The sequence below is a fragment of the Platalea leucorodia genome, assembly GCF_965183815.1.
Source record: "Platalea leucorodia genome assembly, chromosome: 1".
Classification (NCBI taxonomy): domain Eukaryota; kingdom Metazoa; phylum Chordata; class Aves; order Pelecaniformes; family Threskiornithidae; genus Platalea; species Platalea leucorodia.
The window spans coordinates 93703-337495 of record NC_138823.1 but is presented as its reverse complement, the minus strand read 5'-3'; the positions used below and the strand labels follow the sequence as shown (position 1 = coordinate 337495).

At 46.1% G+C, this 243793-nt stretch overlaps 3 protein-coding genes across 38 annotated transcripts; all 3 read left to right on the top strand.

The window, feature by feature from the left end:
• Nucleotides 1–832: 832 nt before the first annotated feature.
• On the top strand, nt 833–30638 carry NRBP2 (nuclear receptor binding protein 2). Of its 2 annotated transcripts, none has more exons than XM_082304840.1 (18): nt 833–1076; nt 15211–15333; nt 15675–15776; nt 16047–16136; nt 17343–17383; nt 17476–17570; nt 17826–17849; nt 18156–18239; nt 18942–18997; nt 19766–19861; nt 21577–21709; nt 21890–21992; nt 22134–22184; nt 22844–22979; nt 26167–26220; nt 26678–26741; nt 27679–27734; nt 28728–29628. In XM_082304840.1, the coding sequence occupies exons 1-18, from the start codon at nt 960–962 to the stop codon at nt 28761–28763; spliced, it is 1461 nt and encodes a 486-aa protein (XP_082160966.1). In that variant the 5' UTR covers nt 833–959; the 3' UTR covers nt 28764–29628. The 2 variants fall into 2 exon arrangements, with proteins under 2 accessions (XP_082160966.1, XP_082160965.1); XM_082304839.1 differs by lacking the exon at nt 28728–29628 and adding an exon at nt 29645–30638 and having other exon boundaries at nt 834–1076.
• A 2896-nt stretch (nt 30639–33534) lies between these two features.
• PUF60 (poly(U) binding splicing factor 60) lies at nt 33535–64536 on the top strand. Of its 8 annotated transcripts, XM_082314262.1 has the most exons (13): nt 33602–33654; nt 42184–42292; nt 48027–48122; nt 49121–49205; nt 49963–50052; nt 51076–51126; nt 55208–55369; nt 55845–55937; nt 56880–57093; nt 57520–57710; nt 61330–61465; nt 61958–62193; nt 64103–64536. In XM_082314262.1, the coding sequence occupies exons 3-13, from the start codon at nt 48052–48054 to the stop codon at nt 64400–64402; spliced, it is 1629 nt and encodes a 542-aa protein (XP_082170388.1). In that variant the 5' UTR covers nt 33602–33654; nt 42184–42292; nt 48027–48051; the 3' UTR covers nt 64403–64536. The 8 variants fall into 8 exon arrangements, with proteins under 8 accessions (XP_082170395.1, XP_082170392.1, XP_082170389.1 ...); XM_082314269.1 differs by lacking the exon at nt 42184–42292 and having other exon boundaries at nt 33535–33654; XM_082314265.1 differs by lacking the exon at nt 49121–49205.
• Nucleotides 64537–75029: 10493 nt separating this feature from the next.
• Nucleotides 75030–196014, top strand: SCRIB (scribble planar cell polarity protein). 28 transcript variants are annotated; one of them, XM_082324212.1, is made up of 44 exons: nt 75030–75241; nt 97457–97574; nt 97830–97908; nt 99401–99490; nt 100213–100269; nt 104135–104198; nt 105463–105537; nt 105627–105771; nt 106126–106244; nt 106898–107097; nt 107901–108067; nt 108665–108789; nt 109979–110104; nt 110666–110899; nt 111368–111685; nt 113865–113927; nt 125621–125710; nt 126306–126383; nt 128484–128798; nt 129282–129362; nt 135353–135610; nt 135856–135966; nt 139435–139611; nt 140055–140171; nt 143538–143726; nt 144488–144607; nt 144859–144915; nt 149516–149572; nt 150307–150390; nt 160816–160884; nt 164235–164285; nt 164894–164935; nt 165816–165941; nt 167692–167799; nt 171148–171195; nt 171434–171599; nt 174562–174730; nt 176345–176434; nt 176745–176933; nt 181948–182087; nt 182471–182508; nt 183372–183446; nt 186160–186211; nt 193687–196014. In XM_082324212.1, exons 1-44 carry the CDS (start codon nt 75080–75082, stop codon nt 193845–193847), a joined length of 5400 nt encoding a protein of 1799 aa, XP_082180338.1. In that variant the 5' UTR covers nt 75030–75079; the 3' UTR covers nt 193848–196014. The 28 variants fall into 28 exon arrangements, 27 of the variants coding, with proteins under 27 accessions (XP_082180338.1, XP_082180337.1, XP_082180323.1 ...); XM_082324211.1 differs by having other exon boundaries at nt 165813–165941; XM_082324197.1 differs by having other exon boundaries at nt 164139–164285.
• The last annotated feature ends 47779 nt before the right edge of the window (nt 196015–243793 follow it).

The window sequence follows — 243793 nt, the reverse complement described above, 5'->3', positions numbered from 1 at the left end:
TAAAAGGAGTAACGGTCTGGAAGGAGAGAATGTCTCCCAAAACAGCAAGCAGGCACCAGCGCTTATACGGAAGCAGGGTGGAAAAAATAATGAATGTGCTAAAAGAAACCGGAGACGGCCAGAAAGAGAAGAAAAACATCAAACGAGCCAGAAACTCTCCAGAGGAATGAAAACATCTGTAAGACTTCTTGCTTGGAGCTGGTGGAGCGGCTTCTGGGTGCATGGTGCCTGGGTGGGCATGGGAGACCAGCTAGCTGCTCCCGCCGGGGCTGCAGCCCCGGGCAGGGAGCAGCGGCCGTTCGGGGAAGATGGCGAGGTGGCAGCGTTCAGGCACTTCGGGAATCAAGGGAAGGGCTGCTGCCAGCCGGGGGAACGCGGAGGCCCGGCCGAGGGGGGACTGGAAGGGCGGCAGATGCCCGGACGGAGGCTGGGGCAAGGAGAGGGCCAGCCGGCGGGCGGCCGGGGTGGGACAGGCACCGAGACGGGTGGCTCAGGCCCGGGTGGGAAAAGCCCCGGGGCCTCCCCGCGCAGGGGTCCCTGCGGGGAGCAGCCGGCGGGGGCCGAGTGGCGGCGCCGGGTGCTGCGGGAAGCGGGACCGGAGCGGGGGGGGGGGGGGCGCCGGCCGGCCCCGACGGCGCTGCGGGGCGGCCGGCAGCGGCGGGGCGCGGCGTCCCGGCGGCGCATCCCGGGGCCGGGGGTGTGCGGGGCCCCTCCCGGCGGGGCGGGGCGGGCCGTGCGCGGCCGCACGTCCGGAGCGGGGCGGGCTGAGCCCGCGGCGGCCCCGCGCGGCGCTGTCAGCCCGCGGCGCGGCTCGGAGCGGCTCGGCGCGGCGCGGCTCAGCGCGGCTCGGCTCAGCTCGGCGCGGCTCAGCGCGGCGCGGCTCAGCTCGGCGCGGCTCGGAGCGGTTCGGCTGAGAGGGCTCGGCTCGGAGCGGCGCGGCAGGGCTGCTCGGCGCGGGGATGGCGGTGCCGGAGCCGGACGCGCGGCTGGCGCAGGAGAAGGAGGAGGAGAGCGAGGAGGAGAGCGAGATCCTGGAGGAGAGCCCCTGCGGGCGCTGGCAGAAGCGCCGCGAGCAGGTGGGCGCGGGGCGCTGCGGGACGGAGGCTGCTGCCGCCGCCGCGGCCGGGCCCTGCGGGGCCCCGGGCTGTGCGGGGCACCGAGCGCTGCCCCTCGCCCGCGGCCGGGAGCCCGCTCGGGGGCAGGCGGCGCCGCCAGACCGCGTCCCGCCGGCCGGGGCCGGGGCCGGGGATGGGGATGGGAGCGGGGCGGCCGCGGGCGAGGGGCAGCGCTCGGTGCCCCGCACAGCCCGGGGCACCGCAGCGCCCGGCCGCGGTCGGAGGCCGATGCGGAGAGCTGCCCCGGAGGCGCGGAGTGCCCCGGTGCGGGGAGCCGAGCCGTGCCCCGAGGGAGCGGGGCGGTCCCGGGCATGCGGCCCGCCGCGGAGGGCACCGATGCCCGAGGGACCGGCCGTGCTGGGCCGCCGCTCGTAGCCCGCCCCTGGGCCCTGTCGGAGGGAGACCGGGCGCTGCTGAAGCCGCGCTGAGCCCGGTCCTGGAGGCTTTTGCTGGGCTCGGTCTTTGCGCTGTGCCTGGGGGCAGCGGTGCGGGTGGCCGGTCGGTCACCACGGGTCGCTGGCCCGGCAGCTCCTGCGGGAATGAGGACTTGCATGGCAGTGGAGCGCGCTGGCCCCCGCACCGCTGCCTCCAGGGCTGGGGAGCCCGGTTCCTCCTCTCCAGACAAGGGGCTCAGTTTATCTTCCCAGCCCAGGGGCTCAGTACAGCCCTCCTGCAACGTGCCCACCAAGGTTTTGCAGCGCTACCATCGTTCGCCCCCTGCCCTCTCTCTTCCAGACACGTCCCCCATATCAGTGTAATGACCATCTCCCCTGAAAGTGGAGCCTGAGTCTCCCTGCCTCTGTCAGGGCAGCCAGGAACAGGGACCAAAGTCAGTGGGTGAATCCTGATGCCAGGCAGGGGTGGGACAGCACTGAGAGACAGACATCACAGGCACTGTCAGCTTCTGAAGGGTAAAAGGGCCCATCCAAGGCCAACCCTGTTCTTTATCTTCCCACCATCACCTGTTAACAACCTGGTAGTCCATAGCCTCTAGTCTGGCTGCAGGATGCCCATGTTTTAGGCTGTTTCCCTAGTCTGGGCTTTGCTGAGATCTTGATAACCTGCTAATGTTGGTGCCATCAGCACCTGCCCTTCTTGTGCCCCTCTGTGCTTTCTGGTGCTTCCACACCCACACGTCACCCTTCGATCTCCGTTCCTACTACCTTACCACCTCTGCCCACGTCTTCTCTACATCAGGGCCTTGCGTCAGGATGTATGTGCTGCATGGCTGGTGCCTGAGCCTTGTCCCACGCTGTGCATGCCACATGGTGAATGCCAGAACCTGACACCACATTCAAAATCCCATGGCTTCTTCCCCTGCTTGTCCTTGGTGCTCCCGCAGTATCAGATCCCACCCGTGTGGCACATCCGAGGTGTCAAAGCCAGCAGTATCTTTGTCTTGTGTTTGTTGTTTCATTTATCCTTTTTGGGACGGCCTTTGCTGGCGCCCGTTGTCGGCCATCCCTCTGTCTGTGCCCTGCGTCTGACCAAGCTTCAGCTGCTGGTACAGGCGTTGCAGTGTGCCCTCCGTGCCGCAGATGGGCCGTGGGTGCCTCTCCCGTGGTCTCTTCGCCAGGGTGGCTTTGTGGGACAGCTGAAGAGGTGTCAAAAGCTGTGCAGAAACTAGTTTTTTAGCTGAGAGTACCCTGATGCTCCTGTAATTAGATCTACAGACTTAAAATGACCTCCACTGTATGTTAGAAACAAGCATCAGGGTGGAAACATTTGGTGGAGGTATGGGATAAGGCCCTGTAATTTAATCGCATCTGACCTGTAGTTGCATTATGTTTTTTCACACAGTTCTTGGATGATGTGTGTTAATCTGTGACCCACTAAAACAGCCTGAAACCCCTAGTTGTCCTCCGCAAAGAAATGACTTGGAGGTCATTTCTCAAATGAACAATCTCCATCTGTTTTGACCTAATGGTGACATTTAATGATGTGTACTTTAACATTTAATTTTGACAAGGGAGCTTTCTGGAGTGGTGTTGCAGTGGCTGGAACTGGCCCCTGGAGGTTTGTGCAGCATATGGGAGAAGTGGAAACAAATGTGGAGCGCAGCCCCGTCAGTGACATTTCCATGCAGACGTTTTGGTGATCAGTCCTTGTGCTGTGCTGTCCATCTGCAGGGAGTTCTTCATGCTGGAGCGGTGGGAAGGGTGGGTTGGCCTTCCCTGAGTGTTGCAGGACAGGCAGTGGCAGGAAGGCTCGTGAGTCTCGTTGGTTTGTGATATGGTCGCACATCACAGCCATGGGTTGCAGTGCTGCAATCACATGTTTGGCAACACAGGAGGCCTGCCGGCTGCTCACCAGGTCCGTGTTGCTGTGCTGTGGCAGGGTTGCATGCCCCTGGGGAAGCGAGCGTTCAGGTGACGGACCCAAAGGAGAGCGGCCTGTTTAGCAACTGCAGGTTTCAGGGTTCAGGATCTGTAAAGCTGCTGTGACAAAATGCACGTGAACTTGAACAGGGAAATGGTAGCACTGCCTAGATTGCAAATGCGAGTGAAGGAAGTTTTGTGTAAGAGACTAGTTTGTTGCAAATCTATAGATGCTTACTTACCTACCAGGAAGAAAAAACACCGTTTGCTGTCTGTAAGCTGTCGATTTAGTATCTTCTAACAGCGATGAATAGCCATTCTCTTTAACACACATTCTGATTGCCATAAGCACTTCAAGTATTTTTACCAGTAGGGGTTTTCCCTCACTGTCCTGATGATTCATTACAATTATTTATTCTCCTTAATTTGCTTTTACCAGAACAGTCGAGTCCCATGTAGGATCCACAGTGCTGTGCTTGATCTAAGGTCTTGCTGTTTCAAGAATGTGTCCAGAGAGGTGGGAGAGCTGCCTGTGACCTGCGTCTCTGCGGCAGGCAGAGAGAGCCCAAGCCCATGGCTTGGAGCGGAGTCTGGAGCCTTGAGAACTGAAGCGGGCAGAGGCAAGCACCCCATACAGGGTTTTAGTGCTTAAACCGTGATGGTCAGTAGTATAGGCTGAGAAGCAGGTTATGATAAATTGCTAATGTGTATGTATCAACACAAGGACTACACCCTTGGTTTTACACATGGCCGTTGTAGCCGTACTCCACTGGGAGAGTGCAGAGCAGCGGCTCACAACCTTACTGCGCATCATTACACCACATTTCAGGTACGGACACAACAGCTAAAACGTGCCCTGGCCCCAGGGCCAGATCTTAATGCTGTGCTGGGTCTGGCCATGCCCACGAAAGAAGACGACATTTCCCTTCACAGCTTCCTTTGCCTATTCATGATGGGTATGAAGTCACCGATTTCCACAAGCAGTTCAGGAAATAAAAGCACTTACAGTATTTCTGCAACTTACGTGGAGAAAGAGTCATGTGAATCCTGTGGTGACTTCACGTTCAGCACAACCCGTCTTCTGCCTCTTCCATTTCTCTCCCTGCTATTAGTGTGAAAGTGCAGCAAAAGAATGCTGCTGTTCTAGACTTTTCCAGGTAGGAAGGTACATTTTTTTCAGCGTCAGTTTGATGACTTCATTTACTTTTTCCACCCACCCTGTGGAGTAAGAGTAGCAAGGAAGAAGTAACTTGGTTTACTGCTTATGTTAAAAGTTTTTGCAACTTTCCTTGTCTGAATACAGTTTCCTGAATGAACCCTAGCACCTTGTTACTGAGGGCAAACTGTTTTTATCCACGTTGCTTTGCTTTTGCAGAACCTCTATCCATTTGGAAAGGGGACTGTACGACCAGTAGATATTTGTTGACTCTGCTGTTCATGAGCACTGGTACCACCGCATTAATCTGTAACATAGACCGGGTTCAGGCTATTATTTAAACAACCTTTCCAGCATCTCTCCCGTCCATCTCTGGGTGTCCCCACCTGTCAGTTCTGCCCGTTGTGCTCCCTGCAGGAATGTCCTGGACTGAGCGTGCTCTGGGTTGCCTTTGCTATTCCTCAGGGCCCTTTCCCTTCGGATGAGAGTGCATGCTTGCTGTGGCAAAGCTCAGCTGTGGTTCACAGGACCGAATTTTAGAGTTGTTTCTCTGCTTGTAACTGCCATTGCCTCTGACACGGCATTCTGCTTTGCAGTGCTGGCAGCTCCAGCACAGCTGATGATGATTAGAACAGGGCTGGATGCATTTTCACTTGAAATAGTCCATTGCTCCCCTTTTGGTCACCTTGTTTAGTAAAAGGGTTAATAATGGAATGTGTCGTGATACAGAGCCCTTGAACTATGAGCTCTAACTTCTAAAACCAGCAGGGTGAAAGAAAGGAAAAAGGGAAACAATAATAGAAAGAAAGAGAAGAAATGCTGAAGCAGAATTTAAAGTTAGTTTTGGGCTCCTCGCTACAAGATGGACATGGAGGGGCTGGAGCGTGGCCAGAGCAGGGCAGCGAGGCTGGGGCAGGGGCTGGAGCACAAGGCTGGGGAGGAGCGGCTGGGGGAGCTGGGGGGGCTCAGCCTGGAGAAGAGGAGGCTGAGGGGAGCCCTCATCGCTCTCTGCAACGGCCTGAAAGGAGGCTGGAGCCGGGGGGGTCGGTCTCTGCTCCCCAGGAACAAGCGCTGGGACGAGAGGGAACGGCCTCAAGCTGCGCCAGGGCAGGGTTGGGTTGGGTATTGGGAAAAACTTCTTCCCCCAAAGGGCTGTCAGGGCCTGGCCCAGGCTGCCCAGGGCAGGGGCTGAGTCCCCATCCCTGGAGGGATTTAAAAGCCAGGGAGATGTGGTGCCTGGGGACATGGTTTAGTGGTAGGCTTGGCAGTGCTGGGTTAACGGTTGGACTTGATGATCTTAAAGGTCTTTTCCAACCGAAATGATTCTATGATTCTATGAAAATAAAGTGATATTAAAAAATCTGCAAGAGGGAGAGATTTTGAAGTGTTGCTGTAGGTTCCCACAGATCAGAAAATGAAAACAAAATACGGAAAAATAATCTAAGCATTTGAATACACTGAGGTGCAAGGGGGTTCCTTCTTTTCGGTATTAATTATGTTTGCAGTTTGCAGTGAGGATAACCAGTTCTGTGATAGATTATTTGGAAAGCATCCAACTTTAATATTTGCCACCAGAGTTATTTTTAAAAGCTGCTTTGTTGCCAGCCCTCCCAGGAGACTAGGACTTGAAGTGTGTTTTGTCGTGAAGTGCTTTTCCAGAGCAGAGGGGATCAGCTGAAGGACTTAGCTCTTTCTTTTCATGCCATCTATTTTCTTCTACCCCTTACTGGTTTTACGGCTTTTGTTTGCTGTTGTTTAACTTTCCAGGATGGGTTTACTTGTGAACCTGCTGACCTCAGCTGATCAGACAGGTTAATATGGTAAGGCTTTGCTCTGTGCTCCAAATAGGAGGTGGGGCATTCCAGATGGTTTTAATTGAGGATATTTGTAAAAGCAAGAGGAAGTTGTTTGAGCTAAGGTGGCATAACTCACCGATAGATAAACTTTGCTGGAAACAGATACTGAAGTCCTCTTCTCAGCATGTATTCTACAGGTCTGGCAACAAACAAGAGTTTGCATGCTAGATTTAGTGTCCTCCTTCTTACCCTTCTTCGTTCGTGTGGGCAATGCATGGGGACTGTTTTGCCTTTTGCTTCAGGTCCACTTTCCCTGTGCTACTTTCTCCATTTCAAGGATCCTTTAATCCTTCATGATCTTACCCGTTCATAACAATCCTCCGCCTTGTTCTCACTGCTGGGGAGGGAGGTGACGTCAGCCCAGCGGTAAAGGTTAGTGCAGAAACTTGTCCTTTTTCATGCAGTAACCTGCTCTTTTATTCCCATTCATATTCTCCACAAGAATGCCTTTCTGTTTGCAGCTCATTGCTCCTGGGCTACTCGGTGTGCTCCTAAGGCACTACCTGTCTGCTGTAGCTTCTCCACCGTGTCCCGAACACATGCAGCTCAGCAGTTCCCAGGCTGCTCCTTCTGTACTCCCTCCAAACTAGACACGAAAGAGAAGTATTACAATTACAGGCATTCTCCATGTTTTGTTCCCTTCCCTGTTTCTAACCAAGTTTTTTTTGCCTTTTCATTGGTTTTCCCATGCAGGTATTTTTGTTTACAGTGGCCAGACATTGTATATGAGTCTTGCAGGCTTGTACACCTTTTGTGTCCCTTGTCTCCTTTCTCCTTTTTCTCTGATGTAACCAGAGAATGCACACAGTCCCAGAGGCTTTTATATTTTACTTCTGGGACAAGGGAGGTGTCCCATGGTCATGTTACAAAATGGATTAAAAGATGATCAAATGCTCATTGGTTGCCTCTTCCATTGGACAAGTTGGCATTTGACAGCAAACACGTGAAAGGCAGTGTTTGAGCATTCCCCCGTAGCGATCAGATACTGGTCAGCAAGGTGTTTTTGTTAGTTTTCACTGAAACTGCACTGCTGACAGCTTAGCTGTTCAACTTGGGTTTGCTCTGTGCCAACGCAGCAGGAAGGCAAATCCCCCTCCCGGTGAAGTCAACAGGGTAAATCACACCAAATTCCTGTTAACTGGGCTAATTCGTACCGGTCACTGGTCTCCTGTCTGACTCATAAAGGGTTGCTGTTTGTTGTTTTCTAGCTGGGCTTGGATGACCAGCCAACGCAGTCCGTTGCTTTCTGGATGAGCACTGCAAAGCCTGACCGTGGGCGTTTGTCCCCAGCTCAGATTGGCGGGCACTGGGGCCTGCAGCAGCGGGATGGGGTACCGCATGCCCAGCCTGTCCTTGGGCACCTACTGCTCTCTGCCCCCACCTTCCCACCCCAACCCCTCCAGCCTCTGCTCGCCTGCCTGGTGCCCAGATGCAGGCTGGTGGCAGGGATCCTTTCCCTTTCCTACTGTATCCTGCAGAGCCTTCTCTAACACCTGCTGCAAACCTGCTGGGCTGCTGTCCGTGTGTCCCGTGTTTCAGCGATGCTGCCAATGAATTTCCAAGGTGCAGTTTAGCCAGGGAGCAAAGCTGCCTGGGCTGGGCAGTGCTCAGCTTCGGCTGACCACAGGCTGCTCCCTCCCGCTCCTTCCCAGGGGTGTGTGGTGCCCTGGGGGTAAAGCAAACAGCTCCCTGGGGTCCACCTTCCCCGTCCGCAGGCCAGACGTGTGTGCAATGGTACCGTCTTCTGTCCAGGAAATAACACTGCTTGTATTGCCTTCAGCATGCAGGATCTCTCCTGGCTCTTATCTGGGCAGTAGAAAAATACTCTTCTGTCCCTTTTTCTCAGCAGTGGAAGGAGAACAGGGATCACAGTGTTTGCTCTGGCAGCTGCTGGGCAAGAGGGAAGGGCAACCATGGGTATGGAGAGAAAGGAAAGACTTCCAGCCCTCCCTCCCACAGGCAGAGGGGACAGGATGGTGGGTGGCTGCGTTTCCGACGAGGCCTGCTCCAGGTCCTGCTGGGAGAGGCTTCCTCTCCCTGTCTACAGGTATTAAACAATGACACCCCTGCTGTTGCTGACAGGCAGGGGATCTCCTGGGGATGGATAGGGAGAGATCGTGGAAAAGAGCTGGATGAAGTGGGTGCCCATCATGCCCTGAGATGGGAGAGCTCTGCTGCTGCACATCCTGCTGTGCTGGCCATGAATCTGTTTCCCTGCAGCGCAGCCGGGCACCTGGTTATTTTTCCTGGTTGATAGACTGAATGCCACTTCTGCTTTCTGCCCATAGCTCTGCTCCTTCTCTCCTCTTTGAGGGTGACCACTCCTCCAGCATTGTCCAGGACGAGTGCTGTTCACCTGTACCTGCCTCACTTCTCTCTGTGATTGCACTGATGTTAAACTGCAGCAGAGCTTGCCCTGACCCATGCCATTGCCTCCCAGCTCTGTAAGTGGCACGCCACCATCCCTGCTCGGCTAGGTCTCTCCAGCTGGTAGTGTATCCATGCTGGTCTGAATTAGTGCTGAGAATATGTTTTTGTGAGAGGTAGGATCAAATTCTTCACTGGAATAAAAATATTTTCCGTCTCATGTGTTCCCTTCACCTGCTAATTGTGTAACATGATCACACAGAGAGAACAGGTTTATCTGGCACCGCAGATCCCTCTCCTGCTCCTGCAGAGTCACAGGACATTGTAGGCTTGATCTGTTGTTTTGCTGTGGACTGCAGATAGCAGTATGGGTGGATGTCACCCAGCTAGCTCTTCTGTCACACCTGCCACGAGGTGAAATCTAGCCAGCAGCCCAGCCCAGCTCAGGAGCAGATTGCTCCATAATTGCTTGGGGCTGCTGCTGGTCCTGGCCTCCTCCCTGGGGACAAAGGGGCTGTTAGTGGCAGGTCTGGCGCTTGAAACTGGGCCCTGGAAGCATGAGCTCAGAGCCATGCCACTGAGTCTCAGACCCTGGGCAGAGCGCTCCCACCTCAGGAAAGTGGGATGTATCGGCTCTTCAGCCAGAGAATCACACGTGTACAGCGGGACTGTGGATGAGCCCCTCTTGCCCCCTGGGTGCCCACTGCCTGCACACCGCTGCTCCTGCGGGACCTGCTCCAACTTCTGCTCCTCGGCGCAGCGGTGATCAGGCAGACTGCTTGCCACTGCTGTTTGTTGTCCCTGTCCCTTGGTAAGCTTAAGGAAGCAGTGCAGGTGTCAGAGTGGGGCCTCAGCTCTCAGCTCATTTTTTTTCCTTTTACGTCTTTTAAAAAATTATTTCCGTGTTGCAACAGTCACCCCTGCCCTGCATGTTGCGTAGCATGGAGTGGTGGAGAGAGGAGTGCAGCCTCTGTCAGGGCCAGGGAACCTGTGGTTTGGAGAAGGCAAGGGGAGCCCAGCTTCAGGCAGCGGGCTGGAAAGGGGGTCCCTGCAGAGACACAGTCCTCCGTCTCTGCTGCTTGCACAAGTTGCTGTGAGAGGACAGTTTCTGCTGCCTAGGGTGTGTCCCCATGCCTTAGCGGCACCTCCTTGCTAACTGTAACCCGAACAGAAGTCCCTTGAGAAGCCCAGACACAGCCTTTACTGTCACCCAGGCTTATGAGATACTGGAGTGGAGGGCCAGGTTGGGATTTACTCTGCAAAAGTGCTTTCCCAGGCACATTGTGTTCCCTGCTCAGCCTTGTGGCTCCACCCCAGCAAATCCTGCCAGTTCCCAGCGCCAAAAGGGATAACGTCACGGTGTGACAAGGAGTCAGGTAAACTGTGCACACAGTGAGCATCACCATCTTCGTGTCCTGCTAGCCCTCCTCTTGTTACCAGCAACCTGGTGTTTCTGGCAGAGCAGTACTGGCACTGCTCCCCTGACAGAGACACACGGGGATTGTGACCTGTAGCATCAACACGTGTCTGCTGTCGCCGTACGACCAGGTGGGTCCTGGTGCTCTTACCAGCATGGCACAGCTGATCTCAGTGAGCCTGGAGAGCCTGGGGCCCTGTAATCCAGGTAACTGCTCCTCCTTCTTGCTTGGCTCTCCCTTTGGGTGTCTTTTTGGCTTTACCCTGTGTCCTCCAGACGGTGCCGTTTCTTACGTCCTGGCCTTCTGGCCCCAGGGCTGTCCCCAGCACCCGGAGTGGCGGCTGCTGCACCAGGGACGACTCTGCAGCCCATGGGCAGGCAGCGGGGCCACGGGTGCTCGCAGGGCTGCTGCCAGCCTGCGGTGGGTGGGGAAGGGCTCCGTCCTGCATGGGCTGTGCGCCCCTGTGTGCTGCAGGCAGGTGGGAGCTGGGCAGCAGATCAGGAAGCGAAATCGTCTCGGCTCCCATAGGGACAGGGCAAGTGTACAGACTGCTGGCAGCTGCCTTACTTTCATGCCTGTTCATGGGCCTTTGATTCCCAAAACTTCATCTTTCCCCTGGTCTCTGGCTCAGCACCAGTCCAGAAAATCCCTGAAGAGGTTTGGTCCTCTTCCTTCCACCCTTGGGATGCAGGGAGGCTGTGGATTAGCCTCTTGGTGTATCCTCCAGCCTGGTCGGGTGTCTCCTGGTGGCCTCTTTAATGGCCCTTCTGTGTTTCCGTTGGTACAGTCTTTTTCAGGATGGTTATGCAATGGCAATGCCTGGGCTCCGGGTGTGAGAAGGAAACACGCTGTTTCCCTCCCCTTCCCTGCTGCTGCTTTGCATCTCACCCCCCACCCCAGCACCGATGGCCTTGTGGAGGCAAAGGGACCCTGCAGAAATGGGGGGTGAGGGTCGCCGTCCCACCGCTCACCCCTGCAGCCTCCTTCTTGGCAACCCCTTCCCAGCCTGCCTGCCCTGCCTGCACCTTTGCTCTGGCCCTCCGGCACATCCCTCCCACGGTGCCTCGGGCAGCCACCCTCCTTCCCAGTGTTCGTCCTGGTCGATGGCACAGCCTGTGCTTGCCTTTCCCCAGCAGCCCCTGCCAAGTCAGGCAGAGGGAGCTTTTTCAGTGTGTTTGCCTCATTTCTGAGCAACCTCCAGATTATCTTTCTTCTCTGCAGTAAGGCGCCCGATCCAAACCCAGGTTTCCAGGCAGGGTCTGCTGTGTGCTTTTCAGTGGTGGTAGTGGTCCCCGGGAGCCAGGGCTGGTAACGTGACCCTGCCACTGCTCAGCATTAATCGAGGCCGAGGGCTGAGGCTTTGCTGCTCAGCTGCCTCGAAGACAGAGTAGTAAATTTATGCCAAACTTTGGAAATGATTTGGGTAAAGTACCTGCAGGCAGGAACTGGCCTGCCTCGCAGAGGGGCTGCCCATTGGGTTGGAGCTGCGCTGGGTGCTTCTCCTGCCTCTAACAGGCAGGAGGGCAGAGGGAAGAGCAGGCACAGGAGAAACACATCTGTGCTGGGTGCTGAGGATGTGAGATGGCTGCTCAGGCATGGGAGAGTGCCCGGGTCCGGTGGTCGGTCCCCACGGCTGTGCTGGGGGCTGGACCTCTTCCCTTGCCCAGAAGCTGTCTGCCCTGGTCCTGCTCCTGTGCTGAGGTCTTGGGAGCGGGGCCACCAGTGGAGGAGGCCTCTGGGACTGCTCTGTCCTCACTGTCTCACTGGTGGCTGGGGTATGCTGGTCCAGATGGCATGGAGGGGCACAGGAGCGCAGAGGGATGTCCCTGCTGAGAGATGGGGCCAGCACATGCTTGTCCTGAGGATGCGAGTGCGGGTGTCTGGGGAGAAGCAGAGGACCAGCAGAGTGCCCTCTCCTCCAGGCGCTGTGGCCGTGCCTTTTCCCCAGTCTCCTAGAGCGACCTGAGAAAGGTAACAACGCACCTTGTCCTTATTTTCTTCTCCGAATTGGGTCTAAATGCCAGTGGCAGCAGAAATGCCTGTCTATTGCTCTCCAGCCCTATGTTTTCCTTGTTTAACAGCTGCTTTCCCAAGGCCCCAGAACTATATCACTAAGCCTTTTTCTGCGGACTGTTTCAGTCCTTGTTGATGTGAAAAGCTCAAAAGGGAGCTATTTATTGTAAGATGCAAGCTGATCTTTTGTAAACCTTCGCTTACTTGTCCCTAGTGATCTCTCCAGGCTGGCCTCAGCTCCTGCCAAGGGCTTTCTGGAAGCAGCCTGAGCAGGGAGTTTGCCCAGTCCGACTCTGGAGTTTTGCCTGTTCCACGTGGTGTCCACCATTAGCAGCGCGCAGAGCTGCCAGGAACCCCTGAAAGGCATGGCGTGAAATAATCAAGGTGACCTGTGGCCGGTTCCTTTTGTTCCCGGTCACCTTTGTGATTATAATGCAGCATTTATTTATTTATGCAGTCTTGGAGCTCGGTGCGCAAGACAGCTGTTCAGTATCAGTTTTATTGTCATTCAGCACAAGAGTGAACACGTTTGTGTCTGCATGGAACAGGGAATATTTCCTCCCCTGTAGTCCTGTCTGATGCTCCTCACCACATACCAGAGCTTCGCAGATACCAGCAGATCCACTGTCTGGAGCCTTAAGCTCCGGGATACCACTTCAGGTTCAGAGAGCAGGTTGTTCAAAGATGGGAGGCTGTGGTGGAGGGATGACCCTCCTGCTGTGGGTCACTCTCAGACAGGCAGCCGGTCCGATTCAGCCCAGCTGTTCCTATGTCGAGCTCTGAGCAAGTGGGAGGTGGCATTGCCTGCCCAGGGTTCATCCAGGCGTGGGGACGGGAGTCATGGGGTGCAGTGGCCCTGCAGGTTGGGTCCTGCTGTAGGCTCAGTATCTGCACACAGGAACTTTGTGGCCCCGCAACAAGGCAAATGAGGAGGTGGCACCTGAGGTTTTCAGACCCGGCTGTGCCTTCAAGCCAGGCATCGGTAACCTCCGAGCAGAGCTCTGTTGCTCCCACATGTCCTTGTGGCAACTGAAAGGCTGTTCGGGTCCATGCTCTCCATTTGACTCCTTGTTCTCGGCCTTGTGGCCACTCACTGGTTTCAGGACAGGATTTTTCTCAAGACCATGAGCTGATTTTCTAATGGCATTTTTGGGGAGACGCGGAAGAGCAGCTTCACGGAGTGCTCTGTGACCAGCAGACCCTTGTGCACGGGTGCTTGCCCCCAGCTGCCCTCCCTCCTGGCACAGCCTCCACTGAGACCTGCCTCAGCCTGGTGCTGGCTGCCAAGAGCTCCTGCCAAGGCTGTTTGATCCCCCTGGGCCAGGCAGTCCCTCTTGTTGCAGCCCACTCTTGCTTCCCACCAGCAGCATCAGCCTCTCCAGAAGGACCACGGCTTAGGGTTCACAGCGGCTGGTGTGAGGACCCTGCTGTGGGGGCATCCAGATCAGGGCTGAGCCATCTCCCCGCTGACCCCCGGCAGCGGCTCCCCCAGCAGTGCCCTTGCTGGGCACTCCTGTGCTGGCCGTGTTTGCACTGGCAGCCCTGGGAGGCTGCTGGGACTTACTGGGAAGGCTATGGTCAGTGAGGCCAGTTGGCCACATTGCTGGCTGTCCGTGCTGGGTTTTGTGCGAAGCACGTGGAGTCTGTGAGCGGAGAGGACAAGTAACAGAGGTGCTTTGTGTGTCTGCAGCAGGAACTGGGCCACGAGCTGCCCGTCTGTGCCCTGCTAATGAGCTGGGGCTGCTGCGTGCCCGCGCCTGCGCCCACAGCTGCCCCGTGCCACAGCGGGCCAAGCCCTGGCAGTGGGACGCTGCGTACCGGCCCCTGGAAGCAGCAGAACAATCCCCCTTTTCATCTGGCTGCCGGCAGCTCCATGCTGCCCCTGCTGCATGGCAGATGGGAGCAGGCAGTGCTGCCGCTGCCCAAGCTGCTGGGGCTGAAGCGGGGGACGGCCCCAGCCCCGGGCTGCCCCCGGGCCCGCTGGAGGAGGGAAGGGGCAGGTTGGGGGCTGCAGGCCTGCTCCTGTGCAGTGGTGCTTTTGCGACGGGAGAGCAAGGGCAGCGACTGCGCAGACCCCAGTGCAGATGGCAGTTCGGGATGCAGCAGGCACTGCTCCCAGGAGGCAGGACCCCCTGGTCCTGGGCTGAGGGTGTCTCTGTGCTGTTGAGCCCCTTGTCAGAACTGGGTGCCTTTTGAGCAGGTTTTACCTGGGCTGGAGCCGGGACTCAGTGATTTGGTGCTGCCCTCAAGGCAGGATCGGCAGAGACCCAGCACAGGGACGGGGCTGCCGCAGCTGGGTCCGTGCTGGACGTGGCCTGCGGAGGTGATATCTGCAGAGCTGCTCTCCATGGGGTCATGGAACGCAGCTCTGTGACCTCTGGGGACGGGAACGCATCATACAGACCCTGGGGCATGGGGGGTTGCCCCCAGTCTCCTTGGGATGTTAAAAGAGATTATGTTATGGCTTTGGTTTTTCTGGACCTTCTAATTTGCCCTGTCCAACATGAGTGTGACCATCAGCCATGGGTGTGGGTTGCTCCCTCATGGCTGCTGGGAAGTGGGGTCCACGTGGGGGTCCCCATCCCTGTGCAGGAGTGGGGCTAGCACGTGACTGTCACCACCAGCTTCTCACTGGGCTAGAAGAGTCGAGAGGGGCTGGCATCGGAACTGCTCCGAATTGCTGGCTCTCTCCTGTGCCCCTGCATCCTGGAGAAATGGTGCCAGCTGCTGCGTTTCCTGAGCTCCCAAGCAGGCAGGTCCTGAGGGCAGGGCAGAACAGACAGCAGGCTGGGGGTTTGTTCCACTCACTGTGTCCCGGCCAGAGCCTCCTGCGGGCTGGAGTCCTCTGCAGGAGTGGTAGCAGAGACTGCCCATGCAGCACATTTGTCTGCATGGGGCTGCCAGTGGGGCCGTGAGCTGTGGGCAGGGCTGCAGCCGGGCTGTCTCACGCCTTCCCGTGCCTTGCAGGTGAATCAGGGGAACATGCCGGGCATCCAGAGCACCTTCCTTGCCATGGACACAGAGGAGGGCGTGGAGGTGGTGTGGAACGAGCTGCTCTTCACTGACAAGAAGGCCTTTAAAGCACACGAGGTGAGCCATCCCTCCCCAGCGGGACTGTGCCCACCTCCCCTGAGACTGCCCACCGCACCTTCTTGGGTGGCAGCACCAGTCCCTGCTGTTCGTGGGCAGCAGCACACTTTGGTCAGCAGTGCTAATCACAGCCTGTCCTGCGGTGCTCTTGTCCGCATGGCATTGTGCTTTCCCTTGGCTTCTTTCTCAAAGACAGCTCCATGTGTCCTCTGTACCCAGAAAACAGCTTTCCCTGTGACGGGGGGCACAGCCTGCTCCCCAGCCCCAGGTTCCCTTGCTCTTGGAGGTGTCCTGCCACATCCCAGGACCTGCTGCCTCACCTGTCCTCTCTCTGCCTGCAGGAGAAGATCAAGACCATGTTTGAGCAGCTGGTGCTTGTGGATCACCCCAACATCGTAAAGCTTCACAAATACTGGCTGGATGTGAAAGACTCGAAGGCGCGGGTAGGGAGGGCTCAGGGAGACAAAGTGTCTGGGGGGTCCCCAGGCTGGGAGAGGGGTGCCAGTGGGAGCCAGATGGGGATCCCAGCTCTGCTCCTCACTCCACTCCTGGGACTCCCCTTCCTTCCCTGGGACACTGCTGCCAGCAGCCTGCTCTCAGCCGTGTGCGGGGCTGGCGCTGGCTGCGTGCTGCTGGCTGGTGCAGTCCGTGGGCTGTGCATGGCACTGGCTGTGCAGGGAGTCTGGGAAGCTGATGCCTCTCTTCCCTCCCAGGTCATCTTCATCACAGAATATGTGTCCTCAGGGAGCCTGAAACAGTTCCTGAAGAAAACCAAGAAAAACCACAAGGCCATGAATGCCAGGGTAGGTTCCCTGGGAGCAGCACAGGGTGTCCCAGGTGAAGTGGGCAGCTCTCTGCCTCCTGGCATGGGGGGGAACTCTGGTCTCTTATAAGACACAGCAAGTACATATGGTTGCTCCCTGAGTTACCCAGGGACCCTCTGCTGTAGGGAGATGGCATCTTAGTGAGGGCTGGGGCAAGATCAGAACTTCCCCAGGACAGCCCAGAAATGGATCCTTCTGTCAGGATCTGACCCCAAGGGTGGTGAACCTGCTGGAAGCTGCTGCAGCAGGGTTCAGCTGCATGGCACTGAATGCTCCTGCGTCTGTATCGTGCCTCGGGAGGACTGCATCTCCACCACGCTCAATGAGGGATGGTGGGCTTGTGACTAGATTGCTACTTGGGTTGAAGGGACCAGTTTCACCTGCAAACCCACATAGTATGGGTCTGACTAACGGTTTTGCAGGCAGGTCTCAGCTGGCTGTGACTGAGGAGCTGGGTGACCGTTCTAAGGGCCCTGTGCCTGACCTTGCAAGCCCTCCCATGAAGTTTGAGCTCATTATCACACCAGTGCATTTAGGCACTCCTAGAATTGAGACTCACTGTTGATGTGTACAGAGAAAACCATATGCATGGACCCCCACAACCATAGCTAGCTTTGCTCCCTCTGTGGTGTGCCTGTCCATGCTTCCACCAGGGTTTTGGGGCTCAGGAGAGCTCTGTCTTTACGACTAGAGGAAACGGCCTTAAGTTGTGCCAGGGGAGGTTTAGGTTGGATATTAGGAAAAACATCTTCACCGAAAGGGTTGTCAGGCACTGGAACAGGCTGCCCAGGGAAGTGGTTGAGTCCCCATCCCTGGAGGGATTTAAAAGATGGGTAGATGTGGTGTTTAGGGACATGGTTTAGTGGTGGGCTTGGCAGTGCTGGGTTAACGGTTGGACTTGATGACCTTAAAGCTCTTTTCCAACCTAAACGATTCTATGATTCTATTCTATTCTGTCTGCTGGTAAGGATGAGTTCTCAGCTTTGATGGTGTTCTTTGAACAGGGGTTGGAAAGGAGACTGTTGTGGCTCGACAGCGTGTGGCTCATCTTTGAGTAACAGTCTCTGCAGGGCTAGTGGAGGGCTGATTTCCCCAGTCACTGGGTAATAGGTAGGAATGACCTGATCCAGCTGCTGGGCTCTGATGGGTGTCTCGTCTGATGGAGAGCTCTGGTCTCTGCTCTAGGCCTGGAAGCGCTGGTGCACTCAGATCCTGTCCGCTCTCAGGTAAGCTTGCCATCGCTTGCATTGTTGGCCGTCCTGCTTCTCACTGGGCTGGGCACAGGTAATGTGCTCAGGGCAGCTTTGTGTTTCCCCAGCTTCCTGCACTCCTGTGAGCCTCCCATCATCCACGGCAACCTCACCAGTGACACCATCTTCATCCAGCACAACGGGCTCATAAAGATTGGTTCAGGTAGGAAGCTGCCGCCCTCGCAGGCCCGCGGCTCCAAGTGCTGATGACAAGAGTCAGCAGGAGGAAGCCGCCCACCGAGGGACATGGCGGGGTGGTGCGGGGTGGTGTGCCGAGGGGGTTCTAGCTGGGCAGAAGAGGCAAGAGCTGTAGAGTCCCTCAGGGGATCACCTGTGCAAGAATTACCTTCTCTTCATTTTGTATCCTCTGCTCCGTGCCTTCTTACTCGTCTGCTTCCGGATTGGCGCTGACCGGCAGTTTGGCACAGGGTGTTTGCAAACGGTGAGTGTCCCTCTGCCACCTCTCCCAGCACATCAGTCCTGTCCCTGGGTCGACCTTCCTCCCCTGCAGGCCCCGGTGCCTCTCGGGCTCTGCAGGCAGGGGGGACCTTTGTCCCTCAGGGAATTGCTGCTCCTGTCGTGGGAGCAGAGGGGTCTCCTGGGGGAGTGAGTGCCCCTCGGGTGGTCTGCATGGGCAGGAGCGCACACAGAAATCCCTGCTACCTCGGAGCACATGTCTGTGCTCACAGCCCTGGGTAAACAGCTTAGAAGAGCTGTGGTGCAGAACATTTCTTGTTCCCTGACGCAGCCCTCCCGGACGACCTGCGAAGCCCCATCAAGATTGAGAGGGAAGAGCTACGCAACTTGCATTTCTTTCCCCCGGAGTACGGCCGTGAGTGTGGGGTCTGTGTGCCGGGGGGCGCAGGCAGCGTGGGTGCCCAGAGGGACGTGGAGGGGGGTCCCGTGCGAGGTCTGGGCACAGTATGTTTGTGGCAATACAGAAATATTCAGTGCATTCATAACTAAAGCTGTTGGCCATGAGTCACAGAAGATCTTGTGATAATGAATGACTGTGTGATAACATTGTGGGTAAAATTTAGTGTTGATTAGTGCAAAGCTATGCACATGGGAAAAACAGCTGTGCCTACATTGGAATGGACTATGTTAGCAATTACTGGTTAGGAACGAGATCTCAGCATGACCATGGATAGCTCTGAAAAGGCCAGCTTATGGCTCAGGAACACTCAAAGGCATGTAAAATGTTACAACGATTAGGGAAAAAAGAGTAAAGAATCTCTGTGCCATGTGAAAACTCATAATGTGATCCCCATCTTAAATATTTTGGCGCAAATTTGAGGGGAATAAATGGGAAAGGTTTGTGCAGGGAACTGTGAGAAAATGTGTTCCGGGGTGAGGGAAGCAGGCATGAGCAGAGGCGTGGGCAGAGGGAGGTCAGGCGCGGGCAGGGGTGAGGGCAGGGGTGTGCGGGCAGAGGCATCTGTAGGGATGAGGCAGGAAGCAGGGGGCTGTTCCCAGAGTGAGCGGGTGGTGGCCTGTACCTCTGGCCTGATGTGATTCTGGCTTGGTTTTGCAGAAAAGGCTGACGGGACTGCTGTGGACATCTTCTCCTTCGGGATGTGTGCACTGGAGGTATGGAGCAGGAAGGCTGCAGCACCTGGGAACCTGCAGTGACCCCTGGTTAGAGGGCAGGATTGTTCTTGCTGAGCGTGCTGGGGTTCGCAGTGGCCTGGGGAGCTTCCTGAGGAGTCTCCTTGCCCTTTTTCAGACCTCACTGTGGGCTGTGGGGATCCCTGGCAGCGATGGAGACATCTCTGCTGGGTTCAGCAGAACATTTTCTGCTGCCACGGCCCACTCTGCCCTGGGTGCAGCAACAGGCTTAGCTCATCTCGTCTGTGCTCGGCTGGTGCCTCTCAGCCATCTCTGCCGGTACCTCCTCTTCCTCCTTGGGTTGTGACAGCCCTGGGAAGGGAGGGCACAGAGGGGAAGGACAGACCGTGCTGCTCCAAGAGGATGTTCACTGCCAAGCACAGCTTGCGTGGGCAGACTCTGGGGCTGTTGGTGCTGTCTGCATTGTCTGTTGGTCTGCATGGGGCTCAGGGAGCAGCCTCCCATGTCTGCCCTGCCGGGAACCTGTGAGCAGCCTGGAACGCTGTGGTAGGCAAGAAATGGGCCCTGAGGGCAGAGACACAGTGGGCAGGGAGCACCGGGGACCCCAGGAGATGTGGACCTTCTGGACAGAGTTGTGGCCAGAGCCTGAGACAGGCCTGGCCAGGCTGTGTGTCCTGGTGAGGAGCTCCATTTCTGCCACCCTGCCAGGGGATGTCCCTTTGGAAAGCCCTCGAGGACTGACCCAGGGATTGGCTGCATGCAGACATGGCTACACTCCTTCTTCCCCAGATGGCAGTGCTGGAGATCCAGACTAACGGGGACACGCGGGTCTCAGAGGAGGCAATAGTGCGGGCACGACATTCTCTGGACGATCCCAACATGCGGGTGAGTGCAGCTGGCTGAACCTCCGGGACAGAGCCACCGGGCTGTAGTCTGACCCATCTGTGGGTCAGACATCGCTCCTGGGGTGTAAATCTCCCCATAAGCATCCTTCCCCTTGGCTGGTATCTGGAATGTCAGAGCCAGCCTGGCATTCCTGCGTGCTCCAGGTTACACCAGTGCTGGGAAAGGGGAACAGAGACAATGACTGACTGCGAACCTAAGGGCAGCTGAATCTCATGGGCTGAAGGACATGGGGATTTCCCCCATCCAGGGCTGGTTGAGATGAGAGGCTGGTCCTCACCCCTGTTTGCCGGTCCTACCAGTAGTAAGGCTGAGCGCAAATTCCGAATAGGTGCACGTGCACACGCATGTGCGCACGCTCTGTACAGACATGGCCAACCACAAACAGTTCAGCACAGACCGGGGAGCGCTGTGTTCATGGGCACAGACAGCATGAACAGCTGGATCCTGCTTCTAAGTATCAATGCTTAGGGCAATCCCTTTTACAAGTCACTGTGGCATCTGGCCCCATCCCACGGGTCTCTCTGTTATCGATCAGACCCATGGTCTGTCTGGTATCTATGTCCCCTCCTCAAGCTTTCAGCTCACTTACCAGCTAGTCCAGCTTGACATTCACTAGAGGACCGCACGCACTTACAGGGAATAGAGAGCAAACTTACACTGTAAATATTTAGGAATAGAGTTTAATAAGAAGACAGGATAGACTGAGGTGATCAGATACAGGGCTCAGCCAAACAAGTATACTGACCAACAGCATGCTTACAGGCAGCTGGCACCTTTTATCCCCCTCCATTTTCCTCCCTGACCCACCTCAACCCCTCTTTTGCTCTTCCTTTGGCCCATCTCCAAAACATCCCATAATAAGTTTGTACACTCCCCAAATTCTCTTGTTTGATCTCAGAATTCTCCCAGGCATCCCATAGTAAATCCTACCCCCTTTAATGCAATAGTCCCCTTGTTTGCATGCTGTCCCAGAGAGTTTCTTCTGTTCAGCCTTTAGCACCAGGGGCAAACGGCATCACTGTTCACCTCTGATAGTCTTGGGGGCAGCTGATTTGGAGGGGTTAGGTTGTGTGGGTGCCCACCCTGTCATCTTCCTTCTGATCATTTTTTGGTCTTTGCATGTATTCTGAATAACCCTAGCCAGAGACCTGTACGGAAATTGCACAGAGCAGTTCAGGAGGACAGGCCCCAGACTGCAGCATGCAGAAGAGGCAGAGGATCTTGCTTTTCTGGCATCAATGAGCAGAAATGGGCAGATATGTCCCTCCCATCCTGCCACCGTCAGGAATCCCTCCTGCTGGCTCAGCCTGCCCTTTCTCCAGTCCTACCACCATCTTTCCTGGCAGGTTGCGGCTCTCAGAGCTGATCCTGGCTGGCTGCCGGGATACACCCGTGCCTGTTCTCCTTACAGCCTTTTGCTGGGCTTGCATTGCAGCCTCCTCCCTGCATGAGAGCAAGCAGGGAGCAGAGGTCCTGTGGCCAGGCTGTTAGTGGGTACCCAGCTGCCTCCCTCAGCTTGGGTGCTCTGTACACTGCCTGCCCTGCCCTGGGGCTGCCCGCTGGCAGAAACAGCCACTCAGATCTGCTTCCCGGGAAATGCAAGTGTGAGAGGGAGCCGCGGCTGGCAGCGGTGGGGATGAAGCAGGGGAATGTCCTCCTTTGCCTCCAGTTTATGCCTTTTCTTTGACCCTCAGGAGTTCATTCTGTCGTGCTTGACCCTCAACCCAGACAAGCGACCAACAGCTAATAACCTGCTCTTCCACCGGGTGCTCTTTGAGGTCCATTCCCTTAAGCTGCTGGCAGCACACTGCTTCATCAACAACCAGTGTGAGTAACCATGAGACCACCCTGCCCCATTTGAGCTTGTATTGCTGCCCCAGCAGAGCTGGGGATGTGGAAGAGTCTGGGGAGAAAGGCAGTGACTCATAGACCTTCCCTGGGGTCTGTGCTGCAGAGTCCACGTCACAGGACCTCCCAGCTGACTGGTCCTTTCTACCTTTGCCCTAGATCTGATGCCAGAGAATGTTGTGGAAGAGAAGATAAAGGAACTGGACCTGAACATGGTGATGGCAGAGATCCGGAGAGAGGGTCGGCCTGGAGTACAGTGGAGGTGAGGATTAGTGGGGGAGATTTCAGAGAACCCAGGACTTGCATCCAGCATGGTGATCCTGGTGTCATGGCATAGTAGTCCTTCACACTGCTCTTCTTTCCTGCCTCCCCCAGTAATCTTCTTGTCCTGTTTCTCTCCCAGGTACTCAGAGGTCTCCTTCCTTGAACTTGACAAATTTTTAGAAGACGTCAGGTATGTTGTGAGCATGTCCCTGGGATCCCTTCACTCACTTCATTCTTTGGGCCTGTGCTCCTGCTGAGAAGTTCTCCTCTCCAGAACAGGACCTACATCTGAATTGCCTGTTGCCAGCCCCCTACTAACTCCTGGGTGCTGTTTGGGAGGGTGGCAGCTGATCTGGGCCAGCCATGCCAGGGACCATGCTAAGCCTTTGAAAGCACAGACAATTGAGTTGCAGCTCTCCTGGCACTGCTTCAGCTCCAGGAAGAGAAAGAGCCCTGACGGCACACGTGAAGGTCGTGCTGGCTGACCTGTAATGTGTCCACTCAGCTCTGGTCCCCAGTGTCTCTCTGCCCTCAGCTCCCTGGGCAGCGTGGAGTCAGGGTCAGGGGACTGTGCTGCAGCACATGTAGAGCATCCCATTTGTACAGCAGTACTCGGTCGTGTGTGATCCCCTCTGTGGTCCCCGCCGGGGCGAGCAGACCTGGGCTGCAGTGCCAGGGCAAGGGGAGCTCTGTGGCCTGCCACCTCCTCGCCATGTTGCCTGCCTGCTGGCACTGCCCCTCCGCAGGTGCAGATCCCTGGTCTGGGCCATGGCCCTCCACAACTGACCTTTGCCAGGGCTGTAAGAGGACAGGGCTCAGCTCTTTGTCCTCCTTCTGTGTCTGTACCAGGAATGGGATTTATCCGCTGATGAACTTCGCTGTTTCCAGACCCCACGCCCTCCCACGTGCACTCTCCCAGCCCCAGGAGGACACTCAGAAAGCCAAGACTCCCACCCCAGAGCCCTTTGATGTGGAGACGAGGAAGGTAAGGTCAGATCCAGGTGGGGACAGATTCTCCACTGGGAGTAGGTACACGGTCTCCGTTCCTGACACCCTAGTGCAGGAACGCCTCTCCCTTTAGCCATGCACTGAACTCCAGCCCAGGTGAGAGCTGTTCTTGTTGCATTGGCTGCCCCAGGACTGCGAGAGTCCCTTTGGCTGATCTGGTGAGGTCCATTTCACCTGAGACCTTCTGGAACAGCCCCATTGCCTCTGACTCCTTGGCTCTGCCTTCCCTCCTCACACATCCACAGGCAGCTCTGTAGCACGACATATTCTGTGCCTCATTGCTGGGGTGTAGGTTTGAAATCCCATCATTGTTTGATACTGACACTGCAGTGGCGTGCTGAGATGCCAGCTGAGATCAGGCCCTGTTCTGCCTGGCACTGCACAGGCGAGACTGCATGTCCTGACACTGAAGTCACGGGCAGGATGGTCATTGCAAGTGGCTTTATGGACCCCTGAGAGGAGTGGAAGGGGTGCCAGGCAGGGAGGGCAGGGAAGGACTGACACAATGCGAGGGTGTTTGAGCAGAAGTGAAGTCTTCTAAAACCATGGTGTAATTCCTCACTGAACAGAGCAGTTCAACACTGCAGCATAACCCCCTCATGGGTATGGGCAGACTGCCATTTCATCCCCCAAAGCCTTCTCTTCTCCAGGCTGAACAAGCCCTGTTCCCTCAGCCTCTTCTCAGAGGGCAAGCACTCCAGCCCAGGATCATTTTGATGGCCCTCCATTGCTCCAGTTTATCAATGTCTGTCTTGTTTTGGGAGCCCAAAATTAGATGCAGTACCTGGATGTAGTTTAACAAGTGCTGAGTAGAGAGGAATAATTATTTCCCTCAATATCCTGGCTGTGCCCCAGGATGCTGTTGGCCTTCCTTGCTGCCAAGGCACATTGCAGCTCATGTCTCACCTGCTGCCCACCGTGATCCCAGAGTCTTTCCAGTAGAGCCAGTAAAGCTTTCCTGCCAGTCAGGCAGTCCCAGTCTGTGTCCTTGCCAAGGATTATTCCTGCCCAGGGGCAGGAGTTGGCATTTGTCCTTTGCCGACATGCCTATGGGGAGACAAGGTTGTTGGCCACCATCAGCAGGGCATAGCGCAGGAATGGCACTTCTTACAACCGCTTGTCTCCTGAACTGCCGGCCATCATTGAGAGCAGTCAGAAGAACTCACTGGCCTGTGTGTGTCTCTCTTTCTTAAAAACCCATTTTGTACTGGGTATTTCCCTGTGCGGGTATTTCCCTGTAATGACACTTCTAGTCATTCATCATTAATCACCTATGGCACTGTCATTGTGTTACCATGGATAATATGAATGCAATTTCATACTTGCATTGAATTAATGTTAAAAATGCTCTGTAAGGCTAAACCTAATTCTTATTCCTGCAAGATCCCGTAAAATGCCTCCCTTCAAAAAGTACATCTGCAGTGGTTTCCTCATATCTGTCTGAGAATCAGCTTTCAGTATGCTCAACTTATGCTTTATTCATACTGCTCAGTGCTTGTTTTTAGTGAGAGTGCTGTGGTGATCTATCGGATATGTTAGAGAAATGTAAATGTAAACCTGTGCAGTTATGTCTTTTCCCGTCTTTGCATTTGTTATATGTTGCTTTTTCACCTAGTGCCCCAAGGTAAGTAAGTTCTGCAAGTGCATTGTCTGTCTGACCAATGTGTTCAACCAACTAGTTTTTACCCAATGTGACAAAGGACTAGTAATGTCAGAGGCACTGAGTTTCTACAGATTTTGCGAAAACTTGCAGCTGGACAAACCTGCAAGTCCCAAGTGAGTGTAGCTACAGTGCAGACTCTGTCTATTATGGGAGGCACCAGAATATGGATGCTGGATGGATCCAGGGAAATTTTTTTCACGGTGAGGATGGTTAAACAGTGGACTAGGGGCTAAGGGAGGTTATGGAATCTCCTTGGAGGTTTTCAGAACCCAACTGGGTAGAGCTCTAAACAGCCTGGTCTGAATTCACTGTCTTGTTTTGAGCAGGGGCTTGGACTAGAGACCTCCTGATGTCCCTTCCCACCTAAATGATACTTAGATCATGGGCATCAGGTAGAGAGAGGTGGGGAGCAGGTGGCAATGATGCACTCAAACATCATCAGCCTTCTCTTTGATTATGTCTGTGAGATGCTGTGCAGTTCAGTGTAATTCAGTATATAAAGGAGCACATGGCCAGACAGCGTGTAAGGAAAGAGCACCCACCTTGGGCATACAGTCACACTGGTCAGCTCTTCTGGGAGAAACATGGCCTGGAGATGATAAAGGTCAGAGGACAGTGAGTTTCCTGACTGAGAGAGCTAAATGCCCAGGGATGTTTGTCACGGGGAGGAGCTGTAGCAGAGGGGTGCTGGGTTGGAGGAAGGAACAAGCACATAACTCACCTCTGAGCATAAGCTTGAAATCAAGGAACGTAAATGAAACCCTGTTAAACTTTGCATGGAACAGGGATGTTGATTCCTCACTGGGTTTCTTGTCTTTTGGGCTGACCAATTGCATGCTCTCTCTGGCTTTCCTTTGCCCAGACAGCAAGACTTCTGACGCAAACTGTTTTCATAGGAACTTGAAGCTGACATACTGAAGCTTGAAGCTGACCCAGTTCTTTCATAGGAATTTGAAACTGACATATTAACAAAATGCCATATTTATCTAACACATTTGAATGTTCTGCGATGCAACGTGGGGTTTCCAGAAGAAAATCCATGTCATTTTAATAATAATCAAGATTTCAGTTTTGCTCTTTTGTCTGATTTAAGGATTGGTCATCCCATAAGGACATGAACAAGTACAATATTAAAACATAACCCAAGAGTTTGGGCAGAGCTCTAGGGGGAAGCCTACCCCGTCAAATGGAGCAGAAGAATTCATCCTGGTTGTAAAGTTTTCCCAGCACTGCACCTTGCACAGGGCTCCCTTACCCACCCCTCAATCAGCTAACGATGGCCACAGTTTGCAGCTGGATACTGGACTAAATTAATCCTCAGCTGCTCCACCCGGACAATTCCTAGAAATGTGGGAAGAAATGTGGGTAGGTCAGGCTGGCAGTTGGAATTAAGGGGTTTTAGTAGGAATTTGAGAGTCATGCTTGGAGAGCAGAAGTAAAGCAGGCCTGGGGGAGCCAGAGGGACTGTGTCCAAGCTGATGTTGATTTTGGCCTCTTCTAGGTGGTGCAAATGCAATGTAACATGGAGCTGAATGAAGACAAGACCCAGTGGCACGTAAGTATGCAGCTCCTATTCTACATGATGCACTGGGGCAAGACCTGCTCTCTGTACCCATTTCTGGCATCTGACTGGGACAAAGTTTGGTCTCAGCTAGTTTGCTGCAATACCCAAAGGACTTACTCTTGTCTCTTTATAATAAAAGAATCCTGAAGAAGAATGAAGCCACCAGCCCCCTCTGGCTGGAGGTCAGGGACACCTTGATATCTTTGTCTGGACATCTTTTAACTCTACTTCTCTATGATTTAACAGTTGCAGGTTAGCTGCAACTGTTGAGAGAACAGTCCTCTAAGACACTCAAACTACCCTGCCAAAGACATCCAGCATCTCAGCAGTTACCAACGTCCTCCCTGCTCACCACTGCCAACAGTTTCTAGTGCTGATGGAAGAGTCAGCACCTTTCTCTGTTACAGAGAAACTGGGGTTTGTAAAAAGCACTCTCTTCTTTCTGCAGCTTACTCTTCTGCTGATCCTGGAGGACAAATTGCATCGACAGTTGAGCTATGACTTGCTGCCCAGTAGGTTTACTTGCAAGTAAATTTTTGTGCGTGAATGCAGAAGTATTGCCTGGTGGCCCTGGTTGGGTTTAGGCTCAGATTGTGTTAGACACAGATTGTGTTTACAGCCAGCTTTTCTTTCTTTCCTGTACTGGGAGAGCAGACTAAACCCTAATATCTGTGTGGTACCAGTTCTTGTCCACTCAGACCCTGAGCTTATAGCCTCTGGCATGTGGTAGTAACCTGCACTCTAAAGTGAACTTTGGGAGTCCAGTGAGTGGCCATCAAGAACATGCATTTCACCCTGGGACATGTGGCATGCAATTCTTGGGGTAACGCTAGTGAATTCTTCCCTCATTCCCAACACTGGTGCAGTCTCTGCAGTACCTTTCAAAGGAGAACGTGGAATCTCCTATGAGGAAGCCCCATGGCTCTAGGGAAGGGTGCTTCTCCTCAGAGTAGGTCCAGCACAGCAGGCTCCTTCCTAAAACATGCAGAAGCCTTCTGGAGGCCATGCAGCTGGAGTCCCTTGACCGCCTTACAGCCAAAACTGAAGTATAAAGCTTGGAAATTAATGCTTGGGAGCTGCTGCTTCACCAGCTCCTTGTGTTTTTCTGCCTACAGGGGGTGGCCTGGCTGCTTTTCATGCTGTGCCAAAACAAGCAAAAAAAATCTCAAAGTGACATATTGCCAAGATTATTGTGCTTTGTGTGATTTGGGACTGGAGCTCATTCCTGCCCAGTACCGTGTGCAGCTCCCATTCACTGCCCACCTCTGTGCTCTGTTTGCCTCAGGATTACTTAGCAATTACTTAGCAAACCAAAAGTATACGGTATGTGCCCCTAGAGCATAATGAAGCATAACGCAGGTGTGCTGCGGGTTGGGATAGGGGCACTGGGAGAGGAGGAACCAAGAGATGTATGAACTTCCATGTTCTCACCATTCCTTGTCTCTGCAGCTGATAATTCCAAGGACTTAGCCACAGAGCTGGTGCATTATGGATTCATCCACGAGGTAAGACTCCTGCCACTCCTCATCTCAATCATGCGTGCACTGTGCTACCAAGTGCAGTCCTCGAATCTGTGTGACACCTCATGCCTCAGAGGAGGAGTAAGAGCTCCTCCATTCCCCATTGAGCAGCCAGAGAGCAGTCACAGAGGCCAGCCTGCAGCACTGTGCTGTACTCACTCCCCTTGCAGTGAGTGACAACGCATCCTTTTTTGTTGTTTGTTTTTTTTTTTTCCTCCATACTTTGCTCACGCCTAACTCCAGGTTGCCGTTTTGAGGGGACAGTCATATTGTGATGGCAGGGTTAATTACCTCAGCCTCGCAATGATTCTGAATGTGAGAACCAGAGGAGTGCCAAGGGAAGGAAGTTGAGGCCACCTCCCATCTCCCAGAGGAATTGCCCCGATAGCCCGTGTTGCCTGGACAGCTGCTTTTAACTCTGTGGATTTCTGCCTGCCAGAAGAGATGGCCAACCCCAGCACTGAACTTCCAGGCTCTCCCTTAGGTGTTTGGAGATAGTCCCAAGAAATAATTCAGAGCAGCCCGGTCATTCAGACTACTCAGCAGCATAGCCTCCAGGAAAGGCAGCATGGAGAGAATTAAAAATATATTTATTTTTATTTTGTGCAAGTTAGGAATTCTGGGGCTGTAGGCAAAGTTTTGGAGAATTCCTCATTCTGGATGCTGACATTAGACAAGGAAGGGGTCAGCTTCACTGAATGAAAAATTTATGTGAGTACACCTGGAAAAAAGTACACCTAGTCTTTCTTCCTTTCTTCATCTGAGCATGGTGACTTTGCAGCTTGGCACTGACACACTGGGGTGCTTTCTCCTGTGCTCTGGAAAATACGTGGCATTTGGGGCAACCTAGTACTTTAGAATATACCTCACACAGGCCCGTGTTCCATGGACTGTAAATTACCTTTCTCTTTCTTTCTCCTAGGAGATAACCTCCTTTTAACATGTCTTCCCCTCCCTAACATCTTTTCTACTCCACAGGTACTGACTGCGTTTTCTCTCAGATGGTATAACTGATCCATACCATGTTAAACTCTGAGCAAATGTCCTGAGCCTGTATTTAGCTTGGAAGTATGCTGCTTGTTTCTGACCTGAAGGACTTGTGTACCCAAATGCTCATTTGTCTTTTCCAACTATAGTGGTTGGTCTAACAAAAGATACCACCTATGCCATACAAATCTTTGTCTTCAAAATCCAAGTTTTTTCTTAAAAGAAAAGTAGCAATTTAGCAGTAGTAGTGACAAAGGGCTGCCTCTAAGCAACAAGAAAACAACTGATTCTGTATTTTTCACTCGAGTGAGAATGTTGACTTTGTTTCTGGCAATTCCAGAATGCCTCTACGATACAGGGTGGGGGTGTTTTGCATCGTTTACGTATCATTGTGTATTTCAGCAGTTTCTTTCTTATGGAATAAGCATTCTAATTATGTTAGAAACCACCTACTCCTGAATGTGTCAGAAAAGAGATTTCTGTATAAAATAGTTGCCAGACCAACAAAAAGTGACAGTAATTTTAATTTTTGTTAGCAGTGAGGATATTATAAAACAGATGGCCATAGAAAATAACTTTAGATCCAGTGGTCAGTTAATTAAGTTGAAATTAAACTAAACAAAAGACCTGTTTTCTTCCTTCAGATTGGAAGCTCCAAAGAACTGTCTGCTCTTTTGCCTTTATATTGCACCTGACATGAAAAGGTTCCATTCTTGATTGGTCATTTGGCATTATTCAGTAAATATGATAATTATTAGTATGTTCCAGATGTGCCTGCAAGTTGTTCTCTTCCCATATCAAAACTCAGATGTGAAATTGGTGGCTTGGGATGGAATCATGTAAGGAAAGAGGTGTCCAAGGTAGCCAAGCCAAATTGATCTGTTGGCATGTTTTTTCTTTTATTTTAGGATGACTGTGAAAAGCTGGCTAACTTCCTGGAAAATGCCTTCCACAAATACCGGTCTCCTCCCTTGTGAGTCACCTCACGGCAGTCTGGGACAGAGCAGTCCCCCTGTACCACAGGGGATGGGAAGTGTACCAGACTAGAAGAAACTGCGGGGCTCCTGACCGAACTTCCTCCAGCAGGACTGACCGGGCACTCACTCCTGACTGAACCTTTCCAGTCCATGAGAGGTGTATGCCTGGGCTGTGGTGTGAAAAGACAACAGCAAGTGGAGGAGTAATCAGCAAACATGAGAAATTACATGTGCATCAAGAGAAGTCAGGACCAAGCAGGAGTACATGTTCTGGTCCCCACTCCTGAAGCAGCAAGCCAAAGGGAGTTGTGAGGTGTGGGGGAGTGGGGTAGCACCCCCTGCAGCCCCTTCCCAATGGTGATTGTGAAGATGCAAAGCTGCTGCAAGAATCCCCCAAAACGATAAATTTCTCTCTGGGAACGATAAGCTTTTTTCACTGCAGGTCCCAAAGCTATTTTTTTCTCTTTGCCAGCTGGTAATACTTGCAGAAGGGAGGAAAGGAGCAGGCTTGGAAAGCTCTGGCACAGTTTCCAATCTGCCACATTCTGTTCTTTATAGCCAGTTTCTCCTGTTTTGTTAAGGTTTCCCCAGCATAGATGAACCACTGTGATGCCTTGTAATTAGAATTGTACATCTTGGTGTAAACTGAAGAGAGGACTTTGTGAGTTGATGTGGCATATGAGAAGAAATTCCAGAAATCCAAACTCACCAGCTGGATCCAAACATGTGGATCAGCGGAAACCTTACTGGTGCTGAACAGAACCCTTGTCGTTCCCCAGTTTGTCTTATGGCCTTCCAAAATCTCACGGCATCATAAGGGGAAAAACCCTGATGTCTCTTCCTTCCCTGTTTCTCCTGTGGTGTTTGGAACTTCAGTCATTAGCCTGGAGAAAGGGGCAATCATCTTAGCTGCTGTGCACCTCAGGTTCAGTTGGTGAAAAGTGCAAATAGGAATTATTTGTGTCGCAAAAGCCATGCAGTGCTGCTCCATGCTGTTCACGTTGTGCCGTGTGGAACCAGCTGTATCATGCTGTGCTGTGCTGGTGTTCTGTGCTGTGCCAGGTCCTTCATGTGGTACTGCCTGTGTTACGCTGCCTGCACTTTGCAGTGTTGCACCAATTGTATCACGCCGGGCTAGGTTTGCCATGCTAGGATGCTATGCTGAGCTGCCAATTTGTGCTGTATTTCCCAGTTGTGCTATGCTGTGCCGACTGACAAATCAATAAAGCCACTAAAAGTAGCTTATCTCATCAGAGCACTCCACTCAGCAACGGCTCAATAATTTCTTAGTGACTCTTACAGTTAAACTAAGAAGATGTGAAATAGCTTCCCTGAGTTCAACAGATATATCCACAAAGTCAGGCAAATTGGGTAGAGAAGGAATTCAGTGGAGAAACATACAGCTGCTTGATTCAGAAATCACTGTTCCTCCAGAACAAGCTTGCACTTGCCTTGGGCAAACTGAGAAATTCCTTCATATACCAACTGCTTCATTTCCCTGATGAGCTAATTAGCTCTTCTTGAACACATTTCACCTGACTGAATTCTTTGTTTGATTTAACATTGCTCAGTGATTTAACAAAGCTCAGTTTGACCAATGGATTTCCCTGCTACTGGCTGTGCTGCATTCAGCAATGAAGAGTTCATTAACCAGCTACTGCAGGGTGTTTCCAATACATGACAGGCTGCTCTTACAGAATCACAGAACAGTTGAGGTTGGACTGGACCACTTGAGATCTCAAGAGGTCCCTTCCAGCCTCTGCAATCATCTAGTCCAACCCCCCTGCTCAAGCAGGGTCAGCTAAAGCAGGTTGCCCAGGACCATGTCCAGTCAGGTTTGAGTACCCCCACAGATGGGGTCTCTCTGGGCACAACCTGTTCCCGTATTCCACCACTCTCACAGAAAAAGAAAACCAAAAAACGTTTTCTTACGTTCAAACGGAATTTCCCATTTTTCAATTTGTGCCCATTGCCTCTTACCCTGTTACTGGGCACCGCTTAGGAGAGCCTGGCTCCATTTTCTTTACCCTCTCATCAGATATTTGTACACGTTGATGAGGTCCCCCTGAGCCTTCTCTTCTCCAGGCTGAACTGCCCCAGCAATCTCAACCACTTCTATGACAGATGCTCTAGTCCCTTCAGCATCTTGGTGGCCCCTCACTTGACTCACTCCAGTAAGTCCATGTCTTTCTTGTCCTGGGGAGCCCAGCACAGGATCCAGCATTCCAGATGTGGCCTCACCAGTGCTGAGCAGAGGAAGGATCAGTCCCCTCAGCTGGCTGGCAAGGTTTTGCCTGGTGCAGCCCAGGATGCCGTTGACCTTCTTTGCCGCGAGGGTGCATCGCTGGCTCACAGTCAGCTTGGTGTCCAGCAGGACACTTATCCTTCTTTGCAAAACTGGCACCAGCCCAAGAATGGAAATCCTGCCCTCACACTTGCAAGTCAGACACAGCTCTTTGGAGTCCTGTCATAGAGGAAAGGGGACGTGTCCTCAGGCACTGATAGTCAAGTCTGATCAGCTCATTAGGATTGTAATTCCTGCCCATGTATTATAGTTGTGGTATGCACACCTTTTAGTAGAGTATCTAGTCTTACTTTAAAGATTGCATGATGTAGCAGGAATCCATTATGTCCCAGTAATTGTTTTCCAGTGGTTAACTGCTGTCACTTAAATTTAGGCTAGAAATAAGGCACACTGTTTTATCTTCTGATTCAGGTATTGTACCTGTATCTCCTAGATGAAAAGAACTTTTGCAATGCAAGACTTCCTCATCATAATGGTAATTAGATGTTAAGTCATCTTTTAACTGCTTTTGATAAGCTTTATTGGCCTGAACTTTCTAAATCTTTTAATAAGATAGGTTTTCAGAATCTGTAAACTTCTCGTAGATTTTCTTTAGTCTTGCATCTCGTCTGTAGTGAGGCCAAGAGGCCACAACATTCTCATGCCAGTTTAACTAATTAAGTGCAAGGTGTAATGGCACATCTCTCTGTCCCTTACTAACAGCATTTCCTCTAAAGCCACCGCCACCTTGGGAAGTGGTGTCTTTTGGGGGCCCTTCCTGTTTCAGAGCATTTCCATCCCCTGTAAGAGAGATCACCTGTGCGAGGCTATTTGACCTTGCCTTTGCATCTAAGTTTGGATGTAAGCGATTGGCCCCACCTGAAAAGAATAAAGAGCAAAAGGGACAGCCTGGGGACAAATTCAGATACCAGGGCAACATTTCACTAAAGCAGTTCTCAGCAGATGGGTTCTGGATCTCTCTCAAATTGCATATTCAGCAACTACTGATCTCCCACAACAGGTAACTGGGGCTCTTAGCTCTGAATGCCCGCATAGCGGCCAAGGACCACCCTGTGACAGCCAGGGCCCTCCCTTTTCAGCGCCTCCAGCACGTTGCAGCGCAGCCTTTGCCCGCAGGACGGCTCGGTCGTGCAGCTGGCAGCACCAACAGCTTCTGGGCCCCCCTCCCCAAGGCCCGGGGCGCCCGACAGGATTCTGGCCGCGGCAGCAGCAGCGCTGCAGGCTCCGACTCCCCGACGGCCGCGCCGTACAGGCCTGTACGGCCCCCGCCCGGCCTGGTGCGGCCCGGGACCCCCGGGGCTCACGCCGCGCCCCGGCGCTGGGGCACACGGGCGCGCGGGGCACTGAGGGCCGCAGCTGGCGAGAGGGAGAGGGGAGAGGGAGAGGGGAGAGGGGAGAGGGCCGCCGCCTTCCTGGAGGCCCCCGGCGCCGGTGGCAGCGGGGCCCGGCTGACACCGCCCACCCGCCCCGCCCCAGTCACGTGACTCCCCGGCGCTCTCGCGAGCGCTCCCGCGGCGGCGAGGAGAACAGCTCGCGAGAGTTTCTCGTTTCGCGCGCACCGTAGCGTTCTCGCGAGAGTCTCGCGCCGACTGCCGACGGGGTGGACAAGATGGCGGCGACAACCACCATCTCCCTGGTGAGCGGGGCGGCCGCCGCCCTCCCGCGGACGAGCCGGGGCGGCGGGCTCAGGCTGGCCCGCGCTGCGCAGCGTCGGCCGGGCCGGAGGTTGGGGGGGGCGGCTCGCCTCGGCCGCGGGGCGTCGTGTGCGTTTGGGCCCGCCCGCGGCTCCGCCGGGGACCGGTGGGATGGGCTGGCGGCGCGGGGGCGTGCGGCAGGCCGCCGGCCGGGGCCTCTGCTCCGCTGGGCGCCGGCGGGGGCCTGGGGCGGCTGCCGCGGGGCGGCTGCGGGCCCTGCGTCGTCCGCAGGCGGCCTTTCCGCCGGTGCCGGCTGGTCGCCGGCGGATCGCGGCTTTCCGCCCCCGGCGGCCGAGTCGCTGAAGGTGCCGCTGCTGCAGCGGGCGGGCCTGCGGCCTCGCCTCAGCGGCCCCGTTCCCCCTCCGCGCCGCCGGCTGGGCCGTCCTGGGCGGCCGCCCCGCCGGAGCTCGCCGGCGCGGCTGGCTGGAGCCGGGGGGCCCGAGCGCGCGGTGCGGGGCTCCTCGGGGCGGCCGCTGGGGCGGGGCCGTCGCGGGCCCTGTGCGTCCCAGGCGCCGTCGGTATCTGGCGTGAGCTTCGTACCAGCACTGGTGCTGGCGAAATAGGCTTTCACTGTGCTAGGATACGTGCGCCTTACTTTCTTGGGGCTTGTTTGCTGGTTTCAAAAATTCACGTGTTTAAAGATCTGGCTAGGTGCTAGGGCTTTCTTAAAAAGTATTTGGCAGGGACTTCTCTCCCAGAACCTTTTAACCTGAGGTTAAAACGTGAGCTGCTGGTCACCTTTCCTGACAAAATAGGTTAGGTGCCTAACGGGTGGTGGTTATTTTTTTATTGCCTATTGCTTCCTTTATGCATTCATGAAAGGATCCCAACAGTATTGATTTTTATAAGAGTTCTTTGTGTTTTCGGGAACATTCTTTAGAGCATTCCTGAATGGACTGCTAATGTTGTAAGAAAGCAGAATAACATTCTCATTTCAGAGGCTTGCTTATTTTCTTTGTGAGTTAGCCTTAAATAGAAGAAATTAAAGTACTTCACTGGGGCGCTATTCAGCCTTCCTTGGACCAGTGCTTTTATTGTTGGCTAACTATGGAATTGTGTGAAATGGAAACAGGAAACCTCTTAGGTGTCAAGCCTCCAGGGAAGGTAGCTTGTAATATAATTGTGGATGCTGGGGAACTACAAGGGGGGTAGCCAGGCTTATGAGCATCCGATGATATTTACAGGGAGCACATGGAGTACTGGGTTGGATAGACCATTGGTGTGGCACAGCAGGATATTTCTTAATGTGTTTGTATTTTCTGCCTTTTTTTTTTTTTTTTTTGCTTATCATCATTTTCATAGAAAGTACTGGATTTCTCTCATGAATAGATCTAATTCTAAAGCTGCTCTTTTTCTTTAAGGGTCTGCCTTTGAACCCTGAAGGAGTTGTCTTTCATGGTATTCCTTTTTTGAATTCACAAATGTTGGTGCTCATAATTGGGAGCAAATACAAATGACTCTCACTTTGTTTCCCATCTCATCTTTGCTTAATTAGGACTTCATTAGGTTAGGAGGTTTGCCAGGTTAACACTGGGAATAAGTGTTAAAGTCTTCAGTGTTTGAGGTTAAATATAATTCTAAAGATGATCGAAACCAAAGGAATGTTATATCGCTTAGCATGTGTGAGGACATCAGATTTTGTTTTTCCTCAAAGCTAAGGTTTGATGTCGCTATGTAGTTCAGTATATGCATATTTTAAAATGATAGTGCATACATTTCAAAATCAAAATAATTGGCTAACTTTATAACAACCAGCCACTGCACAGTTTTGCTGCGTGGGAGTGAAATGGTGTGGTGGCTAGTCAAACAGAAGACTATCACAGTTGCAAGTCTGTTTACAGTAAATTATCAGGGCCTTACAACATAAACAGAAAAAGGCCTTGCTTCAGAGTTTCTTTTTATCTATGTATATTAGCCATTATAAACAAACTTAATGAACGCTGTAGAATAAACTATTATGTTACCTTTCTACAAATCTGCCATTCAGATTGAGTACTAAGAGCTGAGCAGAGTACAATAAGTGTAAGGAGTTTGATTATTTTTGTTTAATTGACTTCAAACACCAGGCATTCAGGCTTAAACCTGTTAGCTTACACTATCACGTTAAAACGGACATTCGCATTCAGAGAGTTATACTCCTGTTACAGATGAAGCATTGCATCGAGTCCAGGCAAGTCTTGATGAACCTGTGATTATTCTTGGGGCTAGGAGCAAGAGTCATTTGGGCCCCAGGAATTTAAAATTTGGTTTCAGAGCTGATGCTGCTGTAGTGGGTGGCTGTATCGGCAGGAGCAAGGAGGTAGCGATGGCCTGTAGATGAGTACAAGAAATTGGCAGCAGCAGTCCAGTGACTGAAGGAAGCATGCAAGTACTGTGACAGATATGGGAGGTGAGGAACAGGATGCATATTTTGAATATGCTGATGTTATTCAGCCGTGTTTGGCTGTAGAAGAATTCACAATAGCTGATGTAAACTACATCTCTGTTAGTACATCTGTCACTTGGAGCATGTTTTGATGAGAGGCAGTAGATATCAGGAATGAAGAAAATGAAAAGGATTAGTTAGACAAATGGTTGTGTTAGAATACAAGCCACGAGATGGAAGGAAGTAGCTTTTTTTGTTTCACTTGCTCCCAGGCTAGGTAGTAACTCAGTGTTTAAATGACAGTGTAAGAGGCAGCGTTCCAGGAACAACAATTCCAGCTTGACTGAGTATTGCATGCTTTTATTTCGTATGGGCTTTTGTAGTACGATTGGAAGATGTTTATTTTAAACTTCAGAGCTGTTGAGAATCTTAAATATTGCATTCATTCTTGCCAGCTTCACACAATGAGTTAAACCACTTTTTTTTTTTTTTTTCCCAAGTAGGATCTTTCATAAACTGTGTGTTCTTTGTGAGTTTAGTTCTCATCTTGCTGGAAACAAGGTGAATCTGACCATCCAGTACCACGTATTTAATTCATCAGCATTTTTGACACTGTGTGTTCTACCTTGCTGTGTTTGAAAAACTGACACATGATCTTAGTGTTAATGGTCCTTAAAATGAAGACCCAATTCAAATGTCCCCACAAGCACCTTTTGCGTGATCCCTAGCTTCTTTCTTTTCAAGTTCAACATGAGTGCCTCTATCTGTTTTAAATCTCCTTTCCGTGCTGGAAAGAAAATTGGCTGCTCTCTGATGTGACCAGGAAATTGGCCTAAAGAAAGTCCAGTGCTTCTTCAGTCTTATCACTGCTGCAACATTTACTTTCTTCTGGGACAATTTAAATCATGAAGGCTGGCTAGAAGAGCTTGAGAATTAAGGACAAAGTAACTTCAATTAAGAGGAACCCAGTTCTGGAATTTGGTAGACTTAGATTTTGCTTTCAGCTAACTTTCTGAAAGTAGATTTGCAGTACAGGCTCTGCTGTTGTACTGGAAACAGTTAAATGAGAAAAACAATTAAAATGGAAAGCAGAGGGCTTTTGTTCATCAAAAGGAGTACATCTTGTAAGGAGACTGAGTTGGGTCTTAGGAATTATAAGTCAGAGGTACAAAATGTCTGATGCTTTTCAAGTGTAGTGTATGCTTATCAGATGTCATAAATCTACCTTATGTTGCACCCATCAGTAAACATTTATTGAATGCATCTTATAGGAAAGCCTTGCAGTTTGATTAGAATACAAGATGGGAATCACCACTTATTTACCTAGCCTGTTCTTTTTCTAGTCCTTCTGCTACTGAGAAAGAGAGTCCCTATTTCTTGTTTGAATTTTAGGTAGAATTAGACTGTATACTAAAGTAGTTTTGTAACTATAATTTTAGTTGGTGCCAAAAGCTATTGATTATAATAACAGAGCTGTACTACTGTGTTTTGTTACCCAGAATATTACTGTTGTGGCACACTGCATTGCTGTCCAGGATTAGCTCTACTGGCTATATCTGTTCTTTCACCTGCATATTTTTTCTCAACCCTTGCTTTTGCATCCGTTATCCCCACGCTTGCTGTAGGCTGTGCCCCTCAGCTTGCAATACAGGCAGATTTCCCATATGGCAAGCTCTCTTCCTCCTGATGTCAGAGCTGTAACAATTTTTTTCCTCTCTGCATGTGTGCCCAGTCAGTCAGCCTGAGCAGTAGATGTGCACGTAAGACGGTGTGCAAAGCCCAATACCTCCTGTCCCCCTCCCAGGTATTCCTTAAAACCTTGACCACCTCAGGTGCATCTGATGCACTGCTCAGTGGTTTGGTTTACTTAAAAGAAGCACAGGAGGAAGAGAAACAAGTTCTTGAGCTCTTTCATGATACTGGCTCCCTACTGGACCTACAGCTACCTCTCATGAAAAATCCACAGGATGTGCTGCTTCCTGTTGGTATCTCGTGCCCCCAGCATCCAAGTAATCATCAACCATGTGTGTATTTGCAGAAGGTGCCAGGGCCAAGAACCTGGAGTGGCACTCTTGGCAACCTTCTTTTTTTCCTAGCATGGTCCTTAAGTGGCACTTAAGCTGTGATCATGATGATAAAGTTCAAATTCAGTACAAATTCAGTAATTCCAAGGGGTCTTTTTCTTTGTTACGTTTTGTGGGGTATTTTTTTGTTTTTAATTTACAGCCACTCGCTCATGACAGCCCAGTTGTCAGTGGGAGTACGTGGATTAATTCACAGAGCAGAGGAAATACCCTCCGTGTCCCTGTGAGGGACATAGTTAAGGACAGGACTGCCATATGCTACTCCTAGTGCAAAGTTTATCTTCCCAACAAATAAGTATTTTATCTGCTTCTCATCAGTAACTGTGGGAATCAGATAAAATGGTGTTGTACTTCTAGGACAAACCTAGCAGACATTTAATTTAGTTGCTGAGGGAATCCTTAAGAACAGATAGCGTGTGTCTGGGAAAAGATTTGACTGGGGGAGAGTTGAGCTTCAGCTTTTTTTCCTTCTCCTAACATTACTGAAATTACTTCACCTTTGCATTGTTAGATTTCTCTTCCTGCTGCCTTTGGTATAAGGAACATGCAGTCTGCAGGCAATGCAAGTAATTTATTGAAATAAAAAGTCCACTGTATTGAGAGCGATCAGAATCACTGCAGGGCAATCCTGCACAGATATTTCCAGTAGCAGTTCCATTGCAGATTAACAAATTTGCAGCTTACTAATTGCATGTGAATTTGAAGGGTTTTTTGAAAAACATGTGCATTGTTCAGCAGGAAGGCAATTAGCAGCTGCAAGCAACTACAACAAGGATGTTAGTAGCAATAGGCCCTCCTCAAATACTTTTAACTGTAAAAGTTAAACTAACTATTCTTAATCTTGACTGTAAAGTCATGTGTTACCGGAAGTAGTTGTGTATCTGCATTCGAGATCTAAAATTCAACTGTGGTATTTATGGGATAAATTTTCTTAGCCTGGAATAGGTAATTAAGTTCCCCGTGAAGCTTATGAGGACCAGGACAAGTTACTTCAAGACTGCATATATTTGTTCTTTTCTTTTGACCTGAAGTAGTTCTTAAATCTCTTTTGCATGTTTGAAATAGTTCATAGTTTCTGTACTACTGCCACAAGCAAGATATGCTTGTAACGTGCAGTGGACTACTTATGTGTGCTGCTTGTGGTGACAGAGTGGACAACAATAAAAAATTCTTACAAAACTATAGTTAATTATTAATGTAATTCTGATGAAATTTCTCAATAACTTGATTGGTACCTTTTAGTGTTAGAAATGGAATCACCTGTTATAACTGATTAAATTGTTAATGTCTTGCTAAAGAAACTTACATTTTTAAACCAATTAAACAGTCTGAGACATTTGGTGCCACTGCTTTTGATATCAGTACTGTGAAAGTGGTGGTGTATGTCACAGCTTGAGGCACTGGTCCTTGATACACTTCTATTGTAAATGCTCCTTTACTGCATGGTAGCCTCCTCACCCTCAGTGATGGTACTTCAGAATGATGTGCAGTGCTTCTCGTTTTGGTATTTACTCGATTTCTTGGTCTTGTGAACTTTTTTGCATCACTTCTGTGTTTTTCCTACACTCTTTCCAGACTCTTGACATTCTTTAAAATACACATACACCAAAAATGGGGACAGTATGTCTCTATTTGTCTCGCCAATTCCATTTATAAGAAAAAAACCTACAGTGTTATTTCTGTGCGTTCAGTAATATTTTTAGTCCTTTTTGCCATCACATAATATACTCACGTGCAATTGCTTGCCTGTCTGTCTTTTTGCATTCTTAAAATCCCAGCTGCGTTAGATAATTTGTCCTTTCTCCCAGGAGAGATGCATGTTCTCTGTTGGTGACTTCAATGACAGTTTTATCAACCAAAGTTAAGTTCACTTAGATGTTTTCTGCAGTTCTGGAGCACTGATGTAACCGTAGGATTCTCTTTTAACTGATTTGGGAAAAGAGATCTGTCTGCTGAATGTGTTTGTATTTTTATGAAGCTAAGATGAAATTTCTGTGAATACGCCTTATCAGGATGGTTAAGTTTTAAACAGAGCTAAGAAGTAATTATGGGGGGAAATTGTGTATGTATGAAGTGCCTGCCGGCTCAGCTTGGCGCTACGGGTGGCTGGAGCTTTCGCTTGGAGGGCGAGCGGGAGAGAGGAGCAGCCTGCAGTTAGTCTGCGTGAGGAGTTTCTTGCTTTGCATGTTCAGGCCTGGTCTTGGTGGCCCTTTGCTGGACTTGCTCCAGTTGATCAGTATTTTGTCTTGGGGGCTGCAGAAGTGATGTACTATCTAGGTGTGGTCTAAGGAGCGCTGAGTGTAGGGGGTATCACTACTGCCTGTGTCTGTGGGCTCCATTCCTGTTAGTGCAGCGCAGGGTGCTGCTGTTAGTGCACTCTGGCAGCAAGGAAGGTTTGCTCGTGTTCAGCCTACTGACCACTGGAACCCCTGGTTCCTTCTCCATAGAGCTACTCCTTGGCTTGGACCATTGCAGGGGGTTAGTCCGTCCCAGGTGCAGGATGTAGCATTTGTCCTGCTTGGATTTCATTAGCTTTTTATTGGCAATAAACTTTTTATACACATGATATGAGCTGTGTTGGGAATCTCAAGAGTTTCAATCATGTTTCACATTGGCAAAAGTCATTTTTGAGCCTGACAGTGTCAAATAAGACAAGAGAGCTGTCTTCTGCTAAGAGCAAGTGGTGGAGAGAACTTGTGATTTAGAGGAACCCAGCACAGACATTGAAATTATACGCAAGCTTTCTCGCTGCACTTACTGTGTTGTCTATAGCTGCATTAAGTGGAGAAGAGTTAGCTGGAGGATTTGTCAGTAAGAAGGTGGTCAGGGAAGATGGTGATCCCTTTCGGGAGGGAGGAGTATGTTTCTGTGTGTCTTACTTTCCTGCTTGTAATCAAGAGAAAGAGGATCGTGTGTGTCTTGATTTATTTTAGCACTGTATTGTAGCTTGTCAGGAATGTTAATTTTCTTCCTTTGAGAGTTGAAAATTGAGGTGCAGGTGATTTCTGGGTTCCATGATAGACAAATGATAATGCAGGGCGTACTGCATGTGAAGGTAACATCTAGAAGATTTTTTTTATTTCTTAACCCTGATCCAGCAGGGAGGAGTTCTGTGAAATGCGGTGAAAAGGCATCACAAGGAATTGTTTCAAGGGTACATAGATCACTTGTGTGCATGTATCTAAGACTTTTCATGTTTTCAGATGTTGGGTTTGCATAGAATTTGGTGCTCTGGAAGATCTAAGTTATGCTACTGGACAACATTAGCAAAATTTGTCATCGAATCTCCTTGTTCATTTTAATAGAAGAGATGTTACTGGCCAAATATGCAGTCACGTAAACAGTTTGGTCATGAGATACTAGAAAAATGACCCATTTTGAATGGTTTTAATCCCTGCCCGTTGTCTATAGAACACGTCTGGTAGGATGGTGAAAAGAACTTGGACATGCCCCATGCTCTAGATTTTCGCAGTACATTAGTTGCACATGCTAACAGTAACAGAAGTAACACACTAGCACCGCTGTTCCCATTTGAAAGAAAAAGTATTCTGTAGGGGGTGGAAAGGAGTAGTTGCTGAAGAAATTAATGAATAGTAAAAGGCTATTGTGCACAGAAAGGCTTGCAGAGTTACAGAGTTTACAGCTGAATCTACAAAGATTTAGACAGTAAATAGGGGCAAAATACGTAAATGTATTTATACACATGAAGAAGGACCTTTTCTGAAAAATAACTTCTTTGTGCAAGTAAAAACATTGCCTTTGACCGGGCACTCAGTTGATGCTTTTTCCAGCCTCGCTGCTGGTGTGGGGTGTCGTAGCATGAAAATATGCAGATGAATACATGTTCCCAAGCACTGACGCAGGTGGTAGAGCAAGGATTAAACTGAGTATACTGGCCAGGTACTTCATCAGTCCTTTTTCCACCTCCGTTTTATTTAATCTTCGTGTTGTTTGCTTGTTATGGTTCCTAAAATAAACAAGATTCTGTGTTTTTCTTTCTCTTGTGTGTGTTTATACTTCAGAGAAATTCTCAACCATGTAATAAATTTCCAACGAATGTGCCTGAACTCTTGGAGTTCAAACCACCTTAAAGGGCCAAGCAACGCTCAGAAGCAATGTTCATAGCAACAGGTATACAGTTTCTATTTATTTCTCTTTTAAAAGAAGCTCCTATTCTCTTGCTTCTGTTGTCAACTTCTCTCCCATTTTTTATTGTTCCCTCCTAACTGTTACAGTGCATTTGAATAAGTCAGTTTTCAAGGTGGCCAGCCTTAGTACAAAGCACCAACTGCTTTTCCACAGTTACTGTTACATTACTGCCTAGCAGACTCATGTTAATTGTGCTGAGCATTTTCTTGCTTGTGGTATTACCCTAAGGTGCCAGGAAAGAGAGAAGCAATAGTTTCTGTTCTCTGTGAATGGTAATAGAGATTGGGATTATTTTACACAATCTGCTGGTTTTCAAATAGAGTGCAGTAACAGAGGGTGGTAGTCTTCCTTGAAGAAACTCTCAGTGTTAAAGGGTACATGATGATAATTTTTTTTTTTTTGTTACAGCTGTACCACTGATCAGCAAAGGCACATATCTCTGGTTTCTTTCCAGAGGGATGTGTGGTGGCAAAGAGCTTGGAACCAGTAGTGCCTAGGTCTGGCTTCTTGGATACTCTTTGTCACTTCTGGATCAGTTCATCATCCTTAGTTTTGATTTTACCCTTTGTGTTGGAGATTGGATGTTATCAACCAGTTTTTGGAAGCTATGCCATTTAATGAGCTCCAATGTCTGAATTACATTAAATGTAGATATGTAATAATCTTTATTTTTAAAGAGGCGTAACATATTATAATCAATGGAGTAGCTTTTTTTTTTATTGTGAATGGTTAAATTTGATAGCCCTTCCACTATGTTTTTCTTCTCTCAAGTCTCATAGCTCCTAAATTGCAATAATTCAATATTTATAAGATGAGAGGAAATGGAAATGGCAATAGAAAAAGGCATGGGCTTTTAAAATTGTCTGCAGAAAACTAAGGAAGTCTCTGGAGTTGACTGTACAGTAGCATATACATAAGATGTAAACAAATGGGAAGGGGAGCCAGGAGAGCTGGGTGGAAAACTTTTTTTTCCAGCCAGTTGGTTAAGAACAAGAATGATTTTTCTTTTTTAATTATTTTTTGAATGTTCCACAGCCAAAATGAATCTTGGAGATGATGTGGCCTTCCTGTACCAAACAGGTCACCATTTCTATACTGCTTTGCTGATACTTGATTTCAGTTTGCATGTGGACTATGCAATAGTATCTTTTGATCGGTAGCGCGCACTTGAGTGTCCCAATTTGCAGCCATTGAATGGTTCCAACTACCTCTATTCTTATTCATGTGTCAGCTTTCTCTTGTTGCACTTTTATTCCCCTTAGGTCCTTGTGCGTTATTCAGCGTAGCTATGAACTTCAATCTGAAGGGACCAGTGAAGTAACTGCAATACTAGAACATTGTATTCACATACCTGTAGAATATGTTTTTATGTTAGGAGGGTTTATTTTGCATCTGCTCTATGTTTATTGGTCCTAGAAAATGCTCACAAACCCCTTTTGGTGAACTTGAGACTGAATGCACAAAACCGTAAGTCTCAATTGTTGCTATAAAACAGAGAGTAAGAATGATCTAGGATGTATCTGTTTGAACATCAACGAACTTATCCTGCAGCTTTCTTTACTTTCAAGGTAGGTGAGCTCCTACTCCTTGCCCTTAATGTCTGACTAAAGAACAAAGGAAGTGTTGTAGCCTGGTAGGAGGCAGCATGCAACTTGCAGTTGCAGATGGACTGAGACAGGTGGGCTAATCTGGGAGAAACTTCAGAGTTGGTAAAGGAAGTGCTTAAAAAAAAAAAAAAAAAATCTTGTTTTCTGCTATTAACTTAGGTTTTTCCCATGGTAATTTTTATACTGAAACCAGTAGTGTTCACAGACACAAGTCTTTTCAGCCTAATCGGTGTCTCCTGAACAGATTAGGATATTTGTCCGTTCTGGTACGTTAAGTGCTTGATGGTGAACACTGAGTTGAGAGAAGAAATTAGTTCTGCTTTTGATGGATGATACAGACAGAACTTAGCGTGAACAACAAAGGCAGGTCCAGGTCCTGCCGCTTTTAAGCTGAGAAGGCGGTGAGGTTGTGAAATGGATGGTTCCAACAATGGGACCATTGTGCTGTAGTCACACTCACTTCTTCCTCTGTTACATTGATTTGGTAGGAGAATAGAGTTCCCCCGCGGTGCAGTGTGTGAATCAGTCAGACCAGTCCTGCTCTGCATCCTCACAAGAAATGGACAAGATTCCGTTGGGGAAATTAATACAGTTTCCCTCATGAGAAGAAGTTTCTAGTCCAATAGTCACTGCCGCTTAGGTAAATGAATTGCCAGAGGATCTCGAGATAAAGAATGACTGGGCAATATGATGGCAAATGTTGCATTTAATATGTTAGAACATATAAAGTAGTGTGTGTATGGTGAGGAATCATAGAATCATTTAGGTCGGAAAAGACCCTTAAGATCATCAAGTCCCAACCGTTAACCCAGCACTGCCAAGTCCATCACTAAACCACGTCCTCAAGCACCACTTCTACCCGTCTTTTAAATACCTCCAGGGATGGGGACTCAACCACTTCCCTGGGCAGCCTGTTCCAATGCCTGACTAACCTTTCGGTGAAGAAGTTTTTCCTAATATCCAACGTAAACTTCCCCTGGCGCAGCTTGAGGCTGTTTCCTCTCGTCCTATTACTTCTTACTAGGGAGAAGAGACCGACCCGCACCTCACTACAACCTCCTTTCAGGTAGTTGTAGAGAGCAATAAGGTCTCCCCCCAGCCTCCTCTTCTCCAGACTAAACAACCCCAGCTCCCTCAGCCACTCCTCATAAGACTTTTGCTCTAGACCCTTCACCAGCTTCGTTGCCCTTCTCTGGACACATTCCAGCACCTAAATGTCCTTCTTGTTGTGCGGGGCCAAAAACTGAACACAAGATTTGAGTTGTGGCCTCACCAGTGCTGAAGGAGGAGAAGAGAGGTCAGGTTAGAAGGAGATCAGGTTAATCAAGCAGGACCTGCCTTTCATAAACCCATGCTGACTGGGCCTGATCCCCTGGTTGTCCTGTATGTGCTGCATGATGGCATAACCTTCCCTTGGCACCAAGGTCGGACTGACAGGCCTGTAGATCCCTGGATCCTCCTTCCAGCCCTTCTTGTGGGTGGGAATCACATTTGCTAACATCCAGTCAACTGGGACCTCCCTTGTTAGCCAGGACTGCTGATAAAGGGATGAAAGTGGCTTGGTGAGCCATTAATAAATTTATTTGGTGATCCAAATAAACTGATTATGTGTGCAATGCGACAGGCTGTAAGATAGCCTTTTTTTCCCCTGCATGCACTAATTAGGGTTTATCTGCTTAAAAGGAGTGTGACCCCACTTTATACCCAGTGAGTAAAATAAAAAATTTGGTTAATGAGCTGACTAAGCAGCATTCAGCATCAATTCCCTCCCCATCAGTTGGGGGAAAAGATTTGTGGCAGCCCTGCCTCGAGGGGAAAGTAGGTGCAGAGCCTGTTAACAGCTTGGAGGGGCATCAGCTGGGGAGGTTTATTGTGCAGAACTCTGTAAAGTCATAGTCCTGCTTCCAGTGTGTGGGCAACAAGAGCGAGGGGCCAGCAGATACAGCTGGGGATTGCAGCCTTCATGGTAGGTATTTCACGGTCTTGGTATTGAATGGCTGTCGTATTGAGGCTTCTGTTCTTACAGCTAGAACTTGCAATTGCTGTAGATAAAGCAGACACTTAGGAGGCCCTGAGTTTTGGGGCTCTTGTGCTCTGCGTCCCACTCCTTTTTAGTGGGAGGACTTGAGGACTGTGACCTTGGGCCTCTGCCAGGGTGCCTTCTGAGAAGCTGCTGCTTTTCTCCTCTCTGCTGCTGTTTAATTCTTGAACTTGGCAATTTCTGTTACTTCCATAGTAATTTTTAAAATCTAAATTGTTACCCTAAATTGAGAATACCATGTGGATGTGCTTGAGCTTCACTTACACTTAGGTGGTATCTGTCATTTACGGTAGAAAGAATTCATGTGGTTAAAGTATCTTAACTATTTTGCACTTTTCCTCCCCGTCACAAACAGAACATGCTAGGTATCAATATATAGAAAAAATACGAAAATACTGTAAGTGAAAAATTGGACTGTCAGGGAACTTGTGATTGTGGAGGAAATGGGTGACTGGTCTGTTGTCTACTGAGTATTGTCACAGTAGACACAGTGCAGGAACTGGACTGGTGTTCTCCTGGGCAGTCAGATGTACAGTATATGGCTCTCCTCATGGAAATGTGTGTGTACTTCTACCTGAATCACTGCTATCACTAAGTGTATCTGACGGTTCCATTGTGTCTTGTTGAGAGTTGTTGCAGCAGCTCATCTCTTTATCAGTGTGTGTTCCCCTTTGCCTTGTGGTAGGATAAAGAGGATGCAATGAAACATGCAACTTGTGTGCAGATGCGATGCAGGATATTTTGCTTCTGAAAGACATGGTTTTCTCTTTGAGGCTTCAGATGTAGCCAAAAAATAGCTTTTTGCTGTTCTGCGTTTTGGTATTATGTTCGTAAGATCTTGATATACCTGTAAGATTATTTTTTTTTTCCTGGAGGAGATCAGTGGTCTTTCAGAGACATTTGTGCCCACAGGAAATGTCTAATTTGTTAGCCAGTACCACAAGTGCCATGAGCGGGTGATTGTTGTGAATGAATGGGAACCAAATTAGCGGGAATACTCGCTGTTCCTTCTGCTAAAATGCCAATTACTTTGATATTATATCTTCCAAGTGGCAGCTTTGTTCCTATGCTGGGAGAGCTGGTTTTGTTTTGCCATCTGAGTGGGTCTGTTCCTTTTTTCTATACTGTGCTTGTTACAGGGTGCGTACTTTTTTACTGGAGAACTGAGACATATGTTAATAGGCTTTATTAGTGATGAACCCTATTTTGACTGGAAACAAAGTGATGGCACTTTTGGGATGCAAAAGAATAATACCCTGAGGCTACAAGGTGGTGGGTGCTTACCAGAAAGACAAGTTGCTGAATCACTTTAACCAAGCCGGGTTGATAGGTATACCTTAGAGAAACCTACTGTTACTTAACATAGTAGGAATAATTGACCAGTTGTTTCACAGCAATGGGCTTCAGTTTAAAACATGAGCATGAGGTAAAGAAGTCAGTAGAATACCTAAAACACAAAGAGGGCTAACATTTGTTAGCTACACGTTTATCTGAAATCATGAAAAGTCAGTTCAGTGGCCCAGAAGCTTCTTTCTAGACTTATGCTGATGTTGGGTTTGGGAATCCGCACAGGCAGGTAGTGTGCAGTGTTCTCATACTAAGTATGAGAACAGTGCTTCTTTGTTACTCAGTACCTGGAACAGTATGTGAGATTTGGAGAAGTTTCAGAGAAGGTGACAGGTTTGTCAAGGGTGACAAACCAGTATAGGGTGAGATGGAAGGAGAAAATAGATGGGTACATTTGAGAGAGTTTAACTGTTGAGAGGTAGGATGGAGATGATGTGAGTGAAGACTGGGGATTATTTCATTTTCTTTTAACTGAAAATCTGGTACTTAGGGAAGTCTTTAAGTGTCCAACGTGTTCATCAGTTTGTACAATTGATGGGATAGCTCTCCCATAGGGAGTGGCTAGAATATTAGCAGCTTTTCATTAATTACTAGTAGGTTTGGGAAGACTTTTTAGCCAGCTGTGACATTCTGACATTAAATGCTTTGGGTTTCTGGGAATGAAGAAATTGGTCACTTTTGTGAGAACAGTTTTTTTCACAAGTATTTTCTATTTTCTCAGGGTACAGAGTCCATTAAGATGGAAAATGGACAAAGCACAGCAGCTAAGCTGGGGCTTCCTCCCCTCACACCAGAACAGCAGGAAGCTCTCCAGAAAGTGAGTAAACTTGATGTGGATTTGCTTCTTAGCACTCTTGTTTGTTTGGGATTTTTTGGGTTTTTTTGTTGTTGTTGTTGTTTTTGGTTTTGTGTGGGGTTGTGTGGGGGTTTTTTTGTTGGTTTGGTTTTGGTTTGGTTTTGTGTTTTTTTTTTTTTTCAAATGAGCTTCTGTTACTGATGTTATAAAAGGGAACTTGCCTGCCAAGAATATGTATGGGGTAATGGCCATGCTGTGTGTGGATTCACACTTCTAAATTTCTGCCCAATAATTATTAGTTTTGATTTAGAGTTTATAGATGCTTTTTGGGGGGAGCATGATGTGGAATTCGCTGTTAGGGTGGGGAGACTGTTTTTAATTAAAAGAAAAACAAAACAAAATCATAAGTAAATAACATCTTAAGATCACATTGTAATTCTAAGACAATATGCAACTGCCACAAAGTTACTGCGAGGAGCAGCCTGTACTTCACAAGGAATAGGATTCTGATATGCTCCAGCTGGTCTTTTATTCTATCCACACAAGAACACATCACAAAGTATCTCTCTTTTTCCCCTTACACTCTTTCCCATGTTGTAAAGAGACCCAGTAGCAAGTATTTTTCAACCCATTTGAGCCAACCTGTTAATCTAGATAAAATTTCAGTCCAGCTCTGATTTCTGGTTGTTGGTCCTCTTTTATACAGCTGGTGGGGAGGTTACTGCTGACTTCTTACCCACTTTCCTGATGGGAGTGAGTGATGCCTGGCTTACTGAGAGGAGAGCAGAGTTGGGAAAAGAGGGGAAAGAAAACAAAACCAGGGAATGTGGGAACTGTGGGCTAGGTGTCTTCTGTACTCTGGTGAGGCAAGTGTAGTATTGTTCTAGGTAGACTTCGTGTGAATGTTCCCATAATGTTGAAGTTGCTTGTGTGTGTTGTTTGGCTCACAGTGTGAAACGGCTTCGTTTCCTCTAGCTTCTCCATAGCTGACAGATGTAAATCCCCTTGTCCATTTCCAGGTTTCCGAAGCACACGTCTCAAAACCACGGTTTAGAGCCTGCCGTTCCCTGGCACCTCCCAAACACGTACAGCCATGGAAAGCAGGTGCCTGAGGGGTTGGCTGAATGTGTTTGTACCGTCCCCTGGGAATAGGCACATATGTGGGTATTAGGTTTCCCTTGACAAAGAGCCTCCATGTCAACACCACTGGGTGTAAAGCTCAGGCTTTGTCAAATTTGTAGAAGACTGAAAGAAAAGGACAAATCAGTTTTGTGTCTGCAGGCTAGGAACCAGAGAAGGAGAGCTGGAGCATTTTAGTGAGCAAAAGCAGTGGCTTCTCCAAACTAGAATAGGCCAGATGTGATAAGAAAAGAGAGGGGGAGTGCCCAGTCAAGAGACTGGACATGGGGATTTGGAGCCCCCTTCCCTTTTGTAGAACCTCTTTGTCCAGATGTTCTCTGAGTGGAAAGGACTTGAAGGAGGCTATCTGTCCTGCCCTCATGCCAGCAGGTAAGGTGCTATGGTGGGATCTAAGGGGCAGAGGGCGGAAGAGGGGAAATGCTAAGTGTGTAGTGCATGCTGCTTTCCTAACATTGTGCCTGCTGCAGATTGAGTCCATCCAATCCTCTGCTCAAGCATTATGCTGTATTTCAGGGCTCACGACTCCAAGATGCAGACCAAGATCTTAGTAAGCTGTTGGCCACTGGCTAATGTACAGTGCCTTAGTGCTTAGGGCTGGAGCACCGAAAAGTTCCATTGGCATCCAGTTGTGTGGTTCTGGGGAACTGTGGTGTAAAATCAAACATCGTTCCCTGCTCTGTGGTATTGTCCTGTTGACTACAGAGTCTGTATTTCTTTCTAGGCAAAGAAGTATGCGATGGAGCAGAGTATCAAGAGTGTGCTGGTGAAGCAAACCATCGCCCACCAGCAACAGCAGCTCACCAACCTTCAGGTGAGAGACCCTCTGAGATGCTCCTTCTGTGTCTTACTCTCCCCAACAAGGTGGAGTTCTTTTTGCACTTAGAACCAGAGCACAGCCCTGAGGCCTGCCCAGAGCCAGGTACATGCGCTTGTGTTTCCACAGTGAAACTGAAGTATATTGTCTTCAGCCCACTAAAGAAACCCCCTTTACTTACCTGCACAAATTGCGCCCAAATTTCACTCATTTGAAGAGTAAATTATTGAGTTTCTCTCCTGTTGGCTGGGCAAATGCTGCTTGAAATGCCAGAAGCCAAAGAATTTGCTGTGGGTTTCACTTTCAACTTATATTTAAGGTGGTGTCTAGGTTTACTGGGAACAGTATCCTTTCACCATCTCTTCTGCTTGAGGGGAAGGTACCCGTCTCTCCTGTGTTATTGGCAGTGCTACCCCATTTCCCTCCCCTTCACCCAGGTGCTCTCTCAATTTCAGAGTTCCGTTGGCTGTTCCTGCTAGTGCTGGAATGCCTATGTACTAGGAGAAACCTGAACTGGTTTTTAAATCTCCCTTCCTTCAGAGGTTTCTCGAACACATCTCACTGCCTTCTACTCAAAGTCAGGAAGCCCAAAATAATGGCTTTGGGGTGTTGGATTTTCTTAATGAAGAATCACTGTGGATGTACTTGCCACATTAGGCAGCTCTGGCCTTTCAGGGCTGTGCATGTTTCTGAGTGTCTGATCTAGTTGAGGGGCTCCTTTTTAAATGCTGGGGGTGAATCAACGACAGTGGTTGCAGAGGTTACTATTGCCTTGAGTCCCCCCTGGGAGAAGACCCTGCTTCCTGAGGCAGTGGCAGCAGCACAACTCCACCCTGACCTGGTGGGACTGGAATCTGCAGGGTCCCAGCGCTGGACAGTCCTTGGGACCAGGCAGTGAGGGGCAAGGAAGGAGAGGCCTCTCTCGCAGGTTCCCTGTGCCGCCGCTCTGCTTGAGTTTTTACAAACAGCCGTAGTATGCTCAGCTCCAACAGACTGAACTCTGTCTTTACTGTCTTTCAGATGGCAGCAGTGACAATGGGCTTTGGAGATCCTCTCTCACCTTTACAATCGGTCAATAGACATATTCACTTCTTCTTGGGCACTTTGTCTTAGTCAGGGCCTAGAGTGGGGAAGTATGTAGTGGTAATACAATGCTCTTAATTCAACCCAGCACAACCCTCCCACATACCCACCTGTTATGGACAAGCACAACAAGCAGAGGCAAAGTGTAAACTCCCCAGAGGAAGACCCTAGGCTGGGTGCAATCTGCTGTGACACTGGCAGTCGGGGTCCTGGAGTCAGTTGGCAAAGAAAGCTTTAGATTTCGAACAGTTCTGAACACACCTGTGAAATTGTGGGAGCTGCATTTCTAGGGATGCTACAGTTCTGAGGTCCTGACCTAAAACTAACTGCCAAGGTAACTCACAAATGGGCAATTTCTTATGAAGCACTCACAGCACCGGAGACCTGGCAGCTAAGGTGCTGGGGAGGACTGGGGCACTATAGGTTTGCAGAACATATTGTAGCCCAGATGTAAGACTGCTCTTACTGTGCATGTTTCCAGACTAGGTGAATATGGCATGTTTCAAGTAAAGTAAAAGCAGGATGGAAGTAACAGAACTGCAGTACTATTCAGGGAACGTGTGCAGTCCTTTAGTGCTGGAATTTCTAATCAGATGCCACAAAGAGTTTAATTACCTGGGATTATCCATCCCCCTCCTTTTTCCTAGACATGTTGGACAATGGCCACTGCAGAAAGCGTCCTATAAACTCCACTCTGCATGCAAATGTTCATTTGTAAATTAATTTGTAAATATTTTTCCATTGTGCTGGAATATAATATTTCTGCTTAGTATAAAATGCAACTGGAGGCTTGTACTCCAAAATGAAAGATGCACGAAAAACTGAAGTCACCTGTTTTCCCTCTTTTAAACTGCCACAGTAGGTAGTGTGTCAGCAGGGGAGCCAAAATAAATTTTATGGGGGTGTGTAAGTTTGGAATGGAATAGAAGCATACATCTTGATGTGAACTTGGCATAGCTGGTTTCTGAACCCTCGTGCCTATACCAATTAATGCAGATGCTTATTTGATAGCACAACTCCATCAATTTTGCTTAAAAATTTTTTTGGCTCATTATTCACAGCTGGGCAACAGATGAAAAGCATGTACTGATAATGTAACAGGAAATGTTTAATCTCTCATTAGCCCCAAGGGCATAGTCAGTATTGTGAATCCTTTTCCTAAGACATTCCTCCCTCCCTAGGGAGTCAGAGACTACTGCTGATGGAACAGAACCTCCAAGCAGGAGTTTGCTCTGAATCATTCAGCTGTGGTACAGTTCAGGGTAGTTAGGATACCCTGTCCTCAGCAAATGCTTTATCCCAAAGCCCATCAGGAATGTAGAAAATGCAAACAGACCTCTGTCCAACACTTTTTCCTGTTGACGAGATTCATCAATTCCTACATGAAGGAAGTGCAGCCTGAACTTCCTATTGCGGTATCTTAGTGCCTGAGATTAAAGCTTCCTGCCTACTTAAATCCTCCAAGTATTACAGCTCAAAATTTCCAGGTCACTTCAGCAAGATGAGCACAATTTCCTGGCGTTGTTGTATTAAAATTGAAGCTAGTGATTATGTTTTTGCATCACCTCCTTTGTTTAAAGAAGTACTCCATGATGATGTTTTGGCTTGTCCTTAAAATAGCCTTTGTAAGCACTTAACAGCAACGTTACATAGATACAACTATTAGCTGCTGCCTTTATGAAGGTTGCAGATACTTTAAACTCCATTTTATAGGTGGAGAAAGAGGGCTAGTGGCCAGTAAAATCTACTTAGTGTAGCTAGTGAAAACAATGAGATTTCTAGTCATGAGTTTCTGATGCTATCATGTGCTTAGTTTACAGGTGTACATTGCATCCTTCCCCTAACTTGATGCTACCGATTCCTGTTAGTGATCCACATATGCCTGTAGGCATCATGGCCCACTTCAGTTCTGCCTTTTGTAGGTCCAAATTTCTAACATGTTGCTGATGTAACAGAGTCCTCCTAACTCCACCCCACCTATTTTGTTAGGATCTCTGCAGCAGGGTAAGATGTGGATTTCTTCCTGTAAAGGTTGCTGCCATGGGAGAGGACAAATGCCATTTTTCTTGCACCTGTTGCACTGATAACTGAAAAGAAGGGCATGTCCTCTCTGTGTATATAGACCTTTCAGAAGGTGGAAAAATCCTTCTGCCTGGTGCAAGGCTACAGTGTCTTGTCAAGAAGCACTCCTAGTAAAACACTAAATTTTATCACACTGTGGCACCACGGGTGAGGCACTTCACTCAGACACTTGGGGTTAGAATGGTGATGGCTCTGAACCCATAAATGGACACACTACACAGACTGAGGGGCTACTGATCACTGGCTTTCCTGCACCAAAGCTGGGAATGTGTTGGAGAACCTGGGAGACAACACGTCAGCTGTCCTGCGTGTACACGTGCCATAGTCCTCCTAGTCACAGCATTGCAGAGTAAATTGAAAAACAGCTTATTTTTAACTGTGTGAAATACTTAAACCCAGTCAAGAGGCAAGCTTAATATCACTTCAGGAGCAGCAGTATGGGGTGAGAACCATTCCTATTTATAGTATCCCTGCTGTATTGAATAATAGGAGTTGAACCTTTACAGTTTGTTTCCTCCTATGGTCAATGTCACTCACATATGGGTACTATGAGGGAGAAGGATTTCTTCAGGTACAGTTTGTGTCCACACTTCTGTGACTATCACAGATAAAATGCTGTCCCTTCTATTTTGCCATTTGAGTTGCAGCATCCCCAGACACGTCAGAGCTCATTGTGCTCATGCTTGTTACAGCATTCTGAAAGTAGGCCTCTTGTAAAGGCCTTGATTAAAGACCCTCTTAAACAGTGGTGGTGGGGAAGAGGTGGTTGTTCAGAGCTCCCTGCTTTGGTGCCAAGCACTGTGGTGCTGGGAAGGGAGAGGCATGGAGCTTAATGCTGCATTTGCCTACTCTGCAATAGTCCGTAGCCCTTACTGCTTTGCATTTGTTCCATCTGTTCCATGCAGAACAGGAATGAAGCCCTGTGCATATCTCCAATGCACTGTAATTCAGTCTTGCTGATCATAGGGAGCTGCCTCTATAGAGACCTAATTTTTGCCTCGGTCCCAAGACGTGCTGCTAGGATATGCTGGCCAAACCTGTGATTTTTTGTAGGCAGCGTCTTCCTAGAATAATGTTCATTAGTAGTAGCAATTCTAGAATTGCAACAAGGGTGAAAAATAATTAAAGGATACTGCTTTTTTGGATACCTGCTGTAAGATATTTCTGGATTTGTCTTGCAAACAGGTTTTCAGGCATACTTAGGAGAAAATAGCACAGAGACCTTCTCTGCACTGAAACTGATAAGGGCGGAGTCTTTGGGGGCTGCACCACTATCTGAGCCAGTAACAACAGGCAGTGATAAGTACTAGCACCACACACTTAACTAAGAAGTTTCATTTAACCACTTAATTTCTTTTGCTTTGCTTTTGAACTGTGCGGTGGAAGTGGTGCCTAGTACTGGATCTTGTACTGCCTGGGGCGGTGGAGGGGGGAGGAGGTGGTGTGTGATGCTTGAGGGAGTGGGGAGGAGGTTCCCAATTCCAGATCCTTTGCTGCCTGGGAGGATGGGGTGGGGGGAGGGAGTGACTAGGTGGTGCCCGATATTGGATCTCTTGCTGCCCCTTGTGGGAGGGAATGGGAGGGATTGCTAATAGTGTCCAGATTTGAGACCTTTGCTGCCTGGAGGGGGAAGCTGTCCTAGAATGAAGTTATTTCCTCCTCCTGCAAGTGTTGCTGGAGATGTGATCAGGCTGGGGAGGGTTAGACCTTATCAGTGGGGTTGGAGTTAAGGCTCCTGAGGTGGCAGACCCCATCAAAGATTTGACTGCCCCTGGGAGTGAGCTGTACTGCTTATCCGCTCCAGCAGTCTGTGCATTGAGCAGGAAAATACTTCTTTATTACTACGTGTGCCAGGCTGTGCTGCAGCCCAGTGAGGAGCTACCTGCTGTTGGGTCATAGCTCCTGGGAGGGAAGGAGGAAGGGAAAGAGGTCCTGACATCCATGACCACCCCCTGATCTAACCAGCCAGTTCTTCTTTCCAATACAGATGGCAGCTCAGAGGCAGCGCGCCCTGGCCATCATGTGTCGTGTGTATGTGGGCTCCATATACTATGAACTGGGAGAAGATACCATTCGCCAGGCCTTTGCCCCGTTTGGACCTATAAAAAGCATTGATATGTCCTGGGACTCTGTTACGATGAAACACAAGGTTGGTTAACAGTCCTTGAGCGATGTGTTTTTCTTCTCTCTAAGGCTTTCCTGAATATATCCAGGAGAAGAAGGAGCCTTTGTCCTCACAGAGAGCAGGCTGCTTTTAGCTCTTTAACTTTGAGATAAACATTTGTAGCTGCCTGTTCTACTTAACTTTGTGGGATTCTGTAGTGGAAACGAGATGTGCATGGGGGTGGTGTGCACAAACGATGCCAAACAGCTAGCAGTCCTGTATGCGGTGGTCTTCTGCTATTAGGCCTCCAAGTATGAGAGGCTCTGGAAGCAGGTAACCTTGTGTCAGTGCTTCTGCATGCAATTTTCTGCTTTAATAAAAAGCTTCTTTAAGGAAACATCTTCTCAGGCCATGATAGTAGGAATCTGGTATGTGGGAAGTCTTGGCTGCATTAGCTTGGCACTAGATTCGAGACAAGATGTGGCTGGTATGATTCAACAAGCATATCCTTCTGTCCTAGGGTTTTGCTTTTGTGGAATATGAGGTACCTGAAGCTGCTCAGTTGGCCTTGGAGCAGATGAATTCTGTCATGCTAGGGGGAAGAAATATAAAGGTGAGTAGCAGGCATGCTCTGAACATTCTTAGTTCTCTTTACTGTAAATAATGGTTTTATGCCTAGAAGTGCTTCCCACAGCACTGTAATGTGAAAGATAACCTAAAGTCTGTTCCCTGATAGACCTTGATATTCAACCCATTGAGTACACAGTGGCTCTGGGTCCTTTTCTCCCTGAGGAGAAACCCCCAGCATGCTAATAAACCCTAGAAAATTGTTCTGATAAGCTAGTGCAGTTTTTTCCACTCACACCTAGAACAGAAATCTCTTAAAGACAAAAAAAGGTGATTGTTGATATTTTAACTCCTCCTTCTTATATGGTACCTGCGTGGATGATTCTTGTGCCTGTCGATAGTGCAAGGGACTTCAAGTAGAGGTCCACCCTTACCATACAAAAAGGAGGTACTCAGCACAAACAGAAAGGAACGAAGGATTGTAGCTGTTTTTTCAGGCAGTAAGAGGGGATCTTGCAAAGGTGAAACTTTGGGGATTGAAATTGGGGGGAAACTTAGCATTTTCTGCAGAGTGTTTTATATCTGGCGTTTATATCTCTGATACACTCTGCACATCTGCATTGCCTAATTTCTAAGGGGTTTTAGGAGCCTTTGAAAGAAGGATATAGAAGCATTGCGTTTTGCTTTCAAAATTGTTTTCCATTCCTGGAAGTTGGTCTTTTTCAGGTCGGGGAAGATAAATGGGGGAAATATGGTGGAGGAAGGAGCAGAGTCTGTCCAGGCTCTCAGTACTTCTAGAATCCATTGTAGTGCAGATTGTATCCCAGAGCTGAGTCAACTGTTGCCCTTTGCTAATTATGGCCTTATGAGGTGTTATTTGGTTTGAAAAGGCAGTCAGGTGGCTGAGTGCTTGTCTGCTGTAACTCTGGGTGAGTCATGCTGCTGCTCTTCAGAATGCTTAATGGATGGTTTGCTGTGTTCTCTGCAGGTTGGGAGACCTAGTAATATAGGTCAGGCGCAACCAATTATAGACCAGCTAGCAGAAGAGGCACGGGCTTTCAACCGCATCTATGTGGCATCTGTTCATCAGGACCTTTCAGATGATGACATCAAGAGTGTGTTTGAGGCCTTTGGGAAGATTAAATCCTGTACGCTAGCCAGGGATCCCACGACAGGAAAACACAAAGGCTATGGTTTCATTGGTAAAATGGCTGTCTGGTATTTGATGTGGGGTAGGGAGAGTGGTTGGGAGCATCCTCATTTTTTTTTTTTTTTTTTTTCCCCCCCTCCTCCCTGCCCCCAGTGGAAGAATTGCATTAAGCAATGGGATGGAAATAAATTTGGAGCAGATCTGTGCCTGAACTTAGAAATATAATTAATAGGCAGATATTTTTACTCACTTTTTACTCAGTCTCTCGCTAGGTTGAGAGATCTTGCTATGCTGACTGTTCTCAGCAATGCTTGTGTGATCAGAGCAGTGCAATGGGTGAGCTAAGCACTGAGGGTCTTCTCCCTGGAACTCTAAGCAGTCGTTTTTTGCAAATACAAATCACAGTTGTGTGATGAGAGAGTGGCTGAGTTCAGGAGTAAAAAGGATCATTTGTAAATATTCCTCTTTCTCACTGCAGAATATGAGAAAGCACAGTCTTCTCAAGATGCTGTTTCTTCTATGAACCTCTTTGACCTTGGGGGTCAGTATCTCCGAGTTGGTAAAGCTGTGACACCTCCCATGCCTCTCCTGACACCTGCTACGCCAGGAGGACTACCTCCAGCAGCAGCTGTTGCTGCAGCAGCTGCTACAGCAAAGATCACAGCACAGGTAAGGCATAGGCTGGTATGACTCAACCCAGCAGGCGATTGTTGTGACCCTGCTAGAAACAAGCATGCAAACTGTTCCAGCCAGCTGTATTCACTAGTTTGAATGAAAGCCCTTGGCCTAGATCATACTCTGTTCCCAGGACTTCACATGGAGAAGCTTGCCCCTGACACTTGTGAGGATCTGATAGACCAGCATTTTGGAATGGAGTCTGGCACAGCTGATCAGCACTTTATTTAAAGAAATGGTGGGGGAAGATTGGCAAGGATTCCTTGTCTGGATAGGCAAACCAAAGATTAAGGAAATGGTTATAGTAGAGGCTAAAAGAATGCATGAAAGTACATGAAAGGGGTGGACTAATGAGGGCAGTAATAGTCGCATGAGTAACACTGTTGTTGAAAAGACTCCGCCTGTGTAGTAAGGTGAAAGATGACTGTAATGGCTTTAGGCTGTTCAGAAACAAGGAAATGCAATGATGGAGCAGAATTGGGTGTCTGCAGGAGTCTGGGGTTCTCAAGTTTAGTTTGCTTGAAATAACAGAAGTGCCTGGCTATGACCAATAGGCACTGATGGAGGAGGATTGCCTTTCAAAGTAACCCCCCATGTCTGTGTCTGCTGTCCTTGCCTCGGGCAGCAGAATCTCCTCCTGTGTTGCCATAGCCCATGAAAGAAAGAAGTTCCAGCACTGTTGGGTCCTTGGATTCTCTCGAGCAAAAAAAAATTGCTGAGGCGTGCAGCCTATATGTGCTGCTAATCAGCTGACTGGACCTCATTTTGTAAACAGCTCTTTTTTTCAAAAATATTTCTCTGAATCACAAGGTAAAGGCAGAAGTGGGAGGAGCTGAGCTGCCTCTAATGTGAAACTCTCAGGTGGTTTGTATGTCCGCAGGAAAAAAGTCCAGAAGTCTGGGAACCTCTGTGGTTAACTAAGGAAGGAAGTTGAGGCATAGCTAGAAGAATTATTTGGATCAAAATCACTTTGTGAAAGAATTATTAACTCTTCTCTTTAGTGAAATAGTAGAGATCTGTTACAGACATGGATAAACCTTACTGTTTCTTTCTGCAAAATACTGCAGGATTTGTTACTGTGAGGAATTCCATATATAGAAAAAGGTTCTGAAAGATGTCAGAGATACTCAGCAGTCTTATTGCTTTTACTTAGACATGGTACAGATCTAGGTAATCTAGCAAAGATAATTAATGTCTTGACAATGACAGTAAACAAGTCAGTCTTGCAAAAGAAGTTAAGGAATTAAAACTATTAAGAAAAGTTTCTTTAGCCATTTAAGTAAAAAGTGGGGGCAGCTAATGACCAGCATAGTAAAAAATTATGATGGTCTTGTTACAGCGCTGAGTGCTTATGTAAGTATTTTTCCCCTTCATTGGAAGCATAAGGCAGACTGGCTAATGATGCACATGAGATGACTGCATCCTAGGTGGGTGTAAAGCTCGGAGTTTGTCATGTGCAGATGTACACTTAATGGTTTGGGGTTTTTTTTTTTTTATAAGTCTGTCATGTCAGGGCTGTTGCCATATGGCTGAAGAATGATACTTGCACTTAAGGTAGCATGGAAAACTGGTATCTGCAGACTTTGTTCTCACCCCACTGGTAGGGAAAGATGAAAACAAGCTTTAAAGGAAGGACAAAATTTTTGAAAGAAACATATCCAAAATGTTTGGGTGTTTTAGGGAAATACCCCTGCTAGATGAACATAACTTTCTTTGATAAGACTACTGTTACCCTTCATTAGAAAAACAAAATTTAAAGCATATCCTATCAACAATTCAGGAGTTGGTGGAGACCCCTATGAGAAGCTGTGAAACAAGAGAAACACTATTACAATGAATTTTGAGATGCGTAGGCAAGTGAGAAGAGATAGAAATGAGCTGTGCTGGAAATTGCTGACCCTTCACTCTGCTGGTGAAATTATTTACAGATAGGTCTTGCTTCATCTCCAATAAAAATATTAGTGGCCTTATTCTAGGCATTAGGAGAAGAGTACTAATGGAATTAGTTGGCAACACAGAGATGAGATGCATTATTAATGTAGAGGAGAATTAGAATATTGCAGCAGATTGGAGTAAGAAATATATGCAGCATTTCGTAGTAGAGTACAAGATACTGCATTTAAGGAACAAAACCTTAGAATTTTTTGCTCCACAGTGTTACGGCTTATAGGACCCCCATGAAAACAAGGAAGAGAAGGATCTGGGTAGCTAAATCATGAGTATAATAGCCTGGAAAGCAACAACAACAAAAAAATGGAATCCTAGGGTATATTTTAGGCGCATTATTTTCAGTAGTTTTACGGAAGTGTTTTATCATTTAACTAGGTGTTCATCTTGAATGTTGTTTGACTTCTGGTTATCTAGAGTCAGGATGTTTACTTGGATTATGGAAGGTATAGAGAAGTACTGCAATTATTGGGAGGACTAGAAAATCTGATATGCAGGAAGAAACTAGAAAAGTTTGGCTTGGTATAACTGTAGGAAAGTGCTGAAAGGTGCATCAGATTTTTGCTAAAGTACAGCCTGTATGGCGACAAGTAGGTTAACAGGATGGGAGAAGAGGTGCAGGCAACACAAAAAAAGTTAGGTATATGATTGTCTCATTGAGAAATTTACTAATGCGATAATTGCAGTTGCTCTGATCATGAAGGCCGATTTCAGTGCTGTATTGCTGTCTGCACCTAAAGGATGAAGACTAGAGAGATAAGATTTTTGGTTTAAACTGATCTAAAAGTGTGCAGCTTTTGAAAATAGCAGTATTGTGCTCTCCCTTGCCCTGTCCCTTGTGCTTGCAGTAGTGTGTTTGACTACAGTGTTCCTTGAATCAGACAAGGATTAACCTTCCACCAGATCACTTAGGAAAAACTTAAGCTGTCGGAGTTCCCTCACCTTGTTTGTCACATGGTCCCAGAGCCCTGGTGCTGTCATCAGAGGGGGTGGGATGGGAGCTCCCATCAGTCCTTTTAAATGGATCACATTCCTTAGCATCAGTAAAAAGCTTTATTTGTGTAGAAGGTGGAAACAAGTAGAGATTCCTCTTGCTCTGGAGTTGCCTGCATCTTTCAAGCCATGTATTGAATCCCTTGGTGTCGTTCATTAACTGACCTAGCAGCTTGAGAGGATGGGTGAAATGTGAGTTGCAAGAGAATGTTTTTCTTCCAGGGCTTGGTGTCTTGTGGTTTCTACATTTCTCTGGTGGGCTGGATGGCATACTTTTTTCTTTTACAGTAGCACTGGAGAGCTGTCATCCTCAGAATCTATATATCTGGTATTTCTTAGGCGTGAAAAAAAGCTGAGCCTCAGCTGAATGCACCCATAGTATCACTTCTTGATGCAGAATTAACACCTGGTGGTTTTTGTTGTTTTTTTTTGTTTTGTTTTTGGTTTTGGTTTTTTTTTGTTTTGTTTTTGGTTTTTTTTTGTTTTGTTTTTGGTTTTTTTTTTGTTTTGTTTTTGGTTTTTTTTTGTTTTGTTTTTGGTTTTTTTTTGTTTTGTTTTTGGTTTTTTTTTGTTTTGTTTTTGGTTTTTTTTTGTTTTGTTTTTGGTTTTTTTTTGTTTTGTTTTTGGTTTTTTTTTGTTTTGTTTTTGGTTTTTTTTGTTTTTTGTCTTGCAGGAAGCGGTGGCAGGAGCTGCGGTTCTTGGCACTCTGGCAACCCCTGGGCTGGTATCTCCAGCACTGACTCTGGCCCAGCCATTAGGGGCGTTGCCACAGGCTGTAATGGCAGCACAAGCACCGGGAGTCATTACAGGTATGTTTACTCTTCATTTTGTCACTTGTGTACCTGTTAGAAAGCATGGTTCTCTATAGCTAGGGTCACAACTAAGGAGAATTTGAAGCTGAAATCCTCCTCCCTGCCCTGCTTTGTCAAGAACTTTTTTTTTTTTTTTTTTATTTGTGCAGCATAGCAGGAATTTATTTTGGTATATAATAGATACAACAGGGACATGAACTTCACAGCAGGAATGCATGGCACTCTGAGTGAAAATCTGGATAATTGTTACTCCATGCAAAATCCTGCACTCTGTCTCCCTTCTGGGCAAGTATATGATGCAGGTACTGAGTGCTTATGTCCTGTATGCTGACTAGGTTGCTGTTTATGTCTCCCTGGTTGTTGGTGGTGCAGAGCAAATAAAACCATCTAGATTCTGTGATTGATCCTCTGTATCACTGGCTGGTGTGTACCCAAATGTTGCAGAACATCAGTTCTTTTCTTTATGCTACAGAGTTTGTACTCTTACAGGTGTAACCCCTGCCCGACCTCCCATTCCTGTCACTATTCCACAAGTGGGAGTTGTGAATCCTATCCTGGCTAGTCCCCCAGCATTGGGCCTGATGGAGGTCAAAAAGGAGAAGGAAGAAGAGGAGGTATTCCAGGAGTCAGAGAGGCCAGAGATGCTGAGTGAACAGGAACACATGAGCATATCTGGCAGCAGTGCCCGTCATATGGTGATGCAGAAATTGCTTCGTAAACAGGAGGTGAGTGCAGTGTGACTGCCCTGAGCTGGTTCCAGTTGTCAGCAAATGAGACTACTAGGTTTAGATCTGTGTTAATGTGGTATAGCTATGCAGTTTTGTATGTGGTACAGGCTTCCTGCAGCACACATTGTAGGTACCCCACGGAGCTCATGTGGGACTACAAAGGCTACCGGCTTGTGTGCTCCTTGTGATGGTTCTTATTCTGCCTTTAGGATCTTTTCAGAGTTTCTTTGAGGGTTCAGACCAGTCACTAGGCCAGAAGAGGCTTGGCTAGGAGGTGTCTCTGATTAAACTGTGTGTTTACTTAGCATCATTAAAGCAAACCACGATGGCCTTTTGGCTTATAATTAAAGAAGTGAGACTGGCACATGGTCAGGGGCATTCTATTCCAAACTATTGAGTCCACCTTTTCCCCACAAACTGTTACTGTAGGATGAAACTCTCATGTATTTATAAAACAAAACTACACAGAAGTTACAATGAGAAAGAGGACAAGAATGAGTGATAGAAAAAGTCAGAATATTAAACAGAACAATAGATTCATAGATTTTTTGGGGGGAGGTCTTGGAAGGAGCTGTATTGATAATCTCATCAGGCTTCTTGTTTGGGCATGACTAGGGGTTTGCTCCTGTCCATGATTGAGTTTCCTATCTGACACGCAGATTTCCTGAGCTTTGACACTGAATCGACAGTGTTTCTTCTCTGTTTGCTAAATAGGGATAATGCTGACATGCATTTCATAAGGGAGGACACAAATGAGTTAGCTAGTGAGTGTTCTCCTTTACTTGTAAAGGGTACATAATTTTAAATACATCTTTGAGCTTCTGACTTGGCAGCCAGCTTTCCTCTGTCACAAGTACCTTTCCCAAAGAATCCAATTCATTTGGCATACTTGCTTGAAAAAAGCTTAGCGGTGTTGAAAAGGAGTCCTAAACTACACCATTCTCAAAGCTGCTTAGCATTCTCAACCTATAAGTACCCTTCCGTTTTTGCTGTTCTTTTAGTAGGCCCTTAAAGGCAGTTACACAGACATGTGAATGAGAACTGGAACAAGTATTTTGAAGTTCTACTGAGCCTGAAATGCTGTGGCTGCTAGCCTATGATGTTGGGCAAGGCCAGAGCTGGGAGGAAGCGATGTGGTAGAGCTGGGTGTAATGCACAAAAACAGATGCTGCCCAGAGAGGTGGTGGAGTCTCCATCCTTGGAGACATTCAGAAGTCATCTGGACACGGTACTGGGCAACTCTAGGTGGCCTTGCTTGAGCAGGGGAGCTTGGAGCAGGTGACCTCCAGAGGTCCCTTCCAACCTCAACCATTCTGTGATACAGAGAGGTGCTCAGTCACAAAAGGGCTTGATGGGGGGATGCATATGAGAGGTATGTTGCAGGCACTCTGACAGACTCGTATGTCGTTATTCCCTGTAATGAAAGTATCAGGTCAAACATCAGTTGTCAGGTATAAAAGGCCTGGTTAATCCTTCTACTTTTAGAGATGAGGAAAAATTTAAAAAAAAAATACATGACAGCAGTTTTGAAGATAAGGAAGCAAAAAAGAACTCGATAGGAACAGCACAAGAAAAATTATAGAGGTCTCCAGGTCACTAGTGCTTCAAAGATGTGTCTAAGAAAAGGCCAAACGATGGCACACAGCTTTCCTGACTGAGGCCAGCCACAACACAGCTGTCAGCGAATGAGATTTGTTCATGCTTCTGACATCTGGGAAGAAACTTTACTAATTTATCCCTTGAGAACTTGGAACATTATTGAGTTCATGGAATATGCTTGTAATGACATAGCACTGGAATATCTGGTGGTGCTTAGGCATGCTGCATAGTCTGATGTGGCTTTGCAAATTTAATCTCAGTGTCTCTTAGGTGTATTAATTCATTTGTCTTGGCCTTGTCTCTGCAGTCCACTGTGATGGTGCTTCGCAACATGGTGGATCCAAAGGACATTGATGACGACCTAGAGGGAGAAGTGACAGAAGAATGTGGCAAATTTGGGGCTGTTAACAGGGTCATCATCTACCAGGAGAAGCAAGGAGAAGAGGAGGATGCTGAGATCATTGTCAAGATCTTTGTGGAGTTCTCCATGGCGTCAGAGACTCACAAAGCCATTCAGGCTCTGAATGGGCGCTGGTTTGCAGGAAGAAAGGTGGTAGCAGAGGTGTATGACCAGGAGAGATTTGATAACAGTGACCTGTCGGCATGAACTCTACTTGAAAGACTTCGTCCCTGCCCCCTCTGCCTGTCTGGTTGTTTTTTTTTATCCATGTATAAAGAACGCTCCAGGGTGGGCACAGATCTCTGTGATGTACTTGTAGTTTGGATAAAAGCGCAAAGAAAGCTAGTGTGCATCTGTGTGTGTGTTAAAGGGGCTGACATCTCGTCATCTGAGTCTGGCATAGGTCTGGCCTCATTCATCTAGAAGAGCGGGGCCAGAGCCTGAAGAGGGGTTGCTGCTTGTGCTCCTGCCTTACACCATGGTCACTTCAGAAACACTCAGGTCAAGATCCCACTGCACCTTTTAGGGGCTGGAATAGCAGTTTTCTTCAGAGATGGGCCATAAATGGTTGGAATGGAGGAAGGAGTCTCTTCATTAAAGTATTTCAGCAGCACCCTTGAGTGCTGCTGTATTAACAACAAGGAGGATAGCTTGGGTGGTGCTGGGAGGGAGCTTTCCTGCCTCAGCAGGACCTGCATGTTGAGCTCAGACTCAGGAGCCCAAACATGGGTCAGAGCCCAGAATTGAACCAGCTGGGCCTTTTTGGAGTGTTCACATCATGTTTGTTCTGATACCGTAGTTCAGACCTCACAGTTTTATTGATGGATCAGAGTTACCCTTACTTGATCCTTCCTTAATGTGCCAAAATATGAATAGCAAGTCAGGCTGCAGGCATCACAGCTGGGTTGAGAGTGAGAGTAGTGTTGATTTGCAGCACCTAAAGTGCATTTAGGAAATAAACATCTAGCCCTTGTACTATGGACAGTGATATGGAACACATGCCTTGCCTGAAAGGAAAGTTTGGGTGTTCTTTTTTTTTTTTGTTGAGGACTCAAAGCTTTAGTAATATTTACAAAGCTTAAATGCATTTATTTTAGTAATCTTTCTGTCTAGCTAATGAGTAGGAACAGAATTAGCTCATGTTAATTATTTTAAATATTTTAAGTGTGTAAGGGGCTACTATATTGCTTGTTATGCATAACTGGTACACAGCACAGATCTGAAGAAAATAATTGTTTTAGTTTAGAAATTCACATAAAGGAAGAATGATCTCAAAGGAACTTCTGGAGGGAATTCTGAGTTGAGCCTGCAGCTGTGGGTTGCTTCTAAGCTTGGAGATGTTTTTAAAATTAAATTTTTGTATTTTGTTTCAAACACTCAAAAGAACCCTTCTTCTATTGTAGGTTAGAAATTTGCAGTGTAATTTTATTTATGATTAATCTATGTTTACTTCTTTTTGCACTAATATTGCCTGTTAGCTTAAATAACCTTTCTTCTTCCCTGTTTTTATACCCATTCCAAGTTAATAGCAAGCCTGTCGTTTTCAACTTGTGTTTTGATAGCCAAAGTCTCTTGGGATCAGCTTGCTCTTTCCCTGGTCATCTGCCCTAGCAGCCCTTTTTTGTATTTGTTAGCTTGAATTTCGTTTTCTTGAAAGTAGTTGATTAGACCTGCTGAATATATTGTATAGTGGCATTTGTCCTTTCTTATCTGTGCTAGAAATGCATCATCCCATGCCACCTGTGATCCCATTGACCTCTCTCACAGCCACAGCATACTGGTAGCTCACAGTTGTTACAGTTTCGCAATGCAGCACAGCTTCTTTGCTGCTTTTGTTTGTGATGCAGGAGAAAATTCACTACTTTTAATTGTTCCAGAGTTTTATTATTCCTACTAAAGAAAACCAAAACACCTCTCCCATGACTTAGTTGGTCTGTCTAGCTTCCATTTTCTGCTATTTGCTCCTGTTCTGCTGGCTGGATTTAAGAGTACAAAGACTGCACTAGAAGTTTCCTTGTGGTGTTGATGGTTTAAAAAACCAAAGTGGATAAAAGCTGATGCAAAGGGAGAGCATAGATGAAAGAATGACAGCGTAAGTGTTAATCAACAAGTTTTTGTGCACAGTCAATCTTACTTGGCTGACAAGATGATATTTTACGAAAGTAACTTCATAAACGTCTTCAAGTCAGATGTCTGACAAAAGATTGTCTATCTTGACTTCTGTGTGGCCTTTGACACAGTCCTCCACAACATCCTTGTAACTAAATTGGAGAGAGATGGGTTTGGTGGATGAACTATTAGATGGCTCAGGAATTGGCTGGTTGTCTGCATCCAAAGAGTTGCGGTCAACAGCTCCATGTCAAAACGGAGATCAGTAATGAGTAGTGTCCCTCAGGGGTCCGTACTGGGACTGATACCGTACAGTATTTTTATTAATGACATAGAGAGGGGGATTGAGCACACCCTCAGCAAGCTTGCGGCTTGCACCAAGCTGAGTGGTGCAGTTGATAACACTAGAGGGACAGGATGCCATCCAGGGGGACCTTGACAGGCTTGAGGAGTGGGCCAGTGTGAACCTCATGAGCTTCAACAAGGCCAAGTGCAAGGTCCTGCACCTGGGTTGGGGCAATCCCTAGTATCAGTACGGGCTGGGGGATGAAGGGATTGAGAGCAGCCCTGTGGAGAAGGACTTGGGGGTGCTGGTGGATGAAAAGCTGGACATGAACCGGCAACGCATGCTCACAGTCCAGAAAGCCAAGCGTATCCTGGGCTGCATCCAGAGTAGTGCAGCCAGCTGGTTGTGGAAGGTGACTTTCTACTCCATTCTTGTGAGACCCCCCCCTGCCCTGGAGCACTGTGTCCAGCTCTGGGGTCCCCAGCACAAGACAGACATGGACCAGTTAGAGCGGATCCAGAGGAGGGACATGAAAATGATCAGGGGGATGGAACACCTCTGCTGTGAAGACAGGCTGAGAGAGCTGGGGTGGTTCAGCCTGGAGAAGAGAAGGCTCCGGAGACACCTTATAGCAGCCTTTTGATATAGAAAGGGGGCTTATAATTAAGACAGAGAGAGTCTTTTTACCAAGGCCTGTAGTGACAGAGCAAGGGACAATGGTTTTAAACTAAAAGAGGATAGGTTCAGATTGGACATAAGAAATTTTTTACGATGAGTGGTGAAACACTGGACTAGGTTGCCCAGAGAATAAGGATGCCCCATCCCTGGAAGTGTTCAAGGCCGGGTTGGATGGGGCTTTGAGCAACCTGATCTGGTTGAAGATGTCCCTGCCCAAGGCAGGGGGGTTGGACTGGATGAGCTTTAAAAGGTCCCTTCCCACCCAAGCCATTATGTGATTTTGTGAATCTAAGATCAGGTGTTGTACAACATTGTAATTAAAATGCTACAGCATGAGCTAAACACAAATTGATTAGGAACAGCTGACAGATAAAATATGACAGCTAAACAGAAAAAAAAGAAATATTGAATGAGGAAGGGCACTTTTTCCTTGGGATCATAGAATCATAGAATAGTTTAGGTTGGAAGGGACCTTTAAAGGTCATCTAGTACAACACCCAGATATCTTAATAGCTCTTAATAGAAATTGGATTTTGGCCAAACGTAGACGTTTCCAATTATTTAGGATTTTGAAGCAGGTATATCAATGTGCTTTTAACAGGCTAGCATGGCAGGTCAGTAGCATGTTAGGCTTGGCATAAGTGGATATAGTCTGCTTTGTTTTGAGTTTAAATTTAAAATGGTTTATTCAGCAGTGGAGGATTCTGACTTGGAAAGCTGAAACTCAGAAAAGGATGAGAAGGTTATGGGGATAATCGGTGGGTGTGCTATGTGGTGTTGGATGTTGTGGTGTTCCTCTCTTGGGGCAAGTTCTGGGGGGTTCACCATCCATATAGTTAGTCTTCCAGGTGACTGTACAAGCCTGAAGCTGTCGGTGACTAAAAGGATGACACGTGTGACCGGAGGAGCATGAAGTTGCACCATGAGAGCCTCCCTTTGGAGAAACTGGCAGGCTGCTGCCATAGGCTGGTGAGCTAGTCTGTCAGACCCCAGGAACACTGGTTTTGTTGGACCCTTCCCTGAATTTATTGATGGCCTCTCGCCATTCCCTCCCCGTTCTCTCATATGTGATGCTTCAGAGATGTCTGTGCGATCACCAACTCCCATTTAATCATGTATTCTTCTAATCAGATTTAGTATCATGCTTTCTCAGCAAACTGGAAAAAGTTGTAGATGTCTTCAGGTGCAGCATGGATCTGGTAGGAGTACAGACAAAAGAATGGGTTCTTTTACATTAGTCTATCAGTAGGGCTTCAATATTTCTTGCTACTCCTTAAATGATTGTAGTCTGAACAATTTTCTGATAGGGTGACAAAGTAACAAGGTATCTCCAAGTTACTTCATCTTTCAGACTTTTCCTATTGACAGAATACACCACTGCAGAGTAACAGTTTTCAGCTGGTTTTATCTGTGTGGGGCTTTCTCAATTGATCCTTTGACAGCCTTCATCTTCAGGGTGAATTAATTGAAAAGTGTGGGCAATTCAGAATGCGCTTTTTGCAAAAGCAGCCTCAATATCTGGAAACCTTGCCACATCACTCCATACCAATGGACTTTCCTAGATTTGCAACCCTAAATTAGAAGAGAGAACTGTGCTGATCTTGTTAAGGTTCAGGCACAGATCTGCAGTAATTGCCTGAAAGACAGAAGAAGGCTAAACCTGTCCAAATTTGTCATCCTGTAAATCCTGGAGTCTATGTTTAGGTATGCCGATACTGAATGATAATCATAGTGGTACCTGTGGTGTGTCACAGAGGCCCATATATTCTGTGTGTCACAGAAGCAGAGTGTGTGTAACTCACCTAGTACCAGAATTGACTGAACAGAAGCAGAACTGAGCAGCTGGGATGCTTTGTTGCCTTATTTATGGCAGCAAGCTGTTTGGGTGCAGCTGCACAAACTATTGAATAGCTCAGTCTGGTGGCAACTGTCAGAGGAGGCTCCAGGTTTTAATGAAAACATCCCAAAAATGTTTAGGGTAAGGATGAAACCTTTTTGCCTGGGTGCTGGAGTTTACAGACTGGGCCTGACCAGTAAAGAGTTCAACTTTTCTAATGCCTAAAGGAAATGGTATTGGAAAGTAGAGGCCAACAGGCTGCTCTAGATGGGCCTTCATGCCTTGACTGCATCGCTGGTTCCTTATCGGCAGAGGGGTTAGAAACTTCAGCTCTCGTAAGACTGTGGGCCATCCCTGTAGGCCCAAAGGTACTGTTCTAAAGACGATACAGCTTAAGTGGAGGTGAGAAAAATACTGCCCCACAGAAGCCTGGTACCAGCTGTGCAGGACTGGTTCTCAAGTTTTTGAATTGGATCATTTCAGTGTAACAGGGAAAAGAGAGCTTGCGACCTCCTGCATCTATGCTCTTTGCCGAGAGACCTGTCCTACCTCTACAGGATTGCTTCCCTGAAAAACAAGGCTTGAGGTCTCACCCCAATGGATACGGGTGCTTGAGTAAGCTCAGTCAGGCATTTCATGATTCTGGGAGACTTTCATCTGAATTCATCTTAAACTGGTTCCAGCCATTCCTGTATCTGTTGCTCCTGTTTCTCCCCACCGTGCCTAGGGCAGCTTTGAAACACTTTTTTCCTGAGTCTCTTGCCTTAGATTTGAATGCTTGGGCAAAAGGGATAACTAATCCCCAGCTTAAATCCTGCATATATACACCTAATTATAGAGCTGCATACCACTGATGTTTTCTTTGGCCCAGGACTCAAGTTTCAGGGCCTTAACCCATGCAATGCTGGTTTTTGTCTAGCTTCTGCTGTTGACTTGTGTACAGATTCAAAGTCTGTAAATCCTGTGGATTACTGGTGTATTCCTACATAGCAGATGAGCAGGAAGAGACCAAATAATTTGGGAAGTAGCAGTCTGAAGCAAAATAGGTACACAAGAAGGTTTTTTTTTAATCTCTCATTGGTACTTGGACAGACTATCTGTCCACATCATCTTCATTCCAGGTAAATGGTTCAACTTACAACAACATCCTGATTTGTCAGCTTTTTCCTGTGTGTGCTGCCTCTTGTGTAGGTCTTCATTTTTATGGCTATTGGGCTCTCAGAGGGACAGCCAGGATGACAGGGCTGTATGTTATTGCTAACACAGGCATGAGTGTCCCATCCTTCTAAAAAAGCATGCCTAACAAGAAAAGAGGACTTAATAGTACTGTAGAAGGCTAGTTAGTTAGAATTCATGCTTCTAAGACAATAGTCCTTTATCTCTAGCTAAACACAAGGGTAGTTGAAATAATCTGAATTTACAGCCAAGGATTTTTTTTTTTCCTTAATGAGCAGAATTAATTACCAGACTTCACTGGTAAGTCTGTGGAGAGTTACTACCAAAGCAGTCTGTCAGTCTTTCCTGACAATCCATGCCTGGATCTCTCACACAGATCCTGAAGAGCTTCGGCTTTATCCTTTCTGTTCCCATTGACTTTAGACCTCTCAGTGATGATATTCTTTCCTGCAAAGACCTGGTGCAGCTGCTGCTGGCAAAGATGACTCTCTCGCACATGCATATTACACTGGGGGTACCCATGTTTCCTCTTAGATCTAACCTGTAATTCCTGGGGACTGGTGCAGAAGAGCTTGAGCTTGAAGCTGTGGGTCTTCCTGTTCTCTTTGACCCAGCTTCTTAACACCTTGGCAGTCTTTTCCCCACGGTGTTCATAACACTGCCTTGGCAATTGGTTAATTTTCCATAAATGGGACTGTATCACCTGAGGTTTTCACCTGTTCTTTCAATGCCCAGTCCTTGCTTTCTACAGAATAAACCCAAGTGGACTTGCGCTAAGTGACAGCTCTGCTGTTCAGGCCAAGGGCCCATCCCACCCAAGGCAGTGGCCTGTGCAGGTTCCTAGGCAAAAGTGTAGAACAGGGCTTCAGATGCCAACAACTTACAGGTAAGGGTTTTCCTAAATTAGAGGCTGTATTAATCCATGCACCACTAGCTAAATTCTCAGTTTCTGAGGCATCATGCAACCCTGGACTTGGTGAATTTCTCATCCCTTCTGGGATGCAAGTTCCACTGAAGCAGTCAAGGGTGGCTGTTGTCAGAGCCCCTTCTGCACAGCTCAGCTTCTCCCACTTTCCTTGACGTTCCTCCAGTTGGCTAGGAAGCTGAAGTACTTGCAGCTTCTAGAAAAGAGTTTTTTGCTCTGGGCGTGTTTCAGTGAACTTCCCGCTGCAGCTGTTCGAGGTGCCTCCATGGGTGACAGATCTAGCGACATTCCATGGGGGTTCTGAGGCTGAAGGAAGAGAGTACCAGCAAAACCAGCTGATACAGGGCAGCAGTCTGCAACAGAAAGAGCTGTTTGCCTATTTTTCAGGACGTGCTCTAGGTCCAAGCTTCCCGATGAACCTGTCATTTAATGAAACTGCATAGCAAATAGGGTGCAGTTTTCAGTGAAAACAGAAAACCGAGTGGCTTGAATTTTCAATGGTGTTCTTACACACAGTGTCTGCTCTGCAGCAGCCAAGCATTCAAGCATAATGAAGTATGGTCACAGAAAACTGGTTGTCTCAGAAACTTAGTCCTGCAAATTAAGACAGCACCACACAGAGATGGGGACAAGGCTGTGAGGGGACTTTTCCAGTAATCTTTGATAAACTTTATCCTCAGTTTGGTTTGCAAGTCAGTGTGTGTGTTAGCATTCATTCAGCATCAGATCCTTCCTGTGGTGGGATGATAAAACCCTGACAGCAGTTCAGCATGTGGGAGGCAGAGCCGGCTTAGTGCTGCACCTGTAACAGCTGGATAGAGCAAGAGAAGCTTAAACACAAAATATAGTTTTCTTCTTTATTGATTAGGGAAGATAGGCTTCCAGAGAAAAGCACATCAAATCCCTGATTTGTTGAGAATCAAGCAGGTTCAGCAGCATCTCTATCTCTCAGTAGTTTGGAAGATGAGCAATGTTAGGTGCCTTCAGAGCTTCCATAACTGTCAGCTTACAGATGCTATCCTGTTGGGGTAGCTGCTGTTAAATGGCTTCCATTGCTCAAAGGCATTACAGAATTTTTGTTCTACCTTGAAGATTTTAACTCTTTAGTAAAACCATTTTCTTCCCACTTACAGAGCCCATGAGAATATTATCAAAATGAAGTTAGTGCTGGGAAGATGTGCAGAGTTCGTGATCTTAAATGCTGAGATTTACAGATAGATTTTTCCCAACTTGCTGAAGTTGGAAACCGATCGTTAGCAACCAGTTTCATACCTGTTCTTGTATTAACATCTTCATTTAGCTTAGGTGGGTCTTTTTTTTGTTTGGTTTTACCCTTATTGGTGTACTTTCATAGAATATGATTTCTTGCTATTATTAGTGTTTTAGTAGGCTAGATGAATCAAATTTATAAAACCTTCTTTCTTAAGAGTTTACCATTATTGTGATGGTTCTAGAAGCCAGTCTGAACAGGGACACAATTTGTAAGCTCATTTTTTCTTGAACTATAAGTGACCAGAACCTAGGCATTTCAGATGTCTACAAGTAGCTGTGTGATCAGTTGCTTACCTGTCTACTGTCATTGGGTACATCCAAACAATCCTTGTAGTTTCAGCTCCCTCACGGGCACTCTTTTTGGGTTGCTTTCTATTCTGGGTGAATTGTTTCTGTTTCTCCTGCATCACGTCTAACCTGCGAGCTTATGCATAACGGAAGTTCTTGTTCTTTGTCTCTGACATAACCTTGCACTTGTGCTGAAATTTAGGCAGACCTATTAATGAAACCATCTTCAAAATACCGCAGTTTTTGCTTTGTTGTGCTGCCCCTCCATTTTCTAGGAAACATAGCTGGGACATTCCTACATTTTGGTACAAATGCTAAGAGCTGGTCCTAAAATTTAAATCTCATCTTTCTATTTCCTGATGGCTGATTCATTGTCTACCTCACAGTTCCTGTAGTCACTCCCATTTTTTTCCTAGCTCCCTTTGTGATTTCTGATGGGGTGCTACACCAGCTGATGCATTACACTAGTTAGTACTTTTGCCCAGGAAAAAAAAAAATTGTGTTAAGTCATAGGCTAATGTGGCATGATTTCTCTATTATACAATACACTGGAATTGAGGCAAATGAAAGATTAAGAAACCCAAATGTTTAAAAATTCCTTCTTTCAGAATTTCACAGCCATTGCCCATTACTAATGGTGAGGCTGAAAGGCCCTGCAGTTGCTTGGTTAACTCACCTCCTTCTGCTTTTCCCAAGTGCCAGTGCCTCGCTCTTTCTGTTGCAGAAATATTTCTGACTCTTTGCAGTATGAGGAAAGCAGAGTATATAGAAGGAGCGTGTGTCCTGCCTTGGGTTGGTTGGTGTCCAAGGCTGTTCCTGGGGTGCTGCGCTCTGCCGAGTGTCACACAAGTGTGTGTGTGAAGAGATGCCACATTGAGTGAGGAAAGGACAATTTATCTCTAAAAGTTTTGCTGTGAGATAAATGTCTACTCCAAGAACTGGTGTGGAGGCGAAGACCTGTGTGCAAGGCAAAAATAGCTGGGCCAAAGACTCTTGTTTGGAGAGGAGATGAGTGTAATGACCGGATGACACAGCTGGACTGGACGTGGGAAATTAAGGGTGATAAACTCAAACGAGCAGAAATAACTGGGCAAGAAAGATAAAGAGGGATAAAGAGACCAGGAAACTGTGAAAGCAATACAGGCTGAGAAAAGCAACATCTCGGGCAACGTGCCCCAGAACTGAATGCACATGTAGATTTTAAACCTGCTCTGTCATGAGTGTGCCTTGCTGTGCATGTGGGGAGATGGAGATGGTAATTGCTGTTCTTTATTTCTCCTTTCACAGCACTTGTTTTACAAGCCTCTGTTGTGTCCCCCTTGACTCGTGTTCTGTGTAGGCATTGTTCAAGCTCTCTTCATAGAGAACCTATTTCATACTGCTGTTTGCCTTCATATGCTATCTTTAGTCGAACTAGTCTTTTAAAACGGAAATGTTGATGCCTCAGAAATGTACACAGCGGCATAGGCTTTTTTCAAAGTATTTTCCTAATAACATCTCACAATATAAACTTGATATCCAGCAGCTGCCAATTAAGTGTGTGTGCGTATATATAAGTTATTTAGGAAACCATCAGAGCTCTCACGGTATAAATGAAGTTAGGGTTATTTTTCCCTTTGGATGTTAGTTCTCATGGGTGAGGACTCGGAGCTTTCGGGGCGGAGGGTGACCGTCGCCGTCCCCGGTGTCGCTGGGCTGGCTTTCAGCGCAAGGTGCGGCACCGCGGAGGTAAGACACCGCCACCAGCAGCGCCGCTTGCTGCTTTCAAAGCCGGCTCGGGTTTGCTCCCCCGGCACCCGGCGGGGCCGGCGCGGCCCCCGCTCCCCGGCCCAGGCCCTGCCGCCCGGCAGCCGCCGCCCCTTCCTGGGCCGGGGTTGCCGCGGCCCGCGGCGGCGGCCGCTCCCCTCCGCCCCAGCGGCGGGCGGCTCCCGCGCTCCGGCCCGGGCTCTCCGGCGCTGCCCGGCCCGGGGGTGGCCGGGCGGGGCCGGGGCGGGCGCGGGGCAGGGCGGGAGCGGACTCCGTTTCCCAGGGACGCCCGCGGGGGGCGGTGCGGCCCCAGGAGCCGACCGGGACCGGGAGCGGCGGGGCCCGAGCGCGGCGGCCAGGCCCGAGGGGCGGCGCGGAGCCGGGGCGCAGGCGGACAGCGGAACCGCGGCCGCCGCTCGGCCCGGCGCGGCCCCGCGGGAGCGCCCGCCCCCCGCACATCCGGGCCCTCCCTCGGGCAGGTCCCTTCCCGGCGCGGCGGCTCCCGCCCGGGCCCGCCCCTGCTCGCCCGGAGCCGATCGCGGCCGAGCCCCGGCGCGGCCCGGCGCGATGCTGCGGTGCATGCCGCCGCTCTGGCGCTGCAACCGGCACGTGGAGGCGCTGGACCGGCGGCACTGCTCGCTGCAGGCCGTGCCCGAGGAGATCTACCGCTACAGCCGTTCGCTGGAGGAGCTGCTGCTGGACGCCAACCAGCTCCGGGAGCTGCCCAAGGTGAGGCCGCGGCCCGCCGCGGGCCTCCCGCGCCCCGGCGCTGGCCCGGCCCGGCCTGGCTGGAGCGCCCGGCCGCGGGCCGCCGCTGGAGGCCTCGGTCCGCTGCGGCCTGGGGAGCACGGCCGCCGCCCGGCCCCGCGGTCCCGGCCCGGCCTGGCGGGGCTGGAGGCCGGCGGAGCCCGGCCGGGCCTCGCGGGCGGCCGCCCCTTTCCGCCGCTCTGCCGGGGCCGCCCGAGGCTGCCGGCGCCTTCTCCCCGCAGCCGCCTCTCGGTGGCCCGTGAGTGGAGCGGGCGGGGGCTGCCCTGGCCTACCCAGCCCCACTCCCGGGAGCGGCCTCCTCCCGGCTGCGCCGCTTTCCTTCCCCCATCTCCTCCGTGGGGAGCGCGGCTTCGGTCTGCCCGAGCCCCGGCCGACCTCCCCGTGCTTCTCGCCCAGTCCGGGGCCGGGCAGCGGAGCAGAGGGGCCGCCGGCACCGGCGGGGCCAAGCGCCTCCGCTGTGGGAGTGGGAGGCCCGGGTGGGCTTCGTGCTTCCCACGGGGACCGGCGGCCGTAGGCGCTTGGCTGGCTCGTTACAGCTTGCCACGGGACGGGGAGCCCCTCGCTTCGGGAGCGCCCAGTGCCTGGCAGGTTGGTGGGCGCTCTGCGGGTGAGCTCGTCTGCCCGATAAAGGGGTCTCCTGCCCGCAAAGGAGAAACGCTTTACCTAAATCAGCAGTCCTGTGAGCCATGCGTACTGCTAAGCAAAGCACAGTGTGAATTTAAAAACTCTGGTTTAATCCGTAAACCACAAAAGCTATCAAATAAGTTTATTAAAAGTGATAGAGGTGCCTGCGCTTGCAGCTTCTTCCACAATTCTCTTCATCCACAGAGCTCTCTGCGCAGGTAACACTGCTGATAAATCCTTAGTGTGCTGCCACACGCCATGCCGACGTGATTTCTCTGTAGAAGCAGAGGACTGGAGATCTGCTCAGCAGACAGCTGCCGGCTCGACCCAGACATCTCTGACTCCCAAAGGGTTTGCTTTCTTAAGGCAGGAGTCTTGGGTACAGGCCGAGCTCTTATGTTTGGGCCCTAAAGTAGCATTCAGCAGGAACTGAAACGGTGGCGTTCCTATTCTGCTGAGTAATCTGGAGTGTAGGACGCTGCAAACAAGAACTGGAATTTGAACCTGCCTCTCGGGAAGGAGAAGGCCTTAAGACGTTACTGGGCTATAAGATGTTCTGGAGGAAGTTTTACCACATACCCCCTGTGGAAATTGTACCATTTTAAAAAAGTTAGTGAAGTATTATTTGTGCCAGAGAGAGAAAGTATTTGACTGTAGCTTGTTTGGATAGATGCTTGTCAGTGAATATAGACTAAGTCACCTTTTTATTAAAAAAAATTGAGAAATGGGTCATTATTTTTCATTTTAAAGTTTTCTGTTGAATTACTGATATGTTACGAAATTTGCCATGAAATCTGGAAAAAAAACCCCATGCAAACCAAAAACTTGTTTTTGATTCGGCCAAAATAATTTGGTTCAGTTTTGTTAAACTGTACAATTTATGCATCCCTACCTAAACAGGTTCTCCTGTATAGAAGCGGCAGATTCTTGCTCTCCTGATGTCTCTGATATTTTTGCGTTCTCTCTGTCTTTCCTGCTTGTCTTCCTTTGAACTACTGTGAGCCAGGCTGCTTGTGGGACTCAGTTGTGAGGGCGCATTGTTCAGGTATGGAGACACTACTATGATACTTTATCAGCTTTCCATCGTGTAGCTTGGGATCTTATTATACTTTAGGCGGGGATATTTCTCAAACTACTGGAAAATGTGTGTTACAGGCAGGTTAGGACTTATGAATGAGTGTAAGACTTTTCTGCAGAGGAGGCTAATTGCGACACATCTGCAGTGAACTTGCTGATCCTTGCGCTGCTCAACTCCTTTGTATCCTGCTGAATCGTCACAGTCCTGCCTTGTGTTTACATTGAACCCGTTTGGACTGAGATATTACTGGGTTTTGGTTAGCTTTTGAAGAGCATCTTTTGCATTATAAATAAGAATTTTATACCGATGTTCTATTTAGTTTGTGATCAGATAGATATAATCCTGCCTATGAAAGCAGGTACGTTGTATCTGTCCTAAACACTGTCTTTCCTTCCTGTTGTCACCCAAAGAGTTCGTATTTGTGAACACTGTTGTTTAACTCCAGCTGTTACGTCTGTTCGGCTTGGGAGTATCAGAGCTCTTGCCATGATCTATCCTGGGATCATGGGTTCCTCTCTGGTGTTTGAGTTCCCCCAGATTTTTAGACTCTTCTGGCAAATAATTATTAGAAAACCAGTAGAGAACAGGCAGATAAGGTTTTGGTCCTCTGGTCTCAAAAGATGCGTAGTAAAGTCAGAAGAGGTACAGAGAATGGGCAGCAGAAAATGGCGTGATCAGACCCAATACGCAACAGCTTCTGCACAAGGAAAATAAACACTTACAAGATCTCTTCAGTCTGTCTGAAAAAGATAGTGCCATTGCTCCATGAGATGCCGGAGGTCTGGAGTATCACAAATGGCCTGGAGGGAATGAACAAGGAGCAACTGACCACTGTTTCTTCCTGTATGAGGACTGGAGGCATTAAGTGAAACCAAAAAGGGCTTAGTTCAGAATAAATGAAATAATTTTTCATGCAAAACATAGTTAAGCTGAAGTGTGGAACTACTTGTCATAGGATGTAATGGATGCTCAAAGTTTACATGAGCTCAGGAAAGAAGTAAACCAGTTCACGGAAGAGATAAGGACCAAAAATGAGTATATACAAAGACACCATCTTGCTTGTGCTGCGTATCCCAGGAGAGACTTAGAGGAAGTATTGTTTTGGACTTGCTGTACTCACACTCTTGCATATCAAGTACTGTCTGCAGCTGCTATGGGCTTTCTCCAGTCGTGACAGGTATCAGCCCATCCCTAGCAAAACCTAAATGCCCTCTCCCTCACAAGCAAGGTGAGTGTCAAATACATGCAGCTGGGGAACAGGAGGGGAAACAAGCAGAGCACCCCTGAGTGCTAACTGCTCCTGAAAAAAGTGAAGGAGCTGGTGGATGGTGCTTAGAGATGCTGTGCCCTGGAGACATGTCAGGGAGAGTGAGTAGAAGCAGGCCCCACAGTCTGTCACCTTTCCAGGCTCCCACCAGTTTTTCTTCAGCTGGTGCATTGGGTGGTCCGGAGGCAGTTGACAAGGAGGTCTGCAGTTTGGTGGAATGAGGACGCAAGGTTTGACCCAATATGTGTCCTGATGGTTTGTGCTGACAGAAGTTCCTTGAGCAGTGAAGAGGTGCGCTTTTTAGTCCCAGGCACACAAATCACGTGCAGGAAGGGTATTATTTAAGGGTATTACTGTTGGGGGCTATGTGGGTAGGGACAGATACCTAACGTATGAGTAAGAATCTGCATGTTATACAAGGTGGATATGGGATGAGAATTGAAAGTAAATTGCCTTTCCACCAGGCAAAGAGAGGACAGCAATATTTGATTTGGGCACGTATTTTCCCTGGGGGAGGGCAATGGGAGAGGTCTTTGGTTGGGGTAGGGAGGATGCTTTCCAGTTGAGGAGCACTTCATGGAAACCTGCCTTTCGTGTGTGAGAGAGACTGGGAGGAAGATTTGTGTATACTACGAAGGAAGACGGCGGGGAAAGGGAAGTGTGCTTGTTTCACAGAATAGGGCTGTGTGTACCCGTTCCTTGGGAGAAGAGTTTAAAGGACTACTGAGATGTGCATGTAGGGGCGGGAGACGAGAGCAGCAAATGGAGATGAGTTAGAAAAACGTGAATGAGAGAGTATGTACGGTCTTTGGCACCAAGTTCGACCAGAGCAAGTTTGTTCTTAAGGGCTCAAGCAGGATTTTTGGGGAAGGCTTCCATGTGGAGGTGATTTTTGAAGCAAAAGAATGGAGCATGGCTGGCTTTTGGAAAGGTCATCTTGTTTTACAGTTAGTAAACAACTTCCTTTGAAGATGTTTGAATTTATCTGACTCCTCTCCTGTGGGTTTTCTTACCTAGTGCTCACTACCAGGCTACCTCTGTCTGACATGCTTTTATTTGTCTTTATTCTGCGTGTTCCAGAGTCCAGAAGCACTGGCAATCTCTTGCTCTTTCTGTGGCACCATTTTCTTCTGTACCAGAACTTCCCATGTCCCCTTCCTGCTGCTGCTTCGCTCTTGATCTGATTAGATGATCTGCCTGCCTCCTGGCATTTCTGAATGACACCACCGTGCTTTCCTGAACTCTCTCTTCCAAGCTGTAGAAGTGAATGCTTGTTTCTCTCCATCCTGCAGTGCCGAATACTCTTTTGTCTGCTCTTGCTTCTTTTTTGTTTGTCCCATGTGAAATCTTGCCTGTTTTGAGTCCAGATTTTTCATTATGGTGGCTATACTGTGGTTGTTTGAAGGGATAGATTAAATCTGCGTTAGGAGCATCTGCTGCCTTGTTGCAGGGATTTGCTGCCAGGGTGATACAGCAGGATTTAATGGAAAATGATAAATTCCACTTGATAAGTTCCCCACACTCTTCACAAGGGTGTCTGAATTCCAGAGGAGGAAATGCCTTGCTCTGTGCTGACTTTTGCTCTACCTGGCTTGCATAAAGTGATTTCTGCAGGACTGTGAGCATGTCGCACACTACAGCAGCAGGATAAATAGCAGGTCCTTCTGCTAGGGGTATAGGTTTCAAGGATACAGCCTGCTAAATCGTTACATTAGAGCTACAAAAACCACCTGACTCATTCAGTCCACTCTCCGAGAGCACTTCAGAGGTGCAGGTCTCACCAGAAAGGAATGAATGCAGTCTGGAATTTGGAGGAGGAATTTGGAGGTGGCGGATGGAGCGTGATCAACAGGGATCCAGAGGCTCTTGGTGTGCGTTCAGAGGAGTGCTCAGGTTTGGAGTATGGGAAGGCAAAAGGGAGAGGGCGGAAGAAACCTGGGTGGAGCAGAGTTCGTAGGACTTGGTGTAGGAGGAAGAGAGGGTGGAGCTGAGTAGGGACTGAAAATTATGAACGAGTCAATGTGGAGGAGGGAGGAGACCTCTCTTCTGTGTCAGCAGGAGTATGCAGAGGGACAGGCCGCTGGAGACCTTCTGCTGGAAGGATACCTGGGTAGGAGGTGTTGTGAGGTTGGGGGAGAAGGCTGGGGGATCATGCAGAGAGGGGAAAAAGGTTATTAAAAGATTAAAGAGCTAGCTTTGACACCAAGTTTTTGAGTCGTGGTGGTGCTGAAGAGGCAAGTCCAAGGGATGTCTAATGGAGGGGTTGCAGTTTCTCTGCTTTGCTTTTTCCTTACTAAAGCTCCCATGACAAATTGGGCCCAGTGCAGAAAACTTTTTTTTCTACTGCCTAGCGAGCTGTTACTAGCTTGCACTGAAAATTATGAGAGATGGATGCCTGGCTAGAGCAGCAGGGAGAGGAGGCCTTTTGGGTCCAGTGCAGATCCCTTCCTGTTCTGGCTTGTTGCTATTTGCATCTTGGCAAGGCCATTTCTAGGCTGGTAGAAACAGTCCAGGTTTCAGTGGTTCCTCCTGTTTGGCTGCCATTGGCCTGGGGCAAGAGCATCGGTGTCCTTTGTCCAGAGCCTGGGATCCTGCTGCACTGGGCAGGGTGAAACCTGAGAGCGGTGTTTGTCACTTTCCCAAGACAAGGTGGAGCCTTACAAAGCTAATTAAGAGCAGCTTTTAATTTCCTGGCATCTGGGGCCTGCAAGGAGGATCTTGGGTTTTATTTACTTCCATGGAGGAGTAAAGCTGCTCCTTTTAATCTCTCCATGCTAATAGCCCTTCCCTGAGAAAGTCAGGGAGCCAGGAATCGTCAGTGACTGGACTCCTCAGTGGTTCACCAGGCTGTAACGAGACTGAGTGAGCTTTGGTGCCCATTAAGGCTTGAGTGTGCGGTGGGCACCTTCTCTTGTTCTGCATGTGAATTCTTTGCATCACAGGCTTTGTCAAAACTGCAAGCTGCATTTGTTTAACAAAACCAGTCAAGAAACTGGTTTTGCTTGGTTGTTATGAGACCTGTGCACAGAGTTGGCATGCCTCTCTGTTCCTTCCAGGAGTTCAGGAGCTGTATGAGTTAATGTGTACAAATGGATGTGGTTTTGTTTCTCCAAAAGCCAGGTATGATGGATGTGCTGCTGCCCAGAAGTCGAAATAAGTGCAGGCTATTTCACCCTCATCCTTTTCTCTTTGTGCAGTAACTGTCTTACAAATCCTGGGTGGTTACTAGGGGGATTTAGGATTTGTGCTGGAGTGGTGATAACTGAGTATAGGCTCAGTTGTGGAAGAGCTAATAAAACTCTTGGACATACAATTCTTGGACATACAAACAAGGGAACAGGAAAGAGGAGCACGGAAGTGATTTTATGCTTTAAGGTCTACAAATAAGAATTGAGTATTAATATTCACTTCTCTGTGAGCTCCAGGGTGCGTAGTCAGCTTGGTTGTTGGACAGCATGTGGACGTGCTGCCCTGTGTGGATCTCAAAAAGAGCTCAGGTCTTGGAGAAAGTTCAAATACTGAGGTAAAAAGGCATACTGGGCAGCAAAGAGGCTCGTTGAAGCACGTGAAGATTTAGGTGACTGTGGCCTAACTGGTGCTGCCTCTCACCAAATCTTCCTTTGCACTAGTTTTGTACAATGTAGGGAGGTCATCAGTGAAAGCACCTACTCAGTCTTTCCCCTGGGTTCAGCTGACCCGGTTATTGTAAACCTGTAGATACATCTCTGTCATGTGGTTAATAACGTCTTCCATGTCTTTGGGTGCATCGGCTGCTAAGTTGGCAGCTTGGAACGAGTTTGCACCTTTGGGATTCCTCCTGTTCCTTGGTGACACTTTCCCTTGCTCATGTTCCAGTCCACTGGCTCTGAAGCGTAAACGTGATATCACAGTGGCCCTACAGAGCATTTGCTCATTACCTGACCTGCTTGCACCTCTAACAGCTCTCCTTATTCCCTTTGGCCGTTGTCTGAATATCTGCCAGGAATGATGTAGGTGGTGTTTCATTGGTGGTTAGAGGTAAAGGCAGGACTAGGTTAACCTCTTTAGGTCTCCTCTGACTTGTTATGTGTGTTCCCCTGAATATTTCTGGATTTCATAACCTTGTTTCATCGTCTGCCTGATAGATGCTTGGATGAGGCAGGGAACAGTGGTGAAAGAGCGTGGTGGATGGTAAGACCCGCTGTGTGCCGAGGCAGAGGGATGTGAGGGCCTGCAGAGCTCTTGCATTGCAAGGTTCTCTGTGGTTTCTGACCCCTCCTTTTTCCATTTCTAGTTCGGGGTATTTAATAGTGCATGTCTGAGCTGTTCTCCTGAGAGCTGCTTTGGCACCTTCCTATTCTTTGTACTCTTCCTGTTCAGAGGAGTTGTTTGTGTCTTTTGTGTCTGAGAATCTCCTGCTGTCTCCTTCCACAGAGGGACACTTAACTCTTCTTTAAGACTTTTCCAGTCCCCCAAATGTGCTTCCATGAACCCCAAGTGTACAGTCTGCTGTAGTCCAAATACCCTGCTCTGTACCAACTAATAAACTTGATCTTGTCTGCCTTGTCTCAGTTTCCCAGTTTCAGGGTTAGAGCTTATTTGTTGGGGTTTTTTTGTTTGTTTGTTTTATGGTGCCTCTCAGTGCTGGAGATGCATCTGTTGTTATAAACTTATAGGGTGATATGATTTCTGCCCCAAGAAAATACAATCCTATTTGAAACAATTGCAACATGTTATTGTATAACTCTTGGCATTTTTCCCTGTTGCTAGTATTTGTGGCATTACAGATAAGTAAATTACTTTTTTGTAATTGCTAGTTGATGCTTCTTTGGTCAGAAGATGGTTTAGAAGAAAACTAGATTGGTAGATCAGGTAGATGCCTTTGTTATACTGGAGAAAGCCATTCCTGAGGTGCTGGTATGCCAGGGAGGGGGCTGGGTGGGAAGAGATAAATGGTAGAATAGATAAGAAAGGGGGAGAGGTCTTTGGATAGTACTTGGGGTATGTTAGGTTTTGCTTCTTCACCCGTAGCCAGAACGCTGTCCCATGAAATGATCTCAACAGGTCTCTCCAGATTAATGCTTTTGCAGTATTTCAATGGAAAATGCCACTGAATGCTCCATGTCTGCCACAGAGAGTGCTGATGTGTTGGTGGCACTTGTCCTTTGGACTTCTCCCAGCCCACTGTACAGGACTGAGGTGGAGGTCACTTGTACTCTAGTTTCAGTAGGGGGGCCCTCTGTTTACGCAGTTGTACGCTGCTGCTTTCGCGTTTGCTCCCATCAGTAAACCCCCCCCCACAGCTCTTTGCAAGAGTGAGGTGTTAATGCAGTGTTGTGATCTAATTCTGGCTTGCAGATTTCCTTTCTGTGGCCCTGAATTGGTTTGTCATTTCATTTGGACCAGAGATTCCACTCTGCTCCTGCGTGCCATCCTCAGGCAGCGTGCTGTCTGCAGGGGAACAGTTGCTCTGTCCAGCCCCAGAGGGGACCGCATTCCTCAGTCCCCGCTTAAATGCCTGGGAAGAAGCAGCTGGTGAGCTTTTGGCTTGGTGACAACTTGCTTTGTCTTAGCTGGAATGTATTCCTGATGCTTAAGTACTTTTATATATTTGAAATACATTCCTGAGGGCCTGATACGTGGGGTTAAATAGTCGGAAATCCGGCCAGTCTGAGTTAGGGAAGGCTGTGTCCCGGCAGCCAGGGAGCAGCCTGCGTGTGTGTGTAGGGTTGGTCTCCTCCGCGGCTCTGAGCTCCGGTGTGTGCAGGGGCATGTGGAGCCGCTCGTGTTCAGTGCGCTCAGTGCTCCTGCCCTGCCCTGCCCTGCCGGGAGGTGCCCTGCCTCGCCAGGCCCGTCTGTGCGTCTCCTCCTCGTCATGGGTCTGCCTGGGGTGGGCAGGCGAAGAGCGTCCCCTCCTCCTGTGCTGTCTAGGGGCTGACAGGGAGGAGAGCCCCCCTTTGCTGTCCCTGCTGAAGCACGGGGAAGGTGGCCTGCCATGGCAGTCTGGCTGCAAACCCGAGCTTGGCCGAAGGCTGCTGTGCCAGGTGTACAGCTGCTGCAGAGTATCGTTTCTCCTTGGGACTCTGCTGAGTTGCTGCCTTTCAGGTGATTGTGATTATGTGCTTGTGGCCAGAAAAGGCTGATGCCAATTTGCTATCTGTGGCAAATGCTGTGAGGAGTGGAGAATGAAACACTGCTATAGTTGGAGTCAGTTATTTGGGAAGATCCCTTGTTTGGGATGGCAAGTGGTCTGTATCCACTGCCTGTGGTCTCATCCCATGCCTGCTCAGGTGGGTCAGACTGCATCTCCGGGTCACTGGCACGAGGATCTCTGAGGAATGCCCCAGTGTGAGGGTCTACCTGGATAGTGGTAGCGGCGCCCTCCTCGTGGCCCCAGGGCTGCCCTGTGGGGGCTGAGGTGTGGCCTCTCCGCTGGAGCTCCGAACTGATGTTCGCATCTGTCAGCAGTGGTGATCGCTTTTTTGACCTCTGCTACCGGTAACTCCATTACCCTCACTAGATTTGAGGTGGAGTGATTCTTCTCCTTGAATCTAGCTATTCTGGGAATATACATTGCTTGCATCATTTCTCTCAAGATAGGGAAAGGTGTGTCTTGGGTTCACTGCTCTGGTGATGCAACCTAGTGCTAACTGGAGGCACTTGGCTCTGCTGGAAGGGGCCTGACTCCTGCTGTGCTAAGGTAGCTGTACAGCCGCTGGGACTGGCGTCCTGCCCGAGCTGCCCAGCTGTGGGATAGAAGTCTTTCTGGTTCTGTGGCCTCACCTGTAAGGTGTTGGCTTTGAGCACAGTGACTTGGAAGGACTGAGTTTAACCTTAGAGCTGATCAACTCCCAAGTGTTTTGCTTTGCAGTTTTTGCTTCCAGCTCCACTTGAATCTCTCTCACACAGCTGGCTTTTCCCAAAGGCAATCCCACTGGCACAGTCGTCAAAGATCAGCTCTTTCTTTCATCACAGATGTAAAAGGAGGGACCCCAGTTCTGTTCACACTTCTCCTACCTGTAGGTGTCTGAGACTTAAAAGGCAGACGTGCGTGCTCCTACATCCTGACACCTTGGCTGCGGAGCATGCAGCAGAGTCTCTGCTTCCTCCGTGGGCAATACTTAAGATGTCAAGCCTGAGTTTAACCAGGAAAATGTGAATAAACACAAGGCTCAAATACGTAATCTGGTTTTGCTGTGACCGTTTCGAGGAGCTGCCTGAGCTGCTGCATTTCACTGCTGACGGACACCTCCTGCCTGCGGTGGCAGAGTCCTGTGCATTTGTTCTGGCTGGGGACAAACACAGAGGTCTGCTGCATGCTGCTGTGAGCCCAGCCCGTGGTGGCATGGGAAACCAGGCTCTCTTCTTGCTCATGAATCACCAGGAGAATTGTAATTATTTTCCTGCTACACAGTCTGATCCTGCCTTTAATTAAATATGTGCTGTCCTGCTGAAGGCAGTGGGACTGTACCAGCAGGGTTTGACAGTTGGACTTGAAATTCTCTGAAGAGTAATGAGATGTAAGGAGGACCTGTCCTTATCACTGGCACTTTCAGGATCAGAAAGGTTAGCAAAACCTCTGCCTTGGATCCCTTTAGCCTGCATTGGAGGAGAAGTAATGCAGCAGGCACTGTTGGTGTACTCAGTCTCTGCAGCAAAATCACCTGGTCCTAACACCTCTGGCTCTGGGCCTTTGTCTCGGAGGCAGCCTGGGTTGTCACAGGTTGTTTTTGAGGAAGAGGAGGCATCTGAGATCTGCTGTTTGGCTAGCAGAGCTTGGGAACACCTTGATAGTTTTGGCTGGAGAAGCAAGAAGGTTTTGTGCAATTCCAGTGTGAAGATGGTGTTTACAGTGTAGACCTAGTTCCTGGTCTCCAGATGTATAAATTGTCACCGCCTTATTTCAGACATTGGCCTATGTGTAAGATCATCGTGGCTCTACGGTTGTGTAAGTTGGGTGTCTGACTCCTCTTCCTCTGGCACGCATCCTGCTCCCCTTCAGCAGTGCTGCAGCCGTCTCACCTTGAGAAATGATCCTTCTTTATGAGGCGTTTCATTGAAGCCTGCTTAAAGCATGCTTGGTGGAGGGGAGAAATGTCCCTACAGCCTGATGGCACTTGACAGCCGCCCCCCTCCTGTCTGCTGTTTGCAGCAGGGATCCTGCCGCCACGGCAGCCTCTGTGAGCTGTCTGTGCCGCAGAACAGCGTGGCTCCTTCTCTGGAGAAACTGGTAGAGGAGCCCCGGGCGTCCGTTTGCCCTCCTCTCTCCCTCTTGGCCACCGTGGAGATGGCTCTCCTGCAGGTACAGGTGGGAGCATGGGGGCTGGCTGTCGGAGGAGAGCAGCAAGGTGATGCTGGGGAACAAAGACCCCTGTGTCCTAGTTCCCTTCCCCCAGGATTAGGCACAGTGCCTTTGGCGGGACTGATGTTTGGGATGTGAAACGGAACAGATGCCTCTGCCCAGATGCATGGGACAGCTTCACACGTATCTCAGTGCTGCGTGTTAGTGTGGGGAGTGCGGAGGGGACCTCCTTGCCTAAGCAGCGGCAGGTGAGGGGAGAGCTGGAGTTCAGCCTTGGGTAGGCTGGAAGCCCTTTTGCTATGTCCTCCAGAAAACAAAGATTCAGAAAAGAGTCATGAAGCTAACTGGGGCCTGGGGCTGACCTGGAAGCAGGGAGCAGTCTGCATGCAGCAGCAGTCAGTGTTTTCCAAGTCCCAGGCTTCAGCACCCAAATGGCTTTCTCTGCTTGCTTGGCTGTGAAGATGTGTCTTTCTGCAGGTGGGAACAGAGCTGTAGGACATACAGGCTTGTATTGCCGTCATGTGAATCGTGGATGGGCACAGGGCTCTGGCCTTATTGCAAGGGCTCTGTGGCCGTGATTGCCACAGGCTGGATGCCAGCATCGTGGGCACTGGCAGTCTGCACAGGAAGCTCGGTGGGCCTGGCAGATCTGCATTCCTGACCTTGCCGTGCATCATCAGACTGCTTGGGTTGTTCAGGGACTGAAGCCCTTTCCCTCCCTCATGCCAGAGCAGCAGGGCCAGCTCCACTGTACCTCTTCTGAACAGCCAGCGGTGGCAATGCAGGGGTGGCTGGGGTTACCCAGTGCTGTCTGCCGTGCCGAGCCAGGCTGGCTCTTTGCCCGTTAATCCCATTTGGGGAATGGTTGGCTTTCCAGGCCTGCTCTCAGGATTTTGTTGTTTCTGGGAAACGGCATAGTTGAGTGGTAGCTCAGAGGGTTTGTTCTGATCCTTTTATCCATTGTCCTTTCTCCTTTTTTCATTTTCCACCTCTTGATCTGACTGAATAAGTGCGCAGGGGGAGGAGGCAAGGCTCTGCTAAACGTTACTCTGCAGCAGAAAAGAAGCCTTTGGGGGTGGTGTCCAAATTCCCAGCATCACTATCTGAATACTGTGGTTCTCTAGGCTAACCTAATAGCTCCATTAATGTTTTTTTCGTGTCCTGTGGCTTTCCTGCAGCCTCAGTACCGATGCTGGGAGCTTCACAGATATGAACATCGACAGTCAGAGGCAGGATTGAAGTTTCGAGAATGTACATCACGTCAGCAAGCTGAAGAAATACAGCTTAGTTGGAGGCATGCTAATTGCAGAGAGGAGGATGGAACCTCCTTCAGACATTTTCTAGGGCCTCTTACAGACAAGGGATTTGGCTTACAAGGGCCCTTTATGACTTTGCTATGTATATATATGCTGTGTGTGACTTTGCATGTACCGGATTGTTGTGCTGCTGTTCAGAGGGACCTTGACAGGCTGGAAAAATGGGCCATTGGGAGTCTCACAGAGTTCAGCAAAGGCAAATGCCAATTTCTGGCCCTGGGGAGGAATAACCTCATGCAGCAGTACAAACACGGGACTGACCACCTGAAAAGCAGCTTTGCAGAAACGCTGGGGGTCCTGATGGACCACAAGTTGACTAGCAGTTAGGAGGAGCATTGTCGGCAGGTAAAGGAAGGTGATCCTTCCCCTCTGTGCTGCTCTGGTGAAACCACGTCTGGAGGACTGTGTCCAGTGATGGGCTTCCTGGTGTAGGGGAGACATGGACATGCAGGAGTGTGTCCAGTGAAGGGCCACAAAAATGATTAAGAGACTGGGGCATCTGTGATATGGGAAGAACCTGAAAGAGTTGGGACCATTCAGCCTGGAGAAGAGAAGGCTTAGGGGGATTTTAACAATGTGTATATGATGTCAGGGAGCAAAGGAGATGGAGCCAGACTCTTCTCGGTAGCATCCAATGGCAGGACAAGAGGTGATGGGCACCAAGTGAAATAGAGGAAATTCTGTTCAAACATAAGGAAAGACTTTTTTTTTTTTTTTTTTTCTTTTTTCTCTTCTGGAGGGGTGGTTGAACACTGGAACATGTTGGCCAGTGAGGCTGCAGAATGCCCATCCTTGGAGTTATTCAGAACCCAAGTGGACACAGCCCCTGGGTAACCTGCTATAGCTGATCCTGTTTTGAGCAGAGGTTGGACTAGCTGATCTTGAGAGGTCCCTTCCAACCCATTCTGTGGTTCTGCTGGACCTGCCTCCAAGATGCAAATTGCCGTTTTGAGTGAACTGCTGTATTTGAGTGAACTGCTATATACTCCTTTGCAGTTTTGCAGATATTGGCTTTCTATAAACTTACCCTGCTTTCTTAATTTAGCTGGAAGCTCTGTGCTAGTGTCCATAGGCAGTGAGATGCCTGCCTTATGCTGATCGAGGCTGTGTGTGAAGGCAGTGGTGACTGGCTCCACTCTTTCTTGCGGAACAGGAGGTGGCTGATGCAGCCAGTTTTGGAGTTGGACAGTCAGAGTTCCTCATATAACGAATGAGGAAGGGATATGGGGGACTGTCAGACTTCTGCCTCTACTCAGGAGTTAGGCATCTCCCTCTCTTAATTTTGGCCAGCACCACCTCTAGTGCCACCCATCTGCATTGCTGGGGAGCAGTCATGACATGTTGAGTATATGAGGCCAGAAGCTCATTTCTAAATCAGGTGGGTCTTTCTTCCTTCCTGGGTTCACTCTGCTTTCCCATCTAAGAGTTCACCATTGATCAAAGCTGGAGCCGTGGGCTAACCTGGCTTATAAATTAAGTGTTCTGGCTTATAAATTAAGTACATTAAAACCTGGCTTATAAATTAAGTACACGCTTCATGTGTACTGAACACCATGGGATCAGGGACTTCTGTGCTTTTGCGTCTCACAGGGTGAGAAGCTCTGCAAAGTGGGGCGTCAGGCATCCTTGCGTTATCAGTAAGAAATGCGTCCTAGATCAGTGGGCCTCGACATCGGTACATGATGCTCAGGACTTTCTCAATACACAGGTATTTCAGTTCCTCAGCAGAAGCCAAAGGTGAGTCTGCCAAATGGAGCCTGTATTTGCTGCTACCAGTGTTTCTTGTTCTCATAAACTGGCTGAGCCTGTTATTGTTTCTCTGGATAACCTCAAATAAAACCACAGTTTGGAAACGTTCCTTGAGTAGGACTGACTTAACCATTGAAGATGAGTGCTGTATGGTCAGGATGGCGCTCTGCTTGGCTGGTTGTAGTATTTCAATTTGAAGCTGTCATTTCTTTCCCTTTGCAATGACGATAGTTTTGACTGCCATAGCAGTGATTCTGCTCTATTAGACTGATATTTTTCTTTTATAAAATTACTCCAAAGGCAGTGGTCTGAATTAAGAGGTTCGTTAGTAATTGCACTGGGGTTTCATTGTTTCTCACTTCTGCACATATCATCATATTTCAGTATTGAAGTGACTCTTCCATAGTTGCTGAGGCATCAGTCGTTGTTAAGACAGAAGTACAGTCTGTCTGGTTTAATCGTGGTTAGCTGAACCTAGCTGACAAGTGAGTATCGTGTACTCTAACAGGAGCAGAATAAATAGCTCAGGGTGGTCCATTAGCTTACGTGGAGTTTCTTGGGAACCCAGCCCATTTATAGTGGGTAGCTCTGTAACTCGCATAAGTGTAGCTTCCAAGTGACTGGTATGGTTTAATTCTGAAAGGTTTGTCACAGTCAGGGGTCTCCTAAAGTTTTGATGGTTCTCCTCCATTGTTTATATTGGTTGCTGTCCTGTTTTCAACTGAGATAGAGTTAATTTTCTTCTTAGTAGCTGGTATAGTACTCTGTTTTGGATTTAGGATGAGAACAATGTTGATAACACACTCATGTTTTAGTTGTTGCCAAATAGTGCTTACACTAGTCAAAGACTTTGCAGTGTCCCATGCTCTGCCAGGTGCACAAGAAGCTGGGAGGGGGCACAGCCAGGAGAGCTGACCCAGACTGGCCAAAGGGCTATTCCATACCGTATGATGTCATGCTTGGTATATACTGAGCCCCAGGACTCAGTACTGGAGCCAGTCCTGTTCAATATCTTCATTGATGATCTGGATGAGGGGATCGAGTGCACCCTCAGTAAGTTTGCAGATGACACCAAGTTGGGTGGAAGTGTCGATCTGCTGGAGGGTAGGAAGGCCCTACAGAGGGACCTGGCCAGGCTGGATTGATGGGCCGGGGCCAACTGCATGAGATTCAACAAGGCTCAGTGCCGGGTCCTGCACTTGGGTCACAACAATCCCATGCAACACTACAGGCTGGGGGAGGAGTGGCTGGAGAGCTGTCTGATGGAAAAGGACCTGGGGGTGTTGGTTGACAGCCGTCTGAACATGATCCAACAGTGTGCTCAGGTGGCCAAGAGGGCCAATGCCATCCTGGCCTGTGTCAAGAATAGTGTGGGCAGCAGGACCAGGGAGGTGATGGTGCCCCTGTACTCGGCACTGGTGAGGCCGCACCTCGAGTATTGTGTTCAGTTTTGGGCCCCTCACTACAAGACAGACATTGAGGTGCTAGAGTGTGTCCAGAGAAGGGCAACGAAGTTGGCGAAGGGTCTAGAGCACATTTTATGAGGAGCGGCTGAGGGAACTGGGGTTGTTTAGTCTGGAGAAGAGGAGGCTGAGGGGAGACCTTATTGCTCTCTACAGCTACCTGAAAGGAGGTTGTAGCGAGGTGGGGGTCGGTCTCTTCTCCCTAATAACGAGTGATAGGACGAGAGGAAACGGCCTCAAGCTGTGCCAGGGGAGGTTTAGGTTAGATATTAGGAAAAACTTCTTCACCAAGAGGGTGGTCAAGCATTGGAACAGGCTGCCCAGGGAAGTGGTTGAGTCTCCATCCCTGGAGGTATTTAAAGAACGCATAGATACGGTGCTTGAAGACATGGTATAGATGGACTTGGCAGTGCTAGGTTAACGGTTGGACTCGATGATCTTAAGGGTCTTTTCCAACCTTGATGATTCTATGATTCTAAACTGGGGGGAGTTGGCTGGGGGGCAGCAATTGCTGCTTGGGGATGGACTGGGCATAGGTCAGCGGGTGGTGAGCAATTGCATTGTGCGTCACTTGTTTTATATATTCTTTTATCATTATTGTTGTTATTTTCTCTTCCTCTGCTGTCCTATTAAACTCTCTTTACCTCAACTTAGGAGATTGCTTTTTTTTTTCCCCTCATTCTCTCCGCAATTCCACTGGGGCTGGAGGGAGGCTCAGTGAGCAGCTATGTAGTGCCTAGTTGCTGACTGGGGTTAAAGCACAACAGTGGCACACTTCAGTATTTGCCAGGCAACAGCAAAAAGGCACCTTTGAGGCTTCTTACTTGGTTATGCAAACGGGCCTGTGAGTTTGACTTCATGTTGTGTGTACTATTGTTGGCAACATTTTTTTGTGTATCGTACATGGCCACCTCCTCTCTGCTCTTCCTGTTGGACGTTGTGCTAAAGGTGCTCAGCTTTCATCCTTGGTCCGTGTATTCAGGGTTCAGCTCCTTGTAGGGTCTAGCAGGGTGCCCTGGCATCACAGAGGGCCAACAGCATACTGGACGTACTGATGGGAGCACACCCAGAGACTAGGGGAGTGATTATTCTCCTCTGCTCAGCACTCCATAGACCACATCTCGGGACTGCATCCATTGTGGGGCCCACAATACAAGAATGGCATTGCTGAATTGGTGTGAGTTCAGGAGAGGGTCTGTAGGGTGGATGGGGGCTGAAGCACTTGCCCTGGCAAGACAGGCCGCAGGAGTGGGACTTCTTCAGCCTGGAGAAGGCACTGCTTCGGAGGGGCTTCAAAGCAGCCTGCCAATGTGTACAGGGAGGTTATCAGGGAGATGGAGCCTGGCGGTGCATGGGGGAGGATGAGAGGCACAGGGCATCATTGAACTAGGTGGTTCCATCTGGGTACAAGGAAGCTTTTTTCCCCGCTGTGAGGATAATTAATTGGTGGACCGAGGGGCCCAGAGGGTTTTTGGATCCTCCATCTTTGGAGGTTTTGAAAGACTTCACTAGACAAAGGCCTGAGCAACCTGGTCTGACTTCATAGCTCACTCTGCTTTGAGCATGAGGTTGGACTAGAGATCTCCCGAGGTTCCTTCCAAGCTGAATTATTTCATGATTCTGTGATAAAGGTCTGTGATATACAAAGGATTAGAAGGGTATTACTTCATTGTCCCTTTTGACTGAAAAATCTGTGGATCTTGGTTGCCTTTTTTTTTTTTTTTTTTAGAGATTGAAGTAATTGAATTTTGTTTCAGAAATTATAGATAACTCTTGAATGACTTCTCATATGCTTACCTGCTTTTGTCTTTGGAGGGCCTGCTGAATGAGGATGTTGCATCTGAAAACATGCTGGAGAGCCTGTATTTCACATTTTTCTGTCTTTTTTGCAATGTTATAATTTTGTGGAATATTTCTTATCATTTGGCTTATAGTGCTTTACAGGCTCTTTATACCTTTCACTAATTTTCAGCCAATCAGTACATTAATGAGAGCAATGGCCTATGTATTTCCAATCTGTTATGTTGCAGTTGCTCTGCTCTGGACATTGTAAGAATTTATGCCACCTGAATCTTATTTGCAAGACAATTTTGTAGTTGTTTTCCATCTTAGCCATCCTGTAATGGTTCACATACTTCAACAGTAGAATATCTTTGTAATATATTCTAATTTACAAAGGCTTTTCCCCCCTAGTTACCCAACTATGCTGTTAATAGATTAGTGCACCCCCCGATATTTGTCTTGAGCCTTTTTTTTTTTTTTTTTATTATTATTTGTGATAACTTCCATCATACGCTGAGCTGGTTGAATTCCTGTGCACTGGAGTCCTTTTGTACTAATCCGTGTTCGCTCTGTGTGGTCTTTAGGCTTCTGGTATGCCAGGAAACAGTGAAAGATTGCTGCTTATTGTTTTTCTTCAAACTTCTGTTTTTGATCTTGTATCAGTCTAGTTTGGACACTGAAAGATCTAGGTCATGCAGATTTGTTGATTTTTTTTTTTTTCTTTTTTAATATTCAGAAAATCTTGAAATTGTGTATATTTCATCTTAATAGACACATTCAGTATAGTGCTAAATTTGTGAGGTTTTTTTTTGCCAGCTGTATGAAACAAGGTTAACATTGATTAGAAAAAGGGATAATTGCCAGTCTCCAAAGAGACGTTTGCTTGAGTTTTCACTCTTAGTTCCAGTAACAATTTTAAAATTAATTTGTTCTCCATTTCCAGTCTCACAAATTAATCTCTTGTGCAGTCTTGCTTTGTAAATTTGGCTGTTGGGCTTATGACTTGAAGTATACCCAGGTCACAAAATACCGAACTGAAAATTGTATGCATCGTGTTAGATACAGTGCTTGCAGTCTTATCAGTTCTTGATTACATCATGTTCCCATATTTTACATCATATTAACTGTAGTCCTAGTAGAGATAAGAGCAAACTTTGACTGCTTGCTAGTTTTCTAAAAGCTTTGCTAGCATAAGTGGGAAGCGCATCTATTCTCACACTTTTAGGTGCTTATTCCTGAAGACGGTCCCATCTCTGAACAGCTGCTGAACAACCGGCATCTGTTTATTTGCTTCAGCAGTGCTGGTCTACTTTTCCGTTTCTATGATGCAACGGCAGTTAAGCCTACTAGACTGGTTATGGAAACATCGGTATGCTCTGCTGGCAAAACTGTGCTACTGTAGTAAAGACATTCATGAGCAAAGCAGTCTGTCAAGGGAAAATACAGACTTCTTGGTGTATCTGTGCTTCAGCTAGCAATATTTCATTGACACAGTTGTGTTGGTAAGGGGATAATGATGAGGAGTAAGTGGCTGGTACGTAACAATTAACAAGAAGGTTTTGCTAGTCAGAGTAGACATGCTGGCTTACTTGGATTCTGCTTAACTTTCTTTTTTTTTTTCAAATATAAAATCTTAATTTTTGCATGGGAATGCTGTAATTCTGCATTTGTTTTTTGTGACTGCCACTGATGACTTTTGACTAGTTTGAATTCTTGTCACATCAAAATATTTTATTCACGTCCAGCTTAACTGAATCTTAAGAAGTGGGATGTACTACTCTTGTCTTGCTGTTTGCTGAATGGAAATTTGTGCACAGATCTGGTAATAGTCTGTCAGCACTGTGAGGTTTTTTCTTACCTTTTTTTTTAAAAAAGAAAAAGCTGGGGAAGAAAAAATGCTGATATAAAAAAGTAGCATACAAAGCAAGATATTTTGGAACATTATATTTAGTAGATATCTCCCTGAAGCAAAGTTAATTGGATGGGGAGAATTGTGAGATTGTCACGACAGCCTAATTCTGAGGCTTGGTCTGCACTTGGCTTCACAGGCGTGTCTGTGTGCCTGTAGGTTCTGATTATTTTCAGTGAGGTAGTTATGCCAATAAAAGGCCTGTTAGGCAGTTTGTTCTGTTAAATTGCAATAAACTGCATGGATACAACAATGCTGCCCATATATATTGCAGTGCAACATATAGCATGATTTTATTCTAAAAAAAATTTTTTTAGAAGTGTGCACATCCATTTTGAGACTGCCTGAAATCTGTTGGCAGAAGTGCTAAAAGTTTGGACTATAGATGTTCTGTTCCCTTTGTTATTTTCCAACTTGTAGACTTTAGCAGGTCAACACAATGTCTTGCCTGGAATTTCCTTGCATTCTAAAATTAGGAGAAGGATCTAGGAAACAATAGCAAATCAAGTCTCTAAACCTCCTGCTCTGGCTTGAACCTTTGTTGTCATTTAGACTTTCACCTACTTCCTTTCTTATTAAACTGATTTGCATTACATAAACTGAATTTAAAAGAACTTACGCTGTTCAGTGTCAAGAGGACTTTTCTTTTTTCTTCTTCTTTCTTTTTTTTTTTTTTCTTTTTTTTTTTTTTTTTTTTTTACTTATTATGGTCTCCTGTACTACTTGAGGACATCAGGAGTATGCATGTCATATCACTGCTGTTCATCCCGGAGCACTTCTCCCTTTCAGCATGAGGAGTGATGTAGAAGTACGAGAACCTTAGCATCACAAAGGCCATGCTGTGTTTTGCAGTCCCTCAAACATGCACTTGCACCCAGCAGTGCTTCCTATCTGAGACATCTCTGTGGGAAACTGCAGAGGTTTTGATCTGCAGCAGAGAAACTTCTCAAGTTCTTTTATTAGACCTCATCATCATCCCTTCTAGTGGGGTGAGCAGCTCTCTTTATGGTCTGTGTATCTTTTCAGGGTTATGTTGTGCATCACCTTTTCATTCCTTACCCCTCCCTTGTCTGGTCTGTATTACTGTTCTTTGCAATGTTATGAGTGACAGTTGTGGGTGTCCCACCACCTCGAACCTTAACAAATCTCAATATTCCCACAACTGTTCCGGGGGTGGGGGGGTCTGTTTCAGCAACCTTTTATGCAGATGGGTTACTGGGAAGGCAACTGAGAAGGAAGTTTCAGACTTCAAATTCTTGTTTGATCCTTCTCAGTGTGGTCTGTGTAAGCAGCCCTGACTCTCTGGACATGTTTTCTGATCTGTAAGTAATCCTGCCATTACATCTTCTGTTGCTTGCTGTAACTCCCTCTCGGCCTCTGGCATAGGACAGACAGGATGATTACACGGATTAGAAGTGGCTTCTGTGTGTTACTTCGTAGTCCTGAGTTTGTTCGTAGCTTCATTGCTACTTTCTTTTGCATCACAGATTGAGTCACTAGCTTCTTAAGGTTTGGCCATCTAAAACTCATGAACTGTTTGAGGTGACTTAGAGCACTTGTCTGTACTGTTGCAGAACCCAAACACATCATTAGAGTGTTACTATGTGTGCGCGCAACAGTCTCTGCCCTTATCTATTTGTGGGTTATGGGTAAACTTCTTAAAACTGTCTGTTTAAACTTCTTAAAACTGTCTGAAACACTGTTTCTGCAGTGGCCCAATATTGTTTGTTTGTTATTCCCAGGCACTCTGAAACGATCCAGGAAATGCAGCAAACACCACAGCCTTGGTTTCCATCCTGTCCAGTATCCTATGTCCGACAATAGTTAGAAGCAGCTGCAAGATTTGTTCAGTTGATAATTATAGTATGCTGTGTTTAGTTAAGCTTACTGTGTTAAACTTACTGAGAGGCTGTTGATATCTAGAAAGAGTGTGACTGATGAATCTTGTAATTTGCCATTTATAGCTAATATAATTGACTTCTGAGAACAAGGGTAGGTGTGAAGAAGTTGCGTGTCGTTAGACTAGGAGACCTCTAGAGGTCCCTTCCAGTCAACTTTTCTATGACTGTGGTGTTTCTAGAAAGGAGTTTTCTTTCCGTCTTTAATTCTTTGTTACTTGGGCCCTACAGATAGTTTGCCTGCTCCTTTTCTTTTTTGGTACAAATGGCACAAATGCTTTCCCTGTTGGTGTAGGGACCTGTCACTGATGTCCTGACAAAATGTACTGTACAGTAGATGTGCATGACAGTAGGGATGGGGGATTCAGTCTGGAAGTCCCCTTACATTTCTCCTTTGTTGGCTTCTCTGGACCAGACTCATAAACACTGTGGTGTCTGCTGGCAAGTTGCTTTATAGTGACTTCCTCATGATGCTAGTATTTGAATGCCTAATATGAACTGTTATCTTAGGAAACAAGGAACATCCATTTTGTATCCTATAAGGGAGGGAGAAGAGCAGTGGGATAATAGAGATGTTAAACGAATCATCAAGCTAAGCTCATTAAATGCCTTTCTTCTTTCAGCCTTGTCTCTTGTAGACCTTAATTGGGGTTCTCATCTGTGCAGCGACTGCACTTTGAGGACCTCACCAGGACAGAGGTTATGAGAGAAGTTGTCTCTAGGGATGGATGCTCAGGTTTGCCCTGCGGTGAGAAGACAGGTTTCCCATAGAACTGCTGCTGACCCAGTTTTGTTCTCTCCTGTCACAGCCTTTCTTTAGGCTTCTGAACCTCCGCAAGCTGGGTCTGAGTGACAATGAAATCCAGAGACTTCCCCCTGAGGTTGCCAACTTCATGCAGCTGGTGGAACTGGACATCTCCCGTAACGGTAAGGTCAAAGCTAAATGGGGAGTGGGTGCCCCACAGCCCTGCTTCTCTCAGTGTAGTAGTACTACCCTGTGCACTCATGTCCTGGAAGAGGCAGTGCCCTTTCGCAGTCCTGCAGACTGATCTCTCGTGGGTCCCAAGCTATGAAAATATGGTTGTCTTACTGTGCGTTAGGCTGTCACCAGTACCTGGTGTCCCATTTTCCACATGATAGGCTCTTCTCAAGCCTCTTTTTTCTTTCATGTCTGTTTTCCAGACATTCCGGAAATTCCTGAAAGCATCAAATTCTGCAAATCCTTGGAAATCGCAGACTTCAGTGGGAATCCTCTCTCCAGGTAGGAAGGCATATGCAACCCTTTTGTCCAGCTGAGAATGAGAGTTGAAGTTCCTCGTTCTCCCTAGCTTTCTCTGGTCTTCATCTTGTAATTGTCTTCCTTTGAAGTCAAGGCCTAGGATCACCCTGTCTTTGCCAAGACCTGCAGATATCTGCTCTCCTGACAGGAGGAACACTCAGCATAGGGAAGAGCTGGTGTGTGCTCCCTCTTCTGTGGGGCCTATGGCTTGGATTGATGAGCCTTTAGTCATACTGTTGCCGTTGGTGTGAATGGTGAGGACTTTTGTCCTCTTAGAATAAGTTTGTTACTCCCTCCCCACCCCTTCACCCTGGTGCACAAACCAGAATGGATGTGGACTTGTATGGCAGAGGAGTGGAGAAAGGCCTGCATGCTATCCGCTGCTCTCTGTCAGTCCTTTTTTGCTCTCTGTCAGTCCTTTTTTGCTCTCTGTCAGTCCTTTTTTGCTCTCTGTCAGTCCTTTTTTGCTCTCTGTCAGTCCTTTTTTGCTCTCTGTCTTCTTATTTATAACTTAGGATGGCCATCCTTTGAACTCTGGTCAGTTTCCCTGATATCTCAGTGCCCAGAGCTATGTCCAAGAGCAGGGCTCTCTGCCTTGTCTCTTCAGTCTTCTGTATCTACAGCTCTTAATCCATAATGTTTTGGGAATTACTTAATCCCTAATGTTTTGGGAATTTTGGCTCTGCTGCCTTGGTGAACCATGCTTTCAGGTACTGGTGTCTTGATGCATTGTCTGCCAGGGTCCCTGTAGATGCCAGTCTGACTCCAGATGCCTGCTGCCCTTTGTGCTCCTGGGCAAGTGCTGCCCAAGTCGCCCTTCAAATAGATTTAACTCTCTGCTTCCCTCTTGTGGTGCCAGACACTGCCAGAATGGGACAAGCTTTTCAGTCGGTGAGAACCCCTGTACCACAGGACTGACCAGCACTTCTACACTAGAAGTTATTTGTCAGAGTCTTTTTGTGGCCCAGAGCTGTAAGATGTGTGTCCTGAGCAGTGGGGCAGGGAAGCTGCAGGAGCTGCCTGTGAACAGCAAAGGATTTCTCCTTTTCACAGGTCCTTCCTCTTCTATTGCACCTTGGAGCTGTTATGATAATACTACTTGGTCCTGGGGAATGCTGCAGGGTCATCTGCAGAAATGTCCTTAGGTGGGCATTTGGATGACTTGGTAACCCTCCCTGCTTCCAAGTTTAAATGATCACATGGTATAATTTAGTCTGGGATTCGTGGTTGAGTACTGCAGAGCCAAGTTTGCACACTTGGACATGTAGTGACTGGTGCAAGGAGGTATTGTTCTCTTGGAAACGGGGCATATTCGGTGTCAGGAGACAGGGTCAGAGGTGGTTCTTACTCTTCTCCTTTCCACATGATGATACCAATTGGGATAAGACTGGCTTTTGGTGGATTTAAGTGAGGAATTTAGGGCTTGTTTTGTGTACAGAATTAATGGTGGTTTTGTTCTGTCATGCTTTCACAGGCTTCCAGAGGGCTTCACACAGCTTCGGAGCCTGGGCCATTTGGCCTTGAATGATGTGTCCCTGCAGAGCCTCCCCAATGACATTGGGAAGTGAGTATGCCCCTGTTCCTCATAACGGGGAGGGGGGTTGGGGTGGGGACACTAGCAGGACTTGGAGGGGAAGAGTGTGCCGTCCTGGTTACAGCTTGCCACTGTACTGAGCATACTGTGTGAGCACCTCTAAGCATTATTCTTGTTAAAAGACAACCTTTTTAAAAAGGTTCCTTTCCTGGTCTTGGCTGCTTCTCCTCCTCTGTGGTCTGTGGCACAGGCAAGGAGTGCATCCAGGCTTCTCAAATCTTCTGTCTTTCCTTATTTTATGAGTGCCCGTTTGCCCCTTTCCAAACAGGTGTGGTCTGTCTGATGATGTTGAAATGATTTATGGTGCTAGCAAATGGCCAAGGCAAATCCTGTGGGGCTTTGCCCATGGGGTGCAGTGCCCCTCCCATGGGATTTGGCTTTCTACACATGAGGGATTTTATCTTTTTGGGCAGACAGTCCTGTATGTGATACCATGTTTTCTCGTCCTGAGTTTGGGCACAGTGTTGTTTCCCCATGATTTTGCAATAAGCAGTCACCTTCATCAGAAGTCATTTAAGATCCTCTTTGTGTTTTGTTTTCCCCTGTCATCTCTGTTCATGTGTACACAGTCTTGTATATGCATTTGTGCAGGTCATGAGGGGTGGTCCCAAGGGAAGGGATATGAGCATCTCCTTGTATCCCTGAAGCCCTATTCAGTGAATCTGGCTTTCTCGCTCCCTTTTCTCTTGCAGTTTGGCAAACCTGGTGACTTTGGAGCTACGTGAGAACCTGCTAAAGACTCTCCCCACGTGAGTGTCTGTCTGGTGGCTTCAGGAGTCTCCTGCCTGATCGTTCTTACTGATTCCTCAGGGACTTGCTGTTTCTGTAGCACAGGCTCTAGCACTTTGCTCGGGAGGGCTCAAGACTTTGCATAAACTAGCTGCATCTTGCTGGATTTCTGTAAATTGGGGTAAGGAGGGAGAGAGATGGTACAGGGCTTAAGAGCAGGGAAGGATGTTCAGAGTCTGTACTCAGCCTCTGTGTCAGGATTGATTTGGAATAGACAGGGTTCCACAAGAAAGCTGCTGGAAATGGTGAGAACCTTATTTCCTGGAGAGGTAGAGCGCATGACAGATTCTTTTGGAAAAAGAGAGAAAAATGTACTGATACGGGTATAGGAAGAACTCTGTATACAGTGAAGTTCATAATTTGAAGAGCAGCAGAATACGGCTGAAGATATGTTTTGCTTCTGACATCTCTGTTTTCTTGGGTATCCCTTCTGATTGTTCTGGTTGAGCAGTTTGTGGGAATGGGTGGGATAACTGGCTTTCCTGCAGCAGACAAAAAATAAGCCAGCAAGGGAGAAGAGGTAAGTCTTGTTAAATGTTTCAGAGAGTTAGGGACAGAGATGAATTCCCGGTAGAGGATCTCGTTGGTACAGCTGATGCTATCAGGTAGATAGGATGTGGAGAACTAATGAGTCGTGCATCAGTCTCTGGTTTGGAGCCAATGATGAGAGTTGTTTGTTGAGTTTTCTAACCTACGTTAGCTCTGTCAGCTTGTTTTCTGCCTGCTTATCCATCCAACTGATGATTTCCCCAGTCGTCTTTGAATATATGTTGGAAGGGATTCGACCTGACTTCTTTTTGAATAGCAGTGTGTTTTGGGGCCACAAAAACTCCTCAGTGAATGTGTGAAGTATGCAACTATTGTCACCTTTCCTCAGTGCCCTCTTACTATTCCTGACAAGTATTCAATTTGGCTGCCTGTACTTTTCCCGCTTGCCCTCTTTTTTAAATAAAGCAGAGGAGCAAAGGAGGCATCTGATGATAGAGTGTTCAAGCAAGGCTTTGAGACTCTAAGCAGTTTGGGCTTTAGTCTTGCTTCTTCTGTGATGGCCATGCCTCCCTCACTGTGAGATGTTGCTTTGACTCAGGTGCATGCTCTTCCTGATGGTTATTTTTCTCTGGGACCTACAAGTACAGGCTTTATATGACATCAGTTATACCTGCTTGTATAACTATAATAATAATAATGTGTAATTCATGTGTCAGCTTTGACCCAGAGGACAAGACACTTCCAAAAAGGAGCCGAAAGAGTCTGTACTGGTCAATTCCCAGGCTTCACATCTGGTGATTACACAATGTAGAAGCATAGTTCAAATTAACACTGTCATCTTGTCTCTGATGCCAAAGTCACTGGATCTTTTCTGCACAGTTGTCGTCAGCCTTAACACCCTGTCACAGAAAGGCGATATTAAAAGACCAGCTGAGATGGCCCCACATGGAATATAGCCACAAGGGAGAATGTGAGAGCCGAAGTTCCGTATGCCAGGCTGAGAACAGGCAAGCAGGGGAAGTTTGGGTCCTGGTGTTGGGACCCACTGCTGTCTGTTCCATGTGTTCTTTGTGTTCATACAGACAGGTACCACCACAGGTACCACCATATAAACGAAGAGGTGCAATAGCTACATCCCAAGTTGGGCTTTCAAACTGCAGTGAAGAATGGTCCCAGTGGCTTTTCACCATCTAGGAACTAGCAAGTATATCTGGAGTTTTAGTATTCAGTCTGTGACCAAACCCATATGGTTTCTGGGGAGAGATCTCGTGCCCATTGCTCCCTTGTTTCCCTATGTTAGATTCGTATGCCATCCAGCAAGGTACTTGTAGCATTTTGGAGTTTTTCTCTGAAAGATAAGTCTGGGTTTGATACTCATTCTGCAGTGCAATTCCAGCTTCTTTTCATCTTTCCTCAATTCCCCAAATTCTACTTTTGGATGATTTCCAAAAGTAGAATGAGAATCTTGAAGGCCAAGGCAATTTTCATCAGATCTGTCAGTCAAATATGAGATCGAAATCAATGGCCAAAGAAATTTCAGTGGTACTGTCAGGTACTCTACCCAGGTCTGAAGCTCTTGTACTTAGTTGGGTTGCAAATTGTGCCCAAGAATGGCTCTAAACAAGTCCATCCAAGTGATCTTGCCAAAGAGTAGAATGACTTATTGAAATGGATGATGCTTTCAGTTTTCAAGGTTACTGAGCCCAGTAGATAGATGGGCTTCAATACTGTGAATTTGTCACTGCATAATGCATCAGTGTCCTTTTGATTTTTGTTGTTGAGCTCCTTAAAAGATCCAGCTTGCAATGACCTTTACTTGTCAAAATTTAATTTCATTGGTTAGTCTTCTGCTGTCAAGTGAGTTCTGAAACAGTTCATCTTGTACAAGTGATTATCACTCCTCATCTGTCCCACGCAGATGGGACACAGCTTGCCAGTAATTTGGGAAGGGTAGCTCTCATTGATGTATTGTCATGCAATAGTGGAGGGTGATCTTTACTGAGGCATTTTGTAAGACCTCGTATATCAACATGGATTCCACAGCTCACTTGTCCCTTTTTTGGGAATTCAAACTGTGAAGGTACTAAGGGACAGTCAAGGCTGCTTCACCCTTCTGAGAAGTCAAAGAGCAAATGGGCAGTCATAATGAGAGACTGCTATACACCAGAATCCTTTTGATGATCCTGTTTATAAACCTTTGCTTGAGTTAATATAATATCTCAAAATCCACCACCACATAAGGTAAGAACTTGCTTTTCCTGTGTAGCCCAAATATTTTTATAGCCTGGCCCAGGCAAGACAGATCTCTTTTTTTATTGCTTTCTTACAGATTTGCAGCCCCCAACTTCCTTAGCTTGGATGGCGTTGAGATGTATAGCTCTATTTCCAGAGAAATATAGTGATTTCTGTATTAGGACAATTCCTTATGAAGATAATAAAAAGAATTGAAGACCCTCCCTACTGGGGAAGTGGGCAGGGCTGAATGGTAGTTCTGTCCCAGTGTGAAGTGAGAGACAGCAACCCCTGTTTGGGGAAGTTGGAGCTGATGGGGTAGGACTGAGAGCTGAGGACACATGAACACCTGGGCCATGTCAGAAGAACTGAATCCTGTTTTTTGGGGGTTGCAGACTGCAGCCTTACATATCACCAGGTCGTAATGTGTTTGGATACTCAGGGTACATCCTTGGACCACCAGTGTTGACAGGCTTTGGTTCCCATGCAGGTTTCTCACAGTATCTTGTCTAGTGAGCTTCTTGTCTGTATGTCTTGACCTCTTCTGAAACATCGTGCCAGTGTTGTCTTTCCCTTTCTCTTAAGCAGCAGGGGCATCCCATTTGGGGAAACTGAGGCTGTCGAATTTGTCATTCCAGCCTCTCCCTGCAGCTATGCTCCCCTTGCCCCCTAAGTTTGTACTGTCCTCTGCTGACTGTCTCCTGTTATCTGTTAGTCTGTGCCCAGGTCCCCATCCTTGCTACAAAAATGGGTAGCAATGTTAAGGTGTGGCTTGTCATCTGTCATGTTTTTGCTCAAAGAGTATTTTATGGTGGGAGAGGGAGAAAGCAAATTGGTGACAGAGTGGAAACTGGCTGCTTTGGGACTGCTGGTGCTACTGAACCCAATTCCCTGGTGCAGATGGTCTGGCTTGGGGAAGGGTACCAACAGCTCCCCTAAACTGCTTGGCTCAGAGGGCCTATGAAAAAGATCAGGATTGCCCCACCTGTTTTAGGAGTTATTAAAAATTATGTAATTTGTGAGATGCGTGTCCCAGATGCTAACCTTCCATTCTTTCTTTCTTTTTTTTTCTCTCTTCCCCTCTTTACGCCCTGTATCTTGCAGTTCGCTCTCCTTCCTTGTCAAGTTAGAACAGTTGGATCTTGGTGGCAATGACCTGGAAGTACTGGTAGGTGAGGGATGGTGGGGAGGGAATATGGGTGGTTGGTAGGGGCTGAACCCTGTACCTCTGTGGAAGCAAGTGGTTTTTTGTCTGAAATGCAAAGAAATAGACCTGCAGGTTGTTTGGGAAGATTCTGATCTCCCCACCATGGCCTAGTCATCGTTCCCAGCATAATGTTCTCTTCATGTGTTGGCCCTTGTGTCTTGCTTCCTACTGTCCTCATGCACAACTTGGTCAGCTCTTTCCAAGCACTTTTGCTCTGGGATGTTAATTCTTGCTATCTAGCTGCTTAAGGATCTTTCCTTTCCAATGAGACTCTGTGGTACTTCCTTTCTCATCTGTGTTGCACTACCCCGAGCTGTTGTCTTTTGCTTCTGCTAGGCCAACTTTCTGCCTTTCTCCTTTCTAATTTGATTTCTCTGCTGCAAAGTGCAGGACCATTCCATGTTGTTCCTGGCAGTGAAGTCAGCCAAGCATGGGGCGTGTGCCCTCTGGTCTAGGGTGCCTCCGTGGAGGGCTCTGAGCATAAGCGTTCTGAGAGCCATTGCACAGTCTCAAAATTCAGCTTGTCTTGACATTCAGGGACATCCAGTGATATTCTTTAATTTTGCAGCTATGGATGAAGCTGTTACTGAATCCTCTTCTTAATGTTCTAGAATGCTTTTTGGCAGAAACCCATCCAAATTGAGAGGCAGAGGAGTTCGTGCAACTTCCTATGCACAAGGCTGCAGCTTATCTGCGAGAACAGTTGTCTGACGCTTGAAGCACACTCCAGTAGTGCATTAACTCCAAACCCAAATGCCAATCAGTCTCTGTGGTGTTTGTGGAGTGATGCTATAAACATATGTCTACCATTGCTGATGGTGCTGCTATATCACGCTGAGTTGGCCAGTGTTATCCAAATATTTGTTTTCATGTCTGAGAGGAGGAAGAGGAGAAAGACTTATTTCTTTCATAAGGCCAGAATTTCCAAAACCCTGTTTAGTTCTTGTCTCGCCTACTACCAGACAGTCCTTGTTGTTGTCTTCCAGGTTTCCTGTTGGGACCTTCTGCAGCCAGTAGGCCATCCCAGACATTTCCAAACATATATGCTGCTATATTGTGGCACACCAACAGTTAGCTTCATAAACCATTTGGTGAATGGTTCTAGGAGGTGTGAAAGCAATAACAATGTCTAGCTTTGCAGAGGTGTGGTGTGATTTGTAGCATCCTGGAGCAGCTTCTCCCCTGTGGAAGGGACTGATGCTATTACTGTCCTGCTCTGTTACAGCCAGATACTCTGGGAGCACTACCAAACCTGCGTGAGCTTTGGTTGGACCGGAACCAGCTCTCAGCCCTGCCCCCAGTGAGTATCTGTTCAGGGCCATTGATTCACCACTTCACTCCCTTTCTCAGTTGCTCCCTCGAACCATAGTGTCTCCTTTCTGATCCTAGGAGCTGGGCAATCTCCGCCGCTTGGTCTGTCTGGATGTGTCAGAGAACAAGCTGGAGCAGTTGCCCAATGAGGTCAGTGGGCTAGTAGCACTGACGGACTTGCTCCTGTCACAGAACCTGTTGGAATGCATTCCAGATGGGATTGGTGAGTATTGTGGGATGGGGAGCAGGACTTCACTGCCCAGTCAGTGCTCCTGGCGGGGGAGCTTCAGGCAAGAGTGTATGCAACAAGGTATTAGGGCTTGATGGACATAGTCACAATAGTTGAGTGCAGAAGCAGTAGATGATACTGATAAGCAGGACTCTACAGCATGAGTTCAGGTTCTTGATCTGCATCATGCACAGGTGAAACCTGTGAACAAGCCTGGTGGGGAAGAAAGGTAGTGCCTGTATTGTTAGGTTACATAATCCCTGATGGGAGGCATTTTGGCCAGATGAACATAGAACAGTGTCATTATCTCTGTGGCATAGTTCACACCTAGCTTGTTGCCCTGGCCAGGTCAGCTGAAGCAGCTCTCCATCCTCAAGGTGGACCAGAATCGGCTGACAGAGGTGACAGAGTCAATTGGAGACTGTGAAAATCTGTCAGAACTCATCTTGACGGAGAACATGCTGACAGTAAGTACACCAGCAGCCACCCTGCCTCTCCTGTGCTATTCAGTTTAGCCACGTGCCAGGGATCTTTTCCCATCTTCTGGCCTCTGAGCTGGATTCCTGAGCATGCTCCAGCTGCTCTCCCTTCAGCTGCTTTAATGCACAGTTTCACCTAGCTCACAGGCTCTTGAGAAGACCCTGGTGGAAGCTGCTTTCTCTCACTGTTTTTTTCCTCTGAAAAATTCTCTAGGATAGCTAGGATGCTGGCTCTAGGATAGCTAATTCTGAAGCCCATCCAGTCTGATGGGAGCAGGACTACATCAAAAGCTGCATTTGGCAAGGGGCCATGGAGTAGTGTAATGTAAAATGGCCCTGCTCCAAACTGCTCATTATTTGATTGTTAAAACACAAGTATTGGGGATGGACAGATGAACAGGAGAAGAATCTTGACCAGTGGTGTTCTGAGTGTGCTGTGCTGTGCTGAGGTGAAGAGCTGGCATGTAACAGTCTGTGAACCTGAGGGAAAATCTGTTCCAAAGTTGTAGTGAGAACTTCATTGAAAATGTGTCTGTTAGGACAGAAGGCAGCTTTTTTTCCCCAGATAGAGGGCTTTATCCCTTTATACCTTTATTCTACTGCTCTTATCTTTTGCAACTACTGAATCATCTCCTTCCTAGGCTTTACCAAAGTCCCTTGGCAAGCTGGTCAAGCTGACGAACCTGAACGTGGATCGGAACCGGCTAACATCCCTTCCAGCTGAGATTGGAGGCTGTGCCAATCTGAACGTGCTGTCCTTGCGAGACAATCGCCTGGCCCTCCTGCCACCAGAGCTTGCCAACACAACTGAGCTTCACGTCCTGGATGTGGCCGGGAACAGGTCAGTAGCAGGAAGAGTAAACAAGCTGGTAGGCATGTTCCTAAGGAGGCTATTGTGAAGGAGCAGCATGGGCTGGGCCCTGCTGTGTTTTGGGAGATGCTGGATCTATGCTGATCCCAGGATCCACGGTTTGGAGAAGACCAGACTGGCTGCTTAGGGCTCTGGAAAGAGGGTGTGTGTGTCTCAAGCTTTGCCTGTTAAGCCCTCCTCCGTGTTACTTGAATACAGGGTAGAACTAATGCAGAAGTGTGGGGGCATTTTGCCATGTGTGAAATAAAGATCAGGGGACTTCCCTGGTCCACTGTCTTCCTTCCTGCAGGTTTTGTAATTTTTGTGTCATCAGTCCTCAGGTCATTGGTGCCAAAGTCTTTTTTTGTGATGTGCACAACCCCACAGTGTGCAAATACCTGTGATCTGTTCTGAAAGATTTTGCAGATTTTAGCTGCAGTTCTGTTAGCTGAGGCTGGTCTTTTTTGTAGCAGTTGGAAGCTGACCAGAGCTTCTGTTTGGAACACTCTCTGTATACTGGTCTGTGAAAGCATAATTTTTCTGTCTTCAAACCCCTCTTCAAAGTTCACCATTTTCACGTTGTTGATGGGAATTGTCCTCTGCTAAAAACTGATGAGGGTGGGTTACTGGAGTCCAGTCTGTGGCTGAGCCATATGCAGCACGAGCCAGCTGCTTCAGTGTGTGTAAGAGTGAGGGATCCTGAAGTGGCTTGGCTCTGTCCTCCAATGCAGTCTGAGTTGAAGTTCCTTCATTGCCAAGTAAGTTTAACCAGCAGTTCTTCTTTTCTTTTGCAGACTGCAGAACTTGCCATTTGCTTTGACAAATCTTAACCTGAAAGCCCTGTGGCTGGCAGAAAATCAGTCCCAGCCTATGCTGAAATTCCAAACAGAGGATGATGAAAAGACAGGAGAAAAAGTTCTCACTTGTTACCTGCTTCCCCAGCAGCCCTCTCCTAGTCTAGGTAAGAGACTGCCTTATGAACACTGTCTGCAGTACCGTGTACTCTGGAGAGTGCTGTAGGGAAGAGGCCTTGAACCTTCCTCTCTGCTTGGTTGGACTGTTCTTCGTTACTGTGATACCTGTAGCAGACCTATGCTCCTGAGTGGCTGGTGGCAACTTTCCAAGGCACAGATTGTTAAAACTGAGAAATTGCTTCTCTGCCAGGTGGTAAAGAAGCTGCAGCCTAGTCTTCAAGTCTTCTGCTTTGATCTATTGACTGAGTAGTTCATTGTCTGTAAGGCTTGCTTCCTGTCGTGATGATACTCTTGTGTCAATACTTCTGATTCGTGCCTTAATCCTACCTTTTTCCTTAGTTCTTGGGTAAGGAGTGCTAGAGCTGAACCATTCAGGTCCTTTTGTAGAGGCTGCTGTAGATCTGGTGGGAGATGTACAAGAGGTGACAAGATCTGGAGGCTACGTCCTTTGTCCTCAAGGCCTCTGTGGTTTGATGCCATGGGCAGATACAACAGAAGCGCCCTAATGGGTTGAGAACTGTCTTTCATCCAAGCCTACCACCCTGCCCGTTCAGTAGCTCCCATGGTATTGTCTTTCTCCCCAGAGAATCTTTTGCAGAACAGTGTGGATGAGAGCTGGACGGACACCAATTTAAACAGAGTCAGTGTGATTCAGTTCCTGGATGAACCCAAAGTAGATGACGAAGAGGAGTCTGGAGCTGAGAGACGGGTAAGAAGAAGAGTTTCTGAAGGCTTGTTAGCTGCTTATGGAAACATAGGCACATTCTAAACCTTTTCCTAAGATGGGGAGCTATTATGGTGTTCATGTTTCTACTGCTGCAGACATGTACTATATTTTTGCAATCCGAAGGGCATTTGGTGCCCTGAGGAGACAAGCAGGTATAAAAGAGAATTCCTTGAGAGCCTTTGTGCAGATTTACATTTTGACGTCTATCCCATGGGAGTTGAGCTGTGACTGCTAAACCTGCCCATGGAGCATTCAGGTAGTCCAGAGATCCTAATAGTCAGAGCTCTGTCAGGACTGGATTTTAGTTGACCTCCCCCATGGGGAAGAGCTGCACAGCCAAACTTGAGCCAGGCAATCTCCACCCCTCCAAGCATGGAACCAGATGCAAGCCAGTGCTGTGGAGTATCCTGTTACTAAAGTAGCTAAACACAGTAGACAGACAGCCTCAAAAACTATGGAAGATCATTTTGCTTTAATTGCAGATACAAAGGGCAGGATAGAAGTTTCAGTTTTCAGCAAGTACTCTGTTGGTTTAAATCTCCTGCAGGATTTTTTTCCCTTTTTATCTCGGGGACAGATTTTTTTTTTTTTTTTTTTTTTTTTGCATCTGTCCTTGCAGCATGTATATGCTGTTGGTGTTTGGAGGTTTTGTGGGGGGATTTTGATTGTTTTTAACATTATTATTAATTTTAGAATACCGGTTTTCTTGACTCTTAGCTGGGATGGAACTAGCTAAGCATCACAAATTCTGGTAGCATACAGGCTTGTCAGACATGTTAAGAAACACCAGAGGGATTAAGAAGATATTCTACCTGTGTGTTCCTTTAGGGGTTTCTGTGTTGACAGTTTCGCATTTACTAAGCCTGAAGCACAGTTTAAACTTCCTGTCTCTATAATTCCTCCCAATCCCTCTATCAGATGGAGAGCAGGATAATGTCTGAGTGCGAGCTCTGAGGAAGTGTTATCTGCTTCCATTTCTTTCCTCTTCCCAGCTGCAGGCTATAGTAGTGGTGAGGCCCAGATTAGATCCTGCAATGCAACATTTAGGTCATGTCCTGCTGGGGTTCTAGCACTCTGATAAGACATGTTATTTGAAGTGGTTCATTATTGAGGCATGACACATGCTGCTCTGACTGTTGAATCTCCTGCTCTGAGTGTTTTTCTTTGGTAGGGCTTACAGCGCAGAGCAACCCCTCATCCCAGTGAACTGAAGGTTATGAAGAAAGTGATTGAAGTTCGGCGCAATGAGGTATATGCTGCAAAGCCTGACACGGACCTGAATTCTCCTAACTCAGAAGTGAGTGCTGTTCAGTAAGAAATGGATAACCATACAGAACATGGAGCGGACTTGGGGAATGGGGAGGCAGTGTGTGTAAGCTGGGCAGAAAGAACTTACTTTTGGGAAAGATTGGAAGGGACTGAGCATGGATCGCCTGAATTCCAAGGGCTGGAATCTGCTTTGTGGTGTCAGCTAGGGCCACTGAGATAGAGCAAGAGGTGCAACCAGGAGACTGAGAACAATGTAAGGGGAATTGTGTGCATTGGTACCACTTTTGTCATAACACAGGGAGAGGAAAAGAAGGCTCTGATATGCCCGGTAAAGAATGATGGGAACAGAGTGCTCAGAGGAGGCATCTTGCTGCCCAGGTGTGATACTAAGAATAAATGCCTACACAGATGGTGGAACAGGGGTAGACCTAGGTGACATGCAGCAGGCTTGGCAGGGAAAGCAGCAGGCAGCCTGAAGAAAAACCTGGTTCTGTTGGTACTGGATCATACCCCACCTCACACCAGTCACACTACATTGCTCCATCTGCTGCTTTGGTTTCCATCTTGACTTTTACTATCATCTTCTCAGGAGAAGAGGTTGAGCGCCATGTCAAATCGCAGTGAGGACTCCCACCTTTCCAACAGCACTGCCTCTGCTGACTTTAGGGGAGAGGAGCAGGGAGAGGAGGGAGAGAGGAGCTGGCCAAATGGGCAGGTGCCTGAGATGCAGGAGCTGGAGAAGGAGGCAAAGCCCAGAGCTGAAGAGGAGCATAAGGAAGCTGCTGACCAAGAGGAGGAAGATGTGGAAGTGGAATACAATGAGGTAGGAATCTAGGAACTGCAGCAGGGTCATGATAAAAAGTGGAAGGACTTGAAAGTTTCAGAGAAAATGGTAAATAGATGTAGAGTGAGATTTGGGCATCACTGGAGGCAAATACAGGCCGTCGAAGCCAAGTGCAAGTAGACATTCAGGCAATTTGTGGGAGCTGGGTCCATGGAGACTAGGAAGGACAGTGTGGGAACCAGACAGGGACCATGGGAAAATTAGGGCTACAGATTTGAGCACCCTCAATCCCTGGAGCTGACAGAAGATGTGTCTAGGTGAAGGAGTTGATATGGAAAAAGGCAAGTATGGTGAAATTTTAATGTATATTCCTGCATCTTCTTTAGCACAAAAGCAGCAACACTGGCTTAGCCTGTGTTGGTAGTGGGGGACAGCAGGTTTCTGCACTGCCTCCAGATAAGGCTGTTACCTGAGGTTCACAACCTTTCTGGGGCTTTGCCATTGTAGCCCACTGTACACTTTGCTGAGGACACACTAATACGGAGTGAGGATGAGGATGAAGATGAAGAACGGCCATTCCCAGTGGAGAAACAGAGGCTTATCCGCAAGGACACGCCCCATTATAAGAAACACTTTAAGATAACTAAACTGCCCAAGCCAGAGGCAGTGGTGGCACTCCTGCAAGGGCTGAACAGTGATGGAGTCCCCAAAGAGGAAGAGGAGTTAGGAGGCTGCAATAACAACACAGAGCCCGAGGATCAGGAGGACGTGTGGGATGAGGATGACAGAAAGAATGGAGCTTTATCTGCTCAGCCATCAGTGAAGGTAAGGTCTTGTGGGGAGGGGGGAAGGTCAGAGGGGTACCAGACCTCCCTTCTGCTACTTTGAACTACCAGCCAGGTTGATGTGGTACCAATGAAAACGTTGGCAAGAGGCTCCAGCACTTCAGGAGAGACACGCTGAGGGTGGGAGAGCTGAAGTTCGTTCTGGGGCTCATATGATCGTCCAAGTGCTGTGCCATGTTGCTTATGTCTGACTCCTTGTGCTGCATCCAGATTCTTGCACCCTCCCCATTATGTGTGATGATGTGTTCTGTGCTGCAAGAACAGTTCTTTTGTCCCATCACCGACAGGTTCTTCCGTTCCTTTCAATTGCCTCCTTGCTTGCTGGTTGTTGCACCTCATTTGCAACAGGATGAGCTTTATCCCTGGATGGATCTAATCTCAGGCTTATGTTCGGGCTGCTTACACTTGTCTTTCTGCCACAGTGCTTCCTGGAGAGGGGTGGGTAGTGAGAGCAGACAGGAGTGTGCCCTTCCCGTTGGTTCCACCCTGTGCCTGCCCCAGCGCAGATGCAGTCTGATGAAGTGTGCGTTGGGATTTAGGGGAACTTGTGCGCTGGAGTTTTGCCGTTACCATGGGCCATGGGGCTGTGATGGGCCTTTCTAGTTATGCTGGGGGCTGATGAGATAGGAGGTCCTTGGCTCTTCTCGGCTGAATCACCATGTTTGCTTAGGGACACACACAGATTCTTGCTTGAGGAAGATCCTCACAGTGGAATAGGAATATACTGATGAGGGACAACGCATGAGGTTAGACCAATTCTTACTGAAGTTGGTGTGATGATTTTGTGAGATGTATTTGGCAGGCAGGGATTAGGATGTGGCTGAATCTCCATCATAGTCTGACACCAACAAATCTCATGGGTGAGATATGGGTCTCTGAACTGGTAGAAGATGCGGGAGTAAAATCTGTTCCTGCTGTTACTACGCACACTCCAGACTTTTGGGATCATTTCCACCGCTCGAGTTCAGATTGCTCAGGGGAAGGTTCTTGCACTCAAGTTTGCTTTGGAGCCTTTCTCTCAGTGGATGCTTGCCTTGCTGTATCTGAGCTGATACAGCTTGTCCCTTGCTCCCTAGGGACGAGGCATGTAGTTTCCTTACTGTTCGTGAAGTTCTTCAGAATGAAAAGGAGTCGCTGCTGCTTGTAAGGATGCATGAAGCCATCTTGAATCCCCTTCATCCAAGACCTGCCATACCTAGGAAATGCCCTCACCCAAAAAGCTTATTTTAGTCAGGGACTGAAAGCTGAGGATGCACTGACCCATTGGCAAAACCTGTAAAGTCTACATAGGCGTTGAGACCACAGGTTTGGTGTATCTATGAGAAAGTTACCTTTGTTATTGACTAAGCCTTCTGCCTGGAAATCACAGTTTTCCTTTTCATGAGGCTGGGTTGGATGTCTGCTCCATGAATGCAGATTTATTAGCTTGCCTCCTGAGCTGTCTTCCAGAAGTGGGAATGTGGGGAGCGGTGTCCCTGTGCAGTGGAGTTTCAAGTAAGAGGTGCTGCATACATGCATTGTAGAAGGCAGTAGGACAGGGTGTGCAGGAGGCTGAATCCTTAAACCAGAGTTTTTTTTGCAAAGGCGGTTGGTTTTCAAGAGAAATTCTAAGGTTTCCTGCATTTGGGAGCAGGATCCCTGGGTGTCTGGCAGGATGCACTGTTCCACTGGAGGCTCTTCCCTTTGCAGGAGGGACCAATGCATTTTGATTTGGGATCGCTTCATTTCTGTGCAGCAGCTGGGTGGCACCAGAGGTCCCTTTGTGCTTTTCTCCTGTGTTGTTTAATCCTTTCTTCTTCACTGAATGACTTGGTTCAGAGGGGGTAAAATCAGCTAATACTGTTAAGCTTGTGAGCTTGGTGGTCACAGCCTCAGAGTGCCAACACAGACAAAATACGTCCTTAAAGATGCAGCTTCCAGTTAGCTGGGCCAAAAAGCGCTGACACTCTGCATGTTGTGAGTCCCGGGAGCAGCCTGTCGCTGGTACTCGCTGGTAGGTGGTAATCAGGAGTGGTGTGAGTGGGGTCTGCTCTGGTGCTGTGTGGCCAGACCTATCAGAGCGGCGTGCGTTTGTGTGTTGGGTGGTGGTGGTAGTGGTGGCGGGTTTGGTTTATGCTCCACTAATCCGCATGCCTCTTTGCTGGTTCCTGTCCTAACAGGGGGTGTCGTTTGATCAAGCCAATAATCTGCTGATTGAACCTGCTCGCATTGAGGAGGAAGAGGTCTGTACCACTCCTACTGTTCTCTCTCTGCCAAAAATCATTCAGTCTGCTTGATTTGCTTCCCAGGCTCACCCATTGTTGTAGGGGAAACTCTGATCTCTCTGGGTCAAGTGGCTTCTGGACCTGACTGATCACAAAAACACAATGATTGTTTCCTCCCCTGCTTTCACCTCCTTTCCCTACTTTTCCATACCTGAGGTGAGAATGGCTGCTGCAGATCAGGAGTGAGACGGAAGAAATGTAAAAACACCAAAGCGGGCTGAGATGGAAAGTTCAGTTCCTATTTGCTTTCAGTTTCCTATTTGCACTGAGGAAAGGGAAGGCGGAAGAAAATAAATGCATACTTCTGGGAATGGTGGGTAACCCTGAAGGAGTAGAGGCCATAGGAATCTGCTGAGTGCTGTGTATGAGCCTTTGGGAGAGGGAGGAGGATCTAACTCAGGACACTGTGCCATTGCATGAGAAAGGTGGACTGGAGCTAATGACTCATGCATCTCATGCAGCCAGCCGTATAGAATCCCCTCAGGCCTTCATGTGGAGCACTTTGGGATGTCAGAAAGGGGCAGGTGGCACTAGAGGGTCCATAAAGCCCCTGGCACATGTGTGGTGTTCTGTGCCAAAGTTTAAAGTCTTGTGTCTTGCTGCCTTAGCTCATCTTCTGACTATGATTAACTTCCTGAATTTGTTTACAAGTTTTCAGTAGGCTTGCCTGGTCCTTTGGGTTAGTGGGCTTTCTGCAGGCAATGTTTCTAAGGAACTGTTGGAAGCAGAGTGCTGCTGCCACTAGTAAGAGGCAGAAACTGTTGTCAGTACTAATGGCTTGCATGAAGGTTTCTTCCCTTAGGACAGTACAATGGTACCAGACCCATGTATTACATGAGAGTGCTGGCCTGGTTGTCTGTTTGAACTTGGCTCTTTGCTACTCCCTGAGGTGTAAAATGGAGGCTTTTCTTTCTTGGTTTTGGAGTAAGACTTTCTGGGAGGGAGGTGACAAATCCCTTCTACTTCAGGCGAAACATGAGCTGGCTCAGATGTGGTCCACTGTTAGTGTGTCCTGAAGATTTGTCCATCTTAGCTCTAGATCACTGAAAAAGGTCTTAATATTTCTTGCGTTTCTCTTTTGCATAGCTCTTCTGTTGCTCAGTGGCAAAACTAAGTATAGCCAGGTGCTTCCTGATCCCTCTTTTGGGAAATCACTGCTCTTGGTCCTTCTTTCCAGCTGTTAGATGCCATGTTCCATTTGCAGAGTTTTCTTGCTTCTTGAGGTGCGGTGGCCCAGGAAGCCTCAGTCTTGTATCAGGAAACAGCCTGCCTGCCTCTTCCTTGGCTCCTGCCCGTGCTCCGCCTGCATCTGATGGAAGGGCCTAGAACTTCTCTGTGGTGGCTGGAGAGGGTAGCTGGTTAGAGGCCCCAGGTTTGCTCTGATGTCCCTGCAGTGCAGTCTCCTTTGTGCAGATCTGTTCCCTCACTGTAAAGAGCAACATGGTAGTGCAGCTCCCAAGGACAAGCATACTAGAGATCCACCAGACGGGTGGTGGTAGCTGAAGTTGCCCCAGAGCAGAACTGCTTTGGGAAGCAGCTGATTATCCTACAGCTCTGAGGGAGTGCTCAGCTGAGTGGATGGTTGCTGACCTCTCCAGTCAGTGATACTCTGTCATTTTAGTGGAATCACGCTGGGCATCTACCAGGACTGCAGCTCATGTGGAAGATTCAGTCTCCAGAAACATCAGTGAAAGCAAACCATGGGACTCAGCCTGAGTGCTGTGAGAGCTGAACTTGAGCACTGTGCAGTTGGGACACCTCACTCATGCTGAGAGGGGTGCTCTTGCCATCTTTCCTAGCACGTGGGCTGTGAAAAGCACGTGCCTCTCAGTGAATAGGTGGAGGACAACAGGAGAAATATTCAGGGCCTTAAAGACTACTTAGCATCTGAGTAGAGAATTATCTTGGGAAGTGACTGATCCCAGAAATAGCATCTACCTTGCTGTTTTTGGGGATGACTTCATGTCCTTGAGAATAGCCTGTTATAGCTAAACCAATGGGCTGATGAAACTGAGCAAGACCATTGCAGAGTGGAGAGCCTGGTGCCCCTTGAGCAGCACAGTTTAAGTTCATAATGCTGCTATAACATTCCTTGCGTAATTTTATACAGCTCTCAGAGAGAAGGAACTACTGATTGTGTGTTCTTTAAGCCTAAACCATAATCCTGAGCTGAAGACTAACCTTGCCAGAGTAGAGCTGGAGACATTTGCCTAACTTCTGTCAGCACCCCAGCATCAGGGTGTAAGAGCCTGGTGCTATGTATGCAGCTGGTACTTCCAGAGCTCCTTTAGCTGTTAGTGCCAATGAGACACTACTACAGTGAAAGCAATAATTTTGTTAAAGCATGTGCTATCTGATAGTGGATATCTGGATTCCACTGCTGACTCTGTTTTGTCTCAATCTCCATCTGCACTGCAGAAATGGATGTATCTGGGTTTTAGGGAGACTTTTGGAGGAGAAAAGAAGCGTATCAAGCTGCTATTTGAAGGCACGAGGTTGCACCTGAAGTCTGTTTTCAGATAATTTTTGAAGAAATAATCCAGAAAGAGCTGCTGTTCAGATTGAAGATAATAGTGGAAAGAGGGTCCCAAATTCTGTTTAAGTGACCAGTGCTTCTTTGTCTGCAATAATGGCTGATGTCATCCTTCTGTGTTTGCCCAGGCTTAACCCATCTTCTGCAGAGCACCTGAAAATATAGGAGTCATGGAGGGCTCTACACTGGCAAAACTTGTGCTGACTGGGGAGCTTTATAGGTTTTTGCTTCTCCCGTGATGCTTTCTCCCAGCTGCACAAGGCTATCTAGAAAGGATATGCTGCTACTTTCCCTCCCTAGGAAAAAGCTAGGCTGATCTTAGATGTCCAAAGTGCCTTGACTTCCTTGCCAGAGGGTGGAAAAGATCCTGTCAGCTCCTTCTGCTCAGATATCCTGTCGCTCTGGAGTCAGAAGCAAGTCAAGTCGTCTCCTTAAAGGAGCCTTGTCCTCTCGAAATTGCTCAGAATATTACCGTTTGTGTTTGAATGGAAGCCTCACCTTGGCACCACAATTACTGTTTGCCAGAGGCAGACTGTGACAGCACAGCTAGGTCCCGAAGCATCCGGTGTTAAGGGGGTTCAACTTTGAAAAGGTTGGCCTGCTTAGTCCATAACATCGGGGTGCCCTGTCGTCATGAGCAGTCCTGTTCATCTCAGTGATGATGCTGCAATGCTGCCTTTACACTTGGACCTCTGTGCCTTGGTCTGTTTTTATTGTTTACTGGGTGAGACTGCCTACTCATCAGGACATTGTCAGGCTTAGAATTCTTATGTAGCAAACTTGATTTTCCTGCAATGTGACCTGTAAATTTTAAACCCTGAAAAGATTAATAAACCTCTCTTGTATAATGCAAGAAAGATCATGTCACCTGTGTTTGCTCAGCTGGCTTGACTAGAATATACTTTCTGACAGAGTAGAGTCCTCTTAAAGTTATGAAAAGATACAACACTCTGCTTTCTCTTATTTAATTTTTTAAATGACTAAAGTTCCCATTGAGTAAGGAAAAATATGCCATATTTTCTGTTTTAATTTGTCTGGCTTTTAATTTATTGCCATAAGAATGTTTTTATGACTTTTTCCTACTGGTTTGAAGGGCCCTTAGTAGTATTATGCTGTGACCCTCCCAACAGTTTGGAGGTAGGGATTATAATCTCTTCTTGTAGATGTACAGCTTCACATTGAGGTCTGTTAAGGCACAGTGTGAATACGATTCACCTACAAAGTGACAGAGATTACTTGTGATTGCTGCTTTTTCATCGTAACATATCACTCTGTGTCAACTGCAAATTTTATCTGATCTGGAGCTTTCTTAAGGACCAAGTAGCAAACTGTGACGTGATTTCTCACACAAATGCATAACTATCTGCAGAGTTTCCTGTTCCTGCTCTAAGATTGTGGCACAATGATCTGGTTTGCTTTCTCAAATAGAAAGAACAGAAAGCAAGAGAGGAGTGTTTTTTAACAGAGAGAGAGAGGATACCGTGTTTAAACAAAACACTGTGAATCTGATTTTCGCTTTTGAAATAGGAAAACATGATGTATACAACAGATACGGGTCTTGCTTCTTAGGATGAGGACTATACGAAGAATTTAGGCATTAAAATAAGCCCTATAGAAATTAATGGGGCTTAAGCATTTGCATGCCTTTAAAAACTGGTCCCTATTTGCAAGCTCAATAGTATTAGGAAAGACATGGACCTGTTGGAGCGGGTCCAGAGGAGGGCCACAAAAATGATCAGAGGGATGGAACCCCTCTGCTGTGAGGACAGGCTGAGAGAGCTGGGGGTGTTCAGCCTGGAGAAGAGGAGGCTGCGGGCAGACTTTATTGCGGCCTTTCAGTACTTAAAGGGGGCCTACAAGAAAGATGGGGATAGTCTTTTTAGCAGGGCCTGCTGCAACAGGACAAGGGGTAATGGTTTTAAACTAAAGGAGGGTAGATTTAGACTGAACACAAGGAAACAATTTTTCACAATGAGGGTGGTGAAACACTGGAAGGGGTTGCCCAGAGAGGTGGTAGATGCCCCATCCTTGGAAACATTCAAGGCCAGGCTGGATGGGGCTCTGAGCAACCTGATCTGGTTGAAGATGTCCCTGCTCATTGCAGGGGGGTTGGACTAGATGATCTTTAAAGGTCCCTTCCATCCCAAAGCATTCTGTGATTCTGTTTTCTGACTGTGTCTTTCTGTGGAGAAAGATAACTCCTAGAATAGTTTTGAGACTTTGTGATGGAAGACACTCACCAGCTTGGATCTGGGAACTGAAATGAGGCAAGATTGGGATAGGTTGCCATTTCTGGAAGATACACCTTAGTCAAAGCTCTGTGCTCAATTCAGGAGCAACAAGCTAAATTTACGATGAAGATAACATAGATTATTTGGAAGAAATCCTGAAGTCAAGTCTCCTACCACCACTAGCAGCCAGATACTCTACTCTATTTCATAAGTCAGTCAAACTTTTTATTAAATATAGATTGTTTCCTCCTGTTACTCGACGTAACATGCTCAGGGTCCTCCTACTGTGAGAAACCAAAAACTTTTCCAGATTCCTACTTCTTGAATGATGAGAAAACTTACTTTCAAGCTGAACTTGCATTTGCTAATTCATTGTTTTCATTATATTTTATCTTGAAAAAGTCTCTTTCCTGCTGTCTGACCCTTTGTCTGCTTGTCCTTAGTATGTTTTTATGGACATCAGTCACAACTCCTTCTAGTCTTCATTTTGCTAGATTAAAGAAACCAAATTCTTCTGGTGTTCTCTTGTAAGATAGATTTCCATTCCCTGTCTTTCTCACTGCCTTTTCATTCACCTGTTCTACTTGAATTCAGGTTTGTTGACTGTGGATAACATGACAGAGTTTATTCAGACTTTAGTTCACTAAATTCCATAGTTTTTCTTCCACTTCAAATGTAGTAGTTTCTGTTCATGGATGGGAATTCTCTTTAGCTACTTAGCTTTTGTTCCTGCATTCAACATCAAGGTCCCCAGTGAGTTTTGTCCTCCAAACTGTTGGTGTACTTCAAGATGTGTCTGCTTGTATGTTTTAAAATGAGTGATGCCAGGTTTAGTGCAATAATTTTCCATTTATCTCACTGTCACCTTGGACAAACGCTCTCCTACTGTGCTGTCTGCCCTTAGCAGCACAAAGTTGAAACAGATTTTAGAAGAGAGCTGTAAATTCTCCAGTCCTTTCAGTCTTTTAATTGTATATTAAATGATGGGCTAAAGCGGACGTTTAGAACAGTAAGAAATTATTAGGCTGAGAGGAGTTTCTAAGTGAAATTTTGTAGTCAGAATGATGCAAGATGAATGACTACACCAATGAATCAATAAGAATAGGAATAAAAATTCTTTACTGCTGAAGAGAGGAAGAAATATAATGTGTTTCAGTGTCACTCATTCCAGATGAATCTGCAGGACTTCTGTGTCTAGATTTTTGTCCTATTTCCAGTTCTGGGAATGGTTCAAGGCTCAGTCCAGTACTCATTTTGTTTCTCTTTATCTAAGAAGTTGAGTATTTTCATTTCCAGAGGAACTGTGTCCTGTTGCATTCCATAGTTTAGCCAGCCCAGCTCCTTTCAGGGTCCCCTCTTTTGCTGTTGGTGTTTCCATGCCTGTGGCAAACCTGGGTGCTCATCGTGATGAGGAGGAAGTACTAGCTTCTTAAATCCCTGTTTCTGGAATTCATTAATGAAAGAGCTAATCATAGAATCATAAAACAGCCCAGGTTGGAAGGGACCTTGAAAGGTCCAACCTTTTGTGGGAAAGGAAGCCTAGATGAGATTATCTAGCACCCTGACCAACTGCATCTTGAAAACCTTCACTGATGGGGACTCTACCACATCCCTCAGGAGCTTGTTCCAGTGAATGATTATTCTCACTGTAAACATTTTTTCTTATATCAAGATGAAATCATATCCCTATATAGATATTAATACTTTTAAAAATGCATCCTTTCTTCATCCTCACTTAATGAAATGTTGTTCACTCTCTTGGAGTCTCTTTGGGGAAGGGGATCTGCAGGAGTACACCAGAGCATTTGGCATTGCAGGTCGCCCGCCCTGTCTGCTCTTAATGCTGCTGTCAGTCACTGGGGCTTGCAAACTTCTCTTATTTGGTGCTCTCTCTGGTTAATACTAAACTGGGTGGAGAGGTGTTTAGTACGAAGGCAGTAAAGTGCTTGACTCCTCTGATCTGTACCCTACTATCTCTGCCTTGCAAGTATCCATTCCCGTGGTAACTAAAAAACCATCTGAACAGAGGAAGAAATAACATCAGAGCCAGAAAATCTTCAGCTCGTACTCAGCAGGCTGCTCCTCTGCCAGGGCAGGATCTTTCCTTCATGTTCCTTTTTCCGTTGCTCGTTTTTAATTTAGTTCTCAACAGCTCATGCAGTAATCTCCCACCTTCCATTTGGTCACTGATATTTTCAGCATGTCCACTTGTCCTCACGAGTTACTGCTTACTGAAGCCAGACAGATTTAGCTCTTCTAATCTGACCTGGTGAGTCAGCGCCTCTGGCTCCTGAACTCCTATGTGTCTCTTACATTTATGTGCTATGTAAATACCCTCTTTTTTGTTGAGGTGTTCCTGGAAAAAAGGCATACAGAGTTGAATGTGATGTCTGTGTAAAGACATCTCTAATGGTGGGTGTGAGGGGCTTTCTTCAGGGATTAGGAAGCACAGACCTTAGCGAGGTATGGTGATCCTTTCACTGGTATTTTCCCAGGTCCTTGCAATCTGTAGTTTAGGATTTCTGGACTGTTCATACCATTGTACTAGACACAGTGGAGCTGCTGCCTATGAAATTGTCTGATCTCTCCAATCCCTTTTTACATTTTAGTTCCACAGTATTTAGTGGTAATAAATTATATAATTTCCTCGTGCTTTATATTAAAAAGCATTTTTTTAAGCCTGCTGCTGAAATTTCATTGGTTATCCCTAATTCCTTTGTTGTTACAAACATGGAATAATCATTTCCTATAAGTGTATTAATGGCATGAAAAGGAAAAAAGATGTCTATCCCTCCACCTCCCATATTTGAAGGCTCCTAGCCTCCGCACATATGGAACAATTAACATTTTTACTGTCAGCGATTTGGAATAAGATCAGGCCTGATGCAGTTCTCAGCAGAACCCTACTTCTTGGGTCTTCAGTGATGACTAGTACTTGAACTCTGCTAGTTTTTAGCTTATATAATATACACCTAAAACCAGCATCATATGATGTCAATAAGAATGTCTTGTGATAGCAAGTTTCATGTTTTACAAAAGTCTACTTATTAAATCTTTGCTATTACTTTATCAGCCAAGTTTGGAGTGTTGTCAAAGAATGAAATAGAAGTGTGTTTGTTTTTTAAGAGACCTGATTTTCATAAAACTCGGCTGTTTGGCAGGAGTGCTGTTTCTGTGTGCCTGGTAAGAGGCATGCATGTTCTTCACTTACTTTTCTGGAACTGGTGCTAGGATGATGTGCTGATAGTTACAGGCATCATCCTGTGTAATCTCCTAGTCTAACAGCACAATGTAAATGCTATTTCAGGGTATCAAGATTCCAGAATTCTATAAATGCTCTATAAGCATATTAGAGATCTCAGTCAGTTGTTAGGACTCTTGGGTTAAAGTTATCCAGTCCTTTTGACTTTTAAAATGGTTATTCCTTATTGATGATATTAAAGGATTCTTCAGCTGCTGTTGGAGTGAAGTGCGATTCATCACCTTCATGTGATGCGTGTACATCATCATGCTTCTGTCCAAATACAGATCAGAAGTATTTATCGCATGTTTGCGTTTTCTGTGTCATGGTTGACGATGCAGTCTGATTTAAAGTTTCAAGTGACGTAAATGCAGGGATTAGACACTTACATGCCTCCAGATAGCAAGTTATAAAAAGATGCCTGTGCACGCAGAAACTTGCTACCTTCTGGAAATAAAGCTCTTAAACCCCCCGCTCCCTTGGGTATTTCTGGAGGAACAACTTGGTCTTTCAGCAGGTTCTGAAGTACAACAGCTCCATGCTTTGGCAGTTGAATGCTGTGAATGTCTAGTTTGCTGCCTCTGTGTCTGCTGTGCCCCTGCCAAGAGCAAGTTGCAAAAACCCTTAGCTGGCAGTTGCAAGGCACAGCATCGAATAGTGTTTCAAGTCCATTGGGCAATACTCAGATATCCCTGGCTGCTACTGAAAAGTAAGCCTGTCGATGTGTGCAACATTTCTAGTTTCTCCAGAACGGTATGCATTTACTCACTGCAAGTCGGAAAATCTCACAAGATTGAGTGAATGTGTTAAAAGGTAGCTGTATTAAAAATGTATGAAAAATAGGTTGAGATGGAATCAGTCCTTGTTTGAGTGTGTTCCCTGGAGATGTACAGGCAGAAACACAGGTGGAACTGAGGGGGATAGAGGAGAGCAGAGGGAGATAGAACTGTGTCCTTGGCTTGTGCTTTGGTGCCATTGATGATAAATGGCTTTCCCCCTAGTCTCCAGTGGGAGTTCAGGGAGATGACAACTCTAGGCTGAAGTGGCAGCTTTTTCAATTTTCGCACTCTTCTCCTTCATCAGTAGCACTTTTCTGTGGAGGGCGTGGGTGCTTCTCTGTCCGGGAGGAACTAGGAAGAAACTCTGGATATGTTGCTCACTTAATGAAGGTTTGCCCTTTCTGCAAAGGAAGGAGCCAGAATCAGTTGAGCAGCATGTTTCTAGGTGCGGAGTATCGCAGATCAGTTGTTACATCTGAGATGAGCAGGTGGATCCCCGGTTCTAGGGGAGAAGAGAAAAATACCCAGGAAAGTCACTGGCAAGAGTGACTGCAGGGGAGGAGGTTGTGCTGTCCCTCCTGTTAGGGCAGCTGTTTGCTGTGTTTCCAGAGCATCAGTCTAGACACCGTGGAAGTCAAGGCAGCTCTGAAGCATCCTTAGGACAGATGCGCTTTTGGGACGAAATAACTTACTGGTTTAGTGCAAAAGGCAGTGTCTGGGCTGTAATGTGAACTATTGAATATAAAACTGGAAGACCATTATAGGCTACTGGATCCAGTTCCTTTTTTCTCAGGTTCATATTCATGTCAATTATTCTTTTCATAGACTTCAAACAAACATTCACCAGTTCAGTTTCTCACCACACTGTTTTGATGGGAGAACTAATTTGCTTTGGGAGTTTGAAATCTTCTTTCCGGCCTGAATATATTTATGTCCAATTCAAGCCCATTTACTGTTGTTCTAGCAGTGTCTTTAGTTTAATTAGGTCTGGTTCCTCCTTGGTGTTCTGCTTTTTCAGTGTATTTTGATAGACATGATGTTCTTAAGCCTCAGTCCAGTTGACTCTTCTGGCAGATTTCCCCATATTTTCAGTCTGGTTTCTATGAATTTGTGAAATCCATGGGTTTTGTTGTTTATCTTTCAGTTAGTTTACACGATGAACTTACTGTGCAACTGAAAGTTACTTTCTGTAACCAGTGACATTGGATATTCCTTGCTCATTGTCAAAAGTAACAGTCCTGTCCTATTGATTCAGGCACAGAGCAAAACCATCAGCTATCTTACTTGGAAATATCTGGATCCTGTTATTAAAATACGCTCTAGTCCTTGTCTGGAGACCTAGTTTTCCATTGTCTTTAGAAGTGTTTGTGTTGAATATGAATATAAGTCTTTAGAGCATTACTAAAATCCAGTGAGACTGGAAGAAAAAAGGTGGTATCTGTAGTTAGATCCTAATAGACTTGTTCACGCAAGAAGCGTTAGTCTAATCTATAACTGGTTTTAAAGTGTGCTATCAATGACATGCAATGCTGTCTCATGACTACCACATTTCTCTGTCTCACCTGAATAATCCTTGTGTTCAATACTTGGATTTTACTCAGTCTCTAGGTCTTGCACTGGAGACAATGTACTTATGGTCTGTCTAGAATTTCAGCTGTCTGCTACGCTGTTGACTGGGCACGAAAGGAAATGGCAAGGAACCTCATTTTAGTTCTACAATTCCTGTGGTGTTTTTTTGGTTTGTTTTTGTTTTAAACTTAGTAGAATGTGAAGCTCCACAAGCTGTTGCTTCTGTCATTGTAGAAAGTGAAGAAGGACTTGAAGGGAGAGGTTAAGGAAAGCAAGTCTCCTGCTTCTTTTGCTGCCCACACTGTGGCCCAACCTAGGCCAAGCGGGCCTGATGTTGAAGCTAGACACCTCTGCAGCAGCCGCTCTCTGTTCTGGACTTTGTTTCCAGGGAAGTGACATCTGGAGGACAGCAAATTTTGTTCTCTCCAGGAGTCTACGTACATTTCTGTCACTTACCTCACCAGCTCCTTGGTCCTTGGCCCTGACAGATCCCCGAGAGTCTTATCTATCCCATTCCTTTCCCTGTATCCTACCACATGCTCCCTGTTTTCGTTCTTGTGACTGGGGCAACGTGAACAGATTATGCTGGTGTCCTGAATATAAGCAATTTCAGTTCAAGTTTGACCAAAAGTTTTGCTATTGGAAGTGGGCATAATTTGGTATGTAGAGGTGGGAGACAGGAAGAAGAGACTTCTGGATTGCACAGCTACAGTCCTGAGCCTGCCTGTGCAGAGGGGAGAAGAGGAAGGAGCCAGCTGGACAAAGCAGATGGCTTTTTTGGAATCACGCATTGATTTCCATCAATAGAGCAAAGCCAAGTATCTGTTCAGGGTATTCTGAAGAGGTGCCGTTCTTGTTACTGCATGCTACATTGGGGTGATCCTTAATCTCCCAGTAGCTGTATGGAAATACACTCCAAAGGGAGCCATGTGATAGAGCTGGGCTGTGGTGTGAACACTATCCCTGTTTCTTTATCCAGTCCTATACCCCTGCTGCTCAGTTTACTTTGTGGTGGACATATCATTCCAATGTGTTCATTACAGGCAAACTGACTCTTGGTCTTGAGATATGGTTCAGGACTCAACTGTGAAAAAGGATTTGTTTGTTTAAAAGTATTGTGACTTTGGTGCCTTTGAAGCATGGATACCACAGCTTACACAAATATGTGAACAGATGCATGCAGATAAAGTGTATACTCTTGTGCTTATTCTTTAAGTAGTTATCCCTTGCTCTTCAAGATGTTTTGGGCATTCTCCCAGTCTGCACTGACGTGTAACCTGTGTCCATTCTGCTTCCAGTTGACACTGACTATCGTGCGGCAGACAGGGGGGCTGGGCATCAGCATCGCAGGGGGCAAGGGCTCCACCCCCTATAAGGGTGATGATGAGGTAAGACTCTGGACTGTATAACTATTGAAGCACCCACTTTCAGGGATTAGTTCTCTGTAGCTGGAGGTTGGATGTCCGTATGTATCAGCTTGGTGTCTGGGCTGGGCTTTCAGAGCAAGGTGGGAGCAGCCCTTGACCCACCCCGAAGCAGGAGGCTGGCAGAGCTGAGCAGGCTTTTGCCTCTGGAGCACAATTTGTTGTACCTTCCTGCTGCTGACCAGAGAGCAGCAATGACAACAGCTGTTTCCTTCCCATCTGTGTCCTGATGTACAGGACTCACAAGGCAAAGAGTATGGGGTTGTCTTCCACATATGTGGTGGCATCAGCGGTGTCATGTTCTCATCGCACTGGAAAAGGATTAAAGCGTCATTCCCTTTTTCCCTTTGTCACCTGTGGGGTAGCCCTGCAATGGGATTTCTTTCCCCCTTCTGTCAACTCCTGAATGGGGTGATGTGGCTGTATTGTCCCAATGTACAGGGTATGGGGCACGGGATTTCCCCTTTCGCTTGAGTTGAGCGGTGTGGAGTGGTCTCTCTACACTTGAGAGGGTTGAGGAATGGGCTCCACCTTTTCTAACAAGTAGTTTTGTTTCCAGGGCATCTTTATTTCCCGCGTGTCAGAAGAGGGTCCCGCAGCTCGTGCAGGGGTTCGTGTTGGGGACAAGCTTCTGGAGGTAAGAATCTAGCTACTGTGAAGAAGTAAATGCTTCTAATGACTTGAGAGTGGAGGGAGAAGTACGGTTTGGTGTTTATTTGTATTGTGCTAGTCTGTAGGCCAAATTAAGCATCAGGAGCTGTGCAGGAGCAAAACAAAATTCCCCTGGCTCAAAGAGTTAATTGTTTAATTAACATTACCGTTAATCTTCTGCTGCTTTATAAGGACAGAAATTGCTCCTGCATTCACTCTCCCCCAACTCTGAAGTGTTGTGTAAGCCAGGTGGGAAGAAATACTCATCAGTGTGTGCCCACGTCCCCAACAGACTGACCAGCCAGCCTCTACATATCTGCTTTCCTGTGTGGGGCAAAAGTGGACCTTGTAAGATAACTTCTTAACCAGGGAGCCAGCTATATGCCGTACTTGCCTGTCTTCAAATTATTTAAAAACATGATTAATCGTACAGGATTAAGATGCACTTGAGGAAGGATTGATTACATTATGGAGGGAATAGATGTCACTACAGTGCTGGACAGAGATCAGAGGAATAAGTGATCTATATTTGGGTCACTGGCCTGTGTTTGTGTGATCTGTTGTGTTGTCTCTAGGTATCTCATGCACTCCTACTCACTGCAGCCTACATATTAGCAGTGGAGGCCTGGGCATTTGCCTGAGTAGATGTTCCAGTCTTTCTCGCAACTTATCTGGCATTGACCATGGTAGAAGTCAAATGAAGTGCTATCTTTTTCTGTAATTAGAAGTTTTTATATTGCTTCATGAGAAAAACTTGATTCTGGAGTTTCAGAAGTTACCTTGTTCACTTCTGCCGTTATCATAGGATTGTCTTGATAATTCCATCAAGTCCAAAAACAAATAGGCACTTGATCTAGCATGGTCTCTTGTATGTTTTAGGGCCTTAAGTGTCACTGAGCATCCTTGTGCTGCATGCATCATACTGCATTTTGCTGCAGAATGACTTCCAAAAGGGAGTCAGATCTTGAAGATTTTGAGAGATGAATGATTATTCCCTTTCCCAACAGTTGAATTCATGGCACCCTACTATTTCGTATAAAGTAGATCCCTCTTCAGTTACAGCTTTGGGAAAAGACTGGGGATTTTTCACTTCTGATTCACTTCCCGTGATGCCCATTCATCTGTGCCTCCTGCAAAAGTGGACGTATCCTCACAACATAACCCAGAGATTTGCTGTATTCCTTCTAAAAGACTGTGTTATGTCCACAAGTAAGATGTGGCTGAGGCACATCAGACTTGGGTTCCGTTCTCATTGGCTGTGAATTGTAAGGAATGCCTCTTTACCCCTAGAGTAGGGATACGGAGCATTGCTCAATAATGAAGGCCACGATGAGAAAAAACCCTAAATGCCATGAAGTGGAGGAAATAGATTTAAACATCTAGTTTTCAGGTTGAGCGCCAGACAATCTTTTCTGTAAGTGTGTGTTAATATGAAGTGAGGTAGCTGTTATGAAAAGAAGATTCTTCAGCTTCATGGGCCCCCCTTTGCATTTGCTCAGTCTTCTAATGTGGTAGGACTTTTTTCTGAAATCAGGGAAGCAAGAGTGGAGGGAATCAGGTTGCTTCCCTGAGAGCTGCAGAACCTGGTGTCCTCCCTGCAAGTACTTACTAGTTTTGCATGGATGGGAAGGAAATGGGTGTTTCAGGGTATGAGTCCTGAAGGTGAACCAGAAGTTGTGTCAACCTGAGTTGTACTGAGATTTGTCAGGGGAGATAGTTCTGGGTGAGTGGTCATCTCTCTGGGAGTTTGTTGCCTGCAGGGATGATACAGGTGATAGGGAAGTTGGAGCTCCCCGTGGGGGGAGAATTCCTCTGAAAGGGCCTTTACTGTGCTTGGCAGGGCTGCCCTGGCCTGGGACAGGCAGCCCGTGTTGTGGGAGCCTCCTGTGCTATGCGAGTGCTGGGAAGCTTCCTTGCGGGCAGCAGATGAGGTCTGGGTACCCCTGTGGGAACAAGGTGTTGACCCGGCTCTGCAGGGGATGAGCTGTGCCTCCACTGGGCAACACTTGCTAAGGCTGGAGCTGTCTGTGCAGCTGTTGGAAGAACTCCCCATGGAGGTAAGGATTGTGCCTTGCTCTGTCCGCAGGTGAACGGTGTGTCCCTGCACTGTGCTGAGCATCACGTGGCAGTGGAAGCTCTGCGTGGATCAGGAAGCTCCGTCTCCATGACAGTTCTGCGGGAGCGGATGGTGGAGCCAGAGAATGCCATCACTGTCACACCGCTGCGCCCTGAGGATGACTACAGCCCTCGTGAGAGGCGAGGTGGTCTACGCTTCCCAGAGCGACCTGAGGGGGCACCTCCCACAGAAAGATATTCCACCTGCCTTATGCGCAATGAGAAGGGCCTGGGCTTCAGCATTGCTGGTGGCAAAGGCTCCACACCCTACCGAGCTGGTGACACGGTCAGTAATGATTCCCTGGGAAGGAAGGTGCTTGATCCCCAAATCTTGTCACTACTTGTGGGAGCACTGCGGGGTCTTCCTCAGCCATGGGCACACAGCAGTGCAGCATGGCCCTGGGCTGGTGGGCCAGGTGGGCTCTGAGAGCCAGAATCTTCTCTGAAGTCAGGGAAAGAGAGAAGTTCAGAAGGAGGTGGGGCTGGGGCTCACAATCCCTGCCAGTGACATCTAATCTTGCTGCTGTCCTCTTGATTCTGGGCTCTCAGCCACATGAAGGCTTTGCTGCAGCTGGAGGTTTTGCAGGTGGCTCTAGAAGCAGAAGAGGGTCTGTGTGGAGTGAGGAACAAATGGGAAGTCCCAGGGCAGGGGAGGGGTCTGTGAAGGGGAAAGGGCTGAGACCTGCGTGGTGTCCAGGAATGATTCTGGAAAGCCAAGCCCTGGTGAGGGGAAGCACAGGCTGCTCTGACCCTTCTGACTGTGTTTCAGGGAATCTTTATCTCACGGATTGCAGAGGGTGGTGCAGCCCATCGGGACGGGATCCTGCGTGTAGGAGATCGGGTCATCTCGGTGAGTGTGGGTGTGCAGGGAAGGGATCTGACTCAGCTCCCTGCCCTTCCTAATACAGGGGCTGTTTTTCTGTCATTGATGCTGGATTTTGGGGGTCCTTTTTTCAGCTCCTGAGCCTTCTGGGAGAGCATTTAATCTTGGTGGTTCTATCCCTGTCTGTAACTGATGGTGGGCGCAGTTAATGCCTCCCCTTTCCCCAAGCGCTGTGTGTGAGCGCTTCCCCACAGGAACGGCATGTGGCAGTCTGGGCTGTACTGGAGAGGGATGATACAGCAGCACTGCCCTAGCCTGCTGTCCCTCCAGAGCCTTGTAGGACAGCCTCAGAGGGCTCTGCCGCAGCATGGCATGTGGGGCGGGAAGCCCTTTGGGGCACAGCTGACCCGTCCCCCTGCGGAGAGCAGGGTGGCAGGGGTCAGCATAGGCTGAAGCAGAGGGAGACTGCCTAGGGTGGTGTGGAGCTGGGCAGGGCATACCACAGTGCTTCCCCCTGCTTTCATTTGAAACTCCGGCCCCAGTTTCCCTTCCTGTTTGTGCCAGTGATATGGATCTCACTGCTGCCTCTAACCTCAAGTCTCTCTGCCTAATGTGTCACTTGCTCCCCTTCCTGCGGGGAGAGTCTGCTGAGTCTCCTGACCCTCTTCCCAAGCTCGCATGCTGCCTCTGAGTGAAAGCTCCTGCATCCTGGTGCTGGTGGTGGGTTTCTGATCCAGCTGTTGTGGTAAGAGCACGTGTTACCACAGAGCTGGTGTGAGTAAACACTGATACAGCCTTGTCAGTGCTGGCTTCTGTCTGCTCTATCCCTAGGCTGGGGGCTGTGTTGTATTTGCTCTGGCACAAAATTTTAGTGGCGCTCTGGCCCAGGTCTGACATTCATATCTTGGCAGGAGACTTGAACTGGTACAGCATCTCTCACTCCTTGCTAGTGCTCCCCCCTCCTCTCAAAATCAAGCCCTGACCTTGATTGTTGCCAGATAGCCTAAATTATTTTGGTTTTGCTCATCTTTTGATGCTCCACTGGTACAGAGGCATGACTGAGAGGCATAATTGCAGGCACACAGCCTATCATGTGGTGTTGATTTGCTCTACCTGTAGCAAGAAGGAAACACAAGATCTTAGAATAGAGTCAAAAGTCAAACCTGTCTCCACCCCCCATTAGCAGCTCTATTTATATCTGTGGGCAGCTTCATAGGAAAAGCAGATCTAATTCCCCAGTAATAGCTTGCAGTGTCTTCTGACTGCAATGTATGGGCTCAGGGCTTACAGAACTCAGGGCCTTTGTTAGATTTTAATGTGGATGAAAGCCTTGCTGTCATTAGTCCTCTGACACAACCTGCTGCAACGATGAGTGCAGTGTTATTGCATAGGTAGGAAATATGTCCATTATTGAGAGCATGGTGCTCTGCTCTCAAGAATGTTACCTGTGCTGAAGTGTGTGTAGTCATAAAAGGTTTGGGGCTGAGCATCAGCTGCAGCTCGAATCATGTGCTCAGTTATGATGAAAGCAGGAACAAATTATTGTCTTCCAGGAGAACACTTACCTAGTCTGGACTACTCACATAACTTCTGTTCCTCCCAGCAAGTGTCTGACTGTCGCTTCTCCAGCATCCATGCCTCCTGGCAGCAGTTGCCACTCTGCCTTTCCTGCTTGTGGGGTTCACTGCTAAGTATGATGTCCACGTAGTGGTAGTGTTACATCCTGAGGCCTCTGATATCTTCTCGGTGATATTTGTCCTCGAGAATATCTGCTTGCAGTAAGAGATGCATAAGCAGCTGTGTGAGTTTTGCTCAGTCTCTGGCGAAATCTGGTGCTAGGTTAGAGCTGTGGGGCTACCCTGGCCCAGTGATACTGGATGTTGAGAGAATGTCTGTTCACTTCAAAGCTGTGCTTGCATAGCATCGCGTAAATTCCCTGTTTACCACAACTCTTTTGAAGCAGTGGTTGCCCATTTTTGTTGGAAAGCTTTTCAGGATGTGATGGTTCCTAGGATGTGCAGTGCAGGTTGCATGTGTTCCCCTTTATCTGCATGGGGAAAGCAGGAGGGCCCTTGTTAGGATACAGGCAGTTTCGTAGGTCCAGCAGGCAGAAGGCCATTTCCAAAGCCGTAGTCTCCTAGTCATGCCTCACTTCTCACTTTGCCAAAGAATTTTTGTTTTTTTTAGGAAAAGAAATACAGCACAGCTTCATACTCTTCCCCTGTGCTCTAAATCGTCCTGGACTTCTCTGCAGGGGAAGGACTGGGATAGCTCCTTTTACTTTCATAAGGGAGCTTTGAGTACATGGATTGAAGAGCCCAGCCTAGATCTCTCTTCGAAGTTAACACCCCACAAAGCTCACCAGTGACTGACTACTAACCGTCCAGCTTTCCCCTTATTCTAGTGTCTTTGAGAGTCATCACAGGCATCTTGAGAGTCATTTTGGTAGTGGAAGACATGGGGCAGGGAGCTGCAAGGGGGTAATGTTGAAGAGTTTGAATTGTGGGATGGGAATCTAGCAGAGAGAGTGCAGGACTGGGAGCAGTGGCTAAGGGCAGCTAGTTTTTTGGGATAGGACTGGGAGTAAACTGAAGAAAACTGATTCTGGGGGAGATTTAGGACAGTAGTAGCACCAGGCAACACATGGGGGTCCTAATGAGAGCAATCTGATCACTAAGAAATTTGCCAGAATATAACTCCCTGGCACACAGAAAAATGTGTGGAGCTGGGAAAGGACAGGCGACACTTTTTCCCTTCCTCTGGGCACTTAAATAGTCGAACTGCACTGGTTGGCCTTGTTCTCTTGCTAAGCAGAGACATAGCAATAAAGGCCACTGAAAACTAGCTGTCCAAAAGCTGGGAAGGCATCATGGGATGTTAATGAGTAAAATGCCATCAAGGGCTGTTATATATGATATACCTCTGACCCAGGGAGTTCCTGTGTCCATGTTCACTAGTCCAGGGAAGTACCACTGTATACTTTTGGTCTGACCAAGTCTGACCATTCTCATCTTCTTGTCAGTGGCAGAAAAATAACAGAGGGGAATGGGTGAAGTCAACAGTGCATGCTGCTACAGCGGATCTGTCTGTGGAGTATGTTGGGCCTTGATCTGGTGGTAAGAACCTAAGGGCCAAGTCTCTTCTGCATGTCATCTTTGTTAAAAAATGGTGTATCTGGCAGATGGGAGGACCCAAGGGATCCTCCCTTCCCAGTCCACTGGACACAAGGCTGCTGCTTTTCCCCCTTCCCAGGTCTAGCCATCAGGAAGGCTTAGTGCAGATTGCAAAGATGAAACACACTGCAGACATGGCTGGCCACAGATTTACAGAAACAAGGGGGGCAGTACCTTTACACACACACACACATAAACACAAACAGTCCTCATAGGGCATGAACAACACAGAACAACTGTTCCTACCCTCTGGCTAATCAAGTTTAAGGTTTGCTAGTGGAACATGCACATGTACTCCCTCACTCGACTCACGTAAATATTCATGTCTGCAGGTCTCTTCAGTCTCTGGCCCAAGCGTCAAGTTCTTCAAGGCTCTTTGGTCAGACCCTGAGCCTTTTATCCAGTTTCTGGGCCAGCTGTTGGGTCTTTCCACGTTTTTGATTCCTACTTGCTGGCTAGTCCAACTTGACTTTTATTAGTAGATCTTGCAGACATACCCAGAATAGAGAGCAAACTTGCACAATGAATACAAACAGAGTTTAATAAAAAGATAGAGCAGACTATGGTGATCAGGCACAGGGCTTGGCCAGACAAGCATACTGACCAGCAGCCTGCTTGCACGTGATCAGCTTCTTTTATTCTCCACCCTCTTCATTTTCCCCATGCTTGTTCCTCCCTGGTCTTCCTTGGCCACTCCCCTTTCCTACCTGTGATCCTTCTGCTAAACATCCCATAATAAGTTTTGCACATTCCCACAATCCCTCTTAAAACTTCCTGGAGCAAGTTTGCTCTTTCCCATGAGAGCTGTTCTGATAACCCATGATAATCTTGATTTCCTCTGTGTATTGATTACCAAGTTTTTGGTCGCACTTCTTTAATGTTACTATTTGAGTGATTCCTTTAATGATCCATCTATGAGTGCCTTGAGTCTCATCCCTGTTATCTGCATTTCATTAAGGTTTGTGCACCTGTGTGTTTAATTTATTCTCTTTCCTGCTTATTGCCTTGTCTCTTATGCTCAGCAGTCACTACCCAGGTACTTTTACATCCTTCCTCTTCCTGCATGCATGTGCAGGCTGGCATGCCTTCACATCGTTCTGTTCGTCCTCTGTGGTTGGTGCCAAAGGTATCCCTTTGGGGACAGTCCTCTGAGTAGAGGGAGGTGCTGTGGGTCTGAGAGTTTCCTGTTTGCGTCCAACACAGCGTAGGGCTGTCTTGCCTATCTTCTTCCATGTCATTAGGGGAGTAGCACACTTGATGTGGATGGGATGGGTCAGGTTGGGGGCGGGGGGGGGTGGAGTGGGTGGTGTTTATGGAGGTTCTGGACAAAGCCTCCGTGGACAAAGTGCGGTCAGCTTTGTCCAGAAACTGCTTTCTTGGAAGGAGCTAGGGACTAACTATTATATTTCTAGGAATCAGACAGTGAGGAATCAGGCTACAAAATCCAGTTGCTGTGGCTGTTACAAAGTCATGTTATTATTTTGTAAGCTGATCAAACACCATCTTAACAACTGTTATTTTCGTGTCCTCGTTCATTTTGGAAAGCTTTTCCAGAACCTAAAGACTAGAAACCTTTTAATTTTCATCTTCAAGTTTTCGTGGCAAGTTTCATCCTTTTGGCAGTGTTCTAGCTTAGCTCTCCTCTCAGTATTCTGTCCGTTCATGGAGAACAGTTGCATTCTTCTGGTCCTTTGAGTTTCTAGGCAAGCTGTTTTAAATCTTAATTTTGTAAGAAAGGCTCTCTGTTCCCCTGCCTGTCGTAGCAGCTTTTCTCTGTGCATCTTGTTAACTTATGTTACATAATTTTTTGTGTGTGAAGGATGAGAATAGTATACAGTTTTTCAGATGAGTTCTCTTCAATGCTTTGTATGAATGACAGTGCTGCTTCCCTGTATGTACTTGGAAGTACCTCTTTGTCTGAAGCATTATATCTTTCACTGATATCGCAAGATGACTGTAGTGGTATTCTTGAAATTATTTGGCATAGCATATTAGATAAAGTTTTCTTGTCCAAAAGAATTCTAGTTTTCCTTTTGTGTCACCCAGTCAGTCACTGTGCACTAGCAGAGTCTCCTTCCAGTGCTTCCAAGTCTTCTTATACCTGGGGTACACTTTTATGGCTTAAAACCGACATCTTCCCCAGACTGCCATGACTTTGCCCAGCACGGGCGGACAGCAGCCCAGTGGCCAGTGACAGGTCCTGTCACACATCAGATCATGCTCTTCAGTGCCTGTGTCTGGGCTTTGAGAGTGATTGATAAAGGCAAATGGCCTAGTGCAAAGGCAGCTGATGCCATGGCACATTCGTATGCTGTGGTACCGCTTCTGGGAATCGCTGTTTTGTTGTCCTCCCATATTGAGATGTTTGGACCCATTCCTTTAATGTAACCTCTTGGGCTTCTTTTGCTGTAACCCAGTAGGAAAGCTGGAATGCAAAGCCCAGAAGGAGTGACAGGTACTGTCCTGGTAATGAGTGAGCCACAGCATAGTCCAGACAATAGCTAGGTTTGTAGTGCTCCAGGAGGTGGGGCATGGTACTTGGTCTTCATGGTCCGCTGGAGCATCACTGATGCTGTTAGGGCTTGGAGGTGTACAGGGAAGGTGGGAAAGGGGCTGGTAAGCTGTCTAGAAAGAGGATTGTGGTCAGGTGGGAATGAGCAGGTGCCTGTGTCCCTTTGCCAGATAGGAAGGAGTGGGGAAAGTTACAAAGTGCTTTGGGGAACAGGCTTTTGAGAAGGGGCAGTGTTCCAGCAGAATGGGGTCCCTTAAGCACTTGGCTAAGTGCTTAAAATGACAGGGTGTACTTGGGTGATGGTCTGACACTGAGTTTGCGGGTTGTTCTAGATCAATGGGGTAGACATGACAGAAGCCAGGCATGATCAGGCAGTAGCGCTGCTTACCGCATCCTCCCCCACCATCGTGCTGCTGGTAGAGAGAGAGGGTGCAGAGCAGCTCAGCGAGGGAGACTCACCAGGCGTGCCACGAGTGCGCATGCACTCCCCACCACCACCTCCCAGCCATGGGGAGAGCCCACCAGAGGAGACACCTTCGCTGCAAAGGAACCATCTGTCTAAAGGCCTGGAGGATCAATATCCCATTGAGGTGAGTCTGTCTGTTGGAATATGGGATAGTGTAATCTTGGATATTTTTCATTTGAAAAATTGGTAGTCTGATGAGGGCTGGCCCACTGTGTTATTGGGGCGTTGAGAAGTAATGGGGAACCCCCTTGTCCTGTGGGTGCTTACCTTGCGCTTATGCAAAACATCCCTGACTCCATGTTTTTCAGTGTTTGTGGTCCTTATGTGATGTCCCTTATTCCTTTTGACTCTTCTTCTTGTTCCCTCAAGGAAATTCACCTTGTAAAAGCAGGCGGTCCCCTGGGACTCAGCATCGTAGGAGGCAGTGACCATTCAAGCCATCCATTTGGGATTCATGAACCAGGTGTCTTCATTTCAAAGGTAGAGTTCTGTGTGAGCAGCCTAGCAGTGGACATTCCTGAGATGTTTAATTATTGGGGTTAAGGTGAAGGATTTGATGCAAAAGTCTGAGAAATACGGTATAAATTAAAAAAAAAAAAAAAAAAAGGGATGGGGGAGGGATGCGTGCATATGTAAAGAGTTAGCTTATACTAGACATACCGCTGCTGTTGTAGAAATCTAAATAGCATGTAAAAGCCTGCAAACCTGTATAATTCATGCTGAACTGGTTGGGGAGACTTAGCTTTTGAAATTGCTGAGCTTATGTTGGCTTTTAATGAATCCTGAAAAGATGCAGGCATTTTGGAAAACCAGTCATTACTTGGAAAGTGTTAGTTGGGTAAATGTGTAACAGCAAGGAAAACCAGAAGTGTTCTTGTGCATTCAGGCCAGTGTCCTTCAACCTGACATTCTCTTTCCAGTGGTGGCTTTAGCTCATGCTATTTAGAGACAGCATGCAAGCCAGCCACTTGCTGCAGCTCATTCCGTTTGCAGTCCTGCACATCCGCGCTCGTTGGATTAGGGATGTTAGAGGGGACAGCCCTGCCCAGCCCTTTCTGCATCCATACGTCTCTTGTTCCTTGCACATGCTGAATCTGTCTCCTCTAACACCCATGGCTGCAAGTCCCAAAACATCATTACCTGTCACCTGAAGAAGCACTCTTTGATCTGCTCTAAACCCATGTCCCACTGGTTACACTGAGTGCTCCTCCATTCTTATATTGCCAGTTTGGTAAACAGAAGTCCTGTATTTAGCTTATCCACTACCTTCAGTGTTGTAAACTTCATTCGTTCTCCTTCTTCAGCTTTCTCTCCAAACTCAAGAGTTGTGGCCTTCATTTCTCCTTGCAAGGCGCTGCTCCATCCCCTCATTATTTTACTTGCCTTTCTCTGGACCTTCTCTAACCCCACTATGTCCTTCTCAAGATGTGGCATCACAGGATCATTCAAGTTGGAAGGGACCTGCGGAGGTAACTTGATCTCACTGAAAGCACAGGGCCAGCCTAGATCAGCTTGCTGAGGGCATTGTCTAGTCAAGTTCTGAGTATTGCCAAAGATGGAGATCTCACAGCTTCTCCGGGCTCCTCTTCCAATGTTTAACTACAATAGTAGTGACCATTTTCTTCCTAATATGTAGTCAGAATTTTCCTTGCTCCAACTTGGATCCCTTGCCTCTCTCCGTATACCACTGTGTACCTTTGAGAAGAGCCTGGCCTCTGTTTTCTCTGTACCATTGTGTTAAGTAGTTGAAGACAGCAGCAACATCCTCTTTAGCTTTCTGTTCTCAAAACTGAAAAACCCCAAGTCTCTCTGCCTCTCTTTGTATGATGTATTCTCTACACCCCTGTTCATCTTCTTGGCCCTCTGCTGCACTCATCCCAGTTTATCAGTGTCTGTCTTGTACTCCAGATGCAACGTCACAGGCACTGACTAGTGGGGAACGATCACTTCCCTCAACTCTCTGGTTATACCCTCCACTGTTGCAAGGGCACACTGCTGACTTAGCTGTCCTTCACAGTATGCTGGATCCAAGCCTCCTGAAACAGCGAGTCTGTTTGACAGATGTGTGCCCCTGGCCCTTGCAGAAGTGGTTTCCAGTAGATTTCACCTGATGCTTCCTGTTGGTGCTGACATGTGGTTTGTTCTGGGATGGCTCCAGTGTCTCCTTTTGTGTAGTTTGTTTCTCCTCATCTGCTACAAGGCACTGTACCTATTTTTTAGATGCATGTCAGTAGAGAGAAGGACTCTTCCCTCTGTTGCCAGCAATCTCAAGCTTCCAGCCTTCCCTGGCTTGGGAGCCTGTGCTGTTTGTTTAAGCACAGCCCCTAGCTGACCCTTCTTCCGTACAACATGGGATTTGGGGTCTTCTCTCTGCAGGGTTTCTGCAAAGAGCCGGTTGCTCTCCTGTTTGTTTTCACTGATGCTATGCACTATGATCATCTCAACTTGTAGCTTCTTCACCTGCCAGCTCAGCACCTTGATCAGAGCACACCTTCCACTGGTGAGGCCACCACCAGCCTCAGGTAGAGGTCCCAGGAGCTCCCGGTAGCCCAATGCCCTGAAAGCTGTATCCTTCCTCTAAAGCGCCAGGGATACTCTGGCTGGTGCTGGGGACCTTACCCTGTGGCATATCACCATCATCCTTGCACAGTCCTTGGCCCAGTTTCTGGGTCCCCTTCTGCTCTGCCTTTTTGGGAGCAGAGAACTGAACAGTCCTGGAGATGTGGGTGATTCTGTCTGTCTTGGTCTCCATACCCTTTCTGATATTGCCCAAAATTTTGTTGGCTTTTTTTTGTCTCTTCCTGCACGTGGAGCCCATGATTTTGGAGACCATGCGACAATGTCTCTAGGAACTTTCCTGAGTTACTGTTTCTGAGTTAAGTGTTGTGTGTGCATGGTTTAAGGTATTTTTTCCATAGACTTACTGTCTGTGCTGAAGCTCACGCTGTGCCTTTTTGTCCAGTTTTCTTGACCTCATTTGAAGTTCCCCACCACCAGGCTGGTATTTGGCTGCTCAAAACATCACAGTGTCATTGGCAGACCTGGAGATTTCACTGTTCAGTACCTTTTTCAGGTCACAGATGGACATGCTGAATAACACCAGTCCTGCACCAATCCCTCAGGCACCCCACCAGTGAATCTTTTGTGTCCTGAGCAGCAGCTGTCCAGCCCTGGCCTTTGTTTCTTCTCCTTTAACCAGCTTTCAGTCCATTAAGATGGTCTTTCCTCCCATCCAGTGGACACAGCTTCTCTAATAGCCTTTAGGTTCAGACCTTGTCAAGGGCCATTTGGAAATCCAGAAGTTATGTCTACCATATTCCTTCCTTCATGTGTTCGTTGTTTCTCTCACAGTGCAGGTCAATGAGGCAGGATTTGCTCTTACCAAAGCCAAACTAACTCTTTCCCAACAAACCCCGCTTATCCACATGCTCACAGATCTTACTCTTTCTTTGTTGACTCTATTGTTTTACCAGGAATAGAAGTTAGGTTTCTTGGTTAGTAACTCTGTAGCTCTCAATATGCCCTCTAGAGCACTTCTTGAGGACTGGAGTTGTACTGACACTGTCAGTCCTGGTACAGTGGCCATTTGTAATGGTAGATGATGCACGTCCGACAACAGCCCTGCAGTTTAACATTTTAGTTCCTTCAGTTCTTGTGAGAAAGCTGTCTTCTGGTTACAGTCACAGGCAAAATAATGGAAAAGCTGACACAGGATTGGTTCAGATGAAAATGATAATATGACAATATGAGAACATATTGAATGACACTTTAAAGCAAATCTTACTTCATTCTTTGCCTGTGTTCACAGATATGTTTTCTCTTGGGGAACTTTGGTTGCAGAGAGAGAAGTCAAAACAGGCCTCAGAGGATGTTGGAGGATAGCCTAGGGACACAATCAGGACAGATGGAATTTCCTTCTTCAGTTGTAATACTAATGATTCTTTGTAGGTCATTCCCCGTGGACTGGCATCTCGCAGTGGGCTGCGTGTAGGGGACAGGATCCTGGAGGTCAATAGTATTGACCTGCGCCATGCCACCCACCAGGAAGCAGTGAATGCCCTGCTCTCCAACACCCAGGAGCTGACCATGTTAGTAAGGCGAGATCCGCCACCACCTGGTATGCAGGTAAGTTCTGGGTAAGAGAACTGGGGGGAATCGCACTCTTCTTTATAGAAGGATCACTTTTGAAGGCCATTTCTTATCTAGCTGGAAGTCTGGGACTAGAATACAACCAAACTTGGGGTTGAAGTTTCCTTCTCTTGTGGCAGAACCCAGTCTCTTGGAAGTATATATCCAGTTGAGGACTGTGGAGGGTCTGTTGCCATGCCCATGGTGATACTGTGATCAGAGAATGATCAGATTTCATGAACACCAGACCTGAACAGGAGACAGAAATACAGAAAAGGGTAGAGCCTCATCAAAAGGAATAAACTGTGCCAAATGAATGAAAGGTCTAATTCAGGCCCTTTTCAGGGTAGTTAGAATATGACCAGCTACTAGGAGTGTTTCCTCAACAATTCCAGTCTGAACTTGACCCAGAAACAAGGAGACTTTTTCTGTGTTTACAGGAAATATGCATTGAAAAGGCTCCAGGAGAAAAGCTGGGCATCAGTATCCGGGGTGGAGCAAAAGGTCATGCTGGAAATCCATTTGATCCCACTGATGAAGGCATCTTCATTTCTAAGGTACCAGACCACTAACTCTGCAACTTGATTGCATGCAAGGACTGCTAGGGAAAAGTGTGATCTCTGTGGCATTTGTTCAATATGCTCTCTCCACTTTTCACCGAGTACATCAATCCTCCTGGAGTATTCTCCATTCACTGAAGGAGGCACATCTGTTTCACATTTCCTCCTCTACGCCAGCTACAAAATTTCTTCTTTCATTTCCTATGTTTGCCTTTTTTTTTGTCTTGTGTTTCTTCTCTTGCTTTTTTTTTTCTGTAACATGAACCCATACATCTTTCCTTTTCCCCTCCATTCCCATTGCTTCACCCAAGTGCTTGTGGCCTTCCTGCCCACTCAAACATGCATGCTCTTTCCTGCTTTCATTGAAAGCATTATGAATTGCTCGCCTTTCCTCCTGAGCCACGCACTGTGTTTGTAGTTTTGTTCCCTTTCCTTTGTAAATGACTGCTTTTGTGCATACTTATTTGTCATGTCACTTTACCCAAAGAAGTGATACATATTTTCTTTTCAACAATATGCTGTGTATAAGCTTATGCTCCTCCCAACCCTTACCAAAAAGCATTGCCTCTTCTTTCTTGTTAGCAACAGAGCATAATTTTTGGTCTTGCTGCTGACCAAAGGGGGGACTCTGGATCTTCACATTAGTGTCACTGGTTCCCTCTTTAGCTGGTATGGTAGGGTAGAAACTGTGCTTTAGCTCTAGAGGTCTTAATAATCCTTGCTGGATGGTGGACACTCCATAATTGCCAGTTAACCCTTTCTAATAATTGGCTACTTTCAAGGAAAGGGTATACTCAGCATTTGTTATTACTTGGGTATAACTTCTTTATCTGAGTTTTAAAGTTAAAAGAGTAAATTCACTCTATCAAAGTAATAGTTGCACATTCAACTGCAATATTTGTAATAGCAGTAAAAGAAAACCTAAGATTATCGTAACCTGCAATTATTTTTAATGATTAGGTTTGTTTTTTATCTCCTTCAGTGTTACAGCATTTAGGGGTTTCGAAGGCTTACAGTTTAGCCCCATTGCAGGGTTAGTTTACCACCCTCCCCCATTCCCTTCCCCCCTTTTTTTTAAATAGTAGTTATTTTAGCCTGTGGAGAACCAAAGCACTGAACTTTTTTGCTCTCCTTTCAACTGTGTTACTTCAGCTTGATCTCTCTTACCTGTCCTAACCAGAATGTTCTTCCTGCTTCTCTTATTTTGTCTGTATATTTCCAGTAACTGAGAGACAAAGTAGTGCTTTTTCTTTTTCCTCTTCTTTGGATGTCTGATTACTACCTTCTTTCTCCTTAGTTTTTCGTAATTTGCATTTCCATTGGGTCTCTTACTTGTCTTTTTTTTTTTTTTTTTTTTTTTAAAAAATGTTGTAATCTGGTTCTTCCTTTTTAAAACCTTCTTGATGAAGTGTTACCAGTTGAATGCCGTGAGAAGTATAAATTATACCTACAATTTGAAATTCATGATCTGTCTCAATGGGGATAGCTCAGTGTCCCTCAGTGACATATCAGTAATACAGATGACAGTTGGCATTAAGAACATTTTTCTACATTAACTTCACCTCCTCCCATTATTTCTGGGTGTTCTACTGTCACACTTATGCACTTGCTCTCCCTGGAAAAGAAATTGTGAGTACTTGGTCTTTTTCCATTCAGCTGCATGTGATCACTTTTTGCATGCACACGCACTCACACACACTTAAATGTTTTCCTTTACAGCCCTGAAGAAATTATGTGTAGGCATGCATGACTGCTTTCCCATCCCCCAAACCTAAAAAAAAATTGCATGCAGCATTTTTTCCTCCTCTTTTTACAGGTACTTTATTAAACATATATCTGTTGTTTTTTTTCTCCAAAACAGCTCTCATAAATCCAGTAAACACCCATGCCTTTGGTTTGTTTTGGGGTTTTTTGCCTCTCTGATCCCAGTAATATGTGGTGTGCAGTAGTCCTTTCTTTCCTTCCTCTGATGTTACCTGTGCCTCCATCCTACCTGGACAACCAGTCATGCATGTCCTTGCATTTCCCCCACCCAGCAACCAACTTTGTGTGCCCTTGTGCTCCCCTTATTCTCTTGTCATAGATCTACAGGCTTTGCTTGAAATCCCTGATGTTGACATATTCTTTCTGCGAAGCCCTTGTGTAGCACTGGTCATAATTCTCTTTGTAAAGCTTAGTCATGTTGATTCTTTGGTTTTGAGACTGGGCCTTTGAATTGAAGCCGTTAATTTCTCTCTGGTGTTCCCAGTGTGGTCTGTCTGTATACCAAATGTACCAAGGTCTTCATTTGATCTAACTTAACTGTGTATACATCCCATTTTGTTCCAGGCTTTTTGGTTTCCCATTAGAAAAAGTAATGCCCATTTGGTGATTCTGTTCCTTTCCCTAAGGCACTTTGAGTTGTATCCTGTATTTCTGTCTGGTTCCTGATAGTAGCTTCTCCTATTGCCATTGTTCAATTTTTTTTCTCGCTTCCCCAGCTTGCATATTTCTCCTGAGCCTCATGTTTGCATGTGTTTGGGTTGGTGGTTTTTTTTTTTTTTTTTTCCTTTTCTTTCACTTTGTACCCACAGCAAGTACTGCAGTCTCTTTTCCCTGTTCCGAAGGGGAAAAAAATGAATAAACCTCCTTGCCTTTACTGCCTTTGTTCTGGTGGCAAAGCATGCACTTTCATTCTTTCCTCAAACATATATGGATGCGTGCGCTCTTTAAGACGTCTGCCTTTCGTGTGCCTTATCAATATGCTGCATGTAGTTGCTTCCCCTGCTGATGGCTTGTGTACGTGAGGCAAGTATGAGTTCTTGTGACTTGCTGAGGAAAGAAAATAGGAGTTACACGTTATTTCTCTGAAAGAGAGGATGGAAAATGACAGACATGCGTAATTTGTTACGCCTGTCTCTACCACAAAGACAGTGAAAAGTCTTTATGCCTCATTTATCCACAAAAATTATCCCTATGCTTGCCTTTTCTGTCTCCCTCCCAACAAAAAATTACTACACTTTCCTTCTGTGAAGATAAATCGTAGATGCAAGAGCTTTCTTTCTCACCTGCTTCATTGACAAAACAAAAGCAGTTTCTTTCCTTGGGACAACACATTTCAAATACAGATTCTTTTTATCTCCCATAAAAGATTTCTTCCACACCCGTTTCCTCTACCAAACTGTACACGTTCTTCCTTTTCTACCCTCTCCGTAAGTATATATAAGTACTTCCACATGCTTTCCCTGACATGTAGCTGCAGCCTTTTTTCCCTGTTTCCTTTGTATGCTGTCCTCTCTCATTCCTTCTTCCTGATGGTCCCCATGCTCTCTAACCTTCTCTTACCTCCTTAGGTGATATCTTGACTCGCTCCATTTGTTATAGGTGAGCTCCTCTGGGGCTGCAGCCCGGGATGGCCGTCTGAAGGTGGGAATGCGGATCCTGGAAGTGAATCATCAGAGTTTGCTGGGAATGACACATACAGAAGCAGTACAGATACTCCGAAGTGTGGGTGATGCGCTCCTAGTGCTAGTGTGTGATGGCTTTGATCCCAAGGCTGCAGCTGCCATTGAGGTGAGAACTGAAGTGCAGGGTGCCCTCGTAGTGACCAGTAACACAAGGATCCCACCTCTTTCTTCTATGAAGACTGCTGGATTTTTTTTCCAACCTTTTGCTGTAGTTTTTTGGTTTGTTTTGGTTTGGGTTTTTTTTTTTTTTTTTTTTTTTTTTTTTTTTTTTTTTTCTTCAAGGTCCCAGATTTCAAAGTCTGGTCTCCTGCTATATGAACTGGAAGTGGTTGTCAGTTCATAAAGGCAATAGTCTCTAAAGACTGTCTCTCTTCCGCTGATTACAGAAGTGTTTGACAGTATCACTGCATTGGTTAGAAATGTAGTTTTCAAGCTAACTTTCTCCAGGCTATTTATGCCTATTTTTTTCTTGTGCCAATCTTAATATTTAAAGTAAATTGTCGGTCTGTTTGTTGGTGTTCGCCTTTCCCCCCAGGGAAGCACTTACCCATAGCAATCCTGTGCGTTCTAAGCTTTCTTTTTTCAAGGCTTAACAAGTAAGCTTTTTTTATTCTCCTCTAGAATATGTACCCAATCCCTGGTCACCTTATCTGTCCCCTTTCTGTACTTGTTTCAATTTAAATTCGTCTTTCTTAGACTTCAAGTTCCTTGAGTAATTGACAGCTGAAATAAGGTTTCCAGTTGTGAAAGAGTTCTGACTTGCCTAGGATCATCTTGGTACCCTGTATCTGGGAGCCCAGGATATGGAATTTTTTGTATCACGCACTGTGGGCTTCCACCATGATTTATTGCCTTTTTGCTTTGTAGATGTCCCCAGGAATTATTGCAAACCCTTTTGCTGCTGGTATTGGGCGCAAGAATAGCCTGGAAAGTATCTCTTCTATTGATCGCGATTTAAGCCCTGAAGAACTAGAGATCCTACAGAAGGTGAGTATTCTGGCTACAGTTGGGAGAATGTTATGGAGTGGAAAAAGTTTCTGAAAATCTCTAGTGTCTCCCTTGATGCATGGAATCTGCAACATAATGGGTAGTGGACTTCCTTTTTATGGGATCAGCAGGTCCCAGCACTTAGATCAGGAATGCGCTAGGATGGGACTCTGAAATCTTCGTGAGGTTACAGGTGCTCCGAGTGGGGAGAGAGCACTGGTTGAAGTGGCTCTAACTTTGGTCTCTCCTAGGAGATGGAAATGGTGAGAGAAGCAACTCAGTGGGAGAGAGAAGAAATGGAGAAAGTGGTGAGAGATTTTTCATGTAGCAGAATCTGTTCTTGACAGCGGTTCTGCCAAGCCTGTGAGCCCTAAGGAAAATGCCACAGATTATCTCTACCCAATTGTTAATGCCATGGGGGTCATTGGGCCTTCTCTCTTCGTAGTGTACCGCTCAGTTACTTTAGCTGCTTTTTGGCTTTGCCATACCTTCCTATGTACCTCTTTGGTGGTACTCTTCTGTTATTTACAGAGTTCGTCTTTGTTACCCGCTGGTACTTTCTGGCCAAACTGCGACTTCGAGAAAAATGGCCTAACAGCTTGGAAGACCCACATTTAATCAGTTCTCTCCGTACAGCACTCCATGACCTGACAGAGCTTTTTTATGAGCAAAGATGAGAACACACAGCTCAAAGTTGTCCTGAATTGAAGAAGTAGCGCTGTTAATCAATCACAAGTTTGTGCTCCTCAGTTTACGTGATTGTTTTTCTGATTTGTTATAAGAATTTCGTATTTCTGCCCACTATTTTAGCCTTTCACAGAAATAGATTAGCAGAGTCAAGCCCTTCCAGGACTTGGGTTTTCTAGTTATCCCTCTTAAAACTGTAATTTATTCAGTCAGATTGTTTTGGAAGATGAGGGAAAATTTAATTCTTTAGTTTTGTCAATTAGGAATCTGCTCTCCTGGCAGATAAGTATGTGTACTTACGCAGACGTTTCTTCAGGTTCCCAATTTATATATACCTATTTCTTTAGGTTCTTTCTGTAGTTGTAATCACTCAGCTTTTTTTATGTTTGCTACCCCACAAGAGTATAGTTATGTTGGCAATTCTTGATGGAGGTGATCTTTATAATTTAGTTAACACTAGAGATTTTACTTGTTTCAGAAAAAACAGTCAAGGTTTTGAATAGACAATGGCACAGACTGTAAGAGAACAGAGCAATGAACAAGAAAATGGCCATATGACCTTTCAGGCATGCGATATGTGTAATCATTAAATACACGTATATATATTTCATATTTATGTAATCCTACTTTGCCTTCTGTCAGTGACTGTAATGGGCTATGCAGGGTACGATTTTAAGACTAGGGTATAGAGACAAAAGGGGTTCAGCGTGTTGCAGACTCCCTTTGGAAGCTTTGCTTTATCTTTGCTGGCCTACAGCTTAGACTGATGTCAGCATGTGCAGGAGTAAGACAAGGGATTTCTGTCCTGAGTATCTGCAAGGTGTTCTGATGGTGTTTGAGATCTATACTTAGATGGGAATTCTTCCAGTGGAATGACCTTATAGAATAATCTTCAACCTGATCTAGTTGAAGATGCCCCTGCTCACTGCAGGGAGGTTGGACTAGATGACCTTTAAAGGTCCCTTCTGACCCAAACTATTCTATGATTCTATGAAGAATTTGGGTAGGAAGGGACCTCTACAGGTCACTTGGTTCAGCTCAGAGCAGAGCCAATTTAGATCAGATCTGGGTTTTTCCTGTAAAATGTCTTGTTCCTTGCCTAGGAAAGAACTGAGAGTGGTTTGTTGTGGTTTCAGAAAACCTGATTTTGTAGTGTTACTGTTACAGCAAAGAGTATTCCTACCAGTTTTATGTTGGTAGCGTATGGATATGAATACTCTCTAGGAGACTTCAGGTACTATGAGTCATTATCAGCATTTCTAACACCTCTGGATAAACCAAGAGCAAGTCTGGCCTGAAAACCGTGCTGCTCTGTCTGAGCAGGTGGCATTAGTTCAGTCTTGGGTAGATAAAGGCTTTTCCAAAATTTATGCTGAGATTACTTAAAAACACCCCAGAGACTTTGTCAAAAAAACAGAAAAACCTTTATGATTGGTGATGTAGCCTTGGCCATATCTGATTTGAAAAAGTGCTGATGGTATTATGATAGCTCTTTATGAAAAACTTGAACTTGAAATTTTATTAAAATGGTTGATTTAAAAGAAAAAAACCTCAGCAATAACTAGTCGTTCAGCCATCAGCAATATTTCAAAACAATGGTGGGTATCTTGTAGCAATAGAATCATAGAATTGTTTAGGTTGGAAAAGACCTTTAAGATCATGAAGTCCAACCATTAACCCAGCGCTGCCAAGTCCATCACTAAACCATGTCCCTAAGCACCATGTCTACCCATCTTTTAAATACCTCCAGGGATGGGGACTCAATCACTTCCCTGGGCAGCCTGTTCCAGCGCCTGATTACCCTTTTGGAAGAAATTTTCCCTGATATCCAACCTGAACCTCCCCTGGCACAACTTGAGGCCATTTCCTCTCGTCCTATCACTTGTTACTAGGGAGAAGAGACTGACCCCCACCTTGCTACAGCCTCCTTTCAGGTAGTTGTAGAGAGCGGTAAGGTCTCCCCTGAGCCTCCTCTTCTCCAGATGCTATCATTATTCTTCATGGAGGCTGAACAATACTCAGTAATCGTGGTTCATCTTTCTTGGATGTTCTACTTTTGATAGATTTTAAAGCAATATTCTGAAGTTGCAGTGATGTGTATTTAAGGACTTCTAAGTCAGATCTATATTCCCATATACTGCCCTTTCTCTCACTGTAGTGTGGCTTAGTATAATTACAGTGTTGTCTGTCCCAACCTCTGAAGAGCTAGAGCTGATAAGTATGCCTATAGCCTGGTGATCAGCAGAGACCAAGATTCCCCTTCAGAATTGCCTGTGCGTTTAAAAGATTTCATATTTTTTGGTGCCCCTTCCATTAGGGTAATAGGAGGAGGTAGCAGTGGATGCTCCAGACTCCTCTGATGTCTTGGGATCCATGGCCTGGGACCCAAGAGCAAAGACAAGTTTTTCTGCAGTTGCCTTTTAGCATGACCTTGCAACTGGGATTCTGTCTCTAATACTAGTTTTGATGATTAAATTTATACCAGTGATGGAGCCATCACTGTATGGTAGCCATTGCAGTGCTGTAGGGTGTTCCCACCTCAGTGCCAGATCCTCAGTAATACTATTTGTGTCACCATTCTTGGACCTTTCCTCTAATACTTCAGTGTTTCATGTTCAGTTTTGCACAAGAGTGATAGAGATCAAATGTGTTTCCTTACAGTAAGGTTGTGAACTGAAGAAATGGGAAGAATTTTGGCTTTGTTATACTCACCAGTAGTCATGTAGAGGTTTTCAAATACCACTGTTGCACTCACCATGTGCATCTCTCAAGTTCAGTTCTTTGATAATTCAGTTTCTAGTAGCAATATTAGCAGCTCCAAATCTCCATTGACTGATGCATGGTGCATTTCTCTATCCCAACTCTGTAGCTGTAGTTATTTTTCTAGTCTTAATCCAGAGCTTCCCCAGGCTCCCCAGATGTTGGCAGGGATAAATTGTGAACATTCCACAGCTCCACGTGGGCTGGTTGGCGCTCTTGTCTCTATTCAGCGTAAGACCTCAGAGGAGGATTGCATACAAGATTACTGTCAGCTTGAACACTCACCTTACAGATAACACTTGTCTGAAATAAGCATAACCAGATTCAGAATAGGCTTTAGCTTAAATATCCCTAAATATCCCTTTGGGTCTTGTGATCCTCCAGAGCATTAGTGTCTTCTCATGTTGCTCATTAGTGTCTGGAGATCAGCAATGTGATGTGGGACACTGATTATTTGCTAGTGGTAATCCACAGAAGCTTTTGAAGAGAAGGGCCTAGGTGCTTATCAGAATTTTCAGTTAGCTCCTTTTGTATTTCTCAGATGCCTTCCACCTCCTATCCTTCCAGCCTTGGGCCTTTTGGACCATCTGGTTGCTGCTGTTTGGGAGGGGCAGTCAGGAGGGCTGCAATACACAATAGAACGGAAGAATGATGCTGCTTTTGTCCATAGCCCTCACTCTGCAGCATAGGTGCTGGGCAAAAAGTCACAAAAGTATAAATGCACAGAAATCATTTTTTAAGACAAGTAAAATGTTATTACCTTCCTCTTGCAGCTTGGAAGCAAGCCCATAGCTGGGGCTTGTGAGATTAGTTGCTGGTCACTCTTATAATATTCCTGTGCTGTACTGAATGACTGAGAGCTGACCAGCTGATTTTAAGCCCTGCCTTATGCTTATACAATTTCTGTCTCTATATTTAGTCTTTTGGCTGTGATGCTTTTAACAAGCATGTGATTTTTTTAGGTCTTTTTCCTTAGTGACAACTAGGCCTGTGCTCTGTAGATTTGTTTTTCCATTCCCTTCCAGCCTTTCCAGTCTGTGCTCTGTCAAGATGTCTCTTCTAGCAATAAGCAGTCTTCTCCTTTCCCTTGGTGATGGTGTAGCTTGTGCTTGGGAAGGGGCTTTAGCTCCCTTAGTGTTTCCCCAGGATTGACCCTGCTGAGGATCTTAGAGACATCTGCTCTCTTCCCCTCATCTGATGACACCCTGGCTTGTGCTGTACGGGGTGTCTGTTCCTGTCCATTTTGCTGGCGATAACCAAGCTCATGCAGAATTCCAGCTCCTCTTTCCCTGGGCCCAACGTATGTGCTGGGTTTCTGCTCGCCCTCTCCTGGCGCCAGCACTGTTCATGCTCCTCTGTGCCCCCTCTGGAGTTACTGCCCAGCATGGTGCTGACCTCTTTCCCTCTCTCTTTGCCTGTGCTGCTTGGATGCTGCTCTGAATCTGTCCTGTCTCATGGAAGGAGTGGATGCGTAGGGAGCGGGAGGCAGCCACACAGCAACTTGAGGAGGAGGCAGAGGTGAGGAGCACGGTGGGAGGGTTGGAGAGTTGCAGAAAAGGGCCGCAACTGGACTTGAAGGCCGCAGAAATCTCTAAAAGTGCTTGTTCTGTGTAGCTTATGTTCTCCACTCCCCGCCGCTCCCACTACCCCCCCAAGACTTGACATTTGGGTATAAGAGAAGATATCAGAAATGAAGAAATCTGTAATGTGATGGAGGAAGGAATGGTGAAAAACAATGGCTAGAATTAGAAAAGCAGACAACTGCAAATAGGAAGCAAAATCAAACGAAACTATACAATGAGTGTGAGTTAAGGTTGAGAAAAGATACTGTAGAGGAATTGTAGATTTGAACTCTCAAATGCCTCCAAATCCAGACTGGAAGCCTTTCTGGATGCTATTTGGAGAAAACTGGTATGTATGTCATGTTCTCATCTCCCTCTATAAGGGCATGGACATGTGCACACGGGGGCAGGAGGAATGGTGGGGATCCATGCACCAGTGGGTGACCAAGGGCCCAGGGCGACATGTTCTCTGCAGTATTTCTCAAGCCCAGCCTCTGTTATGGGTTCCTATGGTTGTGTTTGGAACAATTCCAGGCAATGGGAACTTTCTGCAGAGTTTGGAGATAAGGCCTTGGTTATTACTAGAGGTGGTTTCCTTTTAATTGCTCTTTCTAGTTGATGCAGTTGACTTCTGGCCTGATCTCTTCCTGGTGTTTGTGTTTTTTTGCTCCTTCCCTTGCCCCTCTCCAGAATATCACCAGTGAGCCTTTGAGACTGGACTATCGGACCCTGGCTGCTTTGCCCAGCAGTGGCTTACAGAGAGTCAATCGCACTGTAAGTGAGGGGCTGTTGAGATGTGGGTCCCTGCGTGGGGGAAGCCGTGGTCGTTCTCTTACCTGCCCTCTCCTTGTACAAGAGCTGGTGTGAGAGATGACAGTACTCTCTTCAGAGGAAAACTGGGAAGCAGAACTGTGGTAGACTTTCACAATGTCTGAAACAGGAGGTAGCCACAAAAGAAAGATTAGAATAAGAAAATGAGGAGAGCAGAGAGCCAGGTCGCTTTCCATTTTGGAAAGGGAAGTGGCCTGTGTAATTGCCAAGAGGCAAAAGGAAGTGTCTTGAACAAGGTGGAAAGAACAGCCCAGCAGGAGAGAAGGATACATGTGAATGGGAGAGTGCGGGGGATGTATCATGGAAGGAAGCAACTACTGAAAGCTGCAGAGGAGGGAGGGGAAGATTCTTCCTGACACAGAAGATCACAATGTTGTGTGCACAGCTTAGTTGGAAATTCATTGTGGGATGGTGTTTAGAAAGGAGGAGGAATGCAGGGTGCTGATACTAAAAGTATTAAAAGAAAGTCAAGTTCCATCTAGGACTGCAGAAGGCAAAGTGGCAGCGATTGCTTATCATGACTTAGCCCTGATACAGCCTTGAATACTCCTGCCCCTGTGACCTTTCAGTCATTGTTTCAGTCCCTGATATGCAGTGGCACCTCAGGCAAGAGAAAAATCCAGATTTCACAAACTTCACAGATTACGAAGTCATCTGTCTCTCCTGTGTTGTTTAAAATCTCACCTCACTTCTCCATCTTTGCTTCCTTTGGTCATGTTTTATCTTCCCTGCATCATACCTGTTCCACTGGGTTTCTGCCTGCTCCTTCTTCACGTACATCCTCAGTCTTCACCTCCATTCCTTCCCTCCTATTACAGCAAGACCATCCTTTGCTTTCATCATCAGATTCTGCATTCCCATTCTGTTGTTTCAGGATCATCTCTTTTACCTTAACTGTCTCCATCTCATTCCATCCAGCGGGTCTCCTCTCCTATTCATCTATCTTCTCGTTGACTTCGGGCCCTCTTGCTTTTCTGCTTTCACATTGATTAGAGCCCTGCTTTATCTCCAGCCTTGTCTCATTTTGTTCTTCCCCATACTCCCTAGCTTTTGAGTTTTCTCTCCTGGCTGTTCACACAGAAAAGTATTATCAGGAAAAGATTTAATGTATTTTTAGCATCTCTTAGTGTAACTTAGTAGCTGGAAACAAGGGGAGAGCGAGCCCCACGCAGCTGCCTCTTTGCTGCACAGCCCTAGTGTCGTCCAGAGCAGAGTGGCATTTGGGAACTTGTGCCTTAGCAGTCCATGTCAGCCCAGGAACGCCTGGCACTGGAATGTGGGTCTGAACATTCTGGAATGCCGGGGTGTATGGGCGGCATCTATAAATGTCCCATATCAGGGGAAGGGCCAAGTGGTGCCCATGTTTATCTTTTTCCAGCTGTCATTTGCCCAACCCTGTCTTTGCTCTGTTTGAAAAAATATGTCTGCCTAGATGGTGAGTATAGGGAGATATGGGCTTCAAGGACAGCAAGGTTCTGGCATTCCTTCAGGAGCTGCGCCGAGCCTGTTTGGTGACTGCCTGGAAGACTCAGACACAGCCAGCAGAAAAGCATGCAGTTCAATTAACAGATTGTCTTATCTCCAGGCAGTCTGACTGGATTAAGATGACTAATGCTATTGCCCAGTTCCCATAGTATTTTTCTCTTTCTTCCTGTCTCTAGGCCAGCTTTCTCACCACATACATTGTCCTCTAAACAGCATCTACATATCTTTTGTTGCCGTATAGTTCCCTGTAAGGGAGTTGCAGGGCCTGCTGTCCTTCACACTGTTGAACAGGAGGAGGTGCAGACCTCTGTTATGACTGCTGTAGATTGCGGGTGGAATTTGTCATGAGGATTCCCCCAAGAATTGCCCCTAAAGAAGGGGGCAGATGGTTGTCTATCTTGGATTAATCTGTATTGCTGTGTGTTGGTCCTTTTCTGAGCAAGATTTAACAAAGGCTTACTGAGATGCAAGCCTGTTTTGTTTGTATACTTTTAAAACTCCAACTGAAAAAATCCAGTTGAAAGCCACATGAGAATGCTCGTCTCAGCGATGCCCTCCGGCTTGATGTAACTTGATGTCTGCAGAGTACCCAGTGCACTACAATGGCTGGATACTGCCATCACAGTAATAAAAGAGCCATTATAGTCTCTGTCTTCTGCATAGTATAGGCTTGAAAACCATACCCATGAATGACTGCATCTAGCCACAGCAAAACATCTAAAAAACTAGTTTTGCTTTCTGGACTATAAGAAATGGAGAAGACTTTACATCTGTCCGTAGCATGTCACCATGGTTAGTTAATTAACAGTCTGAATCTATTTCTCTTCAATTTCTAGCCATTGATTCTTTCTCTGTACTTGTTCATTAGATTTAAAATTAGATTTATTTCAGTGTCTGGGGCAAAGTGATGGATCACAACCGCAAATGTATTTCTTCTGTATTTGCCTTGGAGGATGCAGGGTAAAACATGATTGTCCTGTCTGCTAGGCAAAGCTGGGAAAAGCACACTGCATTGCCAAAATCTTTGCTTACCCAAAATAGAAATTGTTGCTTGTCTGATAAAAATAGCCCACTGTGAAGAAGAGGGAGCAAGGCATCCTGCACTGGAATACACTGCTGCAGCAGACGCTCTGGAGATTAAAGCGAGGGGTAGATGAAGCTCAGTTCCAGTCATGTCCATGAACAAAATAGGGATTGAGGCTCCCCATCGACTGTCAGACTTCATGCAGTCTTGGTGAGATGCCCATCTCCACAGTGCCCTAAAAGTGTTGTTTACTTTTTCCCTTCATGTGAAGCAAAGTAGGCAGTGGTGGTGGGATTCACCTGGAAGCCGGGTTGGTCAGTGTTGGTGCTCTTCTGCTTGGCAAGGGAAAGTGGCAGTGGTGTTGGAGGGGCCTGGCTGTAGGACCAACAAACCCACTTTGCAGTGGTGGATTGCTGGCAGTGTTTTCATTACAGCATCCCCAATGAACAAATAATGTTCCTGAAAGTACTTTTTGCCAAGCATAATTTTATATGCACTAGAGCTCTTGCTAGTGTAGTTTATGGCACTCTGGGAAAAGGAGGTTGGAATTTGGGTTGGTTTTATTTAGGTTTTTTTGGTAGGGTTTTTTTACATTGGGAAGTCACGTAGCTACAGTAGCAAAATTTCTAAGGGTAGCACAGGCTTCACTGTCTGAAGAAATATGATATGAGCCAGGGCTCTGCCAACCACTGCTTTAGGTTGGGTTGGGGTTGAGGGGTTAGGGGAGGGCCTCAGAAATTCCTGAGCCTCTCAGCTGCCATTGTAGTCACCAGCCCACCCAGCCCTTGAGAGCTATTTTTGCGAATGCTGCCGTGACACAGGAGTTGGAGAATGTGCTCTGAGCAGAAGAGGTCTTTCTGCGCCCCAGCAGGCACTTGGATAGAAGGAGATTTGATCATTGCTCTCTGATTATCTCTGCTTCCCTGAAGAAGGCTTTGGCTGGGGTAAAAAACTGTTTGGTTTTTTTTTTTTAATAGTATTAAAAGAGGAAAGGTCAGTGCTTCATCTTGGATGGGTACAGTTGAGCCTAGGCAGAACTGGAGCTCTGTTTCAGTCCTGCCTTCAGTAAGAGCGCTCAAAGGGATCTGTGCTCTGTTAGCTGTTATTTAGCTCTCTGTTACTTGTTGGTGTGTATTTTGATGAAGTGGGGCCATAAAAGCATGTTTGCCCATGCAGGTGTGATGGAAATGCATGGGGTAGATGATATGGTGATAACTGTGTAACTGTATGGAAATGCGTTGGAGCAAAGTGAGAGGTGTTATTCTGCGTGACAGTGCTGGAACTACTTGAAAGTATGCTGGGGTGAGACAGTTGATGCTTGGCCATGTGGTGGTGGAGTTGAATTGAGGATGTGCTGCAGTGAGATGGAAGAGGATGTGTGCTTGTGTGGGTTTTGGCAGTCCATTTTGCTAGAGAGCAGCAGTGTTACTGGTGAGCTGCTGAAGTGCCGGCTGGAATGTGTATGAGAGCTGGAAAAGTGGAGGGGGTGTGTTTGTGCCTGTCAACTACTTGGTGTAGGTATTGCATGCTTGGAAGTAGCATTTGGGATCACAAGATTGGTGGTAGAGTAGAAGAGAGGGAAGGGATGGTCATGGGCATTAGTACTGGAATTCTTCTCTCCCCTGTCCTTCAGCATCAACAGCTGCTCTGTATTTTCTCCCTCTTCTCCTCTCCTTTCCTTTACTCTGTTCTCCTTATTTCTTTCTGATCCTTTTGTTTTCCTCTCAGCTTGTTCAGTATAATAAGGCCAGCTCCAGAATGGAGGGCGACTGCGCTATGCTGTCTCTGCCAGTGGCACAGGACAGCCGAGATTCATACCCAGACACAGCTGCAGGCCCGATCATCGGAAGTGTGGCTGGCCTTCCTCAGGACCCTGCATCACCTGGCAAGTGCACGAGCAGGGCAGAAAAGCCCCAGCTAGACAACCAGGATCCCACAGGTTGCCCCTTGTCCCAGGACCAGATGCCAAAGACGCCAGAGCAAGAGTGTATGATCGACTCTCAGCCGATCCTCTTCAGTGAGAACCCCTTTGTGGTGGCTAACCGCAAGGGGAAAGCAGCAGGCAAGGCTTGCCTGGGGGGCCCGCCCCTGGGCTATGGCAGGGGGGGAGTGCTGAAGACCAACCTTTACTCCAAGGCAAGCAGTCCCACGGCGTGCTGTGTGTGGCATGCAATCACGCAGTTAAGGCCACCTGCATTCTACTAAACCCCTGCGCATGCACTGGACCCCAGATGCCAGGCAGCACGAGGCCTGTGCCAGGGGCTGGTCCCACCTAACAAGTGCTTCTCCAGTGTTGCGTGCAGACGCTGTCACTCACTGATGGTCAGTGAATTGTCTTCCAGCCACTAATGTTATTCCACCCAGTTATTGCCAAATGTGCATGCTGCTGAGCCCCTCTTTCAGGGGAGGTAGTGATGTCAGGCGACTTCCCCAATGTTTCTCTGGGTGGGCAAGAGTCAGGCTAGGAGCAGTGGTGTTCCCTGTCTGCTGTGGTTGTGAGTGGGGAGCTGGCAGGGTTTGTAGAAGAACAGTGGTGGTGTCACACTTATGTATCTGGGCCTGAACAAACATGGCTGTTTTTAGAATTCTGAAAACTAAGAAGCAGTGCAGCTGACATAGTTAATCTACAGCCCAGGAGCATGCTGTTCCTTGAAGTAACACATTTCAGTATATCTAGACTTTCAGATTTCAAGGGAGAACTTTGCTTTCTGCTCTGGGAGATCTGTTTGTATTTAACTTTCTCACTGTTGCACAGGAAACCTGTGGCAGAGCAAGGACTAGACCCAAAGATATTACATTCCAGATTAGCCCCACACCACTTTCCCCTTCTTCCTTTCTCAGCCTTTCAGGTCTGAAAAGCAAGAGAAGGAAAACAACCACAAACAAACAGCCCACAGACATGGAAGAAAAAAACAAACAAAACAACACAACACTCAGCTGTAGTTCTCTTAGATGTTTTTAGCCTAATTCCTTGGTGAGAATTTGTTTTTCACAGTTATGTAGGCAGATAAGCATAGAGCAAGGCATGTAGTTGAATCTCTGTAACCTCTCAGTATATTTAAAGTCAAAGGCTGTGGTTTGGACATTATAGACATCCAGCTTTGGAATTCAAAAGATCAAAAAAGCAGCAGTCACAAAGAACTGACCCTTTTTGAAGGTAGACTTCATAGCAGATCAGCTATTATCAGTCTGGAGGTAGGTGTCAGTTAGCTGGAGCTAATCTAATGCCATGTTGCTGTCAAAAGGGGTCAGTTCCCCCTGTCTGCATGTTCTCCTCCTGTGTGCTGACACCAGAACTGGAGCAGTTGTGTGTCAGCTGGGTTAGGGAGCTGAAGTCCCTGAAAAACATATTGTAGAACAGCTCCTTCCTTGGGGACTGGTACACTGCATGTGCTGGCACATGGGAAGACTTGGATAGCAGTAGCCAGAAGCAGGGTGAGCAAGAACACTCTTTGCAGTGGAGGCATGGAAGTAGATCAGTTGATAGTGCTGCATTCTCTGTCATTATGGTGCTAAGAAGGATCAGATGTTTTCTGTCCTCCAGTATAAACTTCAGGTCATGTCTCCTGGCTTGGTCAGTAGAAATACAATTGTCCAAGGCTGACTTGAATCAAATTAACATGATTCACTAGTGCATGGGTATGGTATTAATGATTGCAGAACCCTAGATTTGCTTAAACAGTTCTCTAGATCTGAAATGACCTGTTTCCATCTTTAAGCATCTAAAATACTTATTAAATCGTGCTCCTTAATCCTGTGGACAGACTGCAGGTAATTACTGGGACTCTGTTCTCTTGTGTAGCTGTTGGGGCTGGCTGTAGGCTGGCTCAGCCTGAGCTTTGGGCTGATGGGATCCCTCTGTCAGAGAAGGGGGAGAGCATCTTCGGTCATAGGCTTGCCAAGCTGGTGGAGAGGGCTTTAAACTAAAGTTGCCAGGGGAGGGAAACCTCAATCCATCCCACTCCTACCAGTTTGATGCCAGTGCCAGCAATGGATGCCCAGAGCCTGGAGAAGGATCACAGGTCAGCAGGAGAGCACCTGAAGAGCAGCACAAAGGAATTCCAGCCACTCCAGCCAATAAATCGGCTTCATTGGGGGCCCAACTTAAATGCCTCTATGCAAACACGCATAGCACGGGGCATAAACAAGAGGAGTTAGAGACGTGCGCACGCCTGCAGGGCTCTGATCTTATTGGCATCACAGAGACATGGTGGGATGGCTCCTATGACTGGAGTGTTGGAATGGAAGGGTACAGGCTCTTTAGGAAGGACAGGCAGGGGAGATGAGGAGGTGCTGTCGCCCTCTGTGTCAATGACCAGCTGGAGTACATGGAGCTCCGCCTGGGGATGGATGAGGAGCCAACTGAGAGCCTATGGGTCAGGATTACAGGGAGGGCAGGGACAGGAGACATTATAGTGAGGGTCTGCTGCAGGCCACCTGACCAGGAAGACCAAGTGGATGAGGCCCTCTAGAGACAGACAGGAGCAGCATCACGTTCACAAGCCCTGGTCCTCATGGGGGACTTCAACCACCCCAGTATCTGTTGGAGGGACAACACAGTAGGGCATGAGCAATCCAGGAGGTTCCTGGAATGCATTGTTGATAACTTCCTTCTCGAAATGATAGAGGAGCCAATGAGGAGAGGTGCTATGCTGGGCCTTGTTCTCACCAACAAGGAGGGGCTGGTGGGGAATGTGAAGCTCAAGGGCAGCCTTGGCTGCAGTGACCATGAAATGGTGGAGTTTGAGATCCTTAGGGCACCGAGGAGGGCACACAGCAAGATCACTGCCCTGGACTTCAGGAGAGCAGACTTTGGCCTCTGCAGGGATCTGCTTGGTAGAGTACCATGGGATACCACAGTTCTTTTGCTCCTTGGGTATTAAAAAAAAAGAAGAAAGCTATTGCAGGAGAGGATTAACTGTACTGTACTTTGCAATGGTCAGAGGAGGTAATGAGGACTTTAAATAAGAAAGCTTGGATGGATGACTTGGCATGCTTAGAGCATTTGACTTCATAATTTAGTAGACTGTATTTTTTTCTCACAATCTGTATTGAGGCGTATAGTGCCCTGGCATGGTCTTAGACAACACTATGTTATTGAAGGTGTTGTTTTTCAAATAATGCATAACAGATGTCCTTTTCTTTTGAGGTCACTTGAAAGATGTGTAGATGTGGCACTTAGGGATGTGGTTTAGTGGGACTTGGCAGTGTTAGGTTTATGGTTGGACTTGATGATCTTAGAGGTCTTTTCCAACCTAAATGATTCTATGATAAAGCCCTGCAGGGAAGAGGGTCCCAAGAAAGCTGGTTAATATTCAAGGATCACCTCCTCCAAGCTCAGGAGCGATGCATCCCAACAAAGAAGATATCAGGAAAAAACACCAGGAGGCCTGCATGGATGAACAAGGAGCTCCTGGACAAACTCAAACACAAAAAGGAAGCCTACAGAGAGTGGAAGCAAGGACAGGTAGCCTGGGAAGAATACAGAGAAATTGTCCAAGCAGCCAGGGATCAGGTTAGGAAAACCAAAGCCCTAATAGAATTAAATCTGGCCAGGGACATCAAGGGCAACAAGAAAAGCTTCTATAGGTATGTCGGTGATAAAAGGAAGACTAGGGAGAATGTGGGTCCTCTCTGGAAGGAAATGGGAGACCTGGTTACCTGGGATATGGAGAAGGCTGAGGTACTCAGTGGCTTTTTTGCCTTGGTCTTCACCAGCAAGTGCTCAAGCCACACCGCCCAAGTCACAGAAGGCAAAGGCAGGAACTGGGAGAATGAAGAACCACCCGCTGTAGGAGAAGATCAGGTTCGAGACCATCTGAGGAACCTGAAGATGCACAAGTCCATGGGACCTGATGAGATGCATCTGTGGGTCCTGAGGGAACTGGTGGATGAAGTTGCTAAGCCACTATCCATAATATTTGAGAAGTCGTGGCAGTCCAGTGAAGTTCCCACTGACTGGAAAAGGGGAAACGTAACCCCCATTTTTAAAAAGGGAAAAATGGAAGACCTGGGGAACTACAGGCCAGTCAGTCTCGCCTCTGTGCCCAGCAAGATCATGGAGCAGATCCTCCTGGAAACTATGCTAAGGCACATGGAAAATAAGGAGGTGATTGGTGACAGCCAGCATGGCTTCACTAAGGGCAAATTGTGCCTGACAAATTTGGTGGCTTTCTATGACAGGTTTACAGCATTGGTGGATAAGGGAAGAGCAACAGATGTCATCTACCTGGACTCGTGCAAAGCATTTGACACTGTCCTGCATGACATCCTTGTCTCTAAATTGGAGAGACATGGATTTCATGGATGGACCACTCGGTGGATAAGGAATTGGCTGGATGGTTGCACACAAAGTGGAGACCAGTGACGAGTGGTGTTCCTCAGGGGTCAGTATCGGGACTGGCACTGTTTAACATCTTTGTCGCTGACATGGACAGTGGGATTGAGAAGCACCCTCAGCAGGTTTGCCAACGACACCAAGCTGTGTAGTGCAGTCAACACGCTGGAGGGAAGGGATGCCATCCAGAGGGACTTTGACAGGCTTGGGAGGTGGACCTGTGCGAACTGCATGAAGTTCAACAAGGCCAAGTGCAAGGTCCTGCACATGGGTCGGGCTACTCCTAAGCACAAATACAAGCTGAGCAGAGAATGGATTGAGAGCAGCCCTGAGGAGAAGGACTTGGGGGTGTTGGTTGATGAGAAGCTCAACATGACCTGGCAATGTGCACTTGCAGCCCAGAAAGCCAGCCATATCCTGGGCTGTACCAAAAGAAGCGTGGCCAGCAGGTCGAGTGAGGTGATTCTCCCCCTCTACGCTGCTTTCGTGAGACCCCACCTGGACTACTGCATTCAGCTCTGGGGCCCCCAACATAAGAAGGACATGGACCTGTTGGAGTAAGTCCAGAGGAGGGCCACAGAGATGATCAGTGGGATGGAGCACCTCTCCTATGAACACAGGCTGAGAGAGTTGGGGTTGTTCAGCCTGGAGAAGAGAAGGCTCCAGGGAGACCTTATAGCAGCCTTCCAGTACCTGAAGGGGGTCTACAAGAAAGCTGGAGAGGGACTTTTTACAAGGGCGTGTAGTGATAGGACAAGGGGTAGCGGCTTTAAACTGAAAGAGGGTAGATTTAGATTGGATATAAGGAAGAAATTCTTCACTATGAGAGTGGTGAGACACTGGAACAGGTTGCCCAGAGAAGTGGATGCCCCATCCCTGGAAGTGTTCAAGGCCAGGCTGCATGGGGCTTTCAGCAACCTGGTCTAGTGGGGGTGGAACCAGATGATCTTTAAGGTCCCTTCCAACCCAAACCATTCTATGATTCTATAGCTTCCTGTGGAAGGCGTGTCTTTCCTATGCTCTGGGCTACTCGTAAAGGTCTTACTAGTAGGCCAACAGCAATGGATGTGGCTGGGGATGAATCTTATCTCCTTTCGGTTGGCAGTGGCTTTTTTTGCTCAGTGTCTATACAACAGGAGGTTTGCCTAGACTGTGGCCCAGACTGGGGCTGGACCCACAGTTGAGGGCTAAAGAGAAGTTAGGGGGAGAGGATTCCTGGGGATGTCTTACAAAGCAGAAGGCTTTAACCTGATTCAGTTGGCCTTACAGGGTTCGGATATGATGTCAGTTCCAATGATTAATGTCATTCCCTTGCTGTTTCTAGCACTTTTTGCAAGTTTCTGCCATGTGACGGCTGCTGTTGGGCCCAATGCTAACTCTGCTCTCTCACGTTGAGGTGGCCCTTAGTTGGCCTCGGGCTGGATGTCAGTGGTCTCCCTTGCCTCCGCGTCTCACTGCTAAGGGAGAGGCATGGAAGTTGCTGCTGTATGGTAACTATCTAGCTTTGTCTTCTCTCTTTCAGGCTCCTGCGGGCGAGTCTGGGACAGGAAATTCCAGGCGTGAAACCCCCTATTCTCCTAGTAATCAGCAGGTGAGACTTCCCCCAGGACAGGCAATATGGGGAAAGGCAGGAAGGCATGCTTCCAGGGCAAGATGACACCAGGGTAGATGGGAAGAGGAAGATGGGTATGATTTCCATCCTTGAGAGTGATACCTTTGAGGTGGAGGGGTATCCATCACAGGAGGCAACTAGAGAACTAGGGGAAGAACTCTGCTCTTTCAAAATATCTCAGAGACCCAGGAGTATAATTAGCTAGTCATAAACTCGGTGGAAAGTTACTGCTCTGAGGGGTATCTTAATTTGCAGGGTAATGAGCAGGGAGTACCTAGAATGACTACAAAATGGTAGTTGTCTTTTTTGAGAATGGCCTCACCAATGCCTTATACGGAGTCTTTAATTCTGGCAATTGGTGCGTCAGAAGAAATGGAGAAGTCAGGATTTGGAGAATCATCTCAGGTCTGTAAACCAGTGCTACTCAGTCTCCCAGAGAGATTCCTAGTTCTGTTTGTGACGCTGCCAGCAACCCGCATCAGCTGTTCGGGAGAAAATTGAAGGATCCTGCAGCACACAATTACAGGTTTGCCTACCCTTAGGGAATGGTTTTCTAAAACTCTTTGGTTAGAGGCCAGCTTTCACTCTGAAATGGGAAGTTTCTTTATTTCTTGTAACTTTTGATTTTTTTATTTTTATTTTTTTTTTTTTGGTAAGCATTACCTGTTCTCAATAGTCATTCTTATTTCTCATATCAACTCTGATCTTTTCTTTTAAGTCATGCTAAGTCTTTGATTTCACTTTTCATCCTATGGCAGTAGGTTTCACAAGTTAGTTGAGCCTCTTGAAATTAAATACTCTTAAATGGATTTTTAAAAATTTTCCCTTCACAGTCATTACGTGTTATTCTTTTTTTATATTAAGGGGCTGGAATGAACAGAAAATCATACTTTGTACTCTATCCTTAGTCATTTTGTGTCTGTTGCATTCTTTTTGGAGTGCAGCTGCTCTCCAACTATTTGGTACCACTAGCTCTGGCACTTACCTGATCTTTAGCTGAGTCATTTCAGTTCTCTAAACTGGAGAAAAGCAGTCTGCTTTTTTGCTAGGTTAGTTCAGCTTAGTGAGATGAATTGCATCATCTTGGGGTGAGGTGACAATTAACACTGACTCAGGAGAAGGGTCGGGACCATGTGTCTGGGAGCAGTGAATAGGACAGTGGAGCTGTAGCGAGCAACTGTTCAGTCCCTCTTCTATTGCTTCCTTGGCCTATCTTGCATCTCCGTCAGATCCTTTGAAATTGAGTGACCACCAGGGACACAATAAGATTAGAAGCAGATAGTATTCACGGTAGTAATACTATTTCAATGCTTTCTGTTCCAGCTGCATATGTTTACTTATTTGCTTTTCTGACAGCAGTTGCATACTGATTGGAGGTTTATTTTGGGCTGTTTGTAAGTTTACCACAAGTGCAGATTTTCTTTGAGATTGGGTTCTTTCTATCTAGAAGGAATGGGGTGGGGCTGATACTCCTCATTCTACAATAGGAAAGAGATCTAGATACTAATTTGCTCTGTCTTTAAAAATCCTCAGCTCTCAGTTGAAAAAGAAGCCCAAATCCCAAAGGGTGGCCATGTAGCTGCTCACAGAATGATTTAGGATGGAAGGTCTGGTCTGAGACCACACTCAGAGCAGGTCCAATTAGATCAGGTTACTCAAGGCCATGTCCAGTTAAATTTTGAACACCTCTAGAGATGGAAAGTCTACATCTTTCTAGATGCCAGCTCCGATATTTGACTACTTTCATTGTGATTTTTTTTTTTTTTTTTAAAACTTGTATTTGGATGGAATGTCACTTGTTCCAATTTGTCATAGGCAACTTTCATAGTACCTCTGATGTTTTTGTTTATCAGTGTTTTGGCATTGGAGGCTCAGTGCCGATGTCCTTGCCACTAGCAGCCCTCTGGCTATAATGCCATCTGCTCTTCTAACTCGGGGTGGGCTTGCTCAATGATAAGTGGTCTTTAGAGTCTAATGGTTTGTCATTATCCAATTCCTGTGGCAACAGTGACCGCTTTGTCTTCTCATAGCAGTCACTGCTCTGACAGTGGAAACTTCCCAGGTGAAACTGTTCACTCTCTCCTCTGTGGGCTCTGGGAAGAATAAACAAAGTCTCACTAATGCATTCTATGGAGTTAAGAGCACCTCAGGAGCATTTTGTGCAGATGCAGGTGTTTGCCTTTCCAGTTTTAAGCTGGATGTCTCAAATTCCCTGTTGTGTAGCCCTTGCTGTAATTCGTAGTTTATTCTATCACTTCAGGTTTTTTGTATCATAATTTCTCTGTAGCTTGAGCAACATGTTGAATAATCTAGACAGCTTTTTTCTTGTTTTTCATCTCTCTGTTCAGAGAGGTGTATGCCATGAGAGATTCTATTAATTTCTTAAAGCATTTATAGCCAGTTTCATGACTTTGTCCTTTATTTTAGCCTTTTAAGGTCTTCAGCAGGTTTGCTCACTGCTTTCATTTCTGAGATCTAGTCTGTGTGTCATTTTAATACCTTTTTTTCCTTACTTGGTTTATGGCTGTTATGAATTAGTGACTCTGGTAGTTGTTCTTGAAGATGCCTTGGTGTCACAATGCTGAGCCATTAGTCTTGCTAGTGGCATTCTCAACCCTGCATTCTGTACATGAGCTTTCTGTCATGTTTACATAATCCAAATACTTTTTGGATCAGAGCCTTCCACAGCAGTCTCCTGCATGTCAGGTAAGGCTGTATCTGGTAGATTTCGTTTTCTCTGGACAAGGAATGTTATACAAAATGGAACAGGTCCAACAGGTAATACGGAAGGACACAGGGCAATCATAAGCCTTGTGGCTTGTACATTTTCTGGGGATTCAGGAGACTTGACCTTCAAGTTGTTGCTCCGGAGTAGAAGTTCCAAAGAATTGCATCTCTAATTCTCTGCCGCCATCTATTTTCAATGTAAATTCTTCAGTTTTGACATCTTGTAGTGCAGCCAGAATTTACAGGCTATTTCAGAGCTCTCAGAGAACTACTGAGGGAAGTTGAATCCTTTGTCCTGAGGCTGGCGTCATGATGGTCTTGACTGGCCTTGAGCTCTGCAAGCTTCTGGTGGGGGAGAAAGCAGGCAGGGGGAGGAAGGAGGTGTTTGTGGTGGGTCTGTGTGTGCGTGCCAAGAAGGGCAGAGGGACTTTCTCCATGACAGGCAGCAAGGAGCTGCATGGGGACACTGACAGCTCTGGTTAACTGCAGTTTCTGTCCTGGGAAAGGTGCTTGTCTCAGCCTCTCAAGCGGAAAACCCAATCTCTTCGTTTTCTCTCCCATTCTCTCCCCTGACGATCTTCCCTGGCGTTGCCCCTCTCCAGATGCCTGCAGCCCCTCGGCCTGCTCACCTGTCAGGCAGGGAGACCCGCTTTGTAAGTGCCTGTTGGTGTGCAGTGTGCGCTGCTGCTCTGTGCTGCTCTCACCCGGCACCGCTGCTCTTCGCCCCTTCCTCCAGCTCTGCGTTCCCCGGCTCTTGGGCTTGGTGCACGCTGAGGGCTTGCTGCGGAGAGCAGTGCCTAGGGCGGCAGGCTGAGTCACAAGAGGTTGTTCCCTACTAGCCACTGCTGAGATGGCATCTGTAAGTGCTTCCTGGCAGAGCAGCTGTGGTGCTGATGGCTTTGCTCAAGCTCAGTAGCAAGTGCAGAGGGCAGGGGATGTAAACAAGGGCCAGGACCAGCTGAGCCGCAGTGGAAAGCGGGAGGGTGGGGGTCAGTGCCCAGAGATGTGCAGAGAGAGTTGTGAGTGCCTCCTCACATAGCAGAGGAACTGGGAGAAGCTCTTGCGGGTGGGCTCTGGACTGCTCCCCACATGAAGAACGTATGGTGGGGTTAGTATGGGACTTGGGGGCTTTTCCCTGTACAGGGCGGGCAGCGGGGCAGGGGGAGGGGTTGGGAGTTTTGTATTTCTTTTTGTATGGAGCAGGGTAAACTAAAGGCTTCCTGTATGGACTCCAAATTTACACCTGTATTTCTGTTTTCAGGCTTCCATTAACTTCATTACATCACAGGATGACAGTAAATCAGTAAGTACATCTGCCATGAGACCTTATTGTAGTGTCCCTATGCGTTCTCCAGCACACAGAGCTTGCCTCTTCCTTCTGCACGTGCTCACTTCCAGCCCTGCCAGTCTCACTGTTGGCTCTAATTCTGTCTTCTTCAGCCCTCCACTATACCTCAAGTTTGTACAAATGCACTAAGTCTTAAATATTGTCAATTTGAAAACTTGCTGCAAGTGTTTTTGCAGCTTTTATTCCTGTTTACCCTTGCAGCTTTCACTCATGTAGTTTTTGCTGGCTTACTCAATTCCTGCTTTTACTCTCTTTAGTATTAGATGTTTTGTTCGCTTCCACACAGCATTCAACAGTGATGACATCTAGGTCAAATCTCAGAATCTTGTCTCTGCTCTTATGCCTGCATTTCTAATTGGAGTCCTAGCTGGGTCTCAGTTAATTTTCATCTCCAGCTTTTGCCAATACCCATTACTTGCTGATGTTTCCCTACTGCATCTTCCATTCATGACGCTTACATTCTCCAAGCTTTGACATACTCATGCCATATCCTGCTGACCCTTGCAGCTGCTACTTGTATGGCAGATTCTTCCTTGTGTCTTGGCCTTCTCTGTAACTCATTGGTGCTGTCGTGACCCTGACTTGTCTGAATCTCTTTGCCTGTCCAAAATACTTGCACCAGAGGCATTGTTTGGTGTTTGCTTCAGTAGATTTCCCTCTCAGTGTGGTAGCTGGAATCCGCAGCACACCTGAGGAATTGAGCTCAGGTGCATGGATTTGTCTTATTCACTTGCATGGCAGAGACATCTTGCTGCCCTAACTGCTCATTTCTCTCTCTCCCTCCCCTGCCTTTTCCTCTGCCTTTCCCCCTGTTGTGTGGTATTGACACAAGCAGACCAAGCCAGGCGTCATTCAGCCTCTTTCCCGAGTGCGACAAAATGCTGCCTCACATAATTCGGAGGACGGGGACAGCCCCAATCCCTTCCAGCAACCTGAGCTGTGCTTCAGTATCCAGAACTCTGTAAGTGGCCTGCAGTTCCTTCTTGCTAAGCTATGTCTATCTGCTCTACGTTGCTATAGTGCCACTTTTTCTGGTGGGTAGGCTGAACACACCCTCCCAGTGGAGACTTTGTAGTTTAAAGATCGCATGCCTTAGCTAAGGCTGGTCTTGTTTATGCATCAGTCTGGATGCCCTGGGTAAGAACCCATGCTCTTCACAAATAGAGTGACAGTCAGTGCATCCCATTCATTTTTCTAACATAGATGAGCCTCACCAGCCTGCCTGGTGTCTTCACTCACCCATTCAAGAAGTTAGCATTGTTGAAACTGTATTGTGGCTGAAATCCCCAGAGCAGTTACAGTTTTAGATCCTTATTTATGAGGTTTTGCGTTCTGTTGAGGCATAAATCTTTCAGAACCTTTGTCTATCAATGTCTTGAATCTTGGAGCAAGAGCCAAGACCATCTTGCTGATAATAAGTTTTTTATGATTTGCAAAATGATTATTTTTGAAAGATTCATATTCCCTGGGCTCTATGTTGATGGGAGAGAAAGATCTAGGTGTTTTGGTCTTTGTCATGGCAGAAGACTTGTATACCTGCAATATAGCCCTTCTCTTTTTATTAAAGCTTGTATGACATGATACCAAATTAGAGACCTGATTTGCAGACAAACAGCTATATGTAAGCCATGTAATTGTAAAATATGTGAATCTTGGCCAATTTCCCCTGATCCTGATGTGCTGTTCTTTAGTCTGTGCAGAAGGGAACATCATCAAATAACATAATTTAGCCTTAGTCCAGGACAAAGAAAAACTGCAAACACCTGAAACTGAGTTAGTGCAGCTAGAGGGATTGAAGGAATGAGGCAACTAAAGGGGATTTGCTTTCTAGTAGAAAGGAAGGTGGTGGTGTCATTTCCCCCCTACTCCCGTTCATTTCTGTGATGCTTTGAGCAGGTCATCCCAACTCTTCTTTGTTCCTGAATGTGATAGGAGGGGTCACGGGGAAGATAGGTGAGGAAAAGACCAGGAAAGGCAAGTGACGAACAGTAGGAGAGTCCTCAGATGTTTCTGAGTAAGTGGAATTCTGTGATGGGAAAATTTGAGATCAAAGGCAGGTCTTCTCCAGATTATAGATTCCTGAATGGGTTGCCACTTTGGTTTGGGAGACTGTGACCATTACAGAAGTACGTAGAAGTACACACTGGTCATTTCGTAAACAGAAGTACAATAGCCGCTTTAAAGAACAACTGAGACTTAATAGATCCCTTCCCATGAATAAGGCCCCTTTAGTCAGAAATGCCAGATAAGGCCAGGGCTTATCTTCAATTTTCTGATAAACTAAATGTGGCTAGTTCAGCCCTAAGTAGGGGTCAGTCAACTGTATACCTGTCCTATTCCAGCCCCAAAAGCCCACTGATTCAAGTAGGCATATGCTAGTTGAATTGGGTGGAAATCCTTAAGGACTGTGACAGCAATATGGCCCCTTGGCCAAGAGATCAGTCACAAAATTCTGGTCAAGTCAGTGAGGATTTGTACCACCAGAAGTATTCCTCCACCATCCAAGAAATAAAACAGGTCTGTGATACATGTGCTGCTGTATGTAGCATGTATACAATATGCTGCTCATGTTTCTGCCCAAGGCCACAGGAGCTGTCCCTTATATATTCCACTCTTCAGGCTTTGTTGGCTGAGAGTTGTGCTGTGTTTCCCCCATGTTCATTTTTTATAACATCTGTGGTTATCTTTACCTTCTGTCTTTGTCCCTGCAGCAAAAGCCACCTTCACCACCCTCTCCTGATGAGATCCCCATCAATGTCAAGCAAGCATACAAGACTTTTGCAGCAGTGCCCTTGTCACACCCTCTGCTCGAGACACAGGTAACTAGCGCTGGCTTGGGGGGATGTTACACAAACAGTGGTACGAACAGAAGATTGAGCATTGCAGGTGAGCAAGGGAAGTGTGAGAGTAGGAAGGAGGTAGTGATTTGTTTTCTCCAAAGAAAGCTGTCGTGAAGGAGAGTAGGAAGGAGGGACATGTTGAGGTCCCCTTGGAAGCTGGAGTCTGTTCGTGTTGCAGACGGTCACCCTGCAGAGTCCTGTCCATAAACATATCAAGTCCTGAAAGCTCATTGAATTTCATGTCACTGGTATTCTTCCTGGACATTAAGATGCTGTTGTATAACCGTGCTGTTCTGATACAAAGAAACTCTCTGAACTTCCAGAGTCCAGGGCCAGGCTAAACCTGTTCTGAGGAATTTTTTTATTAGATTTTGATCTTTAACTTAATTGGAACTATTCCTTCTCCCCTCCATGTATTTGAATCATGGAACCATTCAGGCTAGATGAGACCTCTGGAGGTCATCTGCCTCGGTCCTCCATGCAAAATAGGGCAACCTTTGAAGTTGTATGATGTTGCTCAGGCCCAGTCCACTCGAGTTCTGAATTTCCAAAAATGGAGATTCTGAGGTCACTGTGGGCAATCTCTTCCAGTGTATGACCATCTCTTCTGTGAAGAGTTTTTTTTCTATATGTTTTATCAGAATTTCTTTTACCACAACTTGTGTCTGTTGCCTCTCATCCTTTTGCTGTGCAACTCTCAGAAGTCTGACCTTGTGCTGTGTAACCTTCCTCTAAGAAGTTGAATACAGGAATGAGATCCCCTTCTCCTGAGCCTCTTCTTTTCCAGGCTGAAAAAGCACAGCCTTCTGAGCCTGTTTTCAAATGTCATGTCCTGCAGCCCCCTAAATCATTTTGACTGTCTTCCACTTGACATGCTGCAATTTGTTAGTGACATTCTTGTACTGAGGAGCCCCAAACTGGGCACACTGCTCTTGTAAGTGCTGAATAGAGAGGAAGGATTGCTTCCCTGGACCTGCTGGCTGCACTCCAGCAGTCCAGTATGTGGCCAGCCCTTACTCTGCAAAGGCATTATCCTGACGTATGTTCAGCGTGCTGTTGAGGCATCACCCATGCTGTCTTCCCTGCCTGTCCTTGCTGAAGGGCTTGTATCCATGCATGGCAGCACTCCAGTTATGCAAGATCTCTGGAGCTGTCTGTTTATAGACAATCATACTATCGCTTCATTTACTAAACTAAAGAAGCAAAACACTGTCCCCTTTGACACCTCATGTTTGGAAAGACCCTCAGTTCTCTTAATCATCTTGCTGCTTTCCTTCTCACCTGTTCCCATCTGAATTCTTTCTGGCATATCTTTGATGCAAATGAGATATCCTGTTTCACAGATTTCTTTCTACTGTGGTTTTGTTTGTTCTTCTTTCTTTCTTTCTTTCTGAATCATAATTGACAATACCTTTCATAACATGTCAATAGACCGCGCTCACCTTCTTCATAATCATGCTATACTGGGAGCTATGGCTATTCTGCAGTGACCCGCGACAGCAACTTTATGTTATATCTAAGCTAATCCTGTCCTTGCGCTGTCACCTTGTCCTGCATTGGTGCTCATCTGGCCTCATATTGATCTGGCTTGGTAAACTGATATGGGTCACAAATCTTCCTTTACTGTTTGTAGGGTTGATTTTTGGTCATTTTAGCTTTATAGACTGATTTACTCAGATGACTGTCAGTAGAAGCTCAGGGAAGTTGTTAGCTAAGTCCAGGATGAAAAAGAACTGGAACTTGTCTCTGTTGGCATCTGTGACCCACCAGATGACCTAAATTCATGAGTGAGATTGAATCTTGTACACAGATGATTTCTCCAGCTTCATAGTCTCTAGCTGATGTATTGTTGTTTAAGAAACAGTTACTGATGCTGAAGTAGATCACCTTGTATTTTGCACTATTAAATTAAATTCTTTTCATCCTCCTCAAATCAACTTGTCATTCCAGGATGGTATTTCAAACTATTTTGAATTTTGACAATGCTTGTCCCCATTCAGTGGAGTGGGATGAATGAAATAATTTGCAGAGGTCTTGGACAATTCTGCATTTCTGTGAGTCTGTATTCTGGTCTTTGCCATTCACAAATTTTGTTCACACCTTCCTGGTTTCTGAGTCAAATTTGGCAATGAAAATGTTAAGCAAGGTTGGACACAAAACTGATCTCTGAAGTCTCAGACAAATCTATGCAGTTCCTTTGTTTCAAAAATTATTTATATTATCAAAGGAGGATATTAGATTAATCTTCATTGCACCTGTTCCATTTTAATATTTTCTATTTATTTTTGTTTTAATTGTATTCATCTGTGAATATTTATCCTGTTGAAATTGAACAGACGGATAGCTCCACTGCTCAGATTATTTTTGCCTGCTTCTTGATTTTTAAGAATATATTAGCTATTTTTTAGACATGAACTGCCACCCAATTAAACAAGTCAATTAAAAATCCATGCTTGTCAGACTTGCAGTTTCACAAGTCATTTAACTCAGAATTGTTGAACAGTTATTATCTTATCCCTGCAGGTGAGTGTATTAAGCTCTTAGGTTTTCTTCTGTGTTAGCAGCAATAATTTCTATTTCCACACATTTACTTCTTAGCTAGAAGCTGCTTTTTCTTTTTTTTTTTTTTTATTTTCTTCTTACCTTCTTTGTTATTGTGCTCCTTATTTATACAAAATTAAAACTTTCTGTTAGTTTTTGAAGTGCATTTGAATAAAGTTGAAGTTGAAGGTAGTCCACTTGCTTTCTTCTTGTGGTTCCTTTTCATTTGTATAATTAAAAAACTTTCATATTTTTAATAACTTTTTGGCAGCTCTCATTTTACCCTTACCAATTTCTAGTTCACAGATGGATTTTGTGGATCAGTTTCTTTTTCTGCCCCCTGTAGTTCTACTCATCCAATATTCTGTTATTTAGTCTGGTAAATACGGATTTCTTTCTTTCCTGACGGTGTTTCCACTTAGAAGTAAATTTGTGATAGTTGCGTCTTTGATTTAAAGAAAGTCTAAGCCTCCTCCATCTTTATCTAAGCTCTTTGGTCTTGTTCTTCACCTATTTCCCCATGTTTTTCAGTTTCTGCCCTTTTAAAAGTTGTCACCGTCTGTTTCTGTTTAGCCCTCAGTTTAACATAAATCCTTATTACTCATGATTGCTAAACCTAAAGTGGCATTGTCTTGTGTTAATTCTGGGACTGTTTTGTGAACCAGTCCATCAGCTAATGTCCAGGACTGCTGCTGTTTATCTGGCATTGGTGACACTTGGCCGGAGAGCAGGAGTGGTGGTAGAAAACTTTCTTTTTAGAACATGCCCGTTTCTCTGTATTCTTAGGAATTGCCTGGTCAGACCAGCACAGAGAATCCCAAAACTGCCTCGGAGGTGAGTTCTGGTGGCAGCAGCTGGAAGTAGGATGGGGACTCTCAGAGGATTGAGGCTTTCGGGGCTGTGGATGTGGAGACAGGATTGCAGCATGGGCACGCAGGGGAGGGCTGTGGAGGAGGAAGAGGGTGTGGAGCATGTGGCTGGGGGGGCAGGTGTGGGGCACACGTTGGGGAAAATGTGGGGAGGGAGGTTTGGCTCAGTTGCTCTGTGGGCAGTGCCAGTGTGGCTCTCGCAGGTGGCCACGCACAGCCCCAGTGGACTGCACAGCCCTGAGCAGAGATCCTTCCGGGAGAGGCAGAAGTATTTCGAAATTGAGGTGAAGCAACAGCAGATGGATAAGCCTCCCAAGCGTGTCTCCTTGGTAGGAGAGGATGACCTGAAGAAAATGAAAGAGGAGGAAGGTATGTTGGAATCTGTGCAAGGAAATTTGGCCTGTTAAGTGAATCCTTTCTCTGTGGGAGGCATGAGAGAGCACACAAACCAGAAATCCAGCACTTCCAAAAGCCCGTGGGTGGCTATTCATAAGGCCTGGTAATAGCTTGAAGTAAGTGAATGTTAAGGAGTTTTGTGGATGCTGCACTGTTACTAAGTGGACTGGTGGAAGTGCTGTGGTGTCAGGGTTTCCTGTAGTTGGTAAACACTTCAATAAAATTTTAAAAAGCTACTAGAAATAATGATGTTTCTTTGTAAGCTGCCCAGGCTGATATGCAGCAACATCCTTACATAGTACATGACAGTTGAGCTTTTATTGCTCAGTATGCTGTTCTGATTTTGCACAGGGCTTGCAACAGGAGGGAAAATTACTGCTATAGTTTTTGATGTAATTTCCTCCTGCTTGAGAGTTGTTTTAAAAAGTGATGAGGAATGATGTTAAGTGAAAAAAAAAAAAAAAAAGGCCTTCTACTGAAATCCTGTCCTGTTCCATAAGAAAATACAGGTGGAATTGGACTTCTGGGTTTGGGAGCTGTGACTCTGTTGCTTGCAAATATTATCATAGAATTTCTTTTGTAAATTGTTGGGGTTTGGTTGGTTTGGCGTTTGTTTGTTTGTTTGTTTTTCTTTTTATAAATAGCTAGTCTTCTCGTTCTCATCTTCCTTCCTATATTCCTATTCAGAGGCTGTTTGTGAATTTGTCCAGAGCATTAGAAACCACCTCATTTTCACTTAGTAGTTCAGGAACATGAATACATTTTAAGACAAGAGTAAGCTCATAAAAGATAGAAAGGAAGGTAAGAAAAGGAAATTGCAACTTGTCATTTCGGGTTTCTTCAGTGCGATGTGGCCAAAAGAATCACAGGTCCAACATAAGAAGTTATCTGGGTATGTCAGACTCCTACATCTCTCTTTTAGCCAACAGTAAAAGATGCAAAGATAAAGATAGAAAGTATGGAAGGAGAAACTATAGAGTAATGATGAGTTTCAGGCTTGCATTTCAGCTTGTTTTGAGATTTGCTAAGTGGGGTAGATGAGGAGAAACATCACCTCTAATCAGAATATCTCTGAGTACTAGAATTTTAAAAAAAAAAAAAAAAAAAAAAAAAAAAATCCCTGTGAGGGAGAGAGATCCCATGGTGAAGATTGTCCAGACAATAAATTTAAGTTTTAGCTTACTCAGGATGAAACATCCAAATCAAGTATCTCAAAGTGGTAAGTTACATCCTCTGGATCTTTGTAATTCCAGCACTTATACAAGTATTTCTGCTGCTTTGGGCTCCCACTGCTAGCAAAATGCAGCATTAGAAATTTCAGCATATGGGCACACCTACTTGCACAAGTGTTCTGTTTGCATTTGTTTATTTTAAAAACATTTAATAAAAGAGGCCAAGCAGTGTTATTACTTTGCAGTTATGGTAGGCAGGTCAGAATAAAATAGAATATTTCAGTTGGAAGGGACCAACAATGATCATCTAGTCCAACTGCTTGACCAGTTCAGGGCTGACCAAAAGTTAAAGTGTATTATTAAGGGCACTGTCCAAATGCCTCTTAACCACTGACAGGCATGGGGCATTCACCACCTCTCTAGGAAGCCTGTTCCACTGTTTGACCACCCTCTTGGTAAAGAAATGCTTCCTAATGTCAAGTTTGAACCTCCCCTGACCCAGCTTTGAGCCGTTCCCAGACGTCCTGTCCCTGGATCCCAGGGAGAAGAGAGCAGCACCTCCCTCTCCACTTCCCCTCCTCAGGAAGCTGCAGAGAGCAACGAGGTCGCCCCTCAGCCTGCTTTTCTCCAAACTAGACAGACCCAGAGTCCTCAGCCGCTCCTCATAGGACATGCCTTCCAGGCCCGTCACCAGCTTTGTTGCCCTCCTCTGGACCCATTCGAGTACCTTCACATCCTTCTTAAATGGTGGGGCCCAGAACCGCACACAGTACTCGAGGTGAGGCTGCACCAATGCTGAATACAGCAGGATAATCACCTCTCTTGACCAGCTGGTTATGCTGCGTTTGACGCACTCCAGGATGTGGTTTGCCTTCTTGGCTGCCAGGGCGCACTGCTGATTCCTATTGAGCCTGCTGCCAACCAGCACCCCCAGATCCCTTTCTGCAGGGCTGCTCTCCAGCCACTCCTCTCCCGATTTATACTTGTGCCTGCCATTACTCTGTCCCAGGTGCGGAATCCAGCATTTGTGCTTGTTAAATTTCATGCTCTTGATGATTGCGCAATCCCTCTGCAAGGCCTCATGTCCCTTGAGAGAGTCAACAGCACCTCCCAGTTTAGTATCATCAGCAAACTTGCTAATGGTGCATTCAACTCCTGCATCCAGATGGTTGATAAAAATTATGACCAGAACTGGCCCTAGAATTGAACCCTGAGGAACACCACTGGTGACTGGTCGCCTGCAGAGAGCAGCCTGCTCTCTGGCCCCTTTTGTCCCTGATACTCTTGTGACCTATATGTTTGCCTGCCTAACGGTTCTCCCAGTCCGCTGCCATGTGTGGAAGCCCATCACAAGCACTGCAGGCTTTGGTCCCTATAGGAGACAAGTGGGAAGATCGGACTCAACACGTGTATGCAGATTCCATGGGCTGTCCACTCTGGGGAAGGGGGCAGAAGAGTCTGCACACAACTTCCAGTTTGAGGATAAGTAGACTCAGCATGATGAACTGTTGGAAATCTGTTCTAGAGTGTCCAGGAATAGAAATTTAGTGAATAAGGAAGGAGGGACTGAGGGAATGGTGTAGAGTTTGTTATATCTGAAGCATTAGTGGAGTGGAGGAGAAACAAAGGCATCCATGGAGAGAGCACGGACTTAAAAGAGCACAAACTTGCAGGGGTGATGAGCATAAGGACCTGCTGAGAGGTTGCATCCTTGTGGGGCTTTAGCGAGTGCTTTGTGTTATGAGTCTGTCCTATTTTGGCAGCTCGAAAACTGCAGCAGAAACGTACCCTTCTGTTGGAGGAAGAGGCAGAAGAGGATGAGATGGTAAAACAGGTGCCTGAGATGAGCATGCAGTCCAGTATCATCATTGAAGGAGTTGAGTACAAGATTGAGAGACTAAATGGAAGGAGCATCCAGGCTCCAGCAACTCGGTAAGACAAGACTGGTAGCTCAGTGCCACCCACATGTGTCAGAGGTGTCCCAGTATCAATAATTTTCAGGGAAGAGGGCTGGGCAGTATTTCTTCTTCAGCATAGAAATGGGCAGGTTCTTCCAGCTCTTTCTTTTCAGAAGAATGGCTCCTTCAGCTGTGCACTTGGGTATGTAGAGATGTTGATTTTTAGAGATAGCTAATTCAAGATAAGCCCTGATGCTGAACCTAGGTTTGGGTTTTTAGGGTTTTGTTTCCTGGTTCTCCTGGACTTGTCCTCCAGATTGCCTTGATGTTGTTTTTCTAATTCTTGGGCATAGAACTGGGGAATGAGAAAAGGCTTGTCATAAGACTTCCGATAAAAATAAGGTTGCACTAGAATAAAGCTGAAGCTGTCCTTATCTGACTCTCTCTTCTGAGTCTTTGGTACAGACATTCTTCTCTTCACACTTTTGTTATCAGTCTTACAGTGGCTGAAAACACTTACCCTGTCATTTTGAATCTCATTTCTCTCCATTGTTTCTGTCCAGTCCCTGTTGCGGAACTTCTCATGTAATGAATGCACTGAGACCTTCCACCTCCGGTGCTGACAGGGCAGCTCTAAGGAAGGACAGCAGCCAAATGCAAACCAGCTTCTTGGTTTGATGTGAAGGCCTACTTATCCCTACAGTTCTCATATTGAAATGTGAGAGGTTAGAGAACAGTTAGGCTGGATCCATCAGATGACTTCGAGTTGCTCATTATTTATGCTTGAAAAAAGGCAAGGCAGTGGAATAGACTGATTTTGTGTTTATTGAAATATTTTTTTGTCATGCTAGAACAGAAAATGAAATTAAATCAAAATAAACTTGAGCAGTAAAAATAAGGGCTCAGAGTCATGGTAAACTTTCTCACTGCTATCTGAGCCACAGTAACTGTGTGCATGTTCTTAACCTGTGGAAAACAGGTTTGTGTGACCTCCTTTCATTATAGATGAAACTGAGTAGTATCTGCATGTGCACAACTTAAGAATGCAGATGGTAACTACAGCTCAGCTGATCTGAATTTTGCAGTAATTTGGTTACGAGCATAAAGCCTCAGTGTGTTAAGCCATTGTGCACAGAGTGACTATATTGAGAATCACTGTTCTGAGATCACTCAGGATTCGTCCCTAACCCAGATGTACATTCACTTACAACCCAGGAGGGTCATCCTTTGTTAACATTCATGTGTATCTGACATCAGCAAAGGGAAAAGCTGGAAGCAGCCAGGCTGCCCATCACGGAATGGCAGCTGGAAAGAACCAGGCTAGAACTGTGCAAGACCTAGCCAGCAAACACTTGAAGTGTGTGTGTAAGAGAGTGTGTGTGTGTGTGTGTGTGTGTGTGTGTGTGTGTGTGTTAGTGGATGGTTGACCTCCAAATGAAGAAAATGAGTTCTAATGTTAGTGTGAATATTTATGAAATCAACACGGAAATGCTTGCAGTAATGGAGAAGGAGCTGTTGAGCAAAATCATTAAGGGTTGTGTCTTCAAACTGAACTAGTTGTTGCTTTCTGGGGCTTGGATCTGTTCTGAACCTTTCTTGGGTATGCCAGCCTGTGGTACTGTTAGCTGATGTGCTTGTTTTGCTCTAGGGCCTCTGAGGTCAATGAGAACAGCAGCTCACAGAGGAATTCACTGGAAGAGGGAATCAAGCCTGAACAAAGAACCAACTCTATGTCTGGGTAAGTGGATCAGCAATGTCCTTTGCCTAGGAGCTGCCAGATGATGGAGCAGATGGCTCCTGCTTTTTAGCAGACATAGGCTGTAAAAGGAAGTATTTTGAGGAGAAAGGAAAACCGTAATCAGAACCAGCCTCTTAAGGGAAACTCACCTCTGTTATGTGTCCTTCCGTCTCCCAAAGTGATGTCCTTGGATGTGGTACTAAACAGTTGATTGGGGGTGTTGGTCATGACCTTTTATCTTGAAAACAGGCAGATAACAGTTGTGGTGGACCAGGCCAGCCTGCCTCTCACTGTTTCTCTCTCTGCCCAGGTTGAGTCCATTATATCTTGGAGCAGGGGATACAGTGGCACCTGTGCGGACAGCCAAAGCTGAACGGCGGCACCAGGAGCGATTGCGAATGCAGAGTCCTGAGCTTCTGAGTGGTCAAGAGAAGGAGCTTTCTCCAGCAGAACGTCGTGCTCTGGAGGCAGAGAAACGAGCAATGTGGAGGGCAGCACGGTGAGACAGAAGAACCTTCACTGTTTTCTTCAGTAGGCTAGTTCAGGAAAAGGGGACCTGCTGCATGTCTTTTGGATTACATGATATTAAAAACAGGGAATAAACAAGCCTTCCCAAGTCCGATGTTAGGGGAGGTTATGTAGTATCTGTTCAAACAGTGCAAAGCATCTGCCGCTTGGCTGAGCTCATCTGCTTCTGATAGCTACATGGGTGAGATGTCTCTTATATTTCAACAGTGCTTGCACAATCATGACGACAGTGGAGTTTTATAAAAAACATAACTTACACACCTTTATGTGATGGTGAATGTGTTCATTCCCTCTCAGCACACAGCTTCTCACCTCCTTTGTAACACATTTACTGAAGCTGCAAGGTGACATATTCAAAGTGAAAAATGGAAAAAGCATTTCACATATTCAGTGTTGCTAGACTGGAAAACTTGCTGAAGCCAAGAAATTAGCAAGACGAGGGTATTCTTATCCACACAAGCTGTTTCATCAGCTATGAAAGAATGATTAAAAATTGTTTTGGAAGAAAGAGAGCTTTCTAGCTCAGAACTTAGGACCTGAAGCTAGTCCAGGCATTTACTGTATCCTATAATTCCTTTCAAAAAGTAGTCAAGCTGTTCCTATAACTAATTATAGTGTTCTTCCCATAATGTTCCTGTAGGAGGCATTCAGAGGACAATCTGAAGCAGTCTCTTTTGGGATTTGAATGAGAGCTTTTAGAGGAACAGGGCTGCTAGTGACTCATCCTTGCCAGCCTGCTAGATAAGATGCTGGAGGGCTTACTGTGAGTTGTGATACCACTTGGTAATTCCAGTGTTTGTGCTTAGGCATGGATGATAATGGTGCTGTCGTCTTCTGGGGAAGCTCTGAGGATGAAGAAATCTATAGTGGAACCCTCAATGAGAGCTGTCTAATTATCTAGGGCTTTGAGGGTACAAAGCTTTCCATTGTTACTTGATCATGTAACAGATCTGCTTATGGTTTATTTAGAGCTGGAGTAATGTTCCCAGTACCAGGGCTTTTGCCCTTCAAGAAAAAACTTTCTTGGTATGCTCCAACTCTTTGCTTTGGATGAGTCCTTCGTCTGGTCTGTCTCATCTGGAAGTTTTTTTCTGAAGCACTGCCTTAGTTTCACTGTACTGCCCTGTAATGTCAGAAAGCTGAACAGGTCACTGGAAAGCCTGTTTGTTATATGGAACCTTGATTGGGAACAGATTGATTTCTGTCATCTTGTAGCATGTTTGTTAGACCTTTGAAGCTGGCCCTGCTTTGAGCAGCTTTTGGATCAGATGACCTCCCTTCCAACCTGAATTACTCTGTGAGTCTATACTTAGTATTCCCCAGCTCCCCACTAACAGGGATGCCTGCATACAGGCACAGTGATGAGTCAGGATGTCAACAGTGTGCGCTCTGGCAGGATTGTTTCCACCCTGGGCTATTGTTTCATGCTCCAAATACTGTGGGATTCTGTCTGCTGCTCTGATTCATTGAATTTGGCATCTCATGCCTGTTCTAGTTGATGCTGTTCCCATGGTTTCTGTGTCACAACTTTTCAGGTGCCATCATTTGCAAATGGAAGTTCTGTATTTTCACATTAAGCCAGGAACAACCCTTTTACAAAAATACAAGTGGAAGAGAATTTGTAAGCAATGCCTGCCAAAACAGATGCATTGCCCTTGTATTATAGGGCTAGAAGCTGTGTAGGTGTTGTGGAGCCAAATGTGTGCTTACAAACCATTGCTCAGAAGAGGCTGGCTGGGACTGAGATGACCAGATCCAAATTCTTGCTCTGGCATATACTTTCTTATGACGTTGGAGAGATCACCGAGTCCCTCTGTGCTGCAGATTCACAGAGAGAGGACTGTAATAGCACTTCTCTGTCTCACAGGAAGGCTATGAGTTTTGAATACATTAAAAACTGACTGTCAATATGATGCTGTGTAGCACCACAGTGTTGTCAGGAGTAGATATCTTGCATGGAGTTGCTGCTCAGTCTTTGCACCTAAAAAAAAAAAAAAAAAAAAGCTTCACTGTTGTATTTGATCCAACAAAACAGAAGTTGTCTGTTGGGCTTCTCCTGCTGAAAATCAACATCAGTGTGCTTGGAGAGGCAGTAGAGACTGATCTGTCATTTCTTCCCAATTATATATGCAGGATTTTCTATCCCTCATGCCTTCACTTCCCATGCATATTTCCTCATGCACTGGAGCAGGCTTTATGAGGTAATGTCGTCTCTGATTCCTCCTAAGCCTAAGCATTAATATATCCAAGGAATGCTGTAATAAAAGCTTTGTTTAAGGTGGGTGTAGAAAGGAGAAACATGACATTGCCTGCGCAAACCTTTGAAAGCAAAGCCATTACAAGGACATCGCTCATGTCACAGAGTGTACACCACTTGCCTCAGGACTTCTGTGAACTTGTTGCTGTTGCCAGGAGATAAAGAAATCTCAAAAATGCTGGGAAGGGGGCAGGATTTTTCTAGGTGATCACATGATTTGCTCCTGTAACATTACTGTGCATCTGAATATGCTTTTGGGTTAGCTAGGATTTTGTTGAAATTGCTTAGGGCACAGTACAAGTTCTACATTACACTGTAGAAGGATTAGTGAGTGTTGAGGATAGTGGTTTTGTCTGCTATGGGCAGGAGAGAGATGCTGCATTCCAAACTTTCAGTCTCTTCTAAGCATGTTTTGTTCATGGAAAATGAACTAGTGAAGGGAGAGCCTTTTAGAGGTAAAAATACATGACAAGGAGAAGCTACTTGTAGCTGTCTTGCTTTTCAGTTATCAGATCCTGTGTTATTGTTTTTAAGTTCTGCAGACCAGGTCCTCAGCTCCACTTTGTTTCTAATACCAAGGTGTAGCTTTTTATTCAGTTCTTAGAGAAGTGTCTGGCTGATTCCTTGGGTAGGGTTAAGGCCTTGCTTATTTTGGCATTGGCAGGAATCAGTCAGTCACCATAACGTGCTCCTTTTTGTAAGACAAGGATGGACTGTTCCCTGCTACCACAGATCTCCCAGGATGATCTGGTCTTCTCAGGATCCCTCTTCTGTAACTGCTAGAGCAGGCACCCTGATGTGATGACAGCCAGGGCTCAGGTCTTATTTCCAGAGGCCCCCAGGCAGCACTACATGTGCTGTGTGGAAGGGAGGACTGTATTGCCCTGCACATGGTGCTGCAGCCTCACTAACCTGTATTTTCTTTAAGTGCATGCCACTGATTTTATTACTTTCTTTCTAATCTATCTTCTGCTTCTTTCCAGTTCTCTGGTCTGTGTGCTGTCACTCGTGACCCCATCAGTTTGCACCTTCTTGGGCTTCCCTTTTTCTCCCTGTGTCATCAGTGCTCTGCCAGGACATTGATGCGCACCCCCACCCCCACCCCCCCCAGCACACCCCCTTGTGCTCTGTTGGGACAAACACACTGGGACCCATGCTACATAGGTGTTCTGGGCACACACAGCTGCTGGCATTCGTGCCATAGGAAGAGTGTGATTAAGAAGGTACAGGCACATATCAAGGGGGGCAGGTGTCCAGCAAAGGCTATATGCATCTTGGCAGTTTTCCTACCATGCACATGCTATTTTATGGATGCACTCACCTCTTCAGTTGCATGTATTCTGGGGCCTGTGGTAAATAGACCTTCCATAATGTGCTTGTCCATTTCGCTTCCCCTTGTGGTCAAACAAAGGTGCATGCTAACAGGTGGTCAGATACATGTATGCAAATGTATGCTAAGAGACTATCAAATGTATGCACGCACACTCACTCATGCCCTGTACTCCCTCAGTCTGCTTCACACATACACACTTGTTTGTCACTACCTCCTGGGCCTTTCCCACTGGTCTGCTGGGTGTTTCTAGCCCGATCCTCCCAGCCCGTGAGGAGGGCAGTCTCTAGATGCTGAGGCTCTGAAGGCTAATGCTTCTGGGTGCGTCATCCCAGATTGCCCTCTAGAGGTTCTTGCTTCTTCTGCAGCAGTTGGTGTTGGACAGGATCAGATACAGGAGCCTGTTTTAATCAAGGCTACCCCTATATCAGACCCATATTTCTCCTTGCCAGGATATGTTCCTGTATCTGTTTCTTTCTTTCCCCGTGCTTGTCTGCTGCAGTGTTCATCATCATCATTTCCTCTTCCTCCTCTTCCTCCTCCTCCTCTTCCTCCTCCTCAGATCCTCAGCTCTTGAAGACAGTATTAAACAGTACGAGCAGGATCTGGCCAGGAAGCTGTACCAGTCCCGACAGTGGGCACCTGCTCCCGGGGCCAGGCCAGCTCAGATGTCTAGTCCAATGCAGAGTCACGCCTCAAGAATCCCTGGGTCAGGAAGCCAATCCAGGTGTGCACAGCCCCCTCCCTGCCAGCTGCATGCTCAACAGTCCTGTCTGTATCCCTGCATCCTAACGCAGTGCTCCCAGCTGTGGCCTGCTATGGGTAGGGAGGAGATCTTAGTGGTTGCTGGTGTTCATTTCCCTGAGGTCCCACAGACTACTGGCAGTTGTCTCAATGAGAATGAGGGGGGATGCTGGGTCTGTTTGATTGGGAGAAGGGAGCAGACATTTCTGAGGGCTGAGCCCACTTTTTCTTAGCTATTTCATAATCTCCTGATGGCTGAAGAGAGTTAAGATGCGACACACTGAGAGAGTAAAGCCCTGAGAACTGATCCTACTCATTTGAGCCCCTGCAGTTCCTTTCCCAGTTTGGGTTGCTCTCCCATCACATATGGCACCTCTGGAAAGGCCTGCAGCTTCTCAGTGCGTTGATGCTTAGCTCTAGTCTCTGTTCAACACATACGATGGCATGTGTGTTTCAGGATGACAGCAAACCAAGCTGTTCTCCTCTCCTGCTTTGAAAGTCTGTCTGCCTCAGGGAACCAAGGGTGCTTAATTTTGCCTTTCTGCACTCAGCCTGTTGACTGTGGTCTCGCTGCTGGGCGCAGAAGGCGGCATTATCTCTTATTGAGAAGGCAATGTCTGATATCTTTTTCTCCCTCCCTCATTTCTGAGACAGGATGAAATCACTTGAACAGGATGCTCTTAAAGCCCAAATGGTTATTGCCAAGTCCAAGGAGGGGAAAAAACGCAGCACACTGGAGCAGCTGGCAGAGTCACCTTCACCTGTTCCTACCCCATCACCAACACCACTGGAAGGTACTGTATAGCTATCTCTATCAAAAGAAGTTAATGCTTCTCTAGCTTAACTTGCTTGAAAGCAGACTTATTGAAAGCAATTTCCTCCTTCAGCCTAGATTGGAAGGTCCTTTGGGGTATATGACATCTCTCAGCATAGGGGATGGACCTGATCTGTAGAAAACGTGAGAGAACATCTGAGGTATGGTTCCAGGGAACCAGAGCAGAAATAAAACCAGGATCATGACTTTTTGAAAAAACAGGAAAGAGGAGTTTGTTCTGAGAAGGCAGTGTCTTTCCTGAGCATAGTCTTTTATCACACTTAAATGGTGTTAAATGGAAGGGGCAGATTTGGGGAAGTGTTGTGTATTCACTAAACAGTGCTTTTCTGTCACCTTTTGCAGATTGCAGTCCCAGAAACGTCACTTCACCGGGAAGGCTGGTATGACATACTTCTGCTTGCTTTTGTTATCTTGCCTATAATCCTGGTATTTGTTGGTTACTCAGCTTGGGTGTGGACTGTGCATCTGGGCCATGGGATCCCTACTTAAATACTTATGCCAGGTCTGGCTGCATGATACACAGAACTGTGAAGAGGGCACAGTGGATGGAGCTCTGCCATACCCATTGCTAGAGGCATCCCCCCCTTTTTTGCAATTAAGATGTAACATCTGTTTTCTGTTTACCTTTTTCATTATTTCATCCTTTTCTTGGTTCTTCATCTCCGTGTTCAGAAAGTCTTTCACTTCAGAGTCTTTGGCCCCTTGTTTCCTCAACAGCATAAAACTGAGAACTTCAGCTGAAATCAGCTTTTTCCTTTTTCTAAGCAGTATATAAATGCAACAGCATATTGTTGCTGAGAACTGTCAAAATCAGTAAGACAGACAAACAGAAGAGTGGGACCAGCTGCACAGAGAGGGGACCTGGTTTTGCCCAAGGTCACACAGTACAGCCAACTCTGGATTGAAATCCTGACTGTGCTACAGCTATCACGAATCTTGCCACGAATTTTCCCACAAAAATAGGTTTCCTACCTAACTTGGCGTGCATGTGCATTATACTGGAGCACATAGTGTTTTCTCTGCAACTTGGAACCCCTGTCCTGACACCAGAACAGCTAAAAAGACATTGTCCCAGAGATGCCTCATTTTCAGAGGCTGTATCCAGGCACTCTTGGCACTGAGAATGACGATCTGCTTCTGCTTTTATCTCTGCATAGATTGCTCACCTTGCTGCTGGTTTTCCATCCATTTCTCTCCCCTTACTCTCTCTTCTCTGTTTCTTCTCTTTTGCTGTACCTTCTAGTCCATGTCTGAAAAGAAGTTTGACTACCGGGAATTTGCTGCTATTCCTTCCTCCAAACCTGTTTACGAAATCCAGGTATAAACTGCATGCTGAACCTTCTATTAGATTGATTAGGGCTTGATTTGATGGAACTGCCTGCACACGGAAGTGATGACCTTCAGAGGCTGAATGATTTGAGAAAGTCCTCTTCAAAGGCCCAGTCTGTGTGGGAGGCAATGACAACCAGGCATGCTGTATAACTGAGGGTTTATTGGAGACTTCAGTCAAGTGGAATTGTGAAAAAGTTGGTCCAGATGGTTTTAAAATTAATGACAAAAGCTTTGCAAATACAAAGCGGCTACATCTTCACCTTAATTGATCCTGAAATATTTTTAAGTGAAAGATGAGAAATAAGAGGGAAGAAAAAACTATAGAAGTGATTGCCAACAAATTGCAAATTGGAGCAAATGTTTACTTCAAACTGGAATGTATCCAGCATCCTGCCCAAGAAGCAGCTGTGGTGACAATTCTCATATGTTGTAACTCTGCTGTAGATGAACCGTGAAATAATCACATGGTAAAAGAACACCAAGTTTTGAGGGTGAGTGCCATGGCAAGGTGGTTCTCCTTCCTAAAAGAACCTCATTTAATTTAAGCTGCTTTGTCATAGAATCACAGAACAGTTGGGGTTGGAAGGGACCTCTGGACGTCATGTTGTTTGACCTGCCCCTGCTCAAGCAGGGCCACCTAGAGCCAGTTGCCCAGGACTGTGAACTGCCTTTCTTTTATTCTCTGGGTTAGTCATTAACTGATTGCATTTGTGACAGCTGGTTTGAGCAGATACTGTATGTCTGTAATTTTTTTGTTTAGGTTTAGGTTTTTTTTTTTTTCTTTTTTTAGTTTTATATAAAGACAATGAAGCAGATACCTGCACTTATGTTTGTGTTGTGTCTGGAGAGCTAGGAAGTACTGACATGTTGGGCTTTAACTTGCTGTCATGACACAAAGATCCCAGGTCCAAGGTTTCATCCCCAAAGCCTGGCTGACTTTAGCAGAGTTGCAGTTTGAGGATTCTCAGGCAGTTATACATTATTTGATGCATGTTCTTGGCTGACTCCTTTCACTGGAGGATTTGCTCAGCCCTTGGTAGTCACTCATCTTTTTCTATAAGAATCCCTTCCCTTTTGGGGTGTGCACCTGTCCAGGTTCTGTACCAAGTGAGTTAGAGGGCTGGCCACTCAAGCCCCAGTGGCAGCTCTGGACTACCTGTTTGCCCAAGCCTGGTGAGGCCACAGTGCAGCACTGTGTCTTCATGCAGCTGAGAGGGTGCCTCCAAAGGAGGCTGCACCTCCAAATCATCAGGCAGTTCCTCTGGACCTCTCTGAGCAGCGCAGTAATTAAGAGACTGTATTTCTTCCTGGCCATAGTTGCACAACTCTATCACTCACTTTGGATCAGTGCAGTGCTATTTGGCTGGGCTGTGTTTCTCAGCAATGCGTGCCAAAGTCATCACAGCCCCTTGTGCTCTGCTCTCTGCTCTTCCTGAAGGGCATGACTTCTACCATATATTTGCTTTATTTCTAAAGCACTAAACGGGCTGAGATCATCTCCCCCTCTTTCCTGCCTCTTCCAATTTTGCTGCTTGCACAGAATAGTCAAGTTTATATGGAATGAGGGCTTCTTGCACTCACAGCTGTGAAACTTCCTTAATGCTTTCCATGTAAGTGTATAGAGCTGCTATCCTTTATCCTACAACTAAAGAAAAATAAAGCTACTCCTCACTTGTGCTCTTGAGCTGAGCAAGACGACCCCTAAAAGATAGATTTTGATGAGTAGTGGCCAGAACTTTCGGACGAGTTTGGCATTATTAAACTTGCTGAATACTGAGCTCTTCCTTGTATAGCTCAGAGAAGTACTGAGCTCAGTATAAGTATTGTGTACAAATATAGAAAGCGTAGTAGAAGTAACAAATGCAGCCACTTTTGAAGTAAACAGAATACCTCAACAGAATACTTTGACCTTGCTATCCTTGAAGCACTATATACAGCTAGATTAAAGTTTCTATTTCAGCAAAATAAGTAGGGCTTGGGACATTTATGTCTGCCCCCAGAGCAGTGCTGATTTTCACGCCACCTCAAGTTCATGACCATGAGCAAAGTTTTTTTTTCTCATGGTGTTGTCACTCTGGTCTGATGAGCTACAGACAGCTCTGGTTGTTGGAATGGTCTTCATTTTGTGAAGGCTTTAAAATTAGCAGGAACTGGTGGAGTTTCATGATTATCACTCAGCTATTTCTCCAAAGCTGTCTCTGCCATGTGTTGGGATGTAACTCCTTCCTATCCCACATCAGTTCTCTCTACACACCTGAATATAAAGAAGAAAGTTGATTTTGCATAAGAAGCTAGACCTGGGAACAGTGCAGATGCAGAATTAGGATCCAGGACTCTCAAGGAAATGTTGCTCATGTCTTTGCTCTCCTCCCATGTTTCTACTCATTTTCTATAGCCTTTACGCTTTCTGCCTTTCATGTCACTTCCTATCGTCTCCTCCCTACACACACAAAGTAAGAGAGCTCTGATGGGCAGACACACACCTCATCCTGCAATTCAGGCAATGGGCTGCTTGACTTTAGCCCAAAGGATTAATGTTCTCATCATGTGCGTTCACTGAGGGTCACGCCCTGGCTGCTGTATTACCAGCGCCTTTGAGGGCAAAAGGTTCTCTGTAGCGTGCTGGAAGGCTGGAGGTGGGGAATTACCTGGCACTAGTGTTACAGACGTGGATGCTCATGTCTTCTGTTCTCTTCCAGTCACCTGATGCAGCTGATGACCTCAGATACATAGATGACAGAAATAACTCAGGTAAGCTCATGGCCAAAGGAGTCAACTTTGTACTACTTGCTTCCCACCACGGTTCTAGAGGGTTCCCCTTTGCCTGCTTGTGGAATCAACCCTGAGGATTTCAACTTCTTGCTGTTTGAAGCAATGTCCTGTTTTGTCTGTTATAGAATGAAACTTCCAAACTCGCCACCTTCAGTTTTGGGTAGGATATTTGCATTGTGCTTTAGTGATGGCTAATTTGCTGAGAATGGTGTGTAACAAGCATGCCTAGTTTTCTTCCGGTTTTGTGTTCTGGAGTAAAGAGTGGTAGCAGAACATGCGTGGGAAGTTTTGGCCTCTCTCACCTGCTGTAAGTGGATAACATCCATTGTTCAGGGTCTGCCTTGTGCCCATTTTGCTAGAGCTAGGAATCTTGCTGCCTGCAGCAGGCAGCTGTATATAAATTCATCCTGGTTTAAGACTTGAGAGCATTTGGGTGCTTGAGTACCCAGGTGATTCTCCAAGTCTACGCTTGTGAATCTGTGTGCACAGTCACCTAAATAAACTAATTAAAGCTTTGACTGCTGTATCTCTTCAGGCTGTCCTAGCTATGGTATGTCTTTCTGTCCCCAACTATAATAGACAGGCTCAGACTATCTCCCACTTCATTCTAGGTGACTGTAGTAATAGTAGTGTGGAGCTCAGCAGGGTCTGCCTGCTCCTTATAGTACTTCTCTTTCCTTCAACAGTTGATGCTGCTTTTCTTCTACCTATTTTGCAGCTATTTCCCCCCCCTTTATTTTACACAAGGAACAGTTTCTCTCTTAATTTTATCTTGGCAAATCTCTCTGAGTAAAGGCTGCACTCCAGACAGCTGATCCATAGAATCACAGAATCGTTAAGGTTGGAAAAGACCTCTGAGATCGAGTCCAACCTTTAACCTAACTGCCAGGTCCACCTCTAAACCATGTCCCTAAGCACCACATCCACATGTTTTTTGAACACTACCAGGGACTGTGATTGCACCACTTCCCTGGGCAGTCTGTTCCAATGCCTGACCACTCTCTCCGTGAAGAAATTTTTCCTAATATCTGATCTAAATCTCCCCTGGCACAACTTGAGCCCATTTCCTCTCGTCCTGTTGCTTGCTACCTGGGAGAAGAGACCAACCCCCACCTCACTACAACCTCCTTTCAGGTAGTTGTAGAGAGCGACAAGGTCTCCCCTCAGCCTCCATTTCTCCAGACTAAACAACCCCAGCTCCCTCAGCCACTCCTCATAAGACTTGTGCTCTAGACCCTTCACTAGCTTTGTTGCCCTTCTTTGGACACCCTCCAGCACCTCAATGTCTTTCTTGTAGTGAGGGGCCCAAAACTGAACACAGGATTCCAGGTGCGGCCCCACCGGTGCTGAGTACAGGGGGATGATCACTTCCCTGGTCCTGCTGGCCACCCTATTTCTGATACAAGCCAGGATTTGGCCACCTGAGCACACTGTTGGCTCATGTTGAGGTGGCTGTCAACGAGCACCCCCACGTCCTTTTCCGCCAGGCAGCTCTCCAGCCACTCTTTGCCAAGCCTGTAGCGTTGCATGGGATTGTTGTGACCAAAGTGCAGGACCCAGCACTTAGCCTTGTTGAATCTCGTGCAGTTGTCCTCGACCCATCAATCCAGCCTGTCCAGATCCCTCTATAGAGCATTCCTACCTTCAAGGCAGATCAACACTTCCACTCACCCATGAATGGGTGGAAGTGTATTTCCAGAAGGAGGTTCTGCTGCAGAGATACTCAAGAAAAACTTACTTTCCTGAGAACATCATCTCTTCTTCATCCCTTGGAGTAAACCTCTCAACTCTGGATTATTCTCTTGAGGTAGTCCATTCAGCCAGCACACATAAGTAGGAGGTCACTGAAGGGTCAGGAAATAATTAGCAATTGCTTAGGGGCTTCAGACCTCACTACTGTCTGTCATTGGTCTGTTGGGCCAATGAATAAAATAGAATAAAAGCCATAAAGAAAAGAGTGTGGTGCTCTATCAAGAGGTTTTTTAACTCAGTCCTTAGTCCTTAAGTAATCCTTAAGTCACCACTCTATGAGGCTGTGATGTGTGTGAGGCATCAAAAAAATGCAGGTTTTCCAAAATCAGTTTGGAAGGATAGCAGATGAAGATGCAACTAAGCTCTTTTGGTATGGGACAAAGCTCTCAAGTTTTTTTTTTTTTAGATCCCCCTCCCCCGCTCCATCTCATTCTTCCAGGCAGTGTAGCATTCCAGCCAACATATAGAGTTTTATTTTTATTTTTACATAGATTTTGGCATGTTATGTCACCTGTATAAGGAAATTTAAAAAAAAATTCTCCTTTTCTGCATCAATTCCAACCTCCTGCTAGGCATGCTTTTGTCTCTTTTCAGATATCCTTCTCAGAACATGTGGAGAAAATATTTGGAATAAAATATTTCTCTGGGAAAATACTTGAGAATTGGAGTGATTTTTACTTGAATTTTTCTTTGCCATAAAAGGAAAAGGAAAGGAAACCAGTTACCAAGGACCAAAGGAGTATATGCTGAACCTAGTTCAAAACAACACTGTGTGCATTCTCCTCCCACCCCACCCACCCACCCACCCCCTGCAGCTTCATTTGCAACTCCCAGCATTTCAGGCACCAATTTGACATATCCTGTCAGGCCTTTCACTTCTGTGTGTATTTAATACAGCTTTAAAGAGATCTAATTGCTACATTTAGTGACACCTTTTCTCTGTACACTTCTACACACACTGGGATTTTAGTCAGAATTACCCTTGATTATGGAATTATGGCTTTTTGATCATATGGTAAACTCATAAGCAATTCCTAAACTTCATGCTAGAAAAGCATTATAACAGAAATTCCAAGGATATCTTACTGCTGACTGCAGGAAAGCACTAGCATAGCTCTCTTTTGAACGTCTTTCAAAGCACACCATTTTCTTCTTGTCCATTGCAGATGCGCTCTAAGAAATAGTTCTTTCCATGGTCATCACCTTTTAAATGTGTTTAAAAACATTTATTCCAAGATTTTCAAAAGGCTATGAAGTTATTGAACTACATAATAGCATTTTTAGGGTGGAGCCATGCTATGTCTTTGCTTTATGACATAACTTTTCCAGATCACTTAGAGCCAGTGTCTTTTGCTTTCCAATCTTATAACCATCAGGTTTCAGAAATACACCCTTGGTAACTTTGTATTGCACTTATTACTGGATACCTACTTATGGTATGTAAGAAACTACTTTTGTCCTCACGGTCTTTGTTTACTTGGGATGTCTAATGTCTACAGCAACATATACAGGAAAGGTATCTTTTTACCCTACACTGGACTAATCACTACTGTATTATTTTTGTCTAGGACTCAGCTCAGCAGCTCATATACACATAGGAATTAAAGATGATCTCTCTACATTCTTGTATTGTTAATTTATCCCCATCCAGCCTTTTTAGCCACATCCCTACTCCAAAGACTTGCATCCACCCTTTTGTTCTCCTGACTTCCATTTTACAGATTCTTTCCCACCAAAATTTCACGAAACTAGAATCTCTAGATTCATACTAGTTGCAATGCCTGTGCTCCCTTTCAGTATTTTCTGATTTCTCTCATAGGATAGGAAGCATGTAAGGGAGGCTTGTACTGGTTCAGAATATACTAGTATCCTGTTTGGTTGGAAGTGAGTTCTTGGGGAAAGAAACAGAGAAAATGAGCTTACATAGATGCATATTCTCAATTTTTTGTAATCACCTATTAAGTAGGGATGTCTTGAGCCAGGTATTCTATCTAGATCATAGAATCATAGAATCGTCAAGGTTGGAAAAGACCCTTAAGATCATCGAGTCCAACCGTTAACCTAGCACTGCCAAGTCCATCTATACCATGTCTTCAAGCACCGTATCTATGCGTTCTTTAAATACCTCCAGGGATGGAGACTCAACCACTTCCCTGGGCAGCCTGTTCCAATGCTTGACCACCCTCTCGGTGAAGAATTTTTTCCTAATACCTAACCTAAACCTCCCCTGGCGCAGCTTGAGGCCGTTTCCTCTCGTCCTGTCGCTTGTTACTGGGGAGAAGAGACCGACCCCCACCTCGCTACAACCTCCTTTCAGGTAGTTGTAGAGAGCAATAAGGTCTCCCCTCAGCCTCCTCTTCTCCAGGCTAAACAACCCCAGTTCCCTCAGCCACTCCTCATAAGACGTGCTCTAGACCCTTCACCAACTTTGTTGCCCTTCTTTGGACACGCTCCAGCACCTCAATGTCTGTCTTGTAGTGAGGGGCCCAAAACTGAACACAATACTCGAGGTGCAGCCTCACCAGTGCCGAGTACAGGGGCACCATCACCTCCCTGGTCCTGCTGCCCACACTATTCCTGATATAAGCCAGGATGGCATTGGCCTTCTTGGCCACCTGAGCACACTGTTGGATCATGTTCAGACGGCTGTCAACCAACACCCCCAGGTCCTTTTCCATCAGACAGCTCTCCAGCCACTCCTCCCCCAGCCTGTAGCGTTGCATGGGATTGTTGTGACCCAAGTGCAGGACCCGGCACTTAGCCTTGTTGAATCTCATGCAGTTGTCCTTGACCCATTGATCCAGCCTGTCCAGGTCCCTCTGTAGGGCCTTCCTACCCTCCAGCAGATCGACACTTCCACCCAACTTGGCGTCATCTGCAAACTTACTGAGGGTGCACTCGATCCCCTCATCCAGATCATCAATGAAGATGTTGAACAGGACCGGCTGCCAACTGCATTTGACTCCATTTACCACTCTCTGGGCTCGGCCATCCAGCCAGTTTTTAACCCAGCGGAGAGTGCACTTACCCAAACTGTGAGCAGCCAGCTTCTCCAGGAGAATGCTGTGGGAAACAGTGTCAAAGGCCTTACTGAAGTCCAAGTAGACAACATCCATAGCCTTCCCCTCATCCAGTAAGCGGGTTACCTTGTCATAGAAGGAGACCAGGTTAGTGAAGCAGGACCTCCCTTTCATAAACCCGTGCTGGCTGAGCCTGATCCCCCGGTTGTCCCGCATGTGATGTGTAATGGCACTCAAGATGATCTGTTCCATGACCTTGCCCAGCAGTGAGGTCAGGAATGATCCTCTATAAAATTGTCTAGATTTTTTTTTTAATCTTACATGATACTTTGTGGTATTGAGTTCCATAATTAGGCATTTTGTTTACTTCTTTTTCTTGATAATTTTCTTGGGTCTTCTGGGATGCAGTAAATACCTATCTCTTATTCAGTCTTTCTGTACCATTCATGTAGGCCAGTAGCATATCAGTTATCTTTCTTCCAACCTGAAGCATCCTAGTTCTTCTTTGTGGGAACCATTCCCACACCCCTCTGGACCTTTTTTTATTTCATCTATGCCATTTTTAAGGTAGAGAAGGAGAACAGGGCTTCATGAAGAATTGCAAATGTAAGTACATGTTTATGCAGTGGCAGAAGGTGTTCTGTATGTTCTCCCATCTTTTCCGATATCTTATCCTCAAAAGTGAAATGATGTTGCTGAGAAGTGTGCCAGTGTTTTCAGAAAGCTTCCCCTAATGACTACAGAATCATAATCACATTTTAAGGATGTTGCATTTTACATGCAATTGGGATTGTATTACTTTTATTGAGCTTAAGCATCATCCAATAGCATAAAAATAAATTTACTAAGTCAGCACAAGGTTCTGGCTAGTCCGGTACTGTGTCTGATGCGAGCCACTGGGAATGCCAAGAAAAGAGCATAAAAGAAGAAAAGCATAAAGTGATTCCTTCCAGAATACTACTCCAGGCTACAACAATCTGTGTTTTAGCACTTTCTAAGCCAGAGGCCTTTAATTTTGGAGTTGTTTACTTCTTTCTTGAATCTATTCACATTTGCAGTAAATTTCACCTCCCACATCATTGCCCAGTCAACTCTGTAAAATCCTAATAGCCTTTTTTGTAGTTGAGTTTCATTTGACTACCCTGATATGTACCTTGGTATCATCAGCAGTTTCTCTCAATACAGTCTTCATCACTTTTACTCCTTCTCATTAGTTACCAAATACTGACCCTAATACAGATAGCTGCTTTATGTTGTGATAGCAGGTAATATCTTTCTGCACTTTTTCAGTGTTTTAACTACTTATTTACCCACTAAAGGACATGCCTTCTTGTCCCATGGCAGCTTGTTTTTGTTAAGATCTTTGGCTGACGAACAATCAAAAGTTTTTTGAAAAGTTCAGTATGCTGTGTTGAGATCACTAAACTTGCATGTTTGATGGCTCCTCTGGCAAATTCTAGTCTAAGAGGGTCTAAAAGGAATGACTTCCCTCTAAGCCATGTCGATTTCCTCCCCCCGCCCCCCCCCATCTGGATTTTTAACTGCATGTGCTCATGCCTTTCTTCTATACCTGTCTGCCTTGTTTGGAAGTCAGTCATCTGCTTACCAATCCCACTATCCCTTCAAGACGTCAGATTTGTCGCGTACATTCATTTGGTTCTGAGGCCTTTTCAAACAACAGGTTAATGCTACGGTTAATAGTTCAGGAAGGATTGTGAATTATAACAACTACTCATACTTGGGTACTGTAACAAGGGCGATACTGCATCTTGGAGTCTGGCTCTAAGCAGAGGGCAGGCCACTGGGTACAGCTCAGCAGACTATGCACCTTTGATCTGATATATCTTCATAGATTTCTGTATTTGAGGTTCTCTGCTATGTTCAAAGACTTTAGAGAGGCTGTCCAGGAGCCAGTTTGCACTTGAAGGGAAAAATCTGTGGTTTTGTGGAACTTTTTCCTTTTTACGCAAGTATCTCACAGTAGTTGCTCAAGCCAAATTATCACAAAGGGCAGATGTTCCAGGTGTACGTCAAAGCACATCAGATAAGCTCTACCAGCTCCTTTCAGGAGGGTAAGGAGCCACTGTAACAGCAGTGTACTTTAGATGCAGAACACATCCTAAAAGGCCTGAGAGACCAAGTTAACTGAGAGTCTGCCCTGCCAGAGTATCTTTCCTGGTGAGTTCCTTGGGTGAGGGACCCAAGTCAGAGTCTAAATTTACAGAAAGGACTTAGTTGTGTGACTTCAACATTAAGCAAGGCCAAAATGCTTACCTCTTTCATTAGCTACAGGATACCATACTGGTGGTCACACTGCTCTTTAGTGTATGCTACTGTATTGAAAGTAGTTAAATGCTTGGAGCACTAGCATACACCTGAGTCCTTTCAGTATATTTGATTTTTCCTAAGGCTTGGCACTTCCAATAATTTTCAGTGAATCGTGGGTGGTAGGGGCAGGTGTCTTCTCACGCATGTGACTTCCTTCCCAGAATCCACAGTAGTTGGTACATGAGCTACAGATCACCTGAAAGTTCTGGGCACAGGATTACTGTAAATCACTAAGACTTCAGTGCTGTCTCAAATTCAGGCCCTGGGTATACCCTTATGTCTACATTAACTGAATCAGCTATATACTTAACCTAGCACTTTCTTTTAAAACCTTAACTCTTCTTGTCTGCACAGTTCCCCAGGAGCAGGATGGGCAGCCAGAGGAAGAGGAAATGTTAGTAACACGTGACTCATCAACACCTACTTCATCAGCACTTGAAGAAATGGCCCTGTACAGCAGCAAGCGCAAACTCCGACACAGCCGGCGCAGTTTGGAGGCTGCTGTCCCTACGTAGAAGATATGATGCACCTGGGCAATGGAATAGCCCAGCACAGGGCTTTTGAGCTTCCTGTGCTCCAGGGACAGCACTGGACTGCCCACACTGCTGCCTCCTGGACTCTGGATGGGAACTGAGCACCCCAGGGAGCATTGTGGTCAACTAACTTCCTTTAAGGCTGTGAACCGCCCTCTTTTCTCACCCAATAATGCACTGGGGCATGTCCTAAACAAAATGGGGCAACACTAGACTTATTGATGGCAAATTGAGAGGAGATGTGGGTAGGACAGTGGGCAGCTGCAGCTTGTTAGCCTGTAAATATTGTGTGTGGGGGAAGGGTAGGACAGAGAGAACATATGAGTGTGAGAGTGTGTTGGGCTCCAGCTGTTATTTCCTCAACTTGGATTTTTTAGTGGTTAATATGGGAGCTTCTATTCTGGTATGAATTAGAAGGAAGGTCCAGCCTGCCTTTACTCCTATTTAATTTCCAGTCCTTTGCCAAAAAGCATCTCCTTCCACCTCCCACACCGTGTCACCTCGCTTTCTTTTGGGAGTATGTGGAAATGGGTAGCTTGGAGGCAAAGAAAAAGAAAGAAAAGGAATTTCAGTGAAGTGCCTCCCTCTGACACCGACACCTGTGTGCTCAAGCAAAGACGACTGAATAAGCAGGAGCCTGTGCCAGATCTGTAAGCCACTTGCCTCTGTGAGCGCAGCAATCTATCCTGTGTAGGAAACTGCTCCTGCTAGTGTTTTGTGCTATTCTGGGAGACAGGTACCTACCTAGATGTACACATAATTGTGTGTATCTCATGCATGCAGTGTGAGCCACTACACTGTACAAGCACACTGTACTGAGTGTCAGAGGAGGCCAGGTATCTGTCTTCTGTCAGCACCATGACTGAATTGGTGAACTGGGGCAGAAATGAGAAAGGAGCCAAACAGCTGTAGCAAGAGTATAGCAGTGTGCGTGTGTGACAGCAATAGAGAGCAGAATAGTTGGGGATTAGGATACGGTGGCAGACATAGGAGGTGTAAACAGCAGATAAGGTAGTGGGTTAGGATTCAGGAAATGGGGAAGGGTAGGAAGTGGCGTTGCTGGGGTCAGGTTAGGAGTAATGGGGTCTTACAGGTAGGAGGATACTAGTGGGTGAGTCCGCTATGTTGCCCACTAGCTGTGAAATGAAATGTGATGTTATGGGGGTGCCCAGTGTGGGGCTCTGAAGGAGTGCCTGCCAGGCAGGGAGCACAATGAAGTAGGATGGGTCTGGCCTATGCCTTGCAATAACTACACAATTCTACTCTTTGCCAACTTGTTGGCTTCAGGCCCCTTTCCACATAGAACAGGGAAAATACATGCTTGCCCATGCAAGAGGAAAAAACGAAAATGAAAAAGGAGCAGGGGTGTGATTCCTGGTTTCCATGAGTGGAACAAGGGCTGTGAACAAGATTCTGTATCAAGTGAGCTCTACAGATGTGGAGGAGACAGATGACGCTTACAGCTCTGAAATCGGTCCCTGCTGCCCACTACTGAAGTAAAACATCCCCCCCCCCCCCTTTTTTTTTTAATGCCTCTAATAGGGAGAAAGGCATCTGAGCTTGGCAGTAATCTGATCTGTCTACCCTGATATATTGGTGCTCTCTGCTGAACCCCTTCAGCAGTAAGACCAGAGTTGGACCTTAAGCCTTTCAGTGACTTGAAGTGGCTTGGGAGCAACAGGCACTTCTGCTTGTATATTTGCTGAATGAAAGAACTGGATGCAGTTTCTTTTAGTTGAGAATCTCCCTTCATGCCAAAATCCAGTGAATCATTTTAACTGACTACATATGTTTTAATTTTACAAAGCTTTGAAGGGGGAACTCTGATAATCTCAAACTGCAGCTATGGCTGCTTCCATCATCAGCAATTTGAGCTTTTCCTTTTTAAATCTAATTTTAGCATTTGCTTTTTAACAACAGCAATTTTGGAAACAATCCTGGATTGGTTTTGGTGACTAACTTGTGATTCTTTTTTTCTTTCCCTTTGCGGTACCTGGTGCCAGGCTCTGGGTTCTCTCCCATTCTCTCCTGAGAGACTCTGAGGGAAAAATAGCGCATCAAGACTGTAACTAGTGAAATTTGTACAACCAAAGAAATCTATTTTGTGGTTCAAGGATAATAAAGTTTACTTTACATTTTAGAATCTTTACTTAATGTGGTTTGCCCTGTGTGAGGTCTGCAATTTCTATATCAGCGCTTTGGTTCTTATTAATCACCCTCTAATCTACCAAATGTACTGCTTTTGTGTGCAGAAATTAATGATCACCTAAATCAATGCCAACTGCGGGAATATCAAGATGAGCATGTGCTACTCATGTAAATTTGGTAGAAAACTGGCATCTATGCTGAAAGGGGAGGAAGAGAACCGAAACTAGTAACTATTAGCTCCATCTTCATGTAGTTTGAAAGGGACTCCTTATTTTGGAAGTAGCAGATTTACTCTTGGGGGGGATGGAGGGTAGTAGAGGTTTCTGCTCCAGAGAAGCTGTAGTAGTGAGGAAAGGAAATGGGGACAAACAGGTGAGGTGATACAAGTAGGTTTAGTTATCATCACAGTCGTCACTGACACCTATTTAAAAAAACATCATTCTGCTTAATAGAATACAAGAGAGGGAGGTAAATTCAGGAATCGGGGGAAAAAAAGCTATAATGTGCTGTTCAGTGTTACAACGTTTAAGACAAGTACCGATGCTAACTGCAGAGAGACTCTAATTCCATCCACTCAAGGGGCTGATTAGGCACAAAATGTACTTATGTGCTGTGGTGCCCATGCGCGGCTGCCTAATGTGATGCTGCTGTCTGCAGCAGCGAGGACCAATCCCCTCTACCGCTGCTGAGCTCTGTGGTGCCTGCTGCTCCAGCCCGTTGCCTCATGGGTGTGGAGCACCATCCCTAAGGCTTTGGCTCCATTTGACCAACTGCCAGGGGTGTGGGAGGGAGTGCATGTGTGTGTGTATGAATGTCATGGTTTAACCCCAGTCGGCAACTAAGTACCATACAGCTGCTTGCTCACCCTCCCCCCCACCCTGGTGGGATAAAGAAGAGAATTGGGGTAAAAAAAAGTAAAACCTGTGGGTTGAGATAAAGACAGTTTAATAAGTCAGCAGAGGAAGAAAAAATAATAATGATGATAAAAGAATATACAAAACAAGTGATGTACAATGCAATTGCTCACCACCCGCCGACTGATGCCCAGCCTATCTCCAAGCAACGATCGCTCCCCCCCAGTTAATATACTGAGCATGATGTCGTAGGGTACGGAATAGCCCTTTGGCCAGTCTGGGTCAGCTGTCCTGGCTGTGCCCCCTCCCAGCTTCTTGTGCAGCCAGCAGAGCATGGGAAGCTGAAAAGTCCTTGACTAGTGTAAACACTGCTTAGCAACAACTAAAACATCAGTGTGTTACGGATCTTATTCTTGTACTAAATCCAAAACACAGCACTATACCAGCTACTAGGAAGAAAATCAACTCTATCCCAGCTGAAACCAAGACAATGAAGGAACACCTGGACACATGAGTCAGTAGGTGGCTGTTACAGTAGTAGCCTGGAAGTGATGCACAGCCTGAGCCCTGCTCATCAGCTGATGTAATATGTAACACAGTGATATCAGCAAGATCTTAAGCCTCTTGGCTTTCTTTACTTGGCTCTGCTTAAAAGAAAAAAAATGCTATTTTGTTTACATGATTAAAGTTTTTAAAAATACAGTTTAACTGGTAAAAAGCTAACGCATTTCATGTAGCCCAAACAAGTTTTCCTTGATCTGGATCAATGGATGGCCACCAGGATGTGCCAGCACAGAGCAAGAAAAGCAGCCTCAGAGGGAAGAGGGCAGAATTCCTTGTTCTAGAGACAGTGTCATGCCAGACCTTGGTCTCATTCTCCATCCTTTGCAACTGTTGACTTGCAGGTACAGATGGAAAAGGAACCTTGGCATGTCACATGGTACCACAGCAACAGTTTTGCCTTAGTTCAGCTTGGAGGGTTCAAGAGTCTAAAGTGTAGACTCAAACACTGTATTTTGCAGGTTCTCACCTATAAAATAGAATTTTTAAAAAATCTTATTTTAATGTATCTTTTTTCTCCCCACTTAGACTGTAGTTTTCTTGGGCCAGGTTTGCTACTTTGTGCTTATATATTACCTAACACAACTGAGCCATGATTAGGACATAAGACAAAAGTAAACACATTCTCATAAACATCATCAGCATCCTTGTAAGAATTGAAGCAGCTTGTTAGCATAATTTTTCTCAGATAAAAGCACATAGTAACATACACACCTCATAAAAATGCCAGCCTGAAAGCCTGCCATAACATACCCATTCATTGCATATACACTGGGGGGGGGGAGGAAAGCCACACCCATTATCTGCAATTGAGATTTCCCCAAAGGGTCCATGTTACAGGCTCCATTTCCAGTTAAGGTATGGACAGGAGGACAGAGGTGATTGCTGTGATGGAAGGTGGCCCGCAAGTCTTAACAGCAAACCTGTTCAGAAGAGTTTTGGAACTAGAAAATTTGTCCAGCTGCTTTGTTTCTTATATGACAAACCTGCTAATGAGAAGCAAGGGAGTAGGGTCTAATTCCAAATGCTCTACTAGATGAATGTCCAGAAAAGGTGTTCATGCAAGAGTGTCTCATTTATGATAGCTACTCGAAGTATCCACTGAGCTAGCACACAATCGCCTCTGGTAAGATGTTGCTATTGGAGTAAAGACTGAGAAAGACAACCAAAAAATATTTTTCAGAACTTTATAGCTTCCCTTGGTTTTTAGGTGTGCTGGAAGGATGCTCTTATGTCTTCATTAACTCAGGAAATTTATTTAGGGTGGAGATTTTACTATAAGTAGGAACAAAAGAAACAGTTCAGTTTTATAGGAATAATGAAAAGATCTTCAAGGCTTCAGAAATACAGAACAGAGTACAACTGGTTAGGTAGAAGATTTGCAAGAAAGAATCTTGCAGCTAAATGCATTGTATAGCAACAGTGAATCAAAGACGTGCTACTGGGAGTGTGGAGGGGAAGTTAATGTCATATTGGGCCATAGCTCTAGGTGCAAACTTGCAAGACATGAAGTAAAATGTGCTCTACATAACACTGATTTTTGTGCATTGTAGTTTTACTGGAGATTACCACATAGCTCACCACCATATCTTGTTAAAAGCAAATGGAAAGGAGCAAATTATATTGAAATATGGAAGACGGCAATGGGAAAGAACTACAGCAAGCTAAATAAAAAACACAGTAATGCATATAAAAAATTTTAAAAAGCAACTTTTTAATGTGGCACAGGTATGTAGACTGGGATGCTATCTGGTTTGTGACACTATCTGGTTAAGAGCATGTTTCAGCATGAAAGACTAGGACAAGAAGTATGATAATAAACACCCAGATAAACGGATGAAGGAGGAGGAGGAGGGGGAAGAGGAGGACATGATGACGATGATGATACTTGAGGAGCATTGTAGGATTATGTAAAACTTACCATAGATTGTCTAGGGGAAGGGCCAAAGGTAGGGAAAGGGAGGGCTCAAGGTATACAGAACAAGAATGGGAAAATGTAGGGGGGGGAGGGGTGTAAAAAGGGCTGGTCCTGTGTGAACAGGCCATTTGTATTGTTCTTGCCTATGTGGCTGCTGCTTGTGAGTCTGTGCTGCCTGGAAAGGTACTCCTGTGTTTCTCTGCTGGTGTTTGGCTGCGTTTCTGTGTGTACACTGAGGATACGCTTTCAGGCTTGCTGCTGTCTGGACACAGGCCCAGAGGACCAGAGAACAAGCTGGTTCTAGCAGAATGGGCCCTCAAGCCCACAGAATTAAGCTTCCCTTTAACAAATGGGCCTATGGTTAGTATAGCTTTTATAACACATTAGAAACAGAAAGCCTAACAAAAAGCTACCGAGACTAACAACTAATCCAAGTTTAAAAGGGATTCTTTTTTTAAGGTACAGTAATTGCAGAAAATCTATGCAACAATTTAAGCCCAGTAAGATCAAGACCAGATAGTACGGTGAAGAGCTACTGTCCTAAACCTGTCCAAACAAAGCAGAGCATTACCACTCTGGACTGACCTGATGAAATCTACACTATTATCTAATTGAATAACATGTTATAGAGACCTTCTACAGAAAGCTGGTAATGAATCAAAGGCTGTAAGCTCAACAGCAGTAAAGATGACAGCACCCTTCTACAAAGGGTAGTCCCAGCAAGAGTAATTTATGGCATTTTCATAGGCCATATATTCAAACTAATTTTCCCCAGAAATTGGGGCGGGGGGGACCACAACCCTACAGTTATGCAAGGCATAGTAATGAAATCTTAGCCTTCAAGGGCCTAGCTCTAAAATCTAACTTTCAAAGAAGTATACATGAGTAGAGATGGAGCCAAGTAATTTGAAACTTTAAAGCCACTTGAAATTTGGGATAACTACAAATCCTGAATCCTCACCTCTAGTGAGCAGGGGGAAAAAAGAAGAAATTCTACACAAGGGATAACTCAAGCAGATGGGAAAGAATCTTAGTGCTAAGCATGGACTAAGGCTGCATTTATTTTTATTCATGGGATACTTTGTTCCCAATCTCTTACTCAAAAGCCTGTCCCTCAGGTCCTGCTAAATGCAAGTTTTCTTGGTTTCAGGATTAAGTCCTGTCTGGTATTGGTAAATAAGGTGAGGGATGGAATTCTTGTACTTCCCTCCATATGTTCATGTGTCCATGTTCAATATCTTTATCGATGACCTGGATGAGGGGATTGAGTGCACCCTCAGTAAGTTGGCAGACAACACCAAGTTGGGTGGAAATGTTGATCTGCTGGAGGGTAGGAAGGCCCTACAGAGGGATCTGGACAGGCTGGATCAATGGGTCAAGGACAACTGCATGAGATTCAACAAGGCTAAGTGCCAGGTCCTGCACTTTGGTCACAACAATCCCATGCAACGCTACAGGCTTGGCAAAGAGTGGCTGGAGAGCTGCCTGGCGGAAAAGGACATGGGGGTGCTGGTTGACAGCTGCCTGAGCATGATCCAACAGTGTGCTCAGGTGGCCAAGAAGGCCAATGCCATCCTGGCTTATATCAGGAATAGTGTGGGCAGCAGGACCAGGGAAGTGATCGTCCCCCTGTACTCAGCACTGGTGAGGCCGCACCTGGAATCCTGTGTTCAGTTTTGGGCCCCTCACTACAAGAAAGACATTGAGGTGCTGGAGGGTGTCCAAAGAAGGGCAACAAAGCTAGTGAAGGGTCTAGAGCACAAGTCTTATGAGGAGTGGCTGAGGGAGCTGGGGTTGTTTAGTCTGGAGAAATGGAGGCTGAGGGGAGACCTTGTCGCTCTCTACAACTACCTGAAAGGAGGCTGTAGAGATGTGGGTGTCAGTCTCTTCTCCCAAGTAACAAGTGATAGGATGAGAGGAAATGGCCTCAAGCTGCGCCAGGTGAGGTTTAGGTTGGATATTAGGAAAAACTTCTTCACCGAAAGGGTAGTCAGGCATTGGAACAGGCTGCCCAGGGAAGTGGTTGAGTCCCCATCCCTGGAGGGATTTAAAGATGTGTAGATGTGGTGCTTAGGGACATGGTTTAGTGGTGGACTTGGCAGTGCTGGGTTAACGGTTGGACTTGATGAGCTTAAGGGTCTTTTCCAACCTTAATGATTCTATGATTCTATGATTCTATGATTTTTAAAGATTTGAGAAATGAGAGGATGATGTAGTTCAAATAGTAAATGTTGCACAAAATGTTGAGTTTGATGAGAGATATTCAAGAACTTACAGAACTGAATGAAGAAGAGTTACAGGAGAATTAATTTGAGCAATTTTCTAAAGAGCAGCAAATATAAAAACAGAAGACTGAAAAGCATCAATCATGGAAACATGGACACAGGTATGTATGGGAGCAGCAGGAAGTTCAGTGAAGGAAGCTGGAAAACATTCCATTCAAACAGTTAGTTCCCAAATTTAATTTATGTGAATTTACAAACTTGCTTAAGAACACATCCATCAGTTGTAAAGGGGAACTACTATAGTAACATTTTAATAAGAAGTGTTAAATGATCGTGAATGGAAATATTCAGAAGGTTTTTATCTCCTGTTTTGTAGGCATAACGGTAATCTTTCAACGGGACTTGAAAAATGTACATTAAAAAATATGGCTCAGAATGACCTCTACTGACAGAAAGATGAACTGCCACGTACATTTCAATGTATGGAATTCAGCAGAGGCTGAGTTAAGGAAAGCTATAGAGCTTTTTCCAGATTTAAAAATGGAATATCACCTACTTTGGCCAAGGCCTGCTCCAGCTGTCAAGATTTAGTTTAGCATAGAAATATAGTTTAGATAGACACACGGTTTAGTCCAAACATTTTCAGATGAAATGCTCATACTAGTTCAGAAAGGTTTTACACAACACATAGAAAACTTTAATTACTAGGAAAAAATTTCTTTAGGGGAGAATCTTCTTGTCATGAACACTTAAAAAAAAACACCTGAGGAAAAGCATACATTAACAGAAGAAGAGAAAGGTAATGGTGAGTTTTTTAGAATAATTTATTGGATGCCTTAAAATGTATTAGAGAAAAACTACTGGATCACACCGAATCAAAACAAAAATAAAACCTGCTTGACAGAAGACATGGAAGAAATCACAAAAATCTCTCTATATACCCATGTAAAATGATATGTATTACTAGCTAGCATTGTCAGGAGCTGGGAAATCAATAACGATATAAAGCAATAATGAAAATTTACAAATCAGTAGTCTTCAAAAAAAAAGGAAAGAAAAAAAAGCTAAAGCTAAAAATTCAGGAGCAGGGAGCTCTCTCAGCCTTTTCTCATATGTGAGGTGCTCCTGTCCCTTCACCATCCTTGTGGTCCTTCACTGCACTCTCTCCAGCATGTCCATGTCTTCCTCATACTGAGGGGCCCAGAACTGGACACAGCGCTCCAGGTGTGGCATCACAGTGCCGAGTAGAGGGGAAGCATCACTCCCCCCAACCTGTCAGCAACACTCCTCCTAATGCAGCCGAGGATACCATTCGCGTTCTTTGCGGCAAGGGCATGTTGCTGCCTCATGTTCAATTTGGTGTCCACCAGTAGCCCTAGGTCCTTTTCTGCAAAGCTGCTTTCCAGCTGGTTGTTCTCCAGCATATATAGTGGTGCATGAGGTTATTCCTTCCCAGATGCAGGACTTTACACTTCCCCTTGTTGAACTGCAAGAGGTTCCTGTTGGCCCATTTCTCCAGCTTGTTGAGGTCCCTCTGGATGGCAGCATGACACTCTGGTGTACCAGTCACTCCTCTCTGCTGTTGTCTTCAAGCTTGCAGATCACTAATGAAGATGTTGAACAGGACTGGACCCAGTATTGACCCCTGGGGTACACCACTAGTTAGTGGCCTCCAACCAGACGTCGTTCCACTGATCACCATCCTCTGGGCCTGGCCATTCAGCCAGTTTTCTATCCACCTCACTCTATGTTCATCCAGCCTATAGTTCACCAGCTTTGCTATGAGGATCTTATGTGAGACTGCGTCAAAGGCCCTACTGAAGTCCAGGCAGACAACATAATACGAATGTCCTAAGACAGTTAACTAAGTCATTGTATTTATTAAAGCAACTGGCTGAAGAAAAGCAAAAATGGAGGGCAAGTGTGCTAGGGCATATTAATAGAAGTAACAGAACTCCGAGCATGATTCAGTTTAATATTATGACACCGAAAATTGATCTCCAAATCACTGACTGCAAATTGCTCTGGACTATAGTAGGAGACACCCATCTCACATGGTGATACCTGAATTTGTGTGAGTCAAGCTGAAACCACTTATACATCTTATAGCCTCAAGAAAAAAGATGTGTAAATTCAAAAAGGAAGGCAGAAGGTTAGTACGTTACCCAAAGTCAGTGGACACTGTAACAGCAACAATTACTACCAGTTACTGATTCAGCACATGGATAGTCCCAGTGCTTCTCTCAGAAGCAATTTCTTAAGCTTTATTAACAAAAAGTGGTCTCTCACTATCGCCACAATCAGTGGTAATCTAAATAGATTAGCTATACAAGCTCCTTTGATATTGTAGCCAAGTCTTTCCTGTTCAGGTTTCTTAGAGCAATGCTGTAATACAGCAACAGATCTACGCTTCATTTTTTAAAAAAGCTTGGTAACCAATCCCCTCCTTAGCACACACACACTAGAGCAACAGTTCTGGAGCTTAAAGACTCTCAGTTGCTTTATCCCCTTAGGTTTTGCTTTATGAGCAATTCTTGCACTCCATGATATCCAGCTGAGAATGATTTATTCATTGGTATAGCAAAAGTGATTTTCAGAGGCCCTGCATGAGGCCAGCACAAACAAGTGTGGTCTGGCACAACTTTGCATTCTTTTTTCATATTAACCATTTTTCCACTCTCTGAGAGGACAGGCAGAAGCAAGCAAACATGCCTTTGGCCATTTCCCAGAGAAGAAACAACATTTATAAGAGTTAAAGTTATTTAATTTTGCTTGTTTTGGAAGAAAAAAAAAACCCAACCACCCAACCACAAAGAAGAGTTTTAGAAGGTCTTTGGTGGATACTGATGTTCCCAGAGCACAAGCAAGGTAATCAATAGACTTTCCTACATAGATGCTTGCCTATATTGACTTCCTCATCTAAGCAACTCTGAAGTATTATGAACTCATCCACATCATAATCATGGGGAGTAACATCTCATTAATTTTGCAGAAACTGAAGTAAATGACAGGGTAATTGTTATCTGGCCAAAGCAGTCTGAGAACTACAGAACCTTCTTTTAGGAGAAATGGGACAGGAGTGGATGATAATATTCCCTTTTCTCTCTGCTCCTTCCAATACCTCTCAGAGGGAGACTCTGCAAGAGAGTGTTCACATAGACAGGGGTTAGGAAATCCCAGCAGGCTCTCATAAAGAAATGAGGAAAGAAAGACAAAAAACAGAGGTAAAAGTAATACTTTAAGGGTCATTAATTTCATTCTTTCCATCACATTTCTTCTAATACTTTGTTTAATTTTGTTTTAAACATGCCTCAACAAATGATCAAATAAAGTGTCACATTTTCTAGCAAAGCCTGCAAGCCTTTATCTGGGTTAGCTCCACTCAGATTTAGCAAATTTTTCTTTTTAACTTCCCAATGATGCTAAATCAGAAACCACAGCAATAAACGAAGAGAAATGGGATAGAAAGAGGTGGTGACAGGGAGAACAGGAGATTTGCAACTCAACTTCGTGGAAAAAACAGTTTCCTCTCTCTGCTACATCTACCATAGTGAAATAGGCATTACATTTTGAATATACACAACAAGAATCTCAAGGACAAAGGTCTGAGTTCATCCATCCTAATTTAGGGTGGGAAGCTACAAGTACAGTAAATATTTCAAAATTCCTTAAATGTTTCAAGTTACCCTTTCTATTAATTTGTCTAATAGATGGTAGGACCTCTACCTACAAATCTATATAATTTCTAATATGCAAATTCTAGTTATTATAAATCAAATTACTCAATATAAATTAAAGAATAAATTTTTAAAAAATCTATAAATAAGCCTCTAAGGAAATTAGTTAGGCACTTTGTCTCCGAGTTCTTCAGTCCAGCTGACTTGAATAGCAAAGAAGCTCTTCTTCAAAACAGAAATGCTAAAACTACCACAAATCTGTACCCCAATTAAACAGGAAAACTGTACAAAATTAATTTCTAATTGTAACTGTATGAATATTTCTCAGGAAAGCTACTGGAAAATAGCAGAGTTTACAAAAAATGAAAAAGAAACTGCTCAAAGCAAGCTATGCATATAGAAGGTCAAAAAGAGCAAACACAAAGTGAAAACTTCCCTGAAAATCAAACTTACTATACATTTGCCCTGGTTTTGGCTAAAAAAAAAAAGAAATAATTGAGTCAGATAATGGGACTCATTTCTGAAACAACCTCATAGACACCTGGGCCAAAGAGTATGGCATTGAGTGGGTATACCACATCTCCTATCATGCACCAGCCTCCGGGAAAATCGAACGATACAATGGACTGTTAAAGAATACACTGAGAGCACTGGGTGGTGGGACATTCAAACATTGGGATACATATTTAGCAAAGGCCACCTGGCTAGTCAACACTAGGGGATCTGCCAATCGAGCTGGCCCTGCCCAATTGAAACTTTTATGCACTGTAGAGGGGGATAAAGTCCCTGTAGTGCACATAGAAAAATATGCTAGGGAAGACAGTCTGGGTTACTCCTACCACTGGCAAAGGCAAACACATTCATGGGATTGCTTTAACTCAAGGACCTGGATGCGCTTGGTTGGTGATGCAAAAGCATGGGGAAGCCTGATGTGTACCTCAAGGGGATTTGATTTTGGGTGAAAATAGCCAATGAACTGAATTGTGTAATGTTAATTGCTACTTAAAGTAATACTTTAAGAGTCACCACTTCTATGTTGCTGTATGCCATATCAACAGTATTACAGTAAGAGTCACCCAGATTAATGAAGAATGAACTTTGATGAAACTGAGCAAAGTGCAGTGGGGATGGAACCAGAACTGGCTTCAGCATGCAACAATCCAGGGAGAAAATCCACATGGCCAAAGCTTGACTAGAGTTCAAGCTGGTGAGTACTGTGAAGGACAACAAAAAGGTTTTTTTTAAATATGGTAACAGCAAAAGGAGGACCAAAGATAACATTGGTCTGTTACTTGATGAGGTCAGTCACCTCACAAATAGGGACATAGACGAAGCGGAGACATTCAACGCCTTCTTCGCCTCTGTCTTCAACACCAATGATGGGCCCTGGGACCCCCAGGGCCTTGTGTTGGAAAACCATGACTGGGAGAATGATAAACTCCCAGCTGACCCTGAACAACTTTGAGACTTGCTGCTCCAGCTGGATGTGCATAAGTCTATGGGGCCCGATGGCATTTATCCCAGAGTACCAAAAGAGCTAGCTGATGTTATCATGGGACCTCTCTCCATTATTTTTCAACAGTCTTGGGAGTCTGGAGAGAAAATTGCCCCAATTTTCAAGAAGGGTGAGAAGTATGATCCTGGTAATTACAGGCCTGTCAGTCTCACTTCAGTGCCTGGTAAAATTATGGAGAAGGTTATTCTGGGAGTTATTGAAAAACAGTTGAGAGACTATGCAGTCATTGGTCATAGCCAACATGGGTTCATGAGGGGAAAGTCCTGTTTAACTAACTTAATTTCCTTTCATGACAAGGTCACCCATCTAGGTGACCACGGGAAGCCAGTAGATGGGGGGTTTTTTTGGATTTTATTAAACTTTTTGATACCATCTCTCACAGTATTCTTCTGGACATGTCCAGCATACAGCTAGACAAGTCCGTAATATGTTGGGCGAGCAATGGGCTGATGGATTGGTCTCAAAGACTTATAGTAAATGGGGTTACATCAGGCTTGTGGCGAGTCACCAGTGGGGTTCCCTCAGGGCTCAATTTTAGGGCCAGTGCTCTTTAATGTCTTTATGATCTGGACATGGGAATTGAATGTACATTAAATAAGTTTGCCGATGATACTAAATTAGGAGGAACTGTGGACTCCCTCAAGGGTAGAGAGGCCTTAGGGAGAGATCTGCATAGACTAGAGAGCTGGGCAATCACCAACCATATGTAATTCAACAAGAGCAAGTGCCAGATTCCGCACCTGGGACTGGGTAATCCTGGTTATACATAGAAATCTCAGAACGAGAGGCTGGAGAGCAGCCCAGTAGAAAGAGATCTGGGGGTTTGAGTTGATGGCAAGTTGAATATGAGTCAACAGTGTGCCTTGGCAGCCAGAAGGGCCAACTGTGCCCTGGGGTGCATCAAGCGCAGCACAGCTAGCCAGTCAAGGGAGTTGATTGTCCCACTCTACACTGCACTGGTACAGCCCCACCTCGAGTAGTGTGAGCAGTTTTGGGCGCCTCAATATAAGAAGGACATCAAACTATTAGAGTGTGTCCAGAGGAGGGTGACCAAGATGGTGAAAGGCAGCTGAGGTCACTTGGTTTGTTCAGCTTGGAGAAGAGAAGGCCAAGGGGGAACCTGGGATGCAGTTAGGAAGGCTAAGGTCTACTTGGAATTAAATCTGGCAAAGGATGTCAAGGACAACAAGAAGGGCTTCTTCAAGTACATCAGTAGCAAAAGGAAGACTAGGGAAAATGTGGGCCCACTGCTGAATGAGGTTGGTTGCCCTGGTGACAGAGGATACAGAAAAGGCAGAGTTACTGAATGCCTTCTTTGCTTCAGTCTTCACTGTTAAAGCTGGCCCTCGGGAATCCCAGACCCTGGAGGTAGGACAGAAAGTCTGCAGAAAGGAAGACTGTCCCTTGGTCAAGGAGGATCGGGTTAGAGATCATTTAGGTAAACTGGACACCCACAAATCCATGGGCCTCAAGGGGATGCACCCACGGGGGCTGAGGGAGCTGGCAGATGTTATTGCTAAGCCACTCTCCATCATCTTTGAAAGGTCATGGAGAAGAAGAGAGGTGCCTGAGCACTGAAGAAAGCCAATGTCATGCCAAACTTCAAAAAGGGAAAGAAGGAGGACCCAGGAGACTACAGGCCAGTCAGCCTCAGCTCTATCCCTGGAAAGGTGATGGAACAGCTCATTCTGGATATCATCTCTAAGCATGTGGAGGAAAGGAAGGTTATCAGGGGTAGTCAACATGGATTCACCAAGGGGAAATCATGCTTGACCAATCTGATAGCCTTCTATGATGGCATGACTGGCTGGGTAGATGAGGGGAGAGCAGTGGATGTTGTCTATCTTGACTTCAGCAAGGCTTCTGACACTGTCTCCCATAACACCCTCATAGGTAAGCTCAAGAAATATGGACTAGATGAGTGGACAGTGAGATGGATTGAGAACTGGGTGAATGGTAGAGCTCAGAGGGCTGTGATCAGTGGTGCAGAATCTAGTTGGAGGCCTGTAGCTAGCAGTATTCCCCAGGGGTCAGTATTGGGTCTAGTCTTGTTCAACTTATTCATCAATGACCTGATGAAGGGACAGAGTGTACCCTTAGCAAATTTGCTGACAATACAAAACTGGGAGGAGCAGCTGATACACCAGGAGGCTGTGCTGCCATTCAGCAAGACCTGGACAGGCTAGAGAGTTGGGTGGAGAAGAATCCAATGAAGTTCAACAAAGGCAAGTGTAGTGTCCTGCTCCTAGGGTGGAATAACCCCATGCACCAGTACAGGTTAGGGGTTGACCTGCTGGAAAGCAGCTCTGCAGAGAAGGACCTGGGAGTCCTGATGGACAAGTTAACCATGAGCAAGCAATGTGCCCTTGTGGCCAAGGCAGCCAATGGTATCCTGGGGTGAATTAGGAAGAGTGTGGCCAGCAGGTCGAGGGAGGTTATCCTCCTCCTCTAGTCTGCCCCAGTGAGGCCACATCTGGAGTACAGTGAGGCCACATCTGGAGTACTGTGTCCAGTTCTGGGCTCCGCAGTTCAAGAAAGACAAGGAACTCCTGGAGAGTCCAGTGGAGGGCTACAAAGAGGATTACGGGACTGGAGCATCTCTCTTATGAGGAAAGGCTGAGGGAGCTGGGTCTGTTTAGCCTGGAGGAGACTGAGAGGGGATCTTATCAGCGCTTACAAATATCTTAAGGGCAGGTGTCAGGAGGATGAGGCCAGACTCTTTTCAGTGGTGCCCAGCGACAGGATAAGGAGCAATGGGCACAAACTGGAACACAGGAAGTTCCATCTGAATATGAGGAAAAACTTCTTTGAGGGTGACAGAGCACTGGAACAGGCTGCCCAGAGAGACTGTAGAGTCTCCTTCTCTGGAGATATTCAAAACCCGCCTGGACGCGATCCTGTGCAACCTGCTCTAGGTGAACCTGCTTTAGCAGGGGGCTTGGACTAGATGATCTCCAGAGGTCCCTTCCAACCCCAACCATTCTGTGATTCTGTGACCTCATCGCAGTCTACAACTTCCTCGAGGAGGCCAGCGGAGGGGGAGGTGCTTATCTCCTCTCTCTGGTGACCAGCAATAGGACATGAGGAAATAGAATGAAGCTGCGTCATGGGAAGTTCAGATTGGACATTAGGAAAAGGTTCTTCACCGAGAGGGTGGTCAGTCTCTGGAACAGGCTCCCTTGGAAGTGGTCACAGCACCAAGCCTGTCAGAGTTCAAGGAGCATCTGGACGACGCTCCTGCAAGGAGCAGGGAGCTGGACTCGATGATCCTTAATGGGTCCCTTCCAACTTGAGATATTCTATGATGCTGTGAACTGACTGCCCTCCTGATATAGTGAGTACCATACTGCCGATTCAGCTTTTTCAAAAGATCCCAAAGTCCTTGACTGCAGAAAGGCACGAAGCTATTCATATGCTTAAGTCATAAAGTCTTCGACTGGCGGCTTAAGCTGCCTGTGCGCAGCATCCTACCTCTCATCGCTAACGCCGGACTGGGCAGGGGGGCACAGGGCGTCTTCGTGTTGCCGCCAGGGCAGGCAGCGGGGACCAGGCAGCCGCGGGCCGCCGCGACGGACTCACCTGCGCGGCCGGGCACCGCCGCTCCGTCGCGGCTCATCGGCTCCGCACCACAAACCCGCTCCCGGCCGCCACAGACAGGCCGGGACGCGCGGGCCGGGCGGCCGGCGGACTCGGGAGAGGGCAGGAGACGTGGGAGCTGGAGCGTGAACGGCCCCAACGGCGAGGGACGGGGCCGAGCCGCGGCAGCGCGCTCCGACCGCCCCCCCGCGGAGCTGGGCCCCGCGCCTCGGCCGGGAGCCCCGGGAGCCCCGGGAGCGGGCGGGCCTCGGCTGCGCTCCCCTCCCCGCCCGCGGGGCCGCAGTCCGTGCCGCGCAGGGGCAGCGTTTGCTTTCAGCGCATTTAAATGTGCTCCTCGCAGTTCTGAACGGAGCAACACTGAGCCGGGAGGAAAGACTGCGAGCGTGCTCAGCCTCCCGAGTCGCGATAGCGTCAGCGTGTCAGAACAAAAGTGTTTCAATAAACCTAAATGCACGTTACGTCTCTATGAAGGACAAAGGCACATCTGCAATAAAGGTACAGTATTCCTTAAAGCTTACTGAAAAATCTGGGGGGAGTGTTCACAGAAAAAAAGGGAGCGTGAGTTAATAAGATCACGGGATGTAGAACTGAGTGTTCATATGCACCAAGACTCCTAGTAACAGGTCTGCAACAGACCCGATGAGCTACGCAGTTGGAAGCTGAAGTTAAGACAATTTCAGACAATAAAAAGGTGCGGTTCTTCAACTACAGAAACTATTTACCTGCGGTTTTGCTGAATTCTCAATTATTTAATTACTTTAAACCAACATTCTTCTAAAATATGTATTCACTGCTACGTGATGCTGTTTCTCTCATCTTTTCAGGGACGACAGAAAAGACACTCGGTACATCTTCTAACTTTAAAATCTGTTCGTCTTCTCTACATGCTACAATATTGGTTTGTATAAATAAAGTCTAGATTAGAAATTAAAATGCGACTTTTGTAACTGAAGATAGAGGCTCTACCAAATGGAGTGATGAGTTCTGGGCACTGGAGGTCTGTTCCTCCTGCCTTTTTTGGGTGGGGAGACTTTAACTGGCCAAGCAGGTGTTTCTTTTCTCTTAATCAGATCCTACTGGATGTTCAGCCACACTGAACTTGATTGCCACTCTGTCTGCACTGGGGATTTACCAGTCTTGTCACAGGTTAAGGCCCAGTTATCTGATTGCAGGAACCTGCATTCCTTAGGTCATCTCCTGCATTTTTCCCCAGAAGGAAAGGATGGCACCAGCAGCTGAACACTCTGGTAAGGAAAAAAAACCACACACACAAAAAAAAAAAACCAAAAACATGCTGGTACCCAAAAAGTGCTGCTATACAAAAGATACTGACAATAGTGATTCTTCTTTTTTTATTCCCCATCTAGCCCATTAATTTAAGGCAATTTTCATTAAAAAACCCAAACAACGTATAAACATAATGGTGAAACTATGCAAGACTACATTCATGTTCCCGTTTCCATAATTGCATTCAGATGTCAGTCCTGCTCAATATAATAATACTGGATTTCTCCACAGTTACACTTGGAGGAAAAAAAACAGTTCTTTACAATAAAAAATTACTATGAAGAACTGGGAGGGGAATGAAACATGAAGAGACTTCTTCAATATCTGTCAACAAAGCAAGGTTGAGAAAACAAAGACCGAAGACCTATGAATTCTTCAGGGATACACAGAGCATGCATTCACTGTGTAAAAAACCAAGTTCAGTGCTGAGTGCCAGTTAGTACCTGTAACTTCTTGATACTGAGTTGGAATAAAAACAGGGAGATCTTGTTAAAACAACTTCAGACTAGATAGATAGAAGGGAGAAAGCAAAGCTGCACTTAACCTAGATAATCTAATATATACAAATAAAATGCCTGGAACAGATCAAAACCAGAAGTTGCAGACATGATTAGTCACAGATGTTAAGTCAAAAGCGGCATTCAGCATCTTCTTATCAATATCTTCATTGATGATCTGGATGAGGGGATTGAGTGCACCCTCAGTAAGTTGGCAGATGACGCCAAGTTGGGTGGAAGTGTCGATCTGCTGGAGGGTAGGAAGGCCCTACAGAGGGACCTGGCCAGGCTGGATTGATGGGCCGGGGCCAACTGCATGAGATTCAACAAGGCTCAGTGCCGGCTCCTGCACTTGGGTCACAACAATCCCATGCAACGCTACAGGCTTGGAGAGGAGTGGCTGGAGAGCTGCCTGGTAGAAAAGGACCTGGGTGTGCAGACCTGGGGGTGCTGGCTGACAGCCGCCTGAACATGATCCAACAGTGTGCTCAGCTGGCCAAGAAGGCCAATGCCATCCTGGCTTATATCAGGAATAGTGTGGCCAGCAGGACCAGGGAGGTGATAGTGCCCCTCTATTCGGCACTGGTGAGACCGCACCTCGAGGACTGTGTTCAGTTTTGGGCCCCTCACTACAAGAAGGACATGGAGGTGCTGGAGCGTGTCCAAAGAAGGGCAGCGAAGTTGGCGAAGGGTCTAGAGCACGTCTTATGAGGAGTGGCTGAGGGAACTGGGGTTGTTTAGTCTGGAGAAGAGGAGGCTGAGGGGAGACCTTATTGCTCTCTACAACTACCTGAAAGGAGGTTGTAGTGAGGTGGGGGTTGGTCTCTTCTCCCTAGTAACAAGTGATAGGATGAGAGGAAACGGCCTCAAGCTTCTATGACTCTGATATAATGAAACAGAATCATAGAATCATAGAATCACAGAATCGTTAAGGTTGGAAAAGACCCTTAAGATCATCAAGTCCAACCGTTAACCCAGCACTGCCACGTCCACCACTAAACCATGTCCCTAAGCACCACATTTACCCGCCTTTTAAATCCCTCCAGGGATGGAGACTCAACCACTTCCCTGGGCAGCCTGTTCCAATGCCTGACTACCCTTTCAGTGAAGAAGTTTTTCCTAATATCCAACCTAAACCTCCCCTGGTGCAACTTGAGGCCACTACTTTCATCCTATCACTTGCTACTTGGGAAAAAGAGATCAACACCCACATCTCTACAGCCTCCTTTCAGGTAGCTGTAGAGAGCGACAAGGTCTCCCCTCAGCCTCCTCTTCTCCAGACTAAACAACCCCAGCTCCCTCAGCCGCTCCTCATAAGACTTGTGCTCTAGACCCTTCACCAGCTTTGTTGCCCTTCTTTGGACACCCTCCAGCACCTCAGTGTCTTTCTTGTAGTGAGGGGCCCAAAACTGAACACAGGATTCCAGGTGCAGCCTCACCAGCGCTGAGTACAGGGGGATGATCACTTCCCTAGTCCTGCTGCCTGCACTATCTCTGGTACAAGCCAGGATGCCATTGGCCTTTTTGGCCATCTGGGCACACTGCTGGCTCATATTCAGCAGGCTATTGACCAATATCCCCAAGTCCTTTTCTGCTGGGCAGCTCTCCAGCCACTCTTTGCCAAACTTGTAGCATTGCATGGGGTTGTTGTGACTCAAGGGCAGGACCTGACACACAGCCTTGTTCATCCAGGGGATCTGCAATGCTAAAGCAAGTGACTCAAAGAACAAGATGAATTACTATTCTCCAGGTCCCTGGTCACCTTGGCTTGTATCTGTTTATGGTGTCTTTGGGGCAGATGATAACGTATCTGTTCCTTGTATACTGTTGGTGATCATACAGGGCCAGCTGCTCTTTAATGGATGGAGAGCCAGGGGCCAAGCATAATATGGTCCCACCAGCCAGGGTAGGGGTGTCACCTGGCAGGGCTCAGTCCCACAATGCCCAGGCAATGGCAGCAGGGAAGGCCCAGTGCCGATGGCAGACAAGGTCTACTGAGAGTCCAGACCACCAGACAAGCTTGTGGTGACAAGGCAGGTCTGAGGTCAAACTGGGAAGTCAATCCACTGGTCAGGGTCAGGTCCAGTGATGGTAACCAGGGTCAGACACAGCTGATATCTGGGCAGGTCCATAATGACAAGGCAGGTGTGAGATCAAGCTGGTTAGTCAGCCATGGGTTGGGGCCCAGGTCTGTGGGGGCCATACCCAGTCACGGGCATGGCTGTTGCTGGGCTGGACACCAGTACTCCTATGATGTAGCTCAAGCAGGACAGAAGACCCAGGTTCGACCTGAAATGGAGATCCTTGGCCCATGGGCAGAAGGTATGGGTAAAGGCCATAGGAGAGGCTGGTGAGGGACACTAAGGCCTACCCATACACTCAGGGCCCTGATATTTACTCTGTGTGTTCATGTTTAATCCCCTCTCTTCCCATGTTTCTCCTCTGGATAGTGTATGAAAATGTCCTTCCCATCTGAGAATTATTCCATTGCACTGCTCTCCATTTATAAAATGATGAGATTTGTGAGGTTCAGATTCTAACTTGGATATGGATATGGTTAAATAGTTTTAGGGAAATGAAAAAAATATGAAGGAAGACAAACAAGCATGATACAACATGTAGAGCGGGATCGCAGACCATCTAGAAATACAAATTAGTGAATGCACTTTGTTCAGGGCAAAACACAAGTCCCTTCTGCAGGTCACCTTTAGTCAGTGTTTTGGAAAACAAAGACAGATCTTCTCAGGTAGTCCAAAACAAGAAAGCAGTAGGGCCTATTCCATCCTGCCCTCTAAAACACTGACAATCTCCAAACTTTCCTTCTTTCCAGTTTCTCTGCTAGGAAAACTGTTAATTCCCCACAGCTAGAAACATCCTACTAGTCAGCATATTGCTGTAAAAGGCCAGTGGCGACTGTCTTTTCTAAAGAACGAACACTAACCTCTTGGCTGGTCTGAGCAATGGCACAAATAATACCATCAAACAAAGACAAAGAGAAGTGAAATGATTGGATAAGTTAATGACAACAGTGCTATGAATAAAACTAATGCCTTTCAAGTTTCTACTTCCCTCCTAGCTTGCTAACAACAGTTTTCAGTCAGGACAGGCAGGGGACAAAATAAAGAGAGAACTGCTAAGTCCCTAAAGCCTGAGAGGCATACTAAGGGAGCGAGGACACAATAAAAGACAAGCTCCTGTCAGGCCAGATTTTCATGATGCAATCCATCCTGAATAAATCACTGATGAGAATGGTTCTGAACAACTGGCTTCCTGGCCACAGACTTCACCTTGATCAGTTAGAGGCAGTAGTCCTTCCAAGCACAGGCTGTCATTTTCTTCCAGTCCATTGTGATTTCCAAAGGAGAATGATGAACACTAATACGCTGGAGGCAGGTGTTGACATCTTTCTCATGTATTTTGGCCAGGCTCATCTATGCGTTACGCCAACAAAAATCTAGAATTGGACTGAGGACAAGACAGCCTTGGACATGCATTCCCATGTTATAATACGTTTCTTTCCTTTCCTGCCAGTTGTGCCAATGCACTAGTTTGCAGAGCCATTATGTGAACTGGATCAGGAAACAATTCCAAATTTTAAAAAGTTTAAAACCAAGATTTTATTTAACAAGGTTTAAGGTCCAGTGGCAGATGTATAGGTGCAAGTGTTAGAAACAAAACAATTCCAATGAAATACAAGATGCAATTCAGTACACAACAATACAGAGCATCTTCATTATTTTGGACCACCCAAGGAAAGCCAGTAACATTTTTTATGGAGTAATCATATTTTAAGCAGCTTCCTCAAATTCTGGATGAATTCTTTCTTTCTCTCAATCAATTATTCTGGTCTGAGTTTCCTGCATTGATTTACAACTTATGCATAATGTTGGCATCTCAGCTATTGAAATTCTTTGTTTTCAGTATTCCCCCCCATCTCTGCTAAGCCTACGCGCTGCGGTGATAACCAGAAATGGAAGTTTTGTGGATTCATGGACTCTTTAATTGTATGGCTTATTTGCATAAGATAGTGGAGTGGTTTTATATACATTAATTTTACAACAGAAGTAACTTAATGTAACTTCACCAAAATGACTTGATGCCACAGCATCAGTTTTGTTCACGCATCTGCCACTGCTGCTGTTATTTAACTCATGGATGTGAATGTGTGTGCAATTTACTATGCATACTTATTCTTTTGCAGATCAGAAGCCTGAATGTCCCTAAGCACAAGGGAAAAAAGAACCACTTGGCCAAATGAGCACAAACTTTTAAGATCCTAGTGTGAATTTTGTGGCACTTCAAAACACAAATTTGTGCAATACCCTCCTAAACACTGTTGGGATCCCTAATAGTACTTCTGTTCAGGCTATTGCCAAAAATGGAGTTCGCAGAAATACTCTAGCATGCGCCTGATCAACTTTGTGTGCTGTGTTGCTTCCTTAAGAGCAATGCAGCAAAGCTCTCCCAGCTGTTGCACGGCAGTTTTTACCCCTTCTTAAATTTGTTATCACAGACATGCTACCAACATCGCTGATGGGCTCAGCTTTGGCCAGCAGTGGGTCCATCTTGGAGCCATCTGGAACTGGTTCGATCCAACACAGGGCCAACATCTGGTGTCTTCCCACAGAAGCCAACCCTGCAGCCCCCCCAGCTACCAAAACCTTGCCACATAAACCCAATATACTATTACTAATCACACACACATTTGTGCTATGTGTTGGATTCAGCCCAGTGTATCACCAAGTTGCAATAAAGAGCCAAACAAAATTCTCTAGGATAGAGTAGCAAGCTCTCTTGGACTGGTGTGAGCAGAATGCAGTGGCCTGCCCACCTTTTCAAGGTGTTCACTGTCAGTGTCATTTGCTGCTTACTCTTGAGTGCTGAAGTCTAACAGCTGTAGCAACTGCTACAATCTGAAATTAGGTTCACTCATTTCACACTTTGTTTTATCCCCCTGTCGCATCATGTCATTAACCCAGCTTATAAGCAATCTGGGGCAGCAAACGTCTCTTTACTACTGGCTCTTTGTTTGAAGGCAGTTAGCATAAAAGAGCCCTGGTGAAGACATTAGGTACAAATAGTAATTATCTAGATGCGTTACTAAACTAATCCAGTGTAACAATGCATACATACATTATAATTAGTAAAAAAAGCAAACAAAATTTACAAACGAATGCAATGGCAGAGGATCCTTTAAAAATAACCTGTATTATCTTGGAAATAATATAGAAAAAACCCACAACCAACCTTGAGAATAAAAAAGCAGCAAAACGTTATTACTAATAACCAATTAGAAAGATGCAGGTAATACCATCATGTTATAGTGTGATGATGAAGGCCTTTTTAAACCATTAGGAATACCCTTCTTGAAATCAGCCATTCTAGATAATTTTCACTCAAGAGTGCAATGGAAACTGGCTCAGGAGATGTCAAACCTACTCAAATAAAGTTTATAGACCTTGGAATAGCACTATGATTTTGGTGATGTATTTGTGTATACAGCAATACTGAACCTGGAAGTAAAAGGAAGTGTCCAGTTTGATAATCAGATTTTAAGTTAGTTTTGAAAAGCTAGAAGAAAAAAGGACCAAAAATACAGTTTAAAGTATAGGGGAAAAAAGAAAACAAGAGATTTTTAAATGTTCACTTTATTTAACAAATAGAAGATTGAAAAGTGATGTGTTTATTTTAGTTACATTACTGAGAAATACTTCAGTCAAATACAGGTTATCAATCAGACTCAATGCAAAATTAACTAGATATTAAATTCTATGTATGGTATGACATAGAAGGCTGAAACAGAAGAGTGAGAGAGTTTGTTTTGAGCATAAACTTTATGAAGGCAAATGCCATTACACTGGGATTTTCCTCAAGTAACAAATATCCAAGAAGAATAATTCAAATAGGACCTTGCTTGCTGATAGAATCTGGAGCCAAAGTTCCCATGGATTTTAAGTTCCTTTATAGATCATTTTAGGCTCTATTACAAATCATTATTATTTAAGGAATAAAAAGTTTGTAAAGCCACACACGGAAACCTTGTAGAAAATTTTTGTGAAACAGTCTAGATTTGACTTTCTGGGGGATTTCAACAATTCATATTTCAGTATCATACAGGGAAAAGCCCCAAACTCATATTGAAACTCGCTTTCCTTACAGTCATGTTTGGTTCAGCTCATTCTGAATCTCATCTTCAGGAGTGCTATTTATCCAATCTAAATTTAGGTGTCTCTGTCTAAGATGAGATGGTTTGGCTCCCTCTGTACCCAGTGGAGTTTAGCCACAGTTCATCTTTCTTGTTTTGAAGGTCTGAATTGCATCCATGGACATACTGACAAGCCCTCGAAAGACTACGAAATGAGCATGGGATGACTTGTTCTGATGTAGACACCTATGTAGCAGTCACCAGTGTTCAGTCTGATAAATTCTGCCTTAAACATCTATATCATAACCAAGACACTGCCAGCAATTTCATCACTTTTTTGGGCCTCTAAAAAGATCCTTTGCAGTTTCCTCACAACAGAAAAGATACATTCTCTCAAAGAGTTAAATAATGAAGTAAAATTCTACATTCTATTAGAGAGCAAAGATGCTCTGTCCACAGGAAGAGAAGCCAAGGAATTGATGAATCATTACCTCGACAGATCTGCCTCAGTCATGAATGTGTTAGCCTTCAGGTAGTTTCCTCCTTCCCTACTGTCTATGCATCTCCATTTTCTAGCATCCTGCAGCAGATCAATACAAAGGAGAAGAATCTGAAGACACAGTGGCTGAATAAAACAACATAAATCTATGCAGAAGCTGTATTGCAGGCCTGAAGCCTTCCAGTCTGCTTTCAAGTACTCTTAAAGCCAGATTCATACCTGAGTATCCCAAACTGAAGTGTGGAGTTATCTGTTCAATCATCCAGGAGACCTAAGAACCACAGAAAATAGTCAAAGGCCAAGCTTTGAGCACAAAACTCTGCATTGTAACAATGACAAAAAAAAATACAATAATCGTAACTGGAGCATGACTTTGACAGATGTTTTCTGCGTAGGAAAGCTGGAAATGAAGGTAAAGATCATAGGGCACCAATTATATGTGCAAGCACATAATGTAAAGAAACCAAATAATGGATAAAGCGATCTCTTCAGGCGCATGTACATGAAGTCTACCAGGAGTTTGCAAATAGCATCAAAAGGTTTATATCCATATGTACATTATCAGGAGGTATTAAAAGAGGAATAATGCTACTGAGAATTATGAAAATCCTTAACTTCCCAGATACAGATTGGAAAATGGATGGTAGTAACAATGGTTGGGTCTAAGCAGTCACACAGGTGATAACCAACAACTTCCTCACAGAATAATCCCCAAACCAGTAGAAAGAGATATACTTTAAAATTTTGTTTTGCTAAGTAAGGGACGTTTATTGTAACTCTGACCATAAAAAAAAACCCAACCTGCATTTGAATGTTGATTCAGTTTAAATTAAATAGAAGGATGAATAAAAACAGGCCCGTATCTAAGCTGCTCACTTATAAAAGGGAGAAATTCTGAGAAGTTAAGAGGCGAGTGTAACTAGTCAGACTTACGAGTTGAAGATGAAAGGACCTTGCAATTTATTTAAGACAAAGGTGCTAAAACTGCTTTTTTAGCATTGGCAGCAGAGAACTGGGTAACTAACTCAGGAAGCATATCCTAGGCTGTGCTCCTGTCTGTGAGTCTGAAATACATCCTTCTTCACTTGTTAAAGATGCTGCATTAGAACTGTAGTGCCAGTTATGACTGAACTGCTGGTAACTTCAGTCAGGGAAGGAATCACCTGCATCTCTCTAATAGACCTTTCGCTTACAATGTCAGTTTTCTTTGTACTTAGGTAAAATGGTCAGATGACACAAAGACAAGCAGCATGGAAGTGACACACACAGCCCTACTTGTCTTTTGCCACAATGTGCCTACATTATGAAGACAGCGTAGAAGGGTCAGATCAGCTCATGGATGAAACCCAGTTAGTCAAAGCAGAACCTGAGCAAGAAAATGGTTATAATGTTAGGTAAAGTATTTTGGAAAGCTTTCTATCACACGTACACTTCTTTGGCTGAAGGTACACACAATTAGAGCAGTCAGTGTGTAGTTTAGATGTATTATCAGACTCTCAGACATAAGCAGCTTTAAAGAAAACTCCCATTAAGTATTAGAAAAAAATCACTGTGAGGGTGTCAAGCACAGGAACAGGAGTCCACAGGGGCTGTGGGATCTCTGTCCTTGGATATACTCAAAAAACAAACAAGCAAGGCACCGAATAACTTGATCTAATGAGTTCTGCGTGGAGTAGGGGTTTGGATCAGATGACTCCCAAGAGATCCTTCCAACCAAAATTATTCTGACTTTATTCTATTATTTCTTTCTTAAGATATACTCTCAAACACCAGCGACAATGAATAACACTTTCTCCTACAGGATTCAATCCTATCCCACTGGATGATGACTTGGCTTAACCAATCAGACCTTAACTTTACAGAGTACTGCAGAATATTTCCTCAGCAGTGTGTTAACCACAAGAACATCAAACTGACCAAGTATTCTTTGCACTGGTATCTCTTTGGATAAACACCCAAATTCTAAGTTGTGTGCACACAGAATATACAAAGATCATCTGATGGTCTAAATTGTGATAGAGACTGTCATAATCATCCCAATGGCACAACAGAACTTGTCTATCAGAGTACAAATTTGCTTATGCTTACTTGTATTTCAAAACATACTACTTTGATCTTGCCTTTTCTAATACAGATAGTAACCTGCACATTAAAAACCAAAAGAGAATATAAAAACCCTATTGAAGAAAAATATTCCAGGACGTAAACAATTATACCCAAGAGAAGAGGAAGAGAAAACAACAAGGCAGAGAAGAGACATTAGTCACACAGTAATGTGCTACTGGAAAGCAGGTACTTGAGGCAGAAATCACTGAAAAATTAAGAAATTACAGAATTAAGATTGCCTTATGTGTATAGACAGCCATCCACCCTGCATTCCTTATATCCTCTACTGCTACAGACCCTAAAAGGTGTGATTCTTGAAACCTTGAACTAATTATTGCAATGAGTGGAGCATTTTAAATGTAATATTCCTGCTCCAGTTCCTTTCCTCCAAAATAGGGATAATCACACCATCACAGACCAATTGAGTACTGAGAAGTTAATTGATGTTTGTGAAGCATTCCAGTAGGATACTGATGAACAGCATGGCGACACCTACATGGAAGTTAATAACTCCATTCAATGTGGTGTTTAAGCGGCATGTGGTGAATAATGCCCAGGGCAACACAGTGAAGAATGATTAAAAGCAATATTGCCTGGTTACATCCTCAGTTGGTACTCTCCATCCTTCACAATGAGTGAAGTAAGTTCCTATAGAAAAAATATCCCACAACTATGTAACTGAAGTCTGTACCATCATGCTTATTTCCAAATTCTGAGGACACTGCCTCTCATCTTGGCACCTTAATATTAAATTACCTTTTATAATGCATACACTAAATTATCATACAAGTACACGGCCTTATGGAAGGAAGCACGACCCGGGAGCACACAGTACTCCATGTGTGGGCATGCACTAACTGCACTGTGCGTGCGTATCCACCACACATTAACACTGCCGTGCGTGTGTCCAGCCTTGCTGTGGCGCTTATCCCTTAGCCACCGAATGCCCGGATTCCTTCCCCCACGCCTTCCCGCTGTAGGCCCCCGTCGGAAAAGCTCTGCGAGCGCCGAGGGAAGCAAGCCGCCAGAGGCCCGCTGAGCAGCACCGCTCCCCTCCCCTCCTCCGTAACATGGCGCCCGTGTCGTCCCGGCCCCGGCCGCCGCCCCCGCCCGCCGCGGTGCCCGGGCCCGCCAGAACCGGGCTGCCAGGCCTGAGTCACCGCCGTCTCCCGCGGAGCAGCCTCCCGCCGCGCCCTCCCAGCCGCCCGGGCACCGCCCGGCACACAGCAGCCGCGGCGGTTGCCAGGCTGAATAAGATAGAACATGAAAGGCGAAATAACAGGAGCTGCCACGCCCGGGGCTGCGGGGAATCTCGCTTAACCCTTCTCCGCCTGCGCCCGCAGTGGCCCCGGCTCCAGGAGAGGTTGCACTGCCAGCCAGGCTGCCCCTCCGTCAGCGAGGCTGGGGTGCGAGTGACAGTTTATGGAGGGAAGCAGGGAGGTGGGGGGGTCACCAGTATGGCCTCAGATACTCTTTGCACTGCACCTCCAGGGAGACAGGGAGGCACGGGTATGGCCTCAGATACCCTTTGCGTGGCACCTCCAAGGAGTTGGGGGGGCACAGGTATCCTTCACAGGCTCACCAGCACACTGCTGTGGAAGAGGAAGGCACAGGGCCCTGTACCCTGATTACTCCTGGTGCAATGGTGCCATTGCCCAGGAGCTACTGCTGTAGCACACCACTGTCTCCCCAGAATGGACCCTGGAGCATGAGAAGGCCCCGATGAGCCTAAACCCTCCTTCCCTAGGCAGCTGCTGGACTGATGTGTGCCTGGCCGAGTCTGGGACCGGTGGCCAGGGTCCGGGACCGGTGGCCAGGGTCCGTGCCCAGCTGCCAGCACTGAGCCTGCTCCCAGGCCTGCTCTGCAGCCAGGCCTGAGCTGGTCTGACAGGCTCAGAGCAGACGGGAAGGGAGAGGCCGCCTGCGGCTCAGGAATGTGCAGCCCTTATCTCTGGCTCCCCTGCAATCCTGGGGAGGGAATAACTCTCCGGAGTTTGCCTTTCTCTCTCTCTTACTCACCCTCTGCCCTGGGTGGAGCTTGATTCTTGCTGGCTTGGAGGTGCCCGTGAATCAGGCTGCAGGCACGTCCAGGGGACCTGAGAGCCGGAGAGCACAATCGATCACCTGCCCTGGCTCACCTGGGAAGGTAGGAGAAGTGCAGGCACCTCCCGGGGTACCTGAATGGCCGCGTGAGTTGGTGGGCAAGGGCTGGGGAGGTCCTGTCCTGCTCCTCTGCACAGGGCTGGGCGCTTGGGATCTGGGGCAGGGACTTCTGCAGGCAGTCTGTGGGCAGGAGATGGCTACTTCAACGCGGAAAGGCTCCAGTAGCAGGAGCTCCCAGTCACGCCATGACTGCTGCCGTGGGAGAAAGGAGAGTCCCAGGAGGAGTTGGGACAGGCAAGGGGGGAGGGAGAATGTCCCAGCACAGACCGCAGGCATTGTGGCTGGTGAGGGAAGGGACCTGTCAGTCCTCAGGTAACCTGATCAAAATTGCTTTAGTGAATGCTTCACTGAACTTGTGTCCCATCTCCTTTGAGAAAGCCCCAAGGAGTGGAGATTTCCGAACTTAGCCCTGTCTTCGGGAAGAGATCTTGCAGCCTGACTCAGCTTCCCACGACAGAGCCTGAGCTGGCCTTCTCGTAGGATAGGAAACACTGTAGGGATGTGTGGTCAAGAGATTGGGACAGAGAGGACTTCACTGGTGGTAGTGCTGGAAAGGCCAAGGTCTGAAGTAGGATAAGAGCCAAGAAACAGCTCCTGAGGCCCACTGCGCCTTTACTTGCTTTGACCTCGCTCCACACGCATGGGTGTGTAGCTGACTGCCGACACAGCCTGCAAGCAGCGACACAGACATTCATGCACGTACATGCAAACACACAGACAGATGCGTGTGGACACATGCGTGCACAGGCACACGTGCATATACTCGCTAATTTTTTCCACAGATGTGAGCCTGTCTGACAGACCTCAGGTTTTGTGTGTGAGCAGAGAGGAAGGGGAAGGTCTTGTGTTCCCATCACTCTAAATTGACTAAGGTCAATAGAGGTCAATTATGGCTTTTGTCTGGCCTGAGGACCCAGGTTCTCTATCTTCTAAAACAGTTAGAGGGGGAGGAGGCACTTGTAAAGGGATAGAAGTGCCTATACGATCCTTCTGCTGCTGAAAACATCTCATTCATGAAAGCTGCAATACTCAGCTGTGGTAGAGGCCAAACATACATGAGTAACAACTCTAGACAACTGACTAGCCCCAAAACAGAGCAGTGACAGTTACAGCAGTGCAGAAGGCTGGTGGCCCAGGATCCCTTTGCACAGCCTAAAATAGCATGTGTTTTCATTGGATGAAGAGGCAAGAAGACAGAAAAAAACATAGCATGCCTTCACACTATTACAAGGCCAAAGAAGGGCTGCAGTTTGGGGAGAGAATTTTTTTTTTTTATTTTGCCCTAACTTCCATTTATCTGAGGGGCTTTAGAGCTGTATTTGAGGGACTAAGAGAGAGTTGTATTTGCTGTCACCTGGCAGTGGAAATAGTAGTATTCTGAGGAAAAAAAGTTATTCTCTTTGCATGGTTGTAGGGAAAATTGCATGTGAGAGGAAAAAGTGAAAATGTCACATACCACAGTCTGGTACAATTGTGGCAGAGCAGTGTGATGGTTGAGGACAGAGACACCTCTGTTCTATACATAATTTTTCAGGCAATCACAACTTTCCAAGCAACTGAAATTCACCTCCAAACCTTGCAGGATTGGACTTCTTTGTATTTTATGGTTAAATGGAACAATTTTGGACTGCTTATCAGGCCCCATTTGGCTGGATTTTTGTAGCCCTAATGAGGAGGATGGGTTTCATGAGCGCATTTGTAAAATCAGGATGTGGGGGAAAGTAAAAGTCAAGAGCAGCATGCAGTTCTCCTTCTCCAAATTATTCCTTACACTGTTTGACCTTTTCTTGAAGTTCTCTGTTTTAGACTTCCTTATACCTGCTACCTAGTAAATAAAAATCCAAGGAAAGGGATTGATTGAAAGAGAGTAAGCTTGGCATGAGGATTGCTATTGTAGACGTGACACTTAGGAACATGGTTTAGTGGTGGACTTGGCAGTGTTACCTTAATGGTTGGACTCAATGATCTTAACGGTCTCTTCCAACCAAAATGATTCTATGATTCTATCTCTTCAGGTAATCTGCTCTCTATAAGAGGCCCCTTTTGCACGCAGGATCACATTTCATTTTTCAGTAGCTGTAAACATCAGGTTTTCCTCTAGTGACTCTCTGCATGTTGGATTTACACATACCACTCCATACCCTTTATTGCACAGGACGCTTAAGATTGACATGCTGTCTCAATAACCACTTCACAAGGAAAATTACGACATGTAATTTTTCTGCTACTTTTCCTTTCCTCTGGCCTGTAGGAAGATCCCCTGGACATTCTGAATGTCTGGCTAATTTCCCGATTCTCCAGCAAAGAACAGTTTGTGGGATCCCTTGCACTGACTAATAAGCAGAGGTGAGTGGGAGTCCAGCAGGTGTTCTGAGGTGCTGACCAGGCTCCTAGTTCTACTTTGCCACATGCCTGTCGCATTCAGTACATTTACTACTCACCATAGACACAGAAAGAGTTAATTATGCCAGTTCATAGGGTCAGCTGACAAACGTATGTAATATGGAAGATAAAGTTGTAATCTCTGGAAGGTCAGTGAATGAATTGATTAACTTAATTGAAGCAATTTCTCATCTGATGACCATGACTTCAGATGAAGTGAAACTCCTAGACTACAGCAGGCAGACATACCATTTAATTAATTGATGATACCATTTAATTAAATGATGACTGAGATCCATATAAGACCATCTGGAGTAAAGAATGGGATCACATTCACTCAGATGCTTTAACATAGAGAGATCAGTAGAGGCTGGTCAGATGACCAAAAGAAAAGGCCTAGCAGCTGTATACATGACATTGTAACATCAATAACAAATTCCATATTTTCATCTTCCAAACAGAAATTTTAACAGTAGCCCAGGCTTTGAGCCTACAGCCTAAAAATGAGAGAACACGGAGAATGAGAACACAGAGAGACTTCAGCAGAAAATACAGAAAGGAAAATTGAAAGAGGAAGAATAATTGCTGTGAGGACTTAGCAGATACAGTTGTGGCTGAGAAAGGGTCTAATTCAGACCCACATTTCACCACGCTGTTCTGGGGAGCATATCTGAGCCTTACTTGGTGAGAAGAGCAGTTAATAGGAAGCTGTCCAGCATCCTTTGCCATAGCTCTTGTAAAATTTCCATGGCAATGTGCTATGGCTAAACCAGGTAGTTCCAGGGTGCACTTGAAAACTAAAAGTGCTACAGGCACGTCAGTGTCAGACTGGCAAGCGAGAGGCCTTAAACTGAGAGATCCTTTCTCAGTAGAAGTCCAATCCTTAGTACAGAAAGCTAGCACATGTAGGAGTAGCTTCTGGAAAGGATGAGCCTATCTGTCACTGTTAATATAGGTTATTCAGTCTGCTGCAGCAGGATTAGAAGGCACTAGCTGTCCCTCCATTACACAATGCAGAATTAAAAAAACCCACACCTTAAACCATATCCCAGGAGACAGGTCCCTCCCCAAACCATTTACCTAGTACAACATTTTCCTGAGAGCAAACCAACATTTTCCATGTCTTATTGTCACAATGTCCACTCAAGTAGTTTTACCTTAAGCATTACTGTCCTCCCCTAAAACTGACCCTTCCAGAATATTAGCAACCTGTTTTCATATAATCTTTTCTGTTTTATCAGGCCAAACAATTTTTTTTTAAATAATTAATTTCTAAACTTTGGAGGTTCTAGACATTTTGGAAACCTGAAAATTTTTCACAGCCCACCATCGGAGATGTAAGTGATGTCACTGAATATGGTGCATGGGCCAGCTGTGGCCCACACACTCCTGCCTGCTGGACCACCGTTTGGAAATAGCTGCTTTACATTTTTCTCTTGGATGTACCATTTGCTGCTGCTTTGACTCTCAAAATTGCTTTGATTAATTTCTTGACCAGGGTTTGGAAGTCCTTCAAACGTTAATAGCACAGAGGGGGTTTGTGGCTGTCTGTGGAGTCCAGCAGGCTGAAGTAAATTCTTCTGTGTTGCCTTTGTCTTCTTGCTGGTATCCAGGGCAATGAAAAGACAAGGTGTTTAAGCCCAGCAAATTGTGCCTATACTTGCACATAAGCATGGGGTCTCAGGCAGAGATCATATCTTACTAGCCCTTTCCAGCCAGAGTGATACAGCCTTGCTTCCTCTCAGGCAGTTCCCTCTGCTGGCGCATACAGACCTACGAAGGCTTCAGCTTTTGGGAGTGTCTTGAAGCAGAGAAGCAGGTCCAGCCAGGGAAGTGATCATCTGAGAGAGGCAGTCTGGGAACTTGCTGTGCAGGCAAAACACGTAACAACAAGCACTGGAGTCAGCATTGGGAAGGAAGATAGAGCCAGCCTGAGGTGCTGAGACATCACCAGGGGCTGACATCAGGCAGTAGCAGGTGAGAGAGAAAGGAAACATCGAGCCAGTTTCCTTCAGCTTAGACTGGCTAAATACAGTCGATCACTCTTGATTCACACGTGGCACAAAGAATCAAGAAAAATGCAGGTCCTTTTTTTTTTTTTTTTAATCTGTAGGGCTTTGTGGTGATCATCCACTCAGCATAGCTGAAACTAGAATTTCATGCTACTCTTTTTTTGAAATGGAACATAATATGGACAGGCAGTAAATGATGCACAAGCCAACAGGTCTATACTTTTTCCAGTTTGTGCTCTTAGTGTTAATCCAGAGGTAAAGGGAGAGTTTTTACATCTAGCTTCATCTGTCAGTTACTTTCCCCTGCTCTGCCTGCATTAAACATTCCCTTATGGTTGAATGTTTTTCTGTGCAGAGATAGCTGTAGACTGTGATCACATCACTGCTTACTCTTTCCAATATTAAGAGGGTTTGATAACTTTTGTGGATGACAAAAATCGAATGCTTGTGGTAAGTATCAGAGCTAGTGAAGTCACTCCCAATTACACCAATGTGAACAGAAGCAGGCCTCAGGCCAAGCCAAAGGGTAATTTCTGTTGGAGACTCCCTCTTCAAAAAAAGCTCTTGATAATTGCACACGGATAGCTGCGTGCTCCTTTCTCTCCTGTTTCTCCCCTGTTAATGTTTTTTTGGCTGAGGAGGTGAGTGATTCCATTAGTACTCCCTGTGCAGAGGTGCTTTGGCACAGTAGCAACCAACCCAGTGTCTTTGGGAAAGCCCAAGCAGACGGGTGGAGGAGACCTTTGTTGCTGAGAGATTGAATCCTGCCTCTCATCAGCCCATTATATCAGGCTTGATCTCCCACTTGTTAAGTTTTTAACAAGCTCCTTCGTGCTCTCCTTTATCCACTGCCCCTAAGCATGGGAGGAGTTACTCATAAACAGCTACAAAGCCTATCTTCTTTTTCTCCTTCCTCCTGAAAAAAAACCCAACTATCTCACATTAGCATGCTAAAGTAAGTTCTAAAGAGCTAGTGTACCGAATGCTTATTTCTTTCTATAGCCTTCTCTGTACATGTCTGTGTTCATTATTGTCCCATTTACTATACTTAGAGGAAGGATTTCTTGGGAAGGAACTAAAGTTTGCAGTTTTGGTTCACTCATTATCTCATATGGTAAGGTTTTGATCATGACTGGTGTTCTTGATACTTCTAAATTTATGAACATGTTTTTATGAAATGATTGCTTAGGATAGCAGAGAACTGCATGAAATGCCAAATAATGATAACAGCCTTCTAGAACACGTGGAGAGAAGACACTGTGGATCAGTGCTTTTTTTCCTGACTTCATGAAATACCAATTCTGAGTGACTGCAAAATCAGAGGAACAGTAAATGCAAAGTACTGCATGGCTTGTATAGAGAAGATGGGAGCCAGTGTGGTGACTTGTCAAATGATAAATGAAAGCTAGTCTGGAATCCCTGTAAAAATAAATTCACAAATGTTTCAGCTTGGTCCATGTACTCTTCATGGTGGAGCACATGGACCAAGCACATGATTCCTTATCAGACTTTTTCTTCATCTGTGTGATGCCAGTTACTTTTCCTGTCCTTTAGGCATTGTGATGGTTCTTCCATGCTTCTCCTTATGTTAAGAAACTTCATCAAAAATTTGTTTTTTAAATGTCCCTATAGAAGCTGTCTGTAGTATAGTGCCTACAGACCACTTAGTTCCACAGCTGATTATATGTACAATGCTAAATTTGCACATTTCCCAGTTGTTCCTTTGTACCTCTCTTTCATCTGTTTATCATGTCTAATGGGGCCTAGATTATGAGACCATCTTAATCAGGAACCAATTTAATGATTGCTGGTACTTCATCTAGTACAATGGGATTCAGACTCTTCATCAGAGTCTTTTACTGTAACTGTATATTCAACCAAACTAGCAAGGCTGTTTGCCTGTAGCCTCTTGGGGTTCAGGAAAATCAATTGATTGTCACTGGGGCAGTTCAGCAACAGCAGGACTAAAAGAAAAAAACACAAAGCATAGTAATCCTATCCTATAAATCAGCAGGATGCTCATTGCTCCTCAGTGGTCAAAAAGCAAATGGCATATTAGGAAAGGAACGGAATGTAAACACTGTGTATGGAGCCATATTTCACTCCCATCTTGCAGCTCCAGTCCCACCATCTCAAAAAAGAATACAGTAGAGTGAAACAAATTCAGAGATGAGAATAGACTAGAGGATCATCAGAGGCACAGAACGGTTTCTATATAAGAAACAGTTGAATAAGTTAAGGTTCTCCATCTAGAAAGGTGATGAGTGACGGGAAAGTTTACAGATGTCAATAGATGTTGATTTTCCTATCCAAAGCAAAAAAACAAAGTACAACAGCAGATTCAAAAGAGGAGACTGTTCTTGACTGTATTGCTGAGCTGTAGAACTCCTTGCTTCTGGCTGTTGTAGATGCTGAAATTTTATGTGGGTTTAGGGAAACTCTCTGTGAGCTTATCATAGCAAAATCCTTTGAAGCTATCTACAGTCATTACAGCATATCTGGGTCAGGAGGTTCTTGAGCCTCAAGTAGCTAAAATTGGCTTAGAGAAGCTGGTGAAGCATCATAAATGCTTGGCCTGTCCCTGTATGTTTTCCACATCATCTGCTCTTCGTCCCTACTGGAGATGGATCAGTTTCTAGGCTTGATGAACCTTTGATCTGATCCAGTACAGCTGATTTTATGTTCTGTTCTCCCAGAAATATAGGGTAAAGAGAGGGTTCAGACAGTGAGAATGAAGCCTGGAGAGACTAAGAATTTGTGCAGTCTTTATTTAGAGAAACCAGAAAGAACTTACAGAAATTAGTATGAGTAAATGGCAAGTGAAATGCAAAGATGTTAAAAGACGACAGTACACAGGAGTACAATATACTGCATGGAATGGGATTGGGAAAAACTATAACCTTTCTGGAGGACTATAATCTAAATCATCAGGATTTATGTGAGGAAAAGCCATCTCAGTAATTTACATAGAGAAAATTGATTGAAATATGTTATTTCGAATACAGTTTCAGATTAAGGATGTGGGTGCACACAAAAAAGCTGTACACTCAGGTGTGTCATCACAGAGTAACGATTTCATAGCAGCTGTCTGTATGCATGTGCCTTTACTGTGTAATACTTTGTGGTAAATGCAAGGTATTACAGTTCACTTTTGTTGAAGAAGTAACTGCCTTTCATTCATGACAAGGAACGTGTATGGTGGGTACTGTGGATCATTATGTTTGTGCAAACGTAGTTTACTTCGCAGTAATTTGATTGCAAATCCATACCCTAATGGCCAGTCGTTAGCTGGATAAATATGCTAAAATCATTTCAGGGAATAAAAATGCATTACTTTCAAAAGACCATTAATAAGATCTCTCACAAAGTTTACTGAAAGTAAGTGGTAATAAACACTGAAGTTATTAAACCCAGAGATAATTGCAGGGAACTCTGGAAAAAAACCTAACCAAGTGAGCTGAAAGGCCAGGATAATGCAAATGAAACCATGTGCTGCCAGTGCAAGGTAATTTATACAAAGGAAAAAACCTGATCTAATTGTATGCCCTCTGGGATTCAAGTAAATATACAGTTTTGATTGGTGAAGGTGTAAGTATACTTATTATAATAAGCCCCGACTTCTGCAAATCATCTAAATAAGTGCTTTCTGAAATGCGATTAAAATCCTACATTATGCTAAATTAACAGGTTTTGCATTAGGTAGTTAATGAAATAATAATTTATTAGTATCAATCATTAAAGAGAAGGTATTAATAATGTTCATTTTTATCAAGACTTACCAGCAATCGAGTCTTTCTCCAGTGCTGCTCAGGAGTTCAATAAAATGTTTATGTAATCGGTAAATAGTCTAGTAAAGCTCAAGGATCACATAAAGTTTGGGGAAATGGTAACTATCATATTTATAAATATCATATTTACTAAATAACAGTAAATAACAGTAAAAATCACAACACTACAAGCTGATGAAATGCATTTTAATACAGTCAGATATAAAACAATATAGAGAAATCCAGAATGAAGGCTGCAATTATAGAATTGAACATTCAGTGATGTGAAGATGAATTAAATTACCAGACAAAGTTCAGAGAATTCTTAAGGAAAAGCCACACACACTGTCCAGGGACAGGAGACAAGCTCTATCAACAGAAAGTCTGTTCAATTTATCTCAGAAAGCTGAGAAGTGATTTACACTGCACTTTTGAACAGACAAAAGATCTGGTATTAGGTAACGTTTCAGTTGTGCAAATAGAGGCATTATAATACAGTTAAAATATGAAGTTAAAGATTTCTTTGTGAAATAAGATGCATTTTCACTGCAATAAAAGTAAACGAACACTCAAGTAGCTTGCTAAGAAAATGGTTGACATAGCTATTTCATATTTTTTTTTAAAAAAGTAATCTTTCTAATATATATTTAAATACAGAATCATAGAATCGTTAAGGTTGGAAAAGACCTCTGAGATCATGGAGTCCAATCTGTTAACCTAACTACCTGGTCCACCTCTAAACCATGTCCCTAAGCACCACATCCACACGTTTTTTGAACACTTCCAGGGACTGTGATTGCACCACTTCCCTGGGCAGTCTGTTCCAATGCCTGACCACTCTCTCCGTGAAGAAGTTTTTCCTAATATCTAATCTAAATCTCCCCTGGCACAACTTGAGCCCATTTCCTCTTGTACTATCGCTTGTTTACTTGGGCGAAGAGACCAACCCCCGACTCGCTACATCCTCCTTTCAGGTAGTTGTAGAGAGCAATAAGGTCTCCCCTCAGCCTCCTCTTCTCCAGACTTAACAACCCCAGTTCCCTCAGCCACTCCTCATAAGACTTGTGCTCTAGACCCTTCACTAGCTTCGTTGCCCTTCTCTGGACACACTCTAGCACCTCAGTGTCTTTCTTGTAGTGAGGGGCCCAAAACTGAACACAGTACTCGAGGTGCGGCCCCACCAGTGCCGAGTACAGGGGCACCATCACCTCCCTGGTCCTGCTGGCCACACTATTCCTGATATAAGCCAGGATGGCATTGGCCTTCTTGGCCACCTGAGCACACTGTTGGATCATGTTGAGGCGGCTGTCAACCAGCACCCCCAGGTCCTTTTCCGCCAGGCAGCTCTCCAGCCACTCTTCACCAACCTGTAGCGTTGCATGGGATTGTTGTGACCCAAGTGTAGGACCCAGCACTTAGCCTTGTTGAATCTCATACAGTTGTCCTTGACCCATCGATCCAGCCTGTCCAGATCCCTCTATAGGGCCTTTCTATCCTCCAGGAGATCAATGCTCCCAGCCAACTTGGCGTCATCTGCCAACTTACTGAGGGTGCACTCAGTCCCCTCATCCAGATCATCGATAAAGATATTAAACAGAACCGGCCCCAATACTGAGCCCTGGGGAACACCACTCGTGACCGGTCACCAACTGCATTTGACTCCATTTACCACCACTCTCTGGGCTCGGCCATTTAGCCAGTTTTTTTACCCAGCGGAGAGTGCACTTATCCAAGCTGTGAGCAGTCAGTTTCTCCAGGAGAATGCTGTAGGAGACAGTGTCAAAGGCCTTACTGAAGTGCAGGTAGACAACATCCACAACCTTCCCCTCATCCACCAAGCGGGTCACCTTGTCATAGAAGGAGATCAGGTTGGTCAAGCAGGATCTTCCCTTTATGAACCCATGCTAGGGTGTTCAGGCTGAAAGATTGCCTCTTTTTTGCACTTTGTATCTGTACTTTTCAACTCTACTCAGGTCTGATTTTCTCTGTTCTATCAGTCAGGCCTTTTGTAGAGTAGGCCTGTGTGCTGCATGCTAATCATGGCTACTGCTCTTCCATCTATACATTAAAATAGCAATGATAATCAAGTCTCATATTGTAGGAGTTCTCTGAAGAAGTCAGGAAGTAGTTTTCCTCATTGCACAACTGGATAAATGTATTTAGGGCTTTTCATCTTCCTTTGACCCAGCTGACCACAGGTAGAATGGGGTAGTGAAATGCTGAGTTGCAATATGCATGCCAGATATTCACTCACTTGCAATATTCAATACTAAGCTGATGGTTTGCGATAGTACATCAGATGATTTAATAGTCCCCCTTCATGTACTCGTAATCTTTTACAAAGCAGTTGTGATATACCCTAGACAACAGATAGTTCAAAATTAAAATAGGCACTTTAAATTCTTAAGAAGTTTTGTTTCAAAACATAGTCATCATTGGATAGGTTTGTTTTTAACAGATTTGCACAAAGTTCAGTGTTATGTTTTATCTCTTTAATATTTTGATCAATGAATTAAAAACACTTGTGATAGAGCTTTTAGGTACTTGATTATTGGGCAAGTCAATAAAAATAGAAGATAGGGCAGGTATATAGAGCACCTTGGATCTCTTGATAAACTGATGCATCACAATTAGCTATTGCACGTACTAACTAAGAATCCATTTCATACTTATAAAAAGGAGACTATCCCAACAACATTGCAAAAACTACTGGGTATCAGTAGCCAATGAGCTGAAGTGCAATGCCATGGCAACATCCACAGATGTACAAGCCGGAGTAGGGAGGCAGTTTTGTCTCAAATACAGCATTGCTAAGAGAACCATCGGAATATTGTGTTCGGCTGCATTTTAAAAGGGACCTGGAACAGAGTACAAAAGAATTATTAGTACAATTTGATGGCTCACAAAATGTTGTACAGTAATGGCAGGATTCATCAGCCTTGATGTGGGTGTCTACTTTAGTGTGAGACAATTACTTCACTGTATTGACTTGATTTTGGTGGTTGGTCGTCGTAGTATGGACATCAGACATTCATGGAGATGTTCTGCAATGAAGATGCCTAAGTTGGGTGAGACTGATCTGTCCTACTGTAGACGTTATGTTTGAAAGTACAACTACAAAATCAAAAAACCTGCTCCAATTTCTTTACCCTATTAGCCATTTAAAGACTGAAATTCTGGAACCACCCATCTCCTAGGCAGGTTCTGGTATAAAGTATTGAAAATTTGATTTTATGATTCTATAATTCTAAATTTCAAGCTGGGTCTTGGTAGAATGGATTGTATGACAGGATAAAGGTAATCTTGGAGTCAAAAAAATTGAAGATGGAGCAGTGAAGCTTTGGAAAACTGATTTGTTAATGTCTCTGGGAGAAAAATTAAGAGAAGACTTGGCCAAATGTAAGCATCTATATTAGAAGATTAATCTCATCCCATACTCCTTTGATTTTATTCAGTTATTCTCCATCAACTATAAAGGGGAACAAAAGGCAATTAGCTTGCATGTAGGCATGTTATGCACCTGCATTTAGTTAATGAATCTGACCCTTGAGGAGCAATCCTGGTTCCTAAACTTAGGTGTTTAGTGTCATTTTAGGTGCCTTAGGGTATCTAAAACACATCAGATGTGGCACAAGCCCTACGAGAGACTCACACCCTTCTCGACCAGCAGCTGGAGGCTAGGCAAGGTACCTTAGGGCATCCCAAGTGACATTAAACACCTGTGTGTAGACACTTGAATTGCTCCCCTGGTTATAGTTTGTTTGCACTTTATTTATATTTAATTTACCCAAGGCTTAAGGGTAGATGCTGGGAAGAAGTTAGAATTTTTCCCCTTGCTACCTAATTTGGCTTCTGGAATTTTTCTTTCATCCTCCTCTAAAACAACAGGGACTGGACAGCAGGATAAGTAGTGCCATATGACAGTATGCTTAGTGATCTTAAAGAACTTCTCGGGTCCCATATTGGTGTGTTCTGCTCATAAAATCAAGTTTAAAACAATTGCTGGAATTTTTTCCCAGGTCACATTGGCAGGATATAATAGGAGTCCTTCGCTTTCTTGTATAATGCAGGGGCAGTACTCTTCTTGGGATGCTTTTCCTGATAAAGTTGCAGCTGCTGAAGGCGTGAAGGACATTGGTGGTGTGCTTGAGCTTTCCTGTTCCCTTCTGGTAGTGCATTGTAGGTTTTATGGCTCTCGGGCTTTCGTACTAAGGGTCTTTAGGGTCTTACTTTTTTCAGTACTTGTCATGTAAATGGAAGGAGGGATGTTCAGTGGTTCCTTTTGGACTGATCATATGTCACATAGCTGTTCACAATTGCAGATGCTGGATTTATGTGACCTCTTCTCCTCCTGTAACCATATACAATTCAGTTCCTGAACTATAACTGGACTACAGAATATCTCATTCCCCTTTATAAAGACCCTCAAGGGCAATGTGGAGGTGCCACACATTATTCTTTCTAGCATCTTCATTTTTCACTAGATTCCCCATAGCTTGTGTCATAAAAATTTGTAAACTGTGACTACCAATTAAAAGAAAATTAAATTCCTAATTAAATAAAATAAACAAGCATATAAATAAGTAAAATTCTCTACTAACCAGTAGCTACAGGCTTCCGTATACATTTGGTATATTTTCAGTTTGTGACTTAGTTTCTTTGACAGTTATAGTGGTTCAGATTTCCAAAAATATGATGTCTGTCTTTTTCTGGGGTGAATGAAGCTGCAGCAAATAGATTTGCAGGCGACGTTCAAGCAAGGAGGCAACCCCTTCTTGGAGTTCCTCTTTTGGTTTAGATTACACCATAATCTAGGAAAATACAGACATCATGCAAGAATACTAATAAATGATGTGTGCCCTAATCTTCTGTCACTCTGGATTGAGGAAATCTGACAAGGTGTTCAGTGAATTCCTGTTAAAGGAACCAAGGCATAAAAGCAAAGAATTGCTGTCTATCTTTAATGAGAGCCTTTGACAATCAGTTCTAAGGAAGTAAGAGCCCACATGGGCTGTGCATTTCACAGAGCTCTCGCCCAAATTTTGCTGCTTCTGCCAAATACTTCCTTCATTTTGCTCTTCCAGGCCTCCTACATGACAACTGCCAAAGGTTTAAGAGAGAATGAGAATGTACTTATACTCAGCTGCCCTTCCTGGCATTATACATCCTGAATGCCCAAAAAATAAACAGAATACACAGTTCTAGAGTCAAACAGTAACAAGGCAACACTGCATGCTTAGTAATATATCTTCTCTAAAGCATGTGAATTGGTATTTCACAAAATCCAGTATTGCACTGTGATGATAATGGACACATTTTGAATGGATCAAAACTAGTTAACGTAGAAGTAAAGAGACAGTAGTTTAAAAAAAACAATTATATCTTAGAAACCTCACTATGGCAAACAAATATTAGCCATAAATGGTATGTTATAATTTTCAGCTAATTTGTAGGGGAATTACTTATGAAATAGTTGATTATTTGACCTAGAACTAGAGAGATAGCCTTGCAGTTGGCAACTTAACAACATCAAATTTGAACCAGCATCTCAAGAGTTATGCCAGTTACAGATAGCTATTCCCAGGAGTTGTAACTTAAAAAAAAAAATACATTAACTAAATGCAGAATCTAGATGAATTCCGCAAGATGGACAGTAGCAGGAGCGTACTTGCAAAGACTGCAAGTGCATGGAATCCAAAAGCTCAGGGGACTCTGCTTCCTCACAGTGAATTACCATTCCTAGCAGAGTTTCTGCCCAGGAGCTACCTAGATCACTTTTGTAAAGTTTTATTTATTCATTGACCTGAGATCAACTCATGCTTACCATAGTGACGAAAGATAATCTTCGACGTTGCAGTTAACTTCTCCCCTTCTGCTTAAATCATCAAGGAAGTAGTTTGAAAGACTACTGAAAGAGTATCCATCATTTTGTGCATCTCTTGTTATGCAAAGCATGGAATATATTCATTGTAGATAGCAGCACATGAGAAGCTAGAGTGAGATTATTGGGATGACGCCAGTGCTAAGTGTGCCTGAGATATTTCTTCACAGAAATTACCCATAGTTTTTAGGGCTTACAAATGGTGTAATGCAAATACACCATATCAGTGAGATAGATATAAAACAACATTCTTCATGCAAGCTGAGAATTCATCAACCTAGTATCATTCTTGTTGCAGATCAGGGAATTAAAGCATGCCAACCAATTAATAGAATGATTTGTATTGGAAGGGACCTTCAAAGATCATCTCGTCCAACCCTCCTGCCATGGGCAGGGACATCTTCACTAGATCAGGTTGCTCAAAGCCCCATCCAACCTGACCTTGAACACTTCCAGTAATGGGGCATCCACAACTTCTCTGGGCAACCTGGGCCAGTGTATCACTACCCGTATTGTAAAGAATGTCTTCCTTATGCCCAGTCTAAACCCACCTTCTTTCAAGTTTAAACCTGTTGCCCCTTGTCCTGTCACTACAAGCCTTGGTAAAAAGTCCCTCTCTGTCTTTCTTATAAGCCCCTTTGTGTGAGCCAGCACAGGCAGGGTGCAGGAACAACCACAAAACCATGGATGAAATGCAAAGAGTAAATTTATTTTTGTTACCTTGCCAGCCAGGGGATCCCCGAAGCAGCACCTGGGCAGAGGCACACAAGCAGGGACGCAGGCACTGCAGAGCTCAGTCCATGCTAGAGGATCACCGAACCTGCTGTTTTCACCTGTTTATCAGGGAGTCACGCAGGCATAGTTTACCACTGTGCTTTGATCTTTCCCACAGCAGGGCAGAAATCTCAAGCATGTTTGATAGAGTGCCTGTATCACAGGCCTATGTTATCTAAACACAGATGTTCTACTTGTCCAACACAAAAGGCTAAACAATGATTAGTATGATATACGTGTTTTTTGACACCCCAGCTGCAAGTCACTTGAGGGTGTTTACAATCCTCCTCACCAATTTTCTGTTATTTTCCCACAACCCTTTAAGTAGAATAGAATAGAATAGAATAGAATAGAATAGAATAGAATAGAATAGAATAGTTCAGTTGGAAGGGTCCTACAACGATCATCTAGTCCAACTGCCTGACTACTTCAGGGCTGACCAAGAGTTAAAGCGTATTATTAAGGGCACTGTCCAAATGCCTCTTAACCAGTGACAGGCATGGGGCATTCACCACCTCTCTAGGAAGCCTGTTCCACTGTTTGACCACTCTCACAGTAAAGAAATGCTTCCTAATATCAAGTCTGAACCTCCCCTGACCCAGCTTTGAGCCGTTCCCAGACGTCCTGTCCCTGGATCCCAGGGAGAAGAGAGCAGCACCTCCCTCTCCACTTCCCCTCCTCAGGAAGCTGCAGAGAGCAACGAGGTCGCCCCTCAGCCTGCTTTTCTCCAAACTAGACAGACCCAGAGTCCTCAGCCGCTCCTCATAGGACATGCCTTCCAGGCCCGTCACCAGCTTTGTTGCCCTCCTCTGGACCCATTCGAGTACCTTCACATCCTTCTTAAATGGTGGGGCCCAGAACCGCACACAGTACTCGAGGTGAGGCTGCACCAATGCTGAATACAGCAGGATAATCACCTCTCTTGACCAGCTGGTTATGCTGCGTTTGACGCACTCCAGGATGTGGTTTGCCTTCTTGGCTGCCAGGGCGCACTGCTGATTCCTATTGAGCCTGCTGCCAACCAGCACCCCCAGATCCCTTTCTGCAGGGCTGCTCTCCAGCCACTCCTCTCCCGATTTATACTTGTGTCCAGAGTTACTCCATCCTGGGTGCAGAATCTGGCATTTGCTCTTGTTAAATGTCACGCCATTAATGATTGCCCAATGTTCCAATCTATCTAGATCGCTCTGCAAGGCCTCATGTCCCTTAAGAGAGTCAACAGCACCTCCCAGTTTAGTATCATCAGCAAACTTGCTAATGGTGCATTCAACTCCTGCATCCAGATGGTTGATAAAAATAATGACCAGAACTGGCCCCAGAATTGAACCCTGAGGAACACCACTGGTGACTGGTCTCCAGCCAGATGTAGCCCCATTCACTGTTATGCTTTGAGCCCTGACATCCAGCCAGTTCTTCACCCAGTGCACCACATACCTGCTTATCCCACAGCTGGACAACCTGTATTAGTTAAGCATTGAAAGGCCTCCCTGAGCCTTCTCTTCTCCAGGCTGAACAACCCCAACTCTCTCAGCCTTTTTTCATAGCAGAGGTGTTCCAGCCCTTTGACCACTCTTGTGTCCCTCCTCTGGACCCGCTCTAACTGGTCCATGTCTGTCTTGTACTGGGGACCCCAGAGCTGCATGCAGTGGTCCAGGTGGGGTCTGATGAGAGAAGAGTAGAGAGGGAGAGAATCACCTCCCTTGACCTGCTGGCCACACTTCTTTTGATGCAGCCCAGGATACGCTTGGCTTTCTGGGCAGCAAGCGCACTTTGCCAGCTCGTGTCCAGCTTTTCATCCACCAGTATCCCCTAAGTCTTTCTCCACAGGGCTGCTCTCAATCCCTTCATCCCCCAGTCTGTACTGATACTGGGGTTTGCCCTGACCCAGGTGCAGGACCTTGCACTTGGCCTTGTTGAACCTCATCAGGTTCACATTGGCCCACTCCTCAAGCCTTTCAAGGTCCCTCTGGATGGCATCCCTTCCCTCAAGCAAATCAGCTGCATCGCTCAGCTTGGTGTGATCTGCAGACTTGCTGCTGGTGCACTTAATCCCACTCTCCATGTCATTGATGAAGATAGTGAATTCTGCAGCCTGAAGAAAACACATCACATCACCTTACCCATAATTTAAATTTTTTTCTAGCTGTATAAATGCTAATAGCTACTAACTAGAAAGCACTCTAATGAGTAGCTTTAAGGAAAACTGCCATATGGAATAAAACTGAACATTGTAGCACACCTCTCTGCTTCCATAAACAAACCCCTGCCTATATAGTGTCCTCATCTGCCTGTGTGTTTGAAGTAACAGATACAGAGATCTTGATTTGATCAAGCTTTTTCTCCTTACATGCAGAAACTTCAACTTCTTTAACTCTCATTTGGATCCAGAGGCTATGGTAATCTTTCCTTACAGATATAGACACAACCAGTAACTCTCAAAATTGTTTTTATTCCCCAGAATCTAAATCTATATCACTTGACCATCAGCTTCCTATCTTGCACAAACATAAGGTGCAGACACTTCTTCCACTTATGACATACCAGCAGATGCATCACAAGTGCAAACAGGACCATATCTTTTTGAAAGCATTCCAGATAATTCCCAAGAACTGTCAAGTGCTTTCACTCTCTGGAGTCCTATTCAGTAAGTTAGTTTTCTTTTAAGAGTTGCAGAATATTTAAGATTTTTTAAATTAAAGTCCAGCTTAATTACCATTTAAGCTGTTTCAAACCAGAATTTATGTACTTCTATCAAGTATTCTCTGAAGAGATTTACTCCAGTGCATACACAGCGAGTGCAGTGTGCATAGGTGGTTGAAATTGCTGCTCTTGCTTACCTATACTATCCATGCAGCTAAGACAAATGTGTCCTGAGTGTATTTGCGTCACTGTATATACACACTTTCTGTGTAGCGCTAGTGCTATTACTCTGGCACTACCTGGGGGGCACTGAACGTCTGTGAACACACTGTAGAGTTCATCCGTGGATGCACAGCAGGCTGCCCACTCAGTTACAACTGCTGCTGCAAGCAAGTTGTCACAGAACTCGGACAAAAGTATGAAATCTTCAGATTCTTCCTGACCTTCATTTCTAGAATAAAAATGAGGATCTATTCAGGGGAATCAAAGTATGTGACAGCTATATTTTTATATATATATATATATATATATAAGTGAGCAAACTCTAGAATGTCCTCACACTTAGGCTCAGGGTAATCTAGGGTCTTCTTGAGGGGGGAAAGGATACTTTTTTTACAGTTTTCCTGCCTTTCCTTGGGAACAGTGCAATGGTCAAACACACTTATTGTAGCTACTCTTAAATTTATTGTGCCCACTTGTTAGGGACTTGCCCTTATATCCTTGCAGGTTATGAGTTACTGTGGCTTATGGTGGTAGAAACGTAATTTCTGGTTTTTATTTCACAGTTCTCAGATCTGTGCATCTATTTTGGAAGAAATTAAAACCACCTGAAGGAAGTGAGGCAGCTTAATGAGTAGAGCCTTGCCTGGGCAAACACAGGAATGGCACACTCAGCAGGCTGCAGGTTCTTTCCAAGCAGGATCTGATGGTGCTTTCTCAGCATTAACTTCTAAGAAGGAGCTGGCTGAAATAAGACACAGCATCTCCCTCCTTAGTTCTCTCCTTGTGAGCCAAAGAGGGTGACGGTGCAGATTTTCCAGCCTTATTAGTCAGCCAGAGGTCTGTTCATGCTCCAGTGTTTGGTGCAATCCAGTTCAGGTGTTCGCTGCGGCCCTCGGGATCTGTTTTCGCAGGTAAAGGTGACGTCTGGAGACCAGGCTGCCCCGCCCCGGCCTCCCTGCCCCTGGCGCGCTCAGGCTGGCCGAGCGCACCCGGCCCTGGCTCCCTGGGGTCAGTTCTGACCTCTTTGCCCGTTCTTCGGAGGCTGGAGGCTCCTCAGCACGGCCTTAGGTGGGCGATGGTCTGGGCTGCGCAGCGTGAAGGCAGATGGCCCAAAAAGTGTCCCGGGCTGGGTGCTGACAAACCTGCTTCCTGCCTGCCCTCCGGCCACGCCGCGCCCTCCGCCCAGCCCGCACAAAGCCCAGGGGAGCAGTCACCCGCTGCGTTTCACAGCTGAGGCTAACACTCCTTAGTGCACACACAGCGAAATGACACCCTCCAACACAGACGGGAGGAGGGAACGCCCTCCTGAGAGGGATTTTTTATTCTGGCAGCACAGTCAAGTGCAGATGTCTCGCCATGTTACAGGAGAAGCACAGGTATCCTTCCGAACATCCCACACAGGCCAGTGACCCTCCTGGGACCATCTCTCCCACTTCACCTATGATCACTATATTCAGTCATGCCAGGAGTCCCTCCAGCTCCATATTTGTTTTCTCCCTGTGGCCAGTGGCTTAGAGAAAACCACGAGGATCATTTTGCTTTTGCATCAAATTTCTTTCTTCACTGGTACTATTTTTCCTGCTTATTCATGAATATATTGACTACCACAAATACTTAGGGAACTAAAGCGACTCCTCTTATTGTAAAAACTGCCCTACTTGGTCTTTCCCCTCTGTTTCCTGACCTACCTTTCCAGCCACAAATTGTGGCATGGTGGAAAAGTGTTCTGACAAAGTATTGCGTGCCTGTCCTCTTTGTACATACTTTCTCTAACCATTTTACAACATCCTGTGGGAAGGAGTTCTACAGAGTAACTACAATTGAGAAAAAGTGTTTCCTGGTGTTCAATTTGAACCCACTACTTGCTAGTTTAATTTTATGCCCTTTTAGTTCTTGTACGGGAGGAGAAAGTGGACAGCTGTCCCTGCTCATATTTTGTAGACGTCTTCTCTAAAGAGTCATAGTTCAGATTTATAATAACCTTTTTCAAGACGTGAGGAATGAGACTTTCATATTCACAACACATTTAGGTTGTGAGCTCCCTCTGAATCTGTTTAGTGGTGTTATTTTCTCTGTTCCTTACCTAATAATGCTTAGCATTAGCTGACCATTCATCCCATTTATGGGTTATATCTGAATATGTTGAATATGTTGATCTCATACCCAAGAATGAATGGAACTCTGGGAGCATTTCCTTAAAATGAAAAGCTAAAGACACTACTAAAATAGTTAAGTGCAGGTACATAGGTGACTTGAGCACACCAAAATGGAGGTATAGAGTGGACTGCTTTTTATTTTAAGCGAAAAAAGATAAAATGAGAATTAGAGTGGGAAGATAAATCTAGACAATTCAGACTACAAATAAGGCTATGTGCGTAGACTATAGAGACGATTATCTATTGGAATACTTCACTCAGAGACCTGTTAGATGCAGTTGCTATCTTTATATTAAGACCATATTTTTTCCTGTTGTATCATGCAGCTCTACTAGGAGTTATAGTTTGAAGCAGGAGTAACTTGTGGGAGTTTGAGGCAGGAGTAACATAGCACTGATCTGTGCTATGCAGGTAGTCAGATAAGAAAGTCCACTCAGGCTTTATCTTGAAACTGTTCTAGCTTTATACTTACAGCTGTTAACGAGAGTGATAGTATGGGCCTGAAGTCTTTTTTTCTTCCTCCCACATCCATGGCAATCCCTTCCATTTTGGGAGCAGATGTGTTGGATGGCAATGACAATATCACTCTCTATACTCACACTTCCTATTAATGTAATTTTGCATGAGTGGTCAAGGACAGCCACACTCTTTTTTTGATTATGAGGGAGCCTCTGTTGGCATGTCAGTGCTGGAGCCCCAGGAAAAGTATGTCCGAGCATTGACATTAATTGAGGCTCAGGAAGCCAAAGGGCTTTGGAGTTCTTTGCAGATCAGTAGGATATTATTTATTGAGTTGTATTTGTGGCACAACAAGCTTTTCTTCCAAAAAATGGTTAAAATAAAATTTGTCTTTAGTCTCAAATAATAGGTTCCCTACAGACGGTTGTCAAATATTGTGAGC

What these genes read in the sequence shown, in the direction of transcription:
- NRBP2 (XM_082304839.1), top strand. Translation starts at nt 960, where the DNA reads ATGGCGGTGCCGGAGCCGGACGCGCGGCTGGCGCAGGAGAAGGAGGAG. An exon ending in TGAAAGACTCGAAGGCGCGG is followed by an intron (nt 15,777 to 16,046) that starts GTAGGGAGGGCT and finishes CTTCCCTCCCAG; the next exon opens with GTCATCTTCATCACAGAATA. An exon ending in TCGGGATGTGTGCACTGGAG is followed by an intron (nt 18,998 to 19,765) that starts GTATGGAGCAGG and finishes CTTCTTCCCCAG; the next exon opens with ATGGCAGTGCTGGAGATCCA.
- PUF60 (XM_082314269.1), top strand. Translation starts at nt 48,052, where the DNA reads ATGGACAAAGCACAGCAGCTAAGCTGGGGCTTCCTCCCCTCACACCAG. An exon ending in CGTACAGCCATGGAAAGCAG is followed by an intron (nt 49,206 to 49,962) that starts GTGCCTGAGGGG and finishes ATTTCTTTCTAG; the next exon opens with GCAAAGAAGTATGCGATGGA. An exon ending in CTCTCTCACCTTTACAATCG is followed by an intron (nt 51,127 to 55,207) that starts GTCAATAGACAT and finishes TTTCCAATACAG; the next exon opens with ATGGCAGCTCAGAGGCAGCG.
- SCRIB (XM_082324186.1), top strand. Translation starts at nt 75,080, where the DNA reads ATGCTGCGGTGCATGCCGCCGCTCTGGCGCTGCAACCGGCACGTGGAG. An exon ending in AGTCTGGAGCTGAGAGACGG is followed by an intron (nt 108,790 to 109,978) that starts GTAAGAAGAAGA and finishes TTTCTTTGGTAG; the next exon opens with GGCTTACAGCGCAGAGCAAC. An exon ending in ATCCAGGCTCCAGCAACTCG is followed by an intron (nt 174,731 to 176,344) that starts GTAAGACAAGAC and finishes GTTTTGCTCTAG; the next exon opens with GGCCTCTGAGGTCAATGAGA.